This window comes from Xyrauchen texanus, chromosome 15 (genome assembly GCF_025860055.1).
Source record: "Xyrauchen texanus isolate HMW12.3.18 chromosome 15, RBS_HiC_50CHRs, whole genome shotgun sequence".
Taxonomy (NCBI): domain Eukaryota; kingdom Metazoa; phylum Chordata; class Actinopteri; order Cypriniformes; family Catostomidae; genus Xyrauchen; species Xyrauchen texanus.
This window is the reverse complement of record NC_068290.1, coordinates 31,447,424-31,735,781: the sequence shown is the minus strand read 5'-3', so window position 1 is coordinate 31,735,781 and position 288,358 is coordinate 31,447,424. Positions and strand designations below refer to the sequence as shown.

Below are 288,358 nucleotides of genomic sequence, written 5' to 3'. Positions count from 1 at the left end.
TTCTGAACATTTGTTTGATGGCCCGAAAAACTGAACAGCCCCTTCCTTTTTTGTCTCTTTTTTTTTTTTTTTGCTGGTTCCGCTATGATAAATGTATATGTTTTTGTGTTTATTCTGTTTATTGGCTGGAGTTTGTTTTATAGACAATTTTTTGCTGTGTATTTCTGTCTCAAAAATGTATTGAGCGATCAAACAGCAGTTGTCGCAGGGACTCTCGTAGGCGTACATGGACTGTTTGAGTTTAGAGGGATGGATGCTGGTTGGCGCTGTGATGCATGGTGTTAATGCGCAAGTTTTCTTTTTTCTGTTTTTCTTTTTTTTCCGGGGTACATTCGGCGGTTGTTTGTTGCACTAATGGAGAATATGGTCTTTATAACAAAAAATTTGACAGTCTATTTTTTTCTAATATGTCAAAATGTAAAATGTTAATATGAGTGGATTGACTCTCTCCACGTGGAATGAATGGGTTGGGGCACCCCATAAAAAGAAGGAAGGTTATTTCTTTTCTTAAACACAAGAAATATTCTATAGTGTTTCTTCAAGAAATGCATTTTTCCCTGCAGGAAGGTGGAAAATTGGGGAAGATATGGGGTGGACATGTTTTCTTTAGTGCTGGCTCAAGTAAGAGCAGGGGAGTCATTAAATTGATAAATAAACATCTACAATTCAAATGTCTGAAACAGATTAAAGATAAATTAGGAAGAGTAATTATTGTTTCATCGGGCATTCAGTGGCAAACTTTTGGCTAATATTTACACACCTAACGCTGATGATCAGGGCTTTTTTATAGATCTTGAATGGATGTTGTAGGCCACTGGCACCCCTCATGATATAATATTGGGAGGAGACTTTACTCTATTGATTAACTCAGTCCCCGATTATAGCGAAGCAAAAGTGTGTAAGTCGTAGAGTTGGAAGAGATATCATGTGGTCAGTGGCAAATTATCAGACTCTGGTCGCTACCATCTCACTTGACGCCGAAAAGGAATTTTATATGGTAGAATGGGATTATCTTTTTAAGATTTTGGAAATGTATGGGTTTGGGAGTACAAACGGTGGTACAAACAAATAGATTCATTTCAGATTATTTTACTCTGGATAGGGGAACCTGGCAGGGTTGCCCTCTTTCCCCATTATTGTTCTGTCTTGCCCTGGAACCATTAGGAGCCGCGATAAGAAAGGAGAATGATTTTCCAGGGGGGATGGCAGGAGATAGCTTTTTCACATTAGCTTTTTCTTTACGCAATTGATATTTTATTATTATCTCTAACCCTTGTAGATATATGCCTTGCCTCCACAGAATTATTCATTCCTTCTCTAAGTTGTCAGGATACAGAGTCAATTGGTCTAAATCCGAAGCTTTGGATCTGACAGCGTACTGCTTTAACGGCTTTTCAGCTAGGCACCTTCCACTGGCCCAGACAGGACATTAAGTATTTGGGCAATTTATCTTTATTAGAGTTAATTTTGAACCCTTAAAATGTATTGCATTCCAAAATTTAACTACCTGCTACAATCTCTCCCTGTAGATGTCCCCCTCTCTTATTTCAAGCAAGGTGATAGCATAGCAAAGTCCTTCATTTGGAATAGTAAATGTCCCAGACTACATTTCAATAAGTTACATAGGCTGATTGACAAAGATGGGCTAGGCCTACCCAAGATTTTGTTTTATTATTATGCATTCTGTCTCAGACAAGTGGCTCATTGGTCACTTCCACCTAAGAGAGCCCCTCCATGGTTTTGTATTGAACAAGAAGTCCTTGCACCTATTCCCTATTGCATAGCCTATCTATCAAACTAATCAGAGAAGTTAAGTTACACCCCATTATCTCGCATTTGCACATGGTATGGACAAAAGTGTCCAGAGTGTTTAACTCTGACATTTATTTAAATGTTGCCTCGAGCATATGGCAGAAACCAAAATTATGTATTAATTCCTTTCTGCTGGTCAGAGTTGATTGTGAGGGAGGTTAATATGCTCTGTGGCCTTTATGAGAGTGGAGTGTTGAGATCTTTTGAAAATTTGGTTCAACATTTTGGGATTCCAAGATCTCTATTTTATAGATATTTACAATTGTGCCACCTGCTCTGTACTATTTTTGGGAGTAGCATACACCCTCCTAAAGCGGCAGATACTCTGGGAATAGTGATTACTGTTTTGGAAAGGTCATGAGGCATCCGTACATTACTCCCTGCTAATTCAGATTCTGGGTGACAGAGTTTTAACTCAAGAGATTATGGGAGAAAATATTTCAACTTTGTATTTGAGGAGGGAGTGTAGAGTAGAATTCTAAAAAACATGAAGTCTGCATCTAGAGATGCAAGGGTGCACTTTATCAAGATTTTACATAGATTTTATTGGACCCCCTATAGATTGACACACCCCTTTTTTTTGGAGGTGTATTGAGATCCATGAATTCTGGTTGAAGATTCAGAAGGTTTGTGTGTGACATGGTGGGCACTCGGGTTTCATTTTGCCCCAGACTTGTGATGGGGGATGGAGAGAGTAGTATAATTTTAATTGAGTATGATTGCTTTGTTGGCTTTTTTTATTATTATTTACTCATGTGTGAGAACAGGGGCCTATACCATGAAGCCGGTTTAGGTGGCTAGCCAGGTATGTTTCAGTTTAGTTTGCGCCAACCCTGGGTTTTAGGCACCAGGAAAGTGGTTTGGCTTTTAGCAGTGTTCATTGCCATAGTAACTAACGCTCCATGGCTAACCTGGTCCGGGGCAGGTTATGGTCTGGATTCGAGTTTTCAGACTGAAGTTTGACCAATCAGCTGTGAGCAAAGAAACATATAGGTGATGTAACTAATTGCCAGCTTCTGTTCTCTGTTGCAATGGCTTCACCTTTTCTTCCAAATCCTGTGGACATCTCCGCGCAAATTGTTAGACGAGCACTTCATAGAGAAAGAGTTTTTAAGGACAGACAAATTCCCCTTGACTTTCCTGATACTTACTTGTATGAAAGATACAGATTTTCCACGGAAGGAATGTCTTATCTTTGCGAACTTCTTGAGCTGCACATAACAAATGTCCCGCACATGGACATTTGTGGAACCCTAAAGATGTAAGACAGAATGTTCTCATTCCCTTCAAAATATGGAGGGGGAAAATTATGACAAAGTCTAACATTCTGTCTAACATCTCCTTGATTGTGGTGCATGGAATAAAGTCATATGGTTTGGAACAACATGATGGTGAATGATGATAGAATGTTCAATATAATAATAATAATTATTAATATAATAAATATTATTATTATGTAACAAATGGGCATTATGCAATGGAATATTGGGGAGTAAACGTCTATTATGTTATATAATAAAAAGTCTACTCTACCCACCTCTGCCTCTATTTCCCAAACACACAATGTCACAATGACAAAATATGTACAAATAAATTGTGTCTGAAATAACGACCAGAAAATGGAAACTAACAGGCACATGACAAGACAGAATTTTTAAAAAGAGTCTAGTATGCTGTTATTTTTTTCTGTGGAGCACAAAGATGAATTTGTGAAGAATCTTCACACAGCTCTTTTCCATTAAATGATTCCATACAGGTTTATGTGAGGAACATGCTTGCACATGTGCTTTTTTCCCGGAAACTCACCTATGCAGAGACTAATTATGATGTAGGCAACAAGGAACTACTGTCCATCAAATCTGCCCTAGAGTAGTGGAGGCACTGGTTGGAGGGATCCAGGCACCCGTTTCAAGTCATTACTGACCACAAGAACCTGTAATATATTAAGAGTGCCAAGAGAATGAATCCACGACAGGCCAGGTGGACGCTCTTCTTCACCCGATTCAATTTTGTTGTTACCTATCGTCCTGGCAACAAGAATGGCAAAGCAGATGCCTTATCATGAAGACATGATCCAGTTCAGTCCTCGGCTCTCCCAGAACCCATTCTGCCACAGTCCGTCTTCATTGTGCCCATCTTTTGGGACATTATGGAGGAGATCCATCGTGGACAACAAGATGAACCTCCACCTTCGGAATGTCCTCCCAATAGACAGAGGGTCTTACAGTGGGTGCACACTTCCCTAGGCTCTGGTCACCCAGGAATTTAAAGAACGGCAACATTGGTACGTACATTTTTCTGGTGGCGCACTCTCCTCCATGATGTTACTAATTATGTTAATGCCTGCCATGTCTGTGCACAAGTCAGAACCCCCCCGTCTACTCCCTGCAGGGCTGCTGGAACCTTTACCCATCCCTCAACGACCATGGTCAAATCTAGCAGTAGACTTTATCACAGATCTCCCTAATTCCATGGGTTTCACTGCCATCTGTGTCATTGTTGATCGTTTGTGCTGTTGTCTGATTCCCATGAAAGGTCTACCCACAGCTATGGAGAATGCAGAGGCCCTGTTTAACCAGGTTTTCAGGGTGTATGGACTCCCAAATGACATAGTCTCAGACCGAGGACCACAGTTTACATCACGCGTATGGAAGGCTTTTTGTCAACATTTCAATATCAATATCAGTTTAACCTTTGGTTATCACCCTCAAGAAAATCAAGAAATCAAGAAATAGGACGTTACTTACACTCCTATTGTAGTCGTGAACAGCACCATTGGAGCACTTTCCTGCCATGGGCTGAGTATGCTCTTTACTCCCTCACACATTCATCCACAGGACTAACCCCTTTTCAATGTGTTCTGGGTTATCAGCCACCACTGTTCCCATGGTCAGGAGAACCATCAGAGGTGCCGGAAATGGATGACTGGATCAGGAGGAGTGAGAGAGTGTGGGACAGCGCTTATGTCTGGCTTGAGATAGCCATCATGAAACAGAAAATTCAGGACAACCGCTGGAGGCTTCCCCACCCCAATTACCAACCTGGACAGATGGTGTCTAAAAGGGATCTACGTCTAAGGCTACCTAGCAGGAAGCTCAGTCCAAGGTACGTAGGTCCCTTTAAGATAATAAGACAAATAAACTCGGTGACTGTGGCAGCGGGGGCGTGGTCAAGCGCCCGTCCGGGAGAGAAAAGCGGTAAGGGCGCTTACACCTGAGCTAAATTATGTCCAACACCTGTGTCTAATTTCAGTAAGCATGGGGAGAACGGCATATAAAGCAGCAGCGACAGAGCCTCAGGGGAGAGATTGACAAGGGAACCCAGTGTTCCCAAGAAAGACGTTAATGTATAGTGTGTGAAAAGAATAGTAAAAAACCTGTTACCTGAGGAAGTTTCCTGTGTTTTCCCTCTCTCAGAGCGAGAGCGTTCCACACTGGTGCAGAAACCCAGGAGTCAATATATATATATATATTTTTTGTTTTGTTTTGTTTTGTTGTTGTTGTTGTTTTTTTCCGCTCTGTTCATTCCCAAGACGATGGAAGGTGATCGCCCCGTAGAGTCCTCCCAGTTGGCAGGGGTCCTCCAGTCCCTCGCTGCATTACACCAGAGCCACCAACAATCCCTGCTTGAGCTCCGGCAGGACCAGGATCGCCGATTCTTCGAGATCATGCGGGCTCAAGCAGAGGACCGACATGCGATCCGGATTCTTCTGAGCCAGGAGGCCGCCCCGGCTGCAGCCGCGACCCCGGACCCCCGTGCCTTGTTGCCCCCGCCCGCGTTACAAAAGATGGGGGAGGCAGACGATCCGGAAGCGTTCCTGGATTTCTTTGAGCATACCGCCGAGATCTGGGGCTGGCCGCATGATCAATGGGCAGCTCGCCTCATTCCTCTTCTGTCCGGGGAAGCCCAGCTCGCGGCGCAACAACTGCCGGCGACGAACCTCCTGGCCTATGCGGATTTGAAGAGAGCCATCCTGCAACGGGTTGGTCGGAGCCCAGGAGAATGAGCTCTTCCGAAGCAGGGGGACCGCGATGACGAGGGAATCATCGACCAGGTGGTGCTGGAGCAGTTCGGCCAACGCTTGCCTAGGAGAACGGCAGAGTGGGTCCAGTGCCACCGCCCGGCGTCGCTGGAGGCAGCCGTCCGGCTTGCGGAGGACCACATGGCGGCAATCTCGAGGGCGGAGGAGCTCTCTCTCTCCCTCTCTTCCCCCTTCCCCTGTATGTTCCCCTTTTCCCTCCCCTTCCTTTCTGCCTCCCCGTTCTGTTTTCTCTCCAGGTCCCGTTCCTGCCCCACGTAGGCCCCCCGAGACCAGCTTCCCGGCCATGGGAAGCAACACACTCCCCTTCCCCAACCTTCAGCCACTCTCCCCCTCAGGTGGGGGCGCCCGCCGCCGCAGGTACGGACGTAGCGCCTGGGCCGGCCTGCTGGAGATGCGGAGACCTGGGCCACTTCCGGGATCAGTGTCCGCTGATGGAGGTGGGGATAGTGGTGCGGGTCCCCGATATCCAGCAGACTGCCCCCGATCAGGTTGGAGTGTACCGGTTTCCGGTAAGAATCAAGGGGGGTACTTACCAAGCATTGCTGGATACAGGGTGTAATCAGACCACCATCCACCAATGCTTGGTTCAACCCGGGGCTTTGGGCACAGCTAAGCTGGTGAGGGTGAGGTGTGTGCATGGGGATGTTCACAAGTATCCTATGGTGACCTTGCTGATCAAATTCCGGGGGGAAAACATAGCTTGGAGGCTGCGGTTATTTCCCGCCTCACTCATCCACTGATTTTGGGGACTGATTGGCCGGGCTTTAAGAAAATATTAAGGGGAATTTGTGCGGATGGGTCCTGCACTAAAATAGGGAGGTGTGCGATGTGCGATGCGTTGGCAGGGGAGGCGGAGCCGGGGCTGTCCTCGACGGCTTCAAGTCAGAATGATGAGGAAGGGGGCGAGGTTATCGCCCCTCCTCTCAGGGAATTCCCAGAGGGTGACTTCCCTTTGGAGCAGTCGCGGGACGAAACCCTCAAGCATGCCTTTGACCAAGTGAGAGTAATTGATGGTCAACAACTCCGACCGGGCATCGCCATTTCATACCCTTATTTTTCCATTATAAATGACCGGTTATATAGAGTGACGCAGGACACTCAAACAAAAGAGAATGTGTCACAATTGTTAATTCCACGGAGCCGCTGGGAAATGGTTTTCCAGGCGGCTCATTATAATCCCATGGCAGGTCACCTAGGGGAAAGGAAAACACTGCTCCGTTTAATAGCGGCAACATCCGCAGGTGGTGTGCGGCGTGCCGCGAATGTCAGCTGGTAAATCCACTGGCCACCCCAAAAGTGCCATTTCGCCCCCTTCCACTGATCAAGGTCCCATTTGAGAGAATTGGAATGGACCTCGTCGGGCCATTAGAATGGACAGCATGCGGACATCGCTTTGTATTAGTCCTGGTGGATTATGCAACGCGATATCCGGAAGCAGTGCCTCTGAGCAACATCTCAGCACGTAGTGTTGCAGGGGCACTCTTCAAAATAATCTCCCGGGTGGGGATTCCGAAAGAAATCCTCACCGATCAGGGCACAACGTTTATGTCACGTACACTTCGCAAGCTTTACAGACTGTTGGGCATTAAATCGATTCACACTAGCGTTTACCATCCACAGACGGATGGCCTAGTGGAACGATTTAATAAAACACTCAAAAATATGATTCGTAAGTTCATGCACGAAGACGCTAGGAATTGGGATAGATGGCTCGACCCCCTGTTATTTGCAGTACGAGAGGTCCCGCAAGCCTCGACGGGATTTTCCCCGTTTGAGCTGCTGTATGGGCGGCGCCCGCACGGGCTGCTTGACGTCATCCGCGAAGCATGGGAGGAAGGACCTTCGACTAGTAAAAATGAAATACAGTACGTTCTTGATCTTCGAGCAAAACTCCACACACTGGGGCAATTAACACAGGAGAATCTGCTCCAAGCTCAAGAACGCCAATGCCGGCTGTATGACAGGGGTACTCAGCTAAGGGAATTTGCACCAGGAGATAAGGTACTTGTATTGCTCCCAACATCGAGCTCTAAATTACTCGCCAAGTGGCAAGGACCCTTTGAGGTCACACGACGAGTAGGTGAACTCGATTATGAGGTTAAACGTACCGATAGAGGGGGCGCACGTCAAATTTACCACCTCAACCTCCTGAAATTGTGGAGGGAAGAAGCGGCCTCTGTGACGTTGGCCACGGTTGTTCCGGAGAGGGCGGAGCTCGGGCCGGAGGTAAACAAAAGCCCAATCTTAACATCCCGGTTACTTGTGGTGATCACCTCTCACCACGCCAACTCGCGGAGGTTTCAGAATTGCAAAAAGAATTTGCAAATGTGTTTTCCCCTCTACCGGGCCGTACAGATCTCATACAGCACCACATCGAGACCGAGCCGGGGGTGGTGGTTCATAGCCGCCCCTATCACTTACCGGAACATAAAAAAAAAATAGTTCGGGAAGAACTGGATGCAATGCTTGAATTGGGAGTAATAGAAGAGTCCCACAGTGATTGGTCCAGCCCGGTTGTTCTTGTTCCCAAGAGCGATGGGTCTGTTCGATTCTGTGTGGATTACAGAAAAGTCAACGCGGTGTCTAAATTTGACGCATACCCAATGCCCCGTGTTGATGAACTGCTCGATCGGTTAGGTACTGCTCGTTTTTATTCGACCTTGGATTTAACGAAGGGTTATTGGCAGATCCCCTTGACACCAATGTCCCGTGAGAAAACCGCCTTCACCACGCCGTTTGGATTACACCAATTTGTGACGCTTCCTTTCGGTTTGTTTGGAGCACCGGCCACGTTTCAGCGTCTCATGGATAGGATCCTCAGACCTCACACCGCGTACGCCACTGCCTATTTAGATGATATCATCATTTATAGCAATGACTGGCAGCGGCACATGCAACATCTGAGGGCCGTCCTGAGATTGCTGCGGCAGGCGGGGCTCACAGCAAATCCTAAGACGTGCGCGATTGGGCGTGTGGAGGTACGGTATCTGGGGTTCCACTTGGGTCATGGCCAGGTGTGTCCCCAAATTGACAAAACCTCGGCGATTACGACTTGCCCTAGACCCAAGACCAAAAAGGGGGTGAGGCAGTTCCTGGGGCTGGCTGGCTATTATAGGAGGTTTGTGCCTAATTATTCGGACGTCACCAGCCCGCTGACTGACCTCACTAAAAAGGGGGCTCCAGATCCGGTCCAATGGTCGGAGCAGTGCCAACAGGCGTTTATACAGATTAAAGCTGCACTTTGTGGGGGGCCGCTTTTGCATGCACCTGACTTCTCTCTCCCTTTTGTATTGCAGACGGACGCTTCAGACAGAGGGCTGGGGGCCGTGCTCTCGCAGGTGGTGGATGGGGAGGAGCGCCCGGTGCTGTACACCAGCCGGAAGCTCTCCTTGAGGGAGATACAGCACCGTAGAGAAGGAATGTCTGGCCATCAAGTGGGCGGTCCTCACGCTCCGATACTACCTGCTGGGGCGAGCCTTCACCCTCTGCTCGGATCACGCCCCACTCCAGTGGCTTCACCGCATGAAGGATACTAACGCCCAGATCATCCGTTGGTATCTGGCCCTCCAGCCTTTTAAGTTCAAGGTGGTCCACGGACCGGGGGTGCAGATGGCTGCCGCTGACTTTCTCTCCAGAAATGGGGAGGGGGGGAGTGGTAGGCAGGCCGGATGATGCCCCGGCCTGAGTCGGGCGGTGGGGGTATGTGGCAGCGGGGGCGTGGTCAAGCGCCGTCCGGGAGAGAAAGCGGTAAGAGCTTACACCTGAGCTAAATTATGTCTAACACCTGTGTCTAATTTCAGTAAGCATGGGGAGAGCGGCATATAAAGCAGCAGCGACAGAGCCTCGGGGGAGAGAGTGACAAAGGAACCCAGTGTTCCCAAGAAAGATGTTAATGTATAGTGTGTGAAAAGAATATTAAAAAACCTGTTACCTGAGGAAGTTTCCTGTGTTTTCCCTCTCTCAGAGCGAGAGCGTTCCACAGTGACCTATAGACAAGAGATTCCTGCTGATTACCGTATCTCTCCTTCCTTCCATGTATCCCCCTGAAACCTGCACATCATGCACTGGAACATGTAACCACTGAATCCACACCACCCCCACCTTTGGAGATTGATGGATCCCCTGCCTACCTTGTCCAGGAGATCCTAGATTCCCGAAGGAGGACTTATCGACTACATTACCTTGTGGACTGGGAGGGTTACGGTCCTGAAGAGAGATCCTGGGTTGCAGCCTTAGACATCTTGGATCCCTCACTCATCAGGGACTTCCACCGTAATCATCCAGATCGACCGGCACCCAGGCCAAGGGGACGGCTCAGGAGGGAACACCAAGAGGTGTTCCTAGAGGGGGGATTCTGTTGAGCAGTATCCCGTCCACCAGAGGGAGCCCTCACTTGAATTCTGAACAATGTCACTTCCTGTTTCCTGCCATGTCACTGCCTGTTTGTCATATATATAAGCAGTGCTTTCACACACCCATATTGCGAAGTATTGCCAGTTCATCTGCCTTACCAAGCGTTATCCATTGCCCATTGTTTCTGTCTCATGTTATGACCTTTTTGCCTGTTTATCTGGATTATGTCATTTGGATCATTGTTTTGCTTTGTCGCCTGTTTGGACTGCCTGCCTGTTATTGAATTACTGCCTGTTATTTCGACTTCATCTCTCTGCTCAGTACTTTGGATTGTTTGACCTTTTATTGTCGTTGACAATAAAGAACCTCTGCAACATGGATTCTAACCAGCCTCCAGTAATGGGTTCGTTACAGGTTGCCACTCATCCAGAATTTTCCAGGGTTGCCATGGTTTTTTGCCATCTGTCCTAGAAAGATTGAATTCCATTCTCTGACACAAATGTCCCTGAATTTCAATATTTTACTGATGTGTTCACACATTTGAACCCTTATTTATAAGCACACTATGCAAGGAGGAGAATCAAATGCATTCTCATAAGAATGTCCAATACATTTTAGTGAACTGGTTTGTTCAGATGATTGAGATTTTTCACTTTTGAGTGAATTCGTTACACTTTAGAGTGCTTACTATAACTAAATAAATGAATGAACGCATCATTTTTTGTTTTCCTTAGTTTGATTTAAATTTGAAAAGAAATATCAAAACTAACATAGACCCTTTTACTGTAAGTTATCTTAAGTTAATAATGCCCAACACAAAAAAAGAAAAAGAAAAAAGGCTATTTTTAAGAATTGCACATTTCAATTTCATAAAAACTGAATTTTGAGATCTTTAACAAAATAAAATGAATAAAACTTAAAATATCTAAGATTGTTAAAGATTACTCAATTGAATTTGATGGAAATTTGTCATGTGTAATAATTGAGCTTAAGCAGAAGGTTTTAGGATCCATGTGCTGAGTTAATTGAAAAATGCACAAAGGGATCATGCTGAAGCGATAAACCAGAGGGCAGGAAAAGGTTGATAAATCCACAGATATCCAACAGAACAGGCCGACTAATCCAAAACAGCAGGCAGAGACAGTATTCCAAAAACAAACAGTAAATCCAACAAGTAAATCAAACAGTACTATAATTGCTCAGAAATGCACTCTAAAGAATAACAATGTTCGCAATGAACAGATCACTTGCCAGCGTTTATACACACAAGTAACTGATTTGCAGAATGGGCAACAGGTGACGCGAACAGAGTCTGTCTTAATATTTGGGTGATAGTGACATCTGGTGGTCATCTTGAGGTACAGCAGCAGTGAATGTTACAGAGCCCCCTTCCACCCCCCACCCCCCCCCCCTCCTCTGAGCTGCTCCCGACACAAATTAAACCTCTTCGACGTGGTCTGCCATGAGTTTGTGGGGTAGAATGAGGAAGAGTGGAAGTTAGAAGCCCAAGACACATTGAAAGGGTGTAAGTCTGGTGGAAGTTTTTACCATACTCAGCCCAAGGTTGAAAGCAACTCCATTCATGTTAATTGTCATGGCATTATGAGCAAAGGAAGCATTCAATTTCTTGGTTAAGTCGTTCCATTTGTCCATTAGACTGAGGGTGGTATATAAATGTGAGACTGACATTGAAGTTCAACTGTTGAAAGAATGCCTTTCATATGGGCGAAGTGACTTGGTTGTCGATCCAACACAATTTCCTGGGGTAAGCCAAAAGAAAAACAGTGAAAAATTGTTGGGGAAGTGTGGGGATTTTCTTAAGGGGTCAGCATGCCTTTGAAAATCAGTCAATCACTACCAGGATAGTGGTGTTAACTTTTGAAGTAGGTAGTTCTGTGAAGAAGTCCAATGCAAGGTGGGACCAGGGACACTGAGGTTTGGGAGCAGTTGTAAAAAGCCAGTAGACACTTGTTTGGAGGATTTGGACTGGGCACAGTTACACAGTTCCTCACAAAAGTAGAGACATCCATAAGAATTGTAGGCCACTGATACTATCAAGAATGAGATTTATCCTTTGGATCTTTATCCTTTGGCAGCTGATCTTCACCCACGACTCGCTCCTTCTACCAGATCACCAGACCCTCACTTGACTCTGAACCCATGCAGGTGGGTAGACTTCCACTGTCACATAAGCAAAGGCAGCGGCGGCTTCATAAGGGGCTATGTTTTCTTGCGTCAAATCGGGCCACCTCTCAGAAGCATGTCTGTTAAAAGACAACGCTCGTCAGTAGTAAGGGGGTTACTGTTGAGCACGACAACCTTGGACTAAGCCCCTGCACATCACACACTTTTTCCAGCCCAGCTGCAGAATGGAAAGGACAGTCATTCGATTTCAGCTTTGGTGGATTCTGGTGCCAAAGGGAATTCCATTGACGGTGTTCAGCCAGTCCCCCACCACTACCCTCCCTCCTCATCGCCCATATGACTGTGCTATAGAATTGCTTCCTGGCACCTCTCCTCCTCAAGGATGGCTGTATTCACTCTTGGCTCCTGAGAGAGATATTGATTATGAATATAATTTATTCTTTAGCAGCCAGTCTCATCCGCCCTTCCATTTCGCCCGCAGGGGTGGGGTTCTTCGTGGAAAAGAAGGATGGCTCACTTAGACCCTGCCTAGATTATCGGGGCTGAATGACGTCATGGTGAAGAACCGTTATCCTTTGCCATTGATGTCCTTTGAACTCTTGCAGAAGGCATCTGTCTTTATGAAGTTATACCTATGCAACGCAAGACTAGTAGATTTATGTGTGTTAGATTAAGGTTGTGTCTTGTCTTGTTTGTAGTGTGTTGGATAGGAGAAATAGCTATGGCTTCTTTTAATTTACAAGCCTTTATTAAAAATCCAACTCTAGAACAATTTGATAAGTGCAGGAAGGATGACTTGGTGAGAATCGCAGGTCATTAACAGATCCCTGTAGTGAAGCAGTCTTTTAAAAATAGATTAAAAATGTGGTGTTGAATAAGCTATTAGAGTTAAATGTACTGGTTTTTCCAGGTGCGTTAGAGGCAGCAGAACAGGGACAGATCGAAGGGGAGGACCTTGTACTGGTATGCTTGTCCCTCGAATGCAAACTGAAGAAAGGGTCTGTGTTGAGGAAGGATCGATACGTGAAAGTACGCATCCTTCAGGTCGATGGCCGTGAACCAATCCTGATGTCTTACTGATGCCAGGATGTGCTTCTGAATTAAAATCCTGAACGGAATCCTGTGTAAGGCCATGTTCAAGGCACGCAGTTCCAAAATGGGGCGTGACCCTCCCCCTCTCTTGGGCACAATAAAATAAGGGCTGTAATATAAGGGCTTGCAGTGGAGAGGATGCCACTGAACCTGGGTGGGCATCTATCCACCGCGAGGGACTGAAGAGCTCTAACCAGGCCTCCAGACTGCATGCCTGTGGCACCAAGGGGACGACTGGATATATCATGCCCGGGAAGAGTGGTTTGTGGCAAGGCAGAGCAGGCGCCCCACCTGGAAAACAACCCAGGGGGGACGTGCTGCTCTGCAAGCCTGCAACAGAGGCCAGTGCCTCAGAGACCAGCACACTTACCTGTTCACCGGGCATCTCTCGTCAGAGAACGAGGGAACGCAATGTACTCACATCCGACTTGTTGACCAGAAAGACTTCCAGCAAGCGCGATGACTCGGAATGAGGAAACTGCTCTTTAATTGACTATGTGGGTGCCGAGGCCCAGAGGGCACCCGGTGATGTTATACTCACTACGTGCTCAGATGTCAGAGCTACCTCGAAGCCAGTCCTTGGGGGCTGGCTGACAGGTGGAGCTGCCTTCCTACGGGAGAATCTTCTTCAGAAAGACCGCTGTACGGGCACTGATGGTACTGGAGCCGGGGCCGGCAATGCAGGAGAACGGCCCTGGCGAGAGGCAGACAGGGTGCAGGATGTCGGAGGCCTTATGGCAGCCGAGTCACGCCATGGCAAGATATGTTTGATTGCCTCCATCTGCTTTCTCAATGTCAAGAACTGTTGTGCGAAGTCTTTGACATTGTCGCCAAAAAGCCCCCACTGGGAGATGGGTGCATCAAGAAAGCAAACCTTCTTGGCGTCACGCATCTCTGCAAAGGTGAGCCACAGGTACCACTCTTGGACCACCAGAGTGGACATCGTCTAGCCCAGGGCACGCACCATGACCTTCGCCGCCCATAGGGTGAGGTCGGTCATGGTACGGAGTTCCTGCATAAGCCCCAGGTCGGTACTACCCTCATGCTGATCTTTGAACGCCTTAGCCTGGTTTACCTGCAGGATGACTATGGTGTGCAAGGCATAGGCGGCCTTACCCACGGCCTTGTAAGCCTTCGTCATCAATGAGGAAGAGAACTTGCAGGCCTTGGAATGTAGTCTTGGTCGGCCCCTCCAGGTGGCTGCGCCCTGCAGGTATAAATGCACTGCTACGGCACGCTCTATGGACAAGTCCGCTATGTGTGTAGGGGCAGAAAAAAGGTGCCTTCCATGACTTTGTTAGCTCCTCATGCACTTCCGGGAAGAAAGACACCAGGACCGTGGGGGACAGAACGCTCAGGGCAGGGAGCGTTTTTCACTTTAGCCCAATGTTCGCAGCTGCCTGAGCAAGCGCGTCTGCCATCTCAGCGTCCGTCTCATCTTGAGCTCAGAAGATTAGTCCGCTTCTGACAGCAGAAGCCTACTATCCAATGCTAAGACCGCGGGGGGTTGAGCCGGAAGAAGAGCTCCCATGTCCTCATCCAGATCGCCCGCGGCGCTCACTGACCTGGCCAACTGAGTATCAGCCCAGGATGGACTGGGCTGGGAAGCAGCCATGGTGGCTCCCTGCTTCACGAAGAAGGAGGTGAACCGCGACCGCAACGTTCTCATGGGCATGTTCTCGCCCCAAGCACTTGAGACAGATCTCATGGAAATCCGGAGGGGAGAGATAATGACCACATCCAGTAGCACAAATGCGAATGGCAATTTTTTAAAGATGAGCGTGAGCTCTTTTAGAAGAAAATATACTCTTTAGAATATACTCTTTTGGACCCTGCAGACTCAGCCAACGAAGCACCCAGGGGAAGCACAACACTCGACCATGCAAGGGTGACCGCTGACATGCGGTGTAAATCCAGCAGTGTAATCGTCAATGATAGGGATGAACACACATGCGTTCGGCTCTGAAGGAAAAATATGAATTAGTGATGCATGCCATCTCCTTTTATACCCGTCTGCACGGGTTGGAGAGTGGCATGCAAATTCCACTTGCCAATTCTCATTTTAAGCAAAGAAGATTGGGGCTCTCAAGAACAAACCCCTAGAGTCACTACATCGACACAGTGTTGAGTGAGTGACAGACAGGGAACAGGCAGTATTGTTGAGCAGTCTGATTTCTTGCACACACAATACAACAGATTATGAATAAATAAACTAGAAAGCATCTCATTATCTTCTTAATCATGCACAAACACAGTGCATAAAGTTCACAATGACATGAAAGGCGAGGCTAGAAATACCTGTAAATTATGAACTGAGTAAAAGTGACAGACAGAAACATTTCCTCATAGCTGACATTACATTCCCCACAGGTTTATTTTGAAGCTTGACTTAAGGTCAAGCCCATCACAGTTTCTGAGAGATTTTAAATTTGTACTCAAACTGGTAGGATAGGTTTCATGTGTCATCTTTGAGTTCATGTAAATTTCTAAATTATCCTCAGAACTGTATAGTATTCAAACCCACATCAACTTCATTTGAATTGCTGCCTTAAGAACTAAAGTAAAAATAACAACAATGTATGTGTTCATTCAATTTCTTTTACTTAAAGTATGTCACACCAGTATGATTGGACAAATAATGGCAAGTAATATTTCAAATGTATTGGTATTTTCCTTGCAAGCATCCAGAACAAAGCTACAATGTTGCATTTATTAATGTTGCAAGTATAGCAATGTGCAACATGAGCAGTATAGTAAATGTTTCAAAGATAAGTAACAACAGATTAAAGTATTTAAAGAAAATACATTTCACAAAATTCACTCATTTTATTCAGCTGCCACCCTCCTGATTAATTCCATCTCCAACATTAAGAATCAATCAATCGCATTTATTTCTATAACACATTTAAAAACAACAAATGTTGACCAAAGTGCTTTACACTAGGATTTGTTTAAAATACACCCACATTTAAAACACATATACAACATAAACAAAAGAATAATTACAGTGCATCTAGACACAGTTATAGGCAATAGAGATAAGATGATTCTTCAACTGAGATTTAAAAGACACTATTGTACTACAGGTTCTAATGAAGAGAGGCAGACTATTCCAAAGGTGAGAGGCCACAACAAAGAAGGGACAATCCCCTTTAAATTTCAAACAGGGACACTCAGAAGCAGACATGAAGACATCAATGGTCTAGCACTTTGGTATTGATGTAAAAGGTCAGAAATGTAATCAGGTGCAAGCAAATGCAGATCCTTAAAAACTGTTAAAAGTACCTTAAATTGAACCCTGTATTTAATTGGAAGCCAGTGTAGAGAGGCCATTTCAATAAAAATACTAGTGTGCTTCGTGCCTAGCTGCTACATTTTGCAGCAACAGTCTCCTGATCTTTGAATGACAGAAACATTTGTATTTTAGCAGTGGCTCTAAGTTAGAAAAAGCCACCTTTTACCACCAAATTAATTTGCTTGTCAAATTTTAGATCGGAATCAAAAATTACCCCAGATCCTTGCCTGATTATTTAGGTTAGTGGAAAGTGAGCTTAGATGTTTAATTAATTAATTTGTCGAATCAGGGGGACCAAGCACTACCACTTCAGATTTGGATTAATTGAGCTGGAGAAAGTTAACAGCCATCCATCTTTTGATATTATTAAAACAGTAAAACAGAATTATCACATGGCTCCAGAGGAAGAGGGCAAAACATGTTCTCATTCACATCCCTTGAATCTTTGATTCAGAATAGTGATGGGAAGATCGGATCATTTTACTGACTTTAATTTTTGAGTCTCGTTCAGCAAAATGAACGAATCTTTATACAAGTCATTTCGTTCATTTGAGCAGAATTACATTTAAATGTTACATTTTCAATAACCAAATCCATGCATTCATGCTTGCAGTAACCCCTGTTTTCTCCAGGGGGCAGTAAGTGAAACCCCAGCTCTATAAGCAGCGAGCAGCTTATACAGAGAATACAAACTCTCAAACCTCATGCCACAGTTTTCCAGTTTGGCAGAAACCGATCAGATGCTGGTGTTACTGGTGGAGGACCATCATGCATCAGTTGCAGCTAAATTCATTTTTGAGCTGCACACCCTCAGAAACTAATTACTGCCTTAATGTACTTCATTCACAGTACTTTTATTTTCTTATCTTCATAATGTCTTGTTAAATGCATATTTTATTTTATATTGTATAGTGTATATTGTTATTATAGTTTTTATTTTATTTGATTCATTACCCGGCACCTTATTTTAATTCTATCTTATTATTATTTGTCTTGTCATTATCTGTTTTGTGTATTAATGCTTTGGCAATATTGTATGTAAACACAATCATGCCAGTAAAGTACTTTAAATTGAATTGAATTGAATAAATCACACTTCCTGAAAGCAGACAGCACAATATGTGAACACATTCTTGGGTTTAAACACAGCTTGATGGAGTTCAGATCTGAATGCAGGGATCACAAAACATTGACCAAAAAAGGGTATGTTTATGACACGGAAACTGAGCAGCTATAAAAGCGTCCTTAGAAAATTCCTTAAAATATATCTACTTTGGACACACTGATGAATTAAATTGCAAAACGGATTGCTGTGAACCGTAGGCCAATGATAGGCTTATGTTTAATAATATGGAAATAAAAAATTTATCAGATTCTAAAGCCACTTTTTGTATTTACTTTTTGGTAACACAGTAAGGTTCCATTCGTTAACATTAGTTGAAGAAACGATTAAAAATATATTTTTTACTGCATATATTCATCTTTGTCAAAGTTAGTTTAAAAAAATACAATAGTTCATGTTATTTCATAGTGCATTAACTAATGTTAACATATACACTTTTTAATATAAAAATATTTAGTAAATGTTGAAATTAACATTAACTAAGATTAATAAATGCTGTAAAAGCATTGTTGTTATATTATGTATAATGATATTTTTATTAAATATAAATGACAAGTAAGTTATATATAACAAGTATAAGTATAAATGTAAAAATAGTAGTATCAATATCAATAGTAGTTTCGACACAACTAGACTGCAATATAATAATAATATATGATCACTGGCACTTCCTAAATCTTCTATTCATACTGCTGCCAAAATATGAGGTTAGACCTGCCTGAGCTGTTCCTATTCTCTGTGCTGGTTTTGTCTGTTACCACTCTTCCAGCAACTGTAATATGTTTGCATATAGTCACAGGGCTCTCAAGTTTTATTTAAAGTCTGGAGTGAGATTACATCTGTTAGGGGAGTAGCCACTCAAATATTTGCAGCAGTGGCCCTGCGAGTTTGTGGTTGTCCTCCAGCTAAGCAACCATGTTCAACCAAAGACTTGATCCTGAAGCATAGACTAGCACTCTTCCAGGATCAGGGTAGCAACTACTGCAGCACCCAAGGTTCCCTCAGCCACAAGAAATGGGACGTGGGTCATCAGCAGCTTACAAATTTTACATCATCCCCAGTTGAAAAGACATTCTCAATGCTTAAAGCTATGGGTCTGACTCACTATACAATTGCTCAGGTGGTTGCTGGGGTGTCCTTTTGCACGCATGCTAGTCAATCAACTTAACCTTACTATAGGCAGGGTCCATTGTTCCCTTTAGAAATATAATAGTCTTCAGTTGCACACATAGTCCAATTAGTCAACTGGTTTTAATCACACTTACACATAGTCAATTAGGTCACGAGAAAAATCCATCAGGAACACATAACCGATACACTGCTAGCAGGGGCGTAGCACCAAATTTTGGGCCCTGGGTACAAACCATCTTGCTGGGCCCCCGTATCAAATATGTATGTATAGAAAACTGACTTCTAAGGGGCCCCCCCTGCCTCGGGCCCTGGGTACTCGGTACCCTTTACCCCCCCAGTCCGACGACCCTGACTGCTAGTGTTGTGGAAAATCTTTGAAGAATCTCTCTAAGATGCAAGAAAACTCTCAGAAGAATGCTGAAAAAGGCAGAACACAAGTTAATTACATTAAAATAATTGGCAGCAGTATGCGGATTGGGCACCTCTGCAGGCCAATCTTCTACTACCTCTTCTACTAACTGCTCTTAAGTCATGCACTAATCACCATTTTGATTTATCTGTCTTGAGTATTATAGGTGTATTGGTGTATTGCAAGAGCTTGATTTTTCAATAAATACTCCTGCCTTGAGTAGCCCTTCAATAGTCTTTTTAATTCCTGATACTGCCTCTTGTTTTAGTGGTTATTGTTGTTTCCTTGGGGGCCATGTTCCTGGTTTTATTCTAATTCTAATTGGATTTGCGGATTTCACTAACCCTACTTCTGTGTCATGTTGTGACCATATTTCAGCTGGCAATTGTTTTTCCATTTCTGCCATTACTTCTGCTGTTTTTGAATCTAACTTTTCCTCGGTAGTTATAACCACTACTTTGGGTGTTCCTAGCATCTCTGTGGTACACAATATTTTTAGGTGCGTTTTGTCTGGTGATGGTCTTGTTTCAGTCTTTCCTCATACGTGTTCCACTGCATGAAAAACATCAAGGTCAATCCTACCACATCTTCCAATCTGTCTTTGACTGGTGCATCGATTATGGAGGAGCGGAACATTGCTGTCATCCATGAGTCTTTTTCTGGGTCTCTTTCCATTTCCATTTTCCATCTCTTTAATTCTCAGTCGATGTAGGCTTTCAGGTTTTCAGTTTCTCCCATTGGTTCTCCTTTCAATGCCTTCGGATCCAGGCTTGTTGGAAATTATTTTCTTAAGGCTGCCCATATGTCATTATGGTATCTACTGAATGCCATTTCATCCATTGTTGTATCATCTATTTCTGCTCCCCATCCTGCCCTGTTCAGTACATCCGCTAGTTTGGTCCCTCCTACGCATCTGGCAATCAAGGCTTTAATGTCTCCAAGTGCCTATTGCACGTTCTTCAACTTCTCTGATCCATTTCCTGCTCCTTCTTATATATCTGGGAGGGCAGCCAGCAATCCTTCAAGGTCATGATTGGCGCATGGTACATGGCAGTCATATTTCCCTTTTATTACAATAGGGTATTGTGACACTTGCTCGTACTGCTGTGGCCTTTGCCCAGGCTGCTCTGTTTCATCCTCATCATCCGAGGGTCCCATAAATTGAATGATGGCCATCTGACTTTTTTCATCTGCCTCAAGTGGTGGTGCATATGGGGATGGTTTCTCTATTTTTTTCTATTCTTTCTTTTGTCCTGTCTTTCCTGTTTCATTAGTCTTATCCCTTTACTTTTGAATAGTCATCTCCCTGTCTCTTTTTATTATCCTTTTCTATCCTTAGGCTTGTGATTCATTATCAATGCCTCCATTTCTCTACACACACTTACATCAAATGTTCCCTCCGCTGGCCATTTTGTGTTTAACCCTTTTGTTCTCCTCTCCCATTTTCTAGAGACCTCTCTTATGACGTCCCTGTACACCGGAAGTTCAATGCACATTTGGTCTTTTGGTGTTAATGCAATTTTTCTTTTACCACTGTGTTGTGCCTTATGATGATTATTATACCTCTTTAACCCCAGACCGTTCTTTCCATTATGCTAGTCTTCACCAGGCTGGTCAGACGAGGACCACTAAATGCATCCAACCCCTGACTTCCCTTGGACTTTTGCTGGGTTTAGGGCTTCTCACTATTCTTTTTGAGGAATGCTATTCGTTTTTCTCAGGTACTTCAATACAGCATTTGTTTGTTTATTGTTTAATGGTTTTGCCGGCTCCTCTTCTTGTCCCAGCCTACACAAGTTATTTTGCATCCAGATAATGTCTCTCATTAGGATTATTAAATCAATACTCCAGGGTCATTCCACAGCAAACCAGCGACCTGTTCCAATTACCTGGCCTGCCCTGTGTATAATGGTAAGTTATAAATTTGATTTAGCATTTCTCCCATGTAGTCACAGAAATATTTATTTCATCACTTTCACAGTGCTCCAGATAAAAAGGTTCAAGGAATCTGGTCAGGTCTTCTCTATCATTTTTATGCAATATACCCCTTCTTCTTTTTCCTCTTCTTCTTTAATTTTTACATACGTTATCCATTATTTATGGGGCTTGATCTCTTTTTTAGTCTTTATTATAATTGGCTACTACATTTTTCTCATATTATCTTCATGTTTTTGTTGTTTATTATTTTAATTATTTTATTCACTTATTTCCATTTCTTTTTTTGACTTTGATCAGTTTATATTCTTTTTATTCTTTTCAGAGTACAATTCTTTATTTATTTTGAATCTTGATTGTTTGTTCATGTTTTCTTTTATTGGTTTACATAATACATTTTTATTGATTTTTCAAAGTTAGCTGTTCGTTTATACATGCTTTATACAAAATATTTCATGAAGTTTATTTTGTGGGTTACAATATTTAATCTTTAAACACAGTTACACATCACTTGTTTCTTGTACATACAATGTGGTTGTCAACACTAAGCTAATACATCCATTGTTCTACCAGCTATTTTGTTACACATTTTCTGTTGATTATACAGCATTCTAATGTTCGTAGGATTAACGTATGCAAAGTTTACTACTTTTTCATGCATATTTATTTTCTGTCAAACTCTCTCTACTTTGAACTGTCCCTTGATTTTTGCTCAGTTTTGCCCTAATCTAATCTAATCTAATATCCCTATTGTTCTCTCAGTTGTAGTGGCTGGTACTATTTCCTCATTACCACCTTTGTAAAATATCACCTTGCTTTTCCTCTGTACCTCTCTTATCTTAGTGGATATTTCTAAGACAACATTCTTCAAGATTGTTACTCCCTTGTCACCTGGTTTGTCTTGAGTTTCCCAATAGTATGCTACGTCACCGGTTTGACTGGTACCCTCAATTTTCCCCTGAACGTGGCCAATTGGTTCCCATAGCCTGACTTACAAAGTTTCTTTATATTTTCTGCAAATGGTCGAGCCATATGTTTCAAAATAGCTATTTCCTTCGAACTGATCCAAGGCCAGTCATGTTCAATTTCTTCCAAACTGGTTATTCTAGTCAGGTTTCTTAATAACTCCTTTTTCTTGTCTGGAGTTAACTCTCACCTCTTCCCTGTGTAGTCTATGTACTCTGACTCTCTCCAAAAATGGTCACTAATTACCTTTGTTTCTATTAATGCTTTTTTAAGTTCTTCTTCCAAATCTTTGGGTCTGCAGGGAGCTTGCTTTTTTCAAAACCGGTTTGCTTCTGCATTTTCTTTAGCCGTAATTACTACAAAGGAAAACATTTCTTTGTCTATGTCTCATCTAGTTATTGTACTTGTCCCCTCAGGCTGTTGCCTTTTTTTCTCCTCTACCTCTGAATTCCCTCACCTGAGGAGTCTTCACTGATCTGCTCTTCATACTGCCATGATGCACACATGCCTATAAACACATCCACTCTGAGTTATTGAATTTAATACATTCTGTGAACTGTTCCTTTGCATTTTGATCTCTTGTTTTGTGTCCTGACAGAACAGTGTAGCCAGGATTGATCCAGCGGAGGAGTCCAGCCTTCGGTCTGCACTTGCTCAGCAGGGGGCATTACTGGGACTTGATAACTTTTTTAGTCTTTATTATAATTGGCTACTAAATTTTTCTCATATTATCTTCATGTTTTTGTTGTTTATTATTATAATTATTTTATTCACTTATTTCCATTACTTTTTCTGACTTTGATCAGTTTATATTCTTTTTATTCTTTTCAGAGTACAATTCTTTATTTATTTTGAATCTTGATTGTTTGTTCATGTTTTCTTTTATTGGTTTACATAATACATTTTTATTGATTTTTCAAAGTTAGCTGTTCGTTTATACATGCTTTATACAAAATATTTCATGAAGTTTATTTTGTGGGTTACAATATTTAATCTTTAAACACAGTTACACATCACTTGTTTCTTGTACATACAATGTGGTTGTCAACACTAAGCTAATACATCCATTGTTCTACCAGCTATTTTGTTACATATTTTCTGTTGATTATACAGCATTCTAATGTTCGTAGGATTAACATATGCAAAGTTTATACCTTACTACTTTTTCATGCATATTTATTTTCTGTCAAACTCTCTCTACTTTGAACTGTCCCTTGATTTTTGCTCAGTTTTGCCCTAATCTAATCTAATCTAATATCCCTATTGTTCTCTCAGTTGTAGTGGCTGGTACTATTTCCTCATTAACATCTTTGTAAAATACCACCTAGCTTTTCCTCTGTACCTCTCTTATTTTAGTGGATATTTCTAAGACAACATTCTTCAAGATTGTTACTCCTTTGTCACCTGGTTTGTCTTGAGTTTCCCAATAGTATGCTACGTCACTGGTTTGACTGGTACCCTCAATTTTCCCCTGAACGTGGCCAATTTTGATCTGTTTCTAATACACCTATCATGTCATTTCATTTTACTATCACTTTATATTTTTGACTAGATAGTGGCATAGCATTGACAAAAGCTACACAGCTACATCTCACCATTTACCCAGTGTTTACCATTCCCAGTTTTGTATCGGTTTTGAATCAAAAAGTCACAGGCCAATGTGCAGGATGTGCAGTGCATGCTCGCCAACCAGATACTGTGTGTGGAGCTGACAAACCCGGATTCCTCATTTTTTAACTCGGTGATGTTAACTAAGGTAATCTCACTCATGAACTCCCCAAATACAGATAGTTTATTAAATGCCCGACCAGAAAGGAGAACATTCTGGATCATTTTTAAACTACAGTAAGCAGTGCCTCTCATGCTGTCCCCCACACTGCACTGGATCACTCTGACCATGTCATGGTTCACCTGATTCCTGCATAGAGGCAGAAATTAAAACTATCTAAACCTGTTGTGAGGACATCACAACAGGTTTCAGCACCATCACAGAGGACCAATGGGGCTGTGGAGGATCTGCAGGCATGCTTGCACTGTACTGATTGGGATGTATTCAGGACTGCTACCAACAGTCTGGATGAGTACACAGAGGCTGTGACATCATACATCAGCTTCTGTGAGGAATGCTGTGTACCATCACGCACCAGCTTGAGTTACAACAATGATAAACCCTGGTTCAAAGCTAAACTCAGACAGCTAAGGTTAGAGAAAAAATAAGCGTTTAGGCTTGGGGACAGGTTCAGAAAGTCAAAGTACATGTTTAGTAAGGCAGTGAGAGATGCCAAACAGCTGTACTCTGATAATCTATAACAGCAGTTATCAGCCAACGACTCTCCTTCTGTCTCCTTCTGGAAAGGGTTCAGACAGATCACAAAATGCAAGCCTAAAGCCCCCCACTCCACTAACAACTTGTGCCTGGCCAACAGCCCGAATTAGATTTACTGTCGCTTTGAAAGACAATGGGACATTCCTGACACAATCCCCTGTGACACCATCAATCAGCTCCAGCCCACCAAACTCCAGCCCTGCTCCACCTCCCCATCACAGCAGGGGCCTAGTCCTCTCCACAGCTCCTTACCTCAGGGCCCCCCTCCTCCCCCACCACAATGATGACTCTCTTCATCTTGAAGATCAAATCAAATCAAATCACTTTATTGTCACACTACCACGTACACAAGTGCAACAGTAGGTGAAATTCTTGTGTGCAGGTCCGAGCAACATAGCAGTCATGACAGTGACGAGACATATACCAATTACAGTAAACAACATAAACAACACAATTTGCATATCAGATGTACACATACTTACACAACACAATAATTATTTGTAAGTCGTATTGAGGAGAATATGCTGACAGTCCAGTGTGAGACTTTAGATTAATAAAGTGCAGTGCAAATTATTGATCGTGAGAGAGATCAATTGTTCAACAGTCTGACTGCTTGGGGGAAGAAGCTGTCATGTAGTCGGCTGGTGCGGGTCCTGATGCTGCGATACCGCCTGCCTGATGGTAGCAGTGAGAACAGACCATGACTCGGGTGGCCGGAGTCTCTGATGATCCTCCGAGCTTTTTTCACACACCGCCTAGTATATATGTCCTGGAGGGAGGGAAGCTCACCTCTGATGATGTTTCTGGCAGTTCGCACCACCTAGATGTAAACAGATTATTCAAGAGGCAGAACCCCTGCAAAGCAGCCAAGCCAGACTATGTCTCTCATCCACCTTGAAGCACTGTGCTGATCAGCTGTCTCCGGAGTTCACAGACATCTTTAGCATCTCACTGGAGACATGCTATGTGCCAGCCTGCTTCAAGACCTCCACCATCATCCCGTCCCCCAAAAAATAAGGACCACAGGACTTAATGACTTCAGACCTGTCGCCCTGACCTCTCAAAGTAATTTGAGCGCCTTGTGCTGCCCCATACTCTCCTGGACCCCCTGCAGTTGCCTAAAGAGCTAACAGGTCAGTAGATGATGCAGTTAACATGGCCCTCCACTTCATCCTCCAGCACCTGGATTCCTCAAGAACTTACGCCAGGATCTTGTTTGTGGATTTTAGCTCCGCCTTCAACACCATCATCCCGGCTCTGCTGAAGGACAAGCTCTCCCAGCTGAGTGTGCCTGACTCCACATGCAGGTGGATCACAGACTTCCTGACTGATAGGAGGCAGCACGTGAGGCTAGGAAAACATGTCTCTGATTCCCGGGCCATCAGTACTGGTTCCGCTCAAGGCTGTGTTCTTGCCCCTCTACTTTTCTCCCAGTACACTAACAGCTACACCTTCAGTCAACAGTCTGTCAAGCTCCTGGTGTTTGCGGATGACACCGCCCTCATTGGGCTCATCTCTGGTGGGGATGAGTCTGCCTACAGGTGGGAGATTGATCATCTGACCTGGTGTAGTCAGAACAACTTGGAGCTCAATACTGTGAAGATGATTGTAGATTTCAGAAAGAATCCAGACCCACCAACCCCATCATCCAGTTGACTCTGTGGAGTCCTTCCGCTTCCCGGGAACATCATCTCCCAGGACCTCAAGTGGGAGCTGAACATCAGCTGTCTAATTAAAAAAGCACAGCAGAGGATGTACCTGTGGCAGCTGAAGAAGTTCAACCTGCCAAAGACAATGATGGTGCATTTCTACACCTTCACCTCCTCCATCACCATCTGGTACACTGCTGCCACTGCCAAGGACAAAAGCAGTGTCATTCGTTCTGCTGAGAAGATGATTGGCTGCAATCTGCCATCTCTCCAGGACCTGTATGCCTCCAGGACCCTGAGGCAGGCAGAAAAGATTGTGGCCGACCCCCTCCCACCCAGGACAAAATCTCTTTGAGACACTCCCCTCTGGCGGGAGGCTACAGTCCATCAGGACCAAAACCTTACATCACAGGAACAGTTTCTTCCCATCTGCAGTTGGCCTCACAAACAAGGCCTAGGACCCCCCTGACACTGTCTCTTATCCCACCTCCATAGTCACTACATGTTACATTAACATAGTTTCCACATCTGTCTTTCGTCAACTTAAAGAACATTTATCTGCTCTATTGCACTTTTTATTATACTCAATCTGTGAACTGAGCACAACTGAGAACAGTGAACATTTGCACATTCTTTGGTTCATATTCTGCACATCCCTGCACAACTGCACATATTTTGCACAACTGTACAGCTCCTTTATTAAAACAAGTCAGTTTACTTTTACTCTATATATTGTATCTTAAATATAGTTAATTATTTATCTTACTATGTGTATTGTTATTGTATACATCAAACACCAAAGCAAATTCCTTGTATGTGATAACTTACTTGGCAATAAAGTCAATTCTGATTCTGAGAACTAAAATGCCTGGTTCACAAATGAATCACTCATTTGAGTCAGTTCTTGACAATGAATTGGTCACACTTAATAGCAAAGCATTTTGAATCGGTCACCCCTGATTAGTGACAAACATCAGCTCAAAGATGTACCTGTAGTCATACTTTCCAGAGACATGCAGATGGATTTATTGTCAAGAAGTGTCATCTTCATTAGACTGTCATAACTTGTACCAAATACTTCTGTCCAGTCACTGTCATATTTCAGCTGGATCTGAGTAATTCAAGTTGAAGTACCACCTGTTTTCTCAAGGGGGCAGTAACCGAAACTTCAGCTGTATAGGCAACGCTCAGCTTATTCAGAGAACACACCAACTAGTTCAGATCAGATAATTTTACTGACTTGAATCTTTGAGTCTCATTCAGTAAAATGAATGAATCTTTTATTCAAGTTATTTTGTTCATTTGAGCAGAATTACATAAAAATGTTACATTTTCAAAAGCCAAATCCCCCCTAACATGTCTACTTTCGCAAACTTGATTATAGTCCCAATAAGGAAAAATTGATAATGCAGCCAAGGACAAATTATGAAAAACAGAAATTATTAGTTCAACTCTGGAATCATCTTGTCCAAGTAATTCGTTCTTTTGTCATGTGACAGCCATATGTGCATAACGTATACGGCTGTCACGTGACAAAAGAACAAACGACTTAGACCAGATGACTTGAATGGTGAACTAATCATTTCTGTTTTCTGTACAGCATGGTTTTCACATAACAAACGAACAAACGAGGTTGCGCAATGCACATGCGTGGCTGACAAAAAATTTACAAATCACTCTCTGTGACTACTCATTTTTCTGAGTCACATAAAAGATTAGTTCAAGATGAACCGTTCATGAATGAGCCATCACTAACACCAACCCTTCAGCAGCCAGCAGAACACGAGTACCAATGCCGTTAGCCTGCTCTGGCATTCATACCGATTCATACAGTAAATTATACTCACCTGTCTACTATGCATGAAAGACAAATCAATAGAAAAATATATTTTTGCATTAAAGGCATCTGAGTTGTGTAGGCAAGTAAGTAAACTGATTAAAACAACATACATATTTAATACAGTTTTGCGGAGGTTGAACCTCCCTAGCCTCCTCCGACCAGCCGCCGCTGATGAGGATGCGTTCTTGTGTTCAAAACATAGCTTGATGAAGTGCAAATCCAAACTTAGGGATCTCAAGACGTGCTTTTCCAAGTATCTAACTATATTTTAAGTTGACACAGCACTTACACATTGACATATTTATGTTATTTGTAATTATTTAAATACAACTATGTGGTGATGTTGGCGTGGCCGAGCGATGTCTATGGAGAGCTAGGCCAGGAGAGGAAGAACAGAAAGGATTTATACCTGGGGGGAATTATGTATAACAGCTGTTTTGTGTCACAGTGAAGAGCTGGAGGAAGACAAAGAGCAGCCAGAGCGGAAGTTGGGACAGAGAGACCTGAGTCCTAGAATGGCATGGACTGCAGTGATGTAGAGTGCTTTCCGTTTATGTTTTAAGATACTGGATTTTTGTTGTGTTTGTGCTGAAAAGCGCCATGAAAATAAATAACCTGAAAGTGTGTAAACTGATTCCCACTTCCTCATTTCCCCTGAGTTGACTTGAGAGTGTCTCAAACTATTTATTTCATTATATAGTTAGGTAGGTAGGTTAAACTTTATTATCCCTTTAGGGAATTTTTCTTGCACTGTAAAAAATCCTGTAAAAATACGGGAAATTTTGAACAGTAATTTACCGTTATTCATAAATACAGTTGAATACTGTAAATGACGCTGAATTTTAAAGCTACTGCTACTGTTCAGTCTTACGGGATAATACAGTATTTTTTTCAGTCTAGTCACGTGCTTGAGCCCGCTCACAGTCACAACTCGCAGGAAAATCACAACTCATCGATTTCCATCACCATGCGCGCAGTAAAAAATAATTAACATTAGGCTACATTAATGGTTTAACTACATTACTTCAATATTTTATTACGTGAGAAGAACGAGTAAGAAGACGATTCAATTCAGAAAGACGATTTGAACTCCGACTGTGACCCTGCCAGCACAGATCGTGGACGGAGCTTTCACCTGCATTCATCTACTCTTCGTCAATTTATCAAGGTAAGTCACAAACTGATAAAAGTGTTATCCTGTGATATTTACTTGATTACCAAATCTACGTCAGGGATTGTGCTTTATTTTACCATTTGTTGTAGGGTTTATTGAAATGTGCACTAAATCAATGAGGCTAACAGTTGCCTCAGTTTTACGCAACACTTTTACTATTCCTAGAGAGAGCTTAAAGATTGTCTGAGTTAAAATATAAGATTATTTTTCACTGGAGGTCTGTGGATTGTAGTGTAAAAATGATAACTTGCAACATTTGTGCTAAAACATGCAGCAACACATTTGCGTATGTCAGGCACATGCGAGCTCATAGTTTTTTTTGCCGAATGCATCATTTAAGTGTGGTTTCCCTGAATGCACACGAACATTTTCTAAGTTTTCAGCCTTCAAGTGTCACACTTATGGCCATAAATATGGAAAGAATAGGACTAAACCAGATAGTCTAGGTGATTTAACATGCCATATTGACTTGTGCAGCTGTAAGTGTGAGGATATCCGTGGTCTTCTTTTACATCTGAAAAGTCATTTTACCGAAGGCAAGACAGTTACATGCCCTTTCAAACAATGTGACAAAAAATTTACTGTGAAGTATAGAACCTACTGTGTAATTGCTCTCTTTCTGTATTAATCTCATTAAATGGTTAGTTCACCCAAAAATTTTAATTATCCCATATAACTCACCCCTCAAGCCATCCTAGATCTATATTACTTTCTTCTCTCAGCCAAACACAATCAGAATAAAAAAAAAAGATCTATATTTTTTTAACACAGTTTGTGTTTGGCTGAAGAAGAAAGTCATATAGATCTAGGATGGCTTGAGGAGTGAGTTATATGGGATAATTTTAATTTGTGGGTGAACTAACCCTTTAACTTATGTTTTGTTATGCTCTTAAGTGGAACTTGTTGTTTTAGCCTTCAAAGGTCATTGGGTATTGATTTGCAGCAGTATAACTTATGATACTCAGTGTACATAGAGAAATAAATATACTGCTCAATTTAATTGTGTGTGTTTTAGCCAGTAATAGGGCACTCATACCCATATTTGATACTGATTCGGGACATTAACTATATTTGTTGTCTGAATCAGTTGCTGGGGATGAAGTCACTGTAGGAGGTTTGATGATCAGTGTGGAAAACAACGTAATCTGTGAAGGCATCCAACAGACCTTCATCACTGGCCTGGCTGCAGTTTTTGCCACCTACTATGTCTTTAATTTGCAGTACCAAGAAGAAGCTGCAAGGACATTGGAGTTTGTTCAAAGGTAAATCCTCTGCTAGACATTTAGTCCCTCTTATCAGCTCTGTTCAGGAATGTTAAATTGGTGACTTTCTCTTGTTCCTATATTGACTTTATGATTACAGTAGTTTCTTTTGATAGTGACTTGAAGTTTATGTTCGCACGTGCATTCAAACGTAGCACTGGGTTCAGGCCAAATGTATTGTCATGCTGCATGTTTTGAATAGAGAGAGTAATTCTCTCTCATTTCTATGCTGACAAATGGTGGACAAAACAGCACAAGCGCATAAACACAGCACGCAACTGAATTACATCAATTTGAGCACCCTGACACAGCTTGCACGTAAAATGTAAACATGCCACACTCAAATCCCACACTCGAGGACAAACCTTCCTGTTAACAAATGCTATTGGCTGTTGGCCTCTTATTTTGATTTGCAGCGATTGGCTGTTGTTGGCCCTCAAAACAGAAAGCGGGATCCTGGATGACAGACTGTAAGAAGGTAAGTTTTCTTTCCAACTTCATACGTCTGTTTATCTATGGTGTTTATATGTAAAGGGTACAAAAATTGTACTGTTAAATTTATGTATAATTTGGGTAGAATTAACACAAAATTGATCTGATGTATTTTTTACAATTTCTTTTCCATCGATACAATGATGTCTTTTGACCTGATTCTTCTAAAATGGCTGACCCAAGTTTGCATGTATTGATTTAAATATTTAGGACATTTTTACATAATTGACTTGTGTAACATAGATAAAGTAACACGACACCTCTTGATGTTAACTAAAAATAGCTAGTCAAAACACATCATTGTATCGACGGAATTATATATATATTTTTAATACATCAGGCATATGTAAATGAACAATTTTGTGTTAATTCTACCCAAATGATACATAAATTTAACAGTATAATTGTTATACCCGTTACATATAAACACCATAGATAAACACATGAAATTGGAAAGAAAACTTACCTTCTTACAGTCTGTCATCCCAGATCCCGCTTTCTGTTTTGAGGGCCAAAAACAGCCAATCGCAACAGGAGGACCGCATTCACGGCATACAAGCAGCCAAACAAAATAAGAGGAGCTGCGATTTGGCCAGCAGCCAATAGCATTTGTTAACAGGAAGGTTTGGGCCCCGGCCCTGAGTGTCAAACCTGACTTGTGTGCAAAGATTTCAGCTGCATGTAAAATAAGAACTCGTGTGTGTGGAACCTGTCAGGACTCGCGGCTTTGTTATTTGTTAATATGTGCGCACAATCATATTTTTTGTCCTTTGAGTGTTCTGCATGTTTACATTTTACATGCCAGCTTTGTCACGGTGCTCACACTGTTGTAATTCACTTGCGTGCTGTGTTTATGCACTTGCACTGTTGGTCCACCATTTGATGCCATACATTACCTATCGTTGCACCAGCCGTTTGTAGAAATCCATGACCAGTCTGAACAATCCAGTCGACTAACATAATTAGTTGCTTTAAGGGACTTAGCGTGTTTAGGAGAAATAAAGAAATAATTTTATTTTACATTTAAAATACAGTTCTGAACTCATTTAGGGGTAGCATTGTAACATTTATTTTTATCTTAATATTTTCAGACCAAAGTCCTAAAAATCCATCTGCTTAAAGGATTTCACCCAAAAATGACAATTGGGTAATTTACTCACCCTCATGTTGTTCCAAACCTGTATGAGGTTCTTTCTTCTGTTAAAGAATGTTGGTAACCAGACAGTTGATCCATTGACTTCCATAGTATTTTTTGATTCTACTATGGTCAACTGCCAACTGTCTGGTTACCAACATTCTTTAACATATCATCTTTTGTGTTCAACAGAAGAAAGAAACTCTTTCTCTTTCTTTTTGATGACAACATTTTCATTTTGGGGTAAACTATCCCTTTAACACCACTGACAAAGATATATAGCCTAATGCTGTCTTCATTACTCTAAAATACTTAGGTCTCCAAATGCCTCAGATCAAACTTAAACTAAACATGATGCAAATACTGCCATAATGGCAACAACCTAGAATATTTATATTCTGAATGCATTGGGTTTTGTATGTCTAAAGTGCAATTAATCTTTACTTGCCTCACCTAATATATTATATTTCTCTGTAATTACATTGTAGACGCTTTGTTGGTGTGAACCCCGAGAGAGAGGAACAAAAGCTTGCCAGGCAAAGGTGGTGTCCAAGAAGACGGGGAAGCTTGTCCAGAGAAAGACAACCACTGTGAATTTGCATGTGGCCACCCTCTTAAAAAACCTCATAGACTTCGAGTGGGGCTTTATTTAATCAGGTGAAGTCGGAGCATTGTGCTGTCCAACTATGTTTACATGAAGTTCTATAACTAGATGTTTGTGACGGTATTGAGTTAAGTAACCAGATGCTTGTGACAGTACAGTATTGAGTTCTGTAACAAGATGTTTACATGGTCACAGCATTGAGTTCTGCAACCAGATGTTTGTGACAGTACAGTATTGAGTTCTGCAACCAAATGTTTGTGACAGTACAGTATTGAGTTCTGTAACAAGATGTTTACATAGTGACAGCATTGAGTTCTGCAACCAAATGTTTGTGACATCACAGCATTCTGTTCTGGTCGCAGATGTTTATGTGAAATCAAAGTATTGAGTTACCCAGTTTCTCTGGTGAAGCAGAAATAATGTAATTCATTGAAGATTTGATGTTATTAGCTTTAATAAAAGCATGTTTTAAGGTCATCTTTTGTTTGAGCCATTTGTTTGCTAGCAATTTTCAGCGTGTTTTTTATTTTAGAATGCACATTTTAAATTGTCAGATTTTAGTAGTTGTAAATGTAAAGATCACATTTTAGAGTACTAAAATGTTTCATAGTTTGTGAAGATTACAGCAGGAACAGTAATATAACAATATAATGGCAGCCGAAAACCTGACAGTATTATACTGTGCAGCCTATATTTTCTACAGCACAGTACTGTAGTATTTTTTACAGTAATAAACTGTTGTTTCAGATTACAGCAATCTACAGGTAAATCTAGCTGCCAGTAGTTTACTGTAAATTAACGGGGAAATTTTTACAGTAATAAACTGTTGTTTCAGATTACAGCAGGTCCACTGTAAAATTACAGCATTCTACAGGTAAATCTAGCTGCCTGTAATTTACTGTAAATTAACGGGGACATTTTTTACAGTGTGGACTTGGCTGCTGTCACAGCATACATGTACCATACACAACAACAAAATCCATGTAACACACAAAAAAGGTGTATTAAAAACACATTTACTTTATGAAATACACTGTACATACACATTCTGTATACATACATTTAAAAAAAAAAAACTTTAGTTCAACCTTTCACTTGAATACCTCGTAATGCTCTATGGTCTACTTTTTAAGATATTAATTGATACTGGCTAAAACGTTTTTTTATAGCGAATGCTCTTACACATATAACATTTCCCTGATGGTAGAACCTGATATTCATCGTGGAGAACGTAGCTCGAATCAGCCACTATTATCTGTGCTTTCTCAAAAACCACCTGCTTGTACAGATTGCAGGGGTGTGTATTCTTTAACTCCCATGATTTTCATTGCTGTTTTTACAAAACGAGCCAAGCAAGCAATTCAATGTAATGAGTTATTGTTAATTTAGGGGCTTTCTTAACAAATATTTATTTTTTCGATTAATTAATCGATTAATTAATTTAACAAACCATTAAATTAATTTATTAAAAAAAATAGCAATTGACAGCCCTAGTTCTAATACATCAAATGTGCATATGACCCCAGGCCATGAGGGAAAGAAAATAAGAACCAGAACTTTTAAAAGTGAGGTTCGCTTTGGTCATATCTTTTGTTGTTGTCAAAGACTGTGCATTTAAATTAGTTTTTTACATAAAGTAATTGTTTAAGTAGTTGCCATTTAGTCATTGAACAGATATTGTCATCCAAACTGATTTATTTTTTCACAAACTTCAGCTCAGTAGTGCCCTTCTCAGTAGCTATTTGAACACATACACACACCTAATTGTATAGAGTAAACTAGATACACTGCATTCAAGAATTCCTAATGAAATACCTAAACATCTAATTTCTTTGAGCTCTTTAGATCCTTAAGGTGTGTTGTATGAAGGTGAAATAGTGTCTGAATAATATTTTGCAAGCGCAGTCAGATTTGTGAGTGTAAATCAAGTGTAAAAATAAATTGCATGCACACAGAACATTTAGAAAATGTGTAAACGAAGTTGCAGAAAAATATTATCAATAATTGTGTGTTCTTCTGACTTCCTTTTTCGTGCTTACAATTTTGACACTGTTTTTTTGCAAGCAAAGAAAGCGTGTCATTAACAGCTAAACGGAATTGCCGCGTAGAATCAGTCTGTATGTGTAAAACAAACTACTGAAAATGCGTAAATTACTTTTCATGACATAACTTTTTCCAGAAATAATCTTATATACTGTACACTGTTCCATAATCATAAGCTCTGCCCCTGCGCAACATCTCAGCAGTGTAGAGTATTTAGGCGTTTCAATGCAAGTTCACTAACTTGTTAGTTTAGCGGTGTTGTGTTATTATTTTAGCTTAGCTGTGCTGTGTTAACAATAGGGCGTCGGCAGGTTGCGCATGTACGGTAAATTGCCCCAGGATACTTTCTTTAGGATTTCCCGTGAACACCAATGATTTGTGATTTGGGTCAACACTAATGAACACAATTTCCTCAATGCATATGAACATCAGTGCGTTCCACAATGCACAAATAAACAGTAATCAGTGAAAGTGCCCAAATTCTCACACCAGTATGTACACTGCACAAGTTAAAGTGTTGTGTACATTACGATTATTTGTAAGGGAAACAGTATGTGTGAGCTAAGAATGAAATGAAACTGTTCTACATTACTATGTAAGGAAATTTATGATGGAATCAGTCGCGTTTGACAACCGTTATAATTTAGATAAATGACAAATAACTAGATTAGTTATTCTCAGAAAGGATATTTTTCATGGCCACACAAAAAAAATAATGTAATGTAAGTTCCACGCTATATGCATTTGGTAATCATTTAGAGCCATGGAATGTATCTCAAAATGCCATAATAATAATAAATGATACCATTTGATATATCATTACTGTACAGTGGATCTGCATAGAAACATTTTTTTGTTTTTGTGTGTGTGTGTAAATGTTCAGATTTTAATGAACTGAGAGACTGTGTGAGAGATTTAATTTTGTTATTATTATTTATTAAAAAAAAATTATTTGTAATTTTTTTGTGTGAGTTTTGTTGCATTTCAGGGTCTCTTAACCTTCCTGCTGGACACGTGTAAAACTGTAGGTAAATGTAAGCTCCGGTTAATTTTTGGGTTGCCGCCCACAATTTTTCACACTTAAATTTAAAAGCTCACCGTTTACACCTACTGTGGACTAATTGCCCCCCTCCAGACATACGGATATAAAAGGAGGGAAGCGTGCGTCTGTTCAGACTTTTCTTTAGAGCCGAGAGGTTTTGTTTCAGCGAGCTGAATAAATCCACTGCTGTTCCACTCACCTCTACAAGAGCATATGCTGATGTGCTGCAGGAACTGCGCTCGGCGACCGACCTCGCCCTCCGTGCAGCTCCACCCCAGCCCGGGCCCAGCTCTCAGCCCCAGCTTAGAGCTCCCCGCAGGAGGCAGAAGCCCCGTCTCATGAACCTCCTCCCGGACCTCGCCCTCCGGGCAGCTCCACCCCAGCCTGGGCCCAGCTCTAAGCCCCAGCATAGAGCTCCCCGCAGGAGGCAGAAGCCCCGTCTCACGAACCTCCTCCCGGACCTGAAAGGCTCCTAAGCACTCCTGAGACGGGCAATCCAGGTAGAGAGACATCTGCCACAGAGCTGGTGTCCAGACCAATCCATCCCCCAGTGAAGGGCCAGGTGGAGATCCTTTTCTCTGTTTGCTGCACCAGTAACTGGCTGCTGTACCCACATTGTCAAAAAAATTGCAGTTTCCTCACTCCCTGGGTCAGTTAGCCAGTGCCCACGACTGCCGTTCTCACGGCAATCAGACACTCGCAGTCAGGCCCCCATGAACGCGAACCTTTCCCCTCCATGTGCCCAACTACACCACCCTCGTACTTCAGGCCGGCAGGTGGTGACAAGCCCAGTCGGGGTCTTGCTACAGAACCTCCTCCTCAGTTGCCTACCAGCCCCACGCCGGGTACGCGGAGCAAGGTAAGTGCTTCAAGCCGCCCCTAGCACAACCACATCGGTACAAAGCAACGCTCCCCGATGTGACTTTGGTTGCTCCCTCCCGCCGCAAGGCCCCACCTCCAGGTACGTCACACATGATCGTCCCCTTAGTGTCCCTCACCCGGAGCTTGGACGCATGGCTTACATTTTCCAACCCATCATGGTGGCTGTCCAGGACCATCCGACTCAGCTATGCGATTCAGTTCGCCAGGCACCCGCCCCGTTTCAGCGGTGTCCCAGACTCGAGTCCCACGGCACATACTATGTGACCCTCACCCCTTCCTGCCGTCACTTATTAAGCCCCTGGACAGACCTCTGTTTTCTATGGGCAGGAGTCCCCCTACAGCATGTGTTCATATGTGTCATAGTTACTATGGACGCCTCCCAGTGGGGCTGGGGCGTTTGTGCAATGGTTACGCAGCTGTTGGCTCCTGGATGGGGCCCCGGCTGGGTTGGCACATCAACTGCATAGAGTTGCTGGCTGTATTTTTTGCCCTGCACAGGTTTCTGCTGTGCAAGCACGTGTTGATTCGCTAAGACAACACAGCGACAGTAGCATATATAAATCGCCAGGGCGGAGTTCGCTCTTGTCGCATGTCGCAACTCGCCCGCCATCTCCTCCTTTGGAGTTAGCAGCGGCTAAGGTCACTCATGTCCCGGGCAACGTAAACACCACAGCGGACACGCTGTCACAACAGGTAACACTCAGCAGTGAGTGGAGACTCTGATTTGGGTTCAGTTCACACACCACAGGTAGATCTGATCTAGAATTCACCCACTGCCCGCTCTGGTACTCTCTGACGGAAGCCCCCCTCGGCACTGATGCACTTGCACACAGCTGGCCCTGGAGGCTGTGCAAGTACGCAAGACTTGCACAAGTCCTGTGCAAGGTCAGGGAGGACGAGGAACAAGTAATTCTCATGGCCCCCCACTCGGACTTGGTTCTCGGATCTCCTTGCAATAGCACCTCCCAGGCAAATTCCCCTGAGGAAGGAAATTCTTTCTCAGGGACGAGGCACCCTCTGACATCCATGCCCAGACATCTGCAACCTCCACATCTGGCCCTTGGACAAGTTGCGGAATATCTAAGCGGTCTACCACCATCGAAGACACGATCACTCAAGTCAGAGCTTCTAACAGGCAGCTTTATGGCCTAAAGTGGTGCTTATTCACAGATTGGTGTTCTTCCAAATCTCAAGACCCACAGAGGTGTGCAGTCGGTTCAGTGCTCTCTTTCTTGCAGGAGAGGCTGGAGGGGTGGCTGTCCCCCTCCACCTTGAAGGTTTATGTAGCCGCCATAACGGCTCACCACGATGCAGTGGACTGTAAGTCCTTTGGGAAGCACAACCTGATCATCAGGTTCCTTAGAGGCACCCGGAGGCTGAACCCTCCAAGTCCGTGCCTGTTCCCCTCATAAGATCTCTCCGTTGTTCTCTCGGGCCTTCGGGGAGCCCTGTTTGTGCCGCTATAATCAGTCGAATTACATGACCTCTCCTTGAAGACGGCCCTCCTGATCATGCTAACTTCCATTAAGAGGGTTGGGGACCTGCAAGCATTCTCTGTCAGCAACACGTGCCTGGAGTTTGGTCTGGTAGACTCTCAAATCATCCTGAGACTCCGACCGGGCTACGTGCCCAAGGTTCCTATGACCCCTTTCAGGGATCAGGTAGTGAACCCACAAGCACTGCCCTAGGAATAGGCAGACCCAGGCTTAGCGTTGCTGTGTCCAGTACGTGCTTTGCGCACCTATTTGGATTGCACTCAGTGCTTTAGAAATTCTTTGTCTGCTTTTGTGGACAGCAGAAAGGGAATGCTGTCTTCAAACAGAGGCTTGCTCACTGGATGGTGGACACCATTGCATTGGCCTACCAGACTCAGGCTGTGCAAGCCCCCTTGTGGGTTCGAGCACACTCTACAAGGATTGTGGCATCCTCGTGAGCACTGGCCAATGGTACCTCTCTAGCAGACTTCTGCAGAGCGGCGAGCTGGGCAGTACCCAATACCTTCACAAGATTTTACAATCTCCAGGTTGAGCTGGTCTCGTCCTGTGTTTTGACAGGTCCAAACAAGTAGAATTCTGTAATGCAGTACAGCTGGATGGGTGTATCGCTTGCACGTTGCCCCTTTCACCTCCCCTAAGGTGAAGACGTGCGCTCTATTCTCCCAGTCAAGTCCACAAGTTCACGGACCCTGGGTGTCCTTCCTCCCTAGCCTTCTGGCTCTGAATTAATGTATTTTTCATGTATTTTCCACGGTACGGTCCCCCTGTCGGCGGGCCTGTGTCTCCCTAGGGCAGAGCTCCCTCTACCCACCGGTCGCTGTGTTTGTAGAGCTCCTCCCCGTCGAGGCAGGCCCTACCACCGCGCCACTTCCATATGTGTCTGGTAAGCCCATGTGACGTATTTGCCACATTATAACCTCCCCTGCTGGGTAGGATGTGGTCTCCAAGAGGTATTTTCTGGGACGGACGAGGCTGGCAACGCTGACTCTGGGACGGACGAGGCTTTAGGCTTGTTGGCCGTGGAAGGTGTGGGCGTTGGCTCGTTGACCGTGGCAGGCGTGGGCGTTGGCTCAGGAGCAAACCTCTCCAAAATCATATCCACGTACTCAATCCAAGTGTACTCACCACTCTCTGGCAACTCCTCCCATCCATGGGCAAGGAGGCCGATCTGGTAAATGGACTTTAGGTGTCGGTCCGCATAACCAGTGCATCTGTCAATGGTGCAAAACATACGTGAGTATTCGATCAAAGGGAGGTTCGCCCGGCTCAACTGGAGGAAGATTGCTGCTAGATCCATCTGAGGGTTAGTTCTTCTGTGACGTTGGAAGTAGTTCTTAGTCTCTCAAAGTTCAGAGTGGAAATAAAGAATTTTGGCTTCCCTTAAAAATGACTGAAACTATATGATCAGCATTAATGGCACCCCTAAGGTTCATTCTGGGAATTTTGCCAAAAGGCATCACACAAAATATATTTGTGCATTGAAACATTGTTCTTTATTTGCACTTACACATACAGCATCAAGGAACAAACAGGATAAACAGTGGGCCTGTTAATGTAATTTTAAAGCATGGCTTTATTGTGTGCTGTCATGTTCTCTATTGTCTTTTGTTTTTGTACTGTTATTTTGAAGTTTAGTTTAGTTCCTGTTTTCTGTTTGGTTTTTGTAGTCCTTTGTAGTTTCTTTTTATGATTGGTTTTCCCCTGATTAGTTCTCCTTCCCTGATTGTTCCCCAGGTGTTCCTTATTCCCTTGTTTGTTCCTTTTTGTATATAAGCCCTTTTAGTTTCCTTGTTCCCTGTTAGTTCTTGCATGTGTTATGCTCTGTACTAGGTTTCCTTGTTTTTTTCCCTTTGTCCTGAGTTTTCCCATTTTGTTAATAAAGCTGCACATAGATCCACAACCTCCGCCTGCCTACGTCACAGAAGAACTAACCCTCAGATGGATCTAGCAGCAATCTTCCTCCAGTTGAGCCGGGCGAACCTCCCTTTGATCGAATACTCACGTATGTTTTGCACCATTGACAGATGCACTGGTTATGCGGACCGACACCTAAAGTCCATTTACCAGATCGGCCTCCTTGCCCATGGATGGGAGGAGTTGCCAGAGAGTGGTGAGTACACTTGGATTGAGTACGTGGATATGATTTTGGAGATGTTTGCTCCTGAGCCAACGCCCACGCCTGCCACGGTCAACGAGCCAACGCCCACACCTTCCACGGCCAACAAGCCTAAAGCCTCGTCCGTCCCAGAGTCAGCGTTGCCAGCCTCGTCCGTCCCAGAGCCAGCGTTGTCAGCTCTGTCCGCCCGGAGGAGGAAGAGAAGAGGAAAGGCTTTTGCTCCCCAGCCCACGCCTGCCACGGTCAGCGAGCCAGAGCCCACGCCTGCCACGGTCAGCTAGCCAGAGCCCACGCCTGCCACGGTCAGCGAGCCAGCGCCTGTAGCCTCGGCCGTCCCAGAGCCAGCGCCTGTAGCCTCGACCGTCCCAGCACCTCCCGAGCCACCCAGGGCTCTGCCTCCCGAGCCTTCCAGGGCTCCGCCTCCCAAGTATCTCGAGTCTTCCAGGGCTCCTCCACCCGAGCCTTCCAGGGCTCCGCCTCTCAAGTCTCTCGAGTCTTCCAGTGCTCCTCCTCCCGAGCCTTCCAGGGCTCCGCCTCCCAAGTCTCTCGAGTCTTCCAGGGCTCCTCCTCCCGAGCCTTCCAGGGCTCCGCCTCTCAAGTCTCGAGTCTTCCAGGGCTCCTCCTCTTGAGCCTCCCAGGGCTCCGCCTCTCAAGTCTCTCGAGTCTTCCAGGGCTCCTCCTCCCGAGCCTTCCAGGGCTCCGCCTCCCAAGTCTCGAGCCTTCCAGGGCTCCGCCTCCCGAGCCTTCCAGGGCTCCGCCTCCCGAGCCTTCCAGGGCTCCGCCTCCCGAGCCTCCCAGGGCTCCACCACTCAAGTCTCTCGAGCCTCCCAGGGCTCCTCCTCCCGAGCCTTCCAGGGCTCCGCCTCTCAAGTCTCTCGAGTCTTCCAGGGCTCCTCCTCTCGAGCCTTCCAGGGCTCCGCCTCTCAAGTCTCTCGAGCCTCTCAGGGCTCCGCCTCTCGAGCCTCCCAGGGCTCCGCCTCTCGAGCCTCTCAGGGCTCTGCCTCTCGAGCCTCCCAGGGCTCCGCCTCTCAAGTCTCTCGAGTCTCCCAGGGCTCCTCCTCTCGAGCCTTCCAGGGCTCTGCCTCTCAAGCCTCTCGAGCCTTCCAGGGCTCTACCTCCCAGAGCTCCGCCCCTCGAGCCTCCCAGGGCTCCGCCCCTCAAGCCTCCCATGGCTTCAATTCCTGAGCCTTCCACGGCTCCGCCTCTCGAGCCTCCCAGGGCTCCGCCTCTTGAGCCTCCCGAACATCCCAGGGCTCCGCCTTCCACGGCTCTACCTCCCAGGGCTCCACCCCTCGAGCCTCCCATGGCTTCAATTCCTGAGCCTTCCATGGCTCCACCTCCTATGGCTCCGCCTCTAGAGCCTCCTATGGCACCACCTCCCTCAGCTCCGCCTCCCGAGCCTCCCACGGCTCCGCCTCTCGAGCCTCCCAGGGCTCCACCTCTCGAGCCTCCCGAACCTCCCAGGGCTCCGCCTTCCAGGGCTCCGCCTCTAGAGCCTTCCACGGCTCTACCTCCCAGGGCTCCGCCCCTCAAGCCTCCCAGGGCTCCGCCCCTCGAGCCTCCCATGGCTTCAATTCCTGAGCCTTCCATGGCTCCACCTCCTATGGCTCTGCCTCTAGAGCCTCCTATGGCGCCACCTCCCTTGGCTCCACCTCCCTCAGCTCTGCCTCCAGAGCCTTCCAGGTCACTGCCTCTAGAGCCTCCTATGGCCCCACCTCCCTCAGCTCTGCCTTCTGAGCCTCCCACGGCTCCGTCTCCCGTGGCTCTGCCTCCTGAGCCTCCCTCGGCTCCGCCTCCTGAACCTCCCTCGGCTCCGCCTCCCGAACCTCCCTCGGCTCCGCCTCCCGAACCTCCCTCGGCTCCACCTCCTGAGCCCCCCACGGCTCCGCCTCCAGGGCCTTCCATGGTTCCGCCTCCCAGGCCCCCTGACCCAGTCCCCGTCTTGTGTCCTCCTCCCAGGCCCCCCGACCCAGTCACTGTCTTGTGGCCTCCTCCCAGGCCTCCCGACCCTGTTCCCGTCCTGTGGCCTCCTCCCAGGCCTCCTGACCCAGTTCCTGACCTGTGGCCTCCTCCCAGGCCTCCTGACCTGGTCCCTGACCTGTGGCCTCCTCCCAGGCCTCCTGACCTAGTCCCTGTCTTGTGGCCTCCTCCCAGGCCTCCTGACCCTGTTCCCATCCTGTGGCCTCCTCCCAGGCCTCCTGACCTGGCCCCAGTTCTGTGGCCTCCTCCCAGGCCCCCTGACCTAGTCCCTGTCTTGTGGCCTCCTCCCAGGCCTCCTGACCCTGTTCCCGTCCTGTGGCCTCCTCCCAGGCCTCCTGACCCGGTCCCTGTCCTGTGGCCTCCTCCCAGGCCTCCTGACCCGGCCCCTGTCCTGTGGCCTCCTCCCAGGCCTCTTGACCCTGTTCCCGACCTGTGGCCTCCTCCCAGGCCTCCTGACCCGGTCCCTGTCCAGTTGCCTCCTCCCAGGTCCCCTGACCCAGTCCCTGTCCAGTTGCCTCCTCCCAGGTCCCCTGACCCAGTCCCTGTCCAGTGGCCTCCTCCCAGGTTCCCCAAACCTGTCCTTGCCCTGTGGCCAGCTCCCAGGCCTCCTGAACCTACCCTTTCCCTGTGGCCAGCTCCCAGACCACCTGAACCTGTCCTTGCCCTTTGTCTCCTCCCAGGTCTCCTGACCCGGTCCCTGTCCAGTTGCCTCCTCCCAGGTCCCCTGACCCAGTCCCTGTCCAGTTGCCTCCTCCCAGGCCCCCCGACCCAGTCACTGTCTTGTGGCCTCCTCCCAGGCCTCCTGACCCTGTTCCCGTCCTGTGGCCTCCTCCCAGGCCTCCTGACCCAGTTCCTGACCTGTGGCCTCCTCCCAGGCCTCCTGACCTGGTCCCTGACCTGTGGCCTCCTCCCAGGCCTCCTGACCTGGCCCCTGTCCTGTGGCCTCCTCCCAGGCCTCCTGACCTAGTCCCTGTCTTGTGGCCTCCTCCCAGGCCTCCTGACCCTGTTCCCATCCTGTGGCCTCCTCCCAGGCCTCCTGACCTGGCCCCAGTTCTGTGGCCTCCTCCCAGGCCCCCTGACCTAGTCCCTGTCTTGTGGCCTCCTCCCAGGCCTCCTGACCCTGTTCCCGTCCTGTGGCCTCCTCCCAGGCCTCCTGACCCGGTCCCTGTCCTGTGGCCTCCTCCCAGGCCTCCTGACCCGGCCCCTGTCCTGTGGCCTCCTCCCAGGCCTCTTGACCCTGTTCCCGACCTGTGGCCTCCTCCCGGCTCCAGTCCTGTGGCCTCCTCCCAGGCCCCTGACCCGGTCCCTGTCCAGTTGCCTCCTCCCAGGTCCCCTGACCCGGTCCCTGTCCAGTTGCCTCCTCCCAGGTCCCCTGACCCAGTCCCTGTCCAGTGGCCTCCTCCCAGGTTCCCCAAACCTGTCCTTGCCCTGTGGCCAGCTCCCAGGCCTCCTGAACCTACCCTTGCCCTGTGGCCAGCTCCCAGACCACCTGAACCTGTCCTTGCCCTTTGTGCTCCCCAGGACTTCCTGCCTGCCCTGTGTGCCCCCCTGGACTTCCTGCCTGCCCATTGTGCCCCCCCGGACTTCCTGCCTGCCCTCTGTGCCCCCTTGGACTTCCTGCCTGCCCTTTGTGCCCCCTTGGACTTCCTGCCTGCCCTCTGTGCCCCCTTGGACCTACTGCCTGCCCATTGTGCCCCCCCCCGGACCTCCTGCCTGTCCTCTGTGCCCCCTTGGACCTCCTGCCTGCCCTTTGTGCCCCCCTGGACTGCCTGTCTGCCCCTTGTGCCCCCTTGGACTGCCTGTTTGCCTCTTGCATGTGTTATGCTCTGTACTACGTTTCCTTGTTTTTTTCCCTTTGTCCTGAGTTTTCCCCTGTTTTGTTAATAAAGCTGCACATAGATCCACAACCTCTGCCTGCCTACGTCACATGTGCCTTGATGAAGAGGGAGTGCCACTGGGTTTTCAGACCACCGAAGGATCTCTCAATGATGGTGCAAGCTTTTGTGTGGTGGTAATTAAAGTGATGCTGAATTGTATCTTGAAGTGGCTCTCTGTATGAAGTAATGAGAGCCTTAGGCATTAAAACCCGCCATTTCCAACAATATGTGTGTAAGCCTTATGGTAGATTGGCCTGTTCCTAAGTACTGTAGTTTATGTCCTTATTCACGATTTCCCACAAAAATGTCCAGGTATTTACTATGGTGGTCACAAAGTGCTTGTAACTGTATGGGGGGGGGGCATGGAGATAGAGGCTTTATTCTAATGTGACAATCATCATTACTAGTCATTCTTCTACCTAAGGGAAGACTGCTTGTCAGGTTTGCAACGCCATCAGTGATTTTACCAAGCTCCCCCAAAGATGGGAAATGGATGACTCTCTGATTGAAACGGAGGGCTTTTTGAGACTCTGTGGACAATCATGTGACTTGTTGAGCAGAGCATGTCAAATGAAAACAACCCATGTTAAATGTGAAGACCAGAACTTCTAATTCCTCCACCAATAGTCATTACATTCATGGAAGGTGGTAATGAAGTTGGTCAGGGTTTGTCTGCTCAGGTTAACGTCTTGCCTCTCAGGTCACTTCTTACCTCCAGGCACAACCTGAGGACAGTCCGCAGACAATATGGAGCTGGGGTTTCAAATTGAAAGAATAAATAATAGGCCAAATATAGTGTACTCTAATTTACAGAAAGGTTAAATGTGTTACATATGAACCATACTTCTAAGCTGTGAAAAACGTATTCATATTTTCACTAAAAAATATTGTCATAATTTACTCATCATGAAGGGGTGATCCACACTCCGATAATAAACTGCCGATAGGGGAATGGACACAGACATTTCAGCACACAGGCCTTCCTCAATGTGTAATAATTAACTCATCCTTGTTGTTTTAAACCCATGTGACTTTCTTCTGTAGAACATCAATGGAGATGTTAGGTAGAATTTTACCATGTCACAATTCACTTTCATTACATTTTGTTTTTCTATACAATTGAAGTGAATGGTAATCGAGACTGTCAGTGCCTAATATAATCCCTCTTTTTGTGTTATGCAAAATAAATAAAAGTATATGGGTTTGGAATGAGCTGATGGTGAGAATTGAGTAAATTATGACAGAATTTTCATTTTTGGGTGAACAAAACCTTTAAAGATGTTAATAATATCATATTGTCATGCTTTTACGGAAATGTTTTTAGAAGGTTTTCCAGTAATAATAATGAATTCCATAAAAAAAAAAAAATATTGATTATCTATCCATTAGTCACTTAGTTTACAAACAGCTGGATATATTTATCTTCTTACCATTGGGTGACGTCTATAATACATGTTTTCTTCATGGCCGTAACCAGCTAATGATGTCACAAGGTCCAGACCATTTTGCATATTCAAAACTAAAATTTAAAACATTATAGAACTGAGAAACAATTGTATAGATATTGTTGTGGCGGGTTTCCATCTACTGGTATGTATCATTACAATTGTCATTTTTTTATTTTATTTTATTCAGTAATTATTAAAACAATTTTTAATTGAATTAATCGGCAGTAAATTACTGTCCAGATGTCCATACCGCTGATAATGTAAAGCAGTAGATTGATTACGCTGTCACTTGGTACCTGTTACTTTTCTCAGCTCTGGTCAGGATAGACCAATCGCAGTAGTTTATTATCACTGGATGAGAAATGACAGTATATAGATACATTGCAGTTATCATTTTTTATTAAAAACTACTATCCAGTTAAAAATGTCTCAAATTAGATATAAAAATATGCTGAAATTTGAATTCGGATCAGTGGAGGATTCGGTTTTCTTCCTCCCAGAGGCTGACATGGAGCTGACCGCCATGCTTTTCTGGGTTGCCGCGAGTGTCGGGCTCAAGTGGAACCCTCCACCCACCTCTGAGCCCGCGCAGCTTGACGATTGGTTCCTGGGTTTGGGGCACCTCTCACGGCCACGCCCTCCCCCAGTTCCTTTCTTCCCGGAATTGCACGACAAATGATGAGGTCATAGAGGAAACCTTTCTCTGTCCGAATCCAACCTCACAGTTTGTTCGCTCTCACTACCCTCGACGGTGGGGCGGCCAAGGCGTACACTCCCCTCCAGGGCCTGTAGGACTATGTCATCTCTGACGACCAAAGCCTACAGTGCCGCTGGACAGGCCACCTCTGCCCTACATGCCATGGCCCTCCAGCACGTGGTCCCTGATCCCGATGTAATGCAGGAGCTGCACTCAGCGACCGATCTCACCCTCCGGGCGACGAAGGTCACAGGGCGGGCACTTGGGCAGGCGATGTTCACCTCGGTGTTCCAAGAGCACCAAATATGGCTGAATTTGGTTGAGATGAGGGACGCCGACAAAGTTTGTTTCTTGAATGCGCCCATCTCCCAGATCGGCCTATTCGATGACACCTTCGAGGACTTCGCCCAGCAGGTCTCTGCGGTGAAGAAAAAGACAGAGGCGATCCAGTACATCTTGCCCCGATGTGGCACAAGATCCCACACCCTGTCTGTTTGCCAAGGGCATCACCCTGTGTCAGCAAAGACCCAGGCGGCTCCGCCGCAGCCCGAGCGTAAAGGCCGAAGTTTTCGGCCCCAGCGTAAAGACCGCCGCTGGAAGCTGGCGCCCCCCACCTTACAGTCGTGGTCACGACAGATGCCTCCAAGCTAGGCTGGGGTGCCGTGTGCTATGGGCACGCAGCCGCTGGCTCCTGGACAGGTCTGCGACTGCGTTGGCATATCAAATGCCTCGAGTTGATGGTACTGCTCGCCCAGGACTCAGGACTCAGGTCGGTGTGGGCCACTCATATCCCGGGCAACCTCAACCGCACAGCAGACATGCTCTTGGAGCAGGTAATGCTCAAGGGAGAGTGGAGACTCCACTCCCAGGTGGTCCAGCTGATTTGGAGTCGATTCAGCAAAGCACAAGTAGACCTGTTGCTTCACGGGAATCCTCCCACTGCCCACTCTGGTATTCCCTGAAGGGAGCTCCCCTCGGCATAGACACGATGGCTCACAGCTGGCCCCGGGGGCTGTGCAAATATGCGGTCGCTCTCCGAGGAGTGTGGCATCCGGCCAATGGCACCTCCCTAGCTGACAACTGCAGGGCAGCGGGCTGGGCAACACCTAATACCTTTGTGATCTCTGGGTTGAGTCAGTTTCATCCCGTGTTGTCAGGTACGAGCAGGTAAGTTAGCGGGACAGCTGGCCGGTTGTACAGCTTGCGTCCAGCACCTTTCCCCTCCGCTAGGTGAAGACGTGCGCTTTCTTCTCCCATGCGTGTTCACGAGTATATGAATCACGTGCATTCAGAAGTGGTTTTCATCTGGAGTATTAACTTTCATCTGTGGATGCAGCAGTGAATGTGTTGACTAACAAAAATGTACTAAATTAATCCCAAACCCATGTTCATGATATCCATTACAGATGAATGATGCCTTTTAAGACAGTGTTGTCTGAGGGATCAGAGATCACGTGCATTCAGAATTGGTTTTCATCTTGCGCTTTACGTGCTGAGATGTGACCAGGTTCCTTGAATCTTTTAACTACATTGTGCACTGTAGAGGCAGAAATGCCCAAATCCTTCCAATTTGTTTTTGGGGAACATTGTTCTCAAAGTTCTGGATTATTTTCTGAAGCATCTGTTTACAAATTGACAAGTCTAGAATGATCCTTGCTCTTGAAGGACTGGGCTGTTTTTGGAGGGTCCCTATATACTATAACACGATTTCCTGACCTGTTTAACATATCTTGTTTCACATCGCCTTGTTATTTTAACTCATAAAATTGTGATTAGTCTTAAATTAGCCCTGTCTCAACTTTTTTGGAGCATGTTGCAATCATCTGATTTTAAATTACTTTACATTTTCAAACAACAATGAAATTCACAAGGTAAAACATCATAGAATGTGTAGTTATAGTGTTTTCAATATAGCAAAGGGTGAATATAAGTTACAAATCACTTTTTGTTTTTATTAGCATTTTTCATACTGTCCCAACTTTTTCGGAATTGGGGTTGTAATTTGAGCTCAATTGAGAGCATTTGTGGCATAATATTAATTACAATAAAAAAATATTTTGTCTCGTCCCTACTTTTCTTTAAAAAAAAAAAAATAAATCTTGGTTCCAGTGAGGGACTTAAAATGGAAGTGAATGGGGGTAATGTATTTTACATTAAAATACTCACTGTTACAAAAGTATAGCCACAGAACATAAAGGACATGTAAACATGATTTTAATGTGATAAAATCACTTACTAAACCTTTCTGTGTAAAGTTATAGCCAAGTTTACAACTTCGTTACCATAACAATGTAATGTCAACAACAAACCCTAAAACCAGGGTTGCCAACTTTGCATACCAGGCTGGAGTGAGATTTTGATGCCATGGCCAGGGTCGCATTAATGAACAGGCAAATCATTCAAGCCCAGGGGGTCCCATCCCCATGGCACATTAATGTGTCCCTGGACATGTAGTGTGCCTACTTGATACCCGTAGGCCTTCTATCTTTCATTTCTAACACCTTAAAAATACCTAATCTAACCCTACAAGGCAAATCATTTATTTTTTGGGCTCACTACACCAATTTTCCTACACTATGGCACAACCAGGATTTTTCTTGGTCCAGAAATGGTCTTCAGTAGTGGCTGAGGTACCAAGCTCACCCACAAGCTCAAAGTTGTTAGGTTACATAATTGCAATTAATTACTATATAACAGAATTACTGAATTGCATTTCATTTCATTGGAAATCTGGAACTTTTTGTTTTACTTCAAAATGCAAACAAATCTAATAATTTAAATAAGACCTTATTTTTATAGGGCTAATTATAATATTCTGATTGTACCTAGAGTATGAGTGTGCAACTGTGCTTCCAGTAAAAAAGTTTGTTTCCTTTCGAAAAATTGTTTTCCATTCATCAGGCTCTTAATAATTTATAGTAAGTCATATTTTACAGTATAAAATAGGCCAGATTGTTAGACCAGCAGGACAACTTTGTCTATAATTTGTCCAAAATTCATAGGGTCCAGATTTTCAACCCTTTCTATTCAACAATTTGTACTTGCCCTTGTGAATGTTTAACCTATCATAGTTCTTCCACTGTTGAATTGTCCTTGATAGCCTCATAATAGAGCCAGAACCACAATGGGTGGATCCTCATCATTACCTTAGTTAGGTCAATGTAGCTAGTCTTTCTAAGAAAATATATATTTTTTAATTATATCCTGACGATATATAATACATATACATAAAATACTTAAAATAATATAAAAATGCTACCACTCCTGGAGTTTGCTCCAGGGTGTGCTGATGAATCCTGTCAGGTCTCCTAAGCAACCAAATTGGCCCGGTTGCTAGAAAAGTTAGAGTTACATGAGGTAACCTCCTCCTGGTTGCTATGATGTGGTTAGCTCTCGGTGGAGCACGTGGCGAGATGTGCGTGGATGGCGTTGTGGATGGCGTGAAGACTCCACATGCACCCGGTCTCTGCGGTAACGCACTCAACAAGCCACATGATAGGATGTGTGGATTGACAGTCTCAGATGTGGAAGCAACTGAGATTTGTCCTCCGCCACATGGATTGAGGCGAGTAACTACGCCACCATGAGGACTTAGAGCGCATTGGGAATTGGGCATTCAAAATTGGGGAGAAAATAATTATAATATTATAGAAATTAGGTTAAATGGATTCCTCCTAATAGATTTAATATGAAACTATATCTTTTTGTCACTGTGTGTATTATAGAATAAACATGATATATTTTAGTAAGGGTGATGATGTGCAATTTAAAAAGCTTTATAATGGATGTCGATGCATAGTGTTGTCTCCTCTTTACCTTATCAGTGCTGTCAGTCGGGGCTGTCTAGTAGTTTTAGAGGTTTTCTTTGTTCCCCAGCGATTTAAATGAGATGATTCTCTGTAGAATTCATATAAAGTGCACTAGTTTTGTGGTGTCCACACGCTGAGATATCGAATGCATATTGAGTCGTGCGCTCAGCCCTATACCAGAACTCTGGTTATCCTGCCTCTGGGGCCCCCTGATGTGCGTTGTCTGGGTAAAAAGAAAAATAAACTTTTTGACTCATCAAATGAAGCCTAATTTTTTATGTTCAGATGGCAAATGGAGGAAACGTCATCAAGTCTTGTACTGCTCAAATGTAAAAAATCTATTTAGGGAAAAAATTACCAAATACCATAAGTCCTTTTTAACCTAAGTTAAGTCCTTTTTTAATAAATCTCCACTTTCACATTTACATTCTTCTTCTTTTAGAGATCCGTATTCTTCGTGCATATCACCACCTACTGGGCAGGGAGGAGAATGTATGGTAAAAATGGACTTAAAAATGTATCTGTTTCTCACCCACACCTATCATATTGCTTCTGAAAATATACTAGATTTAACCACTGGATTCTTTTGGATTACTTTTATGCTGCCTTTATGTGTTCTTTGGAGCTTCAAAAGTTTGGTACTCAATCACATGCATTGTATGGACCTACAGAGCTGAAATATTCTTCTAAACATCTTAATTTGTGTTTTACAGTATATAGAAAGCCATACGAGTTTGAGAAGTCATAAGGTTGAGTAAATTATGAGAGAATTATAGTTCCCCTTCTGTCACTCACTCAACGTTGTGTCAATGTAGTGACACTAGGGGTCACTCTTGAGAGCCCCAAAACACCTCATATCTTTGAGAAAAGGCCACTGAGAATTGGAGATTGGAATTTGCATGCCACTCCCCCGGACATACGGGTATAAAAGGGAGCTGAAATGCAGAGTTCATTCAGATTTTTTCTTTGGAGCCGAGTGGCTCCACTGCTGTTCCATTCACCTCTTCAAGAAGCATTTGTTGCTGGATATATGGTGCATTCCAGCAGCTTTCTCTCCATCAGCACGCTGAGAGTAGTACAGTGCAGTAAGCTACAGTGCAGAGTACACCCCTGGGTGCTTCGACAGCGCTAAACGAGTGTACTGTATTTCTGCCTTTCCGTCTCTGTGTAGTTCCTGGGTGCAGTCATTAACTCTCTGCCTTTGATGGTCATGATCGCTGCCTCACATATCTGGGTCATGATCATGTTGAGGAAGCGTTTGTGGATGGTTCATGTTTTCAATGCGAGAACATGACCATGGCAACCTTGCGGTCGCAGCTTTCCTTCTTCCAGGGGAAAGCCAATTCAGCTGTCCCCCCGATGGTCCTTCTACCTACGGGTATGAGGCTCATTTGCTCCCATCCAGTTCTGGGATGAGACAGGCAGCTAGCCTCAGTGCCAGTGCTTGTGATAGTCAAATACAGAAAACAAATACAGTTAAATCTAAGCAAATCATAGTTATTTGCTAACCAAACTTCAAAACAAAGACAAAAGATGTGTTTGTGTCTTGATGTTTAACATTAATAGAGGGAGAGAATGTTCTTTTAAAGCATCAGCCATCATAAAACATAACAAATGCAGCACTATTGGCCTGACTGCTCTATGTTGTGTTTTAAGACCCTGTATAGGTTGAACTTAGGGATGTCTTTCATGGTAATGTAGATGTAGATTCCACTCTTATTAAATCTAGACTGGAAGAGTCTCTGTATTTTCTCTGTTCATTCATTTGTTTAAATACATTTAGACAGTCAGCTTTTAAAAAAAAGATTTAACCTGTTGATACACACCCCCTTTTTGAGCACAAACCATGAAAATTACATACCTGAACTTAAATGGTTGTATTTACTGGACCCTTTGGAGTATGGATACATTTGTAGTATCTTTTGAAAGAAGACACTTTGGGCTTTATTTCAGAATTAATATATGTTGATATTTTCTAAAGTTAGAGAAGCTGAAGTTTATAGTAATGGAAATATTTTGTGCTGAACATGTTTTTATAATCTAAAAAAACAATAATAAAAGTGCCAAGATAACCCAGAAATACAATGTTCTCAAAACCACAAGTCTAAAGAAGTTATGTTTCAAATTTGAAGATGATCTAACAAATAAATGAGGTTCTTGCAAGCTTTTTTTCCCTGTAAAATTGCTGGAAGCATACAGAGTAAAATTAAGGCTCCACCTTTCAAGATGACACAAAATCAATAGCTTGGCTATTATGAATATAACTATGCCGTATTTTTAAAAATATACTTTGTTGAAGAACGAGGACGAAGGGTAAATCTTTCAGGCGAGATCTTATGTAAACAATGGAGAATATATCAATATTTCTCAGATGTATCACTTTTATGGACAAAAAGTGCTATTGGATGTTTTTCAATGAACGCTTGTCATGGACAATTGACCCAAGTCTGGCGAACTGGATTCATCTGGCTATCGCGTTTTCATAGCAAAGGTATGAAGTCCCGTTTTGATATTGCATGTTTTCATTTGTACTTCTGGCACAAATAACAAAATTGCTGTTTCTGGAGCACTGCTATCGTGAAAGAGACTGGATATCAATGTTGAACCCTTAGACCTTTGAAAAGATGTATAATTTGTTAACATTAATTAAATTTATAGACGGTAAATTATATATTAAATGTAAGCAGAGTGACGTCACTACCGCGTGCGGGGGGAATGCGTATCATGGAAAAACTTGGAACAGTAGTGAACATTCCCAGAAGTGGCCAACCTTTCAAAATTCCTCCAAGAGCACAGCGGTGACTCATCCAGGAAATAAAAAAAAAAAGCCAAGGACAACAGCCAAGGAACTGCAGGCCTTTCTCGCATCAATATAGTTCACTGTTCATGACTCCACTATCAGAAAGACACTGGCCAAAAATGGCATCCATTAAAGAGTGGGGAGGAGAAAAACGTCCTGGTTACTTCCGTAACCTCTGTTCCCTGATGGAAGGAACATGACGTTGTGTCGATGTAGTCACACTAGGGGTCGCTCTTGAGAGCCTGAGACACCTCTGATCTTTGATAAAAGGCCAATGAGAATTGTAAAGTGGTATTTGCATGCCAATACCCCGGACATACGGGTATAAAGGAGGGGACGTGCATACCACTCATTCAGGTTGTGTGCTGAGGAGCCGAGAATAAGGTCCTGGCCATTTCAGCGGGTAGTTCAGCATTGTGGCAGGGGGGACACAGCGTCTCATTCCCTCCATCAGGGAACGGAGGTTATGGCTCACAGGAAAGCGCTCCAGAGGATCATCAACACCGCACAGAAAATCACTGGCTGCCCTCTCCTCACACTGGTAGAACTATACAGTTCCTGCTGCTTTAAAAAAATCAAGAACATTTTAAATGACACCTCTCACCCAGGCCACCACCTGTTCAAACTGTTACCGTCAGGCAGACGGTACAGATCCATCAGGGCAAAAACTAATAGACTCAAAAACAGTTTTTACCCATCTGCAATAACTGTAATTAACGCTGCTAAAGTGAACTGAACTGATTGCAGGATTGGTACAATAAGTATGACTGTGTATGTGTATATGAATGCCTGTTCAGGCTGCTTTATTCTTTTTATAGATACTATTTATTTACTGTTTTTTTTTTTTAAATTATATTAGGAATGACGCACTGGCTGGTCAGCACTTTAAAAAAAATTTCGTTGTACATGTGACAATGACAATAAAGTTTTCTATTCTATTCTATTCTATTCTATTCTAGGACATTCCCTATATGTCACTTACTCGATGTTGATGTAGTGACACTATAGGTCCCCTACAAAACATCACAACTAGCTGAACTGTGTTACGTGGATCGGCGATGCGAGACGGGAAGACTATTGTGTGCCGCATAGCCAGCACACCGGGCCGGCATGTAAACTCCCCTGACGCTATTGTGCCAAACAGCCCTTTGGGGACGAGTCGACTACCCAAAGGATAGGGATAGGCAAGCCAGTCGTGCCTCTTTTCTCTCTTTTTTATTTTTCTCCCCAGAAAAAGTGAGAATTCGCTAACTGGCCGGGATGCCAGTGTCCATGTCAGGGGGTGTCACTCCCAAGGGGAAGACACCTCGGAGACCACACCCTGCCCAGCGAGAGGGGGGTTATTATAAGTGGAGATATGTCGTATGGTCTTGGCGAGTCTAGTCGGAATTATGTCATGTGGAGAAGTCCAATGGTAGGTCCTACCCAATGGGGAGGAGGCCCTACAAGTATGGTGACTGGGGCAGAGGGGCCTCAGCCCAAAGAAGACGCAGTTTGCCAACAAGGAAAAATCTTTCAGCGGAATATACATCGCAAGGGTTACCTACAGGGAACCTGCGCATGCGGAGTACCTGTCCCATTACGGGGATTAGTTAGCACATGTACTGGAGTTTCTCCTCAAACTCGCCCACCACTGGGCTAGGAGGAAGCCAACCAGGGAACACATTTGTGAACACTGCTGGGAATCAACAATGCATATCTTCAGCTCAAGGGAAGGGAACAGCTCCTCTGTTTTGAGACAGTGCTTCCTTTCAACCAAAGCAGACAAAGAGCTGCACAGAGATCCTAAAGCTCTGCGTGCGATCCAAAGAGATGTGTAAAGTGCGCACTGGACACAGCAACGTTAAGGCTGGGTCTGCCTCCTCCTTGGGCAGCACTTGCAGGATCACCACTTGATCTCTGAATGGGGTTGTGGGAACCTTGGGCACATAGCCTGGTCGGGGTCTCAGGATCACGTGAGAGTAGCCCGGGCCGAACTCCAGGCATGTTTTGCAGACATAGAATGCTTGAAGGTCCCCAACCCTCTTGATGGAGTTGAGTGCCGTCAGGAGGGAAGTCTTCGAGGAGAGTGCCTTAAACTCTGCTGAATTTAAGGGCTTGAAGCAAGCCCCTCGTTGGCCTTGCAGGACTATAGAGAGGTCCCACGAGGGAACGAGGTGCAGTCTGGAAGGATTCAACCTCCTGACGCCTCTCAGGAACCTGATGTTCATGTCGGGCTTCCCGGTCTTCTGTCTGAACACTTTCAAACAGGTCAGCACCGACTGGCCACGCTCATTGGTGAGGCACACCATGATCGAGACAGAGTCCAACTCCAGACCGAGAAAAGAGATGCTCTGAACCGGGAGGAGCTTGCTCTTTTCCCAGTGGACCAGTGGTAGAATCGAGACATGGAGGTACACATCCTTCAGGCCTACTTCCGCAAACCAATCTTACCTTTGGGTCTGTAAACCCCCTTCTTAATTTCGGCAGAAGGCACAGGCTCTATCGCATGCTTCCACAGAAGGGTGGCAATTTCCACATGAAAGGTGGCGGCTTTCTGGCCCTTCACCATGGTGAAGTGGACGGTGCTGAACCTGGGCGGGGGCCTGGCGAAATGAATTGTGTAGCCTGGGGAGGAGCCAGGGAGGCCACATTGATGGAGCGTGAACCCTGTGGCAGTGCTGAGTCGAGAGACATCGAAGCACTTACCTGACTCCTGATACATAATGCTGCTGCCAGGATTCTGAGCAGAACCAGAAAACATGAACATATCACACCAGCCCTCAGGTCTTTACACTGGCTCCCATTTACATTTAGGATTGATTTTAAAATATTATTACTGGAATATAAATCACTCAATGGGCTAGGACCTCAATATATTGCAGATATGCTCACTGAATATAAACCCAACAGATCACTCAGATCATTAGGATCACATCAGCTAGAAATACCAAGGGTTCACTCTAAGCAAGGAGAGTCTGCTTTTAGCTATTATGCCAGCCGCAGCTGGAACCAGCTTCCAGAAGAGATCAGATGTGCTCCTACAGTAGTCACATTCAAATCCAGACTCAAAACACATCTGTTTAGCTGTGCATTTACTGAATGAGCACTGTGCCACTGTGTGTCCGACTGTTTGTACTGTATTTTATATTATTTTATATTCTAAACTGTTTCAATTATTCTTATTTTTTTTTATTCTTATTTTAATCTCTTCTATGTAAAGCACTTTGAATTAACATTGTTTATGAAATGTGCTATATAAATAAACTTGCCTTGCCTTGATACTCACCAGCGGAATGGTTGAGTCGGGGGGAGGAGGTGCTTCACCCCCACAGTCTGTCGAAACTGTCCAGGTTTGAGTATGTTTGTGCCACAGCTTTTTGCCGTCGGGGCAGTTTCCCTGTCGCATTTCACGTCAACAGTGCATTCACTCTCATTGTAATGGCAGGCAATCGCGTAATCTCATTAGGGCAGCTCGGTCAAGGTTCATTCGCTTGTCATTTACCGTCTGCATGCCTGAGTGTTTCCTATTGGGGAATTAAGATAATTATTCAGGCATATCATCATGTACAGTCAATGCTTATCGTACGGGCTCTCATTACTTCATTCAGAAAGATACCCTCGTTTTTTGCCGGTCACCTTTGCCCAAATCACGTAATGGGTGCTTTTCAATTCATCATCCCTATGCCCTACTCACTAGGAAGAACGAGTCCATGACGTGAAATCACAGTTTAACCTGTTGATGGGCGCCCCCCCTTTTTTGAGCACAAACCATGGAAATGACATACCCAACTTAAATGGCTGTATTCACTGGCCCCCTTGGAGTATGGACTTCATAAGCCTTCACCAAAGCCTTGTGAAATAATTGTTTTAGTTTGGTACAACATTTGGAATGAGGTTCCCAGAGCGCCTCCAAGGGCGCATTTATGCAATCCATAAAACGCAGCATTTTCTTACTCCAGACGTACTTCCATGTTCTCATCACTAGCACCACTCTTGTGGCGCGCCTCTGACACCTAGCGGTAGGCTCCGCACCGCTTCCCCTTATTCATCAGATTATCTATCACCAGCGTAAGGCATTTCACTATGATCAGGTAATACAGCGAGTAATTCCCATCTCATGGCATACTTACATTTTATTATCATTCAGGCATCATCAAAATGCAGAAATTCGTTGGCATGTCTTCACAAATCATTCACTCATCGTGGTCAGATGACTACAGCAACAACTAATCAGAACCAATATGATTTACAGTGTAAATGCCGGAATTCAGCCTTATATGTATAGGCCTGCGTGTGTGTGTCTGGTCTCCGGAATACTGTGAGAGACAATGGTAACTTAGCACATCAGTCGTCGAATCAGTTATCAAGCACATTCGGAAGGAGATTTGCAAATATTCACAAAATATAAAGTGCGATACTGCATCTTCAGGTCGTAAAGGTGGGACATGAACAGTTGGAACTGATCCATGCTCGAGAATTACATTCTTGAAGATCCCGATTCATATTAACACACATTCACAAAGCAGTCTTGTGCAAAACTTGTGCCCCTCCCGGAATTCCTAGGTTGCCTATTAAAGCCTGTAGACTGATTTTCATGTGAAGGGAGTGGGTTGCTTTTGGCGGGAAAATCCAAAGGATGTGACGTTTATGCGTGCTCCCGAGAGCCTTGCCTCAGTGCTTCTCTTCTGCTATTCAACAACGACAACAAACTGCAACACTAGGTAGTGTTATCTTAGAGATGGTATCCTGCAAACATCCGGCTCCCAGCACAAAAAACACAAAACATTTGTCTACTGAATCTAGTCTGGCTAAGCGGGAACGTGAATGTGGTTGAGCGAAAACTAGAGTGAACATTGGCAGGGCATTTGATTCCTGGAGGGACCTCCGTTCAGTTTTGCCACCTTCGGGTCTGCCCACCTAGTCTGAGACTGATGCAGAGCTGACCGCCATGCTTGCCCGGGCTGCCATGAGTATTGGGTTGGACTGGACCCTCCAGCCTCCGCAGAGCGCTCGCGGCTCGACGATTGGTTCCTAGGTTTGGGGCGCTGCTCACGGCCACGGCTTTCTTTCTGGAGGTGCATGACGAACTCATGAGGTCATGGAGGGCACCTTTTGCTGCCCGAAACAGACTTCTGGGTTCATCCACTCTCACTACCCTCGACGGTTTGGCGGCCCACTGGTACACAGAGGTAACTCAGGTGGATAAGGCAGTTGCAATAAACCTGTGCCCGGAGCTGGTATCCAGACCACTCCATCCCCCGGTTGAGGGCCAGGAGGTAAATCTTTTGTTTTCTTTTTTTTTGTTCACTGCAGCCCGTAACCAAATTGGAAAAAAGAGCAGTTTCCTCACTCCTTGGGTCACATAACGGCCCAAGAGGCCCTCCTCAGTCGCTAACCTGCCCTACGCCGGTTTCACAGAGCACGGCAAGTGCTTTGTGCTCCCCTCGGGTCGAAGCAACGCTCCTCGACGCGACGTTGTTTGCTCATCCCCGCCACGAGGCTCCACCCCCAGGTATGTGAGACGCAATCGTCCCCTTAGTGCCGGAGCTTGGACGCATGGCTACCACTTTCCAACCAGTCGCGGTGGCTGGCCAGGACCATTCGACTCGGCTACGGGATTCAGTTCGCCAGGCGCCAACCCCGGTTCAGCGGCATCCGTTTCACTTCAGTGCAGGGTGAAAACACCGGCACCCTGCGTGCGGAGCACCTCCCTGGAAGATTCCTCTGAGGAAGAAACTTCTCTCTCAGGGATGGGGCACAATCTGGCACCCATGCCCAGACCTCTGGAACCTACACGTCTGGCCCTTGGACGGGACGTGGAAGACCTAAGTGGCCTACCACCAGGATTGTGCGGGAGAGAGAGATAGTTTACGGACATGTCCGTCATGTGTGTGTGTGTGTGTGTGTGTGTGTTTTGTCTTTTAAGTTTATCATTAAAATATTATTTATATTGACAAGCCGGTTCTCGCCTCCTCCTTTCCATTGACTGCTTCTGAGTTGATACTGGCACATTCTCTGGGTTCCTTATAAGCACTTTATACAGTATTTACAGGAAGATATATTTTCAGCCACAGTCAGTGAGACAGAATCCAAGGTGTATAAATACTCATTGCATTGAATTGAAAGCTGTATTGCCCTATGGGTCTGGACTGTTTAACACTATAAAGTGTTGTATGTGTGTGTTTATCTGCTCTTCATCCAAGGTAGTATGTGTTAGCAAACCAAATAGCCACAGGCAAGTATTAAACACCTCACAAAAAAAGAGCATGCTGAGATGTCAGGCTAAAGGGGCTGGAGCTGTAGTTTTCAGATGTGTGGACAAGGGGAAATCTCAAGGTCAAGGGTCAAGACCTTACAGACTCCAAATCTGGCAGATCTGAGATCAAATTACAATACAAAGAAACAAATGACGACACTGTGATGAAGTGCTTTGATCGAAGAGTCCAAAGAGGAAATCCCATACAATGGAATGTCTAAAAAAAAATTTTTTCTGGCTAAATACATGGGAAGTTGACATATAACTTGTCCATAACTTTACATAACATAAGATTACCAGGGCAGAGGACTGAGTCAAGGGAGTAAATTTAGAGGGAGGATGGATTTCTGGTTAGGGGTATGAAGAGATTTCTATCTTTTATCCACTCTATAGCCTAGGAAAACTATACAAATTCCTCACATACACCAATCAGCCACAACATTAAACCACCTGCCTAATATTGTGTAGGTCCCCCTCGTGCCACCAAAACAGTGCCAACTTGAATCTCAAATTAGCATTCTGATATGCTATTCTTCACACCACAATTGTACAGAGTGGTTATCTGTGTTACCATAGACATTGTCAGTTCGACCCAGTCTGGCCATTCATCACTGAATTTATTTGTTTTTGGCACCCATGCCCAGAGTAAATTCTAGAAACTGTTGTGTGTGAAAATCCCAGGAGATCAGCAGTTACAGAAATACTCAAACCAGCCCGCCTGGCACCAACAATAATGCCACGGTCCAAATCACTGAGATCAAATTGTTTTCCCCATTCTGATGGTTGATGTGAACATTAACTGAAGCTCCTGACCCATATCAGCATGATTTTATACACTGCACTGCTGGCACACGATTGGCTGATTAGATAATCGCATGGATGATCTTTGGTGTCAGATGGGCTGATATTAGTAACTGCTGATCTCTTAGGATTTTAATGCACAACAGTCTCTAGTGTTTACTCAGAATGGTGCCAAAAACAAAAAACATCCATTGAGTGGCAGTTCTGCAGATGGAAACGCCTTGTTGATGAGAGAGGTCAACACAGAATGGCCAGACTGGTTCGAACTGACAAAGATTTGTGTGAAGAATAGCATCTCAAAATGCTATACTGAGATGCGGGTTGGCGCTGTTTTGGCGGCATAAGGGAGACATACAAAATATTATGCAGGTAGTTTTAATGTTGTGGCTGTATATCTTCTTCGTCTGTGGTTGAGCAATGTTGACTTTCATGTATATGCAGCCAATGGGAAAGTGTCTCTATCAGTGTGCATCTTCACAGCACCTCAGACCTAAAAGTTACTCTAGGTAAGTTAAGGGCCAAAGTATCCTTCAGTTGTCTGCATTGCAGATCAGAACATGCACATTATGTGTGATGCAAATTTCACCATCAGCTCAGAAATGTGTGTGCTGATGACAAAATTTGCATCACACATACTGTGCATGTTCCGATCAGCAACGCAGACATCCAAAGTATACAAGCGGGCAGTCCTCGTATGTGCATGATCAGCGCATGCGCATGTCGTTGAATATACATAAAGAGTATCATAAAGCAGTCTTAGTGCACATCTGTCGAACGCATTCTTATTTGCTCGTGGTCAAAAGAGTATACTTTAAAAGGCAACGCCGTCGACCAGAAAGGATCCAATACGGATCAGAGAAAAATAAGTATATACCAGGGCATGAGCCTTTGCACCAAAATTTTGTCAGAAAATCTGAACAGAAACCATAACTTTAACAGATCCAATAACAGAAACTTTGACATGGATAAAGTTGCCCTTAGGTATACGTGAAATGATCCAAGCTTTTTTGGATTGAATGTGAATGCTGTCTAATAATGATGTCTAGCTGGAAAAAGATCAAATGTACACAGTTGTATTTTTTATTTAGCAGAACTGCAGGTAATTCTCTCCAAGGACAGATTCTGGTGAATGAAAGTTTTTGTTTTATGCCAAACATAATTCATGAATATTCAATTAACATAGTATTGTTAATTGACCTTTAATGTGCCTGTCTTGACACTCAAGAAAGCATATCATTTAGAGGAGACATGAAATGTAAATAAGTATAATGTTGTTATAAGTAATAGAGGTATTTATATTTGTATAGACTTTGGTCATCTGATAGTTTTTGTTGTCCTCACAGTGCTCACTGATGGTTGGTCTGGCTCACTGAGATATCAACAGGAGACATGGTGTGTTTTTTAATGGACAGATGAAGTGTCCCCAGTCAACTCAAAAACACACAGTCCAGTCCATTACTATCACCACTTTTACCATATTACAAACAAACACACCACTGGCGTTAATCTCTCAAGATTGGTAGAACAAAGTATCTGGCAACAATCAGGAGCTCTTTGTGCAATATGGTGGAAACTATCCTCTCACAATCGCAATACAGATTAAGCAATGCTGAAGTCTTCTATGCCAGTTTGTTGAATGCAAAGTTCACAGTGCTTTTAAAAGAGTAGATCGAACAAGAAGGAATATTATTTTGTAACACATTACAAAAAGGTTCTATATGTTAACATTAGTAAATGCTTTTGGTATAATGAACAATTACTTATAACAGCATTTATTGATCATAAGTTTAATTTATCAAAATAATATTTGTTCATTGTTTGTTTTTAGTAAGTCATATTGTAACTTACTTTAACATGTTCCATATCACTTAGCAAAAATGTTTAAGTTATTTCCAAGAGCCGTATAGGCTACCAAAGCAGGAAAATCATATAAAACAAAAAACACTGGTTAAGTAAATCGGATAAGAATGACATACATTTCTATAATATCCTAAATTAATTTAAATTTCTGTGGGAAGCAACTTTGCATTCCCTATGTCTCTCTTTTTTGCTCTCGCCCACACACACACACACACGTACAGACACGCTAGCAACAAAGCCTTGATGTCCAAGGACCCCGGCAACTTGATCAATACAACAGTTTCTTTATTATCCAAAATAACTTTTAATATATCTGTGGAAAGCACCCTCACGCTCCCCTCTCTATTGTTCTCTCTCACACCCACTGATATACGGACATACATACATACATGCACACACACACATAGACACTCACAAGCAACAGAGCCTTGTTGTCAACCGACCCCTACAACTCAATAAAAACGTTATTTAGCAACAGAAAAGCTATAAACAAGAATGGTGATGCTACCACACTACTGCTGAGAAGTATACTTAAACTAACATTTTGGCGATTTTATTGCTGATGTGAGCCGCAACAAACACAGGTAATCCTACACGCTATATCTTTCCGTTTTCTCTCTCTCTCTCTCTCTCTCTCTCTCTCTCTCTCGCACGCACACACACACACACACTGCACACACACACACACACACACACACACACACACACACACACACACACACACACACAACCTTACAATAATAAGAGCTTAAAAGCAGCCCAGGCCTCCGTTACAAGTTCTAAAGTAAAGTTTTCAAACTAGCAATGAAGGCTTGGGCTGTATCAAAGCAAGATGCAGAATCTGTGGCAGAAGAAAGTAGTTTTACTAAAAAAAATAAAACCCCTTAAAAAGACTTAAGTTGTGGTAACCATGGTATAAGTGGAATAAATGGCTCCAGCCAGTATAATTATTAAAAAATGATGTACACCCAAAGTGTAACACCATTACCACCTTGAGGTGTGCATTATTAAATAATAACCAAATGTCCATCGTCAATTATTCTTTAGTTAACAACTAACGTTAAGGACTGTTAATGAATGCAAACTTATTGAAAAAATTTACCAGATTCATCCAAATTTTTCCAAGTTTTCCAGTTTTATTTGCAGACATTCCATCCAATTTCCAGAAATGTATTCACTGCCCAACTCTTGGGCCAACAACACATACATGTTGACTTACCCTTTGGAGTGGGTGTAATTGTCCATGCCAAGCTCCAGGCGTTGGATTTTTAGTTTGAGCAGATTTGCTTCCCCTGTAGAGATTCTTTCTTGACACGGTTACCTTCATAATTATCATCATGTTCTCCTGACCAGCCACCAGTCATGTCTCCTCAGGTTCTGGCAGTATGTAGCTACATTCTTCATGCTGAACAGAGTTTAAATTGTCCACAGTTGAATCTTCAATGCTTGCTGTCCTCAACAGCAATAGAGCCAGGAGCAGAACACTTTGAAGAACAGTGGTGATCATCATCCTTAGTCACAAATAGAGTTTGAAAAGTTACTTTTATTTCAAGTTAATTGACATATTATCACAAAACAAAATACATTCAGAAGACACTACATGTTGATAAATCCTGCTTTCAGCTTAACAGATATAAATTCTCTCTATAAAAGCTCTGCTCTGCTCTACTTCCGTAGAACATCAGGGTTGACCAGTGGTCTGGAATACAAGTGATTTCCACCTATGTCTTCACAGCACACGTCCAAGTGAAAGTCAGGCATGTGCTGCATTTTAATGTGTGGTGATTCAGAAATGTATCTGCCATGGCTGTATAGATGGCTGGTCTTTGTTTTTAAAAGGGTCTACATTTTGTAAGAGTAAACTACAGACAGTATGTGTGACTGTGCAAGAATGTGAGTGAGAGAGCATATGTGTCAGTTTGTCAGTTTGTTAGTGTGTGTGTGTGTGTGTGTGTGTGTGTGTGTGTGTGTGTGTGTGTGTGTGTGTGTGTGTGTGTGTGTTCACTTTTATAGCAGATATGGAGACAAAAGTAAGCACAAAAAAATTACCTCTAGAGCAAACATCATATTAATGATTCAAGGTAAGAAATTAGATAAACCAGAACTAGCATAGTGTGAATAACAAAATATTGCAAGTGAGCAATAATTCCAACTGATGGAAATGCCACCTACCTTTTAAAATTTCAGTAACTCTTTACATTAGAGTGTTCATCACACCTGTAGATCTCCAGAGTGAGGAAATGTGCAGGTAGAATCACTCTGTGACACTGCCCACTCGCTTTTTTAACTGTTGCCCTCTGACCGGCGCTACAGTGCCAGGACAAATAGGCACAAGAACAGTTCCCCTTCTGTCGCTCTCTCTACGTTGTGTCAGAGAAGCGACACTAGGGGTCTCTCTTGAGCGCCGATATTTACCTCTGGACTATGAAAAAAGGCCAATGAGAGTTGGCAACCAGTATTTGCATGTCCCGCCCCCGGACATACGGGTATTTAAGCGGCGCAAATACGGGAGTTCATTCAGAAAATTTCTTCGGAGCCGATGGTCGTGTCTGCAACTGCTGCATATACACACAGAGTTCCTGCTATCCCTCTGCTGCATGCTGTTGGATTCTACGGCGCACAACAGTGGCTTTCTCCTGTTAGCACGGCTGTGCATTCCTGCCCCTGGGCGCATCGACAGTGCAGATTCAAAAACTCTCAAGAGTTTTTTCCCTAAAAGAGTGATTTTATTTAAAAGAGTAATTTCCTCTAAAAGAGCAAAACAGCGGCGTTGAACGTCCTTTTAAGGACGTGTCTTTATAAAGATGCCTTTCCGCCCCTGTGTTGTTTCTGGATGCGGTAGAGTGCTCTCCGCTTCCGACGGCCACAGGCGCTGTCTCGTGTGTCTGGGTAGCGATCACACCGAGGCTGCGTTTGTGGATGGTTCATGTTCTCACTGCGAGAACATGACCATGACAACGTTGCGGTCGCGGCTTGCTTACAACCGTGAGCAAGCCACTCCAGCCGCCCCCCCATGTCGCTCCTTCTTCCCACGGGATTGAGGACGATGCGGCTGGCGATGGAGGCGATTTGGGGATGGCAGCGGGTGCAGCTCCGCCGGGTACGCCCCCTTGGACCACCCGCACCCCGACACGCTCGTTGATTCCCATCCGTGCTCGAGGCAGTGGTGACTCGCCTCACAGCCAGTCTGCCGACCCTCTTGCGATGGAAGCAGATGAGCTCGCCGCGGCATTGGAGGGCGTGTTATCTGATGCTGAGGACTCCCCTGGGCTGCTGCTTTCGGGCCTGCATGCCCAGGCTGAGGCTGACGCACAGATGACTGACATGCTTTCCCGGGCAGCCAACAGCGTGGGCTTGGATTGGAACCCTCCATCCTCCCCACAACCATCACAGCTGGACGACTGGTTCCTGGGGTCTGGGCGCCGCTCACAGCCTCGCCCCCCCCGGTCCCGTTTTTCCCGGAAGTGCATGACGAGCTGACGTCTTCGTGGAGAGCACCCCTCTCCACTCGTCACATCGCCACAGGCTCGTCCGCCCTTGCCATGGGTACGAGGCGATTCCCCAGGTGGATAGGGTGGTTGCGATCCATCTATGCCCCGGTACCCCTACCACCTGGCGAGGTCGCCCCGTACTCCCTTCCCGGACCTGTAGAGCAACCTCCTCACTGACAGCGAAGGCCTACAGCGCCACTGGACGTGCCGCTTCCACCCTGCATGCCATGGCTCTCCTTCAGGGCCACCCCCGTGCATGTCACGTAGTGCCTTGGCTTGGTGGACCTGCAGGAGAGCCATGGCATGCAGGGCGGAAGCGGCGCGTCCGGTGATCCCGACACGCCGCAGGAACTGCGCTCAGCGACCGACCTCGCCCTGAGAGCAACGAAGGTCACAGCGCAAGCGCTCGGGCAGGCGATGGCCACGCTAGTGGTCCAGGAACGTCAACTGTGGCTGAACATGGTCGAGATGCGTGAAGTCGACAAGACTCGCTTCCTCAACGCCCCTGTCTCCCAGTTCGGCCTCTTCGGCGACACCGTCGAGGACTTTGCGCAGCAGTTCTCCATGGTGAAGAAGCAGACGGAGGCCATCTCTCACATCATGCCTCGCCGCAAGCCTGCCGCCATGGCCCATGCCCCGTCTGCTCGCCGAGGGCATCCTCCCGTGGCCAGAAGGCAAGCTCCTGCTCCGCCTCAACCCGGGCCCAGCTCTCAGCCCCAGCGTCGAGCAAACCGCGGGAAGCGCACGCCCCGTCTCACGGACCCCCTCGAGGACGCGGAAGGCTCCCAGGCGCTCCTGAGACAACGCACCCAGAGCCCAAGACGTTAGCTCCGGAGGTGGTAAGAACACTCCGTCCCCCGGTGGAGGGCCGGGAGGAGAATCCTTTGTTTTTTCATTTGCCGCACCCCCTAACACGGGCTGCGGTACCCTAATTCTCAATTAAAGAGCTATTTCCTTTGTCTCTGGGGCACATGGCCCGCAAATGCCGTTCTCACGGCACTCTGCTTTCAGGCCTCAACAGTCCCGGCTCCATGGACGCGGTGTCCCCGCCTTCAGCACCACGACTGTTCCCCGGCCGGCCGGTTCAGACGAGTCCAGAGGATGCCAGCATCAGACCTCCTCCTCAGTCACAAACCCGCCCCCCGCCGGATGCGCGGAGCAAGGTAAGTGCTTTGAGTTTATTCTCAGCACCAGAGCCTCGGGACGCCATGTTGCCTCCCGACGCCGCGTTACCTGTTCCGCACCGCTGATGCACATCCAGGGCACGAAGCTCCCATTCCACCACATCCCAAAGATGCTCTATTGGGTTTAGATCTGGTGACTGTGGGGGCCATTTTAGTATAGTGAACTCATTGTCATGTTCAAGAAACCAATTTTAAATGATTCGAGCTTTGTGACATGGTGCATTATCCTGCTGGAAGTAGCCATCAGAGGATGGGTACATGGTGGTCATAAAGGGATGGACATGGTCAGAAACAATGCTCAGGTAGGCCGTGGCATTTAAACGATGCCCAGTTGGCACTAAGGGGCCTAAAGTGTGCCAAGAAAACATCCCCCACACCATTACACCACCACCACCAGCCTGCACAGTGGTAACAAGGCATGATGGATCCATGTTCTCATTCTGTTTACGCCAAATTCTGACTCTACCATCTGAATGTCTCAACAGAAATCGAGACTCATCAGACCAGGCAATATTTTTCCAGTCTTCAACTGTCCAATTTTGGTGAGCTCTTGCAAATTGTAGCCTCTTATTCCTATTTGTAGTGGAGATGAGTGGTACCTGGTGGGGTCTTCTGCTGTTGTAGCCCATCCGCCTCAAGGATGTGCGTGTTGTGGCTTCACACATAGACATAATAAATACATAGACGCCCTATTGGCCGCTTTGGAACGTTGCTGCGATACGTCAACGCGTCCGCCATTTTGCAGAGGGCAAGACTGCGCTGTAATCAAATGCAAGTAAACGGGTGAGTTGCGGTTTTTCTGGATAAAAACAAAAATAACGTTTACATTTATCAACCGATTTCAGTGGTTCGTACATGGTGTAACGAGTACTTGTCATAAAAGTCGGTTTTAAGAAAATATTTAGATTTTCAGGAAATTTACTTTATAATATAAAATATAAGATAAAACTATACTATAAATCATGTCAACTCATGTCTCAACTTTCACAGCTCGCAAGCAAGCTATTTTAGTCGCTTACTATTACTAATTATATACGACCAAATACAACCAAAAACAAATGTTCAGTCTTACTTGTGAAAAGTAATTCCCCGAGACCTGTTTTCAATAGTGCGGCGATTTGTACAGCCCCAAGCAGCACATGAGGCAGGCATTTTTCCTCAACTCCCGTTATGAGAGAAATGGGAATGTTGCCCTCCGCAATATGGCAGCCCGTTGACGTACGCTCCAGCGGCCAATAAGGCGTCTATGTATTTATTATGTCTATGGCTTCACAAACGCTTTGCTGCATACCTCGGTTGTAACAAGTGGTTATTTCAGGCAAAGTTGCTCTTCTATCGGCTTGAATCAGTCGGCCCATTCTCCTCTGACCTCTAGCATCAACAAGGCATTTTCGCCCACAGGACTGCCGCATACTGGATGTTTTTCCCTTTTCACACCATTCTTTGTAAACCCTAGAAATGGTTGTGCGTGAAAATCCCAGTAACTGAGCAGATTGTGAAATATTCAGACCGGCCCGTCTGGCACCAACAACCATGCCACGCTCAAAATTGCTTAAATCACCTTTCTTTCCCATTCTGACATTCAGTTTGGAGTTCAGGAGATTGTCTTGACCAGGACCACACCCCTAAATGCATTGAAGCAACTGCCATGTGATTGGTTGATTAGATAATTGCATTAATGAGAAATTGAACAGGTGTTCCTAATAATCCTTTAGGTGAGTGTATTTTTAAAGACATTAGAGTAGATAAATGATATTGTCATTCTTAAAACCAGAGTAACTTTTTCTACACATTTGTCATGAATCCTAATACAAAATTCAAAGGTGGTCTAAAACCTTGGTGTTTTTATTGTAGTATAAACATACGTTTTGTGTTTTCTTGTAATGTCAGTATTCGTCAAGTGTTTTTCCTCAACAAAATTGTCTCATGACCCTCACAACAAGAAAAAAATAGCGCATAAAATCAATAGTCTGATGAAATACATGAAACCATTTTCAGATCTTAAATAATAATTCCACTCTGCTTTGTAGGAACTTTTCAATAATTAGTCAAATGTTATTGTAATGAAGCATTGGTGGCATGCCAATTGCAATTAGCAAACAATATTGGGATTTGGTGTTTTCCTGTTCTTTGACCTATGAAGCAAAATAAACATGGTTATAACATATGTCCAGTGACATAGATTGATGTCCATTTGGACAAGCATAACAATCAATTTGGTAATGAAGTATTAAGTGTGATGAGCTATTAAGTTTTGCTTCATGTTTAAACCAACTCAATATAATATAAATGAGAAAAAGTTTTACAATCCTGAGACCCTAATTCCAAAAGACATCCCCTGGATTGTTAGAGTGAGAGTAGAACACGTTAATCATGTAATCATAGTGAAATTATAATGTTTTGCGAGTTTGTTGACGATTTTTAAGCTTTGTAAAGTTGTATAGCAGTATAATGCTATTACGAAACACAGAGGTCACCAATTTAAAGCTTTTCATTTAACAGCAAAACAATAAAACACTTAACAGATCTTCTTTTTATATAAAGTGACTGGAAATTTTTTCAAAATGCAATGTTGCTATTGAACGGAATGCTTTCCTGCATACACTCAATTCAATCTCCTGAATTCTCTGAGGTCAGATGAAGAGGATGCTGGGTTCGCTGTCATAGCTTAATGTTTATAGATAAACTTCTTTATCTATTTGGCTTTGCTCTGCTGGATGACGGTCACAGAGAGGTCAGTGTGTTATCTGCACTCCACCCATCTCAGAGGCCATTTTACAGACCTCATCTAAATCTATGGCTGGAATAACTTTCAGTAGGCCTACACTATGATCTATATTCCAGGACAAAAAAAGTACTGACTCAAAGACTCAAAACTATATATTTTTAATGTAGAATCATCATTACAGTTTATTCTATCTAATATAACATTAACTTATAAGAAATAAGTCTTATTTCTCAGTGTTTTCTAAACATTTCCAAAGAGGAGTGTGCTTTCATTTTCATTTTGCTTTTAGAAAGCATCATAAATCATCTCATCAGCATTCTAACACACATTTTTCTCCATGGTTTGAAATTTTGCTGTTAAATTGAGAAACCTGTTTGTTATGATCAAAACTCTGATTTCTTTGCCTTCATATTGGTATGTGACATATGTAATAATATCATGATACAAAGCCTGGATGGTAATGGGAAGTAGATGTCTTTTTTCAAATAAGACATTGGCTTGTTTAAATAGTGTATATACCCTATCATACTTTGACGAGATTTAATTTTGAAAGTCTGGCACTCAAGCATTGTGAGAGAGCATGTATACTGGAGAGTTTCATCAGACAATCAAAGCTTAATAAAATCAGATCAAGCAACTCAGATTAGATCGTTTTACTTGACCACTATCTGTGCCAAAGGTTCCTCACACGTGTAACATAATCTTGGCCTGAGTATCTCCAGAAATAAACAATGTTTGTAGGCTAATCTACAGACGTGAATGAAGTATTGTGTTCAGATATATCAAGCAAACACAGTTTTATATTTTTTATGAAACAAAAACATTATCAGTAGCTGACAGAGAAACATCAGTATTCACATATATCTCAAACTTCACATTTTGATGTCACTCACGATGTAATAGCCTACACCGCACTCTACCGGAGAGATGAAGAAAAACTCTACATCTTTATTTTCTTTTCCAAATATCTGCACAGTGAATTCTAAAATGCTTGAGGAATTTATAACTAAGATGTGTCGAGGTTAGAAGAGCTAATAATGAAGTACATACGGAATACGTAGTAACCCGTTCGTTTTAGAGACGTACATTTTATATCACGTATAGATGTCGCTGTAAGCTATATTAAGCTCACACACTGCTCAAAATTCCCTGTCAAAGCAAATTAAAAAAGGCCGTTTGATCATTTTTTTGTGAGAGGGGAAAAAAACAACAACACGGGAGACACGCTTCCGCATAATAACACGATTCTGTACATGGATCTTTACAAACTGATAAACAAACAAAGAAAACGGTTTCAAAGAAAGAGCGGGATGATTCAGAGTAGATTTACATATAAAAAGCTTCCCCGTGAAAGGTTTGAGAGATTATTTGCATGAAACTGACAGGCGGTTGAAGGGAATGAAGGGTAACAGATGAGGAGATGTTTCAGAAGAACTAAAGGAACATGGGTGACAGGCCATAATTCACCTGCCTACAGCTTGATTTGACTGCAAAATTCAGCCGTGTTTTATATTTAAGCCTTTTTACTGAAGGAAATATTCAGATGCTGCAGATTGAAGTCAGTCAAATATAACCTGCATCTCATACATGAAATGTGTTGGAATGAACACGGACTCTGTTTGAATGGGTTTAATAAGAACTGTTGTGTGGATGGTGACAGAGCTTGAGAATAGATCACAGCACTTAATATACAACCTATAGTGACTAAAAGTTCTATCAATAAAACAAAATGAACTATACATTAACTATTCAATCGGGCAATGGCTGATGCTGTTGTAACAGTCGGTTAGTGTGAATTTCAATGTATTCAGACATTAATGTATATTTCACCCACAAATTATAATTCTGCTATCATTTAATCACCCTCTTGAACTTCTTTCTTCTGTGGAACACAAAGGAAGAAATTTATGGTAGAATGTCCAAACTGCTCTTGGTGACTGTGCCTGTCATGCAAGATTTTCGGTAAATAACTACTTAAAGGTACTGTATGTAATATTTTTACTGTACTAAATTGTAAAATTACCATAATATTTCATTAGAGAATTAGGAATCATACTAAGTTGAAATACTGGCTTCTCCGATAACAATGCTACAGCCAATATATTCTACTTTGAAATATTCATTCTGGGCCAGAATTTCTGTGTATGTTTTGGCCTATGTGATCCCGCCCACTGCGCACTCACCAACAGTAATTAGACACCGCCGGGTTGCCAGATTTGAACAAGTTTGCAGGCAAACAACACTGCACGCTGCAGCCATGGAAGCCAGCAAACAAACTGGATCAGAGATACCAGATTGCACCTGACCTAAAAAACCTTGCCACCATCTAAAAACCACCATGACCAGAGGCGTAGTAAAATAAGGATAAATATATGAGATCCCTTAGGTAGATGGAGACAGCTTAAAGCTCAGAAATCCTTTAAAACGATGCTGAGTTGGCTAATTTGCATGTCAACATACTGGCAACCTGCATGAGCTTCAAGTCTGGGGTGGGGAAGACAACTCTCCAATATTTTGAATCTGGACCCATTTCAAATGTTTGTTCTCAATCTTACATATAGCACCTTTCACATTCACACAAAAAATGTGACTTTCTACAGAGTGCTGTATGCGTCAAGCATGAGGGAGTAAGAACAAGCTTCGGATGTCAAGATTTATAGTAAATAAGGACTTAAATTATTAACAATTTTGGTTTGTTTCTCACCCAAACCAAACATATTGCTTCAGAAGCCATGGATTAAACTACTTGAGTCGTATGCATTACCTTTATGCTGCCTTTATGTCCTTATTGGACCCCACTGAATTGCATTTTATTGACTAAATATCTTTGTTTGCGTTCCCCAGAATAAAGAAAGTAAGAATAAGGGTGAGTAAATGGCCAGAATTATAGTTTTTGGGTGAACTATCCCTTTAAATTTCAATCTTTTCCTCACACAAATCTATATATGGCTTCAGAAAACTTGTTTGAGCTAGAAAGCCATTTTTTGAGCTTGACAGCCCTGGTCCCCATCCCCTTCTTATTTTGTGTTCCGCAGAAGAAAAAAAGTCAGATGTTTGATACAACATGATCAAAGTGAGTAAATGACAGAATTTTCATATTGTTTTGAACTATTTGTTTAATATCAGTGCTATTGCACAGCTTTCAGATACCTGGTACTATTGTATTAACTGAACATTCTGCCCCCAGTAACATCAAAAACCCATCAAAGTCATCAGTTACTGTTGGCACACAACCTTTGTAGTCATACACAAATTATGATGTGATACAAAACTATGATGAATTATAATTTGGCATATTTGGATATTAAGAGAATTATAAGAAACATACTATGAATATTTATAAATTTTGCTAAAAAAAAACACTGGAATAATGCTTGCTGTTCCAAAAACTGATAGGATCTGTGGCAGCAACAACAGAAGTGTAAAATCCACAGCATGCCACCTACTCGTTAGCCCAGAAGGATGCCAGCTGAGTATGATACACACAGTCTATGCAATGAAGCTTCAACTTTACAGTCTGGAAGGTGAAATCCAGGTGACATGCGTCATACTTACAGAATCATCGGTCCATTCAATCTCTTGTCTACCCTCTGCCAAGAAGAAAAAAAAATGCATACGATAGAAGATTTTTCAGGTGACTGGGGCAGATATACTACAGATAAAGTGTAGATCTACAGATATACTACATTACAGGTGCATATATATATATATATATATATATACATAAAACTTAGCCAAATATATTTAGACTCAGTTTTCACAGTTCCTGACATTTAATTGTAGAAAACATTCCCAGTCTTAGGTCAGTTAGGATCACTACTTTATTTTAAGATGAGAACTTAAAATAGGTCAGAATAATATTAGAGAGAATTATTTTTTTCTGCTTTAATTTCTTTCATCACATTCCCAGTGGGTCAGATGTATATATACACTTTGTTAGTATATGATAGCATTGCCTTTAAATTGTTTAACGTGGGTCAAGCCTTTTGGGTAGGCTTCCACAACCTTCACACAATAAGTTGCTGGAATTTTGGCCCATTCCTCCAGGCAGAACTTGTGTAATTGAGTCAGGTTTATAGACCTCCGCGCTCACATGCTTTATCAGTTCTGCCCACACATTTTCTATCAGATTGAGATCAGGGTTTTGTGATGGCCACTGCAATATCTTGACTTTGATGTCCTTAATACATTTTGCCACAACTTTGTAGGTATGCCTGGGGTCATTGTCCATTTGGAAGATCCCTTTGCGACCGAGATTTAACTTCCCGGCAGATGACTTGAGATGTTGCTTCAGTATATCCACATAATTTTCCTTCCTCATGATGCCATCTATTTTGTGAAGTGCTTCCTGCAGCAAAGCACCCCACAACATGATGCTGCCACCACCATGCTTCATGGTTGGGATGTGTTCTTCGGCTTGTAAGCCTCACCCTTTTCCTCCAAACATAACAATGTCATTATGGCCAAAAAGTTACATTTTTGTTTCATCAGATCAGAGGAAATTTCTCCAAAAAGTAAGATCTTTGTCCCCATGTGCACTTGCAAAGTGTAGTCTGGCTTTTATATGGTGGTTGTGGAGCAGTGGCTTCTTCCTTGCTGAGCAGCCTTTCAAGTTATGTTGATATAGAACTTGTTTTACTGTGGATATAGATACTTATCTACCTGTTTCCTCCAGCATCTTCACAAGATCCTTTACTGTTGTTCTGGGATTGATTTGCACTTTTTCCTGAGCGAAATGATGGCTGCGTGGTCCCATGGTGTTTATACTTGAGTACAGAGATGAACGTGGTACCTTCTGGCTTTTGGAAATTGCTCCCAAGGATGAACCAGATTTTGGAGGTCCACAATTTGAGGTCCTGGCTGATTTCTTTAGGTATTTCCCATGATGTCAAGCAACGAGGCACTGAGTTTGAAGTTAGGCCTTCAAATATATCCACAGGTGCACCTCCAGTTCAGTACACCTCCTATCAGAAGCGAATTGGCTAATTGCCTTAAGGCTTGACATAATTTTCAGGAATTTTCCAAGCTGCTTAAAGGCACAGTTAAAATAAAGTAAACTTCAGACACACTAGAATTGTGATATAGTCAATTAAAAGTGAAACAATCTGTCTGTAAACAATTGTTGGGAAAATTACTTGTTGCCTGAAGAGGGAATTAGGCCTGTGAAGCTCTGCCCCAGTGCAGAGGACATGCGGCTTGTAGTGGGTCTGGTTGCAAATTCTTCCACTTCCACTGGCTAAACTGGGAGAGAAAGCGCACTGGATCAACTTGGTAAAGGGCACTAGGTCCAAGTGGAACACCCGGTCGGCTGTTCAGTATTACCGAGTTCTACCGGCTCGGACCTGACAAAACACGGGACAAGACCAACTCAAACCTGAGATTGTAAAACCTCGCAAAGGTGTTGGGTGTTGCACAGCCCACTGCTCTGCAGATGTCTGCTTAGGGAGGTGCCGTTGGCCAGTGCCCACGTGGATGCCACACTTGTCGTCGAGTGTGCTCGAACCCGCCGTCCGCCGAAGCAGACAAAGAGCTGCTCAGAACATCTAAAGTTCTGCGTGTGGTCCAAATGGATACGCAAAGCACGTATCGGACACAGCAACGAAAAGGCTGGGTCTGCCTCCTCCCGGGGCAGCGCTTGCAGGTTCACAACCTGGTCCCTGAAGGGGGTCGTAGGAACCTTGGGCGCTTAGCCCGGTCACGGTCTTAGGATGACTTGAGTATCTGCTGGACCGAACTCCAGGCAAATGTCACTGACAGAGAAATCTTGCAGGTCTCCAACCCTCTTGAGGCGCTATCAGGAGGGCCATCTTGTAGGAGATGGCTCGAAGGGGGGTCTCTGAAGCCCTGAGAGGATCACTGAGAGATCCCAGGAGGGGAACAGGCTTGACCGGGGAGGGTTCAGCCTCTTGGCACCTCTAAGGAACCTGATAATCAAGGCATGCTTACCCAGGGACTTGCCGTCCACTGCATCATGGTGGGCCGCGATAGCTGCTACATACACCTTCAAGGTGGAGGGGGACAGCCTCCCCTCCAACTTCTCTTGCAGGAATGAAAGCACTGACTGAACTGCACATCTCTGTGGGTCTTCAGAATGGTTAGAACACCAATTTGTGAACAAGCGCCACTTTAGGGCGTAAAGCTGCCTGATAGAGGGAGCTCTGGTTTGGTTGATCGTGTCTATGACCACAGGTGGTAGGTCACTCAGATCTTCCGCGTGGAGGTTCCATAGGTCTGGGTGCAGATACCAGAGGGTGCCCCGTCCCTGGGAAAGAAGATCGTTCCTCAGGGGAATTTGCCAGGGAGGTGCTGTCTTGAGGAGCGTGAGATCTGAGAACCAAGTCTGAGTGGGCCAGTAAGGAGCCACTAAGGTGACTTGTTCCTCGTCCTCCCTGACCTTGCACAGCACCAGTGCAAGAAGGTTCACTGGGGGAAATGCATACTTGCGTAGCCCCTGGGGCCAGCTGTGTGCCAACACGTGTGTCCCGAGAGGGGCCTCTGTCAGAAAGTACCAGAGAGGGCAGTGAGAATTGTCTTGGGAGGCAAAGAAATCTATCTGTGCCGTGCCGAACCAGTCCCAAATCAGCTGGCCCACCAGGGGGTGGAGCCTCCACTATCCGCCGGGGGAAACCTGTCACGACAGCGCACCGTATCCAGGAGCCAGCGGCTGCATGCCCATTGGACATGGCACCCCAACCCCATTGTGAGGCTGGCCAGACACGTCTGGGCACCTGCTGTATGGGGACTCCAGTCTGCAGAAGGTCTGTCACAGAGGTCTGTCCAAGGGTTGAAATTCTGACGGCAGGAAGGGGTGATTAACACCTGGTATGTGCCATGCCCATCTCGGGACTCGAGTCTGAAGCCAGTGCTAAAGTGGTCCCATATGCATCAACCCACGCGGTACGGCCGAGGGTTTCCAGTCCAGTCTTGCACTCACGGCGGCCCAGGAAAGCATAGCGGACATCCACGCGTCAGCCTCAGACTGGGCGAGCAGACCCGAAGTTGGCAGCCCAGACGAGTCATTAGCACCAGACGCCGCTGTGACGCTCTCCGATGCAGAGGCGCAATCCAGCTCACGGGGTCCGAATGAGACAACGGAATTGCATCAGACCTGGATGGAAGCAGGTGGGTGGATTTACCTGATGAAACCAAGCCCGTTGCTCTCCCCAAATCACCTTAAACGCTGGCCACGCCGGCCTTAATCCAATAGGAAGAGGGGGAGAAAGCCACGATCGCAATGATGCCATGGCTATGTTCTCACAATGAGAACATAAAACATTCATAAATGCTGCCTCCGTGTGATCGCAGCCCAGACACGCGAAGCAGCGCTTATGACCATCAGGAACGGAGAGAAAACAGCCACATCCAGGAACTACACAGAGGTGGAAAGACATCTTTAAAAAGATGTGTCCTGAAAAGGATGTTCAACGCCTGCTGTGTATTGCTCTTTTGTGTAAACACTCTAGGAGGAAAACACTCTTTTACAGAGAAGTGCTGTCAAAGCGCCCAGAGGCGTGGACTGCACAACGTGCAGAGAAGGAGAAAGCCACTGGTGATGCGCCACAGATACAACAGCAGTGCTTGTAGTGGTTTCTAGTGCCAATTTTGTGAAAAATCACTCAGCATCTTTGGGGTTTTGATTTCAGAAGAATAGACTTTATTATCACACAATAAAGCCGAGTTGCCTACGGTGAAACCACAGTACCAACAACAACTGAAGCATCTCTGGTTTGGTTTTACTTAAATACATCTCCTCAAACAAGGTGGGGCTTACATGTATTATCTATCATGCTCTTCATTGACTCTGGTCTGACCATATTAAGAAGTAACAAAGTCCTTTGGAAGAGATCAATTCTCCCCCCTAAGTAATGCTATTTATGTTTCTGCACACACAGTCAAATAGTCAAACATATGTGAGCACATATTCATCACGTCACAGGCCTTTACATACAGTAAACTGCATGTTTGCCCCTCAGACATAACTGTGGTATAAATCAACAATGTTTTCATTGATTATTCCTGATTAACTTGATAAAAATATACTAAATATTCCCTCCTCTGTGACTTTCTATAGTCACAAATTAACATATTTAAGCATGTACGTGCTCCTGGTTTGGTCTTGTTTTTGGTTGTCACAGTTATGTAGATTGCATTAAACAAAATATTCATCCTAATTTTAAGAGTTCTTGCTTGTAGTGTAGATGTCTTCAACCCAGATGCTTTGCGCATCGTAGAGGATCACCCTTTGGGGAGAGGTTAACCAGCACTTACACCCCAGGGCATGGTTCTTCATATCTTCTTATATATTCATTGAAGGAATCAATTTCCTCCCAAGTTGGTCTTTCTGTCCATTCAGGGTAGTTGCCATTGCATTGGGCCATTCACATCAATCAAAGTCATCTGCTTTACTGTTGCTTGAATCCAAAATTACTTTACCAATGATCACATACAACAGAATCTTATTCCTTCCACAATGTTATTATCCAGATATTATATTAATTTTAGTTAATTGTGCCCTGCGATGGACTGGCGACCTGTCCAGGGTGTCCCCTGCCTTTCGCCCAATGTTAGCTGGGATAGGCTCCAGCCCCCCGCGACCCTGTACACAGGATAAGCGGTTGACGATGGATGGATGGATGGATGGATAGTTAATTGTGCACCCCATTCTTTTGGCAATCAGGCCATGTTAATTTTTAGTCACCACCATATATTCTTTTCCATTCTTCATTATTATTAAAATGTACATGAGTTCAATAAAAGCATAAACAAAAATAATTTTCCAATCGTAATTCTTCATCATGCAAACAGTCCCAGGTTTGCTTAATACTTCTTTAATAATTTAGGCACTTCTTGTATGTAACGGTTCTCAAAGCTTTACCTCCAAAATCAATCTATAATTGATCTCCTACACAGGGTGTGATCCCCTGATAACACAGTGATAGAATGCTTGTTATTCATCGCTGTGATATAATATTTTAATAAAGCGGTTATTAAGACACAGTCGGGTTGAGTGGAACTCACAGCTTCTAGCAGGTTTCTTCTAGACCTCCCTTTTGATACTTCTTTCCTAAAAGCATCCATCCACTTCCTTATACCTAGTTCACCCTTCTTGGGTATGTTTCCAGGGCGGTGGCGCCCTGTCTTAGGCAGCTCTCATTTTGCAATTGGAGAGTCTTTACCCGTCATTGGGTCGTCACCTCTTGCCACTGGAGAATTTTACCCATCATTGGGTTATCATCTCTTGTCTCTGGTCTCGGTACCGCTCAGTTTTATTATCCAATCTTTAATAATCTGGTATCAGAAAACAGCTATTTTCCCTTGCTTCAGGGAGCATCATCTGAGAACCGTCACAGCCAGTGGAGCCATCTACAACTGCTCAAACATTGAGACAGTCCAAAACATGGTTAAATTCACAAAGCATTATTCACAGTTCAACAATCTATTGAAATTGTCCAAATGAAAAGTAAAATGCAACAATTAAACTCATTTACAGTTCACTAATTTCCATTCAAGTTGTTATGTTTTTTCCTTTAGCAAAGGTCACAAAAGACCTTGTCTCTTGGTGAAGACTTACCATCAGAACAAATCAAAATACAGGATCGCCTCTGTCAAGCTTCTAAGATGCTTAATTTAAATCATCACTTTAATTTAATAATTTTTAGGTAGTTTTAGAACCTACATTTATTCTTCCAGATCTCTTTAGTATGAACACTTCACTTCAAATTGCCATCTGAATATCAAATACTTAATCATGATGAGGAAAGCTGTTTGAACCTTTTCTTCATATTACTGTATCTATCATTATTGTCAAATCACATCATTTTCCATATAAAAGAAAATAAAATCAAAAGAAAATAAAACAATTTCTAAGAAAATAAAACAATTTCGTGATATGGTTTTAGCCCACTTAAAAACTTAAACTGAATTTCTACTCCTCTTATCTCTTCCCTCCTTGCGCAATAAAAATAATGCACATTTGTATTCATACCATTGAGAAATTCAAGTTTTCGTTTTAAATCAATAAACTTTCTTACGATTACTTTCTCCCTTTTCTTACGTTTTCTCAGGAGTAGGAACTTTCATTATGTCAAATAAACCAACATAAATTAACTTTTTTAAATTAACAGAAAATAAGTTAAAGATTTTAAACAAAATAAAATAGTAAAGTGGCACAATGAAAGTTCAGACATATATCTTGTGTTTTGCAATAATTGATCAGTAAAATACATTATGTCCTTTGAATTTCTTACAAGTCTCATTTTTATATCCTAATGTTATCATCATTTAATAATATTATTTTTCCTGTTATTACGTTTTATACTTATCAGCATTTCATGATCAATTATTCAGTTAAATAGCAGAGACAGATGTCACTGTGCATAAACTGTATACCTTTAAAACAGTTTTTTTCATGGATTTACCTCAAAATAAAAAATAGCTTACTAGAGATAGACACTTAATTAACCCCTTGCAGTACTGATTAATCTTTTTCTTTAAAGTGAGGGTAGTCTTTGGAAAATTTAGGGGAGTAAACAATCCAATATGTTACTCTTACTTTGCCATTTAGTTTTAATATTTAACCTTCACATCAACAAATTCGCAATTAGATGCTGGATTTAAATTTAGACCCTCAGAACAATTTAGACATGGATATTGCACCCATGGATGGCAGTTGGAGAATCAAACATCCAATTAGTTATATATGACTGAAATCAACTTATCAAGAGAAATTTGAATCCACAATTGAAATGTCAATTCAGTAATGATTACCAGCATTCATGATAGTAGGAGGGCCAATTATATAACAGCCCACATACTGTATTTCTCAGTCTTTTTCTTTTCTCCGGACTGTCTCCTGTAATATTAGCTTCTTCAATAAATCATCTGGCTCAGCAATCTGCAATGGTGAGAGACTGGTTCCAGAAGTTATTGAAATGACTTACACAATGCTGACAACAGAAAGAGTAAAACATAGTTAGCATCAATTTCACACAGAATAGATACATGAACACGAAATTATTTATGATATTCAATTCAATCTTAATGTTTCTCTATGGGTTTCACCCAGTACCAATTATCAGTTTTTCCTTAGCATTATTAATATTTTTTCCAAACAAATACACCACATATTGGGACTTATTTCAATTTTATCTGGCATGACTGGTCATAGAACAAACCCAAGAAAAACTTCTCTGAGCTAATTTGAACAATAGAGAACATGAAATGATTTAAATTAATATTTAATTCTAGTCTCAGTGACAACTTTCAGTGTACCCATGATCAACCAATGCCTACACTACATAAAACAAGAAAGAAAAGAAAAATGTCTAATCTTAAAAGAATCTGCTATCTCTTTTTTCTAAATTCGGGGGCCCCCTGTGTTTGACTAGAGACATTATGAGAGACACCGTGTTTAACCTCTCTGTTCACTATCAGGTCTCACTCAATCTCTCCAGTCAGACATTTTCTAGCAAAAATAATAAACACTATCTGTCTTATTTTTGTTGGTTGATCAAGTTTACACCAATAAAGTTGCACACACATGTACATTGTTCTCCAGACATATTTAAACACATGAAAAATAAAACGTATAATCCTGGTTAAATGTATATATCAAGACATTATAGTTTAATTTAATATTGTTAAAAATGTTATTCTTTCATATTGGACTAGACAGAACATAAAACAGACACATGAATGTGAAATTTTCACATTTAAGATTTACTTTTCATATTCCTATTTCAAAATCCTTCTTTTTAATCTCCCTTTCCCATTTTCTGTGGCTTTGATAACTACTGGCCTCACTAAGAGAAATACCATCCACATTCTATCTAAAATATTTGGAGCTGACCTTTGGGAGCTGACCTTTGGGGTCACATAGGGAGGTATTTTTAAAAAGGATCCTGTCATTTTACCCTTCTCTGCATGCTCAGGTTTCTCATTGAACTGGTCATAGCTCTTTATTCTTTTTACTTTTCCTGTTTATAGTTTTTACTCTTATCTTTTTATTTATTGATTTTTTAACCTTTTAATCTAAATGTCTTTCTAAATAATTTTCCTTATCTTCTAATATATGAATTATTATACCCCATTTTGAATACATTTCCTATATGTTTGTCAATTTACCTTTAGGATCAGTCTTCATCTAGATCTTAGTTTTTATTTCTTCACTGGTTATTTCTTCATTTTTACTTGCATATAAAAATGAAAAATTATTTTAGCAGCATTAATTTAGATAAATCAATACATTTAGAGAATAAATGAATCTCTTATTTTTTTATGTATTTCCTTCTACACTAATCTTCAACAGCAATATTTTGAAACAATTTTCCTAATTTCTTTCACCTTTACTCTTTAATACACAAAGTTCATTCACGTCACTTTATTATTTATTTATTTATTTTGCTTTCTCATTTCTTTGAGATTTTACACAGTGGACTAGATTTTACTCTTTCCACTGGAGTTTTACCTTATGTAATATAACAACACTTATCTTATATACAACCTTTGTTTAAATTCCAATTTCTTAGTTGACTTCAGTTTAATGCAATACACTGGACCCAAAGCTTTAATTCTTATTCTTATTATTTATTATTTTATTTTTCTCCTAGCTATTTTTGATTTTTCAAACTGATTTTAATTACTTTACAGTTGTTTAATTTTTTATTTCAATTTCAATTTTTTTATTGTTACTTGTCCCTGTGCTTTAAAGGTTAAACTTTAAGCACAGATATCTCTTTTGACTTCACAAATTCTCTATATGAAGTTCACTTGTCTTCTGTGACTGACTAGTTCAGAGGTCTGGCATATTTTTCAGCTGCTAGTCTAAAAAAAACCTCAGAAACTAAGAGTTAACTTTCTGTCTACGCAGCAAAGCTAAGTCTCTCTATCTTGTTCACACACCCAACAATATCTCTTGAATGTATAGATTCTCTGTATGAAGTCAAATACATTTCTATGCTACAGTCTAGTTTAGGAGTTATGCTCTAGCCCATTCCAATCAACAGCTGCTAGACTAAGAACAGCCAAGACTAAATGTTTTCCAGCCAGTTGTGAGTTAACTTTTTGATTTCTTTTTTCCTAATTTCGTTTTACATCTATATTATCTCACTGTTTTTATTATTTTCCTTATTGTTTGTTTATACTCTATTAATTGTATTTTTCTAACTATATCTTTATCATTGGTTTTATCTCCACTTTGCAATATTTAGAATATTTATTAGGTGCCTTCTCTGCCTGTAATTATCAGCTCTCTTCTGCCTCCATATATTGATGGAAGGTTGAAAATAGCCCAAATATATTTTCTCTGCTGTAAATTGCATATATACACCTCACCAGTTATGCAGCACAGGCTGATATTTTGGAACATTTTTAGTTTTCTATATTTTAACAAAGTTAATTATTCCAAAGTTTCTCAAGACAGGCTTTCATTCCAATTCTTGTACTGGGCTTATATCTGTACTCAGTCATACACTTCCATACACACTTGCTCTTCACACACTTTCAAACACAAATACAGATACTCTCACAAACCACAGAAATGACCACACTTTTTACAAACACAAGGCCTTTATAAACACAGAGCTCACAATAACACAAAATAATTCTAGAACGCAACAATTCTACCACTCCTCTTGAGTGACCCGTTCCTACAGGATTTATACACACACACACTCCTCTTGAGTGACCCGTTCCTACAGGATTTATACACACACACACTCCTCTTGAGTGACCCTGTTCCTACAGGATTTATAAACATTCACTCTTTTTGAGTGACCCGTTCCTACAGGATTTATACACACACACACTCTTCTTGAGTGACCCGTTCCTACAGGATTTATAAACACACACACTCTTCTTGAGTGACCCGTTCCTACAGGATTTATACACACACACACTCCTCTTGAGTGACCCGTTCCTACAGGATTTATACACACACACACACTCCTCTTGAGTGACCCGTTCCTACAGGATTTATAAACATTCACTCTTTTTGAGTGACCCGTTCCTACAGGATTTATACACACACACACACTCTTCATGAGTGACCCGTTCCTACAGGATTTATACACACACACTCCTCTTGAGTGACCCGTTCCTACAGGATTTATACACACACACACACTCCTCTTGAGTGACCCGTTCCTACAGGATTTATACACATTCACTCTTTTTGAGTGACCCGTTCCTACAGGATTTATACACACAAACACTCCTCTTGAATGACCCGTTCCTACAGGATTTATACACAAACACACACACTCCTCTTGAGTGACCCGTTCCTACAGGATTTATAAACATTCACTCTTCTTGAGTGACCCGTTCCTACAGGATTTATACACACACACACACTCCTCTTGAGTGACCCGTTCCTACAGGATTTATACACACACACACTCCTCTTGAGTGACCCGTTCCTACAGGATTTATAAACATTCACTCTTCTTGAGTGACCCGTTCCTACAGGATTTATAAACATAAAACAATTAACAAAAATTTACTGTTATCCATCAAGGCCCACTTAACAGTAGAAAACAGATGATTGCATGCAATTATTTCTTCTGGAATCAAAACCCTTTATTTATTCTTATTTTCCTTTTTTATTGGTTTAGAAGAGCTTTTTTTGAGCGTTCTTACCACCACAGGCAAACTGGCAAGTAACACAAACTTTTATAAGCAAAATATGCTTACCTCTTAATGGTGGCCACCGTGTTTGTGTTTGCCTGCCCAGCCAGCCCGCGATGTAACGACTCTGCTCTCTTCTGTCCCTGTTCGGGCGCCAATTGTAGTGGTTTCTAGAGCCAATTTTGTGAAAAATCACTCAGCATCTTTGGGGTTTTGATTTCAGAAGAATAGACTTTATTATCACACAATAAAGCAGAGTTGCCTACGGTGAAACCACAGTACCAACAACAACTGAAGCATCTCTGGTTTGGTTTTACTTAAATACATCTCCTCAAACAAGGTGGGGCTTACATATATTATCTATCATGCTCTTCATTGACTCTGGTCTGACCATATTAAGAAGTAACAAAGTCCTTTGGAAGAGATCAATTCTCCCCCCTAAGTAATGCTATTTATGTTTCTGCACACACAGTCAAATAGTCAAACATATGTGAGCACATATTCATCACGTCACAGGCCTTTACATACAGTAAACTGCATGTTTGCCCCTCAGACATAACTGTGGTATAAATCAACAATGTTTTCATTGATTATTCCTGATTAACTTGATAAAAATATACTACATGCTTTGCCAACAGAGGTGAGTGGAGCAGTAGTGAGACTCAGCTTGCTGCTGCACAACCGCTCAGCTCCAAAGAAAAAATCTGACTGACAGAAGCACGCACTCTTCCCTTTATACCCGTATGTCCAGGGACGGGTCTGAGAAATTTCTCATTGGCCTTTTCTCAAGTTCAGGTGTATGCGAAGCTCTCAATAAAGAGCCCTTATGTCACTACATTCGACACAATGTCGAGTGAGTGACAGAAGGGGAACTATAGTTTGCTCATATTAAATCTGTGGAGTGCTTACAAAATTAGCTTTAATGACATCAACCTGTGTATATTAGACACATATATATATATATATATACACTTGACAGACATACTACAGATGAAATGTGAATCATTCACTTTTAGAAGTGTTTTGTAATTTAAATACCAGCATCTGCATTCAGTACATCCAGCTTGTCTAAGCAAAGCCAGGCTGAGATTTAAACATACAATGAATTCATGAAAGTGTGCATACATTTCAACATGTTCCCAGTCTGAGATGCTACGTCTGCTACTGCCTGACTCAGAAATTATGCTTTACTGTCATGCAATCATCCAACCTCTGGAAATAGTGAGCTATCCATTTCTTACAACCGGCCCTGAAGTGTTCATTTGTATTCATAGTTTGCTGCAATTCTCTTTTGCTCCTTTTTTATAAATAATTTGTTGTTTACATGGAGAGCTGATCTTGCAGCTTCTGGCATAGCTCAATTGTAAAGTATCTATCAAAGGTTTTCTCATCCCAGCATTGCATAATAGACTGTTACAGCATAAACACCAGGCCTATCATCTTCTACACTACATCTAATCATTCATCAAAGTTCACATGTGGCTACATCAAACAAACACATTAACATCTAACACACTGTGTATTGAACGCAGATAATACTGCACAGTACTGATAGACAGATAGACTGTTCAGACCTGATATGAAACCTATTGTCCTGAATGTAAAACACTTTAAGATCAAAGTATGTGCTTAGGTTAACACATGTAAATCCTCTAAATAGAATAGAAGAGAGATAGGTGTAAAAAAAAATAATTTTATATTCTTTATAATACTCCCTTACAAAGCAATTTCTGGTTTAAGGTTTTCTTTTTATGTAAACAAAATGTCAATAAGGATAAATGGATAATTCAACCAAAAATATTAATTCACTCACCTGAATGTTGTTTTGAACTGCATTTTATTTTTTTTCACGTTCTCAAACGTGAACCTGCAGTCACACTAGACTGAGTATTCGAAATGACTTCAGATACCGCAACAGACAAAAGATTTGATGTCATCCTCAAGAGCTTCAAATAACAACAACGTTCTCACTTTCCTGCAACAATAAAAACATTCAGCTGTGAAATTTGTATTCTTTGTATTGAGCCAAGAGGTCCGTGTGTGATGCTTCGATCTTCTATTGGTCACACTCCTTTCCATCATACGAATTCACAGGTGAGAGTTTGACTTTCATTCAGTTGAGATGAGGAATTTATTTTCGTCTTCTGCACCTATTAACTGTGGGGTACCTCAAGGCTCCATTTAAAGCCCTTTCCTAGAAAAAAAAAATATTTGAATAATGTGAATACTTAAATTCAGTAACCTGATTACAATTTTGAGGAAATAATTATTCATTTATAGTGGATTAATTTTGAGTTACTTACCCAGCACTTACTTTTTAAGGAATAGGAGAGTGCCAATTCTGCTAAACATCTTTTATCTTCTTCCATGTAAGAAAATAATCACTGTGTACTGAATAGTATTAGGATGAGTATAATAATAATGACAGATTTATTTTATTTTTTCAGGTGAACTTTTTCTTAATAAACATTTGGCATGCCGTTGTTTAGACACTGGAAGTCAGCCATAATGCACATTCCAGCTGAGTTACTTACCACGCTGTCCTGGACTCACAGTCCCAAGAGCATGATTTACATGATTTAACTGTAATTAGTCACACTACCAAAAATGGTCAATCAAGACAATGAGGTCTGTGCTAGTGCTGGAATTATTCATGACTAGCAGGAGACTACAATTACAGCCACATCCCCTGCCCCCTAACAACTCTGTTTAAACTACACATATACACTGTATCACAAAGCGATGGATGGGGAGAACGTTTCTTCCCCTAGTTCACATAGCGGATTTTACTAGATTTGCTGTACAAGTGGAAGACCTTAAAGAGCACAGCGAGAGAAAGAAGGGAAGATGGTTTCATGAATGAAGAAAAGGGTTATTTTTAGTGGTTGGAAATTAAAAAAACCAAAAGGGAAATTTGGTTGAGAAATGTTGCGAGTGGGAACGTGACAGCATCAAGTGATCTTTCTCATCACTAGTGACTCATCACCACACATCTCACGTTGACATGTGCACACATTACCTTTGACCTTTTCCATGTCATTATGACATACTCAGCTATCTATGTAGCAGACTGCATGACACGATAGTAGTTCACCCAAAAATGAACATTCTGGCATCATTTACTCACCATTATGTTGTCCCAAACCTGTATGACTTTCTTTTCAGTGAGACACAAAAGCAGATATGTAAATGAACTGGCAGCTCTTTTGCATATAAGAAAGTTAAAAGGGACTGAGGCTGTCAAGCTTCAAAATGACAACAACAACACATGACTTGTGCACTATATTCCAATCTTCTATAAACCACACCATAACTTTGTGTGAGGAACAGACAAAATTGTAATCGTTATTCAGAAATAATTTGTGATAAACCCCTCCTTCTAAGGTCTGGAATGGACCTGGCCATTTGACACCAAACACTTTAATTCTAGAGTGTCTCTTGATCAAACATCATTGATGTCAATTGCGCCAACATTCATCTAGAAGCTTTGCAGTAGAGAACATTTTCTGTGAATAACAACTTTCATTTTGATCTGTTCGGCACACAAAGCTATTATTTTGCTTCAGAAGACTTGGAATATAATAATACCTTTATTCTGCTTTTTTGTAATTTTGTAGCTTAACAGCACAAATCCCTATTTACTTTCATTTTATGGAAAAGAGCTGCCCGGAAATTCTATAAAAAACTAAACAAAACAATCCTTTAAATAAGCACAACATGATCAAGAGTTTGTACATTTGTGTGTTTTTACCAAGGCATCTTGAGAATATTACAGATACAATACAATTAATTTTACATCCTTTGTATTACTCAGTATGAAATCCAAATATTCAGCAGCCCAACATCATTTACAATATGTATGTTACAAGCTGTGATGAAACTGAGAAGCTGTTAATGACAGCCAGACATAAACTTTCAGAAAGATTAAAGCATCTTCACAAATGACACAAACAATAGAGCTGCATGTGCAATTTTATAGACTCTACGGCTTTAAACAATTTGGATGATTGACTACTTTAAGTTCAATTGAAAGCACTAGCAAAGAAAAAGAAAATCATTACAGACAATAGGCAGCAGAGAGGGCTGAATTGCTATCATGCCGCTCGATTGCAGTAAATTGCATCAGCAGTCTCCATTTCAATAGTCTAGTTGCTCCTTCCTAAATCTCAAGAATAATGCTGTCTTGAAAAAGGTGACAAGTGCCTCATGAAATGAGCCATATAAGTTTAAGTGGATGTACACTTCATCCTGTCACAGTGAAATCAAACTAAACAGGACAAGTGAACTTTCTGAAGGCTGATGAAACAGCTGTATTCAAGTAAGACAAAAACGTTTCTGGTGATTTCAAGACATGCATATTCTGGTTTCATAACTGTGAAACAGGTGATTTGAAAGCAAACATGCAAAATAAACACTTTACATTAATGTTCCCTTTGTTAAGGGTTTTATTAATTACCAAAAAGTACAATGTAACAATGTAGATTTCGTGCCATAAATGCTTAAAAAATACCTGATTCATATTTATAAATTTATATGAATATGTGTGAATATGTAATTTTGCATTTTACATTCGCCTTTTTGGACTGGCGACCTGTCCAGGGTGTCCCCCGCCTTTCGCCCAATGTTAGCTGGGATAGGCTCCAGCCCCCCGCGACCCTGTACACAGGATAAGCGGTTGACGATGGATGGATGGATGGATGGACATTCGCCTTTTTGTTTATATTCATTACTGTAAATGTCTTGGCTCACTTGTGTTGTCACTTTCCTTGTCATGATAATGTCAAAAGAATGGTTTTACCAAGTCCTTAAAAAAAAAAACACTTTTCAGGTCTTCATGCTCATTGTCAGCAACATTAAAACCACCTGCCTAATATTATGTAGGTCCCCCTCATGCCACCAATACAGCACCAACTTGCATCTCAGAATAACATTCTGAGATTATTTTCTTCTCACCACAATTGTACAGATCGGTTATCTTAGTTACCGTAGACTTTGTCAGTTCGAACCATTCTGGCCATTCTCTGTTAACCTCTCTCTTCAACAAGGCATTACAGTCAACATAACTGCCATTCACTGGATGTTTTTTTGTTTTTGGCAGCATTCTGTGTAAATTCTAGAGACAGTTGTGAGTTAAAATCCCAGGAGATCAACAGTTATAGTTGGTGCCAGACGGGCTGGTTTGAGTATTTTTGTAACTGCTGATCTCCTGTGATTATCATGCATAACAGTTTCTAGAATTTACTCCAAAATATGCCAAAAACAAAACGCATCCAGTGAGTGGCTGTTCTGTGGACGGAAATGCCTTGTTGAAGAGAGAGGTCAACAGAGAATGGCCAGACTGGTTAGAACTGAAAAAGTCTACGGTAACTCAGATAACCACTCTGTACAATTGTGGTGAGAAGAAAATAATCTCAGAATGTTATTCTGAGATGCGGCTTAGCACTGTTTTGGCACCACGAGCGGACCTACACAATATTAGGCAGGTGGTTTTAATGTTGTGGCTGATTGGTGTGTAAAATAATATAGCCATAATAAAGCCTGATGAACCTTATGGAACTTTTATGTATAGGTTGGCAACTTTTTAATACTGAACAAGGCAAGACAAAATAAAGCATATCAATGATTTATAATGCATTTGTAAAAGAATATTAAGTCATAGTAGTGATGAAATCCTTTATTATCTCTTAACCAAGGGAACTCAATATTAACTTTTTTCTTATAGATCCATCATATAAAACCAATGTCACTTGAGAAAGAGTTCTGTCGTACTCATGTTTCTCAGGATTTTTTCACGCTTTTCATTGGCTCTGAATATGCAGCTAAACTGTCCATTTTCCCTGCTTATGCTTCAAAGAATTCCAGGAATTCAAGGATTTTGATCTGTGGCATCTGTTGCAAATTTTAAATGAAAAACTGGATTGCTGTGGCTTTACCTCCCATTCTACTATGTGAAAACACAAGGCTGTGTAGAGCATATCTAAAGAGCAGTCACAGATCATTGCTGTAAAAAGGAAGAACACAGTCCAATTAATCCACTCATTGGTTTGTCAAGTATCTATTTTCAATGGTTCAGTTCTTTTACACTTCCTTATACAGTACGTGCCAATTTTATTCAGCTAAGGAATAATAAGGATAAAGATTAATGTCTAGAAATAAGGGAACTTTTTATCTAAAGAAACTTGAATCCATTTAAAACATTTTCATGTTTCCTTACCAGTTCTACAGCTGATGGCAAAAAATCCCAAAACATGCAAAGTTACTAAACCCTGGGAAACAAAATACAGCTAAACATTCTCAAAGAAAGTTGACAGAAATGATATCTAGAGGCAAGCACCGCAGAATTACCTCCATACTTAAATGTGTTACTCAAATTGGGTGTTTTGAATGTTTGGAAATTAGGTGAAAAATGACAAATGAGATTATTGGTTCACCAATAATTGGAGTTTTGTTAGCAGCCACAGCTGAACCTCACCTCCGGCTATAACAAATCTCACAGGAAACAGAAGTGATCAATCTGACTGATAGCAGTTGCCCTGACAACACAAAAGAAAAACATTTGAGTAAAAAAAAAAAAGTTTAGTGCCTTATGTCCATTCCACTGAAATATGCTGAAACAGATCATCTATTCAAAGGGGTTGATCCAACTGGGGAAAGTAATCATAAATTGCTCAGATTGGATACATATGAGATGACGGATTTCATTTTTTTCTAGTCTGATATATGTCACATGAAAATTGCTTCAGTTAAAATTAATGGAGTATAGGCTTGTATTTGAACGTTTTTAGCCTTCCAGAGACATGGCTTGTCTCTGATTTTTGGCCATAAATGTATCAAGTAAATTAAAAGCAACCTAGCCTCATAATGAATGTTACTACAACTACATTTTTGCAAACTGTGTTTTACAAGCGGTATTTCGCTGCAGTTTCCTGGTACTACAACAGTGGTGTTTATTCACTTTCACACAAATCACTGATTATATCTTTATAAAGACTTATTTTTCACACACTCGCACACTGATCTATTATGACATCTAAACACGTACTATAGTGACGTTAAAAAACAATACATTCGAATGTATGTATTACATACATGTATTAATATATGTATTACAGATTCGCGTTAGCTCAACTGAGTGTTGGAATTTGGACTCAGAATGCAGAGCCTCGAGAACAGCCAAACATGTAAGCTGGCACATGAACCAAAAGTGTCATAGAAGTGACACAAAATGACGTGGTTGCTTCAGAAAATTTGCTTTTCATGTCGCATTTGTTTAGGCATTGGTTTAGGGTAAGGATGTTTGTTTTGCTTAACTCTCATTTGCTTTTACAAATGTAAAAGCAGTTGCCCCGATGGACATTTCACTGGGAAACTGTAGCAAAAATTGTAATTAAGCATGTAATTTAGCTTTGCAACAATGTTAGCATGGTCACATATTGTTCATGTGATCAGGCTGATAAAAATTGTTAGCTAACCATAGTCTGGTCAAAGAACTGTGGTAGAGGAAAAAGAAACCATAACTGTGTCAACAAACCCAATTCAACAACGAGAACAGTTCAGTTTAAACAGTAACAAAACTAAGACTTGTTTTAAATTGAATATTGTTAATAATTACTTTTAGTAATAATCCAATAAATAACATATTTCTGCTCCTTTAACATGATCACTAATTTAGTGTATACTGAAAACCAGAACAAGGCTTTGCATAACATGTCTATAAACTATAACCTGTGTTCTCATTCACATTGACAGCATGATCAAATGCTGGCAGTTTTAGGAGAGCTCTCCAGTTTCAGTTTGATAAGTAAAAGAGATCTTCATTTAGCCTGAAGGCATCCAGCCCCAAAGAGATGCTCCGTTCCCAAAACCGTCCATCAACTATCTGAATTAATGGCAGTAACACAGACATGCGGTGACTTAATTTCCTTTAGGGAATCAAACTCACACACAAACAGAAAGTTGCTAAATAATGGCAGTTATGCAGACTTGTAGTGACAAACCCAGAATCAAATACAAACTTGCTTACAGATAAATCAATTTGTTGTTGCATTAATCCAAAATTGCCGCTATGAGTTTTTGTCAAGAATTACATTTTAGTGTTTGTCTCTATATCTCATTGAGATTGGTGATGGTGTTAAAGGCATATTTCACCCAAAAATTAAACATCTGTCGTCATTTACTTACCCTCATGTTGTTTCATGGAACACCAAAAGAGGAATTTAGAAGCATGTATGAGCTGCTCTATTCCATACAATGAAAGTGAAAGAGGACCAGGAGCTACCAAGCCCACAAAAGGACAAAAAAGCACCATAAAATCAACATAAAAGTAGTCCATATGACTCATGCACTATAGTCCAAGTTTTTAAGACATAAAATAGATTTTGCGAGGAACATGACTGAAATGTCGTTATTTTACAAGTCATAAAAATAAGTACGAGATGGCGAAATCAAAAAAAAAAAGAAAACAATACTGTACATGTTGGCTCATACAAAAACGTACAACTTTCACTCCCACAGAGAAAAATAAATGAAACGAACAATGTTTTAATTATTTTTCAACCCCTAACCCAAACCATAAATTTCACTATGATTTAAATAGGAAAATAACTTTTGTGTTCCATCAGTGTTTGGAATGTGAAAATGGAAGCATATTACAGATTATTGACAAACATCAGTCATTTGTAGTGTATACGAGATAAATATGGAATGAACCAAATTTGTTCACAGATGTTTCCTTTCTTAAACCAAACTGTTGGACAGGATGCTGTCTATAATTGTATGCCTGTATTGTATCAATTTGAAAGTACCATTTCGAGTTTCCATTGCGCATTATTTTCTTGCCTTGAAATACTTGCTGGACATTTTTGTTGTACGGAAATGGAAGCTTGGACATTCTGTTATCATTTAAGAATTTGCCATAGTCTGGGCACCCATTTTTTATTTAACAGGAATGAAAATGAGAAACATACAGTCTGTTGAATTAGTTTTTCATTTTTGTGTAATTTGGCATTGAGATCAGCCGATTAAACATTGAAGAAAAATTTAATTCCAAATAAATTCCAGTAGACAAAAGACTGGGTTGTGAAAATTAGATATGATTAAGACATTAACGCTGTACAACCTATTGGATGGACTGGAAGCCTTTTTTATATTTGCATCAAATTACCCTGACAACCATCCATACTTTGACACACCATCCTCCACTATCTTCTCCTTAACCACCTTGCCTTTATTTTAGGTCTCCTCTATTACTCTGACAAACTATTTGGTGAGCTTAAATAAAGATGTCCTACCGCAAAGGTTGGTGGAAAGGGACAAGCAGTTTTTTCTATAAACAAAGCATAATGGGTGGGCATCACACTCTATAATCCTATGTAAAGTAGGTGACTCTTTGGAACTTTAATTTGGTTTGTGTACTTATGGACTAATTTGTTTTTAGTGTAGGCAAATAGAGGAAATAGTGGCCTTTCCCACTCACATGATCTCAGATGAAACGTATAAAATAGGTTGTGTATGATCAATGGTCTTCACATCACAATGAGTGCTTTTACTTACCGCCATCAGCCATGATCTGCACCACCATGATCCATTCCATGCATGCTTTTAAGACCAAACCCAAGTGTAGCATTCCAAACAACTACAAACTGCAAAACTTCGCTTCCACACACTTCAGTGTCTGCAGTCTCTGAGAATGTCAACTGAGCAGATTGAGCTCTTGGTTTTGTTTTCATAGGCTGTGTGGTTCACTCACAAACCCTGTCATAATTTGCAATAACATACACAAATGCAGCTAAAAGCTTACAGCTGTTTTTCTTCTGAGTTACCGTAGACTTTTTGCCAGCTCAAACCAATCTGACCATTCTCTGTTGACCTCTCTCATCAACAAGGAGTTTCCGTTCACAGAAAAAAATCACTGAGATATATATTTTCCCCCCATTTTGATGGTTTATGTGAATATTAACTGAAGCTCCTGACCCATATCTGGATGATTTTATGCATTGCACTGCTGCCACACGATTGGCTGATTAGATGATCGCATGAATAAGTAGGTATACAGGTGTACCTAATAAAGTGGTCAGTGAGTGTACATGTTAGGCAAAGAAATAGTCTTTTGATAAAGTTAAGTCTCTGAAATCCCAACAAAATGCTTTTATGATGTGGCCTCTAATCTGAGGTCCAAGAGGATGTAAAGGTAGCCTTGGGAAATGCCTGCACAATTTTGCAGTTCGATCAAAGCCAAGCAAAACCATTGTGGAGTAATTTTTCTTCAGCATACAGGAGAAAATTATTATGTCTATGAGACAGTGAAGGTCAAGATTGGAGCAAGCACCACTTAAGTACAAGCTTTGAGGAAACATGGCCTATTACTATTTTCAGTCCTACTAACCCAAACTTATCTGGGTAATTTTGTTTATATATAAAAAAACAAAAGAAGAGCATATAATCATTGCAAGCAAAAAAAGACAATTGTAAAAGTTAGATCCCACGAAACAGTCACTCTATTTCTGTCTGTGGAACATGTGCATTCAAGATGTTTTTATGATTCAGGATTAAGTCAAGACTGTAGAAACGCTGTGGTACTGAGGCTGATTTTCTTGCATAATGCTAATATGTCCTTTTGAATCAAGTTGTGACAGAAACAAGATTTTTATGTTTTATGTAATTGAAAACTAGACATTAAGTACAGTCACACATGTGCACAAGCACGTACAGTATACACAGAAAACATAATGAGGATGTAAGCATACAACTACACTTCCTTTGCCTGATAAGCTGATAAACAACACTAACAATGTCTATGAACTAGTCTGGGCACTACACAACAAAAACTTCCATCAGACATGTAATTAATCTTCAGTCAGCAAACTGACTGAAAATAACAAATCCAGATTACACAAAATAACTAAAAGCTGATGTGTGGCTGTAGCAAATCCCTTAGTTCCAGGGAATGAGGACACGGCGTACTTCATTCCAAAAAATCCTTACGTTTCAGCAGAACACTTCTCACACACACACACACACACACACACACACACACACACACACACACACACACACACACACACACACACACACACAATCACACAATCACACAGCTCGGCTTTCTCGCTCTCTCTCTTCTGCAGCCATCTCCTCCCCTTTTATCTCAGTGTTACAGCTCACTGAGAATACAAACAGGTGTTAGCACAGGTGTAAGTCCTTAACCACCCAGCTTTCCCAGACCTTACTCACCACAGATTGGCGCTCATTCACACCCCGCCCCTGTTTTATAAATTTTGGGAACGCTCTTGTCCATGACCCAAGTGAAAACCCAGATACCGTACTTCCACCCATCCAATTGCACACTTCCTCAGATTCCCTGTGGGTCCTGCCTGTCTCAGCGATCTCAGGATGGATATGCTGCTGCCAATCATTGCTATAAATAATAATATCATCCAGGTAGGCAGCGGCATATGCAGCGTGCGGGCAGAGAATTTTGTACACCATTTAGTCCACACAAAACCGGAGCATCCTGTCAGACTTTGGTACCAAAACCAAAGTGGCCTTGTCACTTTGGGACTCCTCGATCACACCCATATCGAGCATGGCCGTGATTTCCCAGACCACTTTTTCTGGTGTTCTGGAAACCGATAGAGGTGCGAATGTACCACCACTCCTGGAGTCATCTCAATGTGGTGTTCTATGAGGTTCGTACGACTGGGTAGAAACAAAAACACATCAGAAAACTCCTTTTGCAGCCTGGCAACATCATTGACTTGGGACAGTGATTGGTGATCTCCACAAGGAACTGGGTAGTTTGATGGGTGGTTTTAGATTCCACCTCCAGTCCTAACTCTGCCCTCTCTGGGACGACCTTCACCAAAGCCACAAGCACCAACTCTCTCCATGGTTTTTGGAGATTCAGATGTTAAATTTGCTGTCCTCCGCTTCTATCCATTTGGTTTATCTCATAGTCGACTTCCCTAACTTGCCGTGTGACCTTAAAAGGCCCTTGCCACGTGGCTAACAATTTAGAGCTTGATGTGGGTAATAACACGAGGACCCTATCTTCCTGTGAGAATTCCTGTAGCTGAGTGCCCCTGTTATACAGACGGGACTGCCGTTCCTGTGCCTGGAGCAAATTCTCCTGTGTTAGTTGCCCCAATGTGTGGAGTTTAGCTCTCAGGTCCAGAACGTACTGAATTTCGTTCATACTCTCTGAAGGTGCCTCCTCCCAATTTTCCATCAGAACATCTAGGATGCCCAGAGGCTTGTGGGCGTAAAGTAATTAAAAAGGGGAAAACCCTGTGGAAGCTTGTGGGACCTCTCATACTGCAAATAACAGGGGTTCTAGCCACTAAACCCAATTCCGCATGTCTTCGTTTACGGACTTCCGAACCATATTTTTAAGGGTCCGTGTTGCATAATCTACCAAGACTAATACAAAGCGATGCCCCCATGCCATCTGTTCTAATGGCCTGATGATGTCCATGCCAATTCTTTGGAAGGGGACCTTGATCAAGGGAAGAGGGCGCAATGGTGCTTTTGGAGTGGCCAGTGGATTTACCAACTGACATTTGCAACATGCAGCACACCACCTGCTTACATCCCCATGAATGTCCGGCCAATAAATACAGTCCATAAAATGTTTCAGGGCCTTATCTTTTGTCCCGCCATCTGATTATAATGTGCCACCTAGAAGACCATTTCCCGCAGGCTTTTCTGGATTAACAACTAGGTTGTATCTGCTTTTGATTGACTGTCCTGCATCACTCGATACAGGATATCTTTAATTATTAGCGCTGACAGTGCTGCTCGGGGTTACGGCCAACTCGATGCAGAATGGCTCGTTTCAGGTCTGAGTACTCCAGCAGGCTCGTGACAGGTAGGTGTTGTGCCACAAGCTGAGCCTCCCCGACAACAGCGGAACAGACGGACCGCCCACTGCATGCGGGACCAGCCCGACCCCTCAGTGGAAAATATCTCATCCTGCGGCTCCATTTTTGCCAGCGTGATCTGAGGCACAGTAGGCATGGTCGTGGTTGCTGCTGGAGTACCCCCCCAGTGGCAGCAAGCTCCGGATCACCTGTCGGTCCTCCGGCTGGACTTGCATCAGGGCCTGGAACCACTGTTCCCATTTTGACTCCAGCAGGGCCTGATGTTGCATCTGGTGGATGCCAGTGAGAGTTTTGATGATCTCGGCCAGCAACGAGGATTCCATGGCACGATCTTCCTCATTCCCAGGTTTCAGCACCACTGTAGCAAGTCCCTTAATTCCAGGGAATCAGAAAGCGGGAGACAGTGTACTTCATTATAATTATTTAACAAAATCCTCACTTTTCATCGGAACACTTCCCAAATATCTCACACACACACACACACACACACACACACACACACACACACACACACGCACACGCACACGCACACACACACAGTTTGAAGCTCATCTCTCTCTCTTCTGCCTCCATCTCCTCCCCTTTTATCTCCATGTCACAGCTCACTGGGAATACAAACATGTGTCAGCACGGGTGTAATTCCTTAACCACTCAGCTGTCCTGGACCTCACTCTACACATATCAGTGCTCAGTCACACCCCCGACTCCACAGTGACCTTCTTCTATCCCAACTTGATATGTAGAGACATCTATAAGTAAGCAATTCATAGTTTGATTTTTCCAAAAAGTGTAAACACTGTTGCGTTTGCATTTGGTCTATAAAAAACACCTGTTTAAGAACAATCAGTATGTTTGAAATTCCGTATGGTGACACACTTTAGTATGGTGATTCAATTTTTCACACATTAGTTCCAAGATTTATCTTATTGAAGCTAATAAATTATACTAATTTAAAAACCACCCAACAAAGAAAGGTCTGAGACCACATTTGTTTTATTACGTTTAGTTTTGAAACCAGTTAATCACAATTCATTTTTCTGAAAGCACTTTTTGATTGTAACTGATGAAAAACAAGACTAATATGGGGATTTATGCATCTAACCCAAGCAGCAGATTTTCCCACTTTAATATGATGGAGCTGTATAACATTACTGTAATGAAGACAAATCCTAGCATGGTGCTTTACAATCTGAACAATTACTTGATATATTCTTCTATAAAAACATGGGTTATGGCATATAATTACCTCATGATCACATGTTTGCTTTTTAAGAAAGAGGAACAGGGCTCTTAGTTTCAATGGGGAAGTCATGTAGCTCTGATGGCTGATTCTTATTCAGTGAAATTTTTGTGGAATATGACAGCATAGGAGCATCACGCTGTTTACATGAAATTGTGAAACCAAGCAAAGGTTCATCAGCTTAATAATAGCCTTAGTTGGCTTTAAGTGTGAATAAGCAGTGCTTTATTCATATTATTTTCATACATTTATTTTACAGCATGATCTGCTTGAATCCTATCTTAAATCATAGATTTAGAACTCTGCCTGTCTTTCACAGTATAAAACAAATTACACAACAGAAAATAAAACAAGACATTACAAAAGAAATAAAACAGTAGTATATACAATACATGCTTGATCAGGAAGGCATTTGAGGTTCAAATGTCAAATTGCAAAAACAGCTGACTGTGTGTGATTTGTTCTGCCATTTTTTGAAGTGACTTACTATCTGGGGAGTATCTCCTCCAGGTCAGCCACCACGTAGGCCACTACAGCCCACAGAGCAGAACACAGGTTCATCTCCTTTGGGTTCTGGACGCTCATCGTATCGCCATCACTGTGGTGGAACCAGAAGTATCTCTGGTCTGCAGTGTGCAGGCTGGTACCTAAAAGAGGGACAGTGTAGGGAGCTGATGTAGAGTTATGGGTGTGAATATTGTCATCTACCTTTGAATATTAAATAGTACAATGCAGAACAAACATGTTTCTAGCGAGAAGCAATTTGCCTGTCCACACTGGACATGAAACTGTCGACCACGTGACAGAATCACGGCCAATCACAAGATATTTGCTGTGTAATGTACAGTTATGTGGGGAGGGATTTTGGACCAATGATATTTCGCAGTGACACAGAAAAATAAATCAAGTGTAGCGATTGGCAAAATGTTGTGTGCTGAATGTTTAAGTCAAAGAGATAGCTTTAATTGCTTTGCATCTGGTAAGGAAATGGTGTTAATCCTGTTTCAAATTGCACACGATAGCAGTGCATTTTTTTGTTCGTTTGTTTGTTTGTTTTTTTGCTGCCCATATTAACAGCCACGACAGTGAATTTCAGCAGAAACTACAGCCAAAATGCACTACAAACCTATTTAACCGCACAACCATTTGCCATCTAGTATTTTATGAAGCAACGTGAAATACTGGAGAGAAGTAGTCACCCGAAGTTAAAGTTGGACATCTGTTGGGCTAAATGCTAAGTTCCACACATAAGTGACAGGTACACAAAAACACTTTCTATTCATTAAAACTGAATGAATCCAGATGATTTAAGAAGTTGTTAGACATTGGTGGTTTGTATTCTCTTCTGTTTAGATTAATCCCAATAATTGTTTTATAATTCATTGTATTTATTAAAGGTAATATTCAATATATAGCTTTGTGTATGCACTACTTTGGCTTGCGGTGTGTAACAGGCTTGATTCTTAAATAGATAGTTCAACCCAAAATGTAAATTCTCTCATCATTGACTTACCCTCATGCCATGTGTTTGACTTTCTTCTGCTGAACACAAACAAAGATTTATAGAAAAATATCTCCGCTCTGTAGGGCCAGAATTTTGAAGGTCCAAAAATCATATAAAGGCAGCGTACAAGTAATTCATAAGACTCCAATGGTTGAGGAACAGATCAATATTTAAGTAATTTTTTACTATAAATGTGCACTTTCACATTCTTCTTCTTTTGTTTTTGGCAATTTATATTCATTGTGCATATCGATACCTACTGGGCAGGGAGGAGAATTTATAGTAAAAGGACATAAATATTTATCTGTTTCACACCCACATCATATCGCTACTGAACATTTGGATTTAACCACTAGAGTCATATGGATTACTTTTATGCTGCATTTATGAGCTTTTTTCGGAACATTTTGGCCACCATTTACTTGCATCGTGTTGACCTACAGAGACAATCTTAATTTGTGTCATACACATCTGGGATGGCATGATGGTGAACTATCCCTTGTATATTTTGGATGATAAAATACTTTCTCATTCCTCAAATAATTATTTATCCTATATCATTATATTTTCAATTCCATTTGGTGACACTAATGGTTCAGAAATTACACACTTCAGTTTTAAAGTCTGCATGGGCTAATTTCCTCTGGTAAATCTTGGACTCAAGCCTGGATCTTGGTAGGATCTAGACCTTGATCCAAGTGCTGATGGAAAGCTGTCCAGTATCACAGTTACATTAACATTCACAAAAACATCTATTTTCCACTGCAGTCTCATTCTCTTTGTTTAGATAGGCAATGGAACATGGAAAAAAATAAGCCAGTGTGTGTGTGGTTGCAGTTATAGTCTGTTTGCCTGCCATCTAGTTCTGTACTGATTCCATATGTGAACAATCCCCATCCACAAGATTCTTCATTCCCCTTGAAATTCAGGAATGGAGACAAAGTCTTGTTTGACCTTAGAAGGATGCCTGGTGAAGCATTGCTTATTCTCTGCACCACAATCAATAGTATGAGGTGTACGGGGCAGTGCACACTACAGGGACCATTCTAAGGGGCAGTGAACTGAAAAAACTGCACAGAGTCAGAGTCTATATTGCTATAGACTTGAGACCACAAACTGAAATCCAACTATCAGTGATGATTGTAGAACATCTAGCTATTTGATCATACAGTGGGAGTCGGAGACTACACTGAAACTCTGGTTTAAAACATAATATAAACCTGGATATAAACACAATTTCAGGATTTCGGGGATAAAAAGAAAACTAATAAAGGTTAAGATGTCAAATGAATATTAAATATATAAGATTCTGCAAATTTGTGACAAAGATCATGTTAACTCTGTGCAAAAGGTCAGATTTCTTTGAAGCACACAAGAAGCTCTTTGAAACATTCTCAAATCATGCTGCAATTACATGGATCATCAGCTTTTGCACAATATAATAAAAATTGTGCAGTCCAAAAAAATGTTCACGGTGCCACAGGAAAATAAATCAAGTGTAGCGATTGGCAAAATGTTGTGTGCTGAATGTTTAAGTCAAAGAGATAGCTTTAATTGCTTTGCATCTGGTAAGGAAATGGTGTTAGGTCTGTTTCACACTGCACATGAAAGCAGTGCTTTATTTAGCAGCGCATTTTTTTTTTGTTGCCCATATTAACAGCCACAACAGTGAATTTCAGCAGAAACTACAGCCAAAATGCACTACAAACCTATTTAACCGCGCAACCATTTTCCATCTAGTATTTTATGAAGCAATGTGGAATACTGGAGATACCCAAATTTGCTATGTTCCCCTTTTTTTAATGACATCATGCATGAATTCAACTAAACTCTGTTTCAATTCAACTTTTTACACAAATTTTTATGCTGATAATATAAAATGTAATAAATTGGTGGGGGTGAAAAAAAATCACTAGTGGTCTCTGACTTTTGGGATCCATCCACTGTATAATATCCAACAACAAATACAAATAAGTACCGACCAAGCTTCTGCTTTGAACTTGGTCAAGTGGAAAAACTGAGCAACTTTGATTACACATCAACTGTAGCACAAAATCTTCAGATGGTGAAATTTAAGCTGTGCTGCTCTGTGTAGCTGTGGCTGTTAGGACAGCTGTGCATGTGATTCATTTGTTTAACGTGTTAGCTCTAATGTCAGCAAAGTTTCACTATACATTTCTACATGTCTCCAGCTGCGTTCAATTTTCCTGAGATAGTGCAGTGATGTCACAGTCAATCCATCTGATAACAGTGTGTGCATTGAAAGAAAAATTGATCCTCTTGTGTGACACAGTTCAATGGTGGTTAAAGCAATCAGACTGGTGACTACAGACATTAATGAGATTTATCCATCTCAATGCACAAGTAATTTAATATGATGATGGAAAAAGGAAGTAAGAAGCTGCCATGTGCCTGACTCATCAGAAGAGCAGTAAAAACCGCAAACCCAAATCTGGATTCAAAATCTAATTTAAACTTAATAATAAACAGACAGTTTTAGGATTATGTAAAATGTCAAACAAATACATTTTATTATGTAATTAAATATGAAAATATTTAATAGGTAATAGATCACTGAAACTGTTAAACCATAGCACTGCAGAGACCTAAACTACAAATCCATTTTCCTCAGGATCAAAGATACTGGACACATTTTATTATTGTAATGGTGATAGAAAAAATCAATAGTCATAAAATAAGGGAGAGCACTTCCTGTTTTCTGAGGGCAAAAATATTTAAAGATCCTCTACATTGCATCTGTCCAAATCTGCTCCCCAGGGTTAACTATTGTACATAAGCTCTATTAATTTCTGCCAAGTATTCCAGGCTTTTCAGAGAGCTAATTTCAAGATCATTGGTCAAACTCAAACAATTAATGCAGATCTTTCAGTCATTAGATTTGTTTGAATGATGTACAGAGAGTGTAAATACAACACATTACATGTGTATAACACCAGACCATGCATGGCTGTAGAGTTCTTAGCATAGCGGCAATTAAATAAAGAGGCTTCTAAATTATGATAAAAGCTACAAAACTTTTGTTAAACTAATATTGATAATTTTGATAACAGCTAAATTACAGGTTAAATATATTGACATCCATTCATAACCTTGACATGTTCAGATAAACCACTATCTCTAATATCACTAATATTTCAGATAAAGGAACCAAAGAAATATTAATGTATTATATGCAAAAATAAAGCAATGGTTATCTATGAAATCTGTCATTGTGCCAACATATCAATTTATTTCATTATAAAACTAAAATGTTATTTTAAATAAAGGTTTTTGAAATTGATGACTTGGACCAAATAATAAAGAAAAGCAGCCAATAAGTGCCCAAAATAGATGAGAACTCCTTCAATACTGTTTAAAAAGCATCCCAGGGTGATTCCTCAAGAAGTTGGTTGAGAAAATGTCAAGAGTACATGTCTGCAAAATCTAGGCAAAGGGTGACAACTTTGAAGATCCTAAAATATAACACAGTTTTGATTTATTTTGGAATTTGTTTAGTCACAACATAATTCACATAGTTCCACATAGTTTTGATGACTTAACAATTATTCTAAAATGTAAAAAATATATTTATATAATATAAAGAATGAGTACGTGTTTAAAAACTTTTGACCGGTAGTGTGTATATATATATATATATATATATATATATATATATATATATATATATATATATATAATATAATATAAATATTTAAAAATATATATATATATAATGATGTGGTTTAGTAAAGATTCCCACAGCATAATCAAAAACACAACAATGGTCTTGTGCTGTCAAATAAAGTGCTGCACAACAGAGCATCACTTTAAAAATGAAAACATTGATGAAAATTTCTATTCAGTTCAACAGCACTCTTGCTTGTAAGACATAAGTTCAATATAATAATAATTATAAAATATATGTTACTAAACACTAGTCACATATTTCTGTTCTCTTATTTTGAATCAAACTTTTATTTTGACATAAAGGTGATTCCGGATCTGTTTTTTGACGGTAGTTTCACACTTTCGGATAAGAAGTTGGTTGTACTGTATGACACAGTGTGATTACTGAAGTGCAAAATGCTGCAATTTAATGATATATACTGTATAGTTTGCAGGTGCTGCGTGCATCACACTGAATGAGTGCTCTCTTCTGTCATCTACTACAACATTCTCAGCAGGCGATGCTCATAAAATGTGGTGTTTTCAGCATATTAGCAGCTTCAAACTTTCACTTTTCAGCACGCAGCATATGCAGACTGCATATTTATTTAATTAAATCACATCCATTTGCAATCTAATAATCACACTTGGACATATCACCATTTTAATTTAATTTCTGTGTAAAAGGTGTATCAGAACACATGCTTAAATGAGTGTGTGAGCATTTGTAAGCAGCTGTGTGTCAGACAGCGCTCAGGGACCGAAATGCTCGGTACTACCGTTACTGTAGAAAAACTGGTATCGGTACATAATTTTTTATTTTAGTATCAACTTGGTACCAAAGTACTGGTACTTTTGACATCACTTCTATTGATTGTGCATTAACAATCAACTTCTGAGTATGTACTACAGCTTCTGAGATTGTGATTTCTGTATAAGACCATTTATGCAGCCTCTACGCATGAATATATCTGTGTATACCCACCTTTTTCCCATAAGATGCAGCTTCTGTGTCTATTTTCAGATAAAGCTTCTGTGCCCCCATTTTTGGACAGAACCCACCCAACAAAGAAACAAAAATTTACTCAGTTTAAGACCTGTGGTTCAAGACCTGGCTTGGAAACCCAAATGTTGTTGAACCCAGAAGAGGCAATATAGTACATGAGCTAACATCCTTGTGCCCTTGAGCAAGTCACTTAACCCTGGGGTGGTCCAGTGGGACTGTCTCTGTAATAACTTTCTGCAAGAGGCTTTGGATAAAAGTGCCAGCCAATGACAAATTAGAAATTAGTAAAACTGATGGGATTTACAGAAAATGTTTCGACACATTGCTGTGGGTGATATAACAGTAAAATTATACTGGTAGAATTTGTCAACCAGTATAAAGTTTTGAGTATTGTTTTTATGTACACCAATGCTGCATGGTACAAAATACCTTGAAAAACTGTGAAGTTATATCTAGCAATTCTATATATTTGGCAAAAAGGTGTCCAGTATGCCACAGAAGGCTAAATCCAAAACATGAAATTTGGCAAACAAACGCATTATGGAGAGGCTTGAATCAGGATTAAATGCTTGTCATGTTGAAATAAAAACAGAGAAGCTTTTTTGCTTAATTAAAAACTAATGTTGAGCAGATACAATGGTATTTTTAAATGATTCATTATTAAAGTTGTTTTATTGGAATGTACATGACTGTTTAAGTAAAAAAATCTTAAATCTTTGTCTTTACTACTTTTTGAAGTAGTTTTGGAATCACTTCTAGCCTTTATTGTAGGGCTGCACAAATAATAATCAATATTGCAATTACAGCAGCCACAATTAACTAATTATGAAAAGTGTCAACTATAACAGTCCATGTTAGTCTACTCAGGTTGCATCACAATGTTCTATTTAAGTATGTTTTTTGTAGTTGCTGAACAATGTAAACAATCACAGACATGTCCGTTGCTCGCTTTTTTGACTAAATTATTCAAAATTAGAATAACAGCTTTGTTATTAAACTTCTAAGATGGCCAATTTGAAGTTGACCATTTTGGCAACTATTCTTGATTCACTGATGACCAAAACATGTAAAGTAATTTAGGAACACTATTCTCAGCTTGTTTTGGATGTGTAGCTGACATTAAGAATACAGCAAGCAGTTGATCCACGCAAAAGTAGTATGTAAATTCTATTAATCACAATTTTAATATCATTGGATAGAGCAATTATGATTAACCATTAATTTAGATATTGCATAACTCCCTGTACCCTGATTCCACAGTATTACGTTTTGGTTAAAAATGCTTTGGGAATAGGGCCCAGGGACTAGGACTGGTTTTATTTTGTCAAACTGCTATCAAAGAAAGACTGAATTCTGCTCTGGATGAAACTGACCTGGTACACCAGCCTGCATCCACATGTTAATGTCAGTTCCTTCTCCGTGCTCCTCAAGCGAGGTGACATTGATGGGGGTCAATAGTTTCATCACCTCCTTCATGATTGCCCGAGCTCTGTCATTGCCACTAAACTGCAGGCCCAGGGGGCTGAAAGTGCCCAAATCAGACTCCATTACAAGGTCAAAGTTTGAGATGTTTGCCTAAGAGAAGTGGAGAAGTCAGCAAGAAATCAGAATGCTAGTATGCAAATCAAATCAATAATACTTTAACTTTTTTTAAATTATAAAATACATTCTCCAATCCCATCTTATGCAAAGACAACTACAAATAAGCCATGCATAAGATAATTTCCCTAAAAGGTGTCAAAATTGTGGCCTTTTAAAAACTTTGGTTTGTTCGACCAATGGAAGGCACGAAGAGTGTTCAGGAAAACTTTATGTAAACAATCATTAGTTTTGCCGCGACCCTGTACACAGGATAAGCGGTTGATGATGGATGGATGGATGGATCATTAGTTTTGGAATTCTGATTGTTGATGATAGTGGCACAGAAATTACACACTTCAGCTAAATAACATATCTTTTAAGCCATTATAATGATGTTGATAATATAGACATGAATTGTTTTTGTGAATCTGGGTTCTTGTATCCTGACAATTGTTTTGTTTATTTTTCAAAAGGAATGATACTTGGTTTCATTCTCATTAGTATGCATTACCAGTCCAATTTGTACAAATTTCTACCCACTCTCTTCATGATTGGACGTAATACAGTAAAAATGTTAGTCCCTCGCCAAAACTGCTCTTTGATCACAATCCAACCTCATAAAAGAAAAAACTAAATCCCATGGCAGTGCACAGATACAATAGTTTCAAGTCCAACTGCTGGCTAAATCATTCCATACCATAAAGTATTTAAAAAAATGTTAAATTAACTTGTGAATGGTTTAAATTAATTTGTGGCTGACAAATGCCTACAATGTTCTGCATTTACTGTCAGTCACATTTACAAAAAATGTTGTATTCAAAATATCTACAGCATACCATAGATCAGTGGTTCTCAACTGGTTTTGCTTCAACCCATATTACACGTTGGACATCAAATGGTGAAATGGTACCAAACCCATAATGGTATGGTGTAGATAAATGGCAACAATTTATTTTCTTTCAATTTCTCACCTTTCAGAAAAAGCTTCAACATAATGCATTGCTGGAAATGAAGAGCAGTCTTTAAAAGTAACCAAAAATATGTTGTTTTTTAGGGCACATGCCATTTGATTTAGTCTCTAACACTATTTTTCCTGGGGTCACCCTTATGGGGGAGATACCAGCTGAAATGCTCCACAAATTACTCTATTAAACACATTTAAGTATATTTCTTCTACATCATGATTTGTTTCTGCATCTTTGATAAGTTAGATGTTGTTGTTTACTGATCAACTAACAGAACATTTTGATAATACTGAATGAAACTTGCAATATGACAACTCTTTACCACAATGGACTTCAGTCTTTAGTTTAGTTTTAGTTTATTTCATAACCAATGTCCAATTCCCAATGTACTCTAGGTCCTCTTGGTGGCATAGTGACTCAATCCAGGTGGAGGGGCACGAATCTCAGTTACCTCAATCCATGCATCTTATCATGTGGCTTGTTGAGCGCATTAAGACAGAGACATTGTGTGGAGGCTTCACGCTATTCTCCGAGGCAACCATGCACAACTCATCACGTGCCCCACAGAGAGCGAGAACCACGCATTATATCGACCACGAGGAGGTTACCCCATGTGACTCTACCCTCCCTAGCAACCGGGCCAATTTGGTTGCTTAGGAGAACTGGCTGGAGTCACTCAGTACGTCCTGGATTCAAACGCGCGACTCCAGGAGTGGTTGTCAATTCTGCCCAATTTGATTGGACGTACTACGTGTAAAAAACATGTGTATGTGTAAAATAAATTACATTACTGAAAGTTTTTTTGATTAATAGTTTTAAACACTACACTACATTACTTTTGTATTTGCATTTCAAAATAAAACTTTTACACTGTACTTCTACAGCTTTGGATTTGATTAGAAAAGGATAAATGGGGAGTTACGTGGCGACAAGTAAGGTTCGGACGTGTGAGTGGCGAGCTCTGCGCACTTTGCAGGTTTAAATACTTTTTATGTCATAAACCGGAGAGATTCGATACACCCTGATTCTTAAATGTTCTAGGAAATCAATGTCAAAGAATTCAAAATCCTCTGGAGTCATTAAAAGACACTTGCGTGCTCAAGCTGATGCCCCCGAGCAGGCCGCAAACCTGGATTGAGTAAGTTATTTTGTGGTACTCAAGTTGCAGCCAAGTGGACGCACTCACTGAACATTCAATTGTCTGTTCGAGGAAGCTGAGCACCTTTGCTGGTTCTGCCTAGTGGCTGGAGTTTGTTTTGTGTTGTAGCACTCCTTTGGTGCAGAGTTGTGGATGAATCTGCATGTTCTATGTGCTTATGCCTCCTATTGGTTTGAGTTTGTTTGGTGGAGTATTTCTTGCAGGACATTTGAGTGATTGGGTCATTTGTTGCACTTATGTAGCAGTCGAATGGGCCGGCTCACTGAACATTCGTTTGACTTACAGAGGAAACTGAACAGCCTTTTTTTACACCATCCTCAAGAGGCAGATACTCAGGAAATGGTGATTACTGCTTTTGGAAAAGGTCAGGAGGCATCAGTGTATTACTCCCTGTTAATTCAGAGTCTGGGGGACAAAGCTTCAACTTCTCTTAAGAGATTATGAGAGAAAGATATAAACTTGGTATTGGAGGCGGGCGTGTGGGCTAGGATTCTAAAAAAACGTCAAGTCTACATCTAGAGATGCAAGGGTGCATCTGATGCAATTTAAGATTTGACAGCAATTCTATTGGATCCCCTCTTTATTGTACAGGCTTGGTCATAAAGACACTAAGGTTGTGTCCCCAATCAGAAGATGGGGACACAACCCATGATTTTTGGGGTGTGTTAAGATCCAAGAATATTGGTTCAAGGTTCAGAGCTTTATGTGTGACATATTGGACACTACATTTTCATTTTGCCCCAGACTCTGTATCTTGGGGTGATATAACGATGGGGTGGACATTAATATTGAGGATAGACATTTAAAAAGTTGGGTCCTAGCCGATCGGCAGATGGATCATCCTCAGGGAATGGAAGTCGGCTGGGGCACCCTTGTTTTGGGAGTGGTGCGGGGAGATGGGCGGAGTGGTGACATTCAAGGAGGTGATTTATATAAGGCTGGGAAAATGGGATTGTTTGACAGGATGTGGGGTTGATATTTAGCTTTTTTGGAGGGTTCTCGGGGAGGGGCATTGGAGAGTTTAGATGTGTATGTGCATTATTGTTGTTTTATGAAAGTATATATTTTCTTAATGTTTTTTTATTTTTATGTTCTAATATTGGTGACCACTGTTGGTCGTGATTATACACACCCGGTCCCTTATCAGGCTCCGAGAGGGACAAAGGCTGACTGCGGAAAGTGGTGCAACAAGAGAGAGATCGTTTACGGTCAGCTGACCGTCATGTGTGTTTTTGTGTCTTTTTGTTCAGTTTTATATTAAAACTATTATTTATATTGTCAAGCTGGTTCTCGCGTCCTCCTTTCCCTTATATCCCTTTACACTGGTGCCAAAGACCGGGTAGGAGGTGGGATACGGCATAGTAGAGTTCTCGCCACTACCATCCACCTCAACGGATCAGCCGCAGCCATCTGCCAGGAGATGAAGGAGCCCGGCCGCCTGTGAGTGGAGAAACTGCTGCCGAGGGGAGAAGGGGCTCCTAACCGACCGCCTAGAGTGGTCAGGGCCGCTGCCAGGGGCGGAGGAGTCCCCTACCAGCCGCTGAAACGTGGAGGGGTCTGAGAGGACTGTGTCCGATCTGCCCGGAGAGGCATGACTTTCGTCCATTAGAGGGTGGAGGAGTGGCCGAGGACCAAGCTATGGCGTATCGGAGAACTGACGAGTAAGTATTTTTTTTTTCCATCTCTCTCTCTCTCACTGCCGCTCCGCGTTGGCCTTTTCCCTCTCTTTTAACTTTTAAAGTGTTATTTTGGGGGGGTACTACACTCTTACAGGAAGTACCCCCCAACTATTTTAATTATTTCTGTTTCTCTCCCCTTGTCCCCTCCCTCATCCGGGTAGATGGGGATGACCTGCCAGCAGACGGGGCGGAAGGCAAGCCCCTCCCCAGGAAAAGAGAGGGGGGATGTACGTCATGCCAGGGGCTCCCCAGCCTGAGAGAACGAGGGAGGAATGTGACAGGGCATAGGGCGGGGCCGGGTCGTGATTCCTTATCAGCCTAATTAAGCCTCTGAGAGGGATAAAGGCCGACTGGAAGGTGGTGCGATGAGAGAGAGATAGTTTACAGTCAGCTGACCTCATCAGAATCAGAATCAGCTTTATTGCCAAGTATGCTTACACATATAGGGAATTTGTCTTGGTGACAGGAGCTTCCAGTGTACAACAATACAAAAACAGCAGCAAGACATAATTAAAAACAAAAACAAAACAAAAAAAGAATAATAAAATTAAATAATTATACATATACGTACATACACTCACCTTCATACATACCCACATACACACACGTAGTACAAATCTATTACAAATCCGTTATATAAAGAACAAAATCTTCTGATGTCTGATATCGTAGCTGAACCAAACCAGACAGTTATTGAAGTGCAGAGGACAGACTCAATGACTGCTGTGTAGAACTGTATCAGCAGTGCCTGTGGCAGGTTGAACTTCCTTAGCTGGTGAAGGAAGTACAACCTCTGCTGGGCATTTTTCACAATGGAGTCAATGTGTGTCTCCCACTTCAGGTTTTATTTTCAGTCATGTGTGTGTTTGTGTATTATTGTTCATTGTTTTATATTAAAACTATTATTTATATTGTCAAGCTGTGTTGTCATGTGTTGACAAAACTTTCGTCCAGGCCTGCGATATTATCCTCCAGCAGGTTAGTAATTTCACACTTGAATCAATAAACTCTCTGTTAACATAATCAGAGCCATGACAAGTGGAGGCCAAAGGTGGCATTTACATATTTTTCCTATTATTTTGCATTGCCTCAATGTCTTCATGATACTAAATAATGGTTCATTTCTGTTTGCAGTGGCTCTGGAATGCAACATTGGTTTGACCATCTTCATACAGATAAAACACAACACTCCTATTCACTTTAGTTTAAAGATGGAATTTAGAGAGATACCAATTTCTTTGTTTTTGCATACTGACAGCATGTCTTTTTCATGTTTCTCTTACCTACAGGGATCCTAAACCTGATCTTTCATATGGTGTCCAGACCACTCAGAGAGTGCAGAGTGTCGCATCAAACTGATGGCATGGAGATGTGAAGTTGTTGAATTTGTTGTATCCTAAAGACCTCACTCACTTTTTAGAACAGTGGCAACAAAATGATTGTGTATCTGCCCCAGTGCTAAAATTGTTTAACATCTTTTCATTGGTCATTTGTTTTTATTTACAGTATTATACTTGTTTATTAATCTTACTTATGGTTATAATGTTATAACATTAACATATAGTTAATGTTAAAAGATTTAATGTTTATGATTTTTATATAAATAACATTCCTACTAATTAACTTTTAACTTATTATAACAAACGTGAGGATTTATTAAGTAAATTCTCATAACTATTGCATTATTAATTTAGTTAATTATTGCTTGTGTTGTTGTAAATCAAACTCTGATTTACTTAATAATACTTACATTTCTTTTATATGGTTATTTCACTTTTTTTGTGATAAACTATATGAAATATTCAGTAAAATTTTTAGTTTTATTTTAAAACTAAACAAAAAACAAATGTTTGTTTATAGATTATGGTATATAGAACCTTTCTACCTGGCTCAAAGAAAGGGTGCTACATAGAAGTTTTTAGGGGTTCCAGAGACAAAGCGAGTGATAGAACTCTTTAGGGTTCTATATGGAACCTTTTCTTCTATGAGTGTAGATTATCAGAACAAAACTGTTCAGATGAGTTGTCTCACATTCTAGAACATTAAATAGAACACAATGGTTTTAGTATAGTGCAGAAGTGTGATGTACTTTGTGCTGTTGGAAGTACTGAGCAGCTCCCACTCCGCCTGGCTCCTCTGCAGACCACAGCACTGTCCTCAGAGTTCTTTTGGGACGCAGCCCTGGGGATAAAAGCAATCGACAGTGTGAACCAACCACATAATGTTGCAAAATACATTTTCATTATCCAGACATTGTAATTTTGTCCCCCTGGAAAGACCAAGGTTAGTCAGTTTCAGCAATCTAATCTTCAGCAGAAAGGGACAGGAGGAGAAAAAAATTATATTTAAAATAAAAGTGCATTTGTAAGATCAGATTGAAACATCAGAGACTACATGCTGACATTTCTGAGTAGAGAGCAATAGATCATCTGGGCTCTTCAGATTGTTGCATACTAGGCACTTGATAACTGTCTGTACTTCCAGCAGAGTCTGTGAGATATTTTGGGCTTAATTTTGTTGGGCAATCTCTATGACACAATCTCTATGATACAGATGGGAGAACTGTCTGTGCATGCATTCATCTCCTAAAGTGCACAGCCCACATGGGAAACATGGTCATTGTATCCAAGTCAGATGTTACAGCAGAAAACAGGGCTAGAAGTGGTATAGGGTGAATCTCACTAAAACAGTCAAGAAATATCAAATTTAAGACACGATAACTGTCAAGAAATGTTCCTGCTTAAAGAAAATGTAGTCTACTAGGACCCTTACATTTTTAACATTGTTACATTGTTTTCAGGACATTTAACAGGATAGTTCACCCAAAAATTAAGATTCTCTTATCGTTTACCCTCATGCAATCCCAGATGTTTATGACTTTCTTTCTTCTGCTGAACACAAACAAAGAATTTAGAATCAAATTTCAGCTCTGTAGGTCCATTTAATGCAGTAAATGGTGGCCAGAACTTTAAAGGTCCAAAAAGCACATAAAGGCAACATAAAATCCATATGACTCTAGTGGTTTAATCCATGTCTTCAGAAGAAATGTGATAGGTGTGGGTGAGAGACAGATCCATATTTAAGTCTTATTTTTTACCATAAATTCTCCTATTTTTCCAGTGGGTGGTGATATGCACAAATAATATGAATCGGCAAAAACAATAGTAGAAGAATTTGAAAGGAAAAGCTGACATTTATAGTAAAAAAGAACATAAATTTGTATCTGTTTCTCACCCACACTTATCATATCACTTCTGAAGACATGGATTAAACCGCTGGAGTCGTATGGATAACATTTATGCTGCCTTTATGTGCTTTTTGGACCTTCAAAGATCTGGCCACCATTTACTTGTATTATATGAACCTACAGAGCTGAAATATTCTTCTAAAAATCTTTGTGTTCAGCAGAAGAAAAAATTAATACACATCTGGAACTGGCATGAGGGTGAGTAAATGATGAGAGAATTTCACTATACCTATAAGCACATTTTCTCATTACTGTTATATGCCTGGTATTGTCTTTCTTGTTATTTTTTAAAGATGATTCTCATTACTGTAATGCAGTCATTTGTAATACAATACAGATACAGCTTTGCAATAATTTTGTTTACATTTAAGTAGTTTATTTTTCAATTATTAAAGGCAAATGCAACCACGATGTATCATCTTCTTTTTTCGGCTACTCCCATTTGGGGTCACCACAGCGGACCATCCATGATCATATTTGACTTGGCACAGGTTTTTACATTAAATGTAGTTTATTTATTTTGTACCCTGACACCTCACAATGATATTCACCCACTAATGCAACAGAGAAAATTCCAAGATTATGGTTCGGGAGTAAATATCTCACTCTTTTGCAATAATAAAACTTGCTTACTGAAAGCAGAACCAAGGATGTGGTGAACTGAATGATGTTGATGATCATTTAAAATTCTGTAGAGAGAATGCTTTCACTACCAACACTGACATTAATCATGTTGTCTGTGGTTATTGTGCTCCATTATAGCTTTATTTTGCCAGTATTTTGGGGTGCTCCTTGCCAAGAGAATGATAATAAACACAAATGAGCACAACCCTCAGTATTGCCTGTGCAATAAAGGAACAACTGAGTGGAGAGGGGCCAAGAGGCTCAGACTGCATTACATATTGACACACAGCAGGAATTTTAATAATCTGCATTATAATGGATTATTCTCTACACACAGCACTTCTCCTAAAGTTACTGCACTTGTCTGCAAAACCCATATGCTAAACTATTACCATAGGTCATACTTTCCAAAGATTAACCAATTACTCACATTTTGTCTATATTATACAGCCCTCTGGAATCCTTGATTCTGATTGGTTACAAGGCATTTTGAGGTCAAATCATTTAGTATACTGACAGTATAACTGACTGTTCTCCCAGACAACCAATTTCCTACTGTGATAGTTTCATATCTCTCATATTATTCTGTGGTCTCTTCTGACATAATACAATTATTTCATATTATAAAATAAAACTCAAATTAATATTCCATGTGATATTTGGAAGTCTGCATTTAATATGCCGGATAATATACAGTCAGAAGGTTGTTATCGAAAATGCAACCAATTCAGGGTGATACAAAACCCCTCTGCATCACTCTATCTGGGTTTATTTTGCAATAATTACCTGGTGTCATTTCACAGTAAAACATACGCAGACAATTTAGATATATATAGTACTTAATATTAGTACTTATTTACCTCTGATTTACTGAAATGTAAATAAAACAGCTTTTCACTATTTTGTTGCTAAATTCAGGTAAATTGGTCCACTTTTGCCTCAAAAAGTGGCCCAAATTACCTGAATTCACCCTATACGTATTTTACAATAAGTTGAGTTTTAGGTATCCTAGCTACACATCTCACCTAAGTCTCTGATTAGAGAAAGTGCCTCCCACGAGATAGCAACCCCGCCTCCATCATCCATAGCTCCCTGTCCCACATCCCAGCTGTCCAAGTGTCCACTAAGTAACACCACCTGAAGAATACAAATGTATATAAAAGTAAATATTTAAGAAAAATGTTATATGTACACATACTGCTCAGTATACATTTCTCTGTTTCTTATGGTAACACAATTGTTTATTCATGTATAAAAAGAGGTTTACTTTGAAAATATCTTAGTTTATTTTGTTTTTTTTTCTCAGACACACACACACACATACACACACAAACACTCACACAAAACAAAGCTTTCTGACAACTATTCCAGCTGTTGTCTGTCAGTGTAAATTGATTTTGTCAGATCCAGGCCACAGAGAGACAGTCTTTAGACCGATGCTCTAGATATGATTCAACTCTAAACATCCTCCTTTCACCTTCTACAGTTCTATCACCAGCATCTTCACTCAGTTTTCATTCACATTCAGTGGTGCTGCATAAACATTAAGAATAATGCTTACAAATACTGCTGAGCTACTGTGTTTCTCTACTGACAGTCTGCAGGCCACAAAACAGCCTTAATAGCTTGGACAACAAACTTGGAAGTACATGGCCTTATAAAGATTGTATAAAGATATTGTGATACATCATCCAAAATGAAAATTCTGTCATCATTTATTCACCCTTAGTTATTCCGAACACAAATGTCCATGGAAGACACAAGTAAATGTTAAGCAGAATGTTATGGACTGACAGCTTCAGTCAGCCTTCACTTTCATTTATGGAAAAAAGGTGCAATGACAGTAAACACTGACTGAAGCTGTCAGTCCATAACATTCTGCCTAACATCTCCTTTTGTGTTTGTTAGAAGACAGAAAGTCATATAGTTCGGAAACAACATGAGTTAGTAAATTATAACATAATTTTTCTTTTTGTGATGAACTATTCATTTAAAGACCAGTATAAGACTCAAACAAAAACAAGAAGTAAAGCAAGCATTCCTTTAAGGAAACACTCTTGGTACCCAGAACTTTAATTAAATAAAACATGGAAGTACAAAAATATATATTTCCTACTATAAAGTCACCACTTACGCAGACTCAAGAATATCTAACACTGTCTGAATGTTTACACCAATGTGCAGAACATCACTGAGTTACTGTATGTCTGTAATACTCTTCAAGGGTAACTTATAAACAGAAGCTACTGGTTTGGCTGGTAGACCACCGTAATTTGATGTGGTCTTAACTCAAACTGGTGGATTAACATGAAACATATCTTTATGCATAGAAGAGAAGAACGATTTTTCTCATTTTAGATTTTAGGTTCTGCAGATATTTTAAGCTCACTAATACGGACAGCACAACCATGAGAAGGTAAAAATGTAAAATAAGAAATTATAGAAAAAGGCCAATGAGGTGGCCAAAATGGCGGAAAGAGAGATTTATTGAGTGAAACAGAGAGATTTGTCTCAAGAAGAAACTTGACTTCCTGGTAACTATGTGTGACAGAGTGCAATGTAAGGGCTGACTGACCTCATAATTAAACACTATAATGTCACTGTTAATGAGCCCTGACAGGAAGAGGCTATAACAAGGCACTGAAATATGAATGGGGGAGTGAAATTTAGAGAGTGCACAGCACAGGGAGAGGAGACATTGAGTCTTGACCCCGCTATCCAAGGGGAGTCACACTAAAACACATTTTCAATACTTTGCAGTAATTCTAGACCAGAGAGGGGCCAAAACCCAGCAAGCATGATGTGTAAATGAAAACAACAAAACATGCTGAGCATATTAATGTAACCTCATCTTTGTATTTGTTCACTTTTGGAATTAAAACACTGGCTTAAAAAATAAATGCCATTTTGTATATATTTTCCTTGTCAAAGTAATGAAATTAATTAAATCAATATTGTGAGTTTATGGTACTAGCTGTTTGGCTCAAAATCAGAAGTGGTTTACGGATGTGTTTAAAAACAGCAATTGTTTCTGCGATTCTGTTTGGTACCACAAACTGTGCAAACATTATACACTTCACCTATAAGTACACTAATATAGGGCCTCTCCATACTTCCTACAGAAAGTCAAAGAATGAAAAGGTTTGATAAAATTTAGAACAAAATCTGGCCAAAAAGAAGGTGATTTTGCATTTGTTACGATGATTCGTAAAATCATGCCTGAAGTAAAACTTCTTAACACCTGATAAACACCTTACTGCCATTGGTACAAGTCATCGGTAGGTGTGACCTGGAGCTCCACCTACTTTGAGGCTGAAAACTAATTCCCATTCAGACAGTTAAGATAAGCCAACCATGAAAGTCAAAGTTATTAGCGAGCTGGTGCAAATGTACCTGCATCTGTACTATCGTTCGCATTAGAGAAATTTTCCAAGATCATATCATGCCTTTTTTTTATTATTATTAGTCTACAAAAGGAGTCAAATCTGCTCATATACTCTCAAGTACCCATTCACTCATGTGCCATCTGCAGAAAATAGATAGTCACACCCAAAGTAAGACATGCCTATCATCATTCTTTTGCCTATCGTCAGTATTTTTCCAATTAATACTCATTTAAACACCATTCTTTCCAGTAGTATCAGTATCATCATAAATTGTAATAGCAGAGTGTAATCAGCGCATATTATGGCCGCGTATAGCATGTTAGCATATTAGCACCATGAATTCGGGATGTAAACAAGACAAATTACACATTATCTACTGGATAAATGTCAATTATTTTAAATTATCATTACTGGTTAAAACTTATTTTACTGACCTCATGTGAATTCTATTCATAGAATGAGGCATGAATTAATTGAAAACACATTTTAATGCCACATTAGTTGAGGTTTTACATGTAGTCTTGTGTGTCCTCATATTGAAATACACTTCTAAATGCCTCCCACAGTGGTGTGGCATGTGTCTGAATGTTCGCAAAGTAACCAGTATGTTGTTGCTCAGCTGTTTCAAACTTCTTTTACATCTGAACGACGAACAAAGTAGAACTTCTCAGAAAGTGTGCTGGAGCCTTAACACACTCTAATACTGTACACTACCGTGTGTATGTCTGTTTGTTGTCTATTAGTTGAAATGGAAACAAATCGCACAGTGTTAAACATTCCAACCATCAGTGAGACAGAGAGAAAACAAACTTGAGTTCCAACAATTTCGTTGTGAGGTGAGGAGCCTATCCCCATGCAGGACGGGACTCAACTGGTGGTGGTTGGGTGGTGGAGGTTGCCGTGTTAGCATAATGAAACAGCAATGTGATAGATTGTGAGCAGATTTATAAAGCATTGGCTTACATGTGATTGGCTAGGAGTTACCAAGCTAATAGTGTGATGATGTACAGCTGCGTTTACATTTCCAACATATGGTTAAAACGTAACGATTTAAAGACCAAATCAAAATCCCAGTAGAGGATTTATCTACTATCACAACATATACAACTATCGTCATATATAGACTAGTCTGACACATCCAGCCGCCTAAAGTACGTTTACTTGCATTTGTGCATCTCTCATTTTCCGTGTAAGCAGAGGGATTTCTGGTATGGCAAAACATTCACAAAGTCCAAAAACATTTGTGTAACTATGCGTAAACACACAGCAGACGGTCTGTATTCCCTCATTTCTTGACATAAAATGTTTACCGTAAAGGGAAGTATGTAACGAGGATGTCGTCATAAATGCCCCTGTGGACAGACAGACCGAGAGGTTAGGCAAACTCCCACTCCACCCCCACAACTTCCTGGAACTCAATCATTGCGTGTGCTAAAAAGTGTGTAGCTTTTAGTACAAAACCAGAGAGTGGTTTACAGAATGTGTGGTGAGAGAAAGAGCAAGCTTCAGAAAGTGCATGAGAGAGAGAGAGAGAAATAGAACTCACTGTGACATGAACAGACTGTACTGAACGTTCACTTCCAGAAGTTAATAAATCATTCACAGTTCATCTTCTGGTAACTTTTAGTTGTAATTCAAATGATCACGAAATAGAAGAGGGCAAAACAAAAGAGACAGACGTTTATGGAAATGTTCAAAAATCCTGTTCCATCAAACTCTCAGGATTGAAATAGTGATTATCAAACTGACAGTCGACTATCAGTTCTGAAGCACAATAGTTCTGTTTCAGAAGTTCTTTTGGATTCTTTCTTTCTTATTTCTGGATTTAAAACAAGCTACACTATGCTACAGATGCTGCAATTGGAGTTGGGAAACATAGCTAAGAAATTAGATCTCCATAATTTATAGCCTTTTGACAGTAATTGATGTATATCTCGATATAGTGTATATGCTCTGAAAGTTTTCAATTAGCATCCAAACAGCCTTAGGAGCTAAGAAGATTCAAAATGTTTATTGTAAGAACTAAAACACAGTACTAATTTAGTTAAATATAATCAAGACATGTTCTCCACAATATGTTTCACTAAATTACCTCAAGGAAGAATGATATATAATAATTTTCCTTTTGCACTGATATAACATTATACAGGAATATACAGCAATATCTATCTATTTTTATTGATTTTATTAGTGGATTGTTGAATCAGAGTTTTGAATCTATTCATTAATAATGACAGTCTGAACAGAGATTACCAAAACAGAGATTATCAAAATTACCATTCATGCAATTTTTGCTACTGAAGTTTAAAAAAAAATAATTCGTAACACTCTAATTCTGGCTATTGTAATGACACCATTGATAGGAAACTCAATGGCCAAATAATACAAATTAAAAAAACATACAATTATTGAGATATTCACAATGCTGCTTAATTGTATATCGGCAACAAAATCATCATGACTATATTGCAAATATTTAATATAATGCCCAAGTCTTCTATTGGTTACCATAGACAATAGTTTTAACTTGCTCCTCAGTTTGTAAAAATGCATAAATCCACTGATCTCTATACTGTGTGTGTATATATATATATATATATATATATATATATATATATATATGTATGTATATATGTATCAGTGCATAAATCATGTTTACAGCAATGCATTTGGAAGTCTATGGGATGATGCTTTCAGGTGGGGTTAAAAGCAGAGATGTGTAGCTCGTATTTTTGTTAAAGCGCTTGTGAACATCAAGTAATCGTGAAAACAGAATTTGTAATCAGAATCCTTGTGTGCATGACATGAAAGTTACAGGTTACCATCAGGTTTACATGGTCATGACCAGTGGTGGAAAGAGTACTGATTTTTATTTTACTTAATTAAAAGTACTGCTACTGAAGAAATAATTCACTTGAGTATAAGTAGAAGTACTGAGAAATATTATGACTTACTCACAACTCAAGTAATTACGTTACAATGTACTTTATTTATCTTAAGTTGTATAAAGTATATACGCTTCAATTTTTATAACACAAAGACATTTTTTGTTCTTGTAAGAAATTGATGCTTCCTTTCACCAAGAATACATTAAATTGATCAAAAACACCAAAATCATTAATCGCACATTATTATTACAGTAGTAGTTTAAGTAGTATTTATTCCATTTTCATTTACCCGTGATGGCAAACGGTCATCTATTCACCCATTCCTTCTAAAAGCATTCAAAGGTGCTAATTTGGTACACAAGAAAATGTTCTTATTATTAGAACAATTGAAAATGGTTGCACTACGATGCGGAAATCACAATACAGTACCCCCCCCCCCAATTTCCTGAGGTATTGAGTTTTTACAAGTTGCTTTACACTTGCTATTCAAATTCTGGTTTTAAAAATAGACAAAAAGAAACACATTTCTCCTGAAATTTTATTTGATCCTCAAGTCTATTGTTTATTCCATGCATTACTGTTTTGAAAAATGATACTCTAACCAGGATAGAGAGGGTAGTGGATGGCCAGATGCAGTACAAAAAGACAAGTAAATCACAGTCTTTAGTTTGAGAAAAAGACTCCTCACAGGTCCTAAACCAGCAGCTTCTTAATGCCAAAGACCTGCATTGCTGCAAGAGGACTCTTGAACAAACAGAACTTTTTAAGAATTTATTTTAGAATTTTATTTTAACATTTATTAAAATAGAATTAGCCAGTTGTAAAATTCGAAATGTCTCTAAATCATCTCTAAACTACATAACGTGCATTGTGATTGAAACACATTCCTTTGTCAGGTTTATTCTCAATGAAGTATGTCCAAGTATTTGGGGTATTAAGTTAACATACTGTACAAAACAAATACAATGCAATATCGTAGAGGAGGAAATTTATCCTCTATGATATTGCAGCAATAATCCAGATATGGAATAAGATTATTAAGCAAACTGTTATCAACTCCTGTATGCCAACTGAATAAAATATGGCAAAAATAAACATTTCACACAGTGTTTAGTGAGAGATATGATTGATTCAAACACTAAAAGTTGTTTGTTTTGTATATGTATTATTGTATTACAGAAAAAGGAAAAGAAAGATTGGATATAAGAACACAAGTGATTTTATCAGACTAGTCTCATGTTAACAAATATTTTTTTTTTATCTTGTTGCTATATTTTCCAAACAGTATGTACATGATCACACAGGAAATCAACATGTTGCTTCCTGTACCCAGAAATCAACCTAATTCTGTCACATTACTGACAAGTGCCTTTCCTCATCAGACATTTGTGCTTTAATTCAAATGTGTTTACCTTGCCCTCTGCTGCTACTGATAGCATGTCATGCAAGCATCATATAAGACACAGGTTCTGGTCCTGTGGGAACTAGGATGCAATCGTGTTAACATAAACAATGGCAAGCGTGATTCAGAGGTTGGTCTAAAATTACATTTTTACACGACTGACATTTAGGTTTAGGGCTGGGGTTAGAGTTAATAAAAAATAAATTTTTGTTAACTGTATTACATATAGGATTGCACCGTATATTGTTACTTACGAAATATCTTGAAACCAAAAAATTTTAAATGGTACAATATCATCTTGTTGTCAGTACCATATTAAAGTGTTATTTTTTGTCAAATTAATCGCACTGAATTAATGCGTTAAATCGACAGCCCTAATATATATATATGTCAAAGGATGAGACCAGAGATCCAAGTGTGAAGGGAAAAATAAAACAATTTATTAATAATGAAACACAGCAGAGCTGGTGAAGCTTGAGGGAACCTGGCACTGACTGCAGCGTTGAGATGGAGAGAGTGTTTATAGGCTAGGTGCTGTGGTAGTGTAGAGCGCAGATACACAAAGAATCCTCTGGAGGATAGTGTTCATTGACGCGAGTGTGTCGTGGTAGTGTAGAGGGATAGAGAGGAGTCTGTGTTTGTAGCCAGCTAGTTTTTTTAGCATCGCTTATATATCTGTTTTCAGCCTTTAATCCTTAACATCTGTCATTTTTCAGTGCACATCGTGTTTTACCCCGCATTATTCTCCTATTGCAAGTCAACTGTGTGCATTTTCCACATGCTTCCGCTTTATATTTTTATCACGATTAAACTGCGTGCATTTTACAGCGTGCACCCGTTTTTCTCCTCTTTGTTACATGGATTACTGCATTGATCTCAAAGCACCGTTTATCAAGAACAACCAACAACAAAAAACAATTGCGTGAGGAATTCACATCAATCTCAAACCCTAACAGGACAACAACAAACAACTGTGGTAAGTCATGGCATCCACTTATGTTATTTCTTCCTGCATTGCATGTCAAATGTTTACAATAGCCTCTTCCATCAGCAGTGAGGGATTCATATGTGATAAATGCAAGGAATTAGTCAGGCTGACGGAGAAGGTTAATGAGTTGGAGACACGCATCTGAACGCAAGTGGAGGTCAGTGAGAAAGAGAAGCCAGTAGATACTGTTTCGGGTGCAGGCAGTAGCAACACACACACTTTTATTCTGGCTGTAGAGCCCACGCAGCAGGGCGTTTGGGTGACTTCTCAGCAGCATACTCGCTCAGCAAAGCGACACCACTCTCCCGTTCCTGTTAGGGTTTCCAATCGATTCTCCCCACTCAGTGATTCACCCACTGAGAATCATGTTGAAAGAGCTCTTGTTATTGGTGATTCTATTGTAAGGACATTAGATCTCTTTCTACCAAAACACTAAAAGAAAATGAAATTATTACAGATCATAGTTTGGATGTGCTCTGTTTGACTGAAACCTGGCTTAAACCAGATGAATATATTAGTTTAAATGAATCTACTCCCCAAGGTTGTTGTTATAAACATAATCCTTGTCTGAAGGGTTGAGTAGGAGGTGTTACTACAATTTACAGTGAAGTTTTTGGTTTTACTCAGAGGACAGGATATAAATGTAAGTCTTTTGAACTAATAATGCTTAATGTGACACCGTCAGATATAAATAAAAAAACGATATTGTCTTTTACCCTTGCTACACTATATAAATCACCTGGGCCTTATTCTGATTTCCATGGTGAATTAGTACATTTGTTATCAGATCTTGTAGTTACTGTAGATAGAGCATTAATAGTTGGTGACTTCACATTCACATAGATAATGAAAATGATACATTGGGATTAGCATTTATCGATATTCTCAACTCTCTTGGAGTCAGACAAAATGTAACAGGACCAACTCATCGCCAAAATCATACACTAGATTGAATTCTCTCATATAGAGTTGATGTTGATAATTTAGAAATTCTGCCACAGAGTGATGACATCTCGGATCATTACCTCATCTCTTGTATGCTGCGATCAGCTAATGTCACTCAATCTACACCACGCTATCTTTCAAGTAGAACTATTCTTTTAACCACTAAAGATAGCTTCACTAATAATCTTCCAGATCTATCTCATATACTCAATAAACCCCATAAATAAGCCTAGAAGAACTTGATGAAAGAACAGAAAATATAAATAGTCATCTCTAGCACTCTTGATAATGTATCCCCCCTTTGATTAAAGAAAATTAAGGAAAAAAGCCTTGCACCATGGTGCAATGATCACACTCACCCTCTCAAGAGAGCAGCTCCGAAAATGGACCGCAAGTGGAAGAATACAAAATTAGAGTTATTTTGTGGTGCATGGAAGGATAGTGTCTGTAGCTACAGAAAAAAGCTGCAAGGTCAGCATATTTTAGTAAACTCATAGAAAATAACCACAACAATCCTAGATGTTTATTTAGTACTGTGGCTAAATTGGTCAGGAATAAAGCCTCAACCGAACCAGATATTACGTCACAGCTCAAGAGTAATGACTTCATGAATTTCATTACAGATAAAATTTAAATAACCAGAAATAAAATTTAAATTATGCAATCATCTGTCATAGCACCTCAGAAAACAGTGTCTCATAATGTTCCTCATGTGCAACTTCAATCCTTTGCTGTCATAATTAATGAAGAGATCTGTCCTTTGAAAATCAAACTACCAATGTTTGTAGAACAGCATTCTTCCACCTAAGAAATATTGCTAAATTACAACACATGCTCTATGTTGCTGATGCCGAAAAACAAATGAATGTGTTCATGACCTCAAGACTAGATTATAGTAATGCATTACTATAATCCAGCAAGATTATAGTATGCTATGCATGCTATGTCCAGCAAGATCAATAAATAAACTTCAATTGGTACAAAATTCAGCAGTGAAAGTGCTGACGAGAACCAAGAAATATGATCATATTAGCCCAATTTATCATGGTTACATTGGCTACCTGTTAAATTTCGCATTAATTTAAAAAGTCTGTAACTACGTACAAATCTTAGAATGGTCTAGCTCCACAGTACCTAAGTGACCTTCTACCACGTTGTATTCCATCACGTTCATTACCATAAAAAATTCTGGCCTGTTAATGGTTCCTAGAATATCAAAATCCACAAAATGAGATAGATCCTTTTCATATTTGGATCCTAAACTATGGAGTAAACTCCCCAACACTGTTCTCCATTAACCAACATCTACTGGAGTTTTGTGTTCCTTGCCACAGTTGCTTTCGGCTTGCTCAGGGTTATAAATAAAATTATTATTGAATTGCTTATTTTTAAACACAATTCACAATTGTATTTTATCAAACTACACAATGACGACTCTAAGACATTATAGATATTATAGTTTTATCTTCTGTAAATGTCTGATCATCTCCAGCTGAAAGTTAACTATCAAGTTTCCCATTGTAACGCTGATTCCATGAGCCAGTAGCACCTGAAACACATGAAGAGTACGTAAACACAATAGAGCAAACCGGAAGACTCACTGAGACCGTGACACTATATATATATATATATATATATATATATATATATATATATATATATATATATATATATATATACATACAGTTGAAAAGTATTATATTTTCATTTGATTAAAGCTGTACAGTATGTATTTGATTAAACACAATTTGATCTTACATTTAATTAAAACATTTAAAATGGAATCCAGAAAAATGTAACAGAAAAGGCATGACTTGTATATATATAAAAGTTATGCAGTTATTTTAGTACTTATTTAAGTAATTTTCTGTGTAATTTCATCACACATATGAGGTTTCTTTATTTGTAGCCTTTGGAGTTAGTAATGATACCGAGGTACCAGGGCTGGTATCGTACCAAAGCCAAAATTTAGGTATCAAAGCAACACTAATTACATAATTTAAAACTAAGAATACAACTCTCACTTGACACCACTGTGAACATTGCACCCGGAATCTGGAGCTCACACGTGCCCATACATTAAACAACACTTCTAGCTTTGGCCAATGGGGGCAGCGGTTCAAATTACAGTAAGCACAGAACTTTCAACATACTGTTGCCAAACTCAGTGCGATCAGTTTGGTATTTGAACGTCTGTCCCATTTAATGAGTCAAAATGATTGTGTGTGGAAATCGACAGCCTGCCACAGTTGTCATTGATAGAGCTAAGCTTGATTTGAACCTAAAACAATCCTTTAACTCAAATTATTTAGATCATATTTAGGCATCTAAGAGTTTGAATAAACTAGACTGCAAGAAAGATTTGTTGGTCAGCTTATTCATTTCTAAATAAAAAAATTTTATCGGCATGCGTGTGGTATTAACTGCTCTGCTAGATTCCACAAACAATTCCATTACCATAAAACAAAACAACATATCACAAATACACATGCATGAATTTATACAAACACAATTAATTTGACAAAATTTAAAAGTTATCTATAGATCTGACTCTGAGCTGACCAGCAGAGCCATTGTCGGTTAAATCCAGTCACTATTACATTGTATTTTTCCATCTGTCCCCAGAACAACAATGTTGCTGAAAATAAAGTGACGGTTTCAGGTCATGCAGCCGCTCAGTGAATTAAGAAATGAGAACAGAATGAACAATTATGCAGATGTGCATAATGAGGCAGACACCACACAATGAAACTGTCAAACTTACCCTCAAATCCCTCCAAAACCATTAAAAACATGTGCAGACCTCATTCACTTGCATTCAGTTACAGAATTGGAGGGTTTTCATGATGTCTGAGTTATGCCAAATGACTTCATACGCTACACATGCTTACTTTAAAGCACCGGTTTTCAACTGGTTTTGCTCCAGGACCTGATTATATACAGGATATTAATATCAACTAGGAACCCAACACAGCACCAACATTGCTTATTGTACAAAGGTAAATGAAAACATCCCTTATAAGCAAACATTGAAATGTATTAATATTAATAATAGTAATATAACACTAAATAAAAATAATCTCAGAAGTCAATGATTCATTACATTTAATGTAATCTGGATTGTATTTTTTTTGCATAGATTTGTTGACCAGATTTGGTTTTTGAGGATGAGGGCCTGTCACTCAATCTCTCCATGTTCGCATTTGCCTAATTCTCCCAAATGACAGATACATTTGCTTCTAAATACTATGGAGATTGATTGGACAGACAGTTTTTCACATTAACAATAAAACATAATGGATGAATTCTACTCCCTTTCAAATGTTATATATAAAATTATATGATTCTTGCATTTAATGTGCAGTATTGTTTTCCCTGTTATCTGCGACCCTATAAGAACAGACTTGTGACCCATTTTTAGGCCCTGACTCCCCAGTTTAAATTTTTAAGTTTAAAATTCAGAATAGACGCTCTCTCTATGATTCTCAATGGTGATGGAAATGCACATAAGGTGCTGGTTATTATGTATTTCTTTTCACGGTCCTACTTAATCGAGAACTTGGTGGGGTTTTGTTCCTTTAGGTCAAACTTTTGTAAAACCAGAAAATCTCCTATTTGACTGGCAGGATATGAGGTCATCTGCGAACTGGTTTGATTTCATTTGTTCACCTCTGAATACTGAGCCAGTGATGATTCTAGCAGTCGTGGTCTTCTGCATTTCAACTGAAGCATGCTATTGGTTTTATTATAGACTTTAACCAATTTTAACTCGTTTTAGTCATAAAATGTCAGAAATATTTGCTGAGTGAAACTAACGCAAGTCTACCAGCCCCAACCTTGAATATTTTCACACCTCCAGGGAGTTGAGACCAAAGAAACATGCAGACACACTGTAAAATAATTATAGTTTCCTTCCAAAACCACTACTTTTGCTGAGAAATAAAAATTACATATTTTTTACCACTTTTTCCATTAAACTAACGTATACTGTACAGTGTGGTCCAAAAGTCTTTGAGTAGATTGAAAATCTGGTATTAAAATCTCATTTTAAACTAGAAATAAACAAACCTTTAATATTTTGAAAAATGCAAAACCAAAGATATGTTATGACAAAATCAACAAGAAATATTTAAGATTTTGCATCTAAGTCTATTACTAGGTCACTAATTGACCCTTCGCAAAGCCCCACCTTAAAATTGTTTCTGACTAATCCTAATTTAGTAACTGTTGCCATCCACCATTTCTCTGACAAACAGATTCCATGGGAGTAATGTGTGTTGTCACTTGTAATAGTGAAACGAGGTATGTAGAGATGATACATGCAGTGTTTTTTATTCCTTTTTTCAAATCTTTAAATAAATATTGAGAAGAGCATATTATGGATTAAACTGTGTCAGCCCTTATTCCTAATGAACATGTATAACATCAGCAAGGACACCTGCATTTGCTCCAAAGTAAATTAAAGCTAATAACTTAACATTAATTCCTATATGAATTGATACAGGTCTTAATAAAGGTGATAGTAAATAAAGAGTTTACAGCATCATATTGGGTGTGTTATAAGATATGATAAGCAGTTCTGTTCACCTACACTAATGTTATCAGGTGTGTAATCAGCATCAATCTTTAAATTGCTTTAAAATGTCACTATTCATTCCAGTCATTGTAATAATATCATCAATTTTGTTTATGAGAATATTTTGCCCAAAACATGCTGTTCACTGCAATCTCCCATTCATTCCTATGGGATGTTCGGTGTGTGTGTGTGTGTGTGTGTGTGTGTGTGTGTGTGTGTGTGTGTGTGTGTGTAGGAATATTACATATATAGCACCTACCTTCTGAGGTACTCATTTAAAAATAGCTTCCCACATCTAACAAACTGTCACTAACATGTTATTTCACAGATAACACTGAACAATTCAAAAGAATATCTGACTCACAAGCTGTCACCGAGCCGGTGCAGTACCCTCATTAACATTGATGAGTAATACCCTCCAAAGGTCTACACTGAGGGTTTACCATTCATCAGTGTGAACAATCAGTATTTTCAAGCATGTCTCTGGCTGTGACCAGGGTGTCAGTGCTCACTGAATTAGACTATGAGGAAACACCACAGCTCAAGGTTCTGTTTGCTCACAGTATAAAGGCCTCCAGCTTGCACAACCCTTAGTCCTAACTAGGGCAAACGCAAAAGGAATTCTCACTCCCCAAAACAGTATCTTACGACATCCATATTCCACTAAGGAAACTGCTAAATTCAGGGGTGTAGAAATTATTTTAAAAAGTTGGGGATATATAAAGATAAACAAAAAATGACAATTGTGGCATCATTTACACACTCTAATGTCTTTCCAAACCCATATGACCATCTTTATTCCAAATTAGATTTTTGGCAGAATGTCTAGATGTACTTTTTCATAGAATAAAAGTGGATGGGGACAAGTGGCATGACACCATTCACTTTCACTTTGTGTCCCATGCAAAAGTCATATGGGGTTGGGACAACATGAAGGTGAATAAATTATTTTCATTTTGGGGTGAAATATCCATTTAAGTCATGGGTCTTTAAAAAGTAATGATTATCTCCCCAAAAGGTAAGGGACAAATATAGACATTTCCAAAGTGTGGGGACAAAGGTTACAATGATTGCTCTGCCTTGACAAAAACACTTTTCTCTTCTCTTGTAGATGGTGAAAACAAAATTGAGATTGACATTTTTAATAATCATGACCACCATACCAATTTTACAAATTAAACTCTTCATTAAACTCTATAAAAAGTTTTGTTTAGCCATGCCAGTGTATAGTATAATAATATAGTATATAGTAATCAGAAATTAGAGTAGTTCCTCCTGTTAAAAATGATCCCTGCTTTAAAGCCAAAGCCGCCCTCTCTGAACCCTAAGAGTCATGAAAGCTGTGGCTTGCTGTCATCCCTGTACTGATGGAATGTGGGGAGCAGAATAAACTCTGGATTCCCCTGTAGAATCCCCCACATACTTCAAAGGCCAAAAACAACAAACAGTCGACCCTGAAGTGGTTAAATCCACTCCAGTGTTATCAGAGGATATAAACCTCATTCTGGGACTGAACGATCAGTTGATGGGCCCAAAACAGGAAGAGGGGAGTGGGATGATGGACAGAGTGAATTAAGAGACAAAAAAACAACAAGCCAAAACCCTGGAACCCCAAATAGAGTAGAGAAAAACCACAATTGTTTTTCTCATTGCTTCAGAGGTTCTGAGAATGAGAAACGTAACAGGATGAAAATGGACAGATTTGAAGTTTGTGGAAGTTTGGACAGATGGTGAACTCTGTTTGAATGGAACAGACCATTACAAAGATGGGGAATGTCTCTGGAAATGACAGGAACTCTTTTTGTGTATCAGTATACCCTTGGCTGACTCCACAAGACATTAATAAATTCACAATACTGGGTACTTTCAGTATGAAAGGCAGTTACATTTGTGGGCACCCACAAACCCATTTCCACACACACACATTCAGCCCATTCTTGCTTCTAATACCTTTGTTCCAACAGTCGTAATAATTAGATACCTTGTCTAGGTTATCATAGACTATGTGTATAGTAGAGATCAGTAATGTGGGGTGGACTTCTGAAAAGAGAAGGTAAAGTTCATCTTTATTTTCTTTAGTCCAACATAAATTCATGTTCCATTCTATCTGGTCTCACTGTTAATATACCAACATTTTTGCAAAATTATCTTTACGTGGCTCATTGTACCTATCATGGCAGTTTTCTGAGGAAATTAGCACTAGAGTAGCTATAACAACAATGACTTTTATTCACTTTCACACAAATCATGACTAAAAATGCAGATTATCAATTCATAAACACTTACTTTTTGCCCCTGTTTCTCACACAATACTATCTTATGACATCAAAACACTAACTATAGTGCATGACTTGTAAGGTGATACATTTTAATGTTTGCATTACAAAACCAAATACATTTATACGTTTGTTCCACTGTGATCAAAATGTGCAGAAGCTCAACTGATAGAGCTTTGCACTTGCGATGTACAGGACTTCAGTACAAGTCCTGAAGAGCAGGCGAGTAGACATGCGAGATTGACGTTATCATTGAAACACCACAAAATGACTTGGTTGCTTCAGCAATTGAGTTTTTCATCTTACTGCTTTTTTGACACTAACTGTAAGGTTTATAGAAATCAAGTTCTTTGCAGCCACAATTTAATTACCACAAAAGCACATCATGTCTTAACTATCATGAAATGAATGAGACATTATTTACAACGCTTATAATGTGGAGTTCAAAGTGGCACTTTGCCCTGAATCATGAACGATTTGTTGCACGACTGCTGTAACAAAGCAGATAGCCACAGTCTGCCGGCTGATTAATATTGTGGAGGATTAGAGTTTAAGAAATTTAATGTACATTGCAATGACTATGCAATCTTTTTGGGCACTAGTTCTTTCAATTAGTCAAATTCCACTTAGACTTTGCAAAATTGGTGCTATTTTCATGCATTTTATCTTTATACAGTGGAAGGGTTTGTTAGGAAAATGTTAATAAATGTAGGGCCTCATGTACTCAATTAAGAGACAAAGGCAGGCCTACACACAGTCATAAAGCCTGACTGCGGCCTATAGGAACACTAGAAGCTTCACAGCCACAACAACAGCACCAAACAAATCTAACAAACGGAGTCCAAAACAGACTACAGATCCCATGAAGCCTTGCTCACTTTACACCCATGTGTGAAATTCTGAAGGATTGAACTCTCAACTCCTTTTGGATGAAATGCACGACATAATGTGTCCCTCAGCATGATGTCATCGAGAGTATAAAACCTCGGAGATCCTTCTGGGCGTTGCTTCCACCGAAAGTATGTGCCTCATCTAGTTGCAGCCCTGAATGCTCCCAGGAACATTCGCACCTGAACTTTGGCCAAACAATCTCAACCTTGCTGGACAAGCCAAGATTTCTCCGTGTGCCACCGAGCATGTTAATGGATCTGAAGGAGACCGCGAGCAATCCGCATCTTCACTCTTTGCCTGCAGAAGTGAAGAAAGAAGATTTCTCTTCAAAGTCGACTTTGCTGACATTATCCGAGCCTCAAGGAACCAAGTTGGAGTCAAACGACGAACAAACACACATTCTACCCGTGTCCTCACGTGACTCATGTAAGAGGTTTACATCTGGGCAGAGATATTATTGTGTATCAAGGTTATTGCTTGTACAGTTTATGGACCGCTGTGTCCACTCATTGCTGCTAATGATACACAAGTTATTATTGTCTCTTACTGTTTCCACGAAAGAGATTTGCTGTTTTCGTCCAACCATGTTGGACTGTTTGTACATTACCACCATTGCGGGTGAGACCGGCACACTGAGTTTATCCATTAAAGAACCATGACCGCGGTGGACGGTTTACCACCCATTCACCGTGTCTCTGAGTGAACAGTTGCCTTCTCTCTATTGAGACTGCTATACTGTCTGTTTATTAGTCCCTGACTCCAGGGTGGTTCCCCAGCGATATTAATCCTTATTCATATTCTATTGATTTTGATAATTGATTGTTATTTTTGATGATTGTTGATTTGACGGATTGATAAGCTAATGTTAAATCTAATCAATTGTTTATTGATTTTAATAATTATCTTTGATAATAAATAATATTCTATTGATTTTTATAATTGATAGTTATTCTTTGATGATTGTTGATTTAAAAGATTAAAAGCTAATGTTGATTCAAATAAATTTTCTATTAATTTTAACAATTATATTTGATAATTATTAATTATTGCTAATAACCAAACCACTCCTGAATGAAGCACCCAACATAAAGCATTATATTGTTACATATTTTTGGTTTTCTTTCCAACCTGGTCTCATAGTGAAAACGTGACTCTATATACATTTTTGCAAAACTTGTTATACGTGTCTCCATGTTCAACCCCTTGCAGTTTCTATGTAAAATTAACACTAGAGACGCTACAACAACTGTTTTTTTTTATTCACTTTCACTCAAATCATGACTTCAATGGCTGATTATGACTTTATAAACACTTATTGTTCTCTCTATTATTCAGAGCCTGCTATGTTATGATATAAACACACGTTAACTCTGATGCATCTAATGATTATTTATACATTATAATGCTTGTATTACAGACCCACCTACATACATCTGTTCCAAAGTGATTCGCAAGCGCAGTAGCTCACCTTTGAGGACTGTTGTTCAAAACCAGCCAAAACTAGAGAAAAATGTATTTCTCGCAAATAATTTTGTGTTTCATATCATTTACATTTTAAGTTTGATTCTGATGTCACCGAAAGCGGTGATGTCCAAATGGGTGAGTTGGTTTAGTTTTTAATAAGTCAGAAATTTCCACCAGTTTGACGCATTAAGGTCAATTTGTGGATCGGTTGTGAACATGATGGGAGAACATTAACATATAGACAAGGATAAGAACCAATCTTAGTGCTTTGGAGGCACTGCCTCCTTTCACATGCCTTTTCACCTGTATTTCGTGGTTACCCTTCTCATATTCATGCCACACTTTGGGACATCAATTAGAACATAATGAGCTCAAGATAGACAAAGGAATCAAAAAATGTCTCATTCAACTATTTTGAGGAGGCACTGGCTCCCTTGTCTCCTCTTCCCCTGGTAGAGATGTCACTTTAAGAGACTTTTTTTTAGATAATTGAGTATTTTATCTAAAAAAAAATTGTAGACAAACTAAACACTGCTTTAAAATTCATGTAAAAAAAAAAAAAAAGATAGGAGTTAAAATAAAAGGAAAAAGGCCTTTCTAGAGGAATATCTGTATTTTAGAAACAGCAGAAGGATTCTGCAGAGCAGAATGTTATTCACAATTAATAACAAGATGTTCATGATTTTAACACACCAACAATCTTTTACTTTTAAACAAAAATGAATCTTTATAAATGTCCTATATCAACTGTAAATGATTCACTTACATTCTCCCACATGCAATTGTATCAGTGGCTGCCTCCAATTTTATATTGTTTTGACAGTTTATTTTTTTTAGAGAAGCTTTAACTGCATACTAAACCACACATTCAAGATCAAGTGTAATGTCGCTTAATATCAAATTCCTCTCCTTAAGAATCCTGACGATGTATGATGAACAGATGTTAAACATTCATTGGGGATAATACAAGTTATTCAGATTCATTTTGAAAAAGGTTCTTACAAATAGCATGCTTTTTTATTTAAAGCATTGATTATTCTTTTCAGTAAACCTAATCTACATGCCAATGTAACCGAGTTTTAGAATGCAGCTCCACTCTTTTTGACTTAGAAATTAAATTAATTGGAATGATTGAAGTAATACATTTCACATTCATAATTAAATTTGTCCATTATTTAAAAGAATCACATTTAAGGTTGCATTTCAAAGCTCTTAATGAAATTCAAAAGGGTCAGTCTGCTTTTGGAAGTTGAGCTCATATGGTTATTCTCAGAATACAGATGACAATGATGAAGATTTCCAAGGTTATTTCTGGGGAAATATAAAAGCCATAACCACAGACACCATCTGTTGTTTTACAAAAAAAGATCAAAAGCAGAGAAAGGAAGGAATCAAACGAAAGTAAAAAATAAAAATAGAGAGAAGAGTCTCAGATGTGCATTGCAGGAATTATTGGGAGATTGAATGTAGAACAAACAGAGCTGGTGAGCTATGATTTCTTCACTGGCGGCCCTGTCTCCGCTCTAGCGGTGTTGAATACATATTATTCCAATTCAAAATGCAACTGAATGCTACTGATTTTCACAAAATAGAGAATTCAGTTGTTGACACCAGGATGGCAGTCACATCACAACAACTCAATGGCCCTTATTTCCTATTGATTGGGAAACAGTCCGGCTTCAAACTCAAACTTGAGTCAATGCTGATGTTTGGGGCTGGTTGAGATGCTTAAACAAGCAGAGCAATGCGTTAATAGCATCACAGAGCCACAGTGTTTACACTTTACAGGGAAATTAAGCTAAAAATGGCTTATGCATAGTTATCTTGTCTTATAAAGCTGGTGAAAAGTATTTTAATATTTTTAAAAATGTTTATCAGGTTTATCCTCCTGGCGGGGCCAGGCAGGTGTAATACATTTATGTTCAAAATGTAAAAGTCCCTGGATACATAAATAGTCGTATGTGGTACCATCTGAAAGATTCAAATCTGAACTTTTCCCAGAACTCCGTCAATTTTCTATTTATTACATAAAATATCAAGATAGGACCAGAACACCTCCACGTCCCAAATGAGCGCAAATGAATATGAACGTTTTTCAAATAGCAATCATATATCAAATGAAAGCTCTCGTTCTCATCTCTGTAAGACAACAAAGAAAAATATCTAATGTCTGCTCTGATCAATGTTTCTCGAAGCACCAAGCAGCCACAAACTCTTTATCAGCTCTTACTTTAGGCAGTTTTCTGGGTAAATAATCAAAAATTATGTCTCAGATAGGGATGCTCTGATCGTGATTTTTACAGCCGATTACTTGCCATCTAATCGGCCGATCCCGATTCCAATCATTTAAAACTTTATGCTCACTGTCAATGTTATCTGAATTTCCCTGTTGGAAATAAAATAGTTGTTGCTGAAATAATACTGTAGGTTGGTTTGATAATCAAATAAACACAAACTTTTTATAATAGGCCTTAAAGACAAGTAGGCTCACACAAAATATTATCTATATTAGGATAGATAGCAAGTTAGGATTTAAATAACAATGTTTGTAGACCTCCTTGCTCACGCATGCTTTATAAGTTCTGCCCACACATTTTCTATCAGATTGAGATCAGGGCTTTGTGATGGCCACTCCAATACCTTGACTTTGTTGTCCTTAAGCCATTTTGCCACAACTTTGGAGGTATGCTTTGGGTCATTGTCCATTTGGAAGACCCATTTGTGACCAAGCTTTAACTTCATGGGTGATGTCTTGATATGTTGCTTCAGTATATCCATATAATTTTCCTTCCTCATGATGACATCTATTTTGTAAAAGTGCACCAGTCCCTCCTGCAGCAAAGCACCCCCACAACATGATGCTGCCACCCCCCATGCTTCACGGTTGCGATGGTGTTCTTCAGCTTGCAAGCCTCACACTTTTTGCTCCAAACATAACAATGGTCATTATGGCCAAAAAGATAATCAAAAATGTTTGTTATATCAGAGTAAATGGGGAAAGATAATTTTCCAAATGTGCACTTGCAAACTTAAACTTAATTTATTTGTGGTTTTGGAGGAGTGGCGTCTTCCTTGCTGAGCAGTCTTTCAGGTCATTTCGATTTAGGAGTCGTTTTACTGTGGATATAGATACTTGTCTACCTGTTTCCTCCAACATCTTAACAAGGTCCTTTGCTGTTGTTCTGGGATTGATTTGCACTTTTCGCACCAAACTACATTTCATCTCTTGGAGACAGAATGCGTCTCATTCCTGAGCTGTATGATGGTTGTGTTTCCCATGATGTTTATACAAGCATACTATTATTTGTACATTGGACCTTCAGGCATTTGGAAATTGCTCCCTAGGATGAACCAGAATTGTGGAGGTCCACAAATTATTTTCTGAGGTCTTGGCTGATTTATTTTGATTTTCCCATGATGTCAAGCAAAGAGGCACAGAGTTTGAATGTAGGCCTTAAAATACATTCACAGGCACACCTCCAGTTGACTCCAATTAGCAAATTAGCCTATCAGAATCTTAACTGGCTAATTGCATAAAAGCTTGACATAATTTTCTGGAATTTTCCAAGCTGCTTAAAGGCACAGTTATCTTAGTATGTATCTATGTAAACTTCTGACACACTGGAATTGTAATATAGTAAATTAATAGTGAAACAATCTGTCTATAAACAATTGTTGGAAAAATTACACATGCCATACACAAAGTAGATGTCCTAAACGACTTGCCAAAATTATTGTTTGCTAATATTAATATTATAAACATAATCTGTGGAGTGGTTAAAAAATTAGTTTTAATGACTTCAGCCTAAGTGTATGTAAACTTCTGACTTCAACTGTAACTTATTCATTGTAACTATTTCATTTTTATTATTATTATTATTAATCTTTTTATATATATTTAATTTATTTTTGCATTATATTTAATGCATCATAGTCTACTATCTAAATATTTTATATAGCATTGTTTTATTCTTAACTACGTTCCATGCCTTTTCACTTTGTTGGTCTTTGGTGATATTAGTTCCTCTTTTACTTTAGCTTTAATGGAGGAAACTCTTTGTGAGACAGGGATGGGCGATACCACTTATTTTATTTTCAATCTCAAGTTCAGTCAATATCATCGATACCGATATTAATAGTGTTACCTCTATTAAATCGATTTTTTTTTTTTCTTGGGATAAAATGGGTACTTTTAAATATAATTTTTTGTCATAATTTTAAAACAATATATTTTTATACAATACAGAAAAGTATGAGATTTATTTTTTGTAATTTGATTTTTTTTTTTTTTATTGGCCATGTTTAGTAACCATATTTAGTTAAACCACAGTTACCACAAAATTAACAATGGTAACTACAATATTACTGTAGTAAAACCTTGGTTGTTTTTCATATTTAGAAATGTTTTATTAACAACAATTACAGAACATGATCAATTTTCAACTTAATTTAAATAAACTTGTAACAAACATCACACAACCCCATTATATTAAGGGTCACCTTTAGATTTCTCATTATTTAGTGTGAATTAACTCCAGACATTGTCTGTTTTTTTATCAGAACTGCTCCCTCTTATTGAACAAATGCTTTGACGGCGCAAGCACATTCCGTAACTGCTTCTTTCAGTATTTATGCCTGTTATGCTGAGCGGAATAAGAAATTATTCCCATCCTGCTCAAGTATTTCCTTTTTAGCCTTGAAGCTTAAGATAAATGTTCATGGTAACCTAACCAAATTGAACTAACATGGTAAATAATATCCCAAGTTTAAACATAAAACATTAGAATCCCTATTTTCTTTGTGAGAATCTATATTTTTGATACAACACCAGTATTAGAAGTATCGATACTTTAGGATCGATTCACCCATCCCTAGTGTGAGTGGACAGATGAGAGAGTGGAGCGGAGGAAGTGTGCATGTTTGTGGATTGAAAAGGTAAGTGTTAATGCCATTTGCTTGGGAGTTATTTAAAAAAAAAAAAGAGTTGTTACCCGCATTATTATTATTATTATGATGCCTAGCAGAGACTAAGGGGCTGGCACTGCAGACAAAATACAATTTCGAAGGATGCACTGCTTTCCCTTTGCAGTGTCACTTGTGAAATGCCATATACACAAGCTTTTCATATTTGCAATTCCTCTAGCACAGCATTGTTCTTAACTGCTGAATCAAGTTTGTCGCCTTTGTCAACAGTAATCCTGAAGTCTGAAAGGATGTGTGTTAGGGATGTGCATGAGTAATCGATTTATTGAGTTCTCCTTCTGCATCAGCTAGTTGACTATTAAAATCAATACTAAAATATTGCAAATTGATTTAGAATTAACGCTTTTAGCAGAGACTTAGAGCAACCATAGCCTGAATGACAGGCTTTCAAAGACAGAATAAAAAAATTGTATGTTCATCATAAGATTATAAACGTATTTATATTAAATACATGTATTTAATATTAGAGCACGGTAAAATGGCTACAAAAATTATATCTCTGTATTTTTCAGCTTACAGATGATATTCAATACATATCTAGATAATTGTGTATCTGAAATGGCATTATAGAAGTGTGTTTTTTATCAGAGGAACCAAACAGACCAAATTTTATTTAACCAAACAGACATTGTAATCAAATATACTAAAAACGTTTAATACATAAAATAAAAATCGAATTGAATTGGAGAATTATATTTAATCATTTTCACCAATACAACAATATTTACCTACATAAAATTGTGAAGAACAGGATGTGCAAAAACTTCCCTCACTTTTTTGAGCCCAGTTGAATTGTATTATTATACAATACAATACTGTATGATTATTATTATTATGAGGCTTATATTTGTTTTGTAGAACAGTAATATAAGTCATGGCCACATTTAATAAACCAGCTCTCTTCTCAGGCCTGTTCCAACTCTGTCACTGTGGGGGAAGATGACACTGGATATGCAATTACTGCAGACAGGACCAGCTACACCCCGTCCAGCACAACACAGCACAGGACAGGACAACACTGTGAGACAGTACAGCTCAATACAGCACAAAGGAATGCTGTGTAAGGCATCAAAGCTAATTAAAACAGAATGGGCTGTGACATGCTGTAACCCCAGGACACATGCTACACAACAATATAAAATCACAATTGCAGGACTGCATAACAACAGTGCTACACTCTAAGAAGCAAACAGGAAATGGTGCATGCACAGTCATTTAGAACTACGTGACTGTCAGTTTATTGGTAAGACATTACAGAAGTGTATTGTCAATTTGAATGCACAATACATCAACAGCAAAGTTGGTTTAGGGACAGGCAAAATGGCCAACCGATATTTCATTACTAGCTTTTAGTTGATGGCCAACAAACTGTAGCAAAGAATTTGATTCAAGAAGACAAAAACATTTGTTTTGTAAAAGTGCTGAACTACTGTATGATTTTTACACGAAAATGCACGTTTTGCTAGCCCATGCAGGTTGCCAGGGCCCTACTAATAAGTTGTTAGGGTGTTCTGGTTAGATGGTTGCTTGCTGGACTGAGAAAAATGAGCCTACAGTCAAGTCTCTATGATATTCTGGTCCCTAGATACGGTTTGGATCCTTCCATCAATGCAAATCTATAGGACTTTCACCTGTTTTATCATCCACCAGACTAGCCTCAGTCACCATTCACTTTCATGGTATGGAAAAAAGATCCAATTAAAGTGAATTGTGACTGAGGCTGTCATCTTCTTTTGTCCTCCACGGAAAAAAGAAAATCATTTGGATTTGGAATGACATGAGGGTGAATAAATTAATATAGAATTTAAATTTTTTGTAGAATAATCCCTTTTACCAATAAATAGAGAAGCTTTTCAGTGGAAAACTTGTAGTCACGCCATCTTCATTCTTGGTTAGTTGTCAGTTAGCAGATGCTCTTTTTCCAATGTGACCTAAAGCATAATTATTTCTAAATTAAGTGCCTTGTTAAAGGGCACAATGTGATACGTTTGTCTTTAATGCAAGAAGGTTCCCTTTTAGCAGTTCATTTATTAATGAGAAATGAGTCTGTATAAGCTGCCCATGGTGTGGACAGCGACACTGTGGGAGAGCTTTTTTAATACCAAGTAAAAATGTTTCCCCTGCAGTCAGGCATTAGGTTGGCATGTAGACACGCAACCTGTCACACTATCGTTATGCCTGCCTTCAATCTATGCAACCCACACATACACACAAAAATCCTGACCCAAAGCTTTCAGCCCTCTCTTCCTGTCACACACACACACACACACACACAACACACACACACATACATACTTGGGGTCCTAATCAATGTCATCAGTGGTCTCCTTTTCTGCGGATGGTAAAATACGAAACGAGCAAGAACTCACCAGGCTGGTTACAGACAGGAAGTTAAAACACCTACACAATCTCACATTCACCTTAAACAAAGTCTATGGCTATAAAAATGTTGGAGGGAACCCAGGACATTCTTTTCTGTATTTAAAAAGATACAACATGCCATTTCTAAAATCTTGAGACTTGAAATAATGGTAACTCCTTAAAATAAGGTTGTATTTGTTAACATAAGTAAATGCATGAACTAACTGTCACAGTTTGCAAAGAGTCAGGACCCAAAAACAGAGTAAAAGCCAAGGGAATTTATTCAAACCAAAAAATGCAAAAATGAACAAAAATCCCCACATAGGGGAAAACACCGTCTAGGCTGGAAACCCACTGAAGCTGGGCTGAAGGCAGACAAACTGTTTCCATGACCAACCGAACCTGAAAGACAAGAAACTGGACCGACTTGAGACCGACATGAAACATTGAACAAGATGAACTTGCACTGGACAGCACACATGAGGCAATTCAAATAGGGAGAGAAATCAAACAGGTTAACAGACAGGGCAGGTGTGACTAATAAACTAATAATGGGCAAACAAGGAGGCAGGGTATGATGCGAGACTGAGAGACACGTGGCAATACAGATACAAACAAAACCACGTGCTCTCACAAGACAAGAATGCCCGAATGACACAAATGCATATCGGCAAGACAATAGGCAACCGACAGATAAGAAAAGATAATGCATGGCAACACCATCACAGCGATGTACACTCACACCAGACAAAGCCTGAGCGTACATCGCGAGGCAAAAAATACACAATGCACGCAACAGGCAACAAGATGAGACTGGACACCTGTGCAAGAGTTCAGCCACAAATAAACTCGACACCTCAGACTGAAATGACCGAACCTCAGCACAACATGAAGACAGATTGCAAACCGGACGCGCAGTGCAATGCGAGAGTAACGTGAGAGCAACGCGAAACGCGCCTGTGGCGCGAGAGATAGACATAAACGATTGACACGCAAATGTGACAAGCGCAATGCACTCACGGCAATTAAAGACAGAACATGGAGCATGAGTGTCCAGATCCCGACACCGAACCAGACAGGGAAGTCAGAATCCAGACACCATGCTCCAGACATGAAACAAGACCGACCAAAGTCTGCACGGCAGGGAAACCACAACCGAAGCCGTGCGCTCATACAAAGAAAGAAAACGAAACACAAGATAGACATAGAACAATGATGTCACGATCCTGTCACATAAAAACCCAGACTGACAGAGTGACAGGACTGTGACATTAACAATGAACAATATATTTTTAAGCATTTATTAATATTAGTTAATATTAACATATATAAAAAAATTTAAAATTGTTAATTAATAGTTCAAAATGCATGAACTAATGTAAAAATATACCATTTGCTATATATAACTATACTGCTGAAATTAACATTAACCAAGATTAATAAGTGCTGGAAAAATTCAGTTTATTGTTAGTTCATGTTAACTAATGTAGTTAGAATGGTAACATGAATTACTAATGTTAACGAATACATCCTTATTTTAAAGTGAATTAAGTTACTGATTGCAAAAAGATGGATTAAAAACAACTAAAATGGACAGCTAATATTTGTAATGCCATTTCTTTTTGCAGTTTCACCCGCATTCAATAATATTAGAAAATACAGATTGCATATTTGGAGACTTTTTAGTGTTCGTTGTATGTAAATCCAGGGCTCAACAATAAGTATTTTTTTTGCTGTCCCGGTCAGACTTTTACTTGCTCTGCAAATTATTCCTCTGGCCCCATCACAAATAAATAAATACATTTTAAATTGTATGTAGCAATATTTTTTATGCTTCAGACAATTTTCGTCATAAAAAATAAATAAATAAATAAAATAAAAAAATATTAAGAGTTACCAAAAATATAATAGATTTGTAATAATATCTGGCGCAATCACAAATAAATGTTACATTTTATTTTTTGCAATATGTTTTGTCATATTTAATTTATTGTGTTTCTTTATCAATTTCTTAAATTCTGTATCTTTCTTAGGCTTTTAATTTGAAATAATATCGGAGCATTGTTCCACTAACATGTACCCAATGAAAACTATGAATGCATACACTGGAAAAAATACATTGGATTTAGGTTTACTTTAAAAAAACTAAGAAACTATTTCTAGTACATTTAACAGACCAAGTAAAGGCTACACACCTCTTGGTGGCTTGAATTTCTTGAGTAAAGTTTACTTTGCAATACTCTGTTTCAAGTCAATTTTACTCACTTTTTGTTTGTACATCTTACTCAAGCAATATAGCACTGAATTCAGCCATGCTTTTAAAAGTATCCTGGCATTTCAATGCTTTTTTAAATGTAAATGTTTTTATGCACCACATGACACATGGAAGCTATCCACAGGGATGCTTAATGCATGATTTGTAGTCTATTAGAAAACATCATCTTGCTTTAATAGAGATAGAAACAAGATCCAGAACTGTGCACGAGACACGGTGACGGTTAAAATCAACAATTAATTTTTTTAGCATGAACATTTTCAGTAGACAATTAAAATCCCACCTCACAAACCAAGAAGTTACCAAAAACTAACAACAAAATCAACAATACAATTGATGTAAATCAACTTGTAAACAGTGAAACTATGCAAGCTCATTATTTATTCAAGTCAAATGAGTATGGGAACACCAGCTTCAAAAAGTAACTTCAAATGTACTTATTTTATGTACCCTGTGATATTTCCTCAAATAAGCAAATAAATATAACAAGGTTTTCTCCTTTAGGATTCAAACATGATGATGCATTGTAAGAAAACAAACAATGATTATTAATATTTACTTATAAGCTAGAGCATTCATTTTAACATGTTTGAATTGAGTACAAATGTTCAATTTACATAATAGTTTCAAGTTCACACTTTAACTTAAAGTAAAATGTACATCATATTTTCTGCTATATTTACTTCACAACAATATCAGTTTTTCTGCATACTTTTTTAGGAAAACAATGGCATAAGGTGCAGAATATTACTGATTTGTTGGATGCTTCTTACAATTTTGAAAAAAACCTCATTATGTCAGCCAACTGAATAAAAGTGACATATTTAAATCAGCAGAAACCACGACAACATCAATATACAGTGTGCTAACTTATAGTCTGCTTATCATCATAAGGTCCAAGAACAGTTTTTTCCTGAATAAACAGGATCAGTTTTGTGAAATTTTATCAGACAATATATGCTGACAGCAGCCATACGCTTACTCTGAATTTCCTGCCATTTTACGTATATTCTATATAAACTTGCGTAACATTGTTTCTGGTTTTAACAAAATCAGAATTTATTTTAGAAAAAGCAAGTTAAAGGTTATATGATGTGTAATAAACATGTCAGGTTTGCGTTCGACACGTGTGTGTCACAAGACATTAGCCATCATTCCTGCTATTCAGTCTCATGACTCAATGAGTTCACAGACAGGAAACGACCTCTCAGTACTTACACCATTACTGCTAATCACACTCAGTTTATTAGAATGTCAATGGTAAATATAGGCCCCAGCTGAAACACTACACAACCAAATCATAGATAAGTTGGCAACACTGACTGCCATTGAGCACTTCACCCAAAGTAACCCAAGAGAATTAGGAAGGCAAAGTTGACTCCTAAGAGGAAATGGGAACACACTAATAAGGACATCACTTGGCCAGTGTGAAATTATTCTTAATCGACTTCTCAAAATCTTCTTCTGTCACACATAATGACTAAATATAGTTTGAGGAATTTGATGGGAGACACAATTTGCCACCTTGCAAAGTTAAAGGCCTGTTTCCTCTTATTGGGTTTGTCATTAAAATCCAAAATCCAAACAAACCTGTTTAGTCAGCAAACCCGCAGCCTTACATCCTGCTTAGATCATGAGTATTTTAGAGGATGAGAGAGGAACAAATCCAGCTTTCTGAGTACTTGTGCATGTATGTATGTCTGTGAGGGTATTGAAAAGTGCTTCTCAACCGGTTTTGCTTCAGGATACAGATTTTACATTGAAATCTCAATTGGCGACCCAACAGATTACCAATTTATTAATTTTTTTACAAAAATGTCTCAAAAATGAAACAATGAAATGTATTAATGTTACAATGAACTGGATGGTATGTTTATTTTATTTTTACTTTATTTATTTACTTATTTGAATCCAATAAGCATATATTAAAGCAGTACAGCAGATACTACTATGATGTATAAGTTCTTCATAATTTAAATAATACATTATACTTTTTCACATTACAGTAATGAGGATAACATGACTTGCAGTACAGTCATAAGAATGTGTATGGGAGGGAGGGGGAATTAATTACCATTATGTAAAAAACACCTAATGGTCCTAAAATAGGCTTCATTTTTTAAGCATATAATATAATCTCTTATTTCTTTCATGTTCTTAACAGGTATAATGAGATTCACTCTATAATGTCTATAAAAAAATTATAGCATCAGTTTCTGTGTGAGGCCTCAGTTCCTCACTCTCTTTATTTCTCTCTTTCCAATGCAGATGAGTCCATGTATCAGAGTATAAGAGATGACAGAACACTCAAGCTGAACACTTCTATTAAAATCTAAGACTGTAGAAAGGTTCTTTTCCCATTCACACTTAATCATACTGAATCTTTCACACCCTCCTATAGAAAACATTAACAGGGAAGAGTGCTGAAAATAAAACGTGTAAACAGCATAGTTTTTGAACTGATAGAGAGGGCAGCACAGACATAGGAACAGAAAACTTTCCCTAACGAGTTTCTAATTAGATATAAGCTGGCAGTGGATGCTGGACAGATGTATGATGATCAGTCAGAGGGGCCACAGTATTAGCTCGGTAGCTGAGGAACACTCTAGGCCTATTCTGACTATAATTGGCGGTGAGACAGGAGAAACCTAATTTGTTTTACTTAGAAGCAGTTTCCATTCCATAAACACCAGCATTAACACTTCAAGGGCCACAGCAAGCAGATTTCTATAATTGGTTCCCTGTCCTGCTGAGTACCAATGCACATCGAATACACATGTCAAACACATGTGAGATTGACCACTGCATTGCATCAAACTGCATCCAATTGCAATGGAACCTGACTATTTTGGAATGCACTACATAGGCAACAACTCATACATGCATTAATTTAAGTCCAACCATATATGGCTATACACTGTGCTAATCAAAATTAAATTAAATGAACATTTTTAACACAAGATTTTAAACTTCTCGTTTTTTACCAAACAATTGCCTTTAACCAGACTTCCTCAGATGTGAAGAAGAGTAGCCTATTCTAAAAGGTATTGAGACTTAAACAAAAAGACTTCTTAAATAGCTTATGGGCATTTAAAGTATGTAAAATGTAAAAATGTTGTACTTTCTAATTGCTCTTCAGCCCTTGAATGAAAGCAATTGCAGGTTGTTATGGGGGGTATATGGGGGAGGCATTGGGAGCACAATCACAGTACAACACAGCATATTCAGAGCCACATACCTGTTCAGGATGCTTACTGCCTGTGATTTCAGCCACAGTGTTGAAAGAGTCAACATCTGGCAGTGTCTGGGCCCCCATAGTCAGACGCACCACTATCTTCTGGCCTCTGCGGGTCATCCTGCTCATCATCTGGGCATCCTCAATAGTGATGCAGGCTGTGGGGATCTGAGGCACTCCAGGCTGGTACCACTGCCAGCCTGTGTGGGGGCTTAAAACAACACAATGAGGTTGAGCTTGAAACAATACCATATACTTGAAAATGTTTTAGGAAATATTTTCTTTTTATATTTTCTTTTTGGAAGTGTCATTCTATGAGCAATAACGAATTCCTAGAGTGTCTGTTTTTAAAGGTACTGTAAAGTTCAAATGTATTATAATCTTTTTAGAATACAATATGTGACACAGACAGTTCAGGAATTTTTTATTTTATTTTTTTTGTATAACATGAAACATGTTATCATACAGTATTTTCATATTCAAAACAAATGGGGTATTTCAGGAATATTTTCACTGTTAAAATGTCACTTTTTTTTCTTACAATTAAACATTAAAATATTTTCTTGATTATTGTAGTTTTTTCGACTTGGCAACTTTCAGGAAAGCAAGTAATGGAAGTTCAAACTGGCCTACACAAACTTTTATGAGGTTCAGTCCCGTTTACCCTCTTCCCAGCAAGCACTGGGAAATGAATAATATGGTTGCATTGTTTGGCCATTTGCATGGTTTTATTTACATTGTTTTTGATTACTTTGTTGCCAAGGTAGGTAACTCATTGTTTTGCAATGTCAGGATTAGTTACATCTTGCCATTGCAGTCTCTACACACAATCATGATTTCAAGCTTGATTGCATGCGCAAAGCACTAGATGGCTCAATAGGAAGGGTAAACAAGCTTGAAATCATGATCACCAAGGAGACTGCTGTCAAGATGTAAAAAGAAGTTCTCACCCAAAGCCAAATGGATCGCTTTTGAAAATATTGATTTATCTACCAGAGTCGTATATATTACTTTTGTGCTGCCTATATCTCCTTTTTGGAGCTTTAAAGTCCTGATCACCATTTACTTGCATTGTATGGACAGTAGTACAGTTCTAACCTGTTGATGGAGAATGGAGTGACTGAACGGATAAGAGAGGCAACGGCTCCAAATTTAGCTGCCTCTGAAGCCCCTGAAATTCGATAGGCTACAGTCTCCCCATAGCTGACAAATGGCTGGTTATAGACAACAATTTTCCCTTTAGCCTCACTCGCTCTTTTCTTCAGCTCTTCAAACGAGTCCACCACCATTACCTCTGCCTCTATACCTACCAGAAGAACACATGAACTGGTCAAATATGCAGGTATTTAAAACCGAGATCCTAATCAAAACACTACGGTTTTAGACATACTGTGGGGTCCATATCTGCTGAAAATACCAGCATTGCTGATCACAAGCTTATATTGTGTTTTAAATGCTTATCGCCCTGTATGGGATGCTTTCATGATGGTGTCTCAACAAAACTTTTAAACTAGCTTTAAGGAATATTCCTGGTTCAATACAAGTTAAGCTTACTTGACAGCATTTGTGGCATAATATTGATTACCACAAAAAATAATTTCAACTCGTTCCTCCTTTTCTTTAAAAAAGCTAAAATTGCGGTAAAAGTGAGGCACTTAAAATGGAAGTGAATGGGGCCAATTATTGGAGGGTTTAAAGACAGAAATGTGAAGCTTATCCACAATATTCTCAGTGAGTCCACTGTATTTGTGTTTAGCAAAATGCCTTTGCCACTGCTTGCTTGCATGTCATTTGGTTAGATTCTTGCTTTTTAAATGTTGTAAAATGTCTCAACATTTCCCGAACAATGTGTGCAATTAATGGTTATCAAGCGAAACTAAAGTTTTATCTAAAACAGCAATGTTATGATCAGAAACCACTCACAAAGCACAGAGCTCCTGTCCCAGATGCTCCTTCTTCCATTGGCTGCCTACAGAAGGATTGATTTTGGAACATCTGTTTGAAAAAGCTTGGAATAATTTGTTTGTGTGCTCTTTCCACTTTATTGGCAAGAAGTCAACATTGGCGATTACTTATATTATCCACCGTTACGGTCCAACTATGGCAGATGAATTACATAAACGATGGCATTATTGTGCTAACAGGTGTGTGAGCATGTGATGAAAGTTCATTAGAAATTTTGAGAGTTTATTCATTTCTATTAGGCATCTTTTTGTGAATGCTCCACGTTTTTGGAAATGGCAATTCTGAGTATAAAAAGGAACTGTTTTTCCTGAACAGTCTGTGAGTTCTGACGATGGTTCCAACTGCTTTCATGCTGTGATGCTAAATGGATAAATTACACATTTTTACTACAAATTACTACAGGTGAAGACCATAATTATTAGATGAGACATTTACAGAAGGAAGATTTTGTTTATTTTGCCCTCTTTCCTGCTTTTTTCCTACCTGCAATTCACTTTCTTTTGAGTGTCTTTGCAGAATGTGGATGTCTTCTCTTTAGGGAAAAATGTGATTTGGAAAACAGCGAGGACATTAATTCATTATCATTTATATTTATTTGTACAGTGCCGCCCACATCACCCGCAAAGCATCATGGGACTCAGGACTATTGTGGATAATCTTATAAAAACTTTATAAATTATTCGGTTAAAACTCATGTGTTATTAGAGCTGCAAATTTGTTTACATATTTGAATATATTTATATATATTCTTACAGATGTTTTAGGGTTTTAGTGTTTGCTTACGCTTTTAGTGTTTCCCATTGTATGGGAACTTAATTGTAAAATTGGCTACAACTTCAAACAGAAAAGGTTATTAAGTGATTTTATCACACTAAAATAATTTTTCATACTGTTTATTGTCTTGTGGCTATACTAAAAACAGTGAGTATTTTAATGTTTACAGATTGGCACCATTAACCTCCGATGTAAGCGCCTCACTGTAACCACGATTTATGTTGTGGGGGTTTTAAAGGAGGGGGAAGTAAAAATATATTTTTGTGGTAATAAATATTATGCCACAAATGCTGTTGACTACACTTACCTTGGTTGATCTCAGAATATTCCTTTAACAAACATCATCAGAAAGACCAAGTAAATTTGTGGAATTGGCCATATTAACTCCTTTATATAAAAGGCCAGATATCCATGCTTCCATTGAAGCACGTGAGAAGCGCTTTGGAACATTTTTAAATCTTGCTGGTTAACATGGATTATCAGGAATACAGTTAGTAAAGCAAATTTGGGGCATATGAAATACTAAGAAATTTGGAAATGAATTGTTCAAATCAACTATTTGGACCCCACTTTATCACTAAATGGACTGCGACTACTAACCTCCAGATGGAGTTCCTACACTACTACCCAGCCCTAGTATGGCTAGAGTGTGGTTTCTTGGTAGAAGCATTACTGCACACTCCTCCCCCCGCACCCAGTGAGGGATCTTCACCGGTTCTAGATGCACATTCTCCAGTCCGTCCTGTGTCAGGGCATTGTACATGTACTTAATGGCCAGGTCCAGATTTTCCGAGCCACTGACTCTGTGTCCGATAGCATCAGTGAAATCAGCCAGTCTCTCAAAGGAACGATTCTGGGCTCTACCATAAACTGCTAGATCTATGATTTGCTGAGCAATGTCAGAGTACTTAGAAATCTCTCTGGATAGCTCTGAAAGAGGTTTACTGGCATAATTGTGAGGTCTAGAGTGAGACTGCAGAAAAAAGCTGATGAAGAGAAGAGTTAGCAGTGGCTGTCTCATTATGTTATGACCTCTGCTTTTATTGCCAGTCATCTGAAAAGCACATGAGAGATACAGTTATACACCTCTACATTTACAATCATACACCGATCAGCCACAACCTGCCTAATATTGTGTAGGAGAAAGGTTTGCGCTGTTTTGGCATCACGAAGGGGACCTACACAATATTAGGCATGTTGTGGATGATCTGCGTATATATATATATATATATATATATATATATATATATATATATATATATATATATATATATATCACATAGAGAGAGAGAGAGAGAGAGAGAGAGAGAGCTAACTATCAAATCATCTTAAGTTAAATATAAATTTAAAAATGATATCATAAAAGACGTCTCAAAACACTTCTAAGTTAAATAGTCTCAGTCCTTTAGACATGAATGCAGTTCAACTGGTTTCAAAAAAGTTAATTTCCTTGACTTCAACAACAGTCATTTCTAAATAATAAAAAAAAAACATATACATATATACAGATACAGATACAATTCAATAAAAATCTAAAAAGCTGATGTAACTAAATCTAAAAACACAGAAAACTGATATATTGCGACTAAGAAAAGAAAGACCAAAACACCTAATTCTTGGTTTTGGAGAAAGATATTAAAATAATGTTAGGCTATTTATTGGAATATTTTAAATTTGGAAATGTTAGTTTTAGTTTACCGGTATGTTTTACAGTGAACGTAAACTGCACGTAGCCTTCCTTGTAAACGTTGGGCTTTCATCTGACTACGGCAAGCGCACTGGGACAATAAACAAAGGCAAAATTGAAGCCATTGACATTATGTGAAGCTTCACACACTACCGTTCCAATGAGTTTGTTTTTTGGCGAAATGCAAATACAAATATTTCATACCTACAGTATAGTATATCGCCTATAATATCCATTAATTAACATTAATATTTGTATACATCTACGAACCCTGTTATTGTGAGGCCTAGCTGTAATAGTAAATAACATAATGAAAAAATAAATGCACATGTAGAAGGGTGGGTGTATTAATTTATTAGTTTATTAATTTATCTAGCTGTCTGGGATAACACACATTAATTAACATCGTATTGATGTAAATGTGTCAGATTTAGCCAATATGGCTAATTTCCATCAGTTGACAGGTTAAGTAATGCACTAAACAATAATCTATACACACTATTTTAATAAAAAGAAAATAACCACAAAATCAAAGAAAATCACACTATACAAGTCCATATGCTTATGAATCAAGCATATGTAACCTATCTGCAGTAATAAAAAGGTCTCTTATAAAGTAAATACCTTGCTGACCATTTTTATTAGACAGCAACCTGATTTTTTACTTTCTATGGAAAAGTCTGTTCCAGTCATGGAAAACAAATTATTTGCTAAAATTTATGAAACCAGTTTGACTTTTTATCTAAAACCTGGGTGCACTGAAAACCCTCATAAGTTTACTCTACTCATTTGATTAAGTGAACTCATTCCCTCAACTGAATTGAGTAATGGCATCTCTAAATCTTATATAATTAAGGTCAATTAACTTGCTGTTCATATAGAATGAACTTAACTATATAAGTTAAGGTAACTAGATGTAAGTAGACTTAACTTAGATTTGCTATTTACAAATTGTTGTTTCTACTATTGTTAATCATTTTAATTGAACTGATTCAATTTTAGATCGAACAATAGTGCAGATAAAATAAAGATCATAACTGATTCTAGGTCAGTCATTAAATAATCTTAATTCTCCCAAGAAATGCATATATACCTGCACTTTACCTGCACATGCACTAAGAGAATTAGTAAACAGGGTCCAACTTGACCAAATGGGACACTGACCACCCTATGACGAAACAATATTTGCAAAAATCTTCATTCTTAATTACACCTATTGAAATGCATTCTGATATTCATCATGCATATTCCCCACTGTCTCAATTTTGTACTCAAACGTTAAAGTCATTAACTCTTAAAATCTCAAGTCTATGGATTTTTTAAGATAAATAAGTTAAATTAACCTAATTATTTGAGTTATGAGCCTAAAACCAGGCATTTCAAGGACTATTTAATTAAGAACAACTTGATATTTCCAGTAGTGACAATATTAGGGTTTACAGTTTGGTAGGTGCAGCTAATTCATTTTCTAGAACAATATTGTCAACAGGTGTTGTGACAACTAAGTGTGAGGTTCTTTAGGACTGAAACTGTCTGTGTTGCAACTCGTGTGTTTAGTTCATTTTGCTGTCAGAGCTTTAACATTGTGGGACAAATCCCAGAGCGATCTTCATCAGAGGTGTTACATTTCCATTACAACCTGTTTGATGGTCAGGAGAGAGAGTGGAGAGACACTTGGCATGCATATTGTGATTCATCACACATATACAAACACACTCAGGGAGATAAAACAGAATTCTTGAGAATAAGAAATGCGCTTAGAGGGAATTCAGGTTGATGGGCAAGACACATGATGAAAATACCATGAGAAAATGTTTATTCAGTAGTGTTTTTTTAATGAAATACAATATTGATTTTTTAATTCTGTAACATTGCCATTCATCACATTTCTCCAGTTGCCGCTTTTAACATCATTATCTGATGCACAAATGTCCTCAAATCCATGTAGATCTGTTTCAGGATAGTAGGCACTTCAAGGGCTTCTAAAACATTTGTGAATATACATTTCCATAGATTTTTTAACTAACATTTTACATATAATATGTAGTATATAAATAATTATATTCTATAAATTATTGTATATTAACATATAGACGTCATTGACTCTAAATGGTCAGGTCTTTAAAGAAACATCATGGAAATGTACATAAAAAGAGAGGAGAGATTAAAAATGAGCAAATGTGATCCACACTATTAATCACCGTCACTGTTAACAACACTGTTTAAGTCTTTGGAATGCATGAGTCAGAACCATACAGTAAATGGATTCATTTTAAAAGCTTTTCCACATGAGGATATTATTATGAAAGAAAAATGACCTTCATTAAGTATTCAGTCAACAGTGAATTCTGAAGATTTGGGAGTAATACTGATACATTTTACTTGGTAAATGCCATTAACCTGTCACTGATCTCAACTGGTAGAGCAGGGCGCCAGCAAACGTCATGGTCATAGGTTAGATTTCCAAGAAAATGCGTACCTTGTTGTACAGTGTTGGTTATATGTCTAAATGTAATGGAATATAGTGTGAAACTTGTTCATCATGAAGAATTATTGCCTCTGAAAATATTCCATATTTTATTTGTGATTAAAGTTTTTATTTTTCTGTAGTACTGGAATATAAAATAGTTTTGTGTGGGGGAAAAAAGAAAACATAAAGTTGACGTACTTGAAAATATTTTGTGCAATTCTACATCTTTAAATTCATTCTAATTACTAAATTAACCGTGTCACAGAGATAGCCGTGTCACAGAAAAACAATTAAGTACAACTGATTTTACCCTGCATGAGAGCTTGAGATATACAGACATAGAGAGAGAGAGAGAGAGAGAGAGAGAGAGAGAGAGAGCGAGAGCGAGAGAGAGAGAGAGAGCGAGAGAGAGAGAGAAAGAGTACAAGCAAGGTGGAATGTGTTCTTGGCTTCAGGCAAAGTAGAATTTGAACCTTCAGAGACCTTAACACTGTACTACAGAATAATAAATGAAACAAAATACATCTAAACATTCTGCAAAATGGCCAGACAAAAATGCAAACATTCATGTAGACTGAAGAACATAAGATAATGACACAAGCCAATGGAGAAATAACCCTTTACAAAAAAGGCTGAGATAAACCAAATTATTGATAAAGTCGACAATAAACTCGTAAGTTACTAAAATGTAATCAGTGAAAAATTAAAGGTATCAGAAAAAGCACACGTATCACCCAAAATTTCCACCTCTGAATTGACTTAAAATGTACCTCTACAGTTACAAAGTAGTCAATAAAGTTTGTATAAGATTTCATACATTTCTTTTCCAATAATTTGCTTTAAAAAAACATAAAGAATTTTGTTTGTTTGTTTGTTTGTTTGACATTTTTGATTTTGAGAAAATAGAAGCCCTTGTTGGCTTTGTGAAGAAAAAAAACATTTTGAAATAAGTAAAGGTCCCCCTTAAAAAGAATCTCCTCAAGGCGCTACCAAGCCAGGTTATTCTTGTAGAGAAGATGGTTGTCATTACAACATTACTGTTGGCAATGTTTGGTCATTCAGGCGTAGAACTCCTTGCTTGGAGCCTTCTGATAGGCTGAGCTGGGTGGCTTACACTCTCCAAGGTCATAGGTGCCCTCATCCTTCTTTCTCATACGGTACACCAGGAGGAGGATGAGGAAGATCGCAAACAGGAAGCCAATCACTCCGCCGGCTATAACGGCTGCAGCAAGAATTCAAAAATGATATTAAGTCAAACAAAATATTTTATATCTAACACACAAACAACATTTAAATGTTTCCACAAAGACAGATGAAAGTGAAAGTGACGAGGTGGAGGGCATGGCCGGGCCGTGATGGAGCACGGCCGGCGCTGAATCAGCTGATCAGCGAGAGAGCGAAATAAAAGGCAGCCGCAGATGCCAATTCGAGAGAGAGAGACGCACGCAGCCATGCTCTGTGTGTGTGTGTGTGTGTGTGTGTGTGTGTGTGTGTGTGTGTGTGTGTGTGTGTGTGTGAGCGTGTATTTATCACTTTGTGGGGACCAAATGTCCCCATAAGGATAGTAAAACCCGAAATTTTTGACCTTATGGGGACATTTTGTCGGTCCCCATGAGGAAAACAGCTTATTAATCATACTAAATTATGTTTTTTGAAAATGTTAAAATGCAGAAAGTTTTCTGTGAGGGTTAGGTTTAGGGGTAGGGTTAGGTTTAGGGGATAGAATATAAAGTTTGTACAGTATAAAAACCATATTTTCTATGGAAAGTCCCCATAAAACATGGAAACACAACATGTGTGTGTGTGTGTGTGTGTGTGTGTGTGTGTGTGTGTGTGTGTGTGTGTGTGCGTGTATTTATCACTTTGTGGGGACCAAATGTCCCCATAAGGATAGTAAAACCCGAAATTTTTGACCTTGTGGGGACATTTTGTCGGTCCCCATGAGGAAAACAGCTTATAAATCATACTAAATTATGTTTTTTGAAAATGTAAAAATGCAGAAAGTTTTCTGTGAGGGTTAGGTTTAGGGGTAGGGTTAGGTTTAGAGGATAGAATATAAAGTTTGTACAGTATAAAAACCATTATGTCTATGGAAAGTCCCCATAAAACATGGAAACACAACATGAGTGTGTGTGTGTGTGTGTGTGAATTTGCGTTTTACATTAAACTTTATGTTGACTGTTCAGCCGGTTCCCGCCTCCTCCTTGCCCATCCCTTACCCGTTACAGTGAACTTAAAGGTAAGTTTCAGGGTTCAACACAAGTTAAGCATCTGTAGCATACTGTCAATTAGCACAGACAATACTTTGGTAAAAACAAGCATAAACCCATTAACTTTCACATAAATGTGCATGTGTCGAAAAAGGGGTAAAACACCATCCATCCATCTAGAACAGTTGTCCCTCCTCTTAAAGGGCAACTTAGACAAGATAGTGCAAATTTATTAAAAAACATTATATAAACCCTTTAAAAAAATACAAGCTTCACATTTAGGCTTTTAATCTCTCTGTAACGCCTTGCAAAAACTTCCATTGTAATTGCTTTAGTTTTTTGTGGTAATCGACAGCATGTAAATCTTTCTAAAATTCAATATGAGTTAAGATCAATTGACAGCATTTGTTGAGAAAAGCTGCTTACCACAAAAAAGAATAAAAAAAGAAAAAAGAAAGAAGAGCAAAAATCGTGGTTATAGTAAGGCATTTACAATGGAAGTGAATGGGGCCTGTCCTTAAATTTAAACTTGAAAAATACGCCATTTCAAAAGTATAGCCAGAAGATGTAAAAATTATATTTTAAAAAGATTTTAGTGTGATAAAATTTGCTTACTATCCATATCTGCACTCAAAAAATTAAGTCATTACCCTTACTTCATTTAATTTGAGAAAGTTTTTACAAGCAATTGAATGTCTTTTATTCAAATTAAGTCAATGAACGTACTGTTTACCTGCCAAGAATACAAGGTTTTTAGCTGGCTCTTACTCGTCCAGTTCTACTTGTGGTTTTGGACTCTATACTGATCGTCCTGGATACTTGAAGTTTGTTTAACAAGTGCTGCCGCTTCACACCAAAGATGTTTGTTTATCTTCTGTTTTGTTACTTTTTGTCTGTGTTTTTCTCAATCTCATACTACACACATCTCAATTATGGACATTCTTGGATTTAATCCAAACGATTTTGATGGTGTTCAGTGTTGCACCGTTCACCTGTGATCCGCGCCGAGAGATTAAATCAGTTTCATTGAGCCAACATAATTTATTTGGATAAAGTAAAATCAATGTACTATAGTAGTTTTAACTCAACTTCATTAGGCTCCTCAAACTCAATTTACTAAGGTTTTTTTTTAATAAATGATTTTATGTTGGCCCAACTTGAACATTCTAGGTGAGCAAGTATAAGGACAGTGAAACTGTTGCACTGTCAATTTAATAGCAACTGCTTATAGAAGTACTCAAATCAAACATCACCTGAAAGTGAAAGTCCTACCTCAAACTAAGCACAAGCGCCATTATTCACCATAATATTAACCACCAAAACTCCAGCCTCACAGACATTAAACATTAACAAATCTCCTCCTATTCTCATCTTGGTCGAAAATGCATAAAACGATGTTCGATTTCTCGACACACTTTGGGGCAGATCAGGGAAGAACTGGCCATCGGGAGAACCGAGAGGTACGGTGGGTCGGCGGCGAAAAGCTAAAATGAGCCGCAGCGTAATGCAGAACGGACCACAAAATGGCACCGCGATATGCAGAACAGGACAGCAAACATTTGGCCCAGTTGCTATGTAATGCCCAGGCCGATTTCTCTTCCCAGTCCAGCCCTGCATGGCAACATAGCGCTAGTAAACCCCGTAACCTGGTCAATGCCAGCATATCCCTGTTTTTATAAAAAAGTTAATTATATTATCTCGTTTAATGTCTTGTGGCTGTTCTTTTGAAACATGTTGTATTTTAATGTTTATGAACTGGCCCCATTCACCTACATTGTGAAAGCCTTAATGTAACTGCAGTTTCTGCTTATCTTTTTATATAAATATATAAAAGGAATGAATCCAAATGATTTTTCTTTCTCTTTTTTTGCTGTAATTTACATTATGCTACATATGCTTTTGGTTGAGCCTAGCTTGCACTGAACCTGTAACATTTCTTTAATCTTAATCCACATTGATGCTGTGCATCAGTCTTTCTCTCTTTTGCTCTATATTTCTGTTTTGTTATGAAAAAGCTAAAGTTTTACTTTATGTTTCATAAACACAAATTACAGATATCATAATAATATCAGTTCTATTCAGCTTTAAATATAAAAATGACGGTGGTCACATTGAATGTTTCTTTCAAACATACCTGCCAGTACTTCTGTCCTCTGGAATGGATTTTCTGTGCGAACCTCATGAAAAGGATCAGCATCGTGTACAACACTTGATGAGCTGGTGGCTTCAACAGTGACCTGATGATTTTCTGTCTTGTCAAAGATCTAGAGAACAGAATGAGAGGGAGAGGGAGAGGGAGAGGGAAAGAGAAAAAGAAAGAAAGAAAGAAAGGTTAACACTGAAATTGTTGACAACAACAACAATCCAACTTGTAGACAGTGTCCAAAAAAGTGAAGAGATCCAATAACAAGATTGAAGGATCCAACATGACTGTGATGTTCTGTAAAACTGTGCAAGACAGCAGATCACTACATGAGCCAAACAGGTGCAATATCAGGGGTTGTCACAGTTTTGCAAGCTGTGCATGTTTTTGCTGCTGTGGGAGTCAGCAGAAAGCTTTGATATTGTCAGAATCAGTTGCAGTTCAATTGAAATGGGTGAACAATCGCACCTCTGTTTCCAGATCCGAGTCATTGACTGTCTCTTTGCTAATTTGATCTGTCTCTTCGGAAGTGTATAACTCCAAACTGGGGCTGCTGGTGTAGACAGTCTCCGGAGTGGATTCGGCTTTGATTTCTGGGTACTGCAAACTTGTTGTGGATGTATCCATATCATTGTCTGTTTCACTGACACCTAGAGGGACAGTGAGAAATAGATTTAAAGAGATTAGATAATATATTACAGCCATTAGAATGTTGTTATATGACTAAAGGTTCATTTCAAGTTAAGCTCATTCGACAGCATTTGTGGCAAAATGTTGATTACCACAAATAATAATTTAGAATTTTAATTTTTTTCCTTTTCTCCCCAATTTGGAATGCCCAATCCCAATGCGCTCTAAGTCCTCATGGTGGGGTGGTGACTCGCCTCAATCCAGGTGGCGGAGGACGAATCTCAATTGCCTCCGCGTCTGAGAGCGTTAATCTGCACATCTTATCACATGGCTTGTTGAGCACGTTACCGCGGAGACGTAGCACGTGTGGAGACTCATGCTATTCTCTGCGGCATCCATACTCAACTCACCATATTCCCCACCGACAGTGAACAACATTATAGTTACCACGAGGAGGTTACCCCCTGTGACTCTACCCACCATAGAAACCGGGCCAATTTGGTTGCTTAGGAGACCTGGCTGGAGTCACTCAGCACGCCCTGGACTCCAGGGGTGTTAGTCAGCAAGCTACCCAGGCCCCCCCATCCCTCTTTTTCTTTAAAAAAAATCTGGGTTCCAGTGAGGCACATACAATGGAAGTGAATGGGGTAAATGTTTGGAGGGTTTAAAGGCATGTGAAGCTTAAAATGTTATTTAAAAAAACAGTTACATTAATTCTTCTGTTAAACTCTTGTATTATTTGAGCTGTAAAGTTGTTTAAATCATAATTTTTTAATTAGTTTTTTTACATTTCATCGTTATAGCAACAAAGTTATAAAATTGGCTATAACTTTACACAGAAAAGGTTAGTTAGTGATTGTATCACACTAAATCCTGTTAACACACATATTGTTTATGTCTTGTGGCTATACTTTTGAAACTGAATATTTTAACGTTTATGTATCGGCCCCCATTCACTTTCCTTATAAGTATTTTTTTGTGGTTATCAATATGCAAAATACTGTCGACTGAGCTTAACTTGAACTGAACCTGGAAAATTCTTTTAATTTCGCTTCAGGTCCCATTTACATTGGACATCAAGTGGCGAGCCAACACACTACCAAAATGGTTTATCACACAAAAGCAAATACAACCATGCTTAAAATCAAACACTAAATTAGTAATATTACACCATTAATTATTAACAATACAAGGTGGAATAGGAAAATGGACAATTTTGGTTTTTAAACTGTCTCTCGGCTGCCAAGGATTCAATTCACAAATGCACAAACCATTTTTATCCTTGTTATAAGTGAACCTGTATTGAATGTAGTCTGGTTTTTATTTTGTTTTATCTGGCATAGTTTTGTTCATGGTTTTCAAGGATGAGGGCATGTTATGCAACCTGTCCATGTCAGATGCCAGTGAATTTATGCCAAAAAGATAAGAGGAGCATTTTGTCCTACTTTTTAAAAGTTGATAAGCCTATTTGTTTTACTCTCCTAACTATGCTTGAGTATATGATTAGTGTCTAAAATAGTTATTATTTGCATGTAGCTTTGTTTTCCCTTCTGTCCACAATCCTATTAGAACAGACCTTTCAACCCATTTCTGGGTTGCGACCCACCAGTTGAGATCCACGCACCTATGACTTTACAATCTAATGGGGCCACAATGAGATCCTGATGGCCAGAGCTTTATTTAAACTATTTATTGTTTAAACTTCTCTCTTTCTTGGACTTTCAGTTCCAGATGAATGTGGTGATACAGAATGGGGAAGCTAAGGCTGGTTCACCACTCTTGCTTCAAAATACATAAATTGTATATAAATGTAAATATGTATATAAACATTGCAATCATTCGCTCAGTTTTTTACTGTATTTGCACCAGGTAGAAGGTACTGAGGGGCAGCAGTAAGATGCAGAGAAATAACTGGCGGCATTGCCAAGAAAACACCTGGGAGCCCTTCGATTTACACCACAATACTTAACCTTTAGATTGAACAAGACAGGCTTTGTAGATTGTTTCTAAATATTTAATTTTAGGATTTTTTCATAATTCTTGTGAACAGCAGACCAAACAACATATTCTAGACTAACATAGTGATTAAGAAAAATGTACAGCATGTAGCTTTTGAAATTCCACAAATATATATTTTTTTATCAATTGAGTAATTTCAAGATAAATCGAAATAGAATACTTTCTGTATATGAGTGGTGCTTAGTCAAACAAAACTCACAGCTATGACACTAGATGAGTGGTTGCTAGGTCATAATTTACAGTCCCAGGCCAAAAGAGTCCACACCAAAGTTTCTATAATATTATGGTCTCTAGATATGGCTCGGGTCCCTTCTTCAATTAAAATCCTTAAAAAACATGTTTCGCTGTGATGTCGTACTTCTGATCGCTTAGAAAAGTAAAAGCACTCTTCTGCCACGGAGACGTAGCGCGTGTGGAGGCTCATGCTATTCTCTGCGGCATCCACACTCAACTCACCATATGCCCCACCGAGAGTGAACAACATTATAGTTACCACGAGGAGGTTACCCCATGTGACTCTACCCTCCCTAGCAACCGGGCCAATGGAGTGGTGGTGGTGTAGTGGTCTAAGCACCATAACTGGTAATCTGGTAATCAGAAGGATGCTGGTTCGAGCCCCACAGCCACCACCATTGTGTCCTTGAGCAAGGCAATTAACTCCAGGTTGCTCTGGGGGGATTGTCCCTGTAATAAGTGCACTAAGTCGCTTTGGATAAAAGCATCTGCCAAATGCATAAATGTAAATGTAAATGAAAACGTCCCACAATTACAAGCTACAGAGCAAAGTTTAATAGAAAGGCTTAACCAAAAACATTTATTTCTCACCCAAATTTTGCTCCAAACCTGGGGTGCGTTTCCCATACAATGATGTAACTCAATGCGTAACAGTCGTAGTATGATGCATCATTATAGAAATTAATTAGCTAGTCACGTATGTTTCCCGGAAAGCACATCTATCATTTGAACCACTTTTGTTGAGCTGTCATTAATGATGTTAGTCAGGGGGTGGAGTAATAACTTCTGCAAATATTAGATTATAATGGTTCATATATACATACACCAGAAAGCAGTTTAATGCGAGAAAGCTGCAGAAGATATGAAAGCGGCATGAACTTTGTAATGCGACAGAGGCATTTTGCTGCAATAGATGGGTTTCCCTCCATATTAGACTTCAGAGTTCACCTGGCACACTTGAGCAAATGCACACACGCACTCATCAAAAACATAACACCACTAATGCGTTAACATAAACACATAAAAGCCATGTTCTCCAACAAAAATCGTGTGATAAAGCGCTTTCTCTTTACAGCCTTTAAACCCTCAAAAAGCTGCACTCGCCTTTACGTGATGTTTCAGCCAAAAGAAATCATTTTCTTTGGGGAATAGTTCACCCAAAAATTAAAATTCTCTCATCATTTATTCATCCTTATGCCGTACCAGATGTGTATAATTTTCTTTCTTTAGCAGAACACAAATTAAGATTTTTTAGAAGAATTTCTGAGCACTTTTGGTCCATACAATGCAAGTAAATGGGTGCCAACATTTTGAAGCTCCAAAAATTAACTAGGTCAGCATAAAAGTAATCCATATGACCCCAGTGGTTTCAATCATATCTTCAGAAGTGGGTTAGGGTTAGGTGTGGGTGAAAAACAGATCGATATTGTAGTACATTTTTACTATACATTTTCCACCCTGCTCAGTCAATCTCCACTTTAACTTTTAAATTCACATGTTTCTTGTGTTTATGATGATTCACATTCTTGCCCCATACTGAACAGGGAGAAGAATTTTAATCTGTTTCTCACCCACACCTATCATATCACTTCTGTAGACATGGATTTAAACACTGGAGTCTTACGGATTACATTTACACAGCATTTATGCGCTTTTTGGATCTTCAAATTTTGGCACCCATTGTATGGACCTACAGAGCTGACATATTCTTCAAAAAATCTTAACGAGACGACAGAGAGAGAGAGAGAGAGAGAGAGAGAGAGAGAGAGAGGCGAGAGAGAGGCACGTTCCTTGAATAGGATACAAAATACCATAGTTGGCTAACAATGCTTTTGGGAAGCGCACCCATTAATTACATTTTCTTCAGTGGGAAAAAAAGGATTTAAAAAAAATAATATTTACAAATTTTTGAAATATAATGAAAGTAGATAAACTTATATACTTATATACTCTTAAATAAATAAAAGCACACTAAAGTGGGTCAATATGACTAGTGCACTATTTTCCAAGTCTTCTGAAGACATTCAGTCTCAATGGCAACTACGTCAATAACATCAAACTTCATTGGTTCTTGCACATCTTGATGTTACGACACAAGAACTAATGAGGTTTGATATTATCAACATAGTCGCATACAGTATATGACTTGGGTGATGTATACAGGAGTTTATCAATGATTTTATTTCATTTGAGACTTCAATTTCAGTCTGATCATCACAGAAAGTAATCGTACATCTTTAGAAGACTTGGATAACAGTGAACGGGTTGCATTGACAACACTTATTGTTTTTTTTTAATTATTTTTGGGGGGTGTTTTTGTCCTTCATGGAGCTTGACAGCCTAGAGTAATGCAGAGAGGGATGTGAAGATTTTTTTTCCCCCCCATTTATGTTCCACAGAAGAAAAAAGTAATATGGGTTTCGAACAACAAGAAAGTTAACATATTTAGGTGAATTATCCCTTTAATACTCAGCATTAGGGGTTTCTTGAAATCACTAAACTCTTAGTATAAGCAATAAAGGTAACTGGATATTGATCCTATTTGTGACAGTGATTTGAAGTATTCTTACCAGATCCTGAACCAGAGGTGAAGTCATCATCGTCTAAAGGGTAGTCACCAGACTGTTTGTCCTCCAGATAGAGGTCCTGACCTGAGACCAGTACCTGCAGAGGTGAAAACAAACAAAACTGTTCATTTAAAGCTGAACATCTTCCTATCCCAGTTTCAAACCTTTTTAGGGGATTTCATTTAAATGTGTTTGAGCATCCCCAAACAATCCAACAGAGCACCATTGGTTCAACTAATTGTGTGAGTTTTTGTCCTGTTTGTTGGCCTTTGGAAGAAGGGAGTGTTTAGGAAACTTGTTTGAAATGTTGTCATTTTGAAATGTTCAAAATGGCTTAAACTTATCACGTGGCTTGTTGAGCACGCCATCCACACTCAACTCACCACTCGCCCCACTGAGCACGAACCACATTATAGTGACCACCAGGAGGTTACCCCACCCATGTGACTCTACCCTCGCTAGCAACCGGGACAATTTGGTTGCTTAGGAGACCTGGCTGGAGTCACTCAGAATGCCCTGGGATTCGAACTCCTGACTCCAGGGGTGGTAGCTAGCGTCTTTACTCACTGAGCTACCCAGGCCCCCCGCTGTCAACTTTAAAAAAAGAAAGGTTTAGTCATTACCTTAGTAAATATATGTTTTCAAAAAAATCCACCCTTTGTTACTAGAGGATTTACTGATATGAAATGTACATTGTTACCACTTGAAAGTACCATTTACTGTACATATCACAGAAAAAACTTCCATTTCTATACACCATAAACAAATCTTGGCTGATTTAGTTGTACGCTAAAATATATAAATAACAAAAACGCCTGTTCAAGGTTCCTCCCTCCTCAGTTTCCCTGGAAACTACCTCGAAGGAAAGTAATGCTTAGATTTTCTCCCTCAGGGAAAATAAAACTCTCTGAAAGCTCTCTGGCCCACTAAATGGCACTAAATAGCAATTTAAAACTCAGCATCTGTCATTTCTCCACACATTGTGCAAGTAACAAAGGTTGAGGGGAGCACGTACAACAAATACAAATGCAGGAGGCAGATATAAGCTACTGTATGTCTGTTTCCAAAAACCTATGACCCTTTCTATTTTGGTGTGACGATATCACATCCTCCAATAACCTCGTCTTGTCCTGCAGACTTCCCATTTAAGCTCACTCGGGCTCAGCCATCTCTGATCTTCTGCATCCTTATTAACCCTTCTGAAAATCACTAAGAGCGACCAATAATAGTGGTCACAATAACAGCAGGCCGCACTCTGTGCACTTCTGTGTGATTGTGTGCATTTCATATATAGCAGAGGGCAAATAATGAAAGCGTTGATACTGTGTGTGTGTTTAATTAAAGTCTATAAGAACAGCAATGCATACGACAATGAAACTGGATAATTCTGTATGCACCTTTGTGTGTAATCTGAATCCACTTTTTCACTCAGCTGATAAATAATGACACTCATGTGATAAGGTTACATTTTACAGTGGTCACTCATGCAGGATAAACAGACAGAAAGAGGAATCCATGAGAGATAAAGATAAAGAGAGAGAGAGAGAGAGAGAGAGAGAGAGAGAGAGAGAGAGAGAGAGAGAGAGAGAGAGAGAGAGAGACATGCACGTTCCTTGAATAGGGTATAAAATCATGCCTGTTTTTGTAACAAATGTTCTATGAAAGGAGGCGCATGATATTTAGATAAGGTTGATCATCAGCCTCAGGAGGTCAAACTAAATATCATACGAGCCGTGTTTATTTTGTTTGCAGTTTTTGCAACCTTGTTACAGTCCGGTTTATTTGGAACATGTTTAAATACTTTTTAAACACAATAAACTTAAAATGACCATTAAAAAACATTTAAATTAAATAAACAACATTTATACAATAAAGAAATAAATATTAATTTAAATAAATGTTTAAAGAGAAAAAAGCTAGTCACTAGTTTGGGACCAAATATTAGTCAGTGTTATTTGATTAACGTATATTCCCCACACATTAAAGAAGAAAAAAATATTTGTTTGATAAATTCTTTCAAACAATAACTTGGTTATAACAGGGTAATAACAGGGTTGAATGGTCAAGCTTAACAGATGCAGTCATTTTGCAATATTTTTTATAAATTATGTTATTTATTTTGGTGTCACAATATTAAGGAATGTTGTGTTGTTTGTAAAGGGGAAATCATGCGATAACAGGGTTGTGCACAAAATGCAGAATAAAATGTTTTGGAAATTAAAATCAATTTAAGTCATATTTATTTGTCTAGCTTTTCACAACACACATCGTTTCAAAGCAGCTTTACAGGAAATTAAACTGCAATATCTATAATATCTTAGAGTCATCATTGTGTAGTTTTAAATTTTGTATAAAAATGAATTATTAAATATTTAGATAATTATTGTATTTAAAACCCCTGTGAGCAAGCTGAAGGCGACTGTGGCAAGGAACATACAATGCTAGAAGATGTTAATGGAGAAAAATAACCTTGGGAGAAACCAGACTCACTGTGAGGGCCAGATCCCCTCTGGCTAACATCATGAATATAATGTCAATATTAGTTATTTATGTGAGTTCAAGTCATGGTTTAAAATTTGTGAACTAAGTAAGTGTTAAGGGCCAGTTTAAACAAAGATTTTGTATGAACTGTAAGATTAATGACTAATGTCTTTGAAGTTCATACTGGATTAACTGCAGAAATCACATAGATGTAATGTCTTTATTAGTTGGCTGATGAAGGCTTTTGTTGGCAATTCATTGATAGTCTATGTATTCAATTTCAAGAGTGTTGTCCATCAAAATGAGTAAATATTGAAAATGTTTAAATGAATATCAGATTAGACAGATTACGTGAAAAGTTGACATTTTTGTACAATTTGAACTGGTCAATAAAGTCACGACGGTCAAGACCTCTAGGACCAAAATACACATTTTAGGGTATGATTAAAACTAGCTATTTTTCATTCTAGTTTCATTATATATTGGATACATTATGGCATTAATACATTAAGTAATATATCAGTACCAATTTACAATAAGGTTGCCTTATCATTAGTTGCATTAGGTATAATGAACTAAGAATTAACAATATATTTTACAGCATTTATTAATCTTTCTTAATGTTAGTTAATAAACATACAATTGTTCATTGTTAGGTCCTCATAATTCATAGTGCATTAACTAATGTTACATATACAACTTTTGATTTTAAAAATGTATTAATAAATGTTGAAATTAACATTAACTAAGATTGTTTGTTCATTAACTTATGTTGAAAAAAAAACTACGCAAAAATCAAAGACATTTTATAGTGAAATATGGAATATTTTTTTAGCTATTTTCAGCTCTGAAATATTATATTAGCACATTGTACTATTGTATTTCAGGTAACCTGTATGTATAGTATATGTATACAATGTGTTTTCTTTCAAGTTACTTTTGGTGGAATAAATGGTCTTAATTAGTTTGCCTCTCTTTTTCTTGCTTAAGACACATTAGGGGAAGTATTTAAAAAATACTATAAATGCGTTTTTTTTAAATGCAGCATTGAATCGTTAATCAAATACAATTTAATTGTGAATCGAATCAAATTGATTTGTTTTGAATGTACAAATATATTTTTTTAATCAAATCGAAAACCTGTCAATCATGAATTGAAACGATTCACTTTCAAACCAAAGATTCACACCCCTAAAATTTTGTTAAAAAATTTTAACAAATAAAACCTTATTGTAAAAAGTTACAAATATATCTTACAGTTCTCGCATTTGTGCCTCTAATACTTATTTAAAAAATGGTAACACTTTACATTAAGGGTCTATTCATTAACATTAGTTAAAGTTCTGCATTTGATATCATGAATAAACAATGTTAAATATTTAGCATTGCTTAGTATAACCAATTAATAGAACACCAATGGATCCCATGTTATATTAGGTTCTTTAACTACTACTAACATTAAAATACATACAATACAAAGTATTTACTGTGTAACTACATGATGTTCTGCAAAATTCTTAAAAGATGCACATTTGCTGCTACTGGGGTTGAGGTACAGGTAGGTTTAGGGTTGGGGGTTAGGGTTTTGGGTAACGGTTAGGTTTCGGATAGTTAACAGTGCAGGTACTTTAAATATAAGTACAATGTAACAATACGTATGTACATAATAAGTATATTGTATCAATAAGTACTTAGTAGTTAAAGACACGTAATATAAAGTGGGTCCCACCAATTTGTACCCCATTCATGGAAAGTCCCAGAAAGAGAAAGGGGTTGAAAAAGAGACAAAAAGAAAGACAGAAATAGTGGCCCATACAATAACATGAGAATGTATTGGGCACTGTTTTCAGAGGCACTGAGGGGGAGAGATTAAACAGGGCTTGAAAGGCAACAGGAGACTAAATAAAGCCATAGAAAAGCTGAGCCTGTGATCAGCCATGATTCCTGCTCAGGACACCTTAAAAATGCATCAACCTCTGTTTGACTCTTCAAAATTTTCAAGGCCTCTTCACAAATGCACAGCTTTCATTAGCCATCATTGCTCATCATGGCTGAACGCACAGAAAGACAGGATACAGAAACCCTGCTTAACCCTGACAACTCACGATAACTGAACTGAAGTGACAAAAATAGATTGTTTTAATTAATTTTATGTTGTCTCTGTGTAGTTGCTAAAGTGTTGATGCTGGTCGCTGTGGAGTTGTTGGGTGGTTGCTAGGGTGTTCTGGGTGGTTGTATAGTAGACCACCCTCAAGTCTCTTTTAACCTGGGGCCAGTAAACGAATGTCTATGACAAGTCAAAGATATTTTGGTCGCTAGATATTTCTGGTGTCTCTACTTCAATTAAAGCCTATGGGATATTCTTGCCCATTTTATCCTCTGCCAGGATCAAGTCATCAGTCCAATTGATTAGAAATATAGTAACACTTTACAAACCATATAAAATGATGTAAAATTAATTCTGTAGCACAAATGGGTTACACTTTCCCCTGGCCACTGTATGATGTGTGTATTTATGAACCGATATCGATAGAGAATTCGTATTGCTACTCCGGGCTAACTCTGTCCATATACTGCTGGTGTAGGATTTGTTTCCCCATCCCATATCCGAACCTTAAAGGGGTCATGACATGTCTTTATTATTATTATTATTATTATTATTATTATTATTATTATTATTATATGTTCTTTAAGCTTTGCTTATAATATTATTTAAAAAAAATTGCACAATAAACAGTCTTTCTGTAAAACATAATCATTTTCCACCCTCTGTCAGAAACAATCAGTTTTGGTGCTGCTTCTCATTTAAGAATGGACCGTTCACACCCACTGTTATGATTGGCTCTCTGCTCTTGACTGACAAGCTCTCTCCATGCAATCTCACTGCTCACCACTGCTGAATGGGCTGTGGAAGTGATTAAAGGTAAGTATTGATGTGTTGTTGTGGAGATGCAAATGCAGATGCAAATGTCTACCAGAGTGTGACATCATAATTTGGAGTATGTAGAGAATGAGTTGTTTTGGCAGCTTGGTTTCAAAAATGCTCTTTTTGCAGTGAGGAGGAAGTTTTGATTTGTTTTCCTTGTGTCAGGACCCCTTTAATTACAAGTGGGAAGGGAAAATTTGACTCTAGATCAGTGGATGAAGGCACCTTACATCACTGGATGCATGTGCAATAAAAATGTAACATTTTAGTATATAATTTTTGTCATATTTTTAATTTAAATGTTGACTACTTATTCAGTTATGGCAAAAAATGAGTTCATCCAAGTAAAGTATGTAGGCCTACAATAAGGGGCGTAGATTGTAGGCCTACATATTTATACCATGATCAATAGAAACAATAAATGCTTCTTGCAGCAACCCGCCAATGTTCAAGCCAAATCTATGTCCTTGTCTTCAATATTACTTTTTTAATAACATCCATTTACACATTTTAATAAAAACTTGAAATAAGCATGCACTGCTTATTTATAAGATGAATGCTCAACTTGATTTTATCTTAACTTCCAAAACTTTTCAATTTGGTATTGACATTATCAGGGACCGCAGCTTTAAACAGTTCAGTCATTTCAATTTCATTTAGATGTGTTAGGAAAGATAGTACTAGGAAGACTTATTATTCAAGTGTGATGTCATCCCAATTGTTGGTTGGGAGGACTTCATAGCACTCTGCCGTTGGTTCACTCTCAGTCTACGGAGTAACTCAACCAAGTTTAACAGTTAAGAGTTTGTATAAATCCCTAACCTTAAGTATTTGCAATTTAACTAATGATCCTTACTTTAGCAAGCACCACTAAATATCTTAAGTCAACAGAAATACAGAGGGTATAACTGTCAAAGGACCAGAGCATACAGAACATTTCATTCATGAAAAAACTTTGGTTTGCTTTTATATAAAGAACAATAAATTAGGGACTGGGTAGCTCAGCGAGTATTGACGCTGACTACCACCCTTGTAGTCGTGAGCTGATTCCAGGGTGTGCTGAGTGACTCCAGCCAGGTCACCTAAGGACCCAAATTGGCCCGGTTGGTAGGGAGGGTAAAGTCACATGGAATAACCTCCTCGTGGTCACTATAATGCATGGTTCTCGCTCTCGGTGGGGCACATGGTGAATTGTGCATGGATGCAGTGGAGAGTAGCATGGGCCTCCACATGCGCTACATCTCCACAGTAACGTGCTCAACAAGCCACATGATAAGATGCATGGATTGATGTCTCAGGTGCAGAGGCAACTGAGATTCCTCTCCCGCCATCCGGATTGAGGCAAGTCACTACGCCAACACGAGTAATTAGAGCGCATTGGGAATTGGGCATTCCAAATTGGGGAGAAAAGTGGAGAGAAAAAAAAGATTAAAAAAGTGTCAAAAGGAGTTATCACCATCAAACCTTAAAACAAATTCCAGCATGCATTTTTCCTCATATGAGAATGTATGTCTCTCGAGAAATGATTTAAAGATTGTGCGAGAGAGTTATTTAGGCTGTTTTTCAGTGATACTCCTGAGATTTTCACGCCCATGTGTTCCTTGAAAGCTAACTTTAATGAATGGTTTTAGAGGATTTAGGAAGGTCCCTGGAAATCTTAACATTTAATTGAATGTGAATGCTCAGAAGAGTCTAGAGTGAAATTTTTAATGGGATGACGGGATTAAAAAAATCACAAAATATGAAAAAACTACTGCAGGTGGGGAGTTATAGCTCAGATTTCAAGCTGAAGTCACTTTATTTTCTTTACTTTGAGGACATCCATGTAAGAGAGAATGTAAGGTAAGGAAAAGAGAAGGAGTGAGAGAGTGTGTTGGAAAATATCTTTCATTCCAAAACAAACTCCTGACAACCATATGAAGGTGAGAGTCGCATTCCTGAGTTCCCGGACTGCAACACAAGTGGCGTATTGTGCAAAGCTCTGAGTCCCTCTCTTTCAGCCTCTGCCAATGATACAGCTGGAAACTGAAACTCACAACCAGCTTACTCTTCTCACTCAAACATCCTCGCTAAGCAGCCAAGCACACCGCATCTCTGCCTCTCCCCAACTCTCTCTCTCAGCTCACCGTCACCAACTTGTATGTTACACACAGTGTCCGGCAATCTGTGCGCAACTGCCGCAAAGTCGCAAAGTTCAAAGCGGAGAGAAAGAACTGACACGTATGTGCATTTGGCAAGCGCAGGTCTAATGTACACAAGAGGGAAACATTTACTGTTGACCTAAAATAAGGTGAATCATTCAAAGACAGGAAATAACATGGCTGAAATATTAGGTGGCTATGTCTTTCTCCACACCTTGTGAAAACCAGACTAACCAAGTCTACAGAGATGTTTTGCTTCCTCACAGTGGCCTTTCTCATATGCAGGATACACGGCACAAAATACACAAATATGGTAAATTGAGCTTGCAAAGGTAAATGAATCAAAGCAACTATTTTCCATATGCCATTTCACTAAAGTCAACAACCTCTGACTTCAAACAGGCTCAATCTTTGTTGCCACTCATTTGGACCAAAAAGTAGTCTTGTGTTAAGGTCAGTCATTTTGTGTAGATTGCTAATGTTAGTCATAATACTAAGGAATCCATTTACATATACAGCACTGTGCAAAAGTTTAAGGCACTTGGGAAAAATGTTGCATACTGAGGATGTCTTCAAAAATAATGCCATAAATAATTTTAATTTATCAATTAATGTCATACAAAGATCCAGTAAACATAAAAATTCTCCAATTCTCCTAGGTACACCTGGACACAGCTTTTCTTGGTTGTTGGCAGATAGGATGTTCCAAGCTTCTTAATGTTTGGGAGTCCAAAATGTATATTCTTCTTGACACACTAAAGCTGAAAAAAAAATAACCATCTAAAGACAAATGTTTTTGTGAAGCATCTTATGTGTCTAAAACATTTGCACGGTACTGTGTATATATATATATATATATATATATATATATATATATATATATATATATATGTCGACACAAAATTCGTTTAATGCCACTTATTTTTTATGTGTAATATGACCCTTTGAATAAATCATAGTTCATAAGAAGTGAGTCAATGTTAATGTCAACAGCTAATGTCACATGTATTGCCGTCGGGAAAACAGATGGTGTGAGACATTATGCTGAGACCCACACTATAGATCAGAGGAGGGCGGGGCCGGGCTGGGACAATGCATGCCTGGTCCCCAATCAGCCTGATGGGGGCGCGCGAGGGATAAAGGTGGCCGGTGGCGACGGTTCAAGAGAGAGAGAGAGAATTAGAGGCAGCTGCCCTGTGTGTTTATGTTTGTGTGTTTTTGGTTCGGTTTATTATTAAAACTATTATTTATATTGTCAAGTCGGTTCTCACCTCCTGCTTTCCCTTAACCTTCTTTACATTGGTGCCGAAGCCCGGGAAGGAGGAGGGATGTCCGTCGCAGAGTCCTCGACACTGCCTTCCACCCAGGGGAGCGCCACTGCTATCTGCCGATGGGGGTAGCCCGGATGCGGGGAACGAGTGGGGACTGCATTCTCCAACCGTCTGGAGCAATAGAGCCGCTGCCAGGGGCGGAGGAGTGCCCTGCCGTCCCCCAGAAAAGCAGAGGGATCGAAAGAAGACCGCCGTTCATGAGGCGAGGAGGGAAGCGACTCCCCGACCGCCTGGAGCTGTAGGGCCGCTGCCAGGGGCAGAGGAGTGTCCCCATGAGTCGCCGGGAACATGGAGGGGCGTTCTGTCCGCCGGGGGTTGTAGGTCTGACTCCTGTCTGCCCGTGGAGGAGCGGCTGCCGTCCGCCTGAGAGGGTGGGGAGTGATTGAGGACCACGCGATGGTGCATCGGAGAACCGGTGAGTGAGGTTTTTTCTTCTTTTTCTTTTCCTCTCTCTCTCCTCTCTCTCTGTCGCTTCGTGTTGGCCTTTATCCCTAGCCTATTTTTATTTTGTTGTTGTTTTTACCCTCCTGCTTCCTCCCAGATGACCTGCCGGCAGACGGGGCGCAAGTTTGAGTGCGAGGCAATCATCTTTGTTCCGCGACTGGTACTGGGTCCTTGAATAACATATAATGTGTGAGTAAGGGCAGCTGTTGGAGTTTCTGGTGACCCCCTAGGGAGTTGGTACCTTACGCAGACTGCGTAATATGCGTATAGGGAGAAGCAGTACTGAATACCGGCTAAAAGAAACCCTGCTGCTGTCTCCAAGGTTCTGTCACAGCATTTCTGTTTGATCGAGCACTAGCCAATGCAGAAGTTGGAGACATTGCTGGAACCCTGCCGGTAATCTACACTGTCATTAACCCTTTTAATCCCACCAGTTACAATTGTGACCGGGGTCTAAAAGGAGTTTGATGTATTTTGCACAGAGTTGTCAATTGTAAATGACAGTGCAGACTTTTCTGTATGTCTGTCAAAACTCCATAAAAAGAAGCAAATAAATCCTGTCATAATACACTTACACCTACCATATTTTGTACATAATTTGAATTGAGTTGTGCTGTGCTGTGTTCATTTTCTGTTGTTCAACTATGTAGGGTAGGTTTTGTAAGATATTACGATGAATTGCTATTAACAACAACAACAAAAAATTTTATTAATTGCGATTACATTTTTTAATCGTCTGACAGCCCTAAAAAAAATATATGTGTGATTGTGTGATTACCACATTCATGTACCATTGTATGTAAAATGCCGCCCCGGGCGAATGCCCGGTTTGCCCGTGCCTAAAAGTAATTAATTTTTAATATACATGTGTGCTGCCCTTCAAAGCCCCTGGTCAAAGAATTTTTAAATTTAATAGAGTCATTTGTTTTTTTGCAATGTGTTTTAGGTCCAACTCATGAACGTGGTCATACGCTTGACCTTGTATTATCTAAGGGATTCTCTGTTGATAGCGTGAAGATTGTCGATACTGTTTTTCGGACCATAAGACTGTAATTTTAAGTTCTAACTTTCCTTGTGGCGCGCCGAGTAATATTGCTTCTGCCTCGGTTCCATCCCGCATACTCAATCCATGCACAGCTAGTAGTTTTTCAGCTGCTTTTAATGTCTCTTCTTTTTTTTCCTTGACCGAGTCACACTCTCCCTGTATGGGTTTGGAAGAGTTGGTCGATCAGTTTAATTCTTCTTGTTTAGAGATTTTAGATGTTGTGGCTCCTGTTAAAGTCAGGGAAAAAAAAGTCAAATCACAGCCCTGGTTGAACAGTACTACCCGCGCTCTTAGGCAGGAGTGTAGGAGGGCTGAACGCAAATGGCTCAAAGATAAATTACAAGTCTCTTATGAGATTTTGAAGAACCATTTGAACGAATTTCAAAGAGCTGTTAAATTGGCTAGATCAAATTATTTTTCTGATATCATCTCCAGAAACTGTAATAATTCTAGAGTACTTTTCTCGACTATAAATGCTGTTCTTCATCCGACTACTACTCCTCCATTCACTCCTTCTGCTAAGATGTGTGAAGAGTTCTTAAACTTTTTATTGGTAAAGTTGATGGAATTAGATCTCAGATTTCATCTGTTCTCAATGTTTGTTTTACTCGTGTTGACCCTACTGAATCAATTAACCTGTTTTATGCCTGTTTCTTTGCAGCAGCTTAATGATATAACTGCTCATATGAAGCCCACCAGGTCCCCTGGTGATGTGCTCCCTTCTTCCCTGTTTAAGAAGGTACTTGATTCCATTGGCCCAAGTATTCTGTCTATTATGAATACTAGTTTGTCATCTGGTGTTGTTCGGTTAGTTTTAAGCATGCGGTTATTCAGCCCCTTCTAAAAAGAAACGGCTTAGACCCTTTTGACATGAGTAGTTTTCGATCCGATTTCAAAATTGCCTTTTATTTCGAAGATACTGGAAAAAATTGTGCATGCACAGCTTAATGACTTTTAATGAGGAATAACATCGCTGAAAGATTCCAGTCAGGTTTTAGAGCTGGTCATAGTACAGAATCTGCTCTTTTGAGGGTCTCTAATGATATCCTACGAGGTGTTGATTCTGGAAACCGTGTTGTTCTGCTTTTGTTAGATCTTACAGCGGCATTTGATACAGTTGATCATAACATTCTCATTGGTCGTCTTAGGAATCAGGTTGGTATTCAGGGCTTAGCCCTGAAATGGTTCTCTTCCTATTTGAAGGATAGGACTTTTTCAGTCAGTTTAGGGGATTATTTTTCTTCTGTTGCCCCTCTTGTGTGTGGGGTTCCACAGGGCTCTATACTGGGACCAATTTTATTTTCCCTTTATATGCTCCCTCTAGGCTCGATTTTTGAGAAATTTGGGATTCAGTATCACCTGTATGCGGATGATTCTCAAATTTACTTACCACTGAAACATGGCCATAGATGTGCCATTCAGTCTCTTCGTGCATGTTTGGCCGAAGTTAAGTGTTGGCTTGCGAATAACTTTCTCCAATTAAATGAGGATAAGACCGAGATGATTTTATTTGGAAATAAGGGCTGTGTGGATGATGACTGCCTGGGGTTGTTTCCTGGGAAAAAATTGTCTAGCGTGAGGAACCTTGGTGTCATTTTTGACTCTGATCTTAAATTTGACCGGCAAATCAATGCTGTCGTTAAGAATAGTTTTTTCCATCTTAGATCAGTTTCTAAATTGAAATCTATCCTTTCTTTTGACGATATGGAGAAGGTTGTTCATGCCTTTGTGTCATCCCATTTGGATTATTGTAATGTATTGTATCTGGGTGTGAGTCAGGCTTCTCTCTTCCGCTTGCAGCTCGTTCAGAATTCAGCTGCCAGACTTTTAACGGGCACTAAGAAGAGAGAGCACATTACTCCGGTTTTAATTAAATTACATTGGTTACCCATACGATACAGAATCCAATACAAAGCTTTGTTGTATGTTTTTAAGTCTCTGCATGGCCTAGCACCTGAGTATGTTAGTGATTTAATCAGCCGTTGTCAATCAAGTAGATCTCTGCGCTCTAACGATCAATTGCTTCTCATGGTTCCGCGATCATGTTTAAGATGTAAAGGTGATCGGGCATTCTCTGTTGCAGCTCCTAGGCTCTGGAATGACCTTCCTCTGTCTGTAAAAACTTGTCCTTCATTGGGTGCTTTTCAGAGTGCGCTTAAAACTTACTTGTTCACTTTAGCTTTTGACAATGCTTTGTAAGTTTTTATGTAATATGTTTGCATTGTTTTTATGTCTTTGTTTTTACTTTTATACCTTCTGTACAGCACTTTGGTTCCACTTGTGGTTTTGAAAGTGCTCTATAAATAAAGTTGAGTTGAGTTGAGTTGAGTAAAACCGCTACTGATGGTACATGACCAAAAACGAATGAAAAGTAACATTGTGCACATTAATATTTTTGTTATTGATAGAACAGGGACCAATACTAAACTCCAAAACTGATATGAGAAGATCACATTACATGCAAATGTTGATTAATCTAAATGGAAGGAAATTGCATCTATTCATTGCAGCTATTTTCCTTAAAAAACACTAGGCGATGCCATGATGATTCTGATTGCAGCTGGAATGTTTTCTGGTTCCGGTCTCCATAAGAAGCCATGTAAAAAATAACAACAACCATTTATGTCATCAACTCACTCCTTAAATTTGAAAAGTATTGCACTGTCAAAAGAAGGTCATTCTGACTCTAAAGTATGTGAGGAGTGGTGGTGGCGTAGTGGGCTAAAGCACATAACTGTTAATCAGAAGGTTGCTGGTTCGATCCACACAGCCACCACCATTGTGTCCTTGAGTAAGGCACTTAACTCCAGGTTGCTCTGGGGGGATTGTCCCTGTAATAGGTGCACTGTAAGTTGCTTTGGCTAAAAGCGTCTGCAAAATGTAAAGTATCGGCACTATAAAGCCGCATGCATTTTTGGCCATTTTTACTTTGGCTTCCATTATGAATCGTTGAACACTTCCACGTTCAGGATAAAGGTGAATAAACTGCTTAAATCATCTGGATTTAGTCCATTTAAATTAACAGAAAGTGTGTTTGTGCACCTCTCACTGCATGTGGAACTTGCATCAAGCCCAAGAGATGTCTTGTTTTAAACAATGGGTGTGTGGTTCATAAAATCGTATATCGTAACCTTAAACTAACCCATATTGTCCTATAAGCAAATGAAATGTGAACAAAACAGACATCCTTACCCTAAACCAACACCTAAACAAAGGAAAAATCAATTTGCTATATTTGAGAGGTGTTTTTAATAGTTGACTAGCCTGGGACAGAGCAAGTACTCGGTTAGTCAGTTACTTGTGCACATCACTATTCAACAACACTTCCAGCTTTGGCCACTATGGGCAGTGGTTCAAATATTGGTGAGAGCGTACCAATTTTAGCTGAAGAACATTCAACCTAGTGAATAACACACAGGGATTTGCACTGAAATACCACATGCAATTGTTGTGTGAATTTGGCCCAGTGAGTTTGAGCAGGTTTTTGTACTGTTATTTACTGCTGAGTTATACTGAAGGAAAAAAAAAATACATTCAAACAGCATGTGAGGTCTACTGCATCTGGAGAACAGGTGAAAACACACACATACACAGGCCACACAAAAACATATATAAATATAAACCACTATGAGAAATGGGAGGGTCAGTCTTTCCAGAAGGACTAAGAGTTCATGATCTGGCCACACAGAATTTTATGATGGCATTACATAGCGACTTCTCACAGAATATAAACAACTGTTACATATTAAAGTCACAAAAAGACATTTTCTAAAGGGGTCACCAAATTCCAAGATCCCTGGTTTTTCTGCCTTACACTCTCAGAAAAGGTAGCCTACTGTTAAAGGTCTACACTGGGGTGGTACCTCTAGATTATTAACACTTTTGGTGTATGAATCATTTATCTGACTAATGTTCATTGTTTTTTATTAAATTGGCTTAAAGCAGTTGTTACTTTTTTCTATAAACTCTAAATCTATAGAAATGCTGTCATCTTCTCTGTGTCTGTGCATTTGTTTTGTAGACCGTTCATTTAAATATTTTGGAAATATGTGAATGAGAAAAAAAAATGTCAGTAACAATGCATGCAATGTAGAAATCATGCAATTTTTTAATTATTGAAACATACCATTATAAAATTGAATTAATTGTTTAATTAAAAGTATTTGACAAAAGTTTGTTCTCTTTTGGCCCACGGCCCTCACTCAAGTTACATTTTTGGCCCCTCGTAGGAAAAAGTGTGGGCACCTCTGCTCTAGGAACAATAATAATGACATTTTTGTCTATTTAAGTTAAATAAGCCCATCAAACTGTGGCTTTATGATGTTCCACATGGCACATATCATGTTTTGACTAAAAAGTGTAATTTTTTCAATATTAAAATACTTTGTGCCATCCAAACTTAGTATGCAAAAAAAAAAAAAATTAAAAGTAAGCCATTTGTAGGCTGATTTCCCCCAAAAGTTTAAACACTAGCTCTGTGGCATTATCAAAACATTGCTCTTTTAGTTTGAGCATCCTGACAAAGCAACACAAGCTCAAATGTGTGAGTTTGGAGCGGGACTATCTACTTTTGTTTGATTGATGAAAGATACGGGCAGTGACGTGCGGTGATGTCTTAAAGAGGCTAGGCACTGAGTTATGAAAGCCAGATTACCTGATTTATTGTTTAAGCTAATAATACGTAAAAACAGTGAACGTTACGCACAAGTGCGGCATATCAAGAAATGTACAAATCAGGATGTTTATCATGTGTACTCTCTCGCTCACTCTCTCTCTCTCACACACACACACACACACACACACGTAAACAGTGAACGTTACGCACAAGCGCGGCATATCATCGGCAATATCCCGCTGAAGTCCAAACAGTCTGACTGGTTGAAAAAAGCAGGCAGGGATAGCAGTACAGCCGCTGATTGTTAGCACAGCCACATAGCCAATCTTTTATTACATACCAATCAGTTTGAAATGATCGGATCATTTTTGGGCCCTTTTGCTGTACTAGACCATCTAAGGCTGGCGTAGACCTCCCTCTTGCAATTAACTCATATTTGGAATTAAAATCGAGTTTGGAAACATTTCTTAATTCCGTGATTACGGTCGGTGCTGTCATTTTGATTTTGGCGGGGATTAGGCATGTACGCTAGCTGTGGTGTAATGACGTTAGCTACGCAAATGTCCAGGAATATCTCGATTTTAATTGGTCCATGTGTGATACGTAACAGAGATGATTACGGGCATAACATATTTACGTCAAAAGGCACAGCAGATTTGTGCTTTTTGCCGTACATGTATAAGAATACAGGATCGAAGTGCGCATGCGCAACATGGGTTTTCCGCTTGTCGTCTGCAATGAATGGACCGTAAAAGCACTGCTTATTCTACCATTTGTTTTTAGTTGATTATGCGTTACTGCTACATTTGTCATCATAACGTCTAAACAATTGGAATAACACATATATTGCATATATAAATCAAAAGAATAAAAAGTAAAAATACAAATATAAGTTTATTATTTAATAAACATTTTATTTTAGAACTTTGGCAGGGTAGGCAGTGCCTAGTTTGCCTACCCAGACCGCACGTCAGTGGATACGGGGTAGTGTTAGTTGAAAATGCATAGATGGTTCAGTGGTTTGTCCAATTCTTAGTCAAAATCTTTTAATTGACTTTGTGTTTATTTAAAGATACATTCTAAAAATAATTTCTCTGTTAAAGGTACAAAGCCATCACTGGGGTTGTAGTTGTTTTGAGTACATATTTGAGTACTAACTTCGTAAATTCAGCTCATAGCTCAGTGTCTTACAGTAACTTAAAACCTCATGCCGTTTTCCCATTTCTCTGCACAGAGTGTACCATTGTGTCTGTGCACACCTGGGGCTCATAAGAGCTCTTATTTGAGAGGTCCTCTGGGGAGCTCAGGTAACCCAGTGGGTCATGAAGTGCACGCCTGGTTATTCAGACCACTGATCTACTGCACATAACACACCTGAGCTCTCACATACAGTAAATCTGTACATATGAGCTGATACAGGGACTCAAAAGGACAGATGGGTAGATCTGTACAATGCATTACTAAAGCCATCAAGATATAGCACTGCTGTGCTTTAATCTACTTGAGTCTTGTTTATTATGACATCTGTTGTGACACCATGATATGAGGATTAAAAACAGAAAAGAAAAAAACATGGCTAGTGCTATTAAATAAATACCCAAAAATACAAATTCTGTAATTTTGTTCAAAATCAGGCAGAAAAATGGACAGTGATTCACACTGCTCCAAAAAGGACAATTAAAAAACCATCATAAAATGATGTTCTGTATCCAAAGGCTTCTGGAGCCATTCAATAACTTTGAGTAAGGAAAGGACTGAAATATAAGCTATTGACTCAAAATCATCCATCGTAGCTCTAAAACCAAATTCATGCTTGCATTAAATTCGAAGCATAAAAATTTGTTGTATAAATCTTTTTTTATTTTTTTTATTTTAATTGTAAATTTTCAAAACAATAGTATGTGGTTGTATGGACCACTTTTATGGTGCTGTTTGTCCTTTCTGGAGCTTGGCATCCCTAGTAATCATATACTTTCACTGTATGGAAAAGAGCAGCATGGACATTCTGCTAAATTTTATGTTCAGAACAATAGTTTGGAATGATATGAGTGTGCATAAATGATACATTTTCATATTTAGGTGAACTATTCCTTAAGATACAACAAGGTGTATCTTGTCGCACAAAACATAAATGCATTGGTGCAACAATACAGCTTGACATCATGCTGTTTATCAGCACTTTCAAAACAGGTTAATTTGAGCTGTGAGCCTCTCTCATTCTGAGCAGTTTTCCTCCATCTAAGTTTCTCTCCATCTGTGCGATTGGATGCAGGCCAAACCAGCTCCCTCTGGATGGATAACCAGGCTCAAATGTACTGCTTCGAAAAACTGAGCAGACTTTGGTGGAGACTTTCGTAGACTTTTCTTTGTGTTGTTCTAAAGAAATATGGTAATATGGTAAGTATCAATCATTTGAGATCTTAACGGCTGTAAAAAGTTCCTACCATTCCAAAATTTCTAAAAATGGTATGGAATTATGTCAAATAAAACATAGGACATTTTAGGGGTAAAGGATTAAGAATGACAGGAAATTACATATGGAAGCTTTATGAAGAAGGCCAAAAAACTGCCTAAGAGACATATGATTAGTTTTACTCTAGCCCTACACACACTTGTTCACCTACAGGTATTTATGTTTCTTATTATGTTCCTATTTTAAGCCACAGTCTGCTGGTTCTTTGGCTAATAGAAGAAACATTTTGCTTTCATTTCCTAGGGTTCCTGTAGCTCAACTGGTGGAGAACAGTGCTATCAATGCCAAGGTAGTTTTGATTCCCAGAGAACACACCAACCGATTAAATGTATACCTTGAATGCATTATAAATGGCTTTGGATAAAAGCGTCTGCCAAATGCATACTAGTAAATGTAATTTTAGTTGCAGCTGATTACACTGGGATTGTACCAAGCAGATTATTTCACTAAAGACACATGTTTTACCCAAATCCGTTAGGACAACAGCAACATAAAATATGGAAGAGAAATCCAACTTGGTTTCAAATCGAAATAATAGTACAAGATGACAAAAACTTTTACTCCCATAGAGAAAAAACTAGGCCCCTATGATTTCCGTGATGCAGAAAATACAGACGGAATTGCGAAATCCAGTCATAAAAATGGAATTAACTATTAAATGGGGAATGTCAAGGAATTCAACATAGTTGGGATAAAATGAAGGTATTAATGCTCAATTAATCGTATATGTCCTAGTGTGATGATTAAAGCACATAAGGCTGAGATTTAATTAAATAAATAAAGTCTGAATGTGCTGCATGCTTCAAAGGGAATGTGTGAAGCCGGCCGCTCAAACACAGATAACACCTCATCATAAGAAATTTCTGTTTGTTGATTGTTTGGTCTCTATGGGAATAAACGTTGTATGATATCTTATTTTGTAATCTTAAACGAAATATTACAAGTTGTCATGACACTGTGTTGAATGAATAATACAATATGGCCAGGAACATGTATTAAGAAAGTAAATAGTGTTAATTTTGATCTCATATTTGATCTCAGGTCTTGTGGTTTAGTCATTTTCTTTGTAAACATTATTCATCTGGAGGCATTTCAATGTCATTTCCATTTCACAAGAACCTGCTCACACATAACCTTCAGCCTTTTAGGACTATTTCACATATGATACACTAAACCACAGAGTGAGTGTGAAATTGTGTGGGGATATAGGCCCGGATGCAAGAAACCCCTTAAATTAAGAAAACTCTTACAAAAGGATTACGATTATAATTATGGATTTTCTTAACTTAAGGGGTTTCTTGCAACCAGGCCCTGGGTTCTGTGGTGTTGCACAATCTCTTTGCTCGCCTCTAGATTTGTTTAGCAGAACCTATTTATCTATAGCCAATGAGCACCCTGCAGACAGAGGGCATGTTCACACAAAGATGCTGTGAGATAGTGCAGCTTTAATGTGGCCTGTACATTTTATCAGAGATCAGGCTGACATATCTGTTTTCTCTCTGCTGTACATCTATTTCTCCCTCTCTCCCTCCTCACACCATGCTGTAAGCTTCTCCTTTATCTAACAAGAAAAGCTTGTTAGGAATTTGAGGCATATTTTTAGAAGCAATCTTTCCTTGCGGTAAAAAAGGGACGACTTTTATTCCCATACAGACCAACCAATCAACAATAAAAACTTTAAATCAATACAGTACATTCAGTCATCAAATTCTAGTCTCCTACCCAACACCTTTTTTTTAAAGAAAGGAAATGTCTGTGAATAAATTAGATTCATTCCATATTTATTTATGAAAAACAATTGATTGATGTATATCAATAACTGTATAACTCTTCCCTCATCTGGTTCCAAATTCTGATGTTTTCTTTCTTCCGTGGTACACAAAATTACATTTTCTATTAAAATCATTGGACTTTATGTTTAGGTTTGAGGATTGGTTTAGGGGTTAAACGTTTTCCTATTAAAGGGATAGTTCACCCAAAAATGAAATGACATTTGATGCTCCAAAAAGCAGACAATCAACATTAACATCATCCATACAACTCCAGTGGTTAACACGCATACCGCTGCTTAAAGGAAGTGATCATTTATAGTAAAAAAAGTACTTAAATATTGATATTTTTCACATCAAATGTGATTGTATCACTTTATAAGACATTCATTTAATCACTGGAGTCGTATGGATGACATTATTGATTTTTGGAGCATCAAAAATCGTGTTACCATCCACTTCCATTATAAGGACCTATTTTTCTTCAAATGCGTTCTGCTGAGGAAAGAAAGTCATACACATCTGGGATGGCATGAGATTGATGAGAGAATTTTCCTTTTTGGGTGAACTATCCCTTTAAAATTATGGTTAGGTTTAGGGTTTATGTGAAGGGCTAGACTTATGCAAAATCATAATAAAATTGCTCTTGATTCGTTTATTTTTCTCATAGCAGTAGAAATTAGTGTTTTATATGATTTCGCCTTTGAATACTATTATTATGACTAGCAAATCATTGGTGCATTTTATTCCAAAGAAAAGTATGTCTTCTCAATCTTTAATCAAAATGTAATAACTTTCCACTGATGTCACCTAGGCCATAAAGCCTTTTGGATACCAATGTTATGGCTGAATAGCTATTAAGGCTTATTTTTCTTTTTTGGAAATTTGCCTTCTGATCTGGCTTAATTCTGATAAGAAACTGTAATTTTTCATGATCCAAGTAAGTCCTGCTCTATTTTTTATTTCTCAGTCTCACTTTGAAACATTTGACAGTACGTAAGTAAAATGGGTTGCAAATGCCATTTCATGTTAACTTTAAAGCATTTTCACAGTGATGCTCATTAAAGATTTTGCAGGCAATTTAGAGGAGGCACATTTTTAATGAATCCACTGTGTAGATATGAGATTTCCAAATATATCTTGAAATGTATGATAATATGCAGAGGAATAGACCTTAACAGCTGTTACACACTGATGATGCATCTTTTGCCATGCAGTCTGTATATAATTATGGTCTGATTTTACTTTATTTATACTAAACAATAAAACAATTTTTGTTGATTTCTGAAGATGTTTTAGGTCTTTTAGAAATCTCAGTGTTACCATTACTCATAAGCAGTGGTGGCATTTCACAAAAACATAGGGTATGGCATAGTTCCCTCTGGCCATTTCACTGACATCACCGAGTAAAGGAACCATAAAAACACATTATATCCAAACAAAATATGTGCAAAAATCCCACATTCTAAAATAATGCACATACTCAGACTAACAGATAACAACAATTTGTGTAAATTTTAGTAAACAAAACTACTAAAATTAGACTGGTTATCAACACACTTCACAAATCCATTTGCCAATCAGGCAGGTAGTCCAAACCCACGTCACTGAGTGAGCCAGACATTGTCATGACAACCGCCAACACACAATTAAAATGCGCATAGACTATGAACCTATGAAGAAGATTACTAGTTGTCCCTACATATAAAAGATAAGACTGCAGGATGCCTTATTATCAAAAAAATTACTCACATTAAACAGCATTAAATACATAAAAACATAGGTCTTACCAATTTTGACGCAGTGCAGTTTTTATTCAATAAGTGGGTAGTGTCGAGGTTGGAACAGTGTAAATTCGGTGTCAAGCTCTTCCAAATCTAAATATTTCACCAACTCTTTCTCCACGGACATGAGCATCAACTGACTTAGTCTTTCATCACCCATTGTTATCCTTATATACGTTTTTACTTGTTTAAGGACAGAGAAAAAACATTTGTTGGAAGCTGTTGTCATCGGTAGGGTCAGCATGATTTGTAATAGTTTTACCAACTCATTGTAGGCTACTGGCATAGACTCCAACTGAATGAAATCTGACAAAATGTTGTTGTCATTTGTTGGTTTGTCGTTACACTTTAAAAACAATCCTTGTAGAGCTGACTTGGGACTCAAGGATGACTTCATCAACATGTGCAGCGTAGTAGCTTGCAAATACAGCCATTTTAGCTGAATCTACGAACAAAGGTGAGCTTTTGTCAAAGGACTCTATTGACTGTAAAAGGGCATCGTTGACACTGAACAGGCAACAGAATTCAGCAACAAAACAATCAATGACAGAGAAGTACAAACTTTTTGCATTGTCTACTCCCATGCTCTCTCTAGATCCAGTGGTTGAAGCAGTGAGATACCCGCTCAAGAGTGATGACACTTTTTGTAGTCTTGCTGGTCGGGACTTGGATACTGTGACTGCATACTCTGCTCTTGAAGGTGCTCTTTGGTGCTTCTGGTCAGATCTATTGCTTTGAGGACAACAAGGCAAGACTCCTGCAGCTGTTCAGACAGACCAAATGTAATAGATAATAACTTTTCAACGATGTGAAGATTGACAATAGAATTGTATGACTCCAATTTTGCCTTAAGTCCATCAGCCTCAACTGACCCATCCTTGTGTGCAGTGGCAGTGGCAGTTGCATCCAAAACAGCATTTACAGCCTCATAGCACAATACTAGTTTTTGTACCACTCTGTACCAGTACAGCCACTGAGTTGTGCATGTCTGTTCCAGCTGTAGCACTTTTTGTCCCAGGTGCTTTTGTGCTCCAATTAACATTCTGTGCCTTGTGTTACTATTTGCTATGAAAGTGTAGAACTTATGCAGCACATCGAATAAGTCTGACATTTCTGAAATATTCATAATAGTGCTCACAAGAACCAATATGTAAGCTTCACAATGAGTATAAGCTGCATGAGGTACTTTCTTCTTAATTTTAGTCTGAACTCCATTGACTGAACCCTGCATAATACTGGCACCATCATAACACTGTCCAATGCGAAACTGCATGTATATACCAAAGTCAGTTAACTTGTTAATAATCAACTTAAAAAGTGAAACTGCAGAGAGGTCTTGCATATGAAAAGCTCCTAGAGCACACTCTTTAATTATATAAGAGTGTACATACCGCAAAAGAACCGCAAGCTGCACCTTCTTTGACAGGTCTTTGGTTTCATCCACCAAAATTGAAAAAAGAATTGGCCTCTTTAACTTATTCGACAATTGTCTTAGCAATTTTGTTCCCAAATACTGTGATGAATCATTCTGACTGTTCTTTGATGTATAATGTCCATATGATCGTTCCATTCTTGTTCTCGTCACACTGTCCATTTCTCCAAATACATAAATTAGTTCACAAAAATGTCCTCGGTTGTTTGACTGTTTCCGCTTATCATGCCCACGGAAGGGCAGACCTTGATGGCTCAGGTAACTTGCTGCTTGTAGCAAAGTTTTCACTTGAGCTTGATTTTCATTCACCTCTGCAGATCTGCTGTTCTGCCGTTCTGTCGATATTGATGGCTTTTTACCTGCACATACATCCTTGTAATCTGCCCATGCCTTCGCTGCATCCCTGTGTCAAGGCCGCTTGGTGTGTTTATGCATGTTCTTCCAGCATGTAAAACCCCTCTCTATGAACAGCCGAGCTCCACTTCTTTCTCCTGGCCCAAGTGACAAACCGCCAAAATGTTGACAGGCAAAGCAAAAAAACAGCATCGTCTGCAATGGAATATTTAATCCATTCATGCATTTTTAAAGCTTTGATGAAAATTGTCTTCCATTTCAGACTGGAAAGTTTAATAGCTACAGCTGCCATGGTGCTTCATTTTTAGTTTTGTTGATATCTCTGATTGTGGTGTAGCTAATGCTGGTTGATGACATAGAGACATCCATTGGAGGATTCGTATTAGAAATTAGTTTCCCTGAAAGTACTAGAACAGTCCTCATTAATTTCGCTGCTGCTCCCACCATTCTCCTGTGCACTATTTAATTTCTTTGTTAAAAAAACATCCAGAGAGGATTGTTTTGGCCTACTTCTTTTCATTTTTACTTCAGTATGTTACATAAAAAAAATGCACGGTTAATTGATGCAATTGACTGTGGCTTCTCAACAGCAGTGTTACGGAACTGGAAGTAAAATCTTGATTTATCAACAGAGAAACTTATTAGTATTATTATTTTTCAATAATGTATACATCTGGATTGAGGTGAGGTTGTTATGTGTTTTATATGCTCTTGTAAAAGCTGCCATAGTGATTTCAACATCATTAAAACCTTATTAAATTGCCAAAAACCCCAGTAAAGAACTACACTACCCATAATCCTGAAGCGGGATCCAATTAGAGAAGTCGCCTTTACGATGAAAACAGCGTTCATCATCTGAGACCTCCTGCTATCATAAACCATCGCTATTAACGGACCATTCCTGATCATGTTCAGATCCATTCCATAAATAATTTGATTATATCTAATGACCATCTTCATAATCTGTTTATTTCCCATTTTGTATGTATGCTAGGGTATGGCAACTGCCATATTCTGCCATACAAAAATGCTGCCCCTGCTGATAAGTTCTGATAGTAAGATTTAGCACAGTGAGTACACACAACAGTGGGATCAATGAGCAAATAGCTAAACGAACAACATAACTCAGCTGTTCTCACACTTACTCTGTTTATAGGTATCGCCACTGGTATTCTAAAACACAAGCTACTCCCACAGAGAGAGCAATGGAACATCTGCATCTTGTATGTAAAACATCTGGCATGGACGTTTCTGCATTCCGGACAAAAGGAGCATATCCATCTATGGGATTTACGCAGGACTGGGGACTCTCTTGTCGGCCCATTCCTCCAAGGCCTAATCTGTCTGCGGTATGCAGCTCTGCTATGTCAACACACTGGTATTTCATAGAGAAAAACACCCATGGAACAACTTAATGTGTTTCCAACTTAAACCCTGTTTCATCAGATGAGCGATCACACTTTATAATTGGTGTTTTTAACTTCCATGTACTTCAAAAAAGATATGTTACTTGACACAATGCTCTTAGTACATATATGTTGTTCTGTGAAATCATTGCAAGATTCGATTTGGTGGTCAAAGGTTAGGGTTAGGGGGTAAGGGGATGGTCAGAGGTAGGGTCACTGCGGGACACCAAATAAACACATTTTATAAATAAAATGTGAATCTTGCAAGAATTTTCACAGAATGAGAGTTACACATTTAGTGTAAGTATAGTCTAGAACATGTACTGTATGTACACCATAAGTACAAAGCTTAATTTAAGTGCATAGTAGTTAAAGACATGTAAAATAAATTGGGATCAGATGAGCCATAACAAACACACATATACACACACACACACACACACACACACACACACACACACACACACACACAGAGAGAGAAAAAATATCCACCTTTATGTTGATGTGCTGACAAACATTCCATTGACTCACTGCTACAGGTACAAAAGGCATTCATAATTCTAGCACAGCACAAATTGACAATGCTTCCCATTTAGAGCTGTTTTTAAAACCAACGTAAACTTGAGGACAGACATGCAAACAGTGAGCAAAGTTTACCCAGTGTTAAGTTCCTCTTTTGCAAAGTCTGAACACAGATAGTAAATACAGATGTGTTTCCGAAAGCACACCCACAACAAATGAGCATACCACATGCAACTGGCAGGCACGCTGCTCTTTTAAGATGCTAAATTGGTCCTCTGTAGAGATAAACAGCACACAGAGATGATTGTTGCTATATGCTCTTCTGCCTTATGCAATAACATATAACAACTATGAGAATAATGTTCCATATAGTGTAGATATCAACTATCTAAGGCAGGGGTGCACAATACGTCAATCGCAATCTACCAGTCGATCGCAAAGGCAATGCTGGTAGATCGCACAAAATTTAAATGTACTTTCGTTAAATTTTAATACAAATAAATATAATGTCTTTCCTTCTTTTAGTTTCTGTCTGACTTGCACTTGACAAGTAAATATTGACCAGGCGATGTTTTGTTTATTCAGTTGCCATGACAACTTTTTAGTTTTGCCTAATCCGGGCAGTAGTATCGCAATTTCGCGCTCTGTTCTCAGAAGTCCTTGGAAGGCGCGTATGCGCAAACCTAGTTGTCATGGCAACTGAATAAACAAAACCTCGCCTGGTCAATATTTACTCGTCATCAGAATAAGGTAAATGCCCTGGCTATTGTAATATATTACGCTGTAGGTGTTTTGGGTTAAGTTTTAAAACCGAATGATATCAACATTGAACATTTTTATATATTTTTTTATTCATTAGAAGATGAATTCCATGTAGGGATACATGCAGTAGTCCCAACAAGCATTTTCTTATTTTAAATGAAACTGTTTTTTTTTTTTGTTGGTAGATCTTATTGAGTTGGTCATTAAAGTAGATCATCACACAAAAAAGTGTAGGCACCCCTGATCTAAGGCTTTCTAGTTTTTGTATTGATATCCATATACACTATAGAAATGTAATATAGTTTTTCCTGGTTATTGGCAGATTTTCCACAGTTCTTCTATCTGTTTAGACTGTCTCGATTGCTTTTGTCTCTTCACATAATCCCAGACTGACTAGATGTTCAGTGGGGGGGCTCTGTGGGGGCCCTGTTCTTCTATTCTAATCTATTTGCAAAATTAAAGGTGCAGTACGTAAGATTCAGAAACCCTTGTTATTAATGACACCTCTGGCCGTTAATTGAACTGCAGCCAGCTACCTGTTGCTTGTGCACACCCTCCATATGGACGCGAGCGAACATCGACCAAAACAATGATGTAATGTACAAAGAGACTGAACGTGATTCACCGGCATCATGCTGACAGATGAGGTAGCATAATTAAAATGACACAGTTATGATTGATTTATTACAAACTTTGAGACTTAACATTATATTTGACTCTGCAGTGCTGGAACAGGGCTAAATCATAGTGTGGATATAGGTCTGACTATGCAAGACTGTAGTTTGAGTCACTTTTGTTTGCATGATACATTGACTGCATTTATATGATAGCCTATGTCACCGTTATCTAGATAGCCAGCTTTATCAATAGCTGTTAGCTACATTTGGTGGATGATGACAGTAGCTGTTTATAAAATAGACTGTACATTCTAAATATGTTGACACAATTCAGTATTGATGTAACTCCATCACAACTGACATTTTGATATATCGATGCACTATTGTTTTATAATAAAATAATGTATATATTTTCTGTACAACCAAGTTATGTTACACAAATGAATGTGTCTTTTTGCATTATCTTGAACATAGTCTAGCATTCATTGAATGTGTTATTTTAGTTTATCTTGCTGAATAATTACAGATTAACATTATATGAGGTACTGTGAATCAGCATACCTGACTTTTAGTATAAACAGAAGATGGTTTAAATTATTTGAAATTAACAAAGCAAGGTAGCTCGCAATTCGTCAACGTTAGCAGGCAATATCAAGTTATCTAAAATTACACAGAACAATCCTTATGGCACTATATTTCACATGTTTTACAGATATGTTAGCTTTCCTGTCCAATAAGAAGAACGCCAATTCAGGGCCGGTTTTGATCCCCAAATCCAAACGAAGGTCCCTCCAGGAATCAAATGCCCTGCCGATGTTCACTTTAGTTTTTTTCTCGACCACGATCAAGTTTCCAATTAGCCAGGTGGGATTCAATGGATAAATGTTTTGTGTTTTTTACTCAGAGTTTGTGTAGGAGTCAGTGTTGTGCTGGGAGCCAGACGTTTGCTGGATTCCATCTCTAAGTTAACGTTACCCAGTGTTGCAGTTTGTTGTCGCTGTTGAATAGCGGAAGAGAAAGGCTCTCAGGAGCACGCACAAATGTCACATACTTTGGATTTTCTCGGCAAAAGCGACCCACTCCCTTCACATGAAAATCAGTCTACAGGCTTTAATAGGCAACCTAGGAAGTCCAGGAAGGGCTAATTCTTTAACATCAGCAAAAAAGGCGAATATTACATGAACATCTTTACATATTACACCTTTAATGTTTGGGAGTCTAAAATGTATATTTCCTATTGACACACTAAAACTGAAGATCTAAATAACCATCTTAAGACAAATGTGCTTAATCTTATGTGCCTAAAACCTTTGTGCAGCACAGTACACACATATATATATATGGAAAAAAGAGACTACTGCAATTATTTACTATTTATAGGTATGTGTTTCATAAAATGGCAATTTTTTTTTTATTCTATAAAGTACTGACAACATTTCTCCCAAATTCCAAATAATAATATTGTCATTTAGAGCATTTATTTGCAGAAAATGACAACTGGTCAAAATAACAAAAAAGATGCTGTGTTTTCAGACCTCGAATAATGCAAAGAAAACAAGTTAATATTTACTTTTAAACAACACTGAAATAATTAAATATAATTGTTAATATAAACATTTGTTTTCATTCAAATTCGTCATCTTTCGCCACCCTCGGGTATAAGCACTTTATCTTATGCTTTCTCAAATTTAAATAATTTTTACCACCTTTTCATTCAACAATGTATATACATTCAAACAAAATCACACCCACTACAAATGGCCAAGGTAAGCATGCTTACCAAAATAAGTAAGCTAATTAGAAGCTCCTTCTTCAGCCACACTATCTGATAGGCTAGATTTTAAATTTGTGTCAACAAGTTCAAGTTCATGTAACTAATGCTTTATTAAGCACTATAATGGATATCTGCATTGTAAGCATCGACGACCTACAAGGATTTGACAAAGTTTATTTCAATTAAAAGTCGAGAATGCTTTAACAAGCTGGCTTATACAACAAAGTTACAGAGCTCTTCATTTGCAAGGAGAGTCACATAGATTTTGTGTTTAAGTAAAGGTAAGTTAATATACTTCTGTGTTAAAATCTGTGTTATTGATACTAGGTCATAGTGTGAAAGGGAGGAGAGCGGGGCCGGGTCATGATTCTACACACCCGGCCCATTATCAGGCTAATCATCCCTCAGAGAGGGATAAAGGCCGACTGCGGATGGTGGTGCGACAGAGAGAGAGCATTTACGGACAGCTGTCCATCATATGTGTGCATTTGTGTCTTTTGGGTTTGTCATTAAATATTTTTCATATTGTTAAGCCAGTTCTTGCCTCCTCCTTTCCATTAATTCCTTTACACTGGTTCCGAAACCCGGGAGGAGGAGGGATATACCATAGTGGAGTTCTCGCCGCTACCATCCACCCCAAGGGAGCAGCCACGGCCATATGCCGGAGGACGGAGGAGCCCGGCCGCCTGGAAGCAGAGGAAATGACCGCCAACTGCGAGGGGAGAAGGGGCACCTAGCCGACTCCCTGGAGTGGTCAGGGCCACTGCCAGGGGCGGGGGGAGACCCCTACCAGCCGCTAAACGCAGAAGGGTTAAGAGAGGACCGCCGACCACGAGCGGGGAGGGGCTACCGGCTGACCGCCTGGAGCTGGAGAATTATTAAGGAATGTAGTCTGTCGTGTTTGCGCCATATTTTCCTTGAGCATTCAGGTTAAGATTGTTGTCTTAGTGGTCAGATTAGTTAATTGCTGCTGTCCATTCCCGTGGTTCTGAGCTGTGGGAAGAGTAATGTGTGAAGCCTATGATGTTGAAACTAGTAACTAGCAATCTTGACAGACAGACAGACAGACAGACAGACAGACAGACAGACAGACAGACAGACAGACAGACAGATAGATAGATAGATAGATAGATAGATAGATAGATGATAAACAGACAGACAGATATTCTTTTTCCCTCTCCTCTCCCCACTTCACAATCCGACACAAAACACACAGCTGTCTGTTTCCCCATCTCCAAAAACTTTCCCTCAAAATGTTACATTTGCTCAGCTAATGGGGGGATCATAAATTGAGATCAGGGCTACATTGGATTCCATACTGCTAAACACTTACACAAACTATAAGACAACATCTCTGTTTCATGACTTCCTCTGTCAGGAACTATGTATGTAGTCAGCACACAAACATTGTTTAGATACAGTGAAAGAGCACATCGGTGTTCTAAGTGGGTCTCTGTTTATGTCCATGAAAGAGGTGACTGCACAGTCATATATATCTGTCATAACATGTTGTCTTGGCAGTGGGTACAGTTTACCATTTTTTACATCACGTAATGATGACATCTTTTGGTGGAACAAAACAATAATTAAGGCCACACAAACACATTATTACACATTATTAGAGAGAACTATAGACACTCTTCTCAACATATACCCCTAACAGTAAAATGTTGCACTAATGCTGTTTGTCTGAGACAGATGATTTTTTAATGCAGCAGTTAAGCAATGTGCTGTTCAAATTTGGACTGTTTCTGAGTTAAAACACCAAACAATTCATGGTTTTGGATCACTCTGTTAAGACTCTATGGTTTCACATAAGATTATTCACTTTTGAGGAATTGAAATCAGATGTTCTGCACTACATATGGAATGAAAAGAAAGGACACAAAGGATGAAAAGCCACTTCTTACCATTTTTAAATTAACTGAATTACCTCTGAGGATAATTAAATGACCTTCTGGTTTTAATGAGTGCATGATCAAAACATATTCAAGTTTATTTCCTGCTTCAGAGACATTAATTAAAAAATAAGATGTCCTCTTGAGAAAGAGATTGGCTAATACTTAAATACGGATAAGCAGACTATTTATTTAACATGAATCATTAGCACGCAGATAAAACTGTGGATATGGTGCAAGTTTTTTGAACTAATGGTCAAACTGTAGTGTTTGTAAAACTACTGCCAAGGTTAAAAACAGAGAGAGAGACCTTGTTAGTTTTTTCTGAGAACATCATAGCAGTTGCTTCACTCAAACAATCAAATCAATAAACAAGATATTAATAAAACTGTGCAAATTGAAAACATCTTCCTGTAAAATTCAACTGATTTTAATGCTTCTTTGTGACGGGCTTCATTGCAGTAAAGGTAATTAACACAGACCTGCATACTGAAGCAACCTGGGGGGGGGATTGCACCTCTAGATTTTCCTTGTGCCTCACCTGACACATTTTATGATCCTGGGACCAATGCCGAAACACGATCAAGGAGGACCAACCATAACAAAATTATCAATAGATGTGCAGCACTAGTTCACACACGGAATAGACTTGCAGAAAGAAATAATCTCTCTTATAAGGAGAAATAGAAATTCTACAGGGCCAAAATACTCCCATATAGTTCTCTCACACAGTTCATATCTCTGAAACTAAATCAAGACTTCTTAAACTGATTACTTAAACCATCTTAATCTGATTTGTTGCAGCACTGTGGTTTTCAATTTCAGAACTGAAAAGGTCTGATTCAACTCACCTGGATTTTTAGATTGTGCTGATTAAAAGTGAAAACTGGCTGAGAAATCATCGAGATGTCTCAGGAGGAGATCAGTTTTCATGATCTGCAGTCTCAAGTGCACACATGATAAATGTTCGCTCCTCAAACTAACACATATTCAACCACAGAAAGTTTAAACTGAAATAAAACTCCAAATAAATGTATGAATCTTTTGAGATGCAAATGTTAAGGTGTCATGAAAGATGAAGTTTAAATTATTCTGCAATTCTCTCTTTTCTGTTCAGCTAGATTATTGTGGGTTTACCATTATAGAACATGTCAGATTTGACAAGATCCTGATGGGGTGCACATACGTTGCCAGGACCAGTCTGTCACCCTTACTGAACCACAAAATGCATGCGAAGTGATGTAAAATAGTATAAAATTAGGCATAATCTGCATTCCAGCAGCAACAATGTCCATCATAACAGCATTACATATTATGTTACTGTTTACATGCACTTTATAGAAGTATCAAAAAAGTAGATTAAATATGAAATATAATCAAACTCACCCTGTTGCTGGAAAAGCAGACAGCTGCTGAAAGCGTCAGGAATATCCAAATGTTCCTCATTATTCCTCTAAGGAAGTCTTTAGCAAATAAATCGTGAACCGCTCTTGTCTGTACTCCTTAAACAGCAGCTTCTCTCCGCTTCTTTTACTACTTTATATGCTAGATCCTTTCAGAGAGATGTTAGGCGTTTTGAACCAAATGATCAATGTTGATTCTCTTCTGTCTTGAGTGTTGATGTGATGTTAAAGGCTTGAGTCCACGTGAGGCTGTGCTGCTCTACTCGGACAGAGGATGATAAGAACGACAGAGAGAGAGAGACTGGGAGGATTGTTGCGTCACAGCTGACGAACACTTGTACCTTCGTCTCAAACCCAGTGAGCGGCCAAAATGAACAGCATCTATGTCTTAATTTACAACTTTCGAGTGAGCCTATAATGCCCAAAAATGCTGTCTAGGTAGTAAACTCATTCGGTTTGAGACGCACAAGAGCGTCAATGAAGGAAAAGATGTTGTTGTTGCTTCACGCGACATTGTTTGTAAAACGTTTAACATTTAATGTATTTACAATTACATATTTCCAACAACTGGTGTGTCTGACTGTAAATTTCAGTAGTAAACAAAATTACAGAGAACCAAAGAATATATAAACATTATAAATTACCATAGTAACAATATTTGTTTTATAAAGCTCGTTTAACTTAGTCACCACTGTCATCAAAAAACAAACAGAATAACAGAAACCTTCTTACATTGTGATTCCATATTACTTGTATTTAACTAGCTGGTTTTACAGTGTAATAAAGGCTATTAAAAGTCTATCTTGTGCAGTGGGGTCTTTCTCCCCCTGCCGTTTAAACCAAATATAACCACACAATAGCCGCAGTACGCCAAATGCATGAAAACTTCATTTATAAAGCACTTTTCATGCAAACATCTAATAAGAAAAGATTTTTAATGAACACAAACTGTAATGTTTTATTCTAGTTCCCTCAAATAAAGAGCCCACACAAATCGACATTTATGTTTTATTAAAGTTATCTATTCATATTTATCTGTGGCTCTTTGGTATAAGCAGGGAAAACAAGTTAGCGGCAGTAACAGAAATGACGTTTTACATTAAGGGGCAATACTCGCTCTTTGGATTTATGGTTCAGGAAAGATTTATCTTTATGAGGGCATTTTCTTAAAAAACATTTAAAACGGTCTCATCCTTTAATATCAAATATATTAATACAAAAAAATGAATATTGAGAATGCATTACCAATTAAATCAACTTCAACCAATTGCCATAATATGCATACCATCCTTCGGATGAGACCTTAAACCTAAGTCCTTACTCTCTGTGGTTATTAAAAATCCCAGGGCACTTCTCGTAAAGAGTAGGGGTATAACCCTGGTGTTCTGGCCAAATTCCCCCATTGGCCCTTATCTGTCATGGCCTCCTAAAAATCCCCACCCCTGAATTGGCTACATCACTCTACTCTTCACCAATAGCTAGTGTGTGGTAGGTGTTCTGGTGCACTATTGCTGCCGTCGCATCATCCATGTGGATGCTACACACTGGTGGTGGTTCAGGAGATTTCCCCTATACTATGTAAAGTGCTTTTAGTGCCTAGAAAAGCGGTATACAAATGTAAGGAATTATTATTATTAAAACAATGACCATAATAGAATATTAAGGACTATATCAGATGTAACAAAAAAATAAATAAAAAAAGAATGTATTTTTTGCACCCACACTTTGAATTTTAGAGGCATTTTGACCTGAGCCCCCCTAATTTCTGACCATTGTTAGTGGAAGAAAATTTTGTTCTTTGCAAAAATGTCACACACAACAGTCAATAAAAGGTGCACACAGCCAATTTCTGCATTATATCATAATGATATTCACAACAATAAATACAGAGATTACCCAATAACATACATGAAGACAAATTTCACAGGGCAAAATAAAAACTGTCTACATAATACCATGTAGTACCTGGACAGATAAAAGTCATTTTGAATTAGACTGAGGTGAGTGGCACATAATGCTGAGAAATGCAGTATGCATAAAAAGTGAGAGATACAGCAAGTGACTGAGCAAGAAGAAAGAGTGAGAGAGAGAAGAAAAGAGGTAGAAAAAACAATCGTTCACGCCATCATCTTATTCCTGGTTTAATGTCTGTGGGTTTTAAGGTGCCGATTTGGTTTTTCCTCCAAACAGGGGGGATCTGTGAAAAGAAGAAAATCATTAGCATGACACAACTTACCACCAGAGGTCAACTCTCCTTTAAGCCAAAGTGTAAACTGGAGTTCATCACCTTTGATGTTTTAAATCTTCACCCATGTGTACTTGTGAGCAGTGTTGGGTAAGTATTCCACTACAAATTACTAATTACTTATCTAAAAATTATAATCTGATTACTTTATTATAAATGTAACCACATTACTAATTACTTTACTTTTAATTTACATTCTAAAACACAAAAAACAACACTCAACAAATTCAACATCCTGTATATTTTCTCCTTGTTCATTGTCCCATACCCTTCAGCTATCACAGAAATGCAAACAGCTGTACATATGAACAAAATAATACACATTTAAATTGTATTATACATAAATCAAATTTTGTTTAGAAATATTTGTACCCCAAGTAATGGGGTAGTTCACTCAAAAAAGAAAATTCTCATAATTTACTCACCCTTATACCATCCCAGATGAGTATGACTGACTGTCTTCAGCAGAACACAAATTAAGATTTTTAGAAGACTTTCTCAGCTCTTTTCGTCCATACAATGAAAAAGAATGGTGACCAGACCTTTTAAGCTCCAAAAATCACATAGGTCAGCATAAAAGTAATCCATAAGACTCCAGTGGGTAAATCAATGTCTTCAGATGTGATATGATAGATGTGGGTAAGAAACAGATCAATATTTTTGTATATTTTACAATAAATTCTCCTCCCTGCATCTCCACTGTGACTTTCACATTCTTCTTCTTGTGTTTTTGGTGATTCACATTCACATGCCCCCTACTGGGCAGGGAAAAGTGTTTCAAGCTAAAATTTACTTAAATATTTATCCGTTTCTCACCCACACCTATCATATCACTTCTGAAGATTCTGAATTAACCACTGGAGTTTTATGGATTACTTTTATGCTGCCTTTGTCCTTTTTGGAGCGTCACAATTTTGGCACCCATTCACTAGCATTGTTTGGACCTACAGAACTGAGATATTCTTCTAAAGCACATCTGGGATTGCATGAGGGTGAGTAAATGACGACAACATTTTAATTTTTGAGTGAACTATCCCTTTAAAGTACTTTTCAAAGTCAGTAACTGTAATCTGATTACAAGAATTTCTAATTACTTATTACTTTGTAATCCGATTAGACCCAACACTGCTTGAGAGCCAAGCTCCAACTTCTCTGATTCTCTTCTTCTAATGATTATTTTGATAATGGATTAATCTAAGGATTATTATTATAACTATTATTCGACTATACAGCAATTATTGCAAAGATTAATCATTAGCTCTTAACCGATTATTAAGCTTGTGCCAAGTAAAAAGGCTGAATTAAATGTGCTTACTAACAATAAAGAGGACAAATTCATCTTTTAAAAGTACCTCTAAATGACAGTCACTGAATTAAAGAGAAAAAAAAAAATAGAAAAGAAATTCATACCAAAAAATCCTATTGTTATCAAGTGTTTTTGTCTTGTTTTCCATTTAAAAATGTCTAAAAATCCTTTTAAAAAAAAGATACATTTACCTTTAAGAGAATGTATCAAGTGTATTTTTATTTGGTTATACATCTGTGAGTGAGATAAAGACAAAATATACTTGTATTTAAGATCTATTCTCTAAAACCAAGTCTAAATATCTCATATGCTGCTTCTCAGGTGAACGTATCTTTTTAAAAAATGTCACCTGAAGCTGTGAAAGTTTAAAGTGCATCTGGACTGTGATCGGTGTAATCCTTTCCTCAGTCAGGTGCAAGCTGCAGTGCTGCTCTCATGTGCCATCATTAAGAGTGTCATATGATCTCATGTTACGCTAAATGGCATCAAACGACTATTCGACAACAAAATATTTTGTCAACAATTTTTTTATCGTCGACGTTTACGATAACGTTGACTAATCGCGTCGGCACTTATGTATTCATTATGATAACCTTCAGTCTTGTTGTGTGAGCTTGACCTTAATCATGTCACGAGAAATCAAAGTAAATTTATCATCTTTAGGTTGGTGTAAAGTGAATGTGGAGTGCTGTGGGTGTTACGTACTGGAGGTGGTGAGCTAGGTTCTAAGTGTCGGCCCAGGAAAGAGAGCAGTCTTCTCCAGATAAGTCCACTGCCCAGGAACATTAACCCTGTCACCAACCAAAACACACGCGGGTCCTACACAAACACAAAGGGTCAATAAATATATGTTCTGAACCTTAGACTACGGTTATGTGTTGGCGAAGACAATGGCGTAAAGTTGTATTTGATCAGGGTACACTGACCTCTTCAAAGGAAGACTCCAGATTCATGCCAAAGGCCACACCCATCAGACCAAATAAGGAGAGGGAAAATGTTCCCATGGTGAGCTGGAGGTTCAGCCGCATCATGACATTCCGGTGGCTGATGAAAATTAAAAACACTTGTAAATAACAGATGACATCTACAGAGAAGTCCTTCCCAGGTTCTCTTATGCAAGTCTTTGTGTATGACATGAGTAATACGTAATAAATTAAAATGAAATTTGAAAATAGGAATGAAATACAAGTTTAGTAGTGTGCTATTTAAGGTTGTGCCAATACAAATATTAATCGTAGAATCACAATTTAATTTCTCAAGATTTTGCATTGCGACTTTAGGTGTTTTTAATGTTAACATTCGTAGGCCTTCCTGCAGTTTAATACATGAAGCAGTAAGTAAGTGAAAAATTTTGTAACCTGCATTTCACAGCGTGGTCAGAGCCACTTCAACACACTAGCTAAATACCCATGGAAAAACAGAAGAGCAGAAGTGACCCCGAACGGAACCGGGATGTACTGATAAACTTTGAATCTCTCTAATTTTCATAATCAGGTTATGTTAAAAAGCTAAATTTACATTTACATTTATGCATTTGGCAGACGCTTTTATCCAAAGCGACTTACAGAGCCCTTATTACAGGGACAATCCCCCCGGAGCAACCTGGAGTTAAGTGCCTTGCTCAAGGACACAATGGTGGCGGCTGTGGGGATTGAACCGACAACCTTCTGCTTAACAGTTTAGTGCTTTAGCCCACTACACCGCCACCACCACTCCATTTTTTTATCAGATTTTGTATTAAGCTGTGACAATCGTGATCCAATTCTGATATTGTGCATTACAATGTCTTGCATACACAAAGCTAGTGCAAATAAAATACATTTTGTAAGATTTGTTTGCAGCTGGTACCTATCAAGGTTAATGAAGATGACACTTTCAGAGTCATCAATGAGGCCTTTCAGCTCTCGTGCTTTGTTGCCCAGCTCCTCTGCCTGCATGTAGTAATTCTCCAGCAGTAACTCCATCTCTTCTGCATGATCTATTCCCAGACTACTCTCCTCACTGGCTCCATTTCAGCAAAGGCATTCCCACATGCACATACATGCACACAAACAAAGAAAATACAACCACAAACAGATAAGGAAGTCAACTAAACAAACACCAAAGATCAGATATTTATACTGTCAAGTATTTTTATGTACATATGAACAATGACATCACATTTTGTAATTTAACAGGAATGTTTAAATTTTGTGATATCTCATTAGGTCATTTGAAAACTAAGTGACCTGAACACATTTGAAAGGAAAAAAGTTTCACCTACAACACTCGTGGGTCGGTCCACTTGGTGAGACAGAGTTCATCTATCAGTTCATCCTCATCCAAGATCTTGAGAAGACTGTCTTTAAACACTTTAATGTCCGTCTCCAGCTCTGACAGGCTGCAGGGGGTTCAAACTCTGGGTTTACTCTCAAAGGAAATTCCAGATCAAGTTACTTCAATAAGCACCCCACTAAATGCTACGCTGATCTTATTTAACATCAGTTTCTGATTTAAAAAGCACAGGCAGAGATATTACTGGTCTTATAAAAAAGAAACTAGGGCTCTTCAAAGCAATGTTATGATACAGTATGTTCTAGGACAGATAGATAGAGGGATCATTGTATTACTAGGAGTATGTTTCCTATAACAATATACCTTAAGTTGTAATAATTTACCAGAGTTCAACAATAAGAATGGCCTGATGGCCAGGGTCACTTCCCCTATCTGAAAATAAATATTTCTTCTATCCCAGTTTAATGTGTAGATAACTACAGTAAAAGGAAGCCACATGTTGGATGATATCCCCGGAAATAATAGAGTATTAAAAAGGGTCATGAAATGCTCTTTTTTTAATAGATTTATTATCTTCCCTGAGGTCCACTGATAATGCTAGTAAAGTTTTTTGCATTAAAATTATATTTTAAATTGCATTTGTATTATAATTATTTGGTAATATATGATCATTTTGCACCCTGTCTCAGGCCATCTCTCTGAAATGCTCGGTTTTGGCATATGTACTTCCTTAACACTTCAATGTAAACGCCCACTCATAACAATTGGCTAACATTGTGCAGCACCTCGAATTCAGACATTTTTTAAACTCAATCGGATGAAAATTAATAAGCACCAAGACATAATAAAACTAAATGTCAGGGTTTACACATGAAGCACATCCAACACATTGCATCAGAATATATTAAACTGTTCATCTCAGGCATAACTGTTAACGCACCCTGTCTTCACTGGACTCGAGAGTTGTGTCAAAAGCAATAAAACCCATTATAATCAATGATGCGGTCTACCATGGAAGCATCTGTTGCGGAGCGTCGCAACGACAGTAAACAAATGTCCATTCCATTTTGCACTGCCCACGGTGGCGCTAATGTCAACAAAACAAATAAATGGTTTAGAAAGTTTGTGCTGACATGCCTGTGTAGACAGCCTCAAGCCGTTGCATCGCATTGATGGACGTGCCCGTTGTAAACATGATGTCAGAATCATAAACTATCATACAGTCATGACATATGATATATTCATGAATAAAACTGTTTACTCATGGTTTTTGCAAAAGCAGCAGCTGAATGACAGAGAGCTTCTCCCCTTCAGAGTTATAACTTGACACTGTGTCTTTTAAAAGCGGCCCGATGTATGAATCAAGGGGTCAAAGACGTCTGTCTGTGCATGTTTATGTAGAAAAACATTTATATCCAGACAGGCACATGAAGTGTCCTGTGTAAGTCCATTTTGGATGAATCTGCCATAACAGGCCCCATCTCTCCTCTTCACTTGTGTGACTGACTGAGCACCAGTGGCCAGGGCCAAGGGACCAAATACATCTGCAGATGTATATGGTCCTTGTGATGTCACAAGTTCCATGAATTCCAAACGAGATGTTTTTGCAGCTTGGTTTTCAGTTCTGATACTTGCAGTATGTTTTTATAGTACAATGACATCTAATGTCAAACGATCAAAGAAAATTTGATTACTCATGTCATGACCCCTTTTTAAGTCACTGGCATTCCTACTGAATGAAAACGAGGCTCCTTTCTATGTAAATTATGCTCATTACAGATGAGCCTGACACAATTTACACTGCACTATTACAGTCTAAAAAAAGCAAGTAATTCATGAAATAATGATCAAATGATGGAAAAGAGAGTTATAACCTGGCATATATCCAGAAATGCAGCGTAGTAAAGCGTATTTTCGCATGTGACTGAGATGATTCAGATGTCTGGATCACAATAGGGGAGTCCTGGCAAAAAATGCTAGATCCCGGTAATCTGCTGCATCCTCAGCAATAAAGCGCTCAGAATCGGCCCGCAAAATCTGAATTGCACGTGCAAATTTCTTTCAGCACAGATTTTTGGGTGCATTTGCCCAGTTGTCTGAATGGCATAATTCCTTTAGTGAATTAGGTGCTAAACCAGCGTGTGCAAATAACGCTTTTACCAGACGTAATTTATTCTTAGTGGATACACCCGAGGCTCTGTACCACTATTGTAGGTAAGAGCCTTTTACAGCAGACTTCCATACAGAAGTTAATGAACTCACCTTTTGCTATTAAGCAGAAGCATATGCAGTTTGCTGCGGTCAGCAGAGAGGAGCTTTGGGTCGACCAAAGACTCCAGACAATCCCAAATCTGAGGCTGAACTTCATTCAGCTGTGCCTGCAGCACATTTACCTGTGCCAGAACACATGCTTACCAATAAACATGCAACAACACATGATTACACATTCACAATGATTACTTGAAAAAGATTTAAGTTGACACAGTGACCAGAAATGACAACATGGCTGTTGATATCGGATGGCGAATCGAGAATAATGTGTGCAATAATAGTGAAATAAAGATATTGATATTTTCATTTATTAATAAAGACATTATGCATTTCATCTCTGTGCATTGCTTACCCTGTGTTGCAGAATGGCTTCCAGAGCTCTGAACTCAAATGGCAGGGAGTAAGTAGCCAAATTTCCATCTCCTGCCAACTGCGGCCCAAGTTCTAAAACCAGCCATTTCTCCAGACCAAGTCCACGGAAATCCAGCACCAGCAAACTCTCCGGAGTAACCACTGCTTTGAGGGACTTTGGACATAAAAATTTACTTGTATTAAGATTTCTGTTTGAAAAATGCAATACTCAAACTGACAGTTTGGTTGAGGTTCAAGGGCTTTTATAACTGAGAACACTCAAGACCCCATGAAATGGCTTGACGAGCACAGTTTTCCTTCCTGTGTAGATGTACTTCCTACTGAAACATGACATTGCCATTGAGGTAGGACACATAACAGAGTTTGTCCATTTGTTAAATGTGCACGCAGTAAGTTTTTTTTCTAATTAAAAAGTTTTACACATTAAGACATGAATAGCATTTTTATAAAATATATATGTTGAAAATTAAGTACACTCACACTAGATGAAGCTTCCTGTCATTTCAGTAATTACATAAAAGCTGTTTAATTTTACATGGAACGGGTCACCCTCTCATGAGCACAGCCATGCTGACAGTAGTTAGTTACTACCACTAAGTACTATTGTAGCGGGCGTGGTCAGCACCGTCGGGAGAAGCGGTAAGAGCTTACACTGAGCTAATTAAGCCTAACACCTGTGTCTAATTGCAGTAGCGTAGCCAGCAGCCACAGAGCTTGAGAGAGCCTGACAACAAGGCCAAGAATACTTGTGTGTCACAGACATATATATATATATATACATAAATTAAGCTGAGAATAAAGCTACCTTAGCTGACGCCTGCTTCCGCCCCGGTTTCGGCCCCAGTGTGAAACGGACCAAGGAAGGGACGGAAACAGGCGTCAGCTTAAGGGGTAAGCTTTATTTTCTCAGCTTAATTTATGTGTATATATATATATATATATATATGTCTGTGACACACAAGTATTCTTGGCCTTGTTGTCGGTCTCTCTCTCGAAGCTCTGTGGCTGCTGGCTTTTACGCTACTGCAATTAGACACAGGTGTTAGGCTTAATTTAGCTCAGGTGTAAGCGCCCTTACCGCTTTTCTCTCCCGGACGGGCGCATGACCACGCCCCCGCTGCCACAACTATGTAGTACTATTTACTACAAACAACAATGGAGCCCAGGTCAACAATATAGTCCAGAGTGTATGGATCGGCACAAGAGTGATCCAGCAGACAGTCCAAACAGAATGAGTGGGAATATACAATGTCCAAACTACCTGCAGCTCTCTCTCATGGCGGACAACAGATGAACAGCGCGACGTTAAATGCAAAGCAAGAGCAAAAGCGGGTGTTTAGACAGCAGAGAACTTGCTAGTCAGGGCTACCATGATGTCAGCGTGTAACTATGCTAAAAACTTATTTGGATTAAATCCAAGAATGTCCATAATTGAGATGCGTGTAGTATGACATGGAGAAAAACACAGACTAAAAGTAACAAAAACAGAAGACAAACAAACACTTTCGGTGTGAAGAGGCAACACTTGTTAAACAAACTTCAAGTATCCAGGATGCCACAAGTATGACTGGACAAGTAAGAGCCAGCTAAAAACCTTGTACTGTCACAGTATGTGTTATTTTTGATAAAGGCAGGTAAAACAGTACGTTCATTAACGTATGCATGCAAGTAGTATGAATAAATTCCTGACATACTTCATTCGGACACTTGGGTATTGACCCGTGACCTAAATATATGATGTAAGAACAACAACCGCGGAAATAATCTGCTCTGGTTTTGTTAAACAAGCAACATATAAGCAAAAGGAACAACTTTATTGATATGTATAGCACTTACAGTTGAGATGAGCCACCCGTCTCACGGCTCTTCATCGTTTTTTTAATCCAGCGTTTGAATGTGACTTCTCGACTCCCAAGGGATTAAGGGCTCATTAAATCCGCAATTCAAAATCTTGCCAAAAATCAACTGCAATATTTCTCGCTTACTGCTTCATGAATACTGACGATTCAGACTTATTCCATTGGCATACTGTTTTTGGCATACTCTATAGTAAAGAAGTATGAATATTCGAACCCACCAACTAAGCGCACCTTTATAATAGCCTTTAGTTTACATCATAGCCCCATGAAATCATGATTTGCTACTTGCTATTGCTAGTCAAAAACATGTGGAGTGAACAGTCTCATTCTAGAAAGCCTTTTATTGGACAAATTTTTTTACAGACAAGTGAGAATTAATGTACCTTGATGGGTATTTTCAAAGTTAATTTAGCAACTTTTTGAAGTGCAATGACTTAAAGATGGTTAAAAGCTAACAGACATTGACTTTACGCCACAAAACTCCAATTTTTCTTCACAAGATTTCATCTTTAAGTGCAAGATAAAGATTAACTCTCAGACTATGGAAACTCATAGTTTAATACTGTGACAATACCTCCATACGTATGATGATGGCATTGTTTCGTGCTGTGATACTTGTTAAATGCTGGAATCGCAGATCTCTCGCCTGCAAACCAAGCTCTTGATACAACTCTGTTTTCTTCTTTTCTAGAGAACAGAATGACACTAGTGAGAGCTGTACCAAACACTATAGATACTATATCAAACATAGACTATGTAGGTGTAAATATCCTCCAACTCACCAAATGAGGTCACATTTCCATCCGGCTCAAACTTCATCTGTTAAATGAGAAAGTTGAGTAGTAAAGAATAACCATTTATCATAATGACACTGTGCAAGTAAAACTAACAGATACACAAGGATGCTGCATGTTTGTCTTACCACCACAAAGACTGGTGCAACACTAGACAGAGCTGCCTGAGATGCATCTGTAACTCTTTGGCGACTGGAAAGGTCTGACAACAGAAGCAAATGTGTTACTCCTGTTGTTTGAACAAAAGAGACATAAAATAACACATGTGCAGCACCTACAGTTTCCCTGAGCTCTCAGTTGTATTATGCTGTGATGTGCTCGGCCACATATTGATGTAAGAGGGCGTTTGAAAGGTGATCTTGAGCTCTTCACGGCTCTCCACGTCCAGCAGCATTTCACTGACACTTTCCTGAGACTTTCTCGACACACAAACCTCAAACATGACTCCATGCTTAACAAATCTCAGTTAAAGGTAAATTTCTCCTCCAGGACACCTCAGTGAGGTTACTGTGTGCGCCCAAACTCCATCAACGGCCACTGGTGTCGGGTTGGCTTGAGATAACACACTTACTTTTGCTGTTTTGTACTGGTTGTTAGACTTAAAACAATAAAACAGCTCCAAATGTCTTCATAATACGAGTTTAATGTCTTTAGCTGTCTTGCTAACTCACACATGCAGGTATGACTGTAATAGTTTCACTATTAGCTTAGTATGTTTGCAATGTGAGAGAATAAAAATCCAGGATAAATTATTCAATCCCAGAACTGAACGCAACGCTGACTTTCACTGCAGAATCGGCAATTGTTGTCGGAAGCAGATGATGACGTGAACATCCAGCTCGCGCTCGCGTGACGTCACTGAACTGCACGACTCTGTTAAAGCTGAACGCTCACTTTAGAATATTATTATCCAAAACTGAAGGGTTATCGCGCTTAGTGTATACAGCTCTTGCATTTGACGTTCCACAACCAGTCAATAACCCTTTGATGCACAACATGGGTCTAAAAAGACCCGACTGAGTTTTCATTTTCCATATCTTTGCAAGAAATTAATTTTATCATTCAGTATTCCAGGTATTCCTCAATTAACTTGTTTTAGATCATTAAAAATCCTAATTGAAATTTTTCATTTCTTACTTTTCGAATAAAAGTCGTTTTTGTATCGCAACCCTTCTAATGCGCAACATGGGTCTAAAAAGACCCGTATTAATTTCCTATGTTATTTCAGTGATGGCTGAGTGTTTCTTTGCTGAATATTTAAAATATATGTATTTTATCATTTGTTATACAAGGTATTCATTAAATATCTTGTTTTTGATTTCCACAAATCATTATGTTTATGTTTAATTTCTTACTTTATAAACAAACAGTTTTTGTATTTCTAAATTTTTTTTACATACATGGGTCTAAAAAGACCCGTATTCATTTCCTATGTTATTTCAGTGATGGCTGAGTGTTTCTTTGCTAAATCTTTAAAAGATATGTTTTTTTTTCTTTCTTTTTCTTATTCCAGGTATTCATTAAATATTTTGTTTTTGATTTCCACAAATCATTATGTTAATGTTTCCTTTCTTACTTTATAAACAAACACAGTTTTTTTATTTTTATTTCTACATCAATTTTACATACAGGGGTCAAAAATGACCCATATGGAAACCTTTGATATTTGCACATTGTTGCAAGTAGGAATATTTACTGCAGAATACTATTCACCTGCCACACATTTCACAACTCAACACGGCTGCTTTTGTATATTTGATGCAAGTCTTATGTTATTTTAACCACAGAAAATACTTTATATTTTGTAAAAGATGGACATAATTTGTGAATATTAGGCTGGTTACCTTGACCTTGTAATCCTAGAGAGAAATTACTTGTGAGGAGAAACATGTCCAATACTACTATTAGCTATAGCTAGCTGGTGACATATTCTAGCTAGCTAATGTTAGCTACACTAAAAAAAGATTGTATTTTAAAGCTTATTTACATGTAGAAGGCCTAACAGTTCATAATCCTTCATATGCTGAAATGATTCAATGTTTTAAGAGTTTAGGGTTCTTTTTTCCCGCCTTTTTGATTTTCGAACTGTAACTGTCAACGCCACCTCATTACTGGAGCTCAGCAGTCATCCAATTACACAGATTGTCAAGACACCCTCAACAGGTAAATTATTTATTTCTTAATATCTTTTTAATCTTTGTAAATCTTTTTTAAACTTTCATGTTGTTAGTGGTTTCCTGCTAGTCATTACCTTTTTTAGTTTACATTTAAGTGTGAGCAGCTCTCTTCAGTTAAGAACACTTTTCTCTACTCCACTAAGTAGGCTAACAGAGAAATATAATGTATGTCACACAAAAAAAAAAAAAAAAACATTAAAGTCCCATGACTTTATATCCCTTTTTTTCTTTTAACGTTGAAAAGCGCTCACATTTATGCTAATTTTGGCCTTCAAAAGCGTAATTTCTTTTTACATACACAAATAGAAGAGACACACTGAAACTGTAAAGAAACTAATATTAATATATATCTTAGCTGTCTGAGCGAAACCTTCATTTTTATTTTTTGTCATAAATCACAAGTTTTGGACATATAAGGTTTCTGTCCAATAATGACAATATATAATAACTATATACTTGATAAACTGTTTGATGTCCATTTGAAAATATTCTTGTGCTTTTGAATTTCTTTACACATAGAGTGTGAGTATGACTGGGACCAGCCAATCAAGATTAACGGTTGAAATGGTTGTCGAGATGCTGCATGAAGAACAGGATGAGGAAGATGCGGCAATTCTTAGTACTGATTCAGACTCTGTGATATCTGATGCTGATGACCTAGACTATGTACCACAGGGTCAATCTGGAGTTGTGGGTGTAAATCCAGCTCTTGTAGATGAAGAAGACTCCTTTGATGACATTGAAGACTTGTCTGATGAGTCCTCTGAAGATGAAACTCAGACCCAGTCAGATAGAATGAGTAAAAGGGGGTCTTACTGGAGCAAGCATCCCCCCCTGAGGGCAGAACAAGAAGCCACAACATCCTAAGGAGCTGCCCAGGACCTGTACCTGGTTCAACAGCTATCTCACCAAAAGATGCCTGGGATATGTTCATCAGTGACAACATCATTGAGGAGGTTCTGAAATGTACCAACTTAGAGGGAAGAAGAACAGCAGCGGTAAAAGGGAAAAAATGGAGAAGCATTGACAAAGAGGAATTCATGGCCTTTATTGGTTTGACCCTCCTTGCAGGGGGGGATAAGAGCTGGGATGTGGCCTTGCGGGAGCTGTTTCTGGATCCACTGCAAAATCCAATGTACAAAGCAACCATGGGGCTCAGGAGATATGAGGCTATCCGCAGGTTCATACGATTTGATGACAAGAGGACCAGGGCATTACGACTGGAAACAGATCACATGGCGGCATTCAGGTATGTCTGGGACTGTTTCCTGGCTAGTTGCAGAAGACGGTTCATCCCCAGTGACTGTGTCACCATAGATGAGCAGCTTGTGCCATTCCGGGGCAGGTGCAAGTTCTTGCAATACATGCCCAGTAAGCCTGCAAAGTATGGATTAAAAATATTCTGGATGTGTGATGCAAGGGTGCCTTATGCGATAGATGGAATGGTCTACACAGGGAGACAGCCAGGAGAGGAGGTTCAGCGGAACCTTGGAGAGAATATCGTCCAACAGTTGTGTAGCGGAATCAGACAGACAGGTGAATATAGAATACTAAAGTGAATATACTCTTGAAATGATAAAACCTAGATCACTGTACCAATCTTTTATGGTGTGTATTTAATTTTTAATTACCATTGTGAGAAATTTATTTATTTGCACTATGCAATACAATACATTAGATAATCTATTAATTGTTTATTTTATTGTTGAAATTGAGAGTTTTATGTTGAGTAAATTGATTTAAGTAATTAAATTTAAGTCATTGTTATATAATTTTTTTAAATTATAGGTCGCAACATCACAATGGACAACTTCTTTACCAGTGTCCCTTTGGCTGAGAAGCTTCTTGAGAAGAACCTGACCATTGTGGGAACTCTTCGCCAGAACAAGCAGGACATACCGCCTGTCATGAAGCCATCCAAATTGAGGGAGAAGTATAGCTCAGAATTTGGATTCAATGGCAACATGACCATGGTAAGCTATGTGCCAAAGAAGGGAAAGGCTGTTGTCCTCCTGAGCACCATGCATGATGACAAAGCAGTGGATGACAACAGTTTTTCATTCAAGAAGAAACCAGAAATTATCAAGTACTATAACAAAACCAAAGGAGGAGTGGACACAATGGATCAGATGGTTCGCACCTACTCATGTAAGCGGAGAACACGGAGGTGGCCCGTGGTGCTATGGTACAATGTACTGGATGTTGCCACCCTCAATGCCTACTCCATCTTCACTGCACATTGCAGCCTGATTACATGGGTGGTGTGACCAATGCAAGACGGCTATTCCTCAAGGAGCTCGTCAAAGAGCTTGTCATTCCTTATATGAAGAGACGCTTGGAGGGCATGCCTCTCCTTCAAAGCCATATCATAGAGTCAATGGGAAGATGTGGGATAGAAAAACAAAACACTCAGCCACAGGAGGACCAATCGAAGAGGAAGAGATGCAGAATATGCCCAGCTGCCAAAGACAGAAAAGTCAGCAGCTGGTGTTCCCAGTGCACCAGGCCTGTGTGCAAGGAGCACAAACGTGTAGTTGTCATTTGTGAGGCATGTAAGCACTAAGATGGCAATTTGAGATGCCGCTGTACCAGTGTGATTTTATTTTGTTTGTTGTATTTTCTTTTATTTGATCACATTCACCACAATTCAATACAGTTACACAGTTCAATTTCAGTGTTATCAATTATCTGTGATATGTGAATGCTATGTGAGACAAAGTGGCAAATAAACATTTCAAGTGTTAAATGTGTTGTCTAAATGACTGCTAAAATGATTAATGTGACAAAATGTTGTCTTTATTCTTTTGTTTTATCATGCTGGATAAGTAAATTTGATATAGTAACACAAAACCTAGAAAAAATGTAAAATAATAATTTTTGGTAATTGAAAACAAGACATTTTTAATATTTATAAATCATGGAATTTATAGATCATGGAATATTAAATGCTTAAATAAATTGATCTCAAAAGATAAAAAATAAAATAAAAAAAGTCCAGCCATGCATGAAACAACATAGGAAATGATTACGGGTCTTTTTAGACCCATGTTGTGCATTAGAAGGGGTTTCCATAGCTTGCGCATCAAAGGGTTAAATAAACAGATACTATTGTTTAATTTCATCTGGAAGAACAGACCGCACTATTTAAAAAAAGACGATTCTATGCAATCCAATTGAAGAAGGTGGTCTGAATTGATTTTAATACTGCTAATTGCGTATTAAGGAATAAATGGATAAATAATTATTTGTGCTTTAAAGACAAAATATGGAACATCATCCCTGACCTGATTTTTTAAACGTTGGGAGGTTTATAATTTTTTTAGATGTAATTTTGCTCTAAACAAGGTTCCGATAAAGCTATCTTGTTTTCATTGACAGGTTTTTTTCATTATGGATGCTCATTTATAAACATAACTTCTCTCCACACAAATCTGTAATTTGAAATAACAAGAATATTGTTTTTAAAAACAAATCTTTATTTTTTAGAAACTGGTACGATAACGGTACTGTACTGGTGAGACCAATAAAGTTAAAGAAGTCACATATAAATTTGTTCATTTAATTTATCTGGTGTGAGGAGTAGTCTCAAGATTTTTGGACACATGGAGACTACATGTGTCTTTTGTAACTTAGAGGAAGAATCCATTAAAAATGTGTTTACCCAATTTTTTGGGATTGATATTGAATATCTAATAGAATATCTAAAGAGTTTAGAACACAATTTGGTGATTAATCTGTTAATTATATAAAAAATAAATAAGGAATAATGAAAAAAATATAAATTAAGCTTGAAAACCCATTTGTGCGTTCTCATGGCGACCGCAGCGTGTCGCTCTCCACCTACATCCCACTCAAATCTGCCCACGTCTGCCAATGCCGAGATGCTCTTAATACATCGGATCCTCACACCGTCTCTCGAGTGCATTGGTATTGGTAAATTATTGATAAATTATTGGTAAATTAATACCTCTGCTCCCGTCTTGAATGTCTGATGGTATGACGCCTCTTGTCATTCACTGCTAAATCAAACCGACGCTTCACTGATGCTTTCACAGCGCCTGGAATACATGCAGAACATCATCATCATCATCATATCGACGAGCGAGCGCACAATGAATGAATGAATGAATGAATGAACAAGGCAAGTGATGCTGTGCAGGGAACATTTCTAAAGGCTTTTGTCTTGGTTATATCTCCTTTACGATAACGATTTGACTTTAAGATGTTCCCATCGTGCTGTTCTAAGCCCAAGAATGGGTCTCAGTTGAAGATGTCTTATACCAAAGTGATTTTTGGAGTGCTGGTGGTGTATGTCCTCCATACATGCTGGGCCATATACGGCTTCATACACACCAAACCCTGTGACAGCACCAGAGGTGACAGCTGCGTGACATCTTATCTCACTGCAAAGCCTCGACTGCAGGTGAGAGTACAGGAACATATCTTCTCCTTTAACCACATATGGAATGGAATATAATGGGAAATAAGTTCACAGTTATGGCATGTAATGTGAGAATGTCTACTATGAAATCTACAGCTCAGCCTCTATTATGCTCTGGACCCCAGTGATGAGGCTGGACACAACCTTATGTTCAAACTGGACAGATTTGGCATCAACTCCAAGTTTGAAAGGCAAGCTGACCTTTTTGTGTTTTGTTAGATTTGTTGCATTAATGATTTTAAACATGAATATATTTGAAAGGAAAAACTGTTTTAGCTCCTTTGTTGTTGGTAAGAACTTTCCTACAAACAAATATCCTTTTATCATTTTGATAAATTAACCCTATATAAAAATTTGCCCTATTTAACCCTTTAAGCTCGAAGTGCACGAAATGATAAAAATACGAATAACTACAGTTTTGACCAACAAAAAAATAGGTGTTGTTTTATAGCTTAGAAACTGTTCTTTACAATGCATGTAGACATATGACCAAAACTGAAGAAGTGCTTTGAAATTTGCAGACAAATCAAATGTGTTCTGTTTAGATAATGTCCATCCATCCACCCATCTTCAACCGCTTATCCGAAGTCGGGTCGCGGGGGCAGCTGCTCCAGCAGGGGGCCCCAAACTTCCCTATCCCGAGCCACATTAACCAACTCTGACTGGGGGAACCCCGAGGCGTTCCCAGGCCAGTGTGGAGATGTAATCTCTCCACCTAGTCCTGGGTCTTCCCCGAGGCCTCCTCCCAGCTGGACGTGCCTGAAACACCTCCCTAGGGAGGCGGCCAGGGGGCATCCTTACCAGATGCCCAAACCACCTCAACTGACTCCTTTCAACGCAAAGGAGCAGCGGCTCTACTCCGAGCTCCTCATGGATGACTGAGCTCCTCACCCTATCTCTAAGGGAGAAGCCCGCCACCCTTCTGAGGAAGCCCATTTCGGCCGCTTGTACTCGCTGACCTAGTTCTTTCGGGTCATGACCCAACCTTCATGACCATAGGTGAGGGTAGGAACAAAAATTGACCGGTAGATCGAGAGCTTTGCCTTTCGGCTCAGCTCTCTTTTCGTGACAAACGGTGCGATAGAGCGAGTGCAATACCGCCCCCGCTGCCCCGATTCTCCGGCCAACCTCCCGCTCCATTGTCCCCTCACTCGTGAACAAGACCCCGAGGTACTTGAACTCCTTCACTTGGGGCAATACCTCATTCCCTACCTGGAGTACGTTTCGATAATGTATTAAACATTTTACATTGTACAAATTATGTAATCGGTAAAAACTAGGGCTGTCGAATTAATTACATGGTGTCCCGATTAATTAATCGCGATTAAACGCATATACAAATATTTGCTGAGAAAGCCCCTCATATAACAATAATTCAATATATAATGATGAACTAATTATACATAGTTATCTTTAAATATTTAAAAAAATTATTATATATGTATGTATATATATATATATATATATAATAACAAATATTCAGATAATTAAAATGCATTACATTTCTTGTGGCAGAAGAGTTAATCATTGACAAGACGATACAAAAAGCGGCTTTAGAATACAATGTATTGTTTACTACCATATTACTGATCATAAGTCAATCATTGTCACACAGTTCACAGCAATCCATTTCACAAGAGAATTTGTCAATCAGTTGGAGATTTATTATGAGGGCTTGTTTAAGCACCGTCAATTTACATCTGCGTCAGACATGCTTGTGTAGCGTCTCTGGTGCATTGCATCATAAACATACATTTTTAGGACACTGTGTCAAGATAAATATAATTTAATACTTAGAAGAAATCTTGAGATCTCTTAGTTCAGATTTGTGCTCCATCAAGTGTTTTGAATGCAAGAACGTAACGCATGTATGTGTTGTTCTGCTGCTCAAGGGGGTTTTTCTTCATTGTATAAACGGCGCATTGCCACACAGCTGAAGTTTCACTTACTGCCCTCTGGAGTAAATAGGTGGTACTACAAGCTTGCATTTCTCAGCAATCTTCCATATCCGTGGGCATTGCGATTAATTGCGTTAATTTTTTTAACGCGTTATTTTTAGTCAAATTAATCGCACTGAATTAACGCGTTAAATCGACAGCCCTAGTAAAAACATCAAACTCACCAATAGCCAACTGTACTATATTGATGGAAAGCTCTCGAAGAGTAGAATACAACTGTATGTTTTACTCACAGACAAAACAATAGTGAGTAATAGCTAAGTACATGCCTTTAACATCCATGTTACATGTAAACAGGTGTTGCTCATATGCCGCATTTTCCCTTACAGCTTCAGGAAAAATAATCAGAACATAAAATATCAAATACATACACATACTATTTCTTAGATGAGGAGATTAAAGTTAAAACGAGCCCAAACACAAACCAATCAGATTCGGTTCAGATTGCTCCAACCAGTGGTGATAGTCCACTGATCAACTGGTCTCTCAACGCAATTGACACCATCTTCTCGACGAGAAGCTTGGGTTCGGGGGAACCTGTCTGCCCTGACGGAACGTTCGCAGCTGGCTACACGATGGACGCGTGGGAGAGGTGGCGGGTCGTGTGTCTGGCGGCTCTTTCCGTGGAGGACGTTGAAGATATCTACCTATTCGGTACCATGATAACAGGTCTTCTGCTGATTGGATTAGGCATTGCCCTGGTTTATCGAGGAGTTAAGAAGACGGTGACAGCTGTCCAAAGCCTCACAAGGCTGCCCGTCATGATTGAAACAGTGGGCAGAGCTGTCTGCACTCAGACTGGGTCTATGAACCAAAATACGGATAACATCATGGAGAAGCTCACAGCTTTGCAAAGGCAAATGGATCGTTTCAGAGACCAAAATGGACCAGGAGAATAGCCGTGTAAATTAGAATGCGGCTACTCTCCTTAAGACCAAACAATCCCAATCTTATCTGTTTCGGCCACCCTCAACCAGCACTGGCCTTGGCCAAGGCCGCTGTTGGAACAACAACTCCCCGGAAGAGCACTGCAGTGAGCCACTCTGCGTTCCTTCCCGACTCCCCAGACACCTGGTGATTGTTGACTATGTCTGGGACCTGATCAAGGTTGTCTCCATGGCAACTTGCTGTGTATCGCTATGACAACCCTGCGGACTGAGGCACCTAGATTAGATGCTGGCATAGCGACTCTCCAGGCCTACACACACATGAACTCTTACACATATATACAGATATGCAATCATCCGCCCGATACCCTATCCCTCGCCTTGCGCTTTGTACCCCCAGTCTGACAGGCGGGTCTGTGACCAGCGCCGAACATGGCTGCAGGTCCGGATGGCTGCTTGCCTGTGCTGGGCCACCTCCACCCCCCAATCCCTCCCCTGTTGCAAGTCTTGTTCATGTTGTAGAGTGTACTGATTATGTGCTAATGTTGCTGAGGTGTTTTTTTCCCTGTTCCCACACTGTACTTCTTAAGGAGCATAGTCTGGGGGCTGCCTTTTTTTTCTCCTCTCCTCTCCTCATGTCATGCTGTATTTCTTCTAATTCCCTGTCTTCCTGTCCTGTCTATCCCCTTGTCATATGTATGTTTGTATGGACAGGTCGATGGCCAATTTCACTGGTTTACTATGTGACAATAAAGGACTACTACTACTACTACTACTACTACTAGTCCTCCATATTTGGGCAGAGAGTCAAATCACTCTAATTACATATGACCACCAGGAGATTGTGCCAAGTACATAACTCAATGTCGACTCAAATGGGACAGAATGAAACTCATTATGTGAAATCTCATTGCTAAAATTCTGACTGCATGCTATGCAAACCTTTAGTCATTGTTGTGTTTGCATGTGTAATTCATCCTTATGTACAATTATTATGTTTTATTTGTTTGGAGAGGCTTTTGGTCACTAGGAAAAATTATTTTTGTAATGCTATAACTTTTGACTGCTTTGTCGTATCAACACAAAATTTTGCTCAGTTAGAGGTTACATGATTGGGAACGAATCAGTTTTTTTTAGCCACATTATTTACACTCAGAGATATATAATGTCAAATCAGAAAATAAGTTAAATTAAATAAATAATAATTTTTGTGTGTCTTAGGCTGAGTCTCAGAATTTATAATAATCTATAACATAAAAATTTTTGTTTCTTTTTTGTTGTTGTTGTTGTTGTTATAAGGCTTTAATTTTGGGGTATGCCAATGAAACAGAAAATCTTTAAAAACACCCTCGTAGCTTAAAAGGTTACATTTTATTAAAACTAATTATTTGAGTTTTTCAGGTTGATGAGTATGGTAACTATTTAGTACCATGTAACAATGGCCCCCCAAAAGTATTTGGACATTAAACCGTGACTTAAAAATGTATGAATGTCTTTGCATATCAAAGCAGGTTGCAAAATACACTTTCAAAGAAAATGTTTCACAAAAACAAGTTTAGGTGACACTTTATGTTCACTTTAGGTTTGCAAGTACATTTGTTATCGTGAACTAACAATGAACAATAACTTCTTGCTGTATTTATTCATCTTTGTTAATGTTAATTTATGAAGGTACAATTGTTCGTTGTTAGTTTATGTTAGTTATGGTGTGTGCGCTTGCATGGTTGCTCAGATAGTTGTTCATGTTGAATAAATCAAGTATATTTTTGTGATCTGAATACAGAAAGGTGAGTTTTGCACTTCCTGAGATGACACATAATAATGGAACAGTCCATGCTGTAGTGTTTGTACACAAGAGTGGAGTTTCACCTTGGAAAGACAGCCGAAATGTGCGGCTTGTGACCCGTCTCACCTCTCAAATGATCCCACTTCAGTCTACTGGCACAACATCTAAAGACACACATGAGGTATGCACACTTTACACATTTCCAGGTTTGGAACACAGAAGTAAAATATAGCGGGGTCAATTTCTATAGAAGAACATGGGAGACCAATGTTTTTTTAACCAACATAAAAAGATAAATCCACTATTTCATTTTTATGACTGTACAAAATAGATTTAATTGCCAAATGTAATGTCACTCTATCAGCAGCTGTATTTGAAAAACCAATGCAGCAGTGGTGACTAGATTTTTTAAATTTTATTTTGTATTAATGTTAGGGTAATACATTTCACAGTATAAATGTATAAATAAAATAAATATGCATTTAATAATTTAAATCACCAACATAATTGAGCGTTTTAGACATTACATCAATTTGTAGGACAACTTTGAAGACTAATTAGCCATGGGTTCCCTCTGAGTTTTCTTATGGATTTTTTAGAATGGTAGTTTTGGAATTATGAGTCAAATTAGGTCTGAAGTAATTTTACTGCAAAATGCAAAACTGCCATTATAAAAACCCTGTGAAAACTTCTGAGGGTACCCATTGTCAAAAATGCTAATTGTCTTTCGAGTTTTAAGATTTCAACCTTTATGCCATTGGGCCATGTCTCCATCCTCTGATTGACATCGCTGGCAGGTGGGTGTGTCTTTAAGACCAAGCTCTATCCAATCTAGAGGGGGTCCAATAAAATCTACTCAAAATCTTAAATTGCATAAGGCGAACTCTTGCATCTCTAGATGCAGACTTAACATTTTTTAGAATCCTAGCCCACACTCGTTCCTCCAATACCAAGTTTACATCTTTCTCCCATACTCTCTTGATAGAAATTAAAGCTCCATCCCCCAGACTCTGAATTAGCAGGGAGTAATACACTGATGCCTCATGACCTTTTCCAAAAGCAGTAATCACCACTCCCGCAGTTGTAAATACCTATAAAACTAATATCTGGGATCCCAAAATGTTGAACCAAATTTTCAACGATCGCAACACTCCACTCTCATATATGTCCACTCTAACTAACAGAAAGGGGACTAACCAATACACAATCTTGTGTTCTGTCATATGCTCGAGGCAACATTTAAATAAATGTCCAATTTAAACATTCTGGACACTTTTGTCTATACCAAGAGTAAATGCAAAATAACGGGGTGTAACTTAACTTCTCCGATTAGTTTGATAGAGAGGCTTTGTAATGGCGAAATGTGTTAAATCGACAGCCCTAATATATATATATATATATATATATATATATATATATATATATATATATATATATATATATATATATATTTTTATAACTTTTATAATTTCATCATTATATATTGAATGATTTTTATTTGAGGGGCTTTCTCAGCAAATATTTATATATGGAATAAATTTGATTAATCGAGACACCATGTAATTAAAATGTTTAATCGATTGACAGCCCTATTAATATATAATATTATTATGGCAATTTTTTGGCGTGGACATTTTTATAAATTGATGAACAAAGTTAAGCTCCAAAAGGACATAAAGGCAGCATTAACGTAATCCATAAAACTACAGTGGTTTAATCCACATCTACAGAAATGATGTGATTGGTGTGGGTGAGAAACAGATCAATATTTAAGTCGATTTATACTATCAATCTCCACTTTCACCATTCTCCACTTCTTGCAGTTTGCATTCTTCATGCATATCGCTCCCTACTGGGTAGGAGAATTTACAGTAAAAACAGACTTGAATATTGATCTGTTTCTCATCTACACATATCATATCGCTTCTGAAGATATGGATTAAACCACTGGATTCAAATGGATTACGTTTATGCTGACTTTATGTACATTTTGGAGCTTCAAATTTCTGGTCACCATTCACTTGCATTTTGAGGACCTACAGGGCTGAAATATTCTTTTGAAAAATCTTTGTGTTCTGCAGAAGAAAGAAATTCAAACACATCTGGGATGGCGTGAGGGTGAGTAAATGACTATCCCTTTAAATGTGGATATTTTCCTGTTTTGTCTGCTGTCTAAAGGCACCAGAGAAGCAGCAGATTGTTTCTTACTGGAGATCACGACTTAACTTGAACGTAATGAATGAGGACTTCACGTTTAGCAGTGCTGCAGTACCAAGCGACCTGCAGCGATATATGAAAATGTGAGTTCTTTAAATCAGTTCTGATGTAACTGACAATAATATCAGTTACAGAATTACTCTTGTTGCAAAGTTTACAGGTGTTAAAAAGAAAAAAGTTCATCATATACACTATCTGATACTTATGTGAATGTAATACCTTTTTTATCATTTATATCCTCAGAGTTGAAGTTGGAAAAAAGGAAAAAAAGAAATTGTATCTGCCACTTCTCCTGATCGATGATCTAAGAAGCCGACTGAAGGACTTAATAGTATGTATATTTGTTCTGTCGTGGCAGTTTTGAGATGATGTGTATAATTTTAATATGCGCTTGATGTGTGAATGTACTTTAACATGTTATAAACTACCCAGGAGATAAACAGCACCACAAAAGCTGTCCCGCTGACAATATCATATGAAACCATAACCTTACGCAAATTCAGAATATGGATCCACATACAAGCTGTCATTTACTCACTCCAACATTTTGGTGAGTGACACAACAGCATTAAATGTATCATATAAGGCAATAATTCAAGTTTAATGTTTAATTCAGTTCTGATCAAATGAATGCTCTTCTCTTGCAGGATTTTCCGAGCAGAACCTTGATGAAATTAAATCCATGTTTATTGATAGCGGGCTGCATGTCTTGGCTTTGTCTGTTCTCATACCTGCATTCCATGTAAAATATTGTTTTGATACTGGCTTTTGTTTTATCTTTAATCTATATGTATATATACAAATATCATATCACTATTGGAATACTTTATTTTGCAGCTCTCATTTGAAGTCTTTGCCTTCAAAAATGACATAAGATTCTGGCGAGAAAAGAAGAGTTTTGCAGGCATTTCTAAGAGATCAGGTACTGCATAAATACCTCCTGTATGTTGAATTGTCTCATTTGGGAAAAGGTGCCAAGCTTTAAGCATGTCTCTGTATCTCTGCAGTGCTGTGGAGGTGTTTTAGCACCGTAGTAATATTCCTCCATCTACTAGAAGAGCAATCTGGCTGGCTCATTCTACTGCCCATTGGGGTTGCAGCTCTGATTGAGGTACAAAAATAGATGAAATGTGCTCATTTTGAACTGTTGGCAATTAGCATAGCATTTTATTTTTGTATAAACCAAATGTATTGAATACGAATTATCCTCTTGTATTATTTGTTCTTGTAATAACCATTTTATATCTCATTCATTTGTAGTTGTGGAAGGTTAATAAGGTCATAGCACTTTGTCCTCAATTTCATGCAAGTATTTATTACTTATACTCAGTTATGACAATATAAAATTTCTGAGAAATGTGCTACATGTTTTACTCATTCTGAGATGTTTTCTTGAAGGATGAAAGAATGGATGATTTTGAGCGAGCAACAGAAGAGTATGACTCTAAGGTATAACCCATAATAAATAATTAGGTGCCGAAAATTAGTTTGCCTTGCTGTTAAACTCACTATAACATGTGTCATCTACACAGGTGCCTTGACTCGCTTTTCTGCTTGTATGAGGGAACGTGTGTGCTTTTAGACTGATCAATCCGTTATAAAAAGCTTCACCTAGACATTTTCTTCACTTTTATAGGCAATGAAGTTCTTGTCATATCTGATTTATCCGTTGTGTATCAGTGGGGCCGTATACTCATACTTATATCTCCAAAATAAAAGGTAACATTATTGCATTATGGTTGCTTATTCCTTTGTTTATTATTCTCATTTAATATCAACATATAAATGTATTTATATATCATTGTGTTGCAAACTCTCTATAGTTGGTATTCTTGGATAACCAATGGTCTTATTAGTGGTAAGAGCTGAAATACTCATTTTAACAGTACTGTTAACTGTATTTTATAGGAACACTTGAGTATTTAAATTAAGTTAAATAATAGTTTATCATTTCTTTAAACATCCAGGTGTTTATGCGTTTGGATTTTTGTCAATGGTTCCTCAGCTGTTCATCAATTACAAGGTTTGTTTATAGACCAGCCCTCAAAATACAGCTCAGTCGCAGAAATCTTTTTTTTTCTCAGCTGTTTCTTCTGAATCCTCCTCAGTGTTTTTTGCTTTTTTCCACAGTTAAAATCAGTATCTCACCTACAGATGTCCATCTTAATGTATAAGGTACGTTAAGTAATATAGTGAGAAATAACATTTTCTACTATCTTAAAAAAAGAGTTACTATAAGCTGTAATATGAAAACATACTGTAACTTCAATTATTTGCATTGCATTTATTGAAACTAAGCTGCTAAAAAGTAGCATTCCACAACTTTCTGATCTACAGTAGATAGATTAGGGCTGTCGATTTAATGCTTAAATTTGGTGCAATGAATTATATGAAAAATAATGCGTTAAAAAAATTACACAATTAATCATGCTCCCGTCCTGTATGTAAATTCCATTATGAGGAATTTTCTTACCATCAGAGCAATTCAAGCTTGATGTACCACATTGCAGTAGGGGGCAGTCAGCTCCAGCTGTGAAGGCAACACGCTTTGTCAAACCAACGAGAGCAGGTAGCACATTCTTCCACAGATGCGTTTTAGCGCTCAAAGAATGCTAAACAGAGCACAACAGAATTCAGGGATCTCAAGATGCGTTTCAAACTACGTATAACTTGACACTGCATTCTAAAACACATCACTTATGACTAGCAATGCTGAAAACTATTGAGATGTGACACAACCAAAGTAAGATCCTCCAAAAGCATCGCTCATTACCCATGATAGAAACATGTAAAAATTTAAATAGTGCAGAGGGAAGAAGGCAATAATAGGGTTATGTTCAATAGTATAGAAATAAACCTCTTTTAAAACCACTTTTTGTATTGTGTAAATGATTTACTTGTCTGCTGCCCCAATAAGTGTAAATGATGTTATGTATTTGCATTATTTGTGTTATAATATTTGTTATATTTTATTTGTTATATTTATAATTATTTATGTTATAAGTACAGTATATGCGATTAATTGCGATTCGGCAACATCGATCAGCATCGTTGATTGACAGCCCTAAAAAAATAAAATATTAGTGCTGTTGTCGATTCAAATTTTTTATATTGATTAATTGCTTAATTTTTCGAAGTTAATCATGATTAATCCCATATTTTGGAAATGCATAAATTTGACTAAATATACTCATTTTTCTGTCAAAATGCACTATTTCTTTCTTAGGAAAAACCAAACAAAATTTTACAATAAAATGCTTTATTAACATTTCCCAAACAAAGTCTTCCAAAGTCTTCCACAGTATAAAGAATCTGAAATAGCACCAATTCAAGTACGGTAACATTAAACGGTTCCCAAAGTCTAAGTGCGAAGCTGACTTATTGAAAGAACTAGTCCTCACATGGGTAGCATATTCATTGCGATGGGCATTAAATCTCTTATATGTCATCCTCCACAATATTAATCTGCTGGTAGACTGTGGCTATCCGCTTTGTCACAGAAATCCTGCAGCTGTTTAATACTTGATTTCTGTCACAAGTTCCACCTGGGCTTGATTTGTACAACAAATAGCATCAAGAGCTCCTTTCTCCATCACTTTAGCACTGACACTGAATCACTGCTGTGTGTGGTCATGGTGTGTGCGCCAATGTAATGACTCCGCGCGGACAGTGTTTACGCTGGTTTATGAGGTTTTAATGGTAAATGTGTTAAACGTGATTAAGAAAAATGAAAACGTTAAATCTTTTAAATTAATCACATGTTAACGTTAATTTTGACAGCTCTAATATATATCAACGCATGAATGGTCACATGTACACGTCAATGATACCTTTTCCGTGTTTAGAGACTTGTCCTGAATGCAGTCGCAGTTGATGAGAATGAAGCTGGATTGATGCTATTATTCCTAAACAACAGAAGAATTAATGACAAAGTAAAATTGGATAAAGTTTGTCAAACCTAGTGGATTTCGGCACCTGCACTCTGCACTTCCTTCCAAATGATACAAATGTTAGCATAGAGTGGCTGAAGTTTATTTGTAACAGGGTACTTGATCATTTCAGTGTGATCTTAATAGAAACAATAACTTGTTTTGGCACATAAAACCTTAACTTGTCTAACATTCTAATGCTCCTCAGGGAAATAAAATATAACAACAAAAATATAATATCACTCAATTCAATATTTTTCATACCAAAACATGTGATTTTTCTATGGGGTATGCCAATTTATTATCAGTTTGTGCTTGATTAGAAAGTCACATATAGATCTTTCATCCACTTACATCCAATAGATTTACTAAAAACAATTCTAGAATACTCTAGAATATCCTCATGTTAACAGACTGAGTCACAATGCTGGTTTACTTTTGATTCTCAGGGCTTGAACACGTTTATCAGTGATGTATTCAGTGGAGTAATAACCACCCCTGGACCCCATCAGCTAGCCTGCTTCAGGGATGATGTGGTCTTTCTCATCTACCTCTATCAGCGCAGGTGAGGAACACTAACAGTTACTGCATGTACCATGAAATGATGGGTAGAAAGGTCAATCGTTGCCTCTTTTTGTCACTGGGTTGTTACAATTGTCATAAAGTCAGGTCCAGTTTGCAACTTATTCTGGCTAAGGGCAGCCCATTTAGGCAGCCAGATACAGTAGCTCTAAATTTATTTGAAAAATGAATGTGTCAGACCTTGCAAACATTTTCAAATTCAGTGACTAGATCTTCCTTTTATGCATTGATTGTAGCAGCCATGTAACTTTTAACCATGACTTTGTTTCCCTGACTGAAATGAAATCCATGCATACTGCCACCTGTAGTAAAAACAAAAAATCAGATAAGAGCTTGCTTTTTCAGAAAGTTCCTTCCATTTTTGTGTGCAAAATACAAGGTTTATTAACATTAAAAATTTTATTAGTCATTGACTGACATTGCTCTTTAAATGGTCAACAGGATTTACCCTGTGAGCAAATCCAGGTCTCACGATTATGGGGCATCACACAGGAGGAAACCCAAAGTAAAGCCACATGAGGACTGAGCGTCTACTCAGCAGAGTTCTCTGAGAGCTTGGCCTCTTCATGCATGCAATACAGGAGAACCATTAGGAAATGAAATGGGGCATTGCAGTTGCCAAATGTCCTCTCCTGTGTATTCTTGTAATCAGCCTGCTGACTGCTGTCTGTTGCAAAAATTGACTGAGCTACACTTACAGTAATTCCTCCTGGAACAACCCACAGCTGAAGAGAATAGCAGAGCACAACTGCTTTACACTCGAACTTGTATGTAGTATTGACTCAGGCAGACCAGTGGATCTCAGCTGGTGGGTTGCGACCCAAAAATAGATTGCAGGTCTGTTCTGATGGGGTCGTGGACAGCAGGGGAAATGATTATCAAATGCAAGTATTGATAAAATTGTGCATCATTAGGATATCAAAATAAATAGGCTTATCACCTTTAAAAGGAGCTAGTGGAGAAGATGCTTCTTTTGTTGATGATGTCAAAGGTCATGCGTCAAATCAATCTCTGTGGTATTTGGGTACATATACATAAGTCACTAGGTAGAAATTTGCCAAATTAAGCATGGAACCATTTAAAAGAGATTTAAGAGACATTCAGTATCATGTTAATTTGAATATATAAAGAATGTTGGCCCTATGCAGTTCAAGGTAACATTAATACATTTTAATGTTTGATTTTATGGACTTTTTTGTTTTCTTAACCCTTTTAGCTTTAGTTTTAGTGGCATACCCAAAAATAAAGTCTTACAACTCCTAAAAAAAAAAAAAACAACAACAAAAAATTTAAAAAACAAGGAAGGTCAAGTGTTTATCATTTTAAAGAAAAATGTTCACTTATTTTTAATGATATAGTTTAAGTTAAATTCTGAGACTCTCATCCTGAGAGACTGCTGAAAAATCACAACAAGTACAATTTTGTGTTGATTCAACAAAGCAATCAAAAGTTCATTTAAAATAATGTATCCTAGTGTACAAAAACGTCTCCAAATGTCCAAAAGCCTCTCCAAACAAAATAAAACATAATTGTACATAAGAACTAATCACAACAATGACCAAAGGTTTGCATAGCATGCAGACATGATTGGTCCGATTGGTTTAGCATTCCATGATGCAACATCATTTCCGATGACATCATCTGATCCAGGAAAGCTGATGTGTTTTTAGCCAGATTGCAAGATGCCAGAAAGCCAGATTCTGTCTGCACATTGTGCTTTCCGTGGATTATCTAATGACCTATGCATCCAATTATGTTGTGTGTTATCATTATGTTAGTTATGTTGTGTGCTCATTTTATTTGGAATCCCCTCATCTAAATAATGGTAGGTAATTTAAATAGAGCTTGTCACTGGATGTCCAATGCAAACCCATTTGATAACCACTGCACCAGACAACAAAAGGTAATGCAAACACTAAAAGTAACTAAAACAACAATCATTTTTGCTTCTATGGATGACTGAATTGGTAATACTAGTAATTACAATATCAACCAACTGACTCACTTTTTTTTAAGTTCAAACACAAAGAATTTCGATCCTAGAACAAAAAACAACAAAAAACCTGTTTGTCATAGTCAGCCCAGCAAAATCAAACTGAACACACTCGTCCTTTGCACAGAAATGTACTCTCTGCAGATTTCAATACACTTTGTATTTTGGTTTGCTGCTTTGCATTGGTCTCTAACCGCAAATTTATTTGCAGAAGTTCCTTCCTCTCTCTCATATGCCACTGGATGCTGGTGTTTAATTCTGGATTTTCTTTACATGTGCTGATAGGGGAAGCTTCCGTATGCTATTATCATTCATGTTTTAAGAGTATCATTTGTTATGTAAATTATTTGGTCTTGTTTACTATGAAAGTATAAATTATAAAAGGAGAATTCTCAGAATGTCACACTCAAAAATTATTTTTGCCTGTTTCTTAGATTAATGCATTTCAATTTCATGACAAAAGTCCATCAGATTTGATTGTTATTTTTAACTAAATTAATAAAAATGATTTAATTTTTGTTAAAATTACTCAATTCAAATTGATGGAATTTTGTTTTTTAAGGTGCAGTACGTAAGATTCAGAAACACTTGTTATTAATGACACCTGTGGCCGTTAAGTGAACTGCAGCCAGCTACCTGTTGCTCGTGCTCGCGCTCGTGCACACCCTCCATATGGACGCGAGCGAGCATCGACCATAACAATGACATAACATACAAAGAGACTGAACGTGATTCACTGACATCATGCTGACAGATGAGGTAGCATAATTAAAATTACACATTTATGATTGTTTTACTACAAACTTTGAGACTAAACAAACGAATTATCAGCTAACACAGCATACTGATACACAAATACAGCTACTTACTACCAAATTATACCAGACAGTTTACTGTTGCACTGTTATGTTGCATGTTATTTGAACGTTACGAAAGAAAGGTAGCTTGCGATTCGTCAGCGTTACGCATACAACAGTTCAGGGACGTTTCTGATCCCCAAAACTGAACGAAGGTCCCTCCAGGAATCAAATGCCCTGCCGATGTTCACTATAGTTTTCGCTCGACCATGATCACGTTCCCGCTTAGCCAGACGGGATTCAGTAGATCAAAGTTGCGCATAAACGTCACATCTTCTGGATTTTACCGGCAAAAGCGACCCCCTCCCATCACATGAAAATCAGTCTACAGAATTTAATAGGTAACCTAGGAAGTCTGGGAGGGTCTCATGTTTTAAGTTGCATTACAAGCCATTCACACATCAGCAAAAAAAAGTTGAATATTACATTAATGTTGTTACATATTGTACCTTTAAATTAAAATGTTTTAATATTGAAATAATTTTTTGAGTGAGAAGTGTGATTTAATTTGTCTTTCTTATAGAAGAAAAAACTTAATAAAGCTTGACATAAGAAATATTTTTCATCTGGTGTGTTTCTCCTTGGTTTGTTGTCACTAAAACAAAACTGAAAAAACAAAACAGGAGTTGATTTTAATCTTTGTGTTACCAGTTCCACCCATTAGTGGAAGCAGTTAGACCTGTTGGTTGAGAGGGAGGGACCTGAATAGTTGGCAGACCACAATGACGACATCAAATTAATTCAACAAACCAGCACGTGTAATGCATTATGTTTTTAGGGACCTTTTTTTTTTTTTTTTACAGTCAAGAGTTTAGGTAAAAAATATAATAATGTATAAGAAAAGTTTATATCTTAGGTTATTTATTAATCTTTTGCCTTAACTAGCTTATTTTAAACGGTCCTGCTGTGTGACAAATGAATAAAAGTACCATTTAATTCCATGTAGTCTCTCAATTTGAGGTCATAGCTGCATGCTTAAAATAATTAATCTAATGATGTCTGAAATAGTTTTAGATGGCGTGTAGCATGTCACACTTCAGGGAGTTTCATTACCTGAACTGTTCACTAAGTAGTAAAAGCAATCTTTACATGTATCTATTCCCAATAAACACAAGTGCCACTGAAATTTTCATAGAATTCACTGAGGAAGATCAGACTGAGATCTTACACTATGTCTCAGTTTTAAAGACATAAGAAGGCTAGTCACTATTGTGCACACAACGCCCAGCACTGTTTGGTATGTAGTCGCCTCCGACGCTTGTCATGATAAAATGTGACGGGCATATTGTGACACCATGCCAAAAGTATGAGGGTATGCCAGCTGTGGTATGCGTCACAGCAAAAGTGAAAGGATGTCTGTTGCTTGGATCTTTGAACACAGTGAGTTTCAGTCCGCGAGTGAACACTCTCCACACATCTCGGAGAATGGGGATCCTTTCTACTCTGCTCTGTTTACTGCTTACTGTACACTCAGGTATGTCTTTTGATTCATGCGCGTGATTGAATTGCTTTAAATTTGTATTTCGACTTGTTAACACTGTAATCTATTATAAAATGGCAGTTCTCTAATTTGGGTTTATTTTATGGGAGTTTCAGTTTACCTGCCTTCTATGAAGAATGCTCAGTAGGCTTAAGGACTGCAATGGAAACAAATATAGCAATTAATTATTATTTATGTATTTAGTTTCATTTGAGCTACTTTGTAAGCTCGACTACTTTAGCTTTCAGTGTTGTACAGTAAGAGATTGTCAATATTTAACTGAGATGTAATGTGTACTGTGTGAACACATTCAACATAACAGTTTCAAGGACGGTGAAGTACTTTTATCGCATGCATTGCAATACGGTTTAATGTTTATTACAAATAATATAACATTTGTCAATATCATTGACATACAGTATATCAATGTAATCCACTCTGTTTTGCTCTTTTGCAGTAAATGCACTGATGTGTTATGTGTGCGGATCCGTAACATCTAATGACGAGTGTAACAAAAACTCTCAGGAATGTCAAGCTCCATTCGACACCTGTATGACCACCGTAGTCACACTAGGTAAACAATGCTTTAAGGTTGATTTTTGAGCACCACAGGGCTTGCTGTAATGATGTAAAAATGTGTGTTAACGTTTAAATTATCTAGTTATAAATTGTATGTTAAAACGGGAACGAACAGAACCACAACAGGTCTGCATTGGCTTAAATCACAAAACAAGAAGTCATCTGTTGTACTTTTCGGTTGATGAAATTTCAGTAGGTCCTATGTAGTACCAAAGTTACTTTAAGGGAAGTCAGTCCACTTGGAGGCCATCTTTGGAACGCTCCCTGGCAGCTATTGTTATGGATACAAGCTGAATAAATATACTGCTACTATCTACTTTAATGGAAAAAGACCAAAATCTCCGGAACGGTTGGTCAAGATTATGATCAAAGAACATATTTCAAATCAGTAGTTAAATCTGGCAACAAAAGTAGCTTCATTAGCTTAGATTATACTTAAAAACATTTTAAAAACAAAACCTGCAATAGAGAGCATCTGTTTCGTTCCGGAAGTAAAATCCCATTTAGTTTTTCCATTGATTTTCAACGATAGCTTATAAACCTTTAAAGACCGACTTAACATGAGCTCAGAGGTCAATGGTATCAGTTGAAGCCATCTGTCTTCAGTTATTTCAACTTCACTGTTAAAAGTTTATATTTGATAGCGGAATTCATGGTGAACAACTACATTACCCATGTTCCAGCAGAGAAAGATCAACCAAACAGAGGCCAACAAAGCTCACAAAAGGAGCCCAGTAGCAACCACCAATTCCCATGATGCACTGTGAATGACAACTAGATCCGTCTCCCTTCACACTTAAAATAAAAAATATATATGTCAAATCAGAATATTTTGCAAGAAACATAAAATATATTGTTTATACACTTAAAATTAACAACCTAAAAATAGTCCCATTGTTATGTATTTATTTATTTAATTACATCATTCCCAATACTTAATGGGACTGTAGTTTTGCCCATGTGAAAGATAAGTACACAGCCTTGTACCATTATCTTTTTGTCTAATTTTCAATACTTTTTTGCCTTAAATCAAAGTTTGTAATGTTGTGATTCACCTCGAAGCTGGTTGGTTTGGTTCATGGTTTAGAGCTCTTGTGGAAACTATAGAAAGTCTTTTATGGAAAGCCTTTGCCAAAAAAATGAATGGGAAAAATACTTCCGGAACCCAGATGTCTGAAAAAGTGGGCAGGCACTGTTGCACTCTATGCTGTCTGTATCTAAAAGGTGATTGGCCCTTTTACCTGTAGGCAGGTCTTCCTTTTCTACATCCACCATATTGTGCATTCCAATTCCCCCCTTTCAATTTAATACAAGTGGTCTGTGTTAGGTTAAATAGTCTGTGGAAGTGGTAGTTCAAAGTAAATTCTTTCAGAAATTCACTGAACATGATTCTTAAAGACACACACCATAATGCAAGATCATGGCTCAGATGTTTATGATTTTCTCAAATTATTCTAATTACTGTAGCACCTTTATTTGGTCCCATTGAGATTTTAATCTCTTTTATCAAGAAAGACATGACCAAGATCCAAAGCAACATGATGCAATGCATACAAATATTTAAATGAGAGTAAGAAAACAATTTACAAATACCATTAAAGGACCTTAATTGTTAATTTTAAGGTACAAGGGCCTTCACTGGGATGGCACCTTCAAGGGGACCATTTTTTGTACCACTGACTCTGAAGTTTCAAGACAATTTACAATTTGTTCCAAGATGATGGCATTATAAAACGAAATTCCTTTATAACCATTTCAGACCAAGCTTTAGGAATAGTTATAAGCACAATATCCCAAGACTGTATGAGATATCATGTTACCAATCCTCTAATATATCACAGTAGTTCTCCTTCTGTATGCCTCATTTTAGTTCTACCAAACTTATTCACTCTCTGTCATACAGAGGAGCAATAAGGATTATCTCAGGATTACAGTGTTTTGTACCAGACATTTGTGTAAATATTGAGAGATAATAGGCTATACTGTATCTGAGGGCTACATAAAAATGGCAAAAAACCACATCACCGATGAGTCATATTAAACCAATATGGGTTACCTATTAAAACAGAATGGCAGCTTTGAAAGCAACATGAGTTAACAGAGCTGGTGTATCAGTCAAGAAAACCTTGATTACTCAATTGTCAGGTGGAAAAATTTGAAAATGATGTCTACTGTGGAACCTCTCTGCCTTTCTAGGAAGTGTTAAAGGCATTGCGAAGTATTGCTCCATTTCAAAAATCTGTGCAGCTGGTGCATCCACTGCCTCCCTAGACAGCAATGGAAATGGCGCTCAGGTCTCATGCTGTAGTGGTCGTCTGTGCAACTACAGTGGAGCTGCTACTGTTAAACTGCACACATGGCTGTTGGCCCTTCCACTGCTTATCACTCTCCTCATCAAACAGCACATCTGAAAGTGGAATGGATTAAACCACATCCTGGATTAAATAACTGCTCTTAGTGACTGTCTTTATATACATACTACTGACTTTAATCACCATATATGCAAGTTCATTTCCCCTGCTTTAGTACCTCATTGGTATAAGCCAGATGGCTCTTTTTTTTTAGGAAAATATAAATAAGGTTTACACACCTTTTGAACAATTTATTTACATTATTTTGCCATGGCTTTTTCAGTGTAAGGATTTTGAGTCTTCATCACAGGGCTCATCACAAAATCACAATAGAAATGTCCTTGATTATGCAATGACATTTGTAGGCCTGGTAATTTGTTTTCAAATCCACTGTTATATCCATGACTGAGAGAATAGTTAAAAAAGGCCATTAAATTGATCAAAAGCAAGAATAAAAGAAAAATACAACACAACATAAGGTGCAAATTCCAGACCTCTGGGATTGAGCCAGCAAATGTTAATATTTATATAAAACTTTAAGGATTACATTTCATATTAGCAATACTTGCACAAAATCATGGCCTATGTGTAGTAAAGAATGTCTGTGATGAAGTGTGCGCATCAAGTGAGTCGCATTTGAATGTGGGCCCTTGATAATTTATATTTAACATGGTTTTTGTTTTTTAGCAGTCTTTTTCATTTGATTTAATGTTACTTAATTTCACAACTTTATAAATATATCTGCTGTTCTAATATATACAATTGTAAATTTGGATACATGCCATCTTAAATGGATGGCAAAACTTTTTTTGCAAACATACAAATGAAAACATTCACTGTTGACTTTCTAATTAAAACCAGTAACCAAAGAAGCCATTCTTTGTTTCTCTTTAGTAAAGACGTTAATTATACCTTTACCTTTTTCTTGATGAACCAAACAAATAGCATTTCAGTGTAATAAATAGAAGTCAGAATACATGTTAGGTGGCCAAATATAAAGTCAGTTAATACAGCTATTTTTATTTTTTATCAACAACAGTGATTTAAAATAAATACATAGGACACAATAACACACAAAGTGACTTTGTATTGTTCAGAGCATGTGCAGTCTTCAACTAATTGTGATGCATATCTTAAAAACATGTTTCTGGCTCCATCTGGTAACATTCTTCTGTAAACCGGCGAGTTCAGTTTGACCTAACAAAATCACACAACAGCAACAAAAATATTTACAAGGTAGAAAGCGATAGGAAAACTGACAAACAAAAACTTGACATTAAAGATTGCAATCTTGATGAAAGGTGGCAACGCAACAATAAGAGTTTCTGACAAATGTTCTGAGTTGTGATGCTGGATATATAATATCCATATTGTAATGTGCTTATCCAAAAAGGCCATAGCTACAAAATAACAGTTGATAAGGAATACAAAAAGGGCAGAATAAAACACTAAATTTGACATTCTTTTTCCAAGGTATTTAGAAGAAAAGTCAGAGGTTCGGATCAAAATTATGTATCATTAGCTTTGTTTTGCAGTGGCCTCTGCTGGCGGTGAGTGAATACGAGCAGGTCTTTACAGTAAGGCTTCTCCAATGAGCTCAATGGCGAGTTTAGCATCTGTGTCCGTCTGTACGAGTAGCGTGCCGGAGAACTGGCCTGCAGTGGCTGGCACGAACTGCACTGGGAGGTTGATGTAGTGTTGTGATCTAGAGAGACATAGAAAAGATTCAAAAGGTATGAAAATATACAAACAATATGGTCAGAGTGATGCTATACAACAAAACATTGACCAGTGAATGGTATTCTAAAGGAATTCCACACAATACAAGAAACTGCTAAAAAAAATATGTATTTCTGGAGCAGAAATCGTAGTTAACGGTTTAAATAAACAAAGGAATACATAATGTCACTCTTAAAACTGACTTATAACATTATAACATCACACTTAGTATGGGATGATTATGCATACATGCATATAATGCTACAAACCACAAAAAGACACTGGCAGTCACATGCACATACTACCAGTATCACCTGTGGCTGAGCTGAGTCAGAGCCTTCACACCAGGCATTGACAGCAGGAAGTGACATCATACAGAAAGCTTCTGTGAAATCTCGACCTACAATCACTTAACTGACTCAAGCAGTAAATAGTATGTCTAACTAATGATAGAGACGAGATAAACGGAAGCAAAAGAAACTCACCTTAGGGAATAATTTGAATGCCTGATGAGGAAAGGCTCTTGAGGACTTGTGAATTTTAGCTGCAAGTCAATTAGAAAAGCTCATAATAAGTCTCATGCCACACATTTAGAGCAGTAATATCACTCCACACAGAAACATGCAATAACACAGTAGCTAAGGTGAAACAAACAACATTAATAAATAGGCTAATTAAAAAACAAGATGACCATTCAGTGAATCTGTTAGACTTAAACACACATTTCCAAGTGATTGATCATTCAAAACATAAGTTCTTTTCTTTTTTGCACAGCAATGAAATGTGTGGCATTTTGATGACCCTTCAGTGTATTCTGACTTGTGGAGTCCCATGCTCTTACCTCGTGTGTGTTGGAGGAGTTATTTCTGAAGTTAACCTTCAGTGTGCTGGTGGTCCCCACACGTGTGGCAGGAAATGTGTACAAACTCTGGGGTGCATACACACCTCTCTTTTGAGACTCGGTTTGGGATCTGATTGCCACATGAGAGAAAAATAAAATACATTTTATAAGACAGTTTAAAGAGATACATTTTAACTCTCCTCTATAAATATTATATTTTACACAGTAACATGTCAGAATTAGAATAAATCTTGTGATGTGCTTTGCCTGAATTACATTTTCTAACAGTGATGTAACGAAGACAAAAGCCCTATACTGAAGGGATTTGTTTTCTAAATGACGTTTGAGTTTTAATTATCCCCCAACTTCAACAATTATCACCGTCTGAGATTTAATGTACGGAACTAAAGATCTCCGTGTCTATTATAGAGGTGGGAGTGTCTGTTTTCCAGATGTGGGCATTGAACACATAATTTATGAGAAAAATTAAACTTGACTTTTAAATTTCATCAAGTTAAAGTTAGTTTATTAATTATACATTATAAATTACTTATTTTTAAAAGCCTATTAAAATAAAATTTGCATAAGTGGCTGCTTATAATAAACCCAATGAAATAAACAATACTTATCTGTGAATTATATAATTATAACATATCGTAATTGAGCGGAAATACACAAGGAGAAGTGTTGTGAAAATTCAATATCAGCAATCACAGACATTTGCATTCGGATGGGATTAGATTTCTCAGAGGACCCTCGAGTGAGCCGAAAAACTGGTAATTTAAACAGGTAGGTAATCTGCTCTGGATTGGTTGTGTGAGAAAAAACAAAACAAAACAAAAACAAAACCAGACATGTCAGATTTGGATGGGATTAAAATCACAGAGTTTGTCTGTGAAACAGTAATATCCCTAACCTCCTCAGGGAAAACTAGTCCTGTCTGAATTGGGCTTAAGATGATATTTTTGTGTAAAACAGTCTTACCCCATCTTTGAGCCTGCAGACTCCAGTCTTGTCCTGTTCTTCACAGTGACTTCTGTTTTCACCAGTGAGCAATTTTGTTTTACACTGGATCCATCGTCTGCTCTTACACCCTACACATATAAATGAATCCACTCAACAGTAAATGATAACCATTCCCAATAACAGTATTTCACATGCATTAGTTTTGTCTGCTTTGTTAACTTCCCCCTTGAGTAATCTAGACTAGTAATCATAACACTTTCTGCTAATAGCCCATGTTATTGGCAGACAAACATATATAATGGAGTTGCATTAACAGTTCGGTTACCACTTTACATTGCCTTTGTAGTTTGTGTTTTTATGAATGGACAAGAGTTTGTATGTGATCAACATACAGTGCCACAGAGCTGGAAGCGAATTCTGCTCTTATGCTGGGGTTTGGCTGCTGGGTGGCACTCCAAATCCCAAAACTGGGCATAATCTCCTCTGTCATGTGGGAGGAAAGTGATTGGCACCTGGACAGAAAAATAAACAAGGTCATGGATGAAAAACATCTGGTCATTATAGCATCATGTACATCATCCCACTTATTACATGGCTATTTGCAAAATGATTAAAAAAAACATTTCATGTTTACTATACGAGCAGAAAGACAGAATGAGGCAAAAGAGATGAAACTAGAATAGCTATGTATCAAATCAATTAAGTACACAAAGGGTCCTGTAAAAATGGATGATATCACATACCTTCATCCTCTCTTGTGTGCCAAGAGTCCCGGACACCTTCTCGCATCTGAAGGCAGAGTATGTAGCACGATAAACACCTCCACTGGTATCCACACCCTGAACCAAGAGAAAGCAGCATGGTAAATCAATAAACCCTTCAGGAATGAGTGGTTTCAGAATGTACATGAAGGGCCAATAAATCACACACCTTGACATATGGAGGAGCAAATGAAGATAGGTACCACCTCACGTCCTCTCCATGATTATCCACCTCTAAAGAACATTCTGCGCAGAAAAAAAAATTTGTTCTAGAGAAAGATGCTTTCTTTACATATTGTATAATCAAGTCCTACACTTTGATTACCCAACATTTTCAGACATCTTAAGACATACCCAGTCACTAAAATAAAATTAAATGAAATTTTTTGTCGTTAAAATTCAGACTTAAATATCCATATTGTATATATATGTATCGTTACTTGATATAAATGTACTCTCACTTTTATAAAAGATTCAATATTCAGAATTTTTTAACTAAATGGGCAATTAATTGGATATCGATCTTTTCCTTAGCTTACATTAATTATTGTTATCAGCATTAATCAGTCAGCATATAATTATTAATGTTTTGAAGTATTGGCTAAACTAGCAGAATTTACCCAGGTGACATCGGCCTATTCTACGGAGTTACCTGATGATTCTCCAGAGGCAGTGGGTGGAAAGACCAGGGTTCGATTCTTAATCTCAACCTGAGGCCGAGTGCTGCTGCCCTGAGGTTTCTGCTCTGATACAGTAGGGGTCTCAGCCTGGGGAGGCAATGGGCACAGAGATCGGTCTGCAATACAGCTAGCAGCTGAAACATCCATTGCCAGATCCTGCCGGATCTGCACTTTAATGGACTACAGAGAAGAGCAAAATGGAAAGATAGTCAAGAAAAAGTTAATTTGATTATAGGCGGTTCATACAGATTAATCTATAAAGCTGATAAAGTCCACATAGCATCAGCTAAAAGACTAAATATATGCCTTCATTAATTCCTACAGCATGCTGTATATGGTCAGATAAATGAAACAATTACCTTCTGTTGATCATCACACTGTATGTATATCTGTCCACTCCAGGGCAGAATGGAGTACTTGGTTGCCAGGGAGGGATTGGGACTGATGAGGATTTGCAAGTGACTCCTGACAAATATAAAAAATAAATTAGAGCTGTCAAAATAAACTTAAATTGTGATTATGCTGGTTTGTGTTTTATTAATGCTAACTGCATTAAACACTGGTAGTGTTAGGGTGGAGATTTGCAACGTGTCCACCTGGAGTCATTACAATGACGCACAGCATTCAGTAGGAGCTTTTCCACCATCAAGCCAAAAGAGGGCATGCTAGTGTGTGCCAAGGCCAGTTGTGTTCCCACTTTCACTTATGGGGCTTCATCGTGCCTCCTCAGTGCTAATGGCCTTTGGCCCGCAAATTACTCGAGCCATAGAAGGCCTACTGGGGATTGAGGCGGGGTTTCGCTCAGTCAGGTCAGAGGTTTCAGCACCTCACCTCTACAGATCAACGAAGAATGGAGAATCATTCAGTAGACAAAATAAGGGCTCTTCTGAATATTTAGGCTGATGAAATTGCACAACGTCAGATCAACGGCATCTGCTGAAATGAAGACATGATTAAGTATGTTGTTGTCAAACTTGCCAATTTGTGTAGAGCACACTACAGACACCGTACAAATTAGCATTAATTTCAAGGGCTTGCTAGTCTCTAGAGTCTGATACCTCAGCTTAAACTTCCCTCTTGCTTGTGAAATGGGCAGGGTGTGTGACGTTGGCACTAGGGTGGCATATTAAGGGTGGGTTTTAGGGCAACGCTGCAGGGCTATTGTTGGGAATGCAGATCCTAAATTTGGTCTCAAGGTCCGAGGCTATTAGCTACGGCTGAGCAGTTGATAGCTCTGGCTCACACTGGCTGGATAGTGGAAAAGCGGCTAGTGATCGGAAAAGGACATCTTAATGCTAAAGCACTTTGTTCTAGTTCTCTTTAATAAGTCTACCTCCCACGTAGACTTTGTGAAATGTTTAATGTTACTTCAATGGAGCTATTTTAGTGCAATTTTGTCTTTAACATTTTCCAAACAAAGCCTTCCACAGTAGAAAGCATTATTGTTACATATTGTTTTATTTCCTTAGAAGCAAATAAGTGCATTTGACTGGAAAATAATTATAGAGTAAAATTTGACCACTTTCTTAAAATGTACAATTAAAATGAAAAATTATGTGATTAATCGTGATTAAATATTTTAAAATCTATTGATAGCACTACTGTAAGTTCATCAATATTTTGTTGCAATGCCAAAAGTTTACTTCAGTCATGCACCTTGTGTGAGAAAAATGTGAAGTGTTTGTGATTTCACTGTTTGAATATGAAAGTTTCATACTGAGGTTCAATGACTCCGTGCTGTGGGGTGATGGTAAGGCAGTGAGCAGGCCATGACAGCTCAAAGCTCAGCACCCTGTTTGAGCGGTTCAGTATCTTCACATGCCTGGTGTCAGCCACACTGTCTACAAACAACCAATGACAAAGTGCATTTTCTGTGAATCCAACCACAAGTCATTCTGTACGGCAGTGGTTCCCAAACGTACTCCCAAAAAGTATGGCACCCCTTTGGAGTGTTTTTTTTTCTCCTTTCTTTTTCCAAGGCACAAATAAATAAAGGAGGGTTTTCAATACCAGATCTGTTTATTTAAAAAGATTGTGGCTGTGGTTAAACAGCACATGAGCACTACCTTTAACATTTAACAGCTTTTAAAACATTGAACAGAGTAGAGATTCCGCGGCACCCAGTTTGGAAACCACTGCTGTAGCGCACCTATAAAATAGATCTTATAACAACTTTACACCACATGAAGTCATTTACACATTAATTCATCACATTCCCAAACTCAAACGGAGTCTTACTGATTGTGGGTGCACTAAGAACCAGCTGTTCAGGCTTGATGCTCCAGGTGTTCTCCAGGTTCAGCTCAGTTTGTTTCAGCACAGGTTCTGATGAGCTTAATGGAGGCCCTTTGACTGGCAGCACATCCAGAGAAACATTACTGATATAACGGCCTGATGACCCTAAACCACTGTGTGGAAGACTACACATTAATTTCATTAGCGCCAAAAAAAAAATAACACACTGCACTTAAACTATAAAACACAGCAAAGTGAATGGCAACTTTATCAAATAATGTCCCAGACCTAAAAAGGCTGCAATGTAAAGTTGTTTATGTTTTTCAATGTAAGTAAGCCATATTTAAGCATTTATTTAGATTTAATAATAATAATAATAATAATAATAATAATAATAGGGGAAGTTGCACACCTGTCTGTGTCAGGATGGTGCTGTTGTGAAGGTCTGATGGCCTCCATATGGTCGCTCTCTCCGGAGTCTGATGTTTCTACAGTTCCAAACAATGACAGCATCACCTTGCTCATGTTGCCATAGAAAATCTGAGCTTCATTAGGCCTTTGAGGCAGATCATAGGCTAAAAAAATAAGCCAATCATAGAGTGAGAGGTAATGCAAAATTATGTGCAGGTAATTACTAAATAAACAGTATTTTCTATTCTTAATGAGCACAAACTTGAGCAGCTAACAATTTCAATATCAGCTGATCTTCGCCACCTTACCTTCCTGAACTAGCTCATCTCCGAGGAACATCTCATCAAAGGGGATACTCTTTAATAAGCTGTTTTCAGACAGTACTTTCTTCCCTGCCTCTGGTTTACTCTGTAGTAACCTAAGAAGTTGGGGAAAAAAAAAAAAGTTATTATTTCCATTAAATGGAGCAAGTACACGTACACACACACACACACACACACACACACACACACACACACACACACACACACACACACACACACACACACACACACACACACACACACACACACACACACACACACACACACACACAGAAATAAAATCGTTTTAACAGTACTTTTTGTATCTCATTTTACACTGGAGCTTTGGTGATATTTTGTGATGTGAAATAAACTTAGAACTTACAGAATTGAAACAATTTAATGAAAGTTTAGGGATAACATTATTTTCTGTAGTCAAAGAAACTGTCACCGACTTCCTAAACTGCTGTCGAGAGACCTCGTCCCCACAGAAGAGGCAGATGGTGGCGAAAAGAGCTGCACCGGACTGACAGAGAGCCTGCTCTCTGTGTGACGCCTTCATTGCTATTGTGATCACCTATAGAAACAGCACTGATTAATCTTTTAAAGAAATACAAGTAGATCAGTCTTATCTCAACAGCAGTGGCTGAATAACAATCTAATAAGGAAGACAGAAGTCTGTAAGTGCTTGTGGAATAAAGCCATTTCAAAACCAAACGTATGGCATAAATAACTATTCTGCATCAATATTAGGAATATTCTGGGTTCAATACAAGGTAATCTCAATCGACAGCATTTGTAGCATAATGTTGATTACCACAACAAATTTTTTACTTGCCCACTTACAATCAAAATGAATGCGACCAATCAGTAAAGCTGCTCTGAAAAAACTATATGTATTATTGTAATATATACAATAAAATGTATTGCAAAAATTGTAACATACCATACAATATCTGTATTTTGTATGCAATATGTATTGTGAAAAGCACTATATAATAAAAATCATAAAAAGCAAGTTCGCCCTACATTTCTTTTTGCTCCAAATCATGTTCCACTCAGAAATATCAGTGAGGCACTTACAATGGAAGGTAATGGGTCCAATCTGTAAATGTTAAAATATTCACCATTTCAAACGTATAGCCACAAGACAAACAATATGCAGGTTAACATGATGTTAGTGTGATAAAATCACATACTAACCATTTCTGAATACAGTTAGAAAGTTTTACAACTTTGTTGCCATGACGATGTAATGTCAACATAAAACGAATAAAAATGACCACAGCTCAAATGATACAGGAGTTTTAAGAATTATTGTAAGTGTTTTTATAAAATTTGAATCAGAACACATTTCTGATTTCAAACCATCAAAAAATTGGCCCATTCACTTCCATTGTAAGTGCCTCAATGTAACCTCGATTTTTGCTTCTTTTTTTTTTAAAGGACTAGCGAGTCGAAATAATTTTTTGTAGTAATCAACATTATGCAACAAATGTTGACCTTAACTTGTACTGATCCTGGAATATTCCTTTAAGACTGCACATGTCCCAGATTTCCTAAAGACCAACATGAACTGACCCTTATTTACTTCAATACAGGGTGTTTGCCACGGTTTTCTTCAGCTTGCTCTCTGGGGGTATTAAGGCTTTATTTCCTATAAAGCTACTCCGAAAAAAACATGTATTGTTGTATACAATATATGTACTGCATATATTGTAACAAATACAATATATGTATTCTATAATATGTATTGTGAAAAGCACTATACAATAAAAATCATAAAAAAGCAAGTTTGCCCTTCATTACTTCTTACTGCATATCCTGTTTCACTCAGAAATATAGATTGTGTGAGTAAAACGGAATGCTTGTCATTTCATTTTGGCCTCTAAATTGAAGTTAACTGAAAGAAAGCTTGCACAAAGCTTACCTCCTGTGTTCTCTCTTTTAGGATAAACTGTGAAGGGGACAGACTGATAATGGTTGAGTCCATGATAGTTCGGCTCTGCAGGTCACTGTAGGGTACAGCTTTCACAAAGGCAGCACGTGAACCAGTGTTCCTTACGCACACACACAGCTTACTGACACGGCCCATCTGCACTCCACTCAGAGTAGCAACATATCCATCAGAACGCTTTCTCAGCTCCTCAAGGATCACATTACTCGTGCCGCCATAGCCTGATAGTGGAATCTGACAACACCATATTTAATACAATTGGAGCCAACACCTGTTTATAAATGTTATATTTAGGCAGATTTGTATCTGACATTTAGTTTGTTGCATAAACAGCAAAAAAAAAACAACAAACAAACACACCTTATCCAAAGCACATTTCCATGTGTGGTTTAAGCTTCAGAATTTTTTAAGATTAATTTTAGTCTAATTGCTCAAATAGGATGTAGTAGTTTTTTTCATTTGAGATATAGCATGACTGTAACATCATATACAAAAATCAGTAGTGTCTACATCTGAGGCAGAATCCTACACTTAATTTTGTCTTAACACCGTGGCAAGATGTCGATGGACAGTTTTCAATCTCTTCCCTCACTGACTTCTCTCAAATATCTCTTGGAGTTGTGCTGATGCTCAATTCATTAAAATGGAAAACAATATATATAAATCAGATATTGACTACATCCTCTGAACAAATGGATCAGATTTCATTACTTACAAAAGGACAGTGTGATCAGTCAGCCCTAAATATTGGATTTAAAAAAATAAAACAATTGGATTTATGTGCAGTGTGAATAAACTCTAGAGATTAATAATAAACTCACTGTGAATTTGACCCCAGGCTGAGAAGCACATGCAGCAGACTGCTTGATTTCCAGTTTGGCTAGCATTGAGGCAACACGGGTGGGAGCAAAGAGCAGGTGAACGGTCACATCCTCTTTGGGTTTGATTGACAGCTCTCTATTACGTGTTAGTCTCTCATCTGGGCCAAATGAACTTTGCAGCTACAGGTTTGAGATACAGAGAGAGACAGAGTTTGAGAGAGAGACCGATTTGGCTGGTTAGCATGGGCCAGTTAGCCCCAGAAGTGCAAAAATAGCAAGTTTCTATATCGATGGCCATTCAAAAGAAGCCATGCATTCTGACAAAATGCATTTATTTTTTTTGCAAGCAACAATCGTAAATTTTTCAGTTTATGAAAGATGGTTTGCAAGTAACCAATTTTTGGGAGGGCTTTTAAAAGTGCAAACTCAGACTTTTATCGCTGTTTTACTGCCTTTGCCAGTACAGCTCAGGATAGTTGCTAGTGTTGGACTTGGGTCTGTGCGCATTCCTACGGTGCCAACTGCATGGTCATGACATTTTCCAGTGGCTCCAGAGTAATTAGTCACATAGCATTTATGGCTGAGGCTCAAAAAATTTGGGGCCCAGAACTGAGAACCAATGAGTAAAGATGGCAGCAAACAGGTCCTATGCCAGCTGAGCAACTAATATTGAAATGAAGGGGAGCGCTAAAGGATCATTTCTCAATTTTCCATAAAGCCAGTGTTGGTTCATGTAGAAATCTCACCTGGAAACAGTCTTGGTCTTGCCCCCTGATGAGAAGTCTGAGTTGCTGTGATGTAGTTGGGGAATTGTTCCTTAGCACCAGTTTCTGTTGCCTACAAACACAAAATGTCCACATTCATTTCACCTGTTTCCATGTATATGGCTCGTTCTATCAATGTCTGTATACTCACACTGCTCTGCCCAGAGTAACCCCTCCCCAGGCCATGAACTGTTTGTTGGAGAGGATGGGTGGGACTTCAGCCTGTGGTAATACAGCAGGTGGGGATCTTGCCACCTTCCCAGAAATCCCTTGGACCATCTCACCTTTCAGCATCACCTCATACTGCGGCCAACCCGGCAAAACCAGAATAGTCAACATGCTGAAAAAGGAATTTAATCACTTACAGGTGCAATAAATGAAGTGGCAATATGAAATCCCACTTATATATATATATATATATATATATACACACATTTTTTTATATCCCTACTACCAGTGTTGATATCTGTATGTAACAACTCTGTACATAAACTATTCATGTTCCGATTATTCTGTAAATATGTTTATCTTGCAATTCTGTGTCAAGCTGTTTTACATCTGTTGTACACAAGAATTTGTTTCTTCATTTTTTAACACCATGCCAGCTTCTATGGCTATTGTCATGGCAAAAAATTAATAAATAAATAATAAACACTTGATCCATAAAAATCTCAGTCTTCAGATTGTGATATTCAAAACAAGATACATTTTAAATAGAGTCTAGGAGAATGTGCAAAATGTATAGCATATAAAAAGAAAACCAAAAAGTATCTACTCGAATGTACATACCTCTCCCTCAGCTTCTGTGTGCCCTGAGCAGTGAAGGACACCACTACACCTTGCTCCTCTCCAGCTCTCAGAGTCAGTTCCTCTGGCTTCACAGAGAAGTCGCTGTCCCCATCAGTACACTAAACAGAAAATGCAGGGAAAGAGACATCTGAATGAATGGACTGCAATGGCTAAGCTGAGCTGATTTAATAGGAAGCTGAGCAGATTTAATAGGATTCTAATGTTACTGCTCAACATGTGAAGCACTGCAGAAATTCTCAAACTTTAACTTTGAGTCTTTGAGGCACACTCTAAAATAACTGGTTAGAAATACACCAGAAAAAAGTATTTACTGTGAAATACAACAGCTTTAAAAAAAACAAAGTCTAAACAACTTAAAGTACTCCTCGCTGCAGACTGTAGCGCGATATCATCGTGGATTTAATCCTCTGTGTAGTGGAAGTTTAATGTGCATGCACATTCACATTTTAATATTTTGTGTTATTACTGTTGCATACCTAACAGTCATTAACACACACACTCACAATAAAATCGAAATCTGAATTTGACCTTAGTGAAGAAAAACCCCCTTGAGCAGCAGAACAACACAAACATGCGTTACGTTCTTGCATTCAAAACACTTGGGAGCGTAAATCCGAACTAAGAGATCTCAAGATGTGTTCGTAGTAGTAAACTATATTTAACTTGACACGGTGAACTAAAAATGTATGTTTATGATGCGACGCACCAGAGACGCTATGGGTCCTTAAACAAACACTCATAATAAATATCCAGCTGATTGACAAATTCACTAGCTAATGGATTGCTGTGAACTGTGTGACAATGATTGACTTATGATCAATAATATGGTAGTAAACAATACATTTTATTCTAAAGCTGCTTTTTGTATTGTCTTATCAATGTGTAACTCTTCTGCCACAAGACTGTAATGCATTTTAATTATCTGAAAAAAACAAAAAAAAAAACAAATGTATATATCAAATTGTTAAATATTTAAAAGATAACCATGTATAATTATTTCATCACTATATATTGAATTATTGTTATATGAGGGGCTTTCTCAACAAATATTTGTATATGCAATTAATTAATCAAATCAGTTGGGACACTATGTAATTAATTTGATTACATTTTAATCGATTGACAGCCCTAATATATATATATATATATATATATATATATATATATATATATATATATATATATATATATATATATATATATATATATATATATATAGGGCTGTCAATATATCTGCCTAATATTGTGTAGGTCCATTCATTGTATTTTTATTTATTCTTTATTTTCTCAGTGTTCATTTCTAGAATTTGTTGACAATGTATAATAATATAAAATATTCTTTGATAAAAATATTTAAGAAAGCAGCCTTCCAAGTACCTTTGCATAGTCATATTGGTGCACAATCTACATAGAAGAAAAAAAGGTATCCCCAGAGAGAAAATTTGGAAAATGTAAAAGTTTGAATGGACTATTTTTATATTTTCCTTGAAGTGAAAAATCTACCAACAACAAACAAGATTACCGTAGCAATGTTAGTAAGCGTTTTTATAGTGACTGCCTGAATCGTCCATTTTCAAATTTGTGAAAGACTTTAAACATACTGATCATAATAAAAAGGCAATTTTTGATGGGAATGTTTTTTGTAGTTGTTTAAAAGGCACTATGGAAGCACGTTGCCTTGTCATAAACCTGGTTTAGCTGAACGGTCAGATTAATTTCAAACTAGGGCTGAAACAAATTGTAGACAAGATCACATAAAACTCGAATGAAGACGTGCGAGAGCAGCACTGCAGCTAGAGCCTGACTGAGGAGAGGAAGAAAACACAGCTCAGTTCAGATGCACTCTAAACTTTCTAAACAGCTTCAGATGATGTAGACCGCAAAGTATGAGGGAATTAAACAAAAATACCAAATAAGTAAATACAGAAGCACTCTCGTTGTGGAATAAGACCTGGAGCTCTTTAAAGGAAACGTTACATCTTTATTGCAGTTATATTTAATGCATTATAGCTTTATTAAAAGGTCAAATAATAAGGAAGCATATCACGTAAAAAACTACAAACTCGAAACTTGCATTTCTATGTGTGGTCAGCACCTCTTCAATGAGTTGAGCGAATGTCCCAATCTAAGAGGGAGAGATTGAAACTGCACCCAGCTGATGCACACACACTATTGTGGGGACGCTCGTCTCTCGAGCTCAGACGCTTAATGCAGATAGATTATAATGTGATGGCTCGGGACTTATTGAATCATAATATATGTGTCACTGTACATTTCTTATCGTGAAGAAATTTGGCAATATTCAGCTTTATTAATAAAAGAGAGTTTTGTTTATTTTTGTGAGTTAAAGATGGATTGAAGTGAACAGAAAGGTGAGAGTCTTCACCACATTATATACAGCAACAAAATAAATGTTTGATTTGTTTTCCAATATAAATATCTCCTAGAAAACTCCTTTAAAACAACGTACATTTTCTTTAGCAGATATGCTGCAGTAGAAAAAAAATAGCAGAGAATGTTGAATATAATATTAAAAATACAAATATTTTTAAATATCAAAAAAAAAAAAAAAGATGCATTCACTGGAGAAGCAGCATATAAGATATTTATACTTGCTTTTAAAGAATAAAGAGAAAAGTATTAGTGGATACAGTGCTGAAAGGTCATTGCTATCGATGCCTGAGTGCTTGACACAGCTATGTTGTTTTGTCGCACTGATCACTTGAAGTGCAGAAACGATGAGATGGGTCAGCCGAAGTCATGATGTCTCACAGTCCGGAAGGAACCAAGCTGGGGTCCTGACCCAGACTGTGGTCCGCTAATCGGTGACCGTTGCACTACATCACACTACAGTCTGTACCGAGAATCCTCTCTCAAATTTAAAGTGAAACCAAAATTAACACATCAGGTACCTTAAGTCTGAGCAGGACATCAATATTGCCAGCATTCTTCAAGGGAAGAGTCTGCTTGGCTGTCTGCCCCAAAGGAGCCTGAAGACAAACGGTCTGCACAGATAAACAAAAGATGAAATGGAACACTGATTTTCCATTAGGTTAAAAACAGTTTATAGTAATATGGACTATGTCTGAAGAACACGAAGGTCAGGGGTTCTAGTGACAGGAGGAGAGATGCATTACCTGCAGGTCTTTGGGTGCATGTACTCTGGGAGTGCCAGACCTTGCCCTTAAAGCCACACTATGGATCACATTACTGGGGCCTGGACTGTCCACCTCGATATCCACCCGTGCATTGTATTCATCAGCAGGCTCTAACTCACCTTTATCAGAGAGATTAAAGCGATAGTTCACGCAAAAATGAAAATTCTTTCATTATTTACTCACCCTCATGCAATCTCAGATGGGTATGACTTTCTTCTACTGAACACGAACGAAGAATTTTAAATGAAAAATTTAAAAGCTCTGTAGGTCCATACAATGCAAGTGAATGGTGACTAGAACTTTGAAGCTCCAAAAAGCACATCAAGGCAGCATAAAATCGATCCATAAGACTCCAGGGGCTAAATCCATGACTTCAGAAGCAATTTGATAGGTGTGAGTGAGAAATTACTGAAAAGTCCCTGCCCAGAAGGTGGCAATATGCACAAAGAACACAAATAATCACAAACATAAAAATGTGAAGTAAAAGTGGAGATTTCTAGCAAACAAAAAAATTTTTTTATCTGTTTCTCACCCACACCTATCATATTGCTTCTGAAGATAGGGATTCAACCACTGGAGACATATGGATTACTTTTATGCTGACTTTTAGATTTATAGACCTTCAAAGTTTTTGTCACCATTTACTTTTGTGAGGACTTACAAAGCAGAGAAACTTTCCTAAAAATCTGTGTGTTCAGCAGAAGAAAGTCATACACATCTGGGATGGCATGAGGGTAAGTAAATTATGACAGCTTTCATTTTTGGGTGACCATCCCTTTACATGTAATCTTTGATTTACACAGAACAAACATTTTATAAAACTACTTAGCTTATGCATTTTATAAAACTCCTATGCCTAGTTTACTGGTTTGTGTACATACCTGAACTTGAAATGTACTTATGAGGGGCGTTGAAATTAACCCACACCAAGAAGCTCTCTTGATTCTGAAAAAGGCATGAAAAACAAAGTTCAAAGCTTCACTGCTATCAATGCTTTATCAACCTTTGGAAAATGCAGTCTTTGAGTTCTAACAAAAGAAGTACAATGAATATGTAAAGTGGTAAATAAAAACTGCATTCATGGAAACAGTCATTCACCTCTGCATTACTGGCATGCAGTATATGGTTTATGACTGACGAAGTTGAACGCGAGGTCAAGTTGGAGCCAGAATGAAGGGAACCATTCGTGGTCATAGCATCAGGACTTTTCGAGAAGCCGAAACAATGCCATGCAGAGGCCTTCTACGGGAGAACAAATAAATAAATAAATAATTAAAAAAAGAGAACAAAAAGAACAAATAAAGTTAAAACATTATTTCAAAAACAAAACTTTTGTCCTTGAATTTGTTCACTATGCCATTGAATGAGGTCTGAAGTATTAATGAAACAAAAATACAAATCCAATGTTGAATATTTCTTTTTTTCCAAAACCAGATGTGACATCTCACTGACCGCACTAATAACAAGTCGAATTGGCAATGTGGCATGAGTCCTGTTGACCAGTTTGAGTGGCAGGGCCTTGGCACTGCCCCCTGCCAGGTCTCCAAAGTTCAGACAGCCCGTCTTTCCAACATCTACCTTTTTACATGAAAAAAAGCACCATTTTCTTTTGCACATAGTGTTATGGAAATAACTTCTGAAATGAACCAACAGAAATCAACTATTATTTTAACATTAAATATAAAAAGGATTAAAAAAATAAAAAATAAGAAAAATCACCACACCATTAGGCCTAGGTACAAATACATGTATTTTTCAGCTTCAGTAGCGCTTTAGATTGAATGCTCATCTAACCTCTATTGCGGGGTTCTCAGCCACAGCAATAAGCGCCACTTTTTTGGCAAATACTTCAGCATGTACCACGGTATCCATCTCTGCAGATGCAGTCCAGGATGATACACTAAGTGTACACTGATAGAGTCCAGCCCTAGGAGCTATAAACAAAACCTTTTGCTCCTCTGTACATTTGGGCCCAATTATAGTCTTATTCTTTACTATTAGCCACTGGAATGGGAGAGACTCCACCTGTGATACAATGAAATGTAATTACACAACTAAACACAAGTACTGCACACAAACATTTATTGAATACAATTACTTTGTTGCATTTCCTTTTCAGTAATAAGCACCCCATATTTCAGATTATAGTACACATATACTAAGCTTTCTATGCCTTTCAGGATGTTAGAGTTCCTTACCTTCTCTCCATCTATGGATAGGCTTGTGATGGAGATGGAGACTTGCTGCCAGCACTCAGAGGGGTTGAAAATGTTGAGGGTTGTCTGAGATGCAATTCCAACACAACAGGAACTGGGAAACTTAAGCTCATCAGGAACAATCACTTGAGCTGAAGTGTGAGAAGGAAAAATAGGTGCAGAACAAATACATTATCCAAACAAAGTAGCTTCATTAAAAGTGTTGGAAACTGATGTCTTCATAAAATACATCAAGCTCCTGTTTATTCAGTTTAAACAGTTATTGTATGGTATAGTTAAGGAGCATGGTTAAATGGCCTCAACTTTAGTGAACATGAAATCATGTTTGCAGCCGAAAGGCAAAAATTGGCCAGGACTTGATTTCATCCAGTGGGAATTGCTTCAGTATTAATAACAGGTGGTTAGAGGGGAGAGCTTGATAATATCAGTTGAAAAGGAAAAAAAAATGTTCGAGAGGCAGAGCAAGTTATTTGGCCAAAATTTGTATGAAACATTATGAAGGCAAATGTGTCATTTCTTTGATAGAACGTGCACCAAATGTTGTTTGCAATAACACCAGGAATATGTATTAGGAAATTAAATAGGTCAATATTGGTTTCATGTTGACTAAGGCTACCAAACAGAAAAGACTGGAAGTCAAAGCAAAAGCTATTAAAAGTACAAGCTCATAAACATCTGTTCAGTGGACAAATATGCCAGACTTCCATCGTAATCTTAGTAAGAGAAATACCCAACTCACTTCTAAGATCTGCAAGGTCTTGTGCGGCCCATGACCCAACACTTGGCTGCCCGTAGTTCTTTGGAGGAGAATGTGAACCAGTGCTCAGATAACCAGACTGAAGACTTGTAGGTCCAGGTACATGCATATGTCCCATAGATGGGTTTGCACCATGGACTGCAGTTGACACTCCATACAATACAGATGGCCCACCTATCTGACGGGCTGGAGCATGTAGAGGTCCCTCTGAGCTCATATACTGCTGTGCCAGTTGGGTACTAAAGAGAGAGTATCCTGTTAGCAGAGTGGGTACAGCAGTGGGAAGATTTGGTAGGGCACCCTGAGAGCTGTACTTTGGGACAGATCCATATGTCAACTCATCTGCAATGGCAAAAAGAGATACAGATCCTAAGACATGAGGCAACAGCTGTTCTGTGAATGTCCCAGCTGGATGCTGAATGTTTAACTTACCTGAGATCCCAGCCATGCCTTGAATGTACAGCCTTGTCCCAGGCTCAGACTGGCGGTTGTCTTCACCATATCTATTTCTGTAGTCCTTATGGAAGTCACTGTCACTTTGGCTACGCAACCCCAGTTCTGAGGTTTTTTGGGTCAGGCCTGGCATTTGAGAATAGCAAAGAGGTCCAGGACTCTTTGAAGAACCCAGAATATTTTCATTATCAAACAGCTCTACTGGAGGAGTTGGGCTTGCTCTGATAATGGTGGTGCTTAGAGCCATAGAGGCGTTTTTCTGGAGAGACAGATAGAAAAGGTTAGTAGTCCGAAATAATAAAAATATATTTTGTAAGTGCTCAGGTGGTCACCCAATCCAACCCAATCCAATTAGTTATTAAGAAAATAACTAACTTTTTAAATAGCTCACAGCTTTTTCATAGGATGAGCTACACAAAACTAAAATGAGATATTTTCACAGCACATACCTTATGGTGGTCAGGGGTGGGCATACAAGAGTTCTCATTAATGGAGATGTATGTGAGTCTGCTGAGAGATGGGCTTGAGCAATGAGACTGAGGGGAACCAGGATCTCTAGCAGGGCTTCTCTGAGTCTTCCCACTGCTGGGTGAGCAAGGAGAAATCTCCCTATTAAAAAAAAAAAAAAGACAATGCCAGACCATTAAGAGCTGCATTAACCTGCATTCCATCAAAAGTCAGATGTGGGATAATCCTACTCCAGCTTCCACCATGAAACAAAAATACGACGCAGATGATAAACACTATGAAATGCTAACATTTGTTTTGCAGGTGTATAGTTATCAACAGAGATCATGTACAGTGTTTCACACACTTTGATTTAGCAGACATTTACCAAACATTTTATTCACTTAAAAGCGAGTGTTTATCATTTACAGTGTACATCTTCCTGGGTACCACCATGTTTATATGACATCATACACACACAATTTACTTTCATTGAATGGAACATAAGATACAATGAAAGTGAATGGTGACTGAGGCCAACATTTTGCCTAACATCTCCTTTTGTGTTTGTCATACACATTGGAACAAAATGTGAAATTACATCATATTAAAGGGGTCATGACATGAGAAACCAAATTTGCCTTGATCTTTTGGTATATAAGAGGTCTTTGTATCATTAAAACGTCCTGCAAGTTTAATATTTTAAGACGTCCTCCCCATTCTAAACGAATCATTTATTTAATCAAGCTCAAAATACAGCTCGTTCTGGATTCATGGTTAGAAGTGACGTGTCGGTTAGAAGTGACGTAACAGCGTTTGCATATGACCGCCTCCAGCACAAGATAACTACGATTTAAGCGCAAGACAACTACGCTCATTTCAGTATCGCCGTGCGCCTCACAAGTGTTCAGTCGATGGACAGCGAGCTCTGACAGAGACTACTTGTGCACAGGAAAATTACGATGCCACACAGATGTGCTGTTCCTGGCTGTGGTCAAACAAAACCTCTGAATAAGCTGCCGAAAGATCCAGACGTCAGGGAAAAATGGATGCAGTTTATTTTTTGCGGACGTTCCAGTCACGGCAGTGTTAACTTAAGCGTTTGTTCTGTACATTTTAAGGATGACTGTTTTGAGAACAAATCTCAATATGATGCTGGCTTTGCCAGAAAACTGTTGCTCAAAGATAAGTCCGTGCCGACTATTCTGGGAACAACGACGACGCAAACTGTAAGTAATCTATTTTAAACTTTAAACTACTTTTTAAAGCGCAATTTCATTCATTATGAATAATCACAGTGTTTTTACTTAGTTTACTTGCATATTGTTCTGGCTGGAGGCGTCAATAATTGATACATAGGCACTGACGTTAGCCAATCATAACAGTGGGCGTTAACACTGAAGTCTTAAATGGAAAACGCCCCCAAAACAGACTGTTTGAATCAGAGGATGAGAAACAGGGTGGGAAAAGGTCATAAATCACTAGATTTTAAAAGTTTTTCTTAAAAAAAAATATATTAATACTATAATTGCACCTAAGGGAACATAATAATACAATAAAAAAAACCATGTCATGACCCCTTTAAAAGGGAAAGTTCACGAAAAAAAAAAGACTATTCTGTACAGTTCCCAACTGTTCAGAAACTAGTGTTTTACCCATTTCCATTGGGAATGGAAGTCTGGCTTGGACTGGAGTGGGTAAGGGGGGACGTAGATGGTCTGAAATTACAATGGCTAACCTCCACAACACCAGGGGCACTGCTCTCTGGTGAGCCTTTAAATTAAAAGGAAATTATCAGTTATTTTCTGAAGCTTGAAAGATGTTCAGACACATTTAGTACAGATTAATGTGGAAATTACATGGCATTACAAATACAAAAGGGATAGTTCCCCCCAAAATGAAAATGGTAGAATTTTTTACTCACCTTCATGTTGTTCCAACCCTATATGATGGATTTTCTTCCATGAAACACAAAATATGTTAAGCAGAATATTAGCCTCAGTCACCATTTACTTTCATTGAATCTTTTATTTTTTTTGTTCCTTACAATGAAAATAATTGGGGACTGAGGATGTCATTCTGCCTAACATCTCATTTTGTGTTCCATGGAAGAATATCAGTCATATTGATTTGAACAACATGAGGGTTAATGAGGGTAAATATTGACAGATTTAAACATTTTGGGTGAATTATCCCTTTAAAATCTTGAAAGAGACAGATACCAAATTTTCCCTGTGTTGTTGGAAGTGAATCCTGGCATTCAACAGCTACAATGTTCTCTTTTGAAACCGACTGAGTGCCTTTGGGGCTTCTGGGTGATCGTGTCTGGTTTATGATTGGTTTGACTGTTCGGTCTCCAATGGTCTTGTGTTTGGGTGCATGTGGGGAGGTCTTAAATGTTGGCAGCTCTGAGCGGCCACCACTTCGAACGCCAGGTGAGGTCTTTGGCACAAAAGCAGGATCTGATGTAGAGCAGTCACCTTTCAGAGAACGGAGATTACCTGTGGCAGTAGGGCTTGCCAATTGCGGTCCACCCGTTCCTATTTTGATCCTGGATTCAGGGACGCTCTTACCTTTGGAGGGTATTGCTCGATGTTCATTTTTGCTGGTCTTAAATCCTGACTTGAAATTAGCAGGTTTTGATTTGAAGGATGAAGACAATGAGGATGACTGCCCAGAACCCAGAGATCTTTTGGCTAGATGTGCAGTTGCAGTTGGTAAACTGCTAGTCTTGGGTTGCAGAACAGCATTTCTTTTGACTTCTGATCTTGGAGTTGCCAACACAACATAAGTGTCCTCTGTTTGTTTGGATTCATAACCTTGGAGAACCTGGCATTTTTTGTTTACTGGTTTCTCTTTGACAACAGAACACTCTTCATTGTGTTGAGAGGTTCCATTTTCCAGAGGTGGCAACTGCTGTGGAGTCTGTTTGTTAGAATTGGCAAAATTATCAGCCAAGTTGAGGATGTCCAGGCAGGATTGCGAGGTGGAGCCATCGCTGTCACTACTCAACACTTCAGCCTTCATTAGATATTTCTCCATGTCAGGAGTGCTCAGATCTCCCAGCAATGTGGATTTCTGCAGGTCCCCCAGTAGACTGTTCTGACTGGAAGCTGCTAACGAACTTGGGCCTGCCTCATCTGCGACCTGTTGGCAGCTTTTAGAGCGACTTCTTTTGGATAGCTCCATGATCATGGCAGCAAGCTGGGTTGGGTCTGAGCTAATGGAGGCATCAGCGATCGCAGAAGCAATTGTACTGATGCTGAGCATAAGGTTGATGCTAGAGTTGTGCGACTCTGAGCAATGGCCAGAAATCTCCTTATCTTCATTTTGTGCAGAGGTCTAATCCAAAATTAAAGATGGGGAAAAAAATTTATCAATGTGTCTAGAATTTTTGCTAATATTTAATATTCTACATGGCAGTAGACAAGAGCAAAATGGTGGCGAATACCTGGGAAACCTCTTGTTCAGTTGTTTGTGGTTGCACTTCATTCTCATTTGGGACTTCAGGTGGGTTGGGCTCAAGAGTCTTGTCTAGATCATCTATAGTTTGTAGAAAGAAAATTACAAAATATTATAATTAAATGAATAAGGACTTATTAAAATGTAAGAAAAGTAGATAGAACACACCTGTATTGAGTGTCTCATCTGCATCATTTTGCTGAACTGTCTCGCTGTGTATGGAGTTTCCTCTGAAGAAGACATCGGAGGGCCGGATTAATGCAATGGGCTCCCTCTTCTCAGGGGAGGTGATAACATAACCAAAAGAGGGCTGAAAACCAACAAAAACATCTGATTGTCAGGCCATGTAAATCACTATGAACACTGAGACATTCATTTAACTCTTAAAGAGACAGTACAGTTTTATTAGATTTTTTTTTTACAATTAATGTAAACTCAAAATAAATACTTGTAAATTGTACAATTATTTCAAACAGTGATAGCTCATATTACTATTATATATATACACAATTTCATGATATAATATTAATTTATAGAATGTAGTATTTTATTATACATTAAGTTAAAATGTGATAATGTTGTCAAACAAATTATTATGGGGGTACCTACTTATTTTTAATGGTACACTGATTGAGCCAAGTAGTCGAGTTGTGACGTCATCCTCTCCATTTATCAGGAAAACCTGATCTACCTTACCACCCAACCCCTTAAATCAAGTAGAGCTTTCCTCATTTATTTGAATAAGTTCTCCCTGCCATTAGGGCTGCACGACATATCGTTTCAGCATCGACATCGTGATGTGCGCATCCGCAATAGTCACATCGCAGAACGTGCGATGTAGTAAGATAAATATATAGTCTACTAGTGTTGTCAAAAAATACTTTCGAATGTTCACAACAAGCAAAAGATGGCAACAAGCAAAGCAGAAGCTGCTGCAGAGACTCAACTGAATCTTGTCGAAAAGAAAAGAAGAAAAAGACAGTTTTGGAAATTCTTTGGATTTGAGGCTGGTGAAAAGGAAAACATCATAGATCAGTAAAAACCTATTTGTAAATGCTGCTTTCGGAATATTCTGACGAAAGGAGGAAACACATCTTTATATAGCTTTATTAAAGTTCAAATAATACAGAAGCAGATCATGTTAATAAACTGAGAAACTGGCATTTCTATGTGGTCGGTGCCTCTTCAAGGAGTTGCGCGAATGTCCTGATCCAAGGGGGAGAGATTGAAACTGCACCCGGCTGAGAGAGAATCTGCCTCGCAGACGCATAATGCAGCTAGATTAGAACGCGATTGTTCACAATTTATTTAATCATAATATATGTCACTGTGCATTTCTTATCGTGAAGAAAATTGGCAATATGCAGCTTTATTAATTTGAGAGCACTTTGCACATTAGTTTGGAAATAGTTTATTCTTTCTATTGTATGCTTATTTCGTTTTTTTAGTGCTTGGTAAAAACTTAAAAGTAAAAGTTGCAGCAAATCTTATATAAGTGTTCAAAAATACTTTTAAGCATACATTGTACAGTTTTTTTTAGAATTCAAAAATAATACATTTAAATTTTAATATTATTTAAATATATTTCAAATGGCATATTTTTGTTCTTCGTTCTGCTGCTAATGTTTTGTTAACTTTGTTAATTAAAGAGTGTTGTTTAGTAACCTGTTTTTGTGTTTTGCTTTGGTACCGAAAATGATTGTTGACCAAAAACAGGTACTTTTTGTCTAGTGCGTCTTGCAATTGTTGCCACAACACGAGGAAACACGCCCAATTTGTTTGATCATTTAAGTCAGCGCCACAAATCTTTGCATGTCGAGTGCAAAGCCAGATCTAAATGCCGTCCAAAGCAAAAAAACTATTTCAGATGCCTTTGCCAGTGTTACACCATACGAGAAAGGTTCCAAATGGCAGAATAAAAAAAAAAAAACAGTAACATTTCACCTTGCGAAAGACATGGTAACAATTTAGCAAAGAGGGTTTTAAAAACATGATCCGGTTGCTTGACAAGCGGTATACAATCACGCAAATATTTTTAAAGTTATTTCTTTTATAAACATTTTATTTTATGCTGTATTTTTGTAAAACCACTCAGGGTTGGTGCTGCACACCCCCAAAGGGTTTAAATAAAAAACGATATTTAAGGTTTACATTTCTGTAAAAAAAAAACACTGTTTGTAATCTAATTTGTAATATAATAAAAATGTAAAATTATTTATTTTGTCATTCACATTAATTATTGTGATAGTGAAACTTCCTTAGTGTAATGCTCTGTTTTAACTTGGTTGGAGTACAGAGATAAAGCCTCCTGTAATCTCCTGGATCCCTTCTAGACACTTAATTTACAAATGAGCCCCTTTATTTTAGGGTAAGCAACATGCATTATTAATATCACAACATTGACTTCAGGGTGAATTGATAGAGTATTACATGAATCCAATGGAACCATGGTGAATTAAACGGTGTAATAATTATTATAATAAAATAAACTACCCAAAATAAGTCAAAAAGCAGTTTCTTTTTTTAATTCAAATTTTCCATGAAGATGCAGTTCCCTACAAAATCACCCCAATCATTCTAGAATAATTAATTTTTCTCAAATAGAGCTATTCAAGTCATCTGGCAAAGTCATCCTGTATTTTTTCATATCGCAATGCCACCTGCTGTTTTTCCTACAGTTGCATCTTGTAAATTACATGGAAAATGACTAGTCCACTTCAGCCTGATGGTTTCGATTGTCGATTACATTTATAGTCGACTAGTCAATGCAACCCCCACTACCAACAACCTTCAAGTGTAGCAACTGTCAGGTTGGCAGGGGTTTCAACAGAACAATTTTTAGGCATTACAATTTGTAATTAACTTACCAAGATGACTGAATCAAACATATGGTTAAATGATCAACTTTCAGGCTCTGTTCCAAACTGAATTGAGCTGCCTACCTAGACAGCATTTTAAGGCATCACACGTGTTCCCCAGACACAGTTTAAAACAGTATGCAGCATTATATATGCGCACACACACACCTTTTTTTTTTTTCTAGAATCTTTTAACCAAATTACTGGCAGCATTTTATGTGTCCTTCAGAAAAAAAAAACAGCAATCGGAGAATGCATTGGGATAAGCTAAATGAATTTTTTTTATAAAAATTCATCCAAGATAGCAAACAAGACAATAGAAATGTCAACTATTAATTTACTTAAAAAGAAGTGATAACATTAGTTCAAATTAAAAATGGTCTACTTTTCCCAATGTGTGTGTGCAATGTATTTTTTGTTTGGAATTAATTGTGAACCCAGTTTACAGTATGCTTTGCACGAGTATAATTTCTGTGGGGTGCAGAGTTGCCGAGCATTACAAATGAGTAAATTCTGAGGTTCCATTTGAAGGGATTTCCACATTACTCGCATAATGCTACCTTCGAAGATGCCCGTCTCTGTAGACAGTAGACAGCAAGGAAGTTCACTAGGTTCTGGAACAAAGCTTTAGCAATGTTATCCTCACCCTTTTAATATGGTCCTCCTCATTGCTCCCAAGACATCCCAGTGCTTCAGATCGCCTCTGAAAAAACTCCCCCAGGGATATACGCCGATAACTCTGGTTAGCAGCTTCAAATTCAGAAGACACTTGGGAAGCCCTCATGAGGATGTGGCTATTGATTGGGACTTTCCAAGAGGTGTCTCCAAGCACTTCACTTGGATTAACTACCTGTATTTGCTCTTCCTTTCAGAGCACAAAAAGGAAAAATGTTAGAACCTTAAGCACATCTTTGGCCTTTGAAAAATACACAATAGTTCTGGATTATTTGAGCTATACATGGATTCAACAAAATATATAGCACAACCTGCAGAGGCCCATTCATACCTGCATAAATTGGTGTTCCTTTTCAAACTCCTCTTGATCCTCAATTATCTTTTCAATGGCCTGACCTAAGGGATAAAAATAGATTAGGCATAGAAGCTTAAAGGCTGAATAATTTAGGATGATAACATCATTGCAATTCACTTACTAGCACCAATAAAATCCTCAGACTGAAACTGCATAGCAACTTCCTCAGGCATATTTGCCTCCATCTCCTTCTCAAAAGAAGAGTAATAGGCCAAATCGGTGACCCACTTTCCCTCTTCATTCTGATAGACCACACTATGAGTGGTGTTTGCCCCTGAGGAAAGATTTAACATTAGTTTGTAGATTATAAACATGGTTTCCTGAAGGACACCTAATTAATTTGTTCTGAATGCATTTTTTTCTACTAAAAATAGCAAAGAAACCTTAGAGATCATTCGAAAAATAAAAGAAGGCAAAGGGAAAAGACAGTTACCTTGCTGGAAACCAAGCTCTGTACTGTCTGGTTGGTGATTCCAAATATCTCTATGTTCCTCATCATTCTCATGAAAGCTCTCAGAGAGGTACTTGGGATCCAGACACTCTCCAGAATGATCACTGCTGTTGCTCTGCTGCTCACTGAGGATTGGAGAATCCCCACAAGGTCCACCACGAAGCCCCAGGGCACCAAGATCCACAGATTGCCCAAGGTCTGTCACCTGCTCTGTTTTATTATGAGATTCCTGAAGTACCTGGGAGAGGTGAAAACTGCTCTGGGTGCCCTGAAGGAAAGGGTTAACAGATGCAGAAATGTCCCGAGGGTTGTGACCAGCACTTGCCCTGTTCAGATGAACTTCTGATGGGTTATCCATTGCATCCTGTCAAAGGAAATAATTTGTGTTACAAATATTTTAATTTTAATTTCCAAATAACACAAATAAAAATAACTACAATAGAGGCTAAACTCGATATTTAAAAAATTGCTAAATTGTTTTCTTTCCATGTGGTCATAAAAAAAAATGACCAATCAAGATCTGTCATTTTTTCCTACACTGTTTAAAGGAGTCACACAAGGTCATTGAAGTAATTAAGGTGCTTGAATTAAGCCATTTATATTTAAGCACTGGAACACTGGATACATTTTTTTTCTGTGTAATGCGTGTCCATCAAAGATGAGATCCATGCACTCCACTTGAATAATGGGTCTTTTAATATCCTTTCTCTTCTTTACAGTCAGTTGTTGATTAAAAAGTAATACATTCAAGAAACATTTATTTCAAAATCACACATTGCACAGATACGGTAAATCAGGGGTGCCCAATACGTGGATCGCGATCTACCAGTCGATCGCAAAGGCTATGCTGGTAGATCGCACGAAATTTAAATGTACTTTCGTTAAATTTTAATAAAAATAAATATAATGTCTTTCCTTTTCGTTTCTGTCTTACTTGCGCTTGACGAGTAAATATTGACCAGGCGAGGTTTTGTTTATTCAGATGCCATGACAACTAGGTTTGCGCATACGCGCCTTCCAAGGACTTCTGAGAACAGAGCGCGAAATTGCGATGCTACTGCCCGGATTAGGCAAAACTGTCTGCTTCCATTCAGTGCAAGTCATCAGAACAAGGTAAATGCCCTGGCTATTGTAATATATTACGCTGTAGGTGTTTTGGGTTTAGTTTTAAAACTGAATGACATCAACATTGAACATTATTATATATTTTTTTATTAATTAGAAGATGAATTCCATGTAGGGATACATGCAGTAGTCCCGACAAGCATTTTCTTATTTTAAATGAAACTGTGTTTTTTAGTTGGTAGATCTTATTGAGTTGGTCATTTGAAAGTAGATCATCACACAAAAAAGTGTGGGCACCCCTGCGGTAAATAAACCTAGAGACTCTTCTCTCCTTAATGTTCGCTGAACCAGAACACTGTGAGAGATTAATTTAACTCTTTAAGAGACGGTTCCGTTTTAGCTTGGTTTTTTGTTGATTTTTTTTTACAATGTATGTAAACTCAAATACTTGTAACTTTTGCACATTATTTCAAACAGTGACAGCTCATATCACTATTTTATACATACAATAAATTTTATTGAATTCAAATTTTTTTTTTAAGTTCAATGATAATGTTGTCAAAACAAAAAGAGTATACACACTTTCTCGCAATTTGGAATGCCCCTACTTCCCTTCCTTGTGGTGGCGTGGTCACTCACCTCAATCTGGGTGGCGGAGGACACGTCTCAGTTGCCTCTGCTTCCGAGACAGTCAATCTGCGCATCTCATCACATGGCTCATTTTGCATGACATCTTGGAGACTCACAGCATGTGGAGGCACATGCTACTCTCTGCGATCTACGCAAAACTTACCACGCACCCCATTGAGAGCGAGAACCACTTAAAATCGCAACCACGAGGAGGTTACACCATGTGACTCTACCCTCCCTAGCAACCAGGCCAATTTGGTTGCTTAGGAGACCTGACTGTAGTCATTCAGCACACCCTGGATTCGAACTTGTGACTCCAGAGGTGGTAGTCAAGAGTCAACACTCGCTGAGCTACCTAGGCCCCATCTCAACTATTGTTGTAAACCCGTTTTTACAGAAATTACTAACCTAAAACACATTGTTTTCATTATTCTACAGCAAAAGGACTCTGTAAATGGTTTGGTACTAAACTGTATGACAGAGAGAGACTTACAAGAGCTTCTTGTCTGTCCAGAATCATGCTCCAATTGACTGGGCATTGACTGGAAGGTCCAAATGCCATAGCAGTATGACCAACCTCCCCTGTGCCGACTGGACCAACACGGACACCCATCTGCAAAGCGCCACAAAAAATAAGTCTGTAATCAGTAATTGTGCTCTGATCAATTTGTGCCATGTGAACATTACCTCTTAACACTCAAAAAACTAATTGGTCCTAACTAAATACAATAATATTTTAGTAATTCTTTTTATATTTACAATAACATTACAAGAAAACAGTTTTGTGAATGTGTATCTTCAAATACACATCATATAAATAGAGTAAATGAGCGACTCAGATGTTAATTTAGAAAACATTGACAGATTCAACAAGTCATAAGAGTCATTTGCTCATGAATTGGATGGCACTTGTCAAACTATGCTTTTGTGAATATTTAATGAAAACAATGCAATGGAAAGACATGTATATTTATTGTTTAACTGGAGCAAAGTCTTTTATCACACAATTCAGACTGTTAACCTACAACTCAGGGAATACATTTTGCTAAATGCTATGTATATTCAGTGGTGCAGGAAACACTGGAATACCAAATTCAACCATGAATTTATATTTTCAGACTCAATCCATGACTAGATGCATCATGTCTCAAACATGTGCAATAATTTTTACCTGACCATGCACAACCATGCCTGATCTGCCAAGCAAAGACTGAAGCTGATCATCATTTCCACCCTCTGCGCTTCCTCCCACGATACCCAGCCCACGCAGCACATCATAGGTGCTCTGGATGTTGGAGGATGGCAAAGAAATGGTAGATACACCTCCATCATTCCCATCCTCTTCACTCCCACTGCTCCCATCTCCTCCTCCTCCATCTCCTGACACCACAGAGAAAACATTAATGATCATCAGCGGACAACATATAACAAGCTGAAGTTGCCATATTTGCTTTAGACTTGGCACGCTCTTCTTTTCAGACAAACACTTTAAAAAAAATAATAATAATTATTGTTTACCTGTAATGCGTGAGTTAATGACCTGTCCCTCTGCTGAGCAGCGGTTTTCAATGCCTGTCCCGGTGTCAGTGTACCTGCTTCCAGTCTCTGAATCATCATCAGAGCTCCCCCCTTCCAAGCCCGGCCGAAAATGAGGGCGATGGCTCTCTCCAAGCTGATTACACATGGAGATGCCATTTGAAAACTACTTGCAACTACCAACAGTAATAAATGGCTTTAGTACAGTTTAAGGACCCAATTCTCAAATTAGAAAAATATAAATTATAGAGAACACTGTGAACAAAATGTGGACTTGGACAAACCAGCTGTCTTGAGGTGGTGGGTAGGAGGAACCTGGATCTGCCCCGGTTCTGTGAAGCCTCCAGTTCATCCTCTGTATCCTCTTCATCACTAGCAGGACATGAATCCATACCTGTGGCCGCCAGCCGCACATCAGGCATGCGAAAGTCCCACTGTAGTGAGAATACACAAGAGTAAAATGCACGAAAAGCATGAAAGAGCTAATAAGAATGCTTAATGACTAAGACAAGGCAATATGCCAGAAATATTTTCTTGATATTTTGATATCTGATTTCATTGTCAAGCCCCCTGCCCAACTGCTGAGCCTGTTAAGTAAATGTATTACCTGCCTGACACAAGATAGTTATAAAAATAAATAAAAAAAAAAACATTAAAAATATTAAACCTGCACAAAGCAGAAGTGATGACACATTTTTCACTATCCCTCATGTCTCACAATCCAAAGGTTCTTGTGTGTCTGCGACAAGCAGTCAAAACAGGTTTGTGCATATTCCATTCCACAATGCTTCAACTTCGGAAAAAGTGAATATGATTGTTTTATGTTCAGAAACCTTTGTAAGATATGTTGCAATAGAAAAGGTTCAGTTGGCTGTACTTCATTGATAAAACGCCCTAGAATAGCGGTTTTGTTGAACTATTTTTTGTGTTTCTGGCTTCCAGATTGGGCCGTGGAAATTAATTTATTGAAATATGAAAAATTAAAAAACAAATTATATTTTTAAATTCAAATTACACTTCAAATGAAACAAAAAAAGCAATTAAAATAAAGTGGTAACATATACATATAGAACCACCTCCCCAAATCCAGACATTTACTTCACTTAGTCTGTGATTAAACTAATAGAAAACACCAGTTTTCACTGTGCTTACCAATTAATGCTGCATAAAAAGTTCTTATCTAATTTGTGTTTGTATGACATTTTGTTAACACAGTTAATGTTGCTTGAAGAAAATGAAATGAAAAATGTTTATAATCAAGGTGAATGTGTTTAGTATTATTTTTAGGGCTGTCGATTTAACGCGTCAATTCAGTGCGATTAATTAAAAATAATGCGCTAAAAAAAAATTACGCAATTAAAAAAAAAAATCGCAATGCCCCCGGACCATAATAAGGAAGATTCCGGAGTAATACAAGCTTGTAGTACCACCTATTTACTCCAGAGGGCAGTAAGTTAAACTTCAGCTGTATGGCAATGCACAGTTTATACAGTGAACAAAACAACCCTACAGCAGGCAGCAAAAAACAAACATGCGTTACCTTCTTGCATTCAAAACACTTGGAGCGCAAATTAGAACTAAGAGATCTGAAGATTTGTTCTAAGTATTAAACTATATTTAACTTGACACAGAGACCTAAACATTTTATGTTTATGATGCAATGCACCAGAGATGCTACACAAGCATGTCTGATGCAGGTGTTCATTGATGTGTCCTTAATCAAGGATTGACAAATTCACTAGCTAATGGATTACTGTGAACTGTATGCCAGTGATTGGCTTTTATTTCAATAATATGGTAGTAAACAATACATTGTATTCTAAAGCTGCTTTTTGTATCATCTTATCAATGTGTAACTCTTCTGCCACAAGAAATGTAATGCATTTTAATTATATAATTAAAACAAATCAGATGATTAAAATGCATTACATACTTGTGGCAGAAGAGTTACACATATTTATGTTTTATATATATATATATATATATATATTTTTTTTTTTAAATGTATATATTTTTTAATATTTAAAAAGATAACTATGTATAAATTAGTTAATCATTATATATTGAATTATTGTTATATAAAACGGGCTTTCTCAGCAAATATTTGTATATGCGATTAATTAATCGGGACACCATGTAATACATTTAATTAAAAATGATTGCTAGTCCTAATTATTTTATGATTTAATCACATTCATCTTAGTAAGGTTTGTTAAATGAGCCTATGTGCATGCTTAAGGTTCTTCAATGGGGTCTATATGCATGTCGGGATTTTATTTAAAAAGGAAACTTTAGTTTAATTAGAAAGAGTTCCTTTGTAGGATGTTTGCACTTGAGTCCACTTTAAAAGATCCATATTATATCGCAATATACAACAACAGTAATATATTTCTGTAATAATTTAGCATGCGGTAGGGCTGTCACAATTATGAAATTTGGCTGACGATTAATTGTCAAACAAATAATTGTGCTTATGAAGATTGTCTGTTTGAGGGCTATGTCGATTAATTGTCTCTTTTGGGGCTTTCATGATTAATTGGCATAATTCTAAAAAGGTGCACATGAGCTTTATACACCTTAAGCCATTTTTACATATTTCATTTCAAATATAAAAAATTTATAATAAAATAGAGATATAAGATTTTCTTTTAAGGTCTTAACTATATGAATGACAAAAATATTTTTCAAATATCTGAATATTTCTAGATATTAAAAATATGGCTCTTTTTTTGTCAACTTTAGTTTTGGACACTTTTACAATTTACACCTGATTTTGGAACAAATAAAAAAAAATAATATATATATATATATATATATATATATATATATATTAATTTATAATATATTTTTTTATCTAGTTGCAAGCCATAGCGTATTTGTTACAGTTCATGTCTGATTCTAGAAAGCAGTTTATAACCACTATGGAAAATGTTTCATGCTATTTAAAGAAAACATGTCGGCATTGAAAATAGAAACACAACCGTCCTCATTAATCCGTAATGTATTAAAAAGGGTTTAATCATTTAATCAGCATCTAAAAACAAGTGCATAACTATTGGGCTACTATATAATATATTTGGCAACTTAACAGCACCATGGTTTATCATTTCCCAATATTGTCAATCATCATCTGTCTATAGCCGGGTTTCCACCAAAGTATTTTTATGCGCATTTTGGGATATTGCACAAAGGATTCATAAAGGATAAGGGACACCAAAATGCACATAAAAATGTACGGTAGCTTGAAGTAGATAAATTTTTTATTTGATAAGAAAGAAATGTGCATAAACTATGATGGAAATACATTTGCTTAAACTCTTATTAAATTTATTAGGACAACAAGATGTGCATCAAAAAAAAAGCTCATAACTGGAATAACCAGAAGTACAATTAATAATTCACATCTAAAATGTTGCTCAAAAATAAACTTTAAGTGTCCCGAATAGTAGGATTATTGACACTTTTGAAAATATGCATCTGCACGGCAAAGACATAAGGAAGAAGGAACGCTGTGGCATGGGGACGTGGTCACGTGTGGGTGACCAAATCCCCATGCCTCAAATACCTACACAGTGCTCCCAGAAATATCTGATGCGCTGTCACTCCCAGACACGAGACAATTTCTTCTAGAGTGTTTTGTTTGTGTGCTCTAAACCGCAAGTATTTTATTAATAGAAGAGTCACAGTGGCTACAATTTCTCTGGAAGTGACGATTTTGTTATTTTGAACACATGTGAAGAAACTAATAAGATAGAATAAAGGAAATGTAATTTCTTATGATATGATTCCTTTAAAAATCAATATCAAATTCTCGTTCATACTTGGTCATACTCATCATGGACACAGTGTCTGTTCTTCTCTGGTTCTGTGGAGTTGGGTTGAGATGAACTGGAAGACATCTCCTACAAGAGAAAAAGATCATATGACTAATGAAAAAATAAATCAAATGTTTGGCTGTGGGCAATTGCAGAAAAAAAACTGTTGTAAAACAAACAGCAAGAGAAAACTCACAACAGGGATTTCTTGTCCTTCTATTTGCCCTCTTTGCATTGTTGGGGGCATCAGCTTGTTGAAGTATAGTTCCAGTTCCTCATCATGGAGTTGATTCACATCAATTTCATCATCTAGAGAACAAAATAAAGAACTGTGACAATCAATTCTTCCCTGGTTTACCATGTTTCTTTTAGAGCTTTTTCCTCATATTATAGAACATAATTTGAATATAACAACCTGTGACATCACTGTTCATGCAGTCCAGAGATATCAGCTTCTCATTGGCCAAGAAGCTAGTGATGCTGCCACTGCACCTTTCACTTGAAGAACCCTCCTCTTCCTCAATCATAACTGGGAGCAGTGTGGCCTAAGAAAAGCAAAAGAGAGCTTAAAAGATGGTGACAAATCTCTCAACAAGATAAAACTTGTGTCATAAGAATACAAAAAAGTACCTGAGCTGCCATTGTATCTTTGTCTCCAATATGAGAGAATGACAGCAGACCAGTTGAGAGATCTAATGAAAGAAATTAGAATATATTTCAGAAAAATGTGTTAGAAACAGTGCTTAACATTGACAACCACCTACCCGCCAAATGCCAGTGGATTAGCAGTGGTGGGTAACTCTGTCACTCTTATTAGCCACTTTGGCGGGTGACATTTTCAGGGCTTTTTACTGCATTGAAAATTCTGTTAATGTCGGGCCGGCGATGCAAAATAAAATTATATACATCTAGCATTCATTGCTTTATAAGCACTAAATATTCTTCTCTACTGAAGAGCAGACATGTTTTTTGCGTGGCATTATTGGAGCCTGGTTTTTGTGCAAGTTTGAGCCTTCACAGACTCTGGATCTCCAGACCTGATCACATGCTGAACTGAACCAGGATTTCCTTGATATTGCAGCGCAGATCACAAATCTTATGTGACCTATTAGTAATTTTATACAAATCGTTTTTACATTACAGAGCTTTGAAGGAAGTCCAACATCTCAAACGGCTAGACAGCCTCAACAGTACTGACAAGAAAAAGGGGGAAACAACACTGTGGCATGCGCCAAAATAAATTATACGAATTTCCAATATACACATCATCACCCTTACCAAAATGCATTACATTTTTTACAGTTGTAACACTAACTGGTATAAATAAATGTTACAAATTCATATTAAATCTATTAACCTGTCTTGACTCACAGCTGACTGGTCCATGCTGCCTGCACATCATTTAAGTCCTGTAAACACATGCAGCGACTTCCAGTCCTAATCTCAGTTCATTTTTAAAGAGAGCTGGCAACTTCCGGCGACACAGGCAACAGCAACCTCTAGCGATTAGATGAGGGCATGTCCAACAACTTCAGAAATTTGAGAAAAGTTTAACTATGCAAATGAGGAGCAACTTTCAGCAGCGACAATCAATGGACCTCACATCATCCGTCTTCAGGTCGAATGCAGGCAACACAGGAGAGGTCAAAGTTTGTGAGCGTTTATACTGTTCTGTATGGTTTTTCTGTAACCAATTTCATGGATATAATAATGATCAGCCAATAACGTTAAAGTGACAGCAGTAGGAATGCCCACTAAAAACTTCACAGTACAGAGACATTGACCCATTGATCTAAATTGCCCTAACCACAGTAATGAAGAGCATCCATGGTCTTACATACGGTTATGGCATTAATATTACAAATCCCACAGTTAAACAATGAAAGAACAATAGTAAAATTTTATAAGGGCAAGTTCTGTACAATTTTGAATGAAGGGATATAATGTCTGGAATTCCATGAATTATGGGCAAATTACAGTTACTGTAAGTTTTTTTTACCCCTGTTCAATCCTACTTCTGTTTTTAACTGGCCACGTTTGCCCGGTAAGCCACATTTTTTTTGTCAAGACCTTATTAGAAGGATATGCATTTCTCAGCTTACACAAGTCATTCAGTTTCTTTTATTGTTTTCACAATTTTGTTATTAAGTCCTACCCTAATATTAAAGACAACAAGCCTCAATTTAAAAACTAAAAACAAAAACTGTTTTTATGCAAAAAAGATTATGCACCAGTGGTTTGAAGTGGAACAGAACCTGACACAAGAGATGGGCCCATCCTTCCTGAAGTTGTTTTGGAAACTGCAGCGTATTCTGTATCATCCAAATTGACATTCACCAGTACGTCGGAGAAACGATTTGCAGCAATGAAATCATCAACATTGTCTCTACATGGGGAAAAAAATTATTTACAAAATGAACAAAGCAAATTGAAAATAGAGTAAGTTTGCAGAAAAGTAATAAAAAAAGGATTCAAATGCTTGCTGTGAACTTACAAATCTTCTTTGAGGCTAAGAACAAATTTTTCTCTGACCCTCTCTGACCCCTGGGAATGAATAAGTGAGAACTGCCCATCCTCTAAATACGATGCATGGACATCAGTTACTCTGAAAGAGAGACAAACAAATAAAAATACTCAAAATTATACAAAACAACACCGTTATTACAGAGATCATCTATTAAAAGAATAGTTCACCTAAAATTTTAACTCTCATTCTCATCCAAAGTGTTTGGGTGAATACAGACCAAAATGTAACTCCTTTTTCACTATAAATCTTAACATCAGCAGTCTCCTTGGCCATCATGATTTTAAGTCATCTAGCACTCTGCCCATGCATCAAGCACTAGTAAGTGTAATAGAGCTTGAAATCACAATTGTGTTTAGAGACTGCAATGGCAAGATTTACAGCACAAAAATGAAGCTACATTTTGGTCTGTTATCACCCAAAATCTACTGGATCTCTTCTGAAGACATTGATTGGATCATATGGATTACATTTATGCTGCGTTTATGTGTATTTTGGAGCTTTAAAGTTCCTGTCACCTTTGACTTGTATATACCTACAGAGCTGAAATATTCCTCTAAAATATTTGTGTTCTATAGAAGAAAGTCATATTTATCTGGGATGGCATGAGGGGGGAGTATAAAAGTGAATTTTTACTTTTGGGTGAACTATCCCTTTAAGTTAGTGGCAATAGTCCTAACAAAAGACAAAAAAGACAAAACATACATGATCTAGTCTTGTGAACTAATTCAATCAATAAAAATAAATAAAAACACTTAAAGGAGTTCAATCCAAAATTAAAATCATGTCATCATTTGCTCACCCTCATGACACTCAAAACCTGCATAACTTTCTTTTGTGGAAGACAAAAGGAGATGATGGGTAGAATGGCAAAACAAAAACTGCATTGAAAATGAGTAGTAGTAGTAGTAGTATGTTTTGTTTAATGCCATGTCAGCAATCAAAGCTATTTTCATGGCAAGAATTCAATTACAAAAATACAGATATCATATAAATACAATAAAAACAAAACAAATATAGATAGCAAGTCATATTATACATTTTTTTTTTAAGATTAGCATATGACAAGAAATCCAAAACCTTTTCATGCACAATCTCATTAAATAAGTCTTTTAACGAGGTAACTATCATAAAAGAGCATTCTACTTGCGTTAAGACCAGGACAATCTAGTAAAATATGTTTGACAGATAAGGGAATATTACAGAACAAACATAGGGTTGGGTCTTCACCTTTAAGCAAAAAGGCATGGGTCATTGAAAATGAATAGTGACTGAGATTTACTATATTGCCAATAATTTCCTACTATTTTCCACAGAGGAAAGTGTGTAATTTGGGTTAAAAAAATGAGGGACAGCGATTGACGAACTCGCTCTTAAACTAGAGCTTTGTTGACTAGTGACTGTGACTGACATGACATGATTTTAATTTTGGATTGAACTCCTTTAAGTGTTTTTATTTATTTTTATTGATTGAATTAGTCCCTCAGGCCATCCATCTAATGAACAATTAAATTGCCCCATTGAGCAATAATGATGTGCAATACACAGTTTAATTTTAATTTATATAATCCAACATATCCACTTCTGCCATTACTTACATTGCTCTGTACATAATATACTGTTTTTTGTTCTTTATATACAGATTGTATTAGATTTGCACTACGAGTGTGTATGTGGGTATGTATGAAGGTGAGTGTATGTACGTATATGTATAATTATTTATTTTGTGTTCTTTTTTGTTTTTAACTACCTATGTCTTGCTGCCGTTTTTGGTATTGTTTGTATTGTTGTAGACTGGAAGCTCCTGTCACCAAGACAAATTCCTTGTATGTGTAAGCATACTTGGCAATAAAGCTGATTCTGAAACAAACATTCTCCCTCTTTGGAAAAACACCTTTCTAACTTTAACTCCCTGCCCACCATTTAACTCAAACAGGAAAATGAGGAAGTCAAAGTTTTTGCCCAAGTCACAATATAGTCAGATTGCACACAGAGGTCTCCCACCTGTTGTCTAATGGAGCTCTAATTTTAGCCACAGTAGAGGCGGCCATGGGCATCCCGAGCGAGGAGCCCAGTGTCATGTTGCCAAGAGTGGCACGGCCACTGCTGCCCAGCGAGCAGTTTGAAAGGAAGCTTGGAAAAGGCTCATCCTCAATGTTTTGGAAGTTCTCCATGTCTGTGTGACTCACTGACACAGGGCTTCACCACATGAGGAGTGATCTGCGAAAGAAGGGGATATTTCAGGCATGTGAAGTAAACGGACCACATCAGGAGTGAATAATGGTCATAATGTGCTTGGTTGTTTTCTGCGCAAGACCGCCGTGAATGTCTGCAAAAGTGTGTCAAATCACACTTGAAATTCATATGCTATGCAGACGAAGTGATCTTCAGCTGTCATCTGTTGATATTGTAGTAAGCTCCTGTTAGCCTACATTTAGCTCTCAGTCTTTTCAATGGAAAATAACACATACAAAATTTATAATAATTACTCTCAGCTGAGATGTATAAGGCAAACTGAATGTATCTTCCTATATAGTATCTTAAGTTCAGCTTTCATTTTATGTTTGTAGTTAGCAGGCTAAACTGATCAGTTCACTAAACAACTCTATTAATCTCTATTGTTAGCTTATCATAGGACAATAACTGTCTCTATATACAAATAAATAAGGACTGTAGTTTGAGGTTTAACTCTAATAAAGCACGTGAAATGCAGACATGTTGAAACAAGGCCAATAGATCAAGAACTTGAGCCATGTTCCTCAAACAGCTTGATAAAAACAAAAAAAAAGTCGTTCAAACGTCAGTTTAAAAGAAAACATATATTTTTCTGGCCTTTGCGTCTTTTCTTTGGCCATTCGTTGGCTGAAAAGCTAACGGTGACACTAAGAAAAACAAGAGGAAAAAGACAGAACAGCTGAGAGAAATCGTTGACGACGAGCACCTACCATGAGAAAAGTGGCACTTATGCCAAATCAATGTAGTTAATTCGACGTCTTCATAAAACTACATCACCGATAGTCCATTTAACACGAAAAAAGCAGCAGAAACAGCGTCTTGTCCACTTTTTGACAACAGTTTGTCGAAGTCTAACGCTGAAATGAAGCCATTATGGCAGAATCCCGCCTCTAAGTTTCTCTTAACGTGGGCGGTACTTCGACAAAACACGGAATTTCATTGGATCACCCAATCTGGTTGAATTCAAAGAGTGGCGTAATCATCTGTCAATCACGTTTTTATTGTTTTGATTAACGAGAATATTTGTTTGAACAGTATACTTTTTATTACATAAATTAGTGTTGATTTATGTATACTTTAGACTTGCAGTACTTTTTGTATTTGTAATGCAACAGTCACATAGATGACACAAGGATATCTTGCTTGCGTATAGCTATTACAACAATAGAAGCTCGATTTAGAAATCAAGTTCTGTATAAACCAAAATGAGAATTGAGAATGTGCAGCAGCAGACACTGAATCTCATCAGCAGAACAGCTGACAGCGTGAGCAGCTGTTAAACATGCACCCTACATCACAGCTGCTTACTAAACTTCAAAATGACCACTGTAGTCCAACAAATGGCATCTTGTAGAAAGTGTGATGTAAACGAATCCTCAGGTACAAGTGCATACAATTTCAAATGACAAGATGCCAGTCTCTTTTCAATCTTGTGTGTACACTACAAGAACATCCGATTTCTAGAAAGACTGGAGACATTCCTCAATTAACCATTTTTTAAAACAAATGTCATCTGTCCACGAAGGTGGTCAACTGTCTCAGAGTGTGGTGTTAAGAACTTTTATTTGTATTTAAGATCCCATTACCTGATCATGTGATTAGAAGACAAGAGACTACTATTTTTGTACTGGTTCAAATAGGGCTTAGTTTAACTGAAGGCACAATTAATATAGAAAAGACCCTGCTACAGAGGGAACTGGTATAATATGGTGATATTAACATATCAGAATGAGCTTTATTGCCAAGTGTGCCCACGTACACAAGGATTAATTAATTTATTTTTGGTGATAGGAGAAACAAGTGCACACAGAACATTACAGTGAGACACAGAATATAAAACAAAGTAAGAGTATAAACAGACAAAAAAATTGACATATAACATGGAATGGCTTATGTACATGTGCACCAATAATCTCTCAGCAGTCCTGACTGTCGGTTGTAGTAACCTTGAGTCGATTTGGTGGCTGACAGTTACAGAGGTGCATAGGACAGACTGCATGATGGCTGAGTAGAACGGAGTCAGCAGCTCCTGTGCCTGTTTGAACTTCCTCAGCTGGCGAAGGAAATACAACCTCTGATGAGCCTTCTTCACAATGTCCATGTGTGAGTATATATATATATATATATATATATATATATATATATAGGACAAATATTTATAAGCGTAATGACCTGCTAGGAGAAAACTGATAATCAATTTTAATAATATACAGAAAATATATTTTTTGCATTAGGGAAGTTCATATAATTTCCTCTTTTTACTAATAGGTCTTTAGCAATATCATAACATTTGACTTGTATCTTTTTACAACCATCACATACTACCGGATTAAGACAGATCCATCATGAGTAATCTTGCTTGTTTTCATTATTTGGGGGATCCTGTGCTTGAGTACATAGTAGATAAAAACATCTCGTATAAAGTGGGTCCCAGATTTAAAATTAAAGCTTTGCAAAAATGCATTAATATAATAAAAACTCAGTTTGCAAACTTTTTTATTCTTTGATTCGATCTACAAAATATCACTTGAAAATGATTACATAATGTCACATTGCCAGCAAATGGATATCATTTAAAATATTTCCCTGGTTACTGCTTATGTTTGCATAAGCAGTTCTACTTGGTCCATTTTTAACCAAATTAAAAATAAAATTAAACATTTACTACAATCAATTACACTTGATTTGCCAAAAAATTTAGCCAGCAAAAAAAGGAAAATGTGACAATCCTATAGAATCATCTATAAAATATACCATTGCAAACACTATGGATTATAATATATATATATATATATATATTTTGTAGATCTACAAATCAAATTAATTTCAGCATGACTTCTAGAATTGTTTTATGCTATAGTAAAATCATAGGATTAGCCTTACTTTACACAAACTGTAAGAAAATAAAAAGTATACCCTACAGACTAAAATAACAGCAAGACCTTTATACACCACCACACAAATCCTTAAGTAATGGTCCCTTTTAACATCACCACATTCCTGACTCAAACATACAGTTGAAGTCAGAAGTTTAATATTAGCAAACTATAGATTTGGCAAGTAGTTTAGTACATCTACTTTGTGCATGACATGAGCAATTCTTCCAACAATTGTTAACAGACAGATTGTTTCACTTTTAATAGACTAGATCACAGTTCCAGTGGGTCAGAAGTTTTTATACACCAAGTTAACTGTGCCGTTTAAGTAGCTTGGAAAATTACGTCACGCTTTTACACTATTAGCTTCTGATAGGAAGGTGTACGTGTACCTGTGGATGTATTTTAAGGCCTACATTCAAACTCACTGCCTCTTTGCTTTACATCATGGGAAAATCAAAAGAAATCAGCCAAGACCTCAGGAAAAAAAATTGTGGACCTCCACAAGTCTGGTTCATCCTTGGGAGCAATTTCTAAATGCCTGAAGGTACCCGTTCATCTGTACAAATACAATCCGTCTCCTAGAGATGATTGTAGTTTGGCACGAAAAAGTGCAAATCAATCCCAGAACAACAGCAAAGGTCCTTGTGAAGTTGCTGGAGGAAACAGGTAGTGAAGTATCTATATCCACAGTAAAACAAGTCCCATATCGACATAACCTGAAAGACTGCTTCAGCGAGGAAGAAGCCACTGCTCGCCAACTGCCATAAAAAAAGCCAAACAACAGTTTGCAAGTGCACATGGGGACAAAGATCTTACTTTTGGAAAAATGTCCTCTGGTCTAATGAAACAAAAATGTTACTGTTTGGCCATTATGACAATTGTTATGTTTGGAGGAAAAAGTGTGAGGCTTGCAAGCTGAAGAACACCATCGCAACCGTGAAGCATGGGGGTGGCAGAATCATGTATTTGGGGTGCTTTGCAGCAGAATGGACTGGTGCACTTTACAAAATAGATGGCATCATGATGAAGGACAATTATATGGATATACTGAAGCAACATCTCAAGACATCACCCATGAAGTTAAAGCTCAGTCACGAATGGACATTTACCCCAAGCATACCTCCAAAGTTGTGGCAAAATGGCTTAAGGACAAAATCAAGGTATTGGAGAGGCCATAACAAATCCCTGACATCAATCTGATTGAAAATTTGTGGGCAGAACTGAATAAGCATGTGCGAACAAGGAGGCTTACAAATCTGACTCAAGTTTTACCACTTCTGTCTGGAGGAATGGGCAAAAATTTCAGCAACTTATTGTGAGAAGCTTGAGGAAGGCCACCCAAAATATTTGACCCAAGTTAAACAATTTAAAAGGCAATGCTACCAAAAACTAACAAAGTGTAAGTAAACTTCTGACCCTCTGGGAAAGTGATGGAAATAATAAAAGCTGAAATAATTCTCTACTATTATTCTGACATTTCACATTCTTAAATTAAAGTAGCGATCCTAAATGACCCAAGACACTGAATGTTTACTACAATTATAATGTCAGGAATTGTGAAAAAATGAGTTTAAATATATTTGGCTTAGGTGCATGTAAACTTCTGACTTCAACTGTACTTCTGTATGATTCAATAGTTCATAACCACCCCCCGGTCTGTATTCAAACATTAAAACAATACTGTTGACACAGGGTTGACCATAAGTACATTACTTAAAGGCAGACTCCATTTAAAAAAATGATCCACGTTAAGCGTCAGTCTCTTTGCATGTCCAGAAAGTTCATCAGTTGGTCCCAGTGAACATTGTGAGGTCCTGTTGCTTCGAAGCATGCAATTCTTTTGCGCAGCTCCAGATTTCCTCAGGATGCACAGCATCTATCTTCCAGCCCCATTTACAGCACTCCGTGTTGAAGCCGAGCCCAGGACAGAGCTTAGAGAACCAGGCGGACCAGATGGACCAGATGATCCAAACATCAGACTACCATCTCCTTTTAGAATACCCGTGCACTTCCAGTTGTCCATGTAGTTTGCTGGTGAGAGGTTTCAAAACTTAGTAAGTCACAAATACAGTAAATTATAGCCCATGCATCTGTAGCTATTTAATCTCACTCCAGTTGTAACATGGAACCACTGAGGTATTTACTGCTTGTTATACTCCTCATTTGTAAGTAACTTTGGATAAAAGTGTTTGCTAAAGTACTCATGTATTTTCTTAAAAGACGTAGTGTATTCTATAATAGTTTCTCCTAGCCCAGTTTAATGTGTTGAGACAACTACAGTGCATTTGGAAAGTATTCACAGCGCTTCACTTTTTCCACATTTTGTTATATTTCAGTCTTATTCCAAAATGGATTAAATTAATTATTTTCCTCAAAATTCTACAAACAATATCCCATAATGACAACGTGAAAGAAGTTTGTTAGAAATTTTTGCAAATTTATAAAAAAAAAAAAATAATAATAATAAAAAAAAAAGAAAATCACATGAACATAAGTATTCACAGCCTTTGCCATGGCACTCAAAATTGAGCTCAGGTGCATCCTGTTTCCACTGATCATCCTTGAGATGTTTCTACAACTTGATTGGAGTCCACATGTGGTAAATTCAGTTGATTGGACATGACTTGGAAAGACACACACCTGTCTATATAAGGTCCCACAGTTAACATGCATGTCAGAGCACAAACCAAGACATGAAGTTAAAGGAATTGTCTGTAGAACTTTGAGACAGGATTGTATCGAGGCACAGATCTGGAGAAGGGTACAGAAAAATGTCTGCAGCATTGAAGGTCCCAATGAGCACAGTGGCCTCCAACATCTGTAAATGGAAGTTTGGAACCACCAGGACTCTTCCTAGAGCTGGTCGCCTGGCCAAACTGAGCAATTGGGGAAGAAGGGCCTTAGTCAGGAAGGTGACCAAGAACCAGATGGTCACTCTGACAGAGCTCCAGCATTTGTCTGTGGAGACGGGAGAACCTTCCAGAAGAACAACCATCTCTGCAGCACTCCACCAATCAGGCCTGCATGGTAGAGTGGCCAGACAGAAGCCACTCCTCAGTAAAAGGCACATGACAGCCTGCCTGGAGTTTGCCAAAAGGCACCTGAAGGATTCTCAGACCATGAGAAACAATCATGGTCTGATGAAACAAAGATTGAACTCATTGGCCTGAATGGCCAGCGTCATGTCTGGAGGAAACCAGGCACAGCTCATCCCCTGGACAATACTATACCTACAGTGAAGCAATGTACAGAGAGATCCTTGATGAAAACCTGCTCAAGAGCACTCTGGACCTCAGACTGGGGTGAAGGTTCATCTTCCAACAGGACAATGACCCTAAGCACACAGCCAAGATAACAAACTCTGAATGTCCTTGAGTGGCCGAGCCACAGCCCAGACTTGAACATCTCTGGAGAGATCTGAAAACGGCTGTGCACCGACGCTCCCCATCTAACCTGATGGGAGCTTGAGAGGTCCTGCAAAGAAGAATGGGAGAAAATGCCCAAAAATAGGTGTGCCAAGCTTGTAGCATCATACTCAAAAAGACTTGAGGGTGTAATTGGTGCCAAAGGTGCTTCAACAAAGTATTGAGTAAAGGCTGTTAATACTTATGTACATGTGATTTATTTTCCTTTTTTTTAATATTTTTTTTTATACAATTGCAAAGATTTCAAAAAACTTCTTTCACGTTGTCATTATGGGGTATTGTTTGTAGAATTTTGAGGAAAATAATGAATCTAATCCATTTTGGGATAAGGCTGTAACATAACAAAATGTGGAAAAAGTGAAGTGCTTTGAATACGGTATAGGATGATGGCCAAAAAGCAAAAACAAAACAAAAACATGTCAAAACATCCCTCTAATTAATTTTGTTCAACAAAAGTTACACACTTCAGCCTTAACTCTTTCCCCGCCAAACACGGAATTTTCCGTGTTTTATGAAAAAACGCTTCCCCGCCAAACACGGAATTTTCCGGGTTTCCGTGTTTTAGGTGTTATACGGTAAGGAAGACCCCTGCGCATGTTTTGAAAGAGTACGCAACTCTTTGATCAAAGAAACAGACTGCGATTGTCTCAAACATGAAGAAGTGGAGTATTGAGAAGCTCAAAATATCAGACATAAACATGCCTTTTTCTCAGCTTTTTGTCTGAAATCATGTTTAATCCCTCACCTTTCCAGAGCCTCACACAGCCGTCATCACCAGAGGAGGCCAGAAGTGTACTGGTGATGTTCCAACTCACACGCCACACCTGAGAGTTATGATTGTCAAATTGGGCCAGAACCTGCACCTCGAACTTAGTAGGTGCTGCGGAGGAGCTGTCCTTTCTGTCAATTAAAAAAATATAAATAAATATATATATATATATATATATATATATAAATAATGAACACTTTACAATAAGGTTCCATTCGTTAACATTAGTTAATGCACATTATGCATCATGAACCAACAATGAACAATATATATTTTTACAGTATTTATTCATATTTAATGAGTTAAAAAAATACATTTGTTTATTGTTAGTTCATGTCAGTTCTTAATGCATTAACTAATGTTAACATATGCAACTTGTATTAGTATATGCTGAAATTAACATTAATCAAAATTCATAAATGCTTTAAATGTATTGTTCATGTTAGCTAATGTTAACGAATGGAACCTTTTTGTAAAGTATTACCAAAAAGAAGAGGAATGCAGATGGATGTTAAATTGTATTGGTCCCCAATTATAACTTATAGGCCTATAATCATACAACTCTGAATGGTAATAACTCTAAACTTAAGGATGCATTAAAATGCATAGCATTATTAATTAAACAATTATGTCTGGGAATGCAATGTTTTAAAAATTAAAGATGGCTAATTGGACCATTTCCATGCAGGGATGTACATGGCATAAACAGTAAACAAACAGTACTTTTGCAAAGAAACACTCACTGAAGGGGAACCAATTTGAAGATGCGCACATCTTTTGTGGCAATTGCAAGTACATGAAAGGACCGTCCCAGATTTGGAGCAAATGCGATATCATGTACTGCATCTGTAACGGTCATCAGTGTCTCAGCTTTGGCATATTTCCTACAGCCAGAAAAAAAAAACAGATTCATACACAAATTCTACAAATAAAAAATGTGGAACATCATAAAAGGATAGTATTGAAAGCAAACCTTGTAACTTCATTATACTCATATATCTGAACTTTGCCACCATACGTCACATTGTTGTCATCACTACCAACTGCGATCATAGGAGAGTGAGCTGGAGAACTGTGAAGACAAAAAAATTGTCTGTGGCTGATTTTGTGAACTGCCAAACCAGTAACTGATGTGGCCAGGACTGAAGAACTCAAGTGGCCCGAGAATATTTAAGCCAAAAGTGTCTTGGAAACTCTGTTTATTGAGTTTAACCTTACCGTCAACATAAGCATGTAAAACATCTGTGCTATTTGCAGTCACAGATCTAATGAGGAAACTGAGCTTTCACCCTTTTGTGAAGCACCCAGTTAGGAATTCCTGTCATAAAAAACAAGTCCACAAACAATATTGGTTGTAACTGCTTTTCATTGTCTAAATACACCTAAAACTAATTGCATCATGCTTGTGAGTAAACGTGGTAACATCGGTATCTTAAAAAGGTGCAAAAAGTAATCTTTCCCACATAAAAAAAGATTGTGGTTCCCCCTCATGGTGACCGCCATGTTGAGATAACATGACCAGCTGAATACCACTGCTCTTAACGCATTTTCAGTCACCCATTACATTAAATGGGTTCTAAATACATCTGTGAAGAAGGCACTTGTGTAATAGTATAAGACAAATTAATAAAGCAACAACAAAAAGCTATAAATAGATAGCAATAGAATATGCTATTTGTAAATTACACAAGGTGCATCTCTAAAAGCAAATTTTGTGACTAAAACAGTGATGGTGTTAGAATATGATCGTGTGTATTCATATGCGTATCTACACTAGAGCAGTCTGTGAATTCTCACCTGGAAGGGTTCCAGGAGATGCAGGAGCAGGAGAGCTTGGAAGAGATTTCGTGCTGTAGGGACCACTGGCTCAGGTTCATCACATCAGGGGCCTCGTAAATTCGCACCACCCCGTCTGCAGAACATGTGGTCAGCATTAAGCCCATGTGCTTCGGGGCAAACTTCACATCGGTCACTGATGTTCGACTGTCCACAAGTGTAGTTCTCTTTATCTGAAGAAGATGGGTCACATTAAGTCTAATGTTGCAGTCTAAAAGAGAGACACACTGGCTCCGTTCTGAAAGGAATACTAGCAAAATTGATGCTACTTATTGTGAAGTACACTGCCAACAATTTTCTAAAAGTTCTGACTAGGGCTGTCGATTTAACGCGTTGTGCGATTAATTTGACTAAAAATAACGCGTTAAAATTAACGCCATCAATCGAAATGCCCCGGACCGTAATATGGAAGATTCCTGAGAAATGAAAGCTTGTAGTACCACCCGTTTACTCCATTTATATATATATATATATATATATATATATATATATATATATATATATATATATATATATAAATTTTAAATATTTAAAGAGAACTATGTATCATTATTTCATCATTATATATTTAATTATATTTATTAGGGATGCACCGAAAATTTTAGCCAATATACATGCTTCCCCACCCCTCAGTGCTCAGGTTTCACTCTCAATTGATGTAATCATAATTCGGCCGATGTCAGCGGTGTGGAAATACTATATAATACTAATAAGCAGTGCCGCCGCACCCTATACGCATACTACGCAGTCTGCATTGGGCACCAATTCCCTAGGAGGGCACCATCTTTCCCTTGGAGGGCACCAGAAAGTCCACCGGGTGCCTTCCGCACGTTATACGTTATTCAAGGACCCGAAAGCAGTTGCGGAACACAGTCGATCGCTTCACGCTCGTATTGCGAATGCGACAATCCTCTTGACTACTGGCCCATGAACAAAGATAACTTTCCATTGCTTGCGCGGATTGCACGCTGTATTTATCTGCCCAAGCACCAGCACAGAGAGAGACAGAGACAGAGACAGAGAGAGAGAGAGAGACTATTCAGTGCAGCATCTCATGTTCTTGATTTGCCAGAAAGCGTAGCAACTTTTGTTCTTGAAGTGAAACCTGAAACTTTTACTCAAATAGAAAGCAGTCCAATTTGCTATGTGTATAGCAATTACATAAAAATGTGTTTAGCCCTGCAAAACTTTGTTCTTCACTTGAGGCTACATCTGTCTTTTACAGTTGAGTTTGGTTTTATTTCTATTACTGTTGTTTTGCACAATCATTTTATATTCAAGTGGAAATAAGTTTTCATAAACAGAAAAGAGGCCCTCTGCTGTTGTATTCTGCCTGTTGTTATCATTAAATGTAGCATATTTAAACATTTTGTATTTGCAAGATGCAAGCCTAGAGCTGCTAAGTTCATTACTTGACTGCTGTTTTGCATATCATTAGAGTTTTCTAGACATTTACATTTATTGGATAATTGGTAAAAAAAAAAAAAAAAGTTACATTTGATTGTTAAAGAGCTGAATAAAGAATAATATGGTGAGTTACTTTCAATAAAAGTGTGATCATTTTTATTAATTTGTAGTTTTTCCAATTAAGATTAATTAAATTCATGAAATTAAAAAAATATATGTATATATATATATATATACATATATATATATATATATATATATATATATAAAACTATTTTAAATTGTCCTTTTTGGCCAAGTGCATCCTGAATTTTCGGTTTCGGCCCAGAATTTTCATTTCGGTGCATCACTAATATTTATATGAGGGGCTTTCTCAGCAAATATTTGTATATGCGATTAATTAATCGGGATACAATGTAATTAATTCGATTAAAAATTGTAATCGATTGACAGCCCTAGTTCTGACATACTGTAGTACAGTGTATGCAGTGATTAACATTTCAATAAGTTTACATTGTCACATCATTTTAATGACATCTTAAATCTCAATTATAAAACTCAATTCACCACAACGGAAATGTACAGTTTACACAGTGTGCCATGTTATATACTGCACATTTTGCAAATGTAGTAGGTTATCTGGTAATTACACCATGCATTAGGGGACTACCGCATGATCTACCGATTTTAAATGGTTGACTAGTCGAGCCCATTAGTCGAGTCTAAAATTCAACTAATCATGAAGTCATTCCACTCCCATCCCAAATCAGATGTCCCAACACACAAAGTTGACAATCGGGATTAATTTCATCATGTCTTTTGACTCCAACTTAAAGTGCTCTTCTAACTGTCACGGAATCATGTTCTTGAAGGAGCGAACAGCATCCAGTTGGCATAACTAGTATTTTGCTTATATTTCAATGCCAATTTGCATATATTGCAGGTTACTGCAGCATTTGTGTCACCTTTATCAGAGTAGCCTATGGAATGTTCTGAACATTAGAGTTGATACAATGCAATGCACACAAAGAATCAATGTGTAAGATTGATGCATTGCGTTTTTGAGCAAAGCAAATACAATAAACGAAAAACAGCTCTAAAGTGCATTCTGTGTGTGGGGCTACACCCACATTAATCCAGACACATTAAAAAAAGGAAGCGTTTTCCAAAAGTTGCACGTCGTCCACACTAAAACATACATAAACGACTAAATCCCCTTACTGCGCATGCGAAAAAAGAAAACAAAAAAGAAACAAAATTGCCATTCCATGTACCCAATTATCTTAACAACACTATCAAAGTGAATAGGAGGCATAACAATTAGAGGTCGACCGATTAATCGGCCGGCCGATTAATCGGCCGATTTTTTTTAATTTTTTACATAATCGGCATCGGCCAATATCCACACATATCAAGCCGATTATTAGGCAGGCGCATCTGTGTGTTCGACGCACACTGCCCCTAGAGTCATTTTCCAGCAGAGTGAGCAGACCTCATCCAGTGCCTAAGGAAGGAGCTAAGTTCCTTGGAGAAAACAGTAAGGGTTAAATTTGTATAACTTCTTTAGATTTAATTAAAAACTTTTGATATGTTACTGCCAACTTCAAGAAAAAACGTGACAAACGTGATAGTTGACATGATGTTCGGCTACTTTGGATATTGATAGCGTAGTTGAAGTTATCAACTTTATCACAGCAGAAGGGTTGCTATCATGTCACAATAAGTAAGCAAGAATTTTGCAATTACAGACAGTGAATCTGAGACTTTTATTTGTTCTGTTTGTGTGTCTTATATTTGAGAGGGTTGTCACTCAATGCAGAGAAATAAGTAATAAAAATATACCAACGCAGTATAGGCTATTGAAGGACTGGCTTTGGTACTGGAGAAATTAAGAAAATACATTCTTTATTGCTATAAAGAGAAAGTTATTTTATCTCACCAGCCATTTCTATGTATAATATGAAACCATTTATCTGTGATGCAATTTAGCTATTCGCAGTCAGAGAGAGAGAGAGAGTGCCGCGGTGCCACAGCGAGCACAACACGAGCCCTGCTTAATGAGTGACAGAACTAAACATTCAAACGTAGCCTGGTTTAGATCTGTGATATTAGTCTGACTTTATTTTAGATTTCACCTTCCAAAGATTATAAAAATAATATTTATACATAAGCCGCATTCTGTCTAGCACAACTTCCTTCCCTTCACAGCGGTGCACTGACATTTCTCCCTAAAACTGAAACTTAACGTCAGAATCGGCACGATCGGTGATTGTTGTAAAATGCAGTCTAGCTACTGTTGCTAAATTGCAGGATGCGTTTAATAATAAAAAGAGCGCAAGAGATACCATTCCCAGGGCGACGCGCTCCGAAACAGACCGCAACGAGACAAGCAAAGTATAGGCTACTTTGGGTTTCATGCGTCTAAACGATCAACTATACACACAAATATGTGAGAATTCACTTAAACACAGTTTATGTCTTAAATGGACGTAGTTCTGGAAATAGTTGGGAGAAAATATGCTGCATCAGGAGCCTATTAGATCTGAACTCGGTCTTAAAGGGGAAGCTGTCTATTAAACATGTGACGATTGAGCCATTACTGCGAATCAAACAACAAAAGGCAAAGAGAAAATCACTTACAGCTCTTGAATGAATAACTTCTGCATTAATAAGCATTAATCTATCTATGATAAACTATGCAGTGTTATTTTACAATTCATTACTTTATTAGATTTATTTTTAGACCACACCAGAACATTAATGTTAGTAGACCTTCCTGAAATTAAATCACTGTGCCTATATAACGTTTATCTTTGTGTAATTGTTTATCTTTTGTTTGTAATTGTTTATCTATATGTATATATATATATATATATATATATATATAACAAAAAGAACCATTAAGAATACCGTTGAAGTACCGGATCGATAAGCAGTATCGGTAAGATAGTAATACCATTAAAACCTTAACGATACCCATCCCTAGTTATGCCTGTGCTTCTCTTGGATGCTCTGAATATTGGATTACGTGTCTGGATTGCCCCTTAATTAAAGCTGCATTTGGATCTCAACCTTCGTGTCTCGGAGCAGTTCGTAACACCTGCTTTGTTTATTTAATATATTTGTTATACATTATTTATACAATATGTTTTTACATTATACATTTTTAATTTAAGTGTACAAGTGCAGATTGGTCAAGCGTTCAATAAATGTATTTGTTGAGAAATTTTGTCTATCTTAAGTAATTATTTGTGTTACATTTTATCTTTCAAATAAAAGGTTCAAATAAGAGGTTAAAAACAAGCACATATCGGCCAAAATAAATCGGCAGCATTAATCGGCCGACCCGGATCTCAAAAGATCGGCATCGGCCTGAAAAAAACAATATCGGTCGACCTCTAATAACAATGCCGCTACAACACGTGCCACCAACTCGATTGTTTTGGGTTGAATGGATCACATGACTGCGTCACCTGACAAACTGTCCTTTTCACATATCTCAATTTTCCCTCTACACACTACACCACGAAGATGCCGTTTTCAAATTTTTCCACTTGAAAGAGCGTTTTCGAAAAGATTACTTTTTCACTGGACAAAAATGCTGTCTCAGTGAAGGAAGGCCAAAATGTAGAGAAAAAGATGCGTTTTCAAATGAAAACGTATATTAGTGTGGACATGGCCCGAGTCTGACAGAACATCACAGCCTATATTCGAGCCACTGTTTTTTCTTACAGACTCGTTTTATAAATCACATGGTGAAAGACTAGTCGACATCAGGCAGAGATATCAACCTCCATGCTTTTACCATTGTAAAGAGCGTAACGATCAACCTGGATCATGCGAGTCATCTTGGCCAATCATTTCATGGCTGACGTCAATGGACCACGTAAAGAGTTTTACAACAGTTTTTACAGTTTTCATTGCACTTTTTCTTGTGGTCGATTTTGAGATCTATGTTAGTTAACGTATTTTGGGAATGTAATGTTTGTGGAATACTTTTCAGTGAGCGGGAAAAAGTGCAATTTTGTTGCTGCAGATTTCGGCATGAGAGTCTTTATTTAAAAATATATATATTTTAAATCAGCATCATTGTGCACAGAAAGCAGTCATAATAGTCATTACAATAATATCACATATAATTACACGTATAATACATTAATCATTACAGTTTGTCTAATTTACATTCTCTACAAAAAACTTTTACTGTAGTAAACTCCACACATAGTTAATCTCAAAATTATTGTTTAGCATAAAACATGTTGGAGATTAGTGGACAGGCAGTTAATGCAATATGTGGTGAGCCGTTTCCTTGCATCAGCATGCCGAATAAACAGCTTTTGCATCTCCTCGCCAGTGTACCGCTGCGTTATTTGTTTTGATGCTTACTGAGGCTGACAGTGTTGACTACATTATTTGTACTCAATTAGTCTGTGCACAACCTAAAATGCATGCAGAAAACTGTTCAAAGTTAAATCCCACTTCCTCTACTCTGAACTTCAATCAGCCACATTTATCTTACGCTACTGGACAACTAGTGAAAATTAAATGATTTATGGCAAATATTCACACTGGAGTAATCTCTCTTACCCAGTGGCTTTGCCCTCGTTGTTTGTCATTGGACTCTCCAACAATCTCCTCCCACACTATTGCAGTACGGTCAAAGGAGCAGGACGCCAGCACCTGCCCGAACTCTGGATGGGCCCATGTCACTCTCCAAACTGAGCCACTGTGAGTCTACCAAACACATCAGTTGAATTGCAGCCCAAACCGTATACACTATGTAAACTCTATGGCAGATCAAGGAAGTTGGTAACCCATTCAAATATTAGACCTCCTATGGGTTAACTAGAAATTTGAGATGATTTTCCTAATGAAAAGACTTACTTTCCAGCTAGCTGTGCAGTTCCATTCTCCATTATCACCCTTGTCCCACACCTAAAGGAAAGATAAACATGAAATCCAAACGTCGTACACTTTCCTCAAAGAAAGATGGATAGAAATTAAATTGCACACGTCTGGTAACTTGTGCAAACTGCTTTACATGCTATATTGTTGTTTTACATAAACATGCTCAGCAACCACGCATGTTGCTTGGCGAATAAACGTGCAGGCCCCAGGAACAAGAAAACATTTACCTTAATGCTTTGGTCGCTGGAGCACGTCGCCATTCTCCGCCCATGAAAATCGTAGGAAACATCGTGGATCAAATCTTTGTGATCGGCTGCGATGCTTCGCGCGACAAACATTGTTCTACTTGCCCCTGCTAATGTCACGCGGGAAGTAAACACTTGTGCTCCTAGCTAGTTTTTCAAAAGGGAAGTTGCAAGCCCTCCAATCACGTTAGACTTGCTCCGTATTTGGCACAGATCTTTATATTACAGGATCGGTTGCAATGTGTGAGTGAATGGTAGATGTACTTTGAAGATCATTGTGTATCTGAGCACACGCAGTGTAAATACCGCGCTCGACTGGATGCGATTATGGTCACCCAGAAATGCGAGGAGAACGCTTTCCTTTTCACATATGCATTTATTTATTAATCAATAAAATAGTTACCTGTAAGTTTGTGCTGATAAAACCTGAGAAATCAAAGTGATCTATAAGAGAAGGACCTTAATACATACACCATAAACTATACTTTTGACTCTTTTGAATTTATATCAAATCAGCTGGAAAGAAAATCATTTCCCAAATTATTATTTAAAAAAGCACTGGCACAAAGGCAGCTGCTTTCAGTTATACAAAACATCATCGAATGAAGAGTAACAGTAAATGAATAATGTAAAAATGAAAGAAAAGACACACAGTGACATGATGTGACCGATTAGAATTTCAGATAAGAATAAGAATAATAATCAAAATAGTCCCAACATCTGAGCTATGATGAGTATTGTAAACAAGAAAGGGGTGAGGGAAAATTGAACTGTTGGGCCTGTGTTGCAAAAGTCTTCCTCACAGCAGGTGGCCTTCATGGTGTATAAGGTCTTATTAGAAGGGAACTTGACAACTGTTGTCTTGTTGCAATGGTCCATGGCAAGACAACCCATCACCTTTAGATCCAGGACAGTTGCTGAAAAAGCATGACAATGACAAAGTGTTATTGTTTTGTTTTTTTAGATGTGTTTGTGTGTGAAAAGCTTTGCTTTACATTACCTGATTTACCATTTTCTACATAACAGAACTCATCATCACTGCAGTTTGTCTAAGTAGTGTAGCATACATCCCAGAATCCGAGATCACCTGTTAGCATTACATTTACATATTTGGCAGACGCTTTTATCCAAAGCGACTTACAGTGCACTTATTACAGGGACAATCCCCCCGGAGCAACCTGGAGTTAAGTGCCTTGCTCAAGGACACATGTGATGGCTGTGGGAATTAAACCAGCAACCTCCTGATAACCAGTTATGTGCTTTAGCCCACTACGCCGCCACCACCACTTCTAAGCAAAGATAAATGAAACATTGTGATATTAGCTTCAAAGTAATATAGTTTTCCTTACAAGAATGTCCTGCAGAAATCCTGTAGGATTGTTGTTCTCTGTGCAGGGATCTTGCAGGAATTCTGCAGGGATGAACAAAATTCCTACAGGAGTCCTAGGTTTGTCAAATAACCAGTTATAAAATTACCTAGAATCCTACAGGAATTTTAGGATTTAGTATACACCTTGAGAAAAATGTATAGTGTGTAAAGTTGTCCTGCATAAACCAAAACATTCTCATTTCTGCAGGACAGACTAATTTCAGTAGTATTGCACTTGTTCTGCAGGAGTCACATCTGCAAGACTATAGTGGAGTTTGGAATTGCATGCTACTAGAGACTATTTTGCAGAGATGGGTCACTTCTATTTAAATGAATGGGAGAAACTGGGACGCCCAACCAAGACACTCTAGTGCCCAACAATGGATGTAGAAAGGAAGTCACGCCTTAAAGAGCCAATCAGCTTTTAGATACAGATGTCACCTGTCATGATTAACTCCTATATGGCAGCCACGGGCCATGCATTTTAAGTCTAGGCCTTCAATGCGATTCATGCCATTAAGAAAACGGTTTCAAAATGAATAAGACGCTATGCCTCATATCATACATATGTGGCAGTCAACTAATAATACCAACTGATATTTTAAAAACACATCCACGAATGAAAGCCAGAACTTGAAACTACTGTACACTTAATGCTCAAGCAAGCCTAATTTTAACTGCAGCATGACCGTTCTGTGAAATGAGTATCAAAAATCATAATTTTTCATATGAATCTACCAAGGAGGCAGGGCTGGACTGGTAATCTGGGCCGATGCATTTTGGGGCCAATCAGGGGCGGACTGGCCATCAGGAGAACCGAGCACGATGCCGATACGCGATGACCTTTGATTTGGCCGGCCTTGAAGTATATGACAAGAGTGAAAAAAAATATATATTTTGATGCAGCTTTTCATTACATTAATTTAGCAGACTGCACAGTAATTTTAATTTGTATTTCTTTTATAATGAAATCATAAAGGAGCGGAACCAGGACAACTTTAATATAAAACAGTTTGCAGAGCCTGAAATTCGGCACAGGATTGCGGCTATTGCGCACAATTTTAATAATTCCCACAATTTCCAAATTCATTATGCGGGAAATTCCTGCACACTTTTATTCACTTTACAGGGCAGCTGCAAATGAATTAGTAAAACAATAGATACAGATGAACAAATCAAGCTTGTTTTTGTATCAAACTGTAATTCAAGAAGTCAGCAGTGTCAGAAGTGTGAACGTGCCGTGAAGAATTGCTTTGTCGCATTGATACTGATAAGATGTAATGGATGTCTTAACCTGATAATTCGACATGCAAATTGCGTTATACCACGTCTCTGGAAGCCAGAGCCATTTCTAGGCATACTGTAGGTGAACTAGGTGGTCGCCTAGGACGCCACCAGCTGGGAGGACACCAAAGAGGAGGCACATTAACACAAGAGGAGGCACATTAGCCACTTCATATCTCTGACTTATGTTCATTGTTTTAATAAATTTACTTAAGGGAGTTGCTAACTTTAAATCTATAGAAATACTGTCATCTACATCTACTGTGTCTGTGCATTTGTTTTGTAGGCTGTTAATTTAATAGCCAAAATATTTGAAAATATATGAATGAGAAAAACAATTTGTTTCAGTAACAATGCACATAATGCAATGCCCCCATACGAGCATATTCCTATTAAGTGTCGGTGTTCCTACTATAATCTTTCTCTTAAGTTATGTTGCTGAAATTTCTTGAATTTTCTATTTCAGATACTGTTCAGAATTGATTTCCAGCAACTCCATGGAGGTTTCTAAGAGCTTAATTTTGGAAAATTTCAATGACAAACACCAGCTTCGATTAAAGTTATGTTGCACATAAATCTCATGTTAATTTATTTTTTTTTTACTGTAAAATGTTATACCTGCAATTGTTAGCAAAATTAGCTACTTCTACCCGACTTGAAACGTAATGAGTTTTGTTTGTGTAACATTGTAGTCAAGTTGCCTATATTTATAAATAATATTTTTGACTTGAATAAAACCAGTTAATTAAGATATTTTATTTTAGGATTTTTAGATCACACGCATGGGCGTGTGCGCGTGCGCGCACACACACACAAAATATACTACATTTATACTAAATATATTATATATTGATCTTAGGCAATAGAGGAACACTGCAACATGTGAATAAAAGTAAGTGTTCAAGCCAAATCTACAACATTGTGTATTATAATTGTTTACTATTATCTATATCTTGCTGCTGTTTTTTTATTGATTTTGTAGTGCTGTGCACTGGAAGCTCCCGTCACCGAGACAAATTCCTTGTATGTGTAATCATACTTGGCAATAAAGCTCATTCTGATCTTTCTAGCCTAAACTCTCAATTCTTGATGGCATTGTACAAGACAGATGATGTAAAAACTTATGGAATAAATGCTGTTTTGGAGCCAATTGTGTGTGAGATGGAGTTGAAAGGAATTCAGGTTGACAAAACATTTCAAAGGAAATGTCAAAGCAGGAGTCGCACAGGTTTATGGAGATAACCTGAGAAGCTTTCTATGGTTTTCTAGGTTACATAGAAAGCTTCTCAGGCAAAACTGTATGTTGATGGTATCGAGTGCAATAAGAGGTACTGAGAGGACAGACTGTTGAGGATATGTCAGTGATGCGCAATACGGTTAACTACCACTCTGACTTACTTCAGAATAATCCAACTGAAACTGGCATCAAAAGAGAGAGTGCACTAAACAAACCAAAGTCAAATACATTGTGAAAAAATGGGACACTGCAGGATTTGACAGACATTTTTCTCACACTTCCCCAGTGTGTGTGTGTATATATATATATATATATATATATATATATATATATGTGTGTGTTTGTGGTTTAGATGTTCTGATTTGCCAAAAGTAATTCCAATTTGTTTGTAATTATATTTATGCTCGTATGTCACAACTGACTGACATAAAGTGTTGAAGATGGGTCTAGAACCTGGGTCTCCTAGCTAGAGAAAGCTATTTCTCTACCTCTGGTCTACTCATAGCTTTACAAAACCAAACATAAAGTAAGCCCAATGGCACCATAAGACCAGCACTTAACTCTTCTAGAACTCAGGAAATCCATAGATGGTGGGCTCAAGACTGAACACAGCTCAATGAAAACTGCCAACTTAAATAGGGCAAAATACAGGTGGAACACATTAACCTGATTAGAAGTCATAACTAAAGAGTTCAGTTCACAGCAGGTGGTGCCACCTAGTGGCTGGGAGTGTAATTTCAGGAGGG

At 38.8% G+C, this 288,358-nt stretch overlaps 7 protein-coding genes across 9 annotated transcripts; 2 read left to right on the top strand and 5 right to left on the bottom strand.

Moving 5' to 3' along the window:
- Window positions 1–97,749: 97,749 nt before the first annotated feature.
- On the bottom strand, window positions 97,750–149,632 carry LOC127656114 (carboxypeptidase Q-like). Its single transcript, XM_052144297.1, has 8 exons — window positions 149,553–149,632; window positions 148,455–148,908; window positions 146,214–146,421; window positions 145,119–145,326; window positions 114,471–114,582; window positions 111,664–111,755; window positions 105,564–105,765; window positions 97,750–98,661 (listed from the first exon to the last, which is right to left on the bottom strand). Exons 2-8 carry the CDS (start codon window positions 148,906–148,908, stop codon window positions 98,501–98,503), a joined length of 1,437 nt encoding a protein of 478 aa, XP_052000257.1. The 5' UTR covers window positions 149,553–149,632; the 3' UTR covers window positions 97,750–98,500.
- A 1,696-nt stretch (window positions 149,633–151,328) lies between these two features.
- On the bottom strand, window positions 151,329–193,277 carry LOC127656453 (syndecan-2-like). The gene is made up of 5 exons (XM_052144790.1): window positions 192,975–193,277; window positions 161,818–161,911; window positions 156,833–157,014; window positions 156,356–156,485; window positions 151,329–153,233 (listed from the first exon to the last, which is right to left on the bottom strand). The coding sequence occupies exons 1-5, from the start codon at window positions 193,032–193,034 to the stop codon at window positions 153,070–153,072; spliced, it is 630 nt and encodes a 209-aa protein (XP_052000750.1). The 5' UTR covers window positions 193,035–193,277; the 3' UTR covers window positions 151,329–153,069.
- A 652-nt stretch (window positions 193,278–193,929) lies between these two features.
- Window positions 193,930–204,921, bottom strand: mrs2 (magnesium transporter MRS2). The gene is made up of 11 exons (XM_052144190.1): window positions 204,391–204,921; window positions 204,241–204,314; window positions 204,101–204,137; window positions 203,893–204,005; window positions 201,440–201,613; window positions 201,079–201,209; window positions 198,806–198,922; window positions 198,391–198,543; window positions 197,469–197,586; window positions 197,248–197,361; window positions 193,930–195,188 (listed from the first exon to the last, which is right to left on the bottom strand). Exons 1-11 carry the CDS (start codon window positions 204,560–204,562, stop codon window positions 195,117–195,119), a joined length of 1,275 nt encoding a protein of 424 aa, XP_052000150.1. The 5' UTR covers window positions 204,563–204,921; the 3' UTR covers window positions 193,930–195,116.
- Window positions 204,922–210,422: 5,501 nt separating this feature from the next.
- LOC127655598 (lipid scramblase CLPTM1L-like) lies at window positions 210,423–223,454 on the top strand. Its single transcript, XM_052143489.1, has 17 exons — window positions 210,423–210,712; window positions 210,827–210,921; window positions 215,359–215,542; window positions 217,540–217,661; window positions 217,822–217,909; window positions 218,011–218,128; window positions 218,226–218,320; window positions 218,416–218,500; window positions 218,586–218,689; window positions 218,839–218,887; window positions 218,963–219,027; window positions 219,215–219,297; window positions 219,402–219,436; window positions 219,546–219,601; window positions 219,709–219,753; window positions 221,957–222,072; window positions 222,531–223,454. Exons 1-17 carry the CDS (start codon window positions 210,512–210,514, stop codon window positions 222,613–222,615), a joined length of 1,626 nt encoding a protein of 541 aa, XP_051999449.1. The 5' UTR covers window positions 210,423–210,511; the 3' UTR covers window positions 222,616–223,454.
- A 2,778-nt stretch (window positions 223,455–226,232) lies between these two features.
- On the top strand, window positions 226,233–230,216 carry LOC127656075 (lymphocyte antigen 6E-like). Its single transcript, XM_052144239.1, has 3 exons — window positions 226,233–226,413; window positions 226,877–226,993; window positions 229,195–230,216. The coding sequence occupies exons 1-3, from the start codon at window positions 226,254–226,256 to the stop codon at window positions 229,407–229,409; spliced, it is 492 nt and encodes a 163-aa protein (XP_052000199.1). The 5' UTR covers window positions 226,233–226,253; the 3' UTR covers window positions 229,410–230,216.
- Window positions 230,217–230,312: 96 nt separating this feature from the next.
- LOC127656074 (centrosomal protein of 192 kDa-like) lies at window positions 230,313–269,125 on the bottom strand. Of its 3 annotated transcripts, XM_052144238.1 has the most exons (49): window positions 268,964–269,125; window positions 268,023–268,238; window positions 265,989–266,099; window positions 265,726–265,880; window positions 264,125–264,186; window positions 263,910–264,039; window positions 263,691–263,803; window positions 263,501–263,581; window positions 259,964–260,113; window positions 259,662–259,815; window positions 259,315–259,523; window positions 258,637–258,756; window positions 256,431–256,812; window positions 256,119–256,271; window positions 255,974–256,038; window positions 255,614–255,832; window positions 252,278–252,419; window positions 252,099–252,190; window positions 250,870–251,989; window positions 250,303–250,420; window positions 248,650–248,809; window positions 248,180–248,459; window positions 247,730–248,089; window positions 246,973–247,121; window positions 246,569–246,799; window positions 246,227–246,352; window positions 245,873–246,016; window positions 245,656–245,719; window positions 244,754–244,893; window positions 244,529–244,621; window positions 241,596–241,714; window positions 240,958–241,146; window positions 240,789–240,879; window positions 240,043–240,222; window positions 239,195–239,455; window positions 237,720–237,841; window positions 237,271–237,380; window positions 236,964–237,126; window positions 236,555–236,724; window positions 236,034–236,157; window positions 234,676–234,781; window positions 234,289–234,496; window positions 233,806–233,882; window positions 233,619–233,714; window positions 233,268–233,387; window positions 232,894–233,003; window positions 231,910–232,039; window positions 231,554–231,612; window positions 230,313–231,054 (listed from the first exon to the last, which is right to left on the bottom strand). In XM_052144238.1, exons 2-49 carry the CDS (start codon window positions 268,190–268,192, stop codon window positions 230,922–230,924), a joined length of 8,061 nt encoding a protein of 2,686 aa, XP_052000198.1. In that variant the 5' UTR covers window positions 268,193–268,238; window positions 268,964–269,125; the 3' UTR covers window positions 230,313–230,921. The 3 variants fall into 3 exon arrangements, with proteins under 3 accessions (XP_052000198.1, XP_052000196.1, XP_052000197.1); XM_052144236.1 differs by having other exon boundaries at window positions 247,730–248,459; XM_052144237.1 differs by having other exon boundaries at window positions 247,730–248,459; window positions 265,750–265,880.
- Window positions 269,126–270,413: 1,288 nt separating this feature from the next.
- Window positions 270,414–283,915, bottom strand: LOC127655898 (nucleoporin SEH1-like). The gene is made up of 8 exons (XM_052143942.1): window positions 283,705–283,915; window positions 283,454–283,504; window positions 283,157–283,303; window positions 277,124–277,335; window positions 276,300–276,398; window positions 276,070–276,210; window positions 275,303–275,457; window positions 270,414–273,163 (listed from the first exon to the last, which is right to left on the bottom strand). Exons 1-8 carry the CDS (start codon window positions 283,813–283,815, stop codon window positions 273,009–273,011), a joined length of 1,071 nt encoding a protein of 356 aa, XP_051999902.1. The 5' UTR covers window positions 283,816–283,915; the 3' UTR covers window positions 270,414–273,008.
- Window positions 283,916–288,358: the final 4,443 nt, after the last annotated feature.

What these genes read in the sequence shown, in the direction of transcription:
- LOC127655898 (XM_052143942.1), bottom strand. Translation starts at nt 283,815, where the DNA reads ATGTTTGTCGCGCGAAGCATCGCAGCCGATCACAAAGATTTGATCCAC. An exon ending in CCAGCGACCAAAGCATTAAG is followed by an intron (nt 283,505 to 283,704) that starts GTAAATGTTTTC and finishes TCTTTCCTTTAG; the next exon opens with GTGTGGGACAAGGGTGATAA. An exon ending in AACGAGGGCAAAGCCACTGG is followed by an intron (nt 277,336 to 283,156) that starts GTAAGAGAGATT and finishes CATCTTCTTCAG; the next exon opens with ATAAAGAGAACTACACTTGT.
- LOC127656075 (XM_052144239.1), top strand. Translation starts at nt 226,254, where the DNA reads ATGCCAGCTGTGGTATGCGTCACAGCAAAAGTGAAAGGATGTCTGTTG. An exon ending in ACTGCTTACTGTACACTCAG is followed by an intron (nt 226,414 to 226,876) that starts GTATGTCTTTTG and finishes GCTCTTTTGCAG; the next exon opens with TAAATGCACTGATGTGTTAT. An exon ending in GACCACCGTAGTCACACTAG is followed by an intron (nt 226,994 to 229,194) that starts GTAAACAATGCT and finishes CTGCCTTTCTAG; the next exon opens with GAAGTGTTAAAGGCATTGCG.
- LOC127656074 (XM_052144236.1), bottom strand. Translation starts at nt 268,192, where the DNA reads ATGGAGAACTTCCAAAACATTGAGGATGAGCCTTTTCCAAGCTTCCTT. An exon ending in CATGAACAGTGATGTCACAG is followed by an intron (nt 263,804 to 263,909) that starts GTTGTTATATTC and finishes TTTGTTCTCTAG; the next exon opens with ATGATGAAATTGATGTGAAT. An exon ending in ACTCCTCCAACACACACGAG is followed by an intron (nt 231,613 to 231,909) that starts GTAAGAGCATGG and finishes ATTGACTTGCAG; the next exon opens with CTAAAATTCACAAGTCCTCA.
- mrs2 (XM_052144190.1), bottom strand. Translation starts at nt 204,562, where the DNA reads ATGGAGTCATGTTTGAGGTTTGTGTGTCGAGAAAGTCTCAGGAAAGTG. An exon ending in AAGCCATTCTGCAACACAGG is followed by an intron (nt 201,210 to 201,439) that starts GTAAGCAATGCA and finishes GTTCTGGCACAG; the next exon opens with GTAAATGTGCTGCAGGCACA. An exon ending in CTTCTGCTTAATAGCAAAAG is followed by an intron (nt 198,923 to 201,078) that starts GTGAGTTCATTA and finishes AACCCCCTGCAG; the next exon opens with CCTGTCAGAGCTGGAGACGG.
- LOC127656453 (XM_052144790.1), bottom strand. Translation starts at nt 193,034, where the DNA reads ATGAGGAACATTTGGATATTCCTGACGCTTTCAGCAGCTGTCTGCTTT. An exon ending in TCTGCTTTTCCAGCAACAGG is followed by an intron (nt 161,912 to 192,974) that starts GTGAGTTTGATT and finishes TCACCTCTGCAG; the next exon opens with GTACTGGTCTCAGGTCAGGA. An exon ending in ACTCGGATCTGGAAACAGAG is followed by an intron (nt 156,486 to 156,832) that starts GTGCGATTGTTC and finishes TCTGTTCTCTAG; the next exon opens with ATCTTTGACAAGACAGAAAA.
- LOC127656114 (XM_052144297.1), bottom strand. Translation starts at nt 148,908, where the DNA reads ATGACTGGCAATAAAAGCAGAGGTCATAACATAATGAGACAGCCACTG. An exon ending in TGTAGGAACTCCATCTGGAG is followed by an intron (nt 146,422 to 148,454) that starts GTTAGTAGTCGC and finishes TTCTTCTGGTAG; the next exon opens with GTATAGAGGCAGAGGTAATG. An exon ending in TTCTCTAATCAGAGACTTAG is followed by an intron (nt 111,756 to 114,470) that starts GTGAGATGTGTA and finishes TTTTATCCCCAG; the next exon opens with GGCTGCGTCCCAAAAGAACT.
- LOC127655598 (XM_052143489.1), top strand. Translation starts at nt 210,512, where the DNA reads ATGTTCCCATCGTGCTGTTCTAAGCCCAAGAATGGGTCTCAGTTGAAG. An exon ending in CATCTAAAGACACACATGAG is followed by an intron (nt 215,543 to 217,539) that starts GTATGCACACTT and finishes TGCTGTCTAAAG; the next exon opens with GCACCAGAGAAGCAGCAGAT. An exon ending in TTACTCACTCCAACATTTTG is followed by an intron (nt 218,129 to 218,225) that starts GTGAGTGACACA and finishes CTTCTCTTGCAG; the next exon opens with GATTTTCCGAGCAGAACCTT.